Here is a 205,901-nt window from a genome sequence, read left to right on the forward strand (position 1 = left end):
AATCTGAAAAAGTCTGGACTTTTTTTCCGAGAAAAGTGTAGGTATACACATGCAACACGATTTCCGGGGCTCTGAGCTGCGTGGCCGGTGTCCTTGGAGGCAGACTGGGCATCCGTCACTGGTGCCACCAGCCCGGCACAGGCTCCTGTCCAGAACCCGGGGCACGGGCTTGCTGTGCGGGCAGAGGCCCCACTGTGCGCCTTAGTGGGGCAGTCCCCGTGAGACCTGGGCTGGCTCCAGGGGAAACCCTCGGCTGGCAGACCCTGGCGTGACAACCCAAGCTGTAGCCGGCTCTGCAGAGACCTCTGAGCGGTCCCAGCGCCCAGCTCTACCCGGGGCCCATTTCCCTTCCCAGGCAGCCCAGGGGCTGTGCACGGCTGGGCCGCTGATTAATGGGACCCCAGAGCTGGAGGAGATGATGCCAGGGGTCTCCTTTGAAATCCCCAGGGGGACAGATTCCCCAGGGCTCCAAACCCCAGCCTCCCGCCGACGTCACCGGTTCATCCAGGGAGCGACCCAGAACACAGCGGCTCACTCCTGACTTCTTTCCTTCCACCTCATCTTATTAACAAACATACAACCCCCGCCGGCGTGCTGGGGCCCGGCTGCAATCCCTCGGGGTTGGGGGGGACCCCAACCACAAGCTCTTTTCAGCTCTTTCCCCCCTGCGTGGCTTACCTTCACCCGTCCTTGTCCCCTCCCACCCCCCCAGATTACAAGCAAGCCGAGAGTGGTCATTGTGCCAGGCCTGAGAATCCTGAAGTCAAATAAATATAAACCCATCAGCAGACCTTTCACTCTGGGACTCTCTTCCAGCCACGTCCGTCCCCTCGGCTCCGAGTGCGTTACGAGGAAGCTCGGCCTCTGAGTGGGAATGCGATTGCCTCGGCCGGGGGAGAATTTACTGTTTAACTTGAAGCAGGATGGAAACAGACCTTTCGGCTCTCGCATCTCGCCGCGTGGCAGTTTATCTGGCCCCGAGGGACCTCCGCTGACCCTCTGGAATCACGGCCTCTCCAGACCCAGCGCGCGTCCGACTTGTGCCTGGGGCTGTTCTGGAGGAAGAAACATCCCTCCCGGGCTCCTGGAGGGCCGCTCTCTGTTTTAAAAGGCGTCGCGCTCCCTGGCAAGCCCAGATCTCGGTGGTAAAGATGGATTACTGTGAAGGGAGGAGAGGACCAGGCTCTGAAACTATGATTGCTCCTACATCTGTTCGGAATTGCTCTTGGCTGCAAGTAACTGAGAACCGAAACAACAACCATTTAACGCAAGGTAAGAATTTATTTCAGTCTCATATAAAGGAAACCCAAGCAGCAGTCCTGGGCTCCAAAGTGTCATCAGCCACTCTGACTCCTTCTATCTTTAAATTCTACCATCCTCTGTGCAGGGTTTCCATCCTCAAGGTCACCTCAAGATCCAAGAGGACTGCTGGAGCTCCAGCCATCACATCTGTATTCCAGACAGGAAACTGGAAGAAGGGCTGTTTGTCTGCTTTGTCTCTTCTCCTTCTCCATCCTTGCCTGACATTTCCTTGATTACCCTAGCTTCAAGGGTGGCAGGAAACTATGGTCTTTGAGCTGTGCCTCATTTGGCCATGCCCTATTGGGTCCATACTTGAGAAGTTTGCATCAAGGAGAACAATCTAGAATCCACAGGGCCTTTGCTACCCACTGTGGAGGGAAGCACAGCTTTCTTGCAGCCCCCCAGCTGCTGGGCAGTGGGGAGCCAACCTGCCAGAGGGCCTTAACCCCCATGTTCTCTCCCTCATGCTGGATGAAGCCGGGCCACATGTGGGAAGGCGACACACACTGAGAGACAGAGAACAGTGTGCTGGGAGGGCTGGAGTCGAGGGACACAGGGGCACAGACAGCGAGACCCCCGGGCAGCCTCTGAAAGGACGGGCCCGTCCCAGGGTGACCGTATAATTTATCGTCCAAATCAGGACGCCTCCCAGCCGAAGGGCAGCTGTTAGCGATCACGCCCAGACCCCGAGCCCGGTGTGAATCAGGCCCGTCCTGGGAAAGCCGGACACATGGCACCCTCCCTTGTCCTCCTTGGGACCCGGGGCCTGAACCCAGCCTGCAGGTCAGGAAGGTGGCGAGAGCTGAGAAACTCTGCAAACTATCAAATTAAAAAAAAAAAAAGAGGTTGAAAACAAGGAAATGGAGAAGTTTTAATGCAAGAAAGATAAGAGCATGGTGCACGTCCCCCTGTCCTGCCTGGGGACGTGCATCTCACGTGTCCCAAGGGCTGAGGGGTGCCCTGGCTTTCGGGGTCCCTGCCCCACAGGGAGCACACCTGTCCCATGCATTACATTCAATTGCTGCTCCGGCTCCCGACGGGCCGCTGGCCTCGGGCCTGGCTGCGTGTCCTTTGAGGGGCCCCGCCTCCCCGCTAATGCCAGCAGGGCTGGACCGCTCAGCCAGGTCAGCCCTGGGCGGAATAAATACGCCTTGCTCCCTCCCGAGCGCGTCTGTCCCCACAGCTGCACCTGCTCCCTGGGGCTCCCTGGAGGGACTCCCCACCGGGTAGACCGAGCCCCCAGGCCGGGGTGGCCCTGCGGACAGCAGGATGCTCCCTCGCCCCCACGGCACTGCCCGGTGGTGGGGGGCGGTCCGGACACCCCTCCCGAGCCCCCGCTCAGACTCAGGGCTGCCGCGCCTCACAGCTGGTCCTCGTCGACCCAGACGGTCTTGCGCTGCTCCTCGCCGATCTTGTCCTTGATGACGCGCAGCAGCTCCTCCACGCTGCCCCACATGTCGGCCTCCACCGTGGCGTACAGGCACGGCAGGGCCTCCAGCTCCTTCTCCTTCAGCCGGCACAGGCGCAGGAACTCCTCCTCCGTCTCGGGCCGCGGCAGCATCTTCCTGCGGGCAGAGGGCGGGGGGACACGCGGGTGGCTGTGGCGTGGCTGGGCTGGGCCCCGCGGCGTGGGCCCACTGTCTGACCCCCGGGAGAACCTCGGGAAGTGGCGCTGTGCCCACCTGGCCACCCCGTGCCGGAGGCCTCCCCAGTCCTCCCACTGAGTGCCCCCTCCCCTTCTGTGTTTCTCCATCACGTCCACCGCCTCTAGCACGCTATTAGTGCATCTATTCTGTTCCTGATGCAAATCCCAAGAGGTCGGGATTTAAGAAAAGTTTCTTTTTTAACTGTGGTAAAATACACACAAAATAAAATTTGCCATCTTGCCAATTTTTTAAGTGTACAGCTCAGTACTGTCGAGTTTATTCACGTCATCAGGCAACCATCTCCAGAACGTGTTCATCTTCCCAAACTGAAACTCGGTCCCCATGAAACGCTGACTCCCTCTTCTCCTCCCCCAGCCGCAGGCGCCCACCCTTCTACTTTCTGTCTCTGTGAATTTGATGACTCTGGGGACCCCACAGAAGTGGAATCACACAGTATTTGCCCTTTTGTGACTGGCTTATTTCACTTAGGATAATGTCCTCAAGGTGCATCCATGTGGTAGCAGGTGTCAGAACCTCCTTCCTTTTTCAAGGCTGAATAGTATTCCCTCGTCTGGATGGACCACATTTTGTTTATCCATTCATCCGTCGATGGAAACTGGGGTTGCTTCCACCTTTTGACTACTGTGAATAGTGATGCTATGAACATGGGTGTGCAAATATCTCCAAGACTCTGTTTCTGATTCTTTCTGGTATATACTCAGAAGTGTAAGTGCTGGCTCATATGGTAGTTCTATTCACGTTTTGAGAAACTCGCACACTGTGTTCGATAGCAGCTGCACCGTTTTACATTCCCACCAATGGGGCACCAGGCTTCCAATTTCTCCCCAACCTCACCAACGCTGCTCGTTTCTGGTGTTCGGACAGCAGCCATCAGAGTGCGTGTGACATGGGGAGGTGGGGATTTCTGTCTCCTTTGCTCATTCATGGGCTCCCTGGTGCCTGGCACTTAGTAGCTGCTCAGGAAGTAGTTGGGGAGAGAGACCTCTCTCAGTCCCAGTTGCAGTCGTGTGCGAGGCGAGGTGGGGATCAGAGACAGATCATGCCACGTGACAGCCAGGCCCCAAACTGCAGTATCACCCCGATTCCTCTCTTCCCATTGAACCCCATAGCTAACCCTTCAACAAACTGCACAGGCTGGACCTTGAACAGGATCCAGAATCGGCCCTCTCCTCATCGCCCCCCAGAGAGGATCTGCGTCCCAGCTCTCGCCCGGGTGGTCGTAACGCCTGTGTCCACACGGCAGCCAGAGCAAGACTTTTAAGTCCTGCATCCGATCACGCAACTCCTCTGCTCACAACCTTCAGTGGCTCCCGTCTCACCCAGACTAAAATGTCACATCCTTCCCACGGCCGACACGGCCTGGCATGGTCTGGACCCCCGTCGGCTGCAAGGTCAGCTCTCACTGCTCTGTCCATCGCCCACCACACTCACCTCCTCTGGTCTGGCCCCTTCTCGTGGTCTGGGTGCCAGCTGTGCCCTCTGCCCGGACTGCATCTCCTGCAGCACCTGCCCGGCCCCCCTATCCGCGGCAGGTCTGCTCTGACGTCAGCTTCCTGCCCACCTGGTCCCGCAGCGCCCATTCCTCCCTCCCAGCATCCGTCCCCTGGACATGATCTATGAGTGTGTGTTCCTGTCTCCATTGCTGGAGGTCAGGGGCCATGTCCACCCTGGACTATGGTCCGGCCCTCAATAAGGATTCACTAAAGGGACAAGTGGGGTGGCGGTGGGTGTGGGGCTGACACAGCCAGCTGTTCTTGGTGGGAACCCCAGAGGCTTGAGGGGTGGGAGGGAGAAGGAGGGGTGCTTTAGGGCCCGGGGGTCTCGGAGCCTTACCTGAACCTCTTGATGTTCTTCTCTGACACCCGGATGAGGAGCACGATGGGGTAGATGCTGGACCTGATCAAATCTTTGGTGCAGTTGATCCCGGCCTCCAACAGACAATGCTTGTTCTGTAAGCACAGCGGCCGGCGGTGAGTAGCGGGGTCCCTCCTCCAGCCTGATGGGTGCCTGGGGCGGGGCCTGTGATGCAGGGTCAGGCTCACGGGACAGAGACAGGGGGCGAGAGCCCTGAGTGCCACCTTGGCTGAAGTGGGGACCGACCCAAGGCGACGCCAACTCTCCACGAGACAAGGCCCCCACCCGTCCGGACACCTGGTCCCCCTCTGCTGTGCACGGCGACTGGTGATGGCAGAGCTGAGGCACCCAGCCCGAGGTGGGTCAGGCGGCATGAGTGAGTTTTAGTAAAAGTCAAAATGAGCATGGAGGGCGCCTGCTATCCTGCTTGGCCCAGGAAGCCATCCTTGGTACTCGGCACAGGGTAGAGAACTCCTAAAAGGGGGGCGGGCTGTGGGCCCTGGGTGAATCTGCAAGGTCCTCAACCAGGGTTCCCCGTGGCCCATGGGCTCGTCATTTCTACAGAAGGACAATCTCTGTTTTGCTGAAGGCGTCACTTCAGAAACAAAAACCCTGCATCAAAGTAGGACATGAATACAGCAAAGTGCACATGTTCCTGAGCATACAGCTCAGTGCATTTTCACAAACTGAGCGAGCCCGTGGGACCAGCACCCAGGTCCAGAGGTGGGGACGACCAGCCCCAGAGCCCCCCATGTTCCTTCTGGTCACTGTCCCCTCCCCGCCAGCGTGGTCACTATTGGAACTTCCAACGGCATGGATCCGTCGGATGGAATCACCTTTTCGGCTAAAACTACCTTGGCTCCAGCCCGGCCACTCGTTTTCCATGCCCTCCGGCTGTCAGATTCCTGAAACCCCTGGCACCCACGTTTAAAACCAAACCAACCGCTCAAGGCTGGCTGACGGCTCTGCCTGTGCTTTCCTCTGAGTGAGTGACAACACGGGGAGGGCGCGGGAATGACTGTCAGCTGGACAACAAATGAGGAGTTCCTAGCTGGGCTCCCGCTCCTGCCACCCTCAAGGTCACTGCCCACCGCGGAGCAGACCCCCCAGTCTCTGGGACAGTGCCCAGCTGCCATGGGCTGGAGCCGGGCTTTCATAAAGCCCCAGAATGAGAAAGAACTCGGTGTGCAGGGCCGATAAGGGTCACCCGGCCTGGCTCCAGAAGACTCTAAATTGCATGCAGACACCTCTCCTGCATCGCGGCCAATAACCCTTCAGATGCTCCATTTTCCCTCGTTTGGCGAACACGATACCTGTCACCCACCCGCCTCTCGCTGTCTCTTGCCCTGACACGCTCGCTCTCTATCTCTGGCCCTCGTTATCACAGGCAGACACACACAGGCCTAAACAACGCGAACTGGAACACCTGCATCAGGAAGTCATCGGAAATAGAAAGTGGTTTCAAAATATAAATGCACGTCAGGGCCCGGAGAACGAGGGCGTGGAGAGAGACAGTTAATACGGGGCAGATGAGCGCGACAGGGAAAAGGAGAAAGTGTGCCTGGGGCAGGTGGGGGGGATGTGAAAGCAACTCTGCATCTGGCCCTCGTCCACGGCCCAGGTGATCGGGGGGGTGTCACCCCCAGCCAGACTCCCAGCCCCCATCTCACCTTGGCTGCCACAGCTTCAATGTTGGCGGGAACGATGCATTCAAAAGTGTTGGGGTTCTTCTCCCGGGAGTAGATGATGGTCTCCGTCTTCTGCTTCCTGAGGAACTCGTCTCTGGTGACAACATCTGCGGAGAGACGGGCCAGTCCTGAGAGCGGGACAAGGTGGTCCCATCAAGGCTCTGCCTCCCCCTCCTGGGCTCGACAGAACTCTGTGTCCAATCCCCTTCTGGCCACGTTTACATGGCTCCTGTCTGCTTCACTAGACAGCGAGGCTTCTTGAGGGCAGGGTTGAAGTCACGCTTCTTCACACTCCCCACGGCAGCCCACGGAATAGGTGTAGGGTAAACACTCATGGTTTGGCTTCTCGGCAATAAGTTTCATTACAAGGTAGCTCAGGCACCGTGGTGCAGTGTCGATCACCAGTCGCCCATCATGAAGGACTTCCTGTTCCATCCATCTGTCCACCCATCATCCGTCCATCTATCTATCCACCATCAATCCATCTATCCATCTACTGCTCATCCATCCACCTACCTATCCATCATCAATCCATCCATCCATCTATCTATGTATCATCTATCCATCTATCCATCATCCATCCACCTACCCACCCATCATCCATCTACCCATCATCCATCCATCTATCCATCATCAATCCATCCATCCATCTATCTACCTATCATCCATCCATCTATGCATCATCAACCCATCTATCCATCTACCCATCACCCTTCCATCTATCTACCCATCATCCATCCACCTACCTACCTACCATACATCCATCTATCTATCCATCATCAATCCATCTATCCATCTACCCATCATCCATCCATCTATCTATCCATCATCCATCCACCTACCTGCCTACCATCTATCCATCTACCCATCATCCATCCATCTATCTACCCATCATCCATCCACCTACCTGCCTACCATCCATCCATCTACCTATCCATCATCAATCCATCCATCCGTCTACCTATCATCCATCCATCTGTCTATCCATCATCAATTTATCCATCCATCTAACCATCATCCATCCATCCATCTATCCATCATCAATCCATCCATCCATCTATCTACATATCATCCATCCATCTATCCATCATCCATCCATCTACCCACCCATCATCCATCCATCCATCTATCCATCATCAATCCATCCATCCATCTATCTACCTATCATCTATCCATCTATCTATCCATCAATCCACCCACCCATCATCCATCCATCAATCTATCCATCATCAACCCATCCATCTATTCATCTCCAACCATCCATCTATGTATCCATCCATCCATCCATCCCACCCATCTATTAATTTAATAATTCAACATTTATTGAAAACTTACTAAGGGTCAGGCATTAAGAATAAAAATATGATGAAAATATAGCTGTTGTACTCGAGGACCTACAACCTAACTGGGGAGAAGAATGTGGGACACAGATATAACTTAGTAGGTGCAGTGAAGGGCTACTTATTGTAGGAGCACTGAGGAGGTGTGGGGGGAAAGGGGAGCGGGCAGACTTCCTGGGGGAGGAGTGCTCCATCACTCACTTGCTGGGTGACCCTGAATACGTCTTTAACCTTTCCGGGCCACAGGTTCTCTGTTTGTGAAGGAGGAGGGTGGGGAAAGGCCAGGACTGGCTGGCCGGGGGGAGCCCACATCAGCCCCTAGTCCAGCGTGCACGCTTACAGCGTGGTGGAAGTGAACCGGAAGGGATCTGGGGTGAGCCAGCAGGCGAGGAGCTCTGGGGGAATTCGGGGGAGGGAGGAAGCCTCGAATTCCTGCCCTGACAGCGCCCAAGGCCAGCTGGCCATGAATGCACCAAGGGGATGACGGGATGCATCTGCAGAGTTCAGGGGCCCAAGTGGGATTTCAAGTCAGGCTTTTTACCAAGCTTCCTACAGGCCAGGGCGTCAGCTGAAAAGGCGTGGAGCCTCGGGGGGAAATGAAGTTCCTCTCCTGGAGCCTCCCTGGAGGGCATATGTGGCTCCTGGGGGTGCACACCCCAAAAGGGTTCCTGCACCCAATAGCTGGGCCTTGGAGGGCCGTGCAGGCACATGGGCCCTGTTGAGAAAGGAGGTGGGCACTCCGGTGGCTGCAGCAGCTGGCGCTCAGAGAGGCTGGGCCCCTCGCAGGCCACCTGCCTCAAGGACTACCATCCTTCCTGCCCACCAACCACACCGTCTGCTGAGGCCCTCCTGGATGGGGAGGGAGCACGCTGCGGGGGCCACAGAGCCCCACAGAGCCAGTACCCTCAAGCCCTCGGGAGCTTCAGTGCCAAGATTCAAGGCCGTGGACCTGGGAATCCGTGTGGACCCAGGAGGCGGGTCTGCTCCTGCTTGGACCCTTACTGTGGGGCTTCCTGAGAAAGGTCAGCGGCAAGGGCAGGGGTTCAGGCTCACGGAGGCCCATCTGGGCCAGGGATGGTGCTGACCGCTGGTTCTCAGCCTGGGCCCCACGTGAGAACCACCGGAGGCCTTTGCATAAACTACGTGCGTGCAACGGAATGCTTCTCAGCAGCAGGAGGAGCGACGACACAAGGGATCTCAGCAACATTATATTGGGTGGAAGAAAGAGGCACACAAACGATCCCACACGGCATGATTCCATTTATAGAAAGTTCTAGAAAATGCAAACTAAGGTGTGACAGGAAGCAGAGCAACGGTGCCTGGGGCAGGAGGTGGAGGGAGGGACAGGATTGTAAAGGGGCGCTGGGGAGCTCTGTGGGGGGATGCAATGCTCTCCATCCTGGTTGGGGCCGTGCTTGCAGGAGTGTACACACTCGTGTAAACTCATTCAAGTGCACACTTACAATAGGGACATGTTGTTGTATGTAAATGGTACCTCCAAAGCTTGCCTTAAAACATTGACACCTCTACTTCTCACCCATTAGGATGTCTATTATTAAAAAAAACCCAAAACAGAAAATCACAGGTGTTGGTGAGGGTGGGGAGAAAGTGGAAACCTTGTGCACTGTTGGTGGGGTTGTAAAATGGTGCAGCCAGTGTGGAAGAGAGTGTGGCAGTGTCAAAATTAAAAAAATAAACATAGAATGACCACGCGATCCAGCAATTCCACTCCTGGGTGTACACTCAAAATTACAAAGGGCAGAGACTGGAGCAGATACTCGCACAGCCGTGTTCACGGCAGCACTATTCACACGGCCAAAAGGTCAGCAACCGCAGTGTCCACTGGCAGATGAATGGATAAAGGAAATGTGTCCATCCATGCAGTGGAATATTGTTCAGCCTTAAAAACGAAGGAAGTTCTGACAACACGCTCCAACGTGCATGAAACTTAAAGACAATATGCTAAGCGAAATAAGCCAGTCCCAAAAAGACAAATAGCGTGTGACTTCACTTGCACGAGGACGTAAGAGTCATCAAGTTCACAGAGACAGAAAGTAGAAGGGTGGGTGCCAGGGGCTGGGGGAGGGGGATGGGAGTTAGCGTTTAATGGGGACAGAGTTTCAGTTTGGGAAGATGGAAAGTTCTGGAGATGGGTGGTGGGGATGGCTGCACAACAATGTGAATGTGCTCCACGCCACTGGATTGCACACTTACACAGGGTTAAAATGGTAAATTTGATGTTTTCTTTATTTTGCCGTAACTAAAAAAAAACACCCCAGACACCTGACATTTAATTGGTCTGGGGTGGGCCTGGACACCCACAGTTTTAAATACAGGCGATGCTGAGGATGATTCTAGAGAACGGCCAGGATTGGGGCTCCACGCTCTGCCGTGCAGGGTACTATCATCGTCCCCCAGGCACACACGAGGACGCGGAGGCCCAGAGCTATAGGGTGGCTCGCCTCCTGCCTAAGGGCCCAGAGTGGGGACCCCAAGTCGAGTCTCCTGGCTGACCCCATGACCTTTGCCCTGTCACCCTGCGTGTAAAATGGGGAAGACAAGGTCTGCTCTCCTTGCTCCCGGGGCTGCTGTGGGACAGAGGCAACTCAGAGAGGGGGGCCGCAGGAACTAAGGCTGCATTCTCCCCCGACCCGTCCACACCCAGCGCTTCTCCAGCCCCGAGGCGACGTGACATGACACCACGTGATGGAGGAGGAGGGGCGGTGGGTGGGCTCCCGGGGCGGCGTGGGGCGCTCACCTGGCTTGCACATGGTGAACTCCATGGCACCCCCCGAGTTGAGCAGCTTCTGGACCAGCGCCTTGGCCAGCATGGTGGGCGTGAAGAGGACGGGCCGGCGGCGCTCGCAGTAGAAGGCACGCACCAGGCTGTAGGGGATCAGGCTGAACTTCTTGCCGAGGTCGCTCTCGGGGTCCAGCTCTGGGAGAGGACAGCAAAGGACCTGCTGTGAGACCCTTGCCCGCCCGGCGGGGGTGGGCGGCACGGAGACCCTGGGTGCCCTCTTGGGAGCCTTGAAAGTGTGTCGGCTGACTGCAAGCCCACGGGTTCAGGATACCCTTTGGCCATCCCCAGAACGTTGATGAGGTGACCCGTGGGCTGGGCCCCGTTCTGGGAGCTGTGGTGACAGCGCTGACCCAGGCAGAGGGGGGCCCTGCCTCTCGGTGCTTTTGTGTCAGGGGGTCGGTGGTGGCGGGGAGCAGACAGAGGTGTGTAACGCACACACACTGATCACTTTGGCCGGCGCTGGGCTCCGAAGAAGGGGCCTGGGGCAGGACGGTCAGTGATGGCTTCACTGAGGAGAGGCAGGGACTGAGTCCGGCACCCAGAGAAGGAGCCCGGCGAGGAGAGCTGGAGCAAGAGCGGGCCGGGCAGAGGGCAGGGCGGATGCAAGGAGAGCGAGACCAGCGGACTGTCCCTTTACTCCACCCCGCCCCCCGAGCCCCGCCAAGCCGTCCCAGCCCTGAAGCCCCAGGTCCTCCTGTGGGAGGAGGGCTGGTTTGCTGGGCACCGGGCGGCCCCTCGCCAGCTTGATGAATGGCAAGAGGCATGCAGAGGGGAGAGAAATCACTAAGTGACCACCTGACAGCAAACAGGTCCAATTAACGTGGGCATCTGGGCTCACACCAACCATAGCCAGTGTTAGTTAGGGGCGAGCTTGGCGGGACACCGCCCCCGGGGGCTGTGTGGTCCTCCCAGCCAAGGCCAGGCAGCTCATCCCCAGGTGGTATCCCCCATTTTGAGGAAGCACACATCCCAGTCCCGTTGAAGGGACCCATGTGGCCCACCGGGACCTGTGAGGCCACGGGATCTGCAGGAGGTGGGGAGGGGCCAGGCAGCCAGCACCCTACCTTCCTGCTTCTCGGTCAAGAGCTTGGTGGCATCCAGCGAGGACCGGGCCAGGCTCCCCAGCGGGCTCCCCGAGACGATGCGCACCCGCTCGTTGCTGTTCATCCGTTTGTACTTGTTCTCAGACCTGCTGACGAACTGGAGGACACAGGGTGGGCAGAGGACGGCTTCGAACCGGATCGAGCCGCCTCCACCCGGGCTCGGGGAGACTCTGTTCGGGTCCCAGCTCTGCCCCTGGGGCCAGGGCCAGTCGCCTCCCCTGTACAAACAGGAGACACCCAGCAGGTCGCCCGAGTCCTTTGGATGTTGGGGATGTCAGTGTAGGGAAATGAGCGAATGAAGGCCACTCTCTCCCCCACAACCAGGCAGGAAGCCTGCTGGGGGCTGGCCCTGAGCAGACCCTCAATGAGGCCCCCCGATAATCCTTCTGCCTTCTGGGGGACCTGTGGGTGCAGCCCACGTGGGCCCACGGGCACCTGGAGTGGCCCAGCTGTGCCAGCCCCAGCTCCCAGCCCACAGACTGCCCGCCTGGTGTGTGCGCGCAGAATGACTTCGTCTCCTGCGACACCGTGCTCTCCACGCCCCCTGCCTCGGTATCCCCGAGTCTTCCGGTGGGGGGAGGCCTGTTTTCTTCTACAACTCAGAGTTGGGTCCTGGAGGGTGGAAAGGGACGCCCCAGCGGTGGGCATGGAACCGGGCTCCCGCCATACTCCATGGGCTCCTTTGGGTCTCACCATGTCCTCCTTCTGCATGGACCAAAGTCCAGGAGCCGGGGGGACCTCAGACTTTGCCAGGGCTCCCTTCCACCTCCGGGAGTGTCTTTCTGCTACCTGTCTGTGTCTACCTGGGTTTTAGGGTCACACCATTAACCACCTCTTGGGGTTCCCTCTGTTCCATCATAGGATGGAGCGGTGGAGGGGTCATGCTAGCTCCACGGAGGCCAACATAGGAATAGCCTCAGGGGGCTACATCTTAGTAATTACTCCCTCAGCTTCTGTCAATTGGTGATGGAGGAAATGGCCACACAGAATGCTTCTGCATTTATATGAAACTGTTTCTGAAGTTATCCTCCACTATGCTGTTCGATGTCTTTTGTATAATGGTCCATGCCCCCCCCCCCAAAAATTATTTTAGAATTAAATACAAGGGAAAAATTCTTTCTGGTCCTGAAGAGCTAAAACGTTTCTGTGGTCAGAAAAGATTTAAAGAAGCTGCTGGGTTTCCCTTTTTCCCTTGGCTGCCAGGATGCTCAAATTTAATGTTCCATCTGAGGGACGGAACTGACCTGGATATCTGCAATGTTTACTGATACATTGTTTCTGATTCTTCTTTTAGTATTTGAACAATCGAGTTGCTTAAGTATCTTTTGGCCTCAAATCTTTTCATGACAGCAGGGTTTGCTACTGTCTCCCAACCTGTCACCTGGATAAAATGTTGTGGGAGATATGAGGTGCTGTGAAAAGGTGCGAGTGGTGTGCAGACGCAGAACACCACTATTCTGATACAGGCTTCTCTTCTGGGTAGGGAGAGGGCAGAGCCACAGCAAAACGGGGTTGAGAAGTCAGTCGGCGCTCTGGGGAGCTTTACCTGAAGGAGCTGGCCAAAGAGGAAACTTGCTCGCGAGAGGCGGGGGCTGACCCGGGGGTCACTGGTGGAAAGCGGCTCTTCAGGTTGCAGGGTGTTCTGAAATCAGTTCAGCCATCGGTCAGACCGCTGGGCTGGGCAGGATGTGCCAGCACACTGACGCCATGGGGAAGCAGAGACATGCCCCCAGACCCGCTCCGTGCTAAAGGCGGAGGAGCCCCAGGCACGGGTCAAAGTGTTCCAGATGGGGAGCAAGCCCGGAAGGGTACGAGGAGCCCCGAGACTTGTTCCAACAGAGACCAGAGACGGCGGAGGGAAGACCTGTAGCCCAGCCAGACTGAAAACCGGCTGGGCCATCACTGTCGCTTTAAAGTCAGAGGCCGTGGGAGGACAGAGGGTGGGGCTCCTTCTGGAGGGGCGTCCCACTCCGGAGGCACCAAGTCCCCTGAATCCATCGTCCCAATTAGATTAATGGCTCTCACTTGTTATCCCTCAACAGAGACCCCAGAGGTGGTTTGAAGCCAGCAGGGCCGCTGGGTGACCTACCCGGAGGGTCCTCAGGGTGTGGTGGGCCGTGTCCGCCTCCTCCCGGCTGCCCTTGTGCATCAGACGCTGCAGCTTGACCAGGAGGAGCTGCTGGGCTCTGGGGAGGCGAGAGGGGAGGGTGAGGCTCAGGGGTGAGCTCGGGGAGAGGGTGTGTGCCCGGCCCTGCGCAGGGTGTGAGCGTTGAGCCCCAGGGGCACCCCAGGGAACACATGGTGCCTTGAATCTGGTCTTAAATCCTTCCTCCAGTGCTGACTCTGCGGGGCCGTGGCAAAGTCACCTAACCCCTCTGACCTCAGTTTCCCCATCTGTGAATCTGGTCTGCTGATGCTGACCTCGCAGGGCTGGCCTGAGCAGCTTTCCAGACACCTGGTGTGTCCAACCAGGGGAGGCGGATGCTCAGCCCTGGGCGGCTACTTACGTAAAGAGGTTGGGAGATGGCCGCCTGTAAAGAAATGACTAGGGAACCCAAAAGAGCATAAAACTGAAGCTGTCCAGGAACGACAGAAAGGAGGCGCTCTGAGATTTACTGGTGAAATGGGATTTTAGAGAGCAGCATCCCCGGAGAGCCTTCCAGGAGGAGTGGGGAACGGGGGACCTCACTGGTCAACAGGCACAGGCTCCCCCTCCAGCCCCTTTGCCGAGCTCCACACCCCACAGCCCCGCCCGGGTTCCGGCCTCACCGGCTGTAGCTGGGGATGGTGCCCATGTCCAGGTCGTGGTCCGTGAAGGGGTCAACCCGCGCGCATAGCCACTCGTGCCTGTCCTGGTACATGGTGTCGCGGACGTGGACCACGTCATCGCACTTCAGGGACATGGAGCAGGCGTCCAGCTGGCTGGAGATGTTCAGGTTCAGCCGGATGTAGAAGGAATCCCCCGACGTGATCAGGCCTTCCTCCATGTCCTTCAGCAGCTTCCGGTATCCTGTGGCAGGAGAGCAGGTCAAGGATGCACCAGCTGTCCATCGGCAAAGGGCCTCCTGTCACTAAGAGGCCACCAAGAACAAACTCCCTCACTCTGTCACCCCCAGATAACGCACCCACATGATACACTCCTCTTAGAGTTGGTGGCTAGAAAAAAGCCTGTCCCCCCTGATCAATGAGCAGTGGGTCACTTATGGGTTTCCCTTTTTGCCTTGGCTGCCAAGAAGCTCAGAGAGAAATTCTGTGCCAGGTTGCTGCAAATCTAGAATCTTTGTACAGTCTCCAGGCCTTTCCCACCATCACACGGCATGCGCTTGATTTTTGTTTTTCTTTAATTGCTGCACAACTTATGTACAGTAAGCTGCATACATTCTTAAGTCTTCAGTTTGATGAATTTTTGCAAATGTGTATACCCGGGTAACCACCACCCAGAACCCTCTCTCCTGTCCCCTCTCTGTTAACACTCTTCACGGTAACCACTCTCCAGGCTGGCTGTGCCTCACTCCATAGAAATGGAACCAACAGTATGTGCTCTTCCACGTCTGGCTTTGATTGCTCAGTACTGTGTCAGTGAGATTCGTCCGTGATGCTGCAATGTAACACCCTGCGTTCTTTTTCATCGCTGTATAGTATTTCACACGGTGTTGATTTATCCTTTCTCTGGTGTGCACATTTGTGCCATTTCCAGTTTTTGGTTATCATGACTAACTCTGCTATGAACCTTCTCACACGTACGTATCTTTTGGCGGACATATGTACTCATTTCTCTTGGATACAGTCAAGAGAAGCGGAACCCCCAGATCATTGATTATGTATATATTTAGCGTTAGTTGATATTGCCAAATGGTTTTTCAAGGTGGCAGCACCATGGCAAATGTTGTTTTAACCTTATTTAACCCAGTTGTCTTTTAGGATAAATTTTAACAAATCTCTATGGAGGGAAGCAGGGCCTAAAGCATGAAAGCAATAAAGGCAGCAATGTGTACGTCTGTGACATAAATCTGTAATACAAACCCCAAAATCAGTGCCACAAGCAGAGAACCGTGTAACATAGTGGGGGCTAAGACGGCCCAGAAAGAGCTTGTCGAACATATACCCCACACATGCCAGGGAGATCTGAGCCAGCAGGCTGTCTGATCAATGTGTGTGGAGAAATGGGGGGTTCCCAGTCGGGTCCTTCCCACCCAGCTGGTCGGGGTCAACAGGCAGCGCCATCTGAGCTCTCCGCCACCTGGGCGGAAACGCCCTACCAACAAGGCTCTGCCAAAAGCATCCTTTCTTTCACTGGATTCCAGACTGCGGGCTATGCTGCTGGACAACTCGGGGGGCACTGTTCACATTGTGTCCCGTGGCACTGCTGGCCAGTGGGCAGGGCACTGCCCAGAGACTTTCTGCTAGGCTGCAAGGCCAGGCCCGGGAGAGGGCGGGAGTCTGGGTCCTGTGTTTGGGAACAGAGCATCATTATCATCTTCTGCCCCGACCAGGCCCTGCTGGGAAGGAGCAGGGACGAGCAGGCGGCCGTGGGAACAGCTAAAGAGAAAGTGGCTATTTATGCTCTGTTGAAACATTCATGAGCGCTGGTGGTTAAAAATAAGATCCAGCTGCAGAGATAATCATGCAGGAAAAAACCCAGAGGTGAGAATGAGAACTCAGACGCTGGCAAATGGAAGACAGAGCTCAGAGCTCCCTGCCGGGGAGTCTTGGCCGAGAGAGCAGAGGCAAGATGCAGAGGCTGCCGGGGGCCAGACAAGCAGGTGGGGAGAGGCCTGGCTGTCCTGCAGCCAGGAGCTCAGAGTAAAAGGCCCGGCCCGCGATGCGGCTCAGAGGACCTGCTGGTGCCGGAGTGGCTAGCCCGGAGCCGTGGCCCACATCCCGGCTGAGAAGCCCGAGAGGGCATGCAGACTTCAGCCTGGTGGGGAGAGGGGCAAGGTGGGCCAGGCCGGTGTGCAGCCATGGGCTGGGGGCCCCGGCCCCTTCCTGCCGGGTCCAGCAGTCAGTCCGCTGTGGCTCAGTGTGCTGCTTGCACCAGGGCAGGTGTGCGCACCTGTGCTCAGGTGCGTCTCCCTTCCTGCCTGCTGTCCCACGCCTGCCCATCAGATCCTCCAGAGGGAGCCAGGACCAGCTCATCCATCCCGCTGAACGGACAAGCAAGATGAGGATGTTTGTCCAGGGTCCCGCCCCACCTGGCGGCCTCACAGCTGTGGCCAAGGGCAGGAGCGCACGGCAGCCTCACCTTCCTGGTTGACCTTGTAGTGCAGAGTGATGGGGCCGCTGCACCTCTGGATGGTCCAGTGCGCCTCCTCCTTCGTGCACGTATCCAAGGGGACGCTCTGCTTCTCGCCTCTGATGCAGCCTTCTAGCTAGAGAGCAAAGACACACTGTTTTTCCTGGGCTCCGCGGGGCAATGAAAGCCTCTCTCCCCCCCACCAACTAGTTCAGCGATGCCCACAAGGGAAGAAAGCACCCCTCTTAAACGGGGGCTCTCGTCCACCACCCGGGGCACGCGTGAGCGGGTGTCTGCACGTGGCACGTGCACAGGCAATAGAAACACAAGCGAGGAGCTGCAGAGAAAGGCCTGGAGAGGGACTTGTGGCGAGCAGCTGATGGCCCTGCCACCTCCCAGCTCCCTCCTGCTGGCCGGGAATCCGCAGCTTAATGCAAGGCTGCGGGTGGGGGTGGGGGCTTGTCCTCTGTCAGCAGTAGGTGTGCAGACGGTGTGCAAATGGAGGGAAAGCCACGGGCGCTTAGGCTGGCCTGCCACCTCCCCCAGCCCCAGCCCCTCACCAGCAGCAGCTGTTGGCCCTCATGCAGGCCCGCCTTCTCGGCCAGGGAGCCCGGCTTGACCGAGTGGACGAAGCTCCCACGCGCGTTGCCCCCGAGCAGGGTGAGCTGGGAGATGAGACCGTCGCCGTTCAGCGTGGTGTGCTGCACCGAGGGCCCGGGACCCCGCACGTGCCCCACGGATGTGACAGACGGCCGGAAGGGTCTGGGTCAGGATATAAAAGAGTGGTTAGGTGGCTGTCATGAGGACACCGCTTCCGGGACACAGCAGAGGGCCGGACTCAGGGCGCAGCCTCCTGGCTTCCTCGGACGCCCTGGGAGCAGCAACAGCAGCTGCTGTCAGTAAGAGTTGCAACTGGCTCCTGCTGTCAAAACACAGACAGGAAGCTGAGCCGCCCTCCTGGCCGCAGTGGCCACAGGGGGACATCATCACTGTGAGACCTGAGGTCATGCACAGGGCTGACCTTCTGCATCGGCTGGGCTGCCCGGGTGCACTGGCTACCCTGCTCCTTCTCGTGGACCAGAAGGGCTGCTGTGGGTGCGGCCCACTGGGCTTTGATGGGTCACAGGTGGGGCCCGGGCCAGTGGGACATGGGAGTCCCCCTACCTTGGCTCTACCAGGCTGTGTGGCCCGGGGCAAGGCCCTTCCTCTCTGGGCCTGATCAGGGTCAGGCCAAGTGACTTCTGACTCTGAGACTCTGATTCTAGAATTCAGGGGTGACATGGATGGTCCACTTTGTGGGGGACCCAGAGGGTGAGTGGCCTTTACCCTGTCCCCCACCCTGGCTTCCCCTTTCCCATGACCATGGTACCTTTCTAGAGAGAACTTCCTGAACATGAGGTTGACCTGCTCCAGGTCATAGGCGTCCAGGCCCTCGGACTGGTGGGAGGAGGAGGAGGAGTGGATGGAGGGGGGGCCGAAGGAGTAGCGCTCGTGACTGTCATCTGCAAAGGAGTGAGGCGCCCGTCAGGACCTGGGAGCGGCCAGGGGTGGCCCGAGGGTGGCCCCTGGACTGGCTGGGATGGCCAGGGGAGGCGGGCCAGGGTCCTGGCTGCAGGCTAATCTGGTGGCTCTGGCCCCTGCCCCTCCCTGCTAGCCTCCTGGGAAATTCTAAGCACCCCGTCCCCCAACACTGGGCGAGGAAGCTGCGTCAGAGTCAGCTGGTCCCTGAGGCCCCCCAGGGGCATAGGGTCGGGTCTTTGAATCCTCTCCAAGAGAGCTCGTCTCCTGCCTCCAGCAGTCCCCTCTTAGTGGGAAGTGTCACCAGCAATCAGGATCTTAAGACTCCTTTTTGCATCTGGAAAAGGGGTCTCCATTAGCAGGTGCCGGTCCTGGTTTGTAATCGGGGTCCGTATTTTCATTTTGGGACCACCTTAGGTCTCACCACCATCTACCGGCTTCTTGGCCTATGGGATGGGGCGGGGCTGGAGGAGCAGAGTCTGGACCGAGCACAGAAGCACCCCCTCTCTCCTGAACTCAGTGAGACCCCGAGGACCCAGGGAACGACACCCCCTCCACACAGTTCAGGCTGCTGGGATGGACAATCTGCAAACCCTGCTCTGGGCTGATAACAGAGGCTTCTCTGCACAGGGAATCTGTCCCGACATTGCAAAATGCTTTGGACGGCTGCCCAGAATTCTCTCCCCAGCTCTCCCCTTTCCAAAACTCCTTCAATTCTTCTTATTACCCAGCTTCCATTAGGTGCTAACCTCTCTTTAACACTTGATAGCTTCTGATGGTCCCCAATTAAGGAGAGCCACTAATCTTCCAGTTTATCTGCTGGCAGCTGAGCTGGCGGGGGGTGGAGGCAGCGTTGGGGGAGCCCCAGAACCGAGGGGGCTGGCAGGCCACACCCAGAGGATTCAGAGCCAGGCTCCGTGCTGCTGGCTCTGTGGGGGCCAGGGGACGCTGCCACCATCCTGAGGCACCGAGCCATCTCCTGAGAGGCCCGAACCCTTCCTGCTCCCCTCGCTCCTGCCCGCCCAGTCAGATGCTCTCGGTATGTGCATTGGCATCTGTCATCCCCACTGGTCCGCAGCTAGACTGCCGCAGTCTCTGCCATAGCAAGGACTTGGGGACATCTTTGTGTTCTGTGCATCTGTAACAGGGCCTGGCAAAGTGTGGAGGCTCAAGGTCTGCTGGGCTGAACTGGGCCTCCCTGGCTGTAAGGGGTGGTGGCCGGCGCCACGCGCTCACTGTCTCCCTGGGGACTGAGCCCTTGTTCCTGGCTCTCTGCACGGCGTGTTCCGGGGCCAAGGGAACAGCCCCTCCATCGTAGGGGATGGCCGTTTTAGGACTACCACACACGCTCCATCTCCCCGGTGCCTGCCCGCCCCACACCTCCAACTTCAAGGGAAGAAAAGGAATCCTAATTGCCACTCCCCCCTCAATTCTAGCCTCCTCCCCCATTCCTACTGCTCGACTCGTTCGGGCTGGTTAACAGAGGGATTCTTAGGTGGTCTCCTTGCTCCCAGCCCACCCTCACTCTACTGCTCCTGAATCTCGCCAAGGCTCTGTTTCTTCATCCCCCAAATGGGGGTAACAATAGATTTCTGCAAACAGTTGCTGAGAGTCAAAGGGGACCAGGCACGCAGGGCGAGCGCGGCCGCAGCGCGTGGCTACAATCATGAGAGCCGCTCTCTTAAAAGCTCAGACCTGACTCTTCCTGCTCGGCAGCTGGATGGCCCCAACCGCCTCCAAGACAGAGGACGGCTCCTCAGGGGGCCTCCGGCCCAGGCAGCGCATCACCAGCGCCTACCTTCCGTGTGCACAGACAGCACTCGAGCACTGCTTTCTTGGGATCTGTCCCACACAGTTTCCTGAGGACCCACTATGTGCAGGTCAGGGTGCGGGCAATGCAGCCCCGCTCTTGTGGATGGCAGGCAGCCCCTGCACCTGGAAGGCCTCCCACATTTGCCAGGTACCTACCGTCGAGGTCTAGGGCATCGAATCCACCGCTGTCATTGTCCTCTTCGATCGTGCTGCAAGACACAAGGGAGGGACGGGGGGGAGCTCCTGTGTGCATGCACGTGGTCAAGGGAGGGGGAAGATTCTGGAAGGTTCCGGCCTTCTGAGAGGCCTTGTTTCTCAGAGGGCGGGGTGGGTGGGAGAGGAAGGTCAGCGGGTGGGTGGAGGATCATGGACCAAGGGGGGGTTGGACGCTGTGCTAGGAGGGCAGGGCGGCCCCGGCAGCCTGTGGAGGCCACATCGGCCAGTGTGCGGAGCGGCAGGAAGAGCTGGGGAGTAGAGTGGCCGACAGCCCGCCTGCGACTTCCCACTCACTCTTCTTTGACACAGAGAAAGAACTTCATAGCCATCTGTGCTCGGATGGGCTGCACTGCGTGATGGGCGTAAAATCAAGGAGCCCCCTGAGATGGCACTGGATGGGAGCTGTGGGTCCAGCCCTGCCAGAAACCACCCAACGGTCTCTGACTTCGACTGTGATACGCCAACTATCTGGCCGATCGGAAACGTCTGGATGCCCAAGTGTACCTCCACTGTGGTTATACTAGTCGGGGGCTCTGACGGTTTACAAGAGGTGGGTGGGGGGAGAGGGAGCAGGAAGGGAGAGGCCATTCATAGTGTCAATCAATCTTTGGGAGAAAAAGCCAAGCCCCAGGGTCATTGCAATGAGGAACTTGATTTCTGGGCAGCAGGGGGCAAAGTGACGTAGGTTTTGTCATTGGATAGCTAGCTGGGTGACTCTGGGAAAGCCACACGCCCTCTCTGAGCCTCAGTCTTCTCCTTATAAAACGAGCACCATCCTGCCTACCCTTCCAGGTTGCCTCACGGACAGCTGAGTTAGTGAGTGTAGAGTGGCCCCTGAGGGTTCCAGGAAAACATCCCACCTCCTCCCTCCACCTGTCACCCACCTCCGAGGAGGCGCGTCTTCCTTATAGCGTCTGACGATGGAGTCGTTTCCTGGGGGCTCGGCAGTGATAGACATGATGCTGGAGCGGCTCCGATGGGGCTGCTTCAGACACACACACAGACGTGTTACGCGCCTCCGCGGGCATAAATATTATATACACAGGGACTAAATTTAACTCAGATGCGTCCCCGCCTCCGAGGCAGGCAGTGTGGGCACAGCAAGCTGGTGTTCAGCGGCGACCTTGGCCGGAGAAGGCGCGTGCTCAGCCTGGGGAGGCTGCAGCCGCCGAGCTGGGTGCACATCTGCTCGCACATCTGCTTGCCTCGGGAGGGGGCAGGGAGGATGCGGGCGGGAATCGCCGAGGCTCAGGGGCCTCACGAGCTTCGGGAGCACAGGCTGAGCTCCATGTCCCCTGGGCTGCGCCTGCCTTGGCACTTGCTCTGGATGAGAGGAAGACCTGCAGGCGTGGGGTGGTGGGGGCAATGGATGCCACCCCCCTGGACAGCATGGCTGCTGGAGGGTGACCCTCTGGAACAAGGCCCACTGGCTCCTGGCAAGGGCTGCCTTAAATAAAAGGCCTGGATTTCGCCCCCAGAGCTGCAATCAGACAGGAGTCACTAGTGATCAAATCTCGCCTCCCCAGGGCCTGATTTTGGCAGCTGAGCTGACAAGCTTCCCAGGGCTTCCCCTCAGGGTTAGAATTTCCAATCCCACACCTTCTGCTGCCTGGCTGCGGGGAGTGACACTGGATCAGTGGTTGGGACCCTGCCAGGCCCTGCCCAGGTGTGCTGGAGCCGAGGCTGGGGGGTGCTGGACCCGGGGGGTGGGGGCACTTTGCTCTGCACCATTTGAGGCTCCAGCTGCTGACGCCCCCGCCCGCCACCCGCCCACCCGCCTCCCCAGGCTGCTGGAGTTGCCAGGGGCTGAGAAGTTGCCGCAGAATTTTCATCCGCCTGTGCAATTCACTACAGCCCCTCGGAGGCCCATCTCTTCCTCCCACCAAGTGTTAAATTGGGAGAGGAGGCGGCAAGAAGGTGTAAATACATCGTGAGGCTGTGGAAACATCTTTAAATAAACATAAGGAGGGCCTGGGCTGCAGCCCCAGAAGGGGGGTGATGCTGTTCACAGGCTGGCTTGGAGAGGGAAGCTGGCGGGGCGAGGGGAGGCAGGGCTGGGGCCTGAGCCGGAAGGCGGATGGTGGGGGGACCACGGCTTACCATCTTGGAGAATGAGTTGGTGATGGGCAGGGATCTAGAGGAGCTGGGGCTGATGTCCACACCTTCTTCTTCATGTCCTCTCCCTGTCCTCGTCGAGTCGGGGCAGGATGCAGAGAGGGAAAGGGGATTTGAAGGGCACTGAGCACGTGGGAGCTGTCCTCTCTCCCATGGGGGTTTCCGTGCTCTAGTTTCCCCTTCCGACTGTAGGCTCCTGAAGGGGAGCCTGGTCTTGTTCACCAGCATGCCCCTGCCCCCAGCCAGGGCCGGGCCCAGGGTGGCCTCAGTCAAGGCTGGAGGCTGTCATTTGTCTCTGAGGACCCAGGTGGCGTCCCCAGCTGGCACTCTGGGTGGAATAGCAGAAACTGGGAAGGCATGTCTCTCGTGGAGCAGGGACTGGCCCTGCCAATCACCCCATCCTCAAAACGGATCCCACTGTCCCTACTAAATGGGACTGGCCCATCACGGACTGAGGCCAATGAGGGCACTTTGTCGCCTCCTCAGGGAAGGCCCGGCACCCCTCCTGCTCCTTCAGGGCTGTCTGGGGCTTCCTGCACATATCTCTTGGCCCTCGTCTTGCTGCAGAGGAGGGGCTGGCTTTCCCACCCGCGTGCCACGCCTTGCTGAGCATGCACGTGTGCGTGTGGTGTGGGTCCACAGACACACATGCACACATCTACATCTGTGGCCAGCTCGAGGGACGAACTGCATGTTGCACATTCCTGACCCCGGTGCCTTGCACTAGGCACCCAGCAAAGGCTGGGTGAGGAGCGAAGCCCCATCATCCTGCTGCCCCTTGCCCTCTTCTTGGCACAAATGCCCTCTCTACTTCCCACAGGCCTCAGGCCCTTCACGCCTCCCTTCTGAGGAAGCAGCTCCTAGCGACCTCTGATCCAGCCGCAAGGGAAGTGGAGGGCACCCAGCTCTGGGCTCCACCTTCCCTGGGTGCCCCACCTCTGCCCTCCACCAGGCCCAGGGAGGGCGGCCTACAGCCCAGATCCTACCCTTCACGCCCCTGCCTCCTCACCGCCCCTCGGGCGGATGAGGTCCATGAACCCGCCATGTCCGTCCGCCCTATCAACCTCTGCAGTCTCACGCCCAGCTCTGTCCCGCTCTGAGCTTTTCACACTGTACTTGCCGGGCCCCATGTCCCTGTCTCTGCTCCCCGCTCTGTTCTGGGTGCCCTTCTGGAGACTGTGTCCATTGGCCAAGAGTCTCCCTTTTCCAGTCCCGGTCTAGATGTCCCCTACTTGACATCCCTTCTCTATCCTTTTCATCCTTCCTCCAACCACTGTCTCGTGGGCATCCAAGGCACTTTCTACTCCTCACTGATGGCCCTGCCTGAGTACTTGGACCTGCCGGCACCTGGCACACAGCAGGTGCCTGATTCACCCGGGCAAACCCCCGCTGGCCATTGTCACTCCCAGAGTCCCCGTGAGAGGACCCTGGAGACAGGGTGTCTTGGAGAGCCCGGGGCTCACAGGTGACCTGGCTGCCTCCCACGCCCGGAGTGCCCGGCCAAGAGCCTGGGAGGAGGGTGGAGCAGTCCTCTGGCTGACAACCCAGGAGCAGAAATGCAAAGTTCAGCTGAAGCATCAGGGCCTCTGAATGGAGGCACGGGGAGGGGCAGGGTGGCCGGAACCACAGACGCGAGGTTTCCACGGTTGGGGCTCCTGCCCCTTCCGATGACAGTGAACATTAATTACTATCTGGATGCCCTGCCACTCAGGGGTCCCCGAGGCCCAGCCCAGGTTCACTTGGCAGGATTGACGGCCACGATGGGAGAAACAGATGGACCGAGAGAGTCAGAGTGACAGACAGGAGAGGGATCTGGGGGTCTCACTAACCTTGAAAATCTGCTGTGCGCTTCAGGCTGATGGGAGATTTGGCTCTCTGCAGCTGAACAAGTGGAGAGGGGAGGAGAAAAGACAGAGGACACACATCAAACACGGCCTGAGACACATGTCACCAGAGCGAAGGAAAAAATGAACGGAGGCGAGTGCGTGCTCCCTCGTCCCGTGGCCGCCGGATCACAGGAGGCCAGCGACGCCCGTCTCCGGGAGTGGCAGTGGCTGGCACAGACAAGCTCTCCCTGGGGGCTGTGGTGTGGCTTGGAGGGTACAAGGGCAGAGACTGGCAGAGGGGGACAGAGCGAGCGGGAGTGGGAGGCTGAGCAGAATCAGGGAACGACGCAGGGGACTTTTCAGGAAAGGACAAGATTTGCAGGTGGCTGCCCGGCCACCCTCAGCACGAGGCGACAGCAGTGCCCCAGCTGGCCTCCAATGTGCTGTCCTGGGGCTTCTGGCTCCACGTGCGCAAAGAGGGGGTGGGGTAGAAGCACTGTCAGGCCCTGTTGGTCACGGCCGCTCTCATGCGAGATGGTCTCACTCATTCACTCACTCAATGGTTCATTCCTCATCAGGGGTCAGCCATGTGCCATGGAAGGCACTAGAGACTGAGCAGGGCAGAGGGGGTTAGCGCTGGCTGCTCCCCCAATGGTGCCTGTCCCCAGCCATTAACATCAGTGAGCTCGTGACAGGCACTCGATACTTATTTGTTGAACAAACAAAATGAACTGGGAAATAATGCTGATTTCATCCTCTCTCTCTTTCTCCTTAACTTCTGTTACATTTACACGAGATGAGAGAATTGGTAAAGATGAGTCCAAAGCATGGGCTGGCAACATTTCTGTCTCTAGGGCTGAAACGGGTCGAGTCGCGTGTGGGGTCTGAGACCTGCACCAGAACCACACGTGGCCGTGCTGGGTCCTCGCCGGTCCGCAGCGGGGCTCCCAGCTCCCCAGGACCCCATCTGGCAAGAGCCTGACGGTGGTGGCGGAGCCACGCCCCCTCCGCCACACGGTACCTGGATGCCTTTCAGATTCATCCTGCGCTTGGGCGGGTGGTAGGGCAGGAAGTATCTGCTGTCTTCCGGCGACTCCTCTGAGGTGGAGGAGTCGTCAGCTTCCTGGCCGTTGGTCCTGGGGCTGGCGTCCCCAAAGTTCTGAGAGATGATGGTCACTGGCAGGTTCCTGGGCAGGCTCTGAAGACAAAGACAAAGCCAGTGCCGGGGACCGGGCATGAGGAGCAGCCGCCAGGCAGAGGAACAGCTCTGCTAATGGTGCCATCATCCCCTCAGGCACCCAAGCTTGCAACCCAGGACGGCCTGCTCTTTGTTCCTGACCCCCAGCATCCACCTGGACGCCAAGGCTTCTCAGTCTGGTGCAACTCTCCTCCTCACGAGCCTCCTGTCCCTACTCACCTCCTGCCAGGGGCCTGGGGCCACCCTCGTCTTCATTTACAGCAGTAAAGGGATTGCCCCCTAGATCTGATATGTCACCATCATATTTCCAATTTTCAGCCCTGTGCCCAAGCTACAAATGTAAAAAATATTGCCCAACGACGGAATAATGATAAAAACAGTGCCTGGGGCTGTCCTAAGTGCTGTATGCTCACTGTTTGAAGCTGAGGTGCAGGAACACGAAGTAACTTCTGGGTGACCCCCCAGAGCCACACGACACCCTCATGCTACAGACCCAGAGCCGTTTGCCTCACCTCCCCGCATGAGAACCTTGAAGGTCCCAGAATCACCAACAACAAAGGTCCTTAGCCCACAAGGCCGCTCTGCCACCTCCTGCTGCCCCCTCTGGCCGCATCTCCTGCCTGTCCCTGCCTCCCGCTCCACAGATGACAGAACTGTCCATCGTGGCCTGTCGACAGCATGCCACATGCGTCATCTGCTCATGCTGTCCCCACGGCCTGGAATACGAGCCCCATCTCTCCTCTCCTAACCGGGTTGCATCACAGCTTTCATTCGTTTATTCAGCAGGTGTCCCCGATGGACTCCCCTGTGCCTGGCACCGTGTGAGGTCCTGGACAAACAGACGGGCCTTCATGGAGCTACTGCGTGATTACAAACTGTGGGAAATGCTCCAAAGGCTGAATGCATAACACAGAAGCTCCTGGTTTTCATGACGGGGGCCAGCGAAAGCCTCGCTGAGGAAGTGACATTGCAGCCACGGCCAGACGGGGGGCAGAACTGGGCCAGGTGGAGTCAGGGGGACAGCATTCCCAGTGGAGGCCCTGAATCAAGGGCTTCTCCTAGAGGAGGTCTGTCCTGAAACCCCGAAGGAGCGGAGGCCTCCTCCCCTGGGCTCCCAAGCACCCTTTGACTTGTCGTTTATTATCTCGTGTTGAAATGTCATGTTCCTGCATTTGCCTCCAGGGCTGGATTTGTGTCCTCTGGGGAGAGGGGCTGCGTCTTATCCCGGCCTCCCCAGGCCACTGACTAGTGGTCGTGACCTCAGGCAAGTTGCTCAGCTGCTCGGGTCTGGGCTCCTTCCTTGGTAAATGAGGCCGGTGATCGTACCATGGCAGCTGGACAGTTGTAAGGGTGAGATGAGATCATGCACAGAAGGCCCGAGCATGGCACCTGCACAGGACAGCACTCACACCCCCAGTGACAGCAAGGACAGTACCGTCAGCTTTGACAGCAGCATTCGGTCATTGCTGAGCACCCGGGGCCCTGCTGTGACATGCACTCTGAACTTCATACTGCCCATAAATGACAGTTTCCTCATAGGCACTAGTGACTTTAACGGGAACAGGGCATCTTAAACCCAGTGACCGCCCAGATGGTGGTGGGAATGCAATGGGAGGCTGATGGCCGGCGGTGGTCACTTGAGAGGGAGCTGAAGTCCTAAGGGGAAAGTGTCTTGTCTGAGATCACCCAGCCTAGCAAGTGGCCAAGCCAGGGTCTTCTGCTGCATTTTCTAACTTCCAAACTAATAGTTTCTACTCATCATGACACAGACACATGGAAGAGACGTGTTTATCAAATATGTCCCACTTGCAGAAGGGGTGTGGTAGGGAGGCCGTACTTCTGCACGGGAGGCCGTGACTCCGCTCAGCCACTGGCTGGGGGTGGGAGGCACCTGGCTGCAGGTGTGGGGGACATGCCCAGCCCAGCCCCACCTGGTCGAGGCTGCCGCTGTCCTTGGAGAGGCGCCGGAGCTTGCTCTCCAGGGTGACGATGCAGGCCTCCCGTCGGACCATCTCGATCCTCATTTCGTCATTCTTCTCCTCCAGCTCGCGGATCTGCTTCCTGTACTTGTCCTTCTCGATGAGGCACTGTGAGTACTGGGTCTGGGCCTCATCCCGGGAATGGAAGGCCTGCCGGAGGGAACGGGGACAGGACACTTGGAGTCTTCACCCTGACCGAACCACACTGGAGCCAGGGACAGACAGGGTCTCCGGCTAGAAACCCTCTTCCCAGCCCAGGTGTCAGCCACGTCATCTCCTGCTCCTTTCTTGACCCCAGTCACTACCTTCGTCAACACTACATAGCACATCTGCTGTCTGTCCAGCCCTCGCCAAGTCAGGCAGTATCGAGTCCACTGTCTGCCCCCAGGACGTAGTGCTGTGTTTATTATTCCCATTTCACAGATGAGGGCACTGAGGCTGCCCAGGGAGAAGCCTGCCCGCAGTCACACACCTGATGAGTGACAGGGCCTGAACCTGGCTGTCTTCCTCTAGAGACCAGGCATTTAAGGACCATGCTGTGCGGGATGAGCCCTTGGGAGTACAGCTCAGGCCCCCGTGACATTCAAACGCTTTTTGGGATAGAATTCATTTTTCGGAAATAGGACAGATGCATTCACGAGGAATTCCTGCGTAGCTAACGACATCACACTGGGCGAGATATCCCAACGGGCCCCAGTGGCTTGAGGCGAGAGCCCTGCTCTGCAGCCCGCCGGGTGCACGGCCTCGGCAGCCCTCGGCAGGCCCGCACCTGGTCCCGCTCTCGCTCCACCTCCTCCAGTTGCAGCATGACGGTGTTCATGCGGTGCTTGTACATTTCGCAATCCTTCCCCAGGGTCGAGCACTTCAGCTCCAGGTCCTCCTTCTCCTCCAGGTACTGCAGGAGATGGGCAGAAATCAATGCGCGCGTCAAGCAACCAGCACGGGGCTGGGGGGTGGATAGCTGTTTCTAGTGGTGCCGTCCTCCTGGCTGGAGATGGGCAGTCCTCCCTGTGTCACCTGATCCCTATGTTCTGGACTGAGAGTCCGCTATCTGACTAGCAGGGAGCACGGTGGTAGCCCAGTCCATCAACTGAGACTTGCTGTGGACCTACTATGTGCCAGGGAATGTAGTCTGGGACAGTGCAGACACCTTGCATGCCCTACTGTGGGCTTCAGCCAGGAGGAGAAGACAGGAACTATGCTAAGACTGACAATAACTCATAAATAACCACAAGCGTGCTGACACTGGCAGGCACAAGGAATTTATACCAGGGGTCAGACCTAGTCCCCAGAAGAGAGTGTGGGGCTGGAGGGGCCCTGTGCCTCCTACCAGGGAGGCCCCTGGTGAGAAGGAGGCCAGCCAGAGCACCAGCTGGCTGGAAGCTGTCCCCACCGCCTGTGGGGCTCCCACCTTGTCTCGCAGCTCCTCTGCCTGGCGGACCTCCTCTTGCAGGTTGTAGATCTTGTTGACGAGCTCCTGTCGGTCCTCCAGGGCTTCCTTGCGGTCGTGCTCCAGGATATCCAGGATGGCCTTGTCTGAGTCTGGCAGGCTGCGCTTGCCGGCCTGGGTGGGCGGGAAGGAAGGCTTAAGGTTGCTGTGGGGTGTCAGGGGAGGGTGGGCAGGGAGCAAGGTGGACCCAGAAGGCAGGGGACAAAAGAGCCAGTGGCAGACACTGAGAGAGCAGGTGGTTTTGTGCTGGGGGAGCAGAGGCAAGAGTCGCTGTCTCTTGGGGTCCTTATGCAGCTTCGTATTTAAGAATTCTATCACCTGGAAAGCAGCATAAAACCCACTTCTGCTCAGGAACATCTGATGCCTATTGTTTGGCTCTGGCTCGTATCAGAGCCAAGAGAAGTGGCTGCTGCTCCTCCAAACCCTTCCTAGGTGACAAGAAAGAGAGGGCTGATCTGCCTTCCAGATGCTTCCCCTGAAACACCAATTAATCTGCCCTGATTAAACCAGGATTCATCCTCTGCTCCGAATCAGAGCCTTAAACCGCTGGGCAGCCCATCCCGGGGGAGGGGGGGGTGGTGGTGGTGGGGGGAGCCATTCTGGGAGAAGGGGAGTGATGCTTTTAAAATTTTCCCTGTAGCTGTGTTTTTGGGATGTTACGTCTCAGCACTTCCTCCTTCATCCCCACCAACGATTCCGTGATGACAAACGTGGGGAGGCATCTGAAGTTTTAACAAATCACACGGAGCTGAGAGTTGAGATTCCCCGGAATCTTTAAGGGCAAGTAGGTTTCCCGGATGTACTTTTCGCACAGTGCCCCGGGGCACTGATTTCCGTGTGAATGGTGATTTTCACTGAATGCTTCAATTAAGGAAACACTGTCACAAGTACTCTCTCACGTAATGTCATGTCTCCGAGAAGTGAGTGGTGTGGTCACCCCTACTTTACAAAGGAGGACACTAAGGTGCCCAGGGATGACCTGCATCGCTGGTGGTCCTGCAGTCAGTGAGTGACAGCTCTGGGTCTCACACCCGGGCAGGTGTGTCCGTCCCCCAGGCCGTCATCCTCCCTCTGCCCACGCTGCCCCCGCCCCCCGCGCTCACCTGTATGATGGATTGCAGCTCCTGGATTTTCGTCTTCAGCATCTCATTCTCCCGCTCCAGTTCCAGAACCTGCTCCTTCTTGGGCCGGTTCTCGATGTCGTTCTTCAGTTTCAGCGACTGATTCCGCTCCAGCTTGCATTCCTCTTCCATCTTATTCAACCGATGCTTGAGTTGGTCAATCTGAAACACGCCAAGGGTGCCGAGGGGAGAATGCAGTTGGCAGGAAACACTCGGAAAAGGCGATGCTTCCCCAGGTCCTACAGAACTTCCAGCACGACCTGTGTTACGCCCCCCCCCCCCCTTCTTCCGGCTGGCGACAGAGAAGGGCTCAAAGAAACGTTTTCCAGTAAAACAAACCACCAGCTCTTGGTTGATGCCGACTGCCTTGTCAATTTAGAATAGTTTTAAAGGCGCTATATGGCCTGAGACAATTCCCCCAGGTAACTTCTGTGGGGTGGAAGAGGCTACAGATTAGGATAAAAGATAGCAAAGCTGGTTTCCTTGAGGTATGTTATCCATTTCAATGCCCTTTTGTGGTGGGTTTCAAACTCTGATCCCCTGAACTCAAGGATTCCCCTGAAGAACCCTAGTGTGATCGAAGGGAGCCCAGAGACGGCCAAGAAGACAGGGTTCTGGGCCCCACGCTGCCTTCATCCTCCGGAGCAGCCCTCCCTGCCCAGGTTTTGTCCTCTTGGGTTTCACACAAGATTTTATTAGAACAAATGGCACAGCTTCCGAAAGAACAGCTTGAGATTTACTGGACTTAAGTTCAAGAGATCTCCAGCCTAAAGGACGTGCCCAGACTTAGTGCTCCAAAGAGGGACTTCCTGGAGGAGGCAGGTACTACATCTGGAAATGGGACAACCGGAGACGTGTTGAGCATCACCTCCGAGAGGTGAGTGGCAGGAACTGGGGCCAGCAGAAGACGTCTTAAGAAGTCTTTGTGACTAAGCATGTCTGCCTTGGTGAAACACGGTAAGACAAGAAGATCGTTCTCAAGGGCTGCAAGGAAGGGAGGCAGCAAAGGGGTGAGCATCTTTTTCAATTCTAGGCTTATGGGGAGAATGGTCACAAGACACCCAGCGGGTAGCGGGTGGGGCTTTAGCTGGGAAAGCACTGTGGCTCTTCCCTGCGGCCAGAGGGAAGCAGCCTGGGGCTGCGAAATAACCTCGGGACCCAGCCGGCTAGACGTTCGTTGCAGTTCCAGACACGCTGTTTCCCTACTAATATATCTCCAGGGAAATATAACACAGGAGAAAGTTCTAGGAGAGAAACTTTTAAGTCCCTGCCACAGGTCAACTGCTCTTAAACCCTAGATAGAACAGCACAGAAACCTCTCCTCCTGGTCACGCATCCTCAGCATCTTGGAAGATCAGCCCCAGTGCCCAGTGCTGGGTCCAGACCTCGAGTCCCATCCAAGTGGGCACGAGGTGCTGGCGCCGTGGGACGCTTACTGGGTTAGCCGCTTTGCCAAAGGCTCAAGGTGCAGCATCTCAGCAATCCCAGGGCGTAGGTATTATTTTCATTATTGCTCTTTACCAACGAGGAAACTGAAGCCAAGAGGCAACTAAGCGGTAAAGCCAGAAGCCAGAAGCCAGATTTGAACCAAATGCGTAGGATTTCAAAGCTCATGCTCTTAACAGAAACACTCTACTGCCCGCTATGCTGCTGACTCAATTCCCTTGAATTCTAGAGGACTATTTACTGATCTGTCTGCTTCAACTAAATTGTAAGTGACCTGGGCAGAAATCACGTTATTTATCCTTGTGTCCCCCCAGTGCTTAGCACACTGCCTTACACGTGGCAGGTGCTTAATAAATATTCTGAGAGTCTATTTTCCACCCAGCAGCCAGAGGGATCTTTCTAGATATAAATCAGTTGTCACTCCCCAGCTCTCAATCCTTCAGTGACTTCCCATCACAAGTGGAATAAATTTCCAAGTTCTTACCAGCCCCCCACGATCCGGCCCCTAGCCATCTCCCCCACCTCCCTTCCTGCCACTTGCTCACTTGGCTCCAGCCCCGCTGGCTCTCTTGCTGTTTCTTAAAAATACGCAGCGTGGCCCTACTCGGGGCCTTTGTGTTTCTCCTGAGACCAGCCCGGTTGGCTCCCTGCCTTTCTTTAGGTCTCTGCCCGTGTGTCTCCTTCTCAGGGACCTTTCCTGAGCGTCCTATTTAAAATCGCATCCCTCACTCGCTATGCTAATGCTCTTTTTTTCCTCTTCTTATAGCACTTACTATTACCAGGCATTTATGCATTTGTTTTCTGATTAGAATGTGAGCCCCGTGACAGCAGGGCCTTGCTCTCCAGTTACGTATCCCTGGAAAAGAGCCCGGCGCACGGCGACGCTCCATAAATAAAAAGAACACACGAGTTAAGCAAACTCCCTTTCCTTTCTCCATTTTGGAGGTAAACTCATGTTTGACGCCAATCCTTTGGCTGGCGGACTGTTCACTGATAAGTGTATTGACTAGCCCACTGTGCCACGCTGAGCACTGTGGATATAGCTGTGATGGGCAGAGTCCTGGCCTCAAGGACCTCATGCACCGTGTCCATTTCCTCCCTGATTTTCCTGAGGGCCACAGCCCAAGCCCCCGGACCCCCCATCTTCCCCCTGATCCGCACGGTGCAGGGCCTGCGTGCTCACATCCACACATGCGCACGGTGGATTCAAGCTCCCAATGAGCAGAGCAGCTCACTGGATCCATGCGCACATGGCACATGCGCATGGTGGATCTGGGTCCTGAGCCAGTGACAGGAAGCACTACTGGTTCCATGTGCGCATGTGCATAGTGGATGTGGTTGGGGGCCGGGGGGGGGGGGTGGGGGGCGGCTCTCAAACCATCGCGCTAAGCCTCCCTGCGTTGGCGTGCATATGTTGCTGCACACCGTGTGTCTAGGTCCGCGGACCCCGTGTCCTTCATGCCCCCTAACCTAGCTGGGGGCGAAGCTGTGGCAGCCTGTGTGCACCTGTCTGCACTTGCCCACGTGGTGGTCTTGCGCCCCAGCGGCCCCCCGCGTCCCCCTCACCTCGAGCTGGAGGTCCCGGCTCCTCATGACCGCCATGTTTTTCTCTTCGCTGAGCTGGGCGTAGCGCATGGCCAGGTTGTAGTTGTCGTCCTTGACCTTGACCAGCTCGTCGTTGTAGCTGTCCCGCTCCTCCTTCATCTTGTAGTAGCGCTCCTGGAAGGTCAGCAGCTCCACCCGCGTCAGCGTCAGCTGCTTCTTCTCGTCCTCCAGCTGTCGCGACTTAGCCAGCAGCTCGCACCGCTGCAGGTCCTTGGCCTTCATCTGCTGCTGCAGCTTGATGACCTCGTTCATCAGGAAGTGCGTGAGGCCCTCGTGGCCCTCCTCCACTGTGGAGAGGGGGCACCCAGTCAGGCCCGAGGACTGCCGAGGGGAAGAGGGCGTCCCAGACGCGGGCAGGGGTCATTCGTTCACTCATTCACTCACCAACATTTTACCGAGCTCTCACTACCCATTGGGCACTGGGGAGTCAGGGTGAGCAAAATAGCCTTGGTCTGGGCAGAGCTTACGGTCTGGTAAGGGAGACAGACATTAAAAAGCAAATGATCACACACACACACAAAAAACTACAGAGGGAGAGGATTTCACAAAGTGAAGGTGTAGGGGGCTATGAGAGTGTGTAACAGGGGGGCCACATCCAGCCTGGGGGGCAGAGGGCTCTTGGTGGTTGAGCTGAAATGTAGAGTTGAGGGGGAAACACATTCTAGGAGCCACATTGCCAGGGCCCTCTGGGGAGGAAGGAGGAACTGAAGGAAAACCCAGAGTGCCCCGCTGGGGCGGGGAGAGGGGGAGAAGCAGAAAGGTGAGGCTGGGAGTGTCAGCAGAGGCTGGACCACGTGGGGTCCTTGTGGGCTCCATTAAAGACCTGGGTCTTTAGATGGAACCAGTGGAAAACCAGTGAAAGGTTTTAAGCAGGGGAGGGGTACCTGGAGTAGGGAAAGTGTTGGATCAGAGCAGGAACGGATGTAGAGTTGATGGGGTTGAAGGGGTCTGGACTAGGGTAGTGATGGAGATGGAGAGAAGACTAACTTAGGAATATTTAGGAAAGAAAATCAAGGAGATGAGATGACCAAGGGCTCTGGCTCACGGGATACTGGCAAGAGAGTAAGCAAGGCAAGGACAAGACCCAGAGGGTGGTGCGAATGTCTGTTCCACCCCACCAACATTCATGGGAGATGTTCCATGAACACCCACTTCTCTTGGCCCCTATTTCCGTTTGCTCCTCTGTCACCTGCCTTTCATCATCAGGCAGAAACAAGTGGTTGATGTCCCACAAGTGCCACAGGGGCACTGTCCTGATGTCACAGATTCATAGCTTTAGACCTGCTCCCCCACTGGACACACACACAGACACGGACACACCTCCTGCTAGAGTCCAGATACTCCTGATGGCAAAGCCACTTACCCACGATGGTGGAAAACCTCCGGGTGGGCTCCTTGCCAGTCACCAGTTTGTACAATTCCGGGTAGTAAAACTCCAGGCTCTCCAAGAAGACCACGTAGCCCCTTTGCCCCTTGGTATGTAGAATGTCCAACAACCGGCCTAGGGGACAGGCCACATCACTCAATGAGAAGAACACGTATCTGATTGGATTCAAGTCTCCTTGTCCAGTCTTATCTTGGACTCATATCCCTCAAGAAAACTCTAAGAAGACAGTCTCATCACATTGTCACTCCTGAACTGCGTCTTGGAGTCCAGACAATGTAAGTCAAAGGGCCAGGCCCTCAGCAAGGATTCAGTGGGTGTTAGTTTCCTTTCTCTAAGAAGTTGGTAGAGCCAGGATAAATGGAATTGCAGCCACAGGAAACCAACAGTTTCAGGGAGCTTCCGAATTGACCAAAAGGTTAAAATTACCCAGATAGACACCCGCTCTTCTGTGAGTGAAGGAGGTTAGAAATACAATAACGATTACAGAATAATATGTGGTTCTCTGAGACTCAGAGAAGGAAGACGGATAATTGGGTGGGGAGCTAGGAAAAGTCCCAGGAAGCAGGCATAGCTCCATGCTGTTCTTTGGGATTATCACGTAGTCTGGAAACATCTTTATCCTAAAGATAACCTGCCCAGCAGTTTTCACTGTCTCTCCTACCGGTTCCACTTATCGTTTACATTTCTTGGCCCTTCCTTACACACTTTATTTTCAGATATTTCTTCCCTTGAGGTCCTGAAACTCTACATTTTCCCTAGGATGGACATAGTAAATAGGTTTCATCTTGTGTCAGCTGTGTTTGGCGAAGCTGCCTGGAGCGCCGGGTTGGGAAGGAGTCTAAAGGCACATCCGAGCTCAGCAGGAAAGCAGGGTGTGATTAGTGATGTCTGTCACGTATGCAAAAGTCACAGAGGGTGAGCCACTCACCACCAGTCCTATCGGGGGACAGTGATCTTCGAACCTTTTAAACTGTGAGCCCCAGAAAGAAATATATTCTACATTGTGACCTCGTGCCCACACACAAAGATACAACATATATATATGTGTGTACACACATACATGTATAAAACCAAAACAAGTTTCACAAACCATAGTGATCACCTCTAATGAAAGTGAGCGAGTGTCATGGACCCCTAGGCAGCCTGGGAAAGACTACGGACCCCCTCCTCAGAATAATATTTTTAAACAGATAAAATGCCTTGGATTACAAAGGAAATCAATTATAATAAGATATAGTTAGCAAATATGGCATCTCTGATTCAGTAATAAGAGTACTTCTGTATCAATGCATTAAATAACAAGATCCCTTGGCAGGTCTGATAACTAGCGTGATTCTGAGGGAGAGAGGAGCGTGCATGATGTTTGGCGAGATCTGCAGCAGCTGTAATGGGATATGAAGATGTCTGTAATTTTCACGGTCGACAGAGTCGCAGGTACTGCCGATCACTCCTGTGATGTGTTGCCTGCCTACGTTCACAACCAAAAGGAATGCTAAATCTTGGTTGAGGTTAGTCAAATAAAGACATAATTTGCTCCCACCCAAGTTCACGGACCCTCTCAATTCTATGCATAAACAGCCCGGTGGCGGACGCGATGGGCAGAGGTCTATGGACCCCAGTGAAAAAAATTCCTGAGCTAGAGACGCTTCATTTTGGTCCAGCTAACCGAGGACTATTTCCTGAAGCTTCCACGAGAGGTAGCCCACCCTTTGCTCCAAAGCGGCTCGTCAGGTTACCTGCCCGGTTGATCTTGGACGGCAACATGGGAGCGTTAAGCACCTCATCTTCATCTTGCTCATCAATGACCTTGCACTGGCGCAGGTAGGGGGTGAGCTTGGCCGGGTTGATATAGCGGCTTAGCATGTGCCGGTTGCACTCCACATTCTCCCACAAGGCGTCCTCCTCATCCTTCAGCGTCTCCATATAGTCATCCATGTCTGGCCCTCCTCCTTTTAGACAGAGACCCCAACAAGGTTAATAAAAGAACCCCACTGGAGCAGCTCTAGAAACACCTTCAGTGATTGCTAGACTACGTTGTGAAGTTAGAAAAAGTAGAGAAAAGTACATACCTTTTAGTTAAGGAAGGAAGGGATGTGAATATAGATAGATACATTTCTTTATAAACTCAACGTAAACAATGGATGGAGAAGCCACAAAATGTTTAAAACATTATTTATGGGCAGAGAAAGAAAATTTTGCAGTTGGCGTACATCCTTTCCGTCCAAGCTTTTATATTTTACTAAGAATTTATCCTTCCCCGAAAGAGTATAGACCACGATTTTTGGTTTTAAAATTTCACACAAAAGGCTTCATACTGTAGGCTTCCTTGTTTTCTTTTTCAACTTGCTTTTTTCTCTCTACACTTTTGAGATTTATCTAGGTTGGTACATATAGAGCTAATTCACTCATTTTTTAAAAACTGCCTTAGTGAGATAGAATTCATGGACCATGCAATTCACCTTTAAAAAGTGAACAATTCAGTGATTTTTAGTATACTGACGGAGATGCCCACAATTAACTTTAGAAAATTTTCATCTCCCCCCAAAGACACTCCATACCCTTTTGTAGTCATTCCGGTACCTGTCTCCCGAGCCAAAGGCAACTACTAATCTACTTTCTGTTTCTATAGATTTACCGATTCTGGACATTTCATATAAATGGAGTTATTCAACACGTGGTCTTTTGCGACTATCTTCTTCCACTTAGGATAACGTTTTCAAGTTTCATCCATGTTGTAGCATGTTGAAGTACTTTATTTCTTTTTACTGATGAATAATTTTTCACTGTATGGACATACCACATCTCGTTTAGCCATCCGTTGATGGACAGTTGGGTTGTTTCTAGTTTTTGGCTACTATGAGTTATGCTGCTATGAAGAGTCAGGAACAAGTTTTTGGGCAGACATATGTTTTTGTTTCCCTTGGGCAGATAGGGAGAAGTGGAAGGACTGAGCCATTTCTAAGTCTCCGTTTAACATTTTGAGGAGCTGCCAAACTGTTTTCCAAAATGGCGGCACCATTTTACATCCTTGCTAGCAATGTCTGCGGGTCCTAATTTATCCACCTCCTCGTCAACACTTGTGATTGTCCGTCTTTTTCTTTTGCAGCCCTCTGAGTGGGTGGGAAGTGGTATCTCACTGTGGTTTTGATTATTTATTTCTCCAATGACGAGTGATGCCGAGCATCTTTTCATGTGCGTATTGGCCACTCGTGTGTGGAGAAATGTCTATTCAAATCCTTTGCTCATTTTTCATTTGGGTGGTTTGTCTTTGTTATTGAGCGGTAGCAATTGTCTCCGTGTTCTGGATACAAGCCTCTTATCAGATACATAACTTGCAAATGTTTTCTCCCCTTCTGTCAGTTATCTTTTCACTTTCTTAAAGGTATTATTTGTAGCCAAAAGTTTTTAGCTTTTTTTTTTTTTTGAGGAAGATCAGCCCTGAGCTAACTGCTGCCAATCCTCCTCTTTTTTGCTGAGGAAGACTGGCCCTGAGCTAACATCCGTGCCCATCTTCCTCTACTTTATATGTGGGACACCTGACACAGCATGGCCTGCCAAGTGGTGCCATGTCCACACCTGGGATCCGAACAGGTGAACCCTGGGCCGCCAAAGCGGAACGTGCGAACTGAACCACTGCGCCACCAGGCCGGCCCCCAAAAGTTTTTAGTTTCGATGTGGTCCAATTTATTTATTTTTCCTATTTTCAGTTGTGCTTTTGGTGTGTATCTAAAAAGCCACTGCCTAACTCAAGGTTATGAAGATTTATTTCTATTTTTTCCTAAGAGTTTTATCCTTTTAGCTCTTACATTTAGGCCTATGATGCATTTCGAGTTAATTTTTGTTTATGGCAAAACAGGTAAGGGCCTTTTTTTTTTTTTTTTTTTTGAGGTAAGGACCCCACTGTGTTCTTTCACATGTGGATATTTAGTAGTCCCAGAGCAATCTGTTAAAAAGATGATTCTTTCCCCATTGAATGGCCTCGGCACCTTTGTCAAAACTCAATTGACCATTAATGTAAGCATTTATTTCTGGACTCTCAGTTCTATTCCATTGATCTATATGTCTGTACTTATGCCAGTCCCACACTGTCTTCGTTACTGTAGATTTGTCGTAAGTTTTTGGAATGGGGAAGTATGGGTCCTCCAACCTTGTTCCTCCTTCTTAACATTGTTTTGGCTGCTCATGGCCCCTTGCAATTCCATACACATTTAAGGATCATTTTGTCAGTATCTGCAAAAAAAAGGTAGCCGGGATTTTGAGGGCAAATCCATTAAATATGTAGATCAATTCGGAGAGTATTACTATCTAACAATATTGTCTTATGACCCGTGAATATGGGTCTTCTTTCTATTCTTTGGTAGAATTCACCAGTGAAGACATCTGGTCCTGGGCTTTTCTTTGCGGGATGTTTTCGATTGCTAATTCTTTCCTTGTTATAGGTTTGCTCAGATTTCCTGTTTTTCTTGAGTCAGTTCCAGTCGTTTGTGTCTTTCTAGGAATTTATCCATTTCGTCTAAGTTATCTAATTTATTGAAAACAATTGTTCACATTATTCCTTCACAACACGTTTCTGTAAGGTTGGTAGTAACGTCTTCTCTTTTATTTCTGATTCTGGTAATTGGAATCTTCTCTCTTTTTTTCTTGGTCAGGTCTAGCTAAAGGTTTGTCAATTTGTTGATATTTCAAGGAACCCGTAGTAATACTCTTTTGTATTTGTATAATAGAGATAGTAATACTCTTTTTGTTTCATTGATTTTCTCTATTGCTTTTCTATTCTCTAACTCATTTATTTCTGTCCTAATCTTTATTATTTTCTTCCTTCTGCTTGCTTTGGGCTTCGTTTATTCTTCTTTTTCTAGTTTCATAAGGTGGAAGGTTAGGTTATTGATTTGAGATCCTTTTAGACATAAGCATTTATAGCTATAAACTTCCCTCTGAGCCCTGCTCTAGCTACGTCCCTTAAGTTTTGGTATGTTGCATTTTCATTTTCATTCACCTCAAAGTAAATTTTCTAATTTCTTCTGTGATTTTTTCGTTGGTTCAGTTTTTCAAGAATATGATATTTAATTTTCCTATATTTATGAATTTCCCAAATATCTTTGTTACTGATTTCTAATTTAACTCCACCGTGATTGGAAAATGTGCTTTGTAACATTTCAGTCCTTTTAAATTTATTGCAGCTTGTTTTATGCACTAGTCTGAACCATCTTGGAGAATGTTCCAGTTCGTGCTTGAGAAGAATGTGTATTCTGCTGCTGTTAGGTAAAGCGTACCATGGATGCCTGTTAGATCTAGTTTATTTCTAGTGTTTTCAAGTCTTCTGTTTCTTACTGACCTTCTGTCTAGTTGTTATCTATCATTGATGGTTGGGTATTTAAGTCTCCAACTTTTATCATTGAGTTGTGTATTTCTCCCATCAGTTCTGTCAGTTTTGCTTTGTGTATTTTGGGGCTCTCTTGTTAGGTGCGTATATACTTATGATTGCTATGACTTGCTGGTGGATTGACCCTTTTATCATTAGGAAATGTCTTCTTATTTCTAGTAACACCTCAAGTCCATTGCATCTGATATTAGCCACTCTAGCTCTTTCATGCTTGCTGTTTGCATAGTATATCTTTGCATCCTTTTATTTTCAACCTCTTTGTACTTTCAACCTCCTTGTACCTTTGGACCTAAGGTTTTTCTCCTGTAGCAGAATATAGACGATCCTGTTGCTGCTGTTTTAATCTATTCCAACAACCTCTGAATTTCAATTGATTTATTCATTTTTAACTGTTTTATATATTATTCCATTGCATGAATATACCATAATTTATTTATCCATTTCCTTATTGATGGATATTTAATTTTCCCCCAAGTTTTTACTTGAACATTTAGCACCATTTGTAATAGGGAAAAATGGAAATAAGCTAAACATCCATCAGTGGGTATTCCATGATCCTTTTGTACTATGGAATAACATTTTAAAGGGATATGGTGACATGGAGACATTCCATGACACATGGTTTTAAACAAAGTAAATTTCAGAACACATACGTGTGGTATAATAATAATAAAAAAATTGGTCTTTGTCCCCGGTTTCTGGCACAGAGCTCCTGAAACTCTTGGAATCTCCAGAGTGTGAGCATCTTTTGGATGGTAATGAGATGACTCTTGGCTAAGAAACCCGTGGATAGCTTGAGGATGGGGCTGATTGCCAGAAAAACCAAGCAAGTGATTCGAAGGTTATGACTTCCAGCCCCACACCCCTACTCTGGGGAGGGGAGCGAGGCGGGAGATGGAGTTCCATCATCACTGGTAAGTGATTTAATCAACCGTGCCTACATAAGGAAGCCTTGAGAAAAGTCCCTAAACAATGGGGTTCAAGGAGATCCCAAGTTTTTGAACACACACATGTCCTGGGAGGGTGGCATGCCTTGACTCCACGGGGACAGAGGCTCCTGAGCTCAGGACCCTTCCAGACCTTGCCCTATACACCTCCTCATATGGCTTTTCATTTGTACCCTTTTAAGATAAACTATAATAAATATAGGGTTTTCCTGAATTCTGTGAGTCATTCCAGCAAATTACTGAACCTGATGAAGGGGCTGTGGGAATCCCTGAGTTATAGCTGTTCACTGAGAGTCTGGGTGGCCCCTGGGACTTACAACTGGCATCTGAAGTGGGGGTGGGCTTGTGAAAATTAACAGAGATGGAAGCCAAGTCTAGAGCAATAGAGACACCAGTATCCACTATCTGCCTTTCGACTCACATGCTCTCAGGAGGCCATGGCCCCGATACCCTGTTTGTGCCAGATAAACCCTCTGGCTCCAGCTGACTGACCTGCTCCAAGGAGGACCGATCCGTAGGCTGGGGGTTTCATATGGGCCACAGAGACAGTGGGGCGGGTGAGCGCTCGTGGGGAATTGAGCTGCAAGGTGGCTGTGGAGGCTGGAGCTGTGGCACAGTAAAGCAGAGACGCAGGGAGGTCGAGGCTGTGGAGGTGGGGAAGGTGGAGGCGGACAGAGGAGGCAGGTCTGCCCAGGGGAGCTGCACTGAGAGACCCCAAGGGTCCACGAGAAGTGGCGGGAGTCCCTCTCTGGGTGCCCGCGTCCAGTTCCTGTGGGGGCAGTGCAGCACGAAGATGCCCCCCGCAGTCGCTCACTCTGACAATGTGTCGGTACGAGCATTTCCACTCACAGAGGAAAATGGACTTCCCTTTACTATTTTTAAGGACTCACCACCCTAAGAACTTGACTCGACAAATTGTGTATTGAACAGGAGGCAGACGCCGCCATAGTTTATCCACATCTCTCCCCTGCTCTGCCTACTTATGGGATCCTGATTTTTTCCCCAGGAATCAAGTGGCCTCATGCTTGAAGGAGGCCAGGCAGCTTCTGAGCTGCAAAGGCTGGGTCTCATCTGGTCTCTACCAGTGGCTTAAGACAGGTACATGAAGCCCTTTATGGCCCTTGCAACCTACCGGAAAGTCTGCTGGGGGCAATTCTGGTGCTTTTCTCATTGATCTTTGACAGGAATGCAAGGAAGCAACACTGTCATCGAGCCTTTGGATGTTAGTGTGTGAAGCTGTGTGTGATGCTGGGGGTCACTGCAGCCATCCTGTGACCTGAGGACTTACCTAAGGACAAAAGCTAACACCCTCAAGATGGCAGAGTAGAGAGATGGGAAGAACCTGGGTTCTTCATGATGTCACCTCTTGGACACTAAATCAACCAACACTGGATCCCTCTGGACTCCTTCCTATGTAAGATAATAAATGCCCTTTGCCCTAAACCATTTTAAGTTGGGTCTACTGTTATTTGCAGTCCAAAGCTTGACTAACAAATGCATCTACTTGGTACGCAGACTTGCTCAGCACAGGGAGCGCAAGAGAGCTGAGAATCAGGAGTGAAGGAGTTTATGCTTTTTGGGAGAGTCAGAGGCCCGTGCCTGGAATTAATTAAATGACAGCTCGAGGCAGGAAGACGAGCAGGTCTGGATGGCACCGAGAAGCATCTCTCGCTGCCCTTCACCAACAAGGAGGTTGTACTAGCTGGTGTGACATTCCAGGTACAAGCGTGTTCAATGCAATAGAAACACTTCCTCCGGGGACCAGGGTGGCCCATGCAGCCACCTCAGCAGGCCTTTGGTGGCTTCTGCTGGGAGAAGGAAGAAAAAAAGAGGTAGGAAATGCCTAGGGCAAAGCCTTTTTTCCAAAACAGAGATGAAAGGCGCCCTCCTACCTTCTATGCAAGGAGATCACAGAACTCGGATCTAATTTAAATATACCCCTGTGCATCTCAGCTGCTTAGCAAACACCGGGTAAGTAGAACTTATAAGAACTGACTCCTTCAGTGAGCATCCTGAGGGATGAGGTCTGTGCATCCCCAGGTCGGCATTCCTCCACCATCGGCTGACTCGAGTGAGCACCCACTGTGCGCCCAACACAAGTGAGTACCTACTATACACCGGACACTGTGTGAGGAATGGCATGCAAAGATCTTTCCAGCACAGTCCCCGCCCTTGTGAGGTGCTCAGACTTTGGTGGTAAGAGATGGCGCCTGCACAGACACCTGTAGGAGGGTGAGGAGGCTGCGGGAGAGGCAGCAGCGAGCCCACCAGTGGAACGGGAAATGCCCTCCATACTGGACCGCCCCTGTGCCGGGGGCTGTCAATCATCTTCGTATGTCAATTGCCTCCTTTAGTTATCACAGCAACTCTGAGAGGCGGACAGGGTCATCCCTGCCTTGTAGGCAGGTCCTAGGGATTGAACTGTCTCCCCCGCAAATTGATCTGGTGAAGCTCTAACCTCCAATGCGGGGGGGGGGGGGTGGGGGGGGGGGCGTTTGTAGGCGGGGCCTTTGGGAGGTATTAGGGTTAGATGAGGACGGCCCTCATGACGGGGTAAGTGTCCTTGGGAGAGAGACACCAGGCAGCCTGCTCTCCTCCACCATGGGAGGACATAGTGGGAAGGTGGCCATCGGCAAGCTAGAGAGGCCTCGCCAGAACCCACACGGGCTGGCGCCTTGATCCTGGACTTCCAGCCTCCAGAACGGTGAGAAATCAGTGTCATTGGAGCCGGCCATCTGCGGTGTCTTGTTATGGTGGCCCCAGCTGATGAAGACAAACACCGGCCTAAGGAACTCGCTCAGGGCCACACAGCGAGCACAAAGTGGGGTTCCCGCCCAGACCTCCCCAACGCTAAGGCTCCCCTCTGAGGTTCCTCTCTTTAAGAGCAGGTGGCATTTGGAGCAGGAGTTTGCTGTGTAGACGGGGAGGTAGATTAAAGCTGTCGGTGAAGGACTGGAGTTTGCGTGGCACGGAACCCGAGCCGTGAGGAACCGTGACCCGGCCACCTGTTCCCACTCGAGGGCCAGAGAGTAAGGCGAACAGTGAGTCACTGACAGGCGTCTGTGTGGTTGAAATAAACTTTAGGATCGGAAAACAGGCTGACGTCGGTTACCTAGACTGGCTGAACACGCGTGCCACGCAGCCCAGCCCTCCCTCCCTCTCCGCACGGCACGAGACACGCAAGAACGTTCAACAGTGGCATCGTGCATCCCAAAACCGGGGGACCCCACAGACATCCCGGTGCAGCAGAGAGGATAAATGACGTGTATACCCAACGATGGCGTACTCCACAGCAGCGCAGAGGGAAAGAAATACGCTACATGCATCCACATGGACGAACCTCAGGGAGGTGACACTGAGCGAAAAGGCCAGTCCCAGCAGAGCACAAACAATGAGACTGTCTGTGTAAATTTCCCAAACACGCACGACCAAGCCACACTGTTCAGGATCTACAGCAAAACTATACCGAGGAGCAAAGACTGAGAAACGTCAGAACGGTGGCTCCCCCACGAGGCCAGCATGACGGCTGGGACGTGGAGCGACACCCAGGTGATCTCGGTGATCCTGGGAATCATGTTACTCCTTCAGCTCGGGACACGAGTGGGCATTTTATTGTTCTTTGCCTCATAGATACACACACACACACATAAATGAATGAATGAATGATTTAACGGGCAAAAACTATTCGTAGTGTAGCTAGCTTGGAAGAAAAAAACATCTTGGACACAGTTTCGATGTATTTCCTTTCCCAATGTATTTACCTTCCCAAACACTTTGCTGTAACCCGGCCTGACTCAGTCCCGTCGCCTGGGCCAAAGCAGGCGGCCGGTATCCAGCTCTGGGCAGTTTCCTTGAGAACAACTGGCCCAGAAACGTGCTCTTAGCCACCGAGGCCCTGAATTTTAGCAGCCTACCGTGCTGGGGCGTCGTCCCTCCCCTCACTCTTAGCCAGAGCCGGTGGCAACTCTGACCCGACCTTCAGCAGGATTTGGCTTCCAGTCTTAAGAAGTCAAACCCTAGACCACGTCGGTCTTTGGGTTCTACACGAAGAGCCATTCTGCTCACCTTCCTACAGGATGGGGAGGCTGCCTGCCCCTGGACAGACACCCTGGCAGCTGCTGGTCTCACTTCCCTCCCTCATTCATTCAAAACATTCGTCCTGTGGCCTCTCCTGCTGTTACATAAAGTCTTTACCTCGACCCCCGAGGCCTTGCCAGTCCCTGCGTCTCACCTCGGCTGTATCCCGGGCACGCTGGCCTTCTCCCTGATTCTCCACCAAGCTCTGGCTCCCTCAGGGAACGCCCTGAGCCTCCCTCTGCCTGGAGCCCTCCCCTCTCCGCCCGCCCATCAAGTGTCAGCTAGGCCTCACTTGCTGCTTTTTTATATAAAGGAGCTGACATACGGGAAGTACCTGGCATGCAGCAGGCGCTCAGCAGACAGTAGCCGCTCTCCCGTTATTGAGGCCTGACCCGGATTCCTTCCGGCTGGGGCTTGTCCTTCCCTGAGCCTGTCTCCTTCTGGATCTGCAGCTGCGGTGGCCGCGATCTGTAAAAGGAAAGGTCATCTGACTTGGCGCGAGGGCAGAGGTCACAGCGAGAGAACCCTTCAGCTATCAAAGCGATGCCCGGCTTGGGAAGAAAAGGCCAGAAAATGCCAAGGTGCGCATCTCTCCAGGTGACCGTGATGCGGTGGCCACAGCCAGGAGCTGCTGGAGCTTCTGTTCCAGCTGTGGCCGGCCTGGAAGGCCCCTGGCTGCGGGTCCCGAGACCTCTGGCAACGGAGAGAAGGGTAGGCGGGAGCCCGGGTCACTCGGCCAGGGTGGAAGGTCTTCACTCAGCTTTGAGAGAAGCCTTTGCAGAGTGGAGATCTTCTAATCAGCTACTAATTCATTAGGTCAAAGGCAACGATGCACCCCTGAGCCCAGAAGAGTTCCCTTCACTGTGAATTATGTCCTCGGCCCCCCGCTTGCCGTGGGTTTGGGCAGGAACACGCCACGGCACATGCGTAATTGCCCCAAGGTGGTGTTCCTTACGGTGACTGCCACAGCCTCAGTGATGCCCAGAGCGGTCACTCCAGGAGCCCGGTGATGGCTGTGGGTTTATGGGGAAAGGCTAGTTCCTCTTCTGGAGAAAGGGAGGTCAGGGACGGGGGGAAGGTGAGGCTCAAATCCTGAGAAGGTGACAAAGGGCCTGACACCTGTCCTGACAGCTGCGGAGGTCCCTGTAACGGGGGCCTCCTCTGGCGGTGGCTCCACTCGGCAGTGACGGGGACCCTGGAACGCCACTGTTTAATCAGGATCTTGTTCGGTTTTGGCTTGGAGGATTAATCACAGGTGACACCAGAGCTCCCAGGGCTGACAGAAGATGCTCTTGTCGGGTGTCAGCTTGGATCGAAGTGAACTGTCACAGGCCCTTGGCCCTGGGGAGGTGGCGACGACACGCTTCTCTGGAGGACACCGTCTCCTTGGTCTCCTCGTGGCCGTCCTGCTCCGCGGCTGGGACCGGAGCGGCCACAGTGCTGTGGGCCCCGTGGACCAGGCTGGGGAGCGGGGCCGAGCCCCCCGGCACAGGGCAGCAGGTCTGTCCACAGGCCAACGGGCAAAGGCAAGGGGAAATGACACTGTTCTGAATTTGCATTAAAAAAGTGGAAACGTGTGTTTCTTTTGTAAGCAGAAGAAAAGGCTTTTTAAAAATTAAGTGTAAGAGAGATTTTAATTGCAAGAAGAGGAAAACAGGTTTGTACGACTACCCAACGTGTCAACATAGGCTGGGAAAACCGAGGCACGAGACAACCAGCAACGAGGCGGGCGTTTCTATTTCCACCCTTAGAATCTGGCCTACGCCCTCGAGAACTTGGTCCTAAGGTCGGGGAAGAGGTACAGGGTTCGTCTCCTGAGGGCTTGACGGATAGGTGTAACATTCATCTGGCTGAAGCATCTGATATTTAGAGAGTATTTACTATGTGCCAGGCATTTTGCTAAGCGTAACTGAGAAACCTCCAGAACTCTTCAAGCTAGGTGGTATCATTACTATTATTGTTATCATCACCACCATTTTATAGCCAAGAAAATCAAGCCTGGGAGATGTTCAAAGGCATATAATCATCACGAGAGGCAGGATTTGGACCCAAGGTTCTCTTACTTCCTCTTAATTCCTACTATACAGCCCCTAGAATTGCCTTTTTGTTTTTTTTTAAGTTTACCTTTGAGAGAACTCTAACCAGAAAGTGTATGTACAAAAAGCTGCCTGAAATTATGTTGAGTGAAATAAGCCAGATGGACAAAGACAATCTCTGTGTGACTCCGCTCATACGAGGAAATTAAACATGTAGGCAAAGAGAACAGATTAGTGGCTACCAGGGGAAAAGGGGGGTGGGGGGTGGGCACAGAGGGTGAAGTGGTGCACCTACAACACGACTGACAAACAATAATGTACAACTGAAATTTCACCAGATTGTAACCTATCATTAACGCAATAAAAATTAAAAAAAAAAAAGTTCCCTGAAATATCCCTTTTAATACACAAGCTCAAGACAGAATTAAAACCAAGTCCTAAGATGGCAGATATTGGCTCAGGGTTCAAAAGAATATTGCTTCTCCAAAAAGGAATCAACTGCTTAGTGAGTTATGAGCTCCCCGTCATTGGTGTCATTCAAGCACCATGGGTCGGTGCCCAGTCACCCGACAGTGAAGCCCATTAGTTGGCAAGCAGAACTTGTCCACGCTATTTTTGCTGACTCCCACTGAAGAATGAAAAACAGAGAGCTGAGGGTCACTTGATGTTTGAGGAAAGTCTCCATGTGAAAGGAAGACATCAAGAGACAAACTGATACAAGGAACCTGCAGGAATGAGACGACGCACGGAATGAGAGAAAACTTAAAGAAACACAGTCTAATAATTAAATGCCATTAAGAGATTAGATAAGATATTGCATCCAGAAAACAACAGTAGGATGCTATGAAAAGGGAACAATCAGAGAACAAGAAAGAGTTCTTAGCAATTGAAGTAGCAGAAATTTATAATCAATAGAAAATTTGGAAGATAAAGTTGAGGAAGTCTCCCAAAAAATTTAAAGAGAAGGAAGATAAGAAAGGGGGGACAAATGAGGTCCATTTAGAAGTTCTAATACCTGATAAATAGAAATCCTGGAAAGAGATCACAGAGGTTATGCTTTCTCTCTTGTAAATATTTTGGGCATACAACATAAATTAAGGGATGAAATTATCAGAGAAATAATATTAGAGGATTCATCAAATGTAGGATCATGAGTCTTCAGATTTAGTCTTCGAGAACTTATTACAATCAGTGGAAAAGAACCTTCTCAGAACATCACTATGAGAGTTCAGGCCACCAGGGAGTAAGAGAAGACCCTAAAAGCTGCCAGAGAGAGAACATCAGGTCATATGCAAAGGACTGGAAGGAAATGTGGCATCAGACCTTTCCACAGCAACGGCAGAAGCGGGGACACAATGAGGCGGTACCTTCACATTTTTGATGGAAAATACTTTTTACCCTAGAATTCCATAGCCATCCAAACTATTATGTGTGAAAATAGAATGACATTATTTTCAGAAAGGCAAGGACTCTAGACGTTTATCTCCCCTGTACCATATCCTAGGAAGCTATTGGAGGATATGTTCCAGTAAAAGGAGGGAATAAAGGAATACAAGAGGAAGGTATGGAGCCCAGGAAACAGAGAATCTAATTGGACAAAGCAACAAGGAAAGTTCCAGATGAGAGGGATGCAGCAAAAAGTAGCTGGCTAAGATTATGGCAGGATAATGGAGGGCGCACGAGAGGAAGGCTGTCTGGAAAAATACTGAATGGTTATCTGATATATTGATAATTTAAGAAATAATATTGTTAGGCAAATGACAGGACTGAGAGTACATGGAAAAAATAATTAAGGATAGATACATAAAAAGCCTCAGCAAATGAAAAAAAAAAAAAAGTGAGGCAATATTAATTCCAGGAAAAAACAAAAGACAAGGAAGGCAACATAATCACAGCATACAACTTGCCTCGGCATGAACAATATTCACCTAGTCACGATAATGTAACGCGCAAAACTGTGATACAAATGTATTAAGAGAATGGAGGGAGGGGAAATGCATGGAGTGCACTACTAGTAAAAGACAGCTAAATTCTCACCTACCTAACAGCATGTCAATAAATAGTGACTTTTAACACATAGAGCAATAAACAGCAATACAAGCATGTTATTTAGAAATAAGGAGGTAGGGGCTGGCCCGGTGGTGCAGTGGTTAAGCACGCACATTCCACTTCAGCGGCCCAGGGTTCACTGGTTCAAATCCTGGGTGCAGACATGGCACCACTTGGGAAGCCATGCTGTGGTAGGCGTCCCACATATAAAGTAGAGGAAGATGGGCATGGATGTTAGCTCAGGGCCAGTCTTCCCCAGCAAAAAGAGGAGGATTGGCAGATGTTAGCTCAGTGCGGGGGCGCAGAGGGTGGGGGGGGGGGAAGAAATAAGGAGGTAAATAGCAGAAGAAAATGACAACGAAGAGTTAGAAGTGGTTGCCTCTGGGGATCAGGACTGGCGATGGTGATGGCCAGTTTGAGAACTGATGTTTTCCATTGCAAGCGTGCTTTACTTTTTAAATTCTGCATGACATATATATTATCTTGGAAAAAAATTGATAAAAATTAACTATGTCGATAGTTGGAAATATGGACAACGCATTTAAGTATAAAGAATCATGGGGGTCGGCCTGGTGGCGTAGTGGTTAAGTTCGCACACTCCGCTTTGGTGGCCAGGGTTTTGCCAGTTCTCATCCTGGGTGTGGACCTACACACAACTCATCAAGCCATGCTGTGGCAGCATCCCACATAAAACAACTAGAAGGACATACAACTAGGATATACAGCTATGTACTGGGACTTTGGGGGAAAAATAATAAAAGAATCAACAGTTACCTCCCTTCTCTGCACACTTAACCACATTCTATCTTTTGTAATGCTTGTCAGATAGCTCACCCCTTCATAAAACAGACATGTGTCCTGGGCACTTCACAGATGTCCCCTCACTTAACCTTCACAGGAGCTCAAAACAGTAGGTTTTATTCTTCCCATTTTATGATGAGGATGCAGGATCAGAGAGTCAAATAATGGGGTGAGATCCCACAGCCACTAAGTGGCACAGCGGAGATTCCAGCTCCGCCCCCACTGACTCCAGGTCATCTTATGTTAATTAAACTAGCAATCATCATAGCTAACATTTGTTATGCACAGTGTCTAATCGAACCAATGAGACTCCTTGCTTCCTGGGCTCTGTAGCCTCCTCTTTATTGCTTTATTCTCTCATTTTGCTGGAGTATATCCTCTAATAGCCATCCATGAAAAGGTACATGGTGGTTGTTATAGGCAGATGTTGTGTTAAATGCTCCATGTGGATTATCTCATTTAATATAACCACCCCATGAGGTAGATGCCACTACTATGCCCATTTTATACAAGAGGAAACAGGCTCAGAGAGGTTATCTGCCACAGGTCTGTCTCCTCTCTGCATCTCCCAGAGAACTTAGCACGAGGGCTTACTCTTGGCAGGTGTTCAATGTACATTTGTTGGGTGAATAAACAAAAATAAAATCCTCAATAACATAAGCAAAGAGCTGCAATCGCCTCAAATCCAGAGAGTACCCAGCCCTCTGGCAATGAGCTGTCTTTGCGAGGCAGACACCTCGTCTCTCCAACAGCCGACCCAGCACAAAAGCTCTGAAACCAGAAGGGGGTCAACAGTCAGTTAGATAAATGCATCTCTGGTTAATTGATCTGCCTGGATGATTGGAGCGAGAGGCTGGAGATGGAGGGTTTAATTATTCCAATGAAACCTCCACTTAATTGAAAGGACTTCTGGCAAAAAAAAGGAAAAAGATTATTTAAAAGGATGATCTACTGCCTGCGTGGAAGGACTGAAGAGACGTTGGCACACACCGGCACTCCAGCCTCTAGAGGGTTTATAGCCCCAGAATTAAAGCTCATAGAAAGGGACCAGGATCACCCCCTCCTGGGTGCCTCCCCACCTCCCCCCACTCTCACAGTCCCCTTCATGCCTACAAAAAGGGCACTTAGAGAAGAAGCTGGAAAATTCCCCTGCAGGCATCTTCCTTGACATCCCAGTTAACTTTTTAACCTCTGTCTATCTGAGCTCATTCCCCTGAAATATTGTGATGATAATATTTCTCATCAATTTACATGTGTACAGCAATCAGCAGGGCTTCACTGATACATATTTTGAAAGCAGCAATTAGCGTTTCAAATTCACAGCCGAGTGGCAGACACTGCCAGCTGCCGGCCCGATAGCCATTCTCTCTCATGAACAGAGCCCCGATTTTGTTTGGAGCATTACTGTGCTCATCTAAAAGATGATTTCCAGCCTCCCTTGCAGCTAGAGGTGGCTGTGAGGCACAATTCTGGCCAACGAGACGTACGTGGAAGCTTCTGGATGAGATCCAGGAAGGCTCTTTAGAGGGAGGCAGAATCAGGGGAGAAGAACCTTTTCTTTGCCCCTGTCTTCCTACCTGGAATGTGGATGCAATGATCTGAAGCAGAGCAGCTATCTTGTGAGCATGAAGACAAAGGCCACACTCTAAGTACGGCTGCATAGGATGCTACAAGGACTTTGGGTCCAAGCTAACCTTTGAGTTCTTGGTCCACGAGAAGAAAAAAATCCCTAGTATGCATAAAACTCTGATTTTCTTTCTATTACTTGTAGCTGAAAACCATCCAAACTGATATATGTGACAAGTAAGCTCCAAGCCTTCTAAGAAAGTCATGCTGGTCCCAGCCACAGACTTCTGAGCCCTACAATCTAAGCAATAGCCTTATTTATCTATTTGCTCCTGCTCCTTTTTTCTAGATACAAAACCAGAGTAAGCAAGTGATCAATAAAGACTAAGTATTGCCCACAAACAGACAGTGGTGTGACTCTGAGGGGTTAGCAATGCCATGAGGAGACGGGAACCCCCACACTCCACCAGGGTCTGTTTGCCTAGCCATCCCTGGCCTGCCATGCACGGGCAGGACGACGGCGCTCACCTGCCCACTATGGTCCTGCCTCAAATGCTGAGCCACCCCTCACTTTTCAGTCAATCTCATTATTCCACACGCACCCATCTCACATTACAGCCAAGCTTCTCAGCCTTCAGCCCAGGCACGCCCACCACCGCCTGGCATCTCCTCAGGCACCAGGCTACCTATAATACTTACACCTGAACTCCTCAAGGTGCCCCAGCCATCTACTTTCAGGTGAGCCAGGCAAAGAGCCAAAGGTTTCTGTGGAATAAAAATGTCTCGACTTGGTACCTTTTAGGAAAGGCTGAAGCATCTGTAGGAAGTCAGTATCTGGTGGGGGGTGAAGCATGGCACAGTTACGGAACCCAGAGGCCAAGGGCATGGCAAACCTTAACCCCTCCTCCTCCCCAGGCCTGCCGCCAGCCCAAACTTATTCCATGGAGACAAAGAATTTTGGAAGGGCACATGCCTCTTGCATTCCCAAAGGATACTGCTTCCCCCCCGACCTCGAGCTCCCATTTTCCTACCACCACTGCAGAGAAGCTGCCGAAAAGAGCACAATCAGGAATGACAGATTTAAATTGTTCTGAAATGCATGTCAATTTTTCACATTGGCTCCTCATGAGCGTTTGCGCCGTCTGGATTCCAGAGCCATGCACACAGCAAACTGACAGCTCTGATGGTCTCCGGGAGCCACGGCTGGACCACTCTGCCAAACCCAAGAGTGAGGTCACCCTCTCGGACTCCTGGAAAGGGCAGCCTCGCCATGGGGCTGGCTTCGACGATAATGAAATATGTTCTCTGCTGCGGTTGTCCTCAAAGGCTGGTCAACAGATCTGCCTTTGCTGTAGGGGGCTGTAAGTCACTGGGACCACCAGCTGATTCCAATTCAGGAGCCCTCTGTGCTTTCAAAGACAGACCCTTTGTTTCATCTGTGGGCCCGACGAAATTCTTTTTCACGGGCGTGCTCTTTAGTGTCCTGGCTACCGTTTCCCTATTTGGGCTGGGAATAACTTGGCAAGTCCACGGTCCCTCTTAGAATTCTTCAGGTCTTAAGCCTCGGTTTGCAGCCACACTCTCCAGCATGTGGTCGGTTGTCAAGAGATGTCTGCTGAATCGAATGCTCTAACGACCTAAGGATTTTTGATAAAAATATTCCACTGTCACAGAACTGTGTTCAGCAATCTTTCAACCAAGAAGCAAATGATACGGTCAGCCCAGGCTCGCGGCTCTGTGAAGCCCCGTCCGACCCCTCCAAGAGGAGCACCGACTCCCTCCGCATCCTCCTGGATGCCGAGCATGGACCGACATTCCTGCGTGTTTCTCTGTTGTGCAGTGACTCATTTCCATGTCTGCTGTGAATTCCCTGAGAGGAGGACTCGTGTCACACTCATCTGTGAAGCAGAGCACGCTGCCCAGCACGCGGCGAGCTCTCCACGCACCTGCTCAGAGAGCGATCGTGTCTCCTTCCAGGGTCAGCCTGGAGACCTGGGGTTCCTACTGCACAAAAGCGACCCCAAAGCGGGACACAGCACATGCATCTTGGTGCGTAAATTGCAGAGAAGCTAAACTCTAGCGCGGGTGGGGTGGGAGGGAACCAGGAGTTACTTTTTGATTTGGGGTCGCGTGGAGGCAGTCTGGAAGGGTCAAAATCGGACACGGGAAAGGCACTGCCCTAAACTTGAGCATTAACAAGAATTCTGCTCCCGGGAGCCTTTGGGGCTGGCGGGTGAGTGTGTGGGGTGAGCCCAGGGGCCCCTGGAATCTTCGAAGTGAAAAGGTTGGGCCCTTGCATTTCATAGAAAAGGTCACCAGTGTCATCCAAGAAGAGCCCCACTTGGAAAGCAGCCAAGAATGAGTGCTGGAAGGTTCCGCGGGAGCCACATTCAGACTTAAAGCTTCCCCTTTTACCTTCTCCTCCCCTCGCCTGGCTGGCATTGGAATCCCATCGGAGCGTGAGACAGGTTAAAACGTTAGACCAGGCGGGGGCCGACGCGTTTGGATGTCTACCCAGGGCACGTCCCCAAAGTTTGGTGACGTGGATACTTCAGAGCAGACTTGAAGCCGGAGAGTGGGAACTCCACTCATTCACTCACTCACTTGATTCATCAAGCATTACTAGCTGCACAAGACAGAAGAGTAAGAAAAAGGAAGAAGCTGACTCTGAGCAGGTTCAGGAGGAAAAAAAAGACAAGGACGAGTGAGAATAAGACACAAGCAACAAGCTCAGGGATGTTCAGAGCCGACTAAGGAGGCAGAGAAAGAGAAACCTGAAGATTCACAGGAAGAAGAGGGAAGAGAGAGAAAGACGGGAGCGGTGACCGGTGGAAAAGAGAGAGGAGGGCGAAGCCAGCTGGGATGACAGCCCGGCCCGGCCCAGACTTCAAAGGTAAGCGTAGGCTCAGAGCATGCAAATCAGAGGCACAGCTCAGCGATTCACCAGGGGGCTGCAGAGCGGGTCACGGGGTCGCCACCTGCAGCTCAGAAGAAGTTATCTCCGGGGCCCAGAGCTGGTCCCAGAGCATCGCACCCATCCTTTGAGGCCCCAGCCGCAGCGGCACATTGCCGAGCACTGGAGTCCCCGCTCCCACATTTATGAGACGCTCTGAAAATGTACTTAGAAGCGATGCGGCCATCCGTTTTAAACCCATTTCTAGTTGGGGGGCCGTCTATTTTATGAATTTTTTCACGGGAACAGGAAAACGCGGGGATGCTTCTCGACACATTTCCATGTGTTTTGAAAATAACTCTGCCAAGGATTTCAATCAACCAGGAGGTTAGGATCCGGAAAAATGCAATTTCAGGTTTTCTTCTATGGGGACAGGGTGGCAGTGATGGGGGCTGGGGAGTTTCCGCCTCCAGTTCTCGAACGCTCCCATCATTGTCCAAAAATAACGCCAACAAGTGAAACCAGGAAGGTCACCTGAGCCGCAGCAGAGAAGCCCCCGGGGGAGGAGGTGGCACGAAGCTCTGGCTTTCCGGGGCTGCACGGGGATCCCAGAGCCTCTTTCTCGAAAAGCCTTTGGGGCTGGTTGAAACGCTGGTGCAGGAGGCGGCAGCCCTGGGTTCTCTGTAGACCTCAGACTTCCTTATTTGACCCCGAGGTGTTCAAGGCTGGAGGCCAGTCTGTACTTTCTCATCCATTAGTTCAGTGGGCAGATTTCCGGGCAGCAGAGGAAAGAGGGAGCTGGCGTGAGGGCCGGGGGAGAGTGACTCTGTTAAGCTGGGCTGCCTCTGAAGACCCCTTCTGTTGCAGGCTGAGAGAACTGGATGCTGGGGTTGCACGCGCAGGGCACCCTACTCAAGGAAGACGCACCTCCCGCCCTTGGGAGGTTCAAATACGTTGTGAAGTGACATCGTTCCCCCCCGACCCCCAAAACATAGCGGCCATGGGGGAAGGATGGCAGGAACTCTGATCAAACAAAAAGAGAGTCAAACCAAGAAACCTTTGCACAAACAGATAAAACTGACAGCTTCCCTCTGTTCTAGCGGAAAGGACAGGCTTCCGAAGGGAGACAGTCCTGGGTTTCAACTCCAGTCCTACCATTTGCCGCTGTGTGGCTTTGGGCACACTGCTTAACCTCCCTGAGCCCCCATCTATTGGTCTGTGAAATTGGACAAGCAGCATGTACATCTTAGGGGGGCTGCAGCGCACATGGCAGGCACTTAATTAATATCACATAGGCCACCCTTCAGAAGCCAGCGGCAAACTCGTGATGGAAACAAGGGTCTCCGCCTACGTGTCCCGTATAATTACCTCCACCTCAAAGAGAATTTAGAAAAAACTTAAAGACTTGTCTTCAACCCTTTTGTCTGGGCTTCCCACCTGCAGCTCACCCACCGGGTGGGGTTAGCATCTCTTTGTGTGTACCATGTCGCCTGTGATCTTCCCCCATCCCACATTTCCTCGTCCGCCCTGTGGCCCAGCAAGGATCTTACGCAAGTAGGCGTTTCGTATTTACGAAGTGATCGATTCCCGATGGGTAAGCGCCGGCTCTCTTCTTGCTGTATTTCCTCCCTTCAGCGGAGAAGACTTCCGTCTCGGCGCGTGTGGCGAAGGCTTTCACCACGACAGCCTGCTGATGGCACCCTATGTCTTTCATTTGTACCCAGTCTGTTCGCTGCACCAGCATTTCAGATCTAAGCACCAACCTAGCTGGCCCTCTCAATCAGTCACGGATTAGACGTCTAGAAGAGTTGTCCCTCCAATTTCTGACCCACAGAGACAGGGCCATCTTGTCACAAACCGTCTTCGCTGGGCAAAATGCAAAAAAGCCAGCTGGTCCTCCATTCTGTTGGGGAGAGCTCTTCATTGGCTGGTGGTCCCAAACATCGCCGCAGTGTTATGGCAACGGTTGATTTCTGCAATGTGCTCCTTCCCCGGGGCACCAGCGGAATCCGAAGGACCTTCTGCATTAGCAAGGACGGCCCATTCTAGCCATCGGCGTGCTGGAGTCCGGCTTGCTTTGCAGAATCCTAATCCTTTGAAAATTGACAACCCGACACCAGCCGGCATTGTTGGGAGCAACCCAACAGGTCATTGCGTCCTTGTGCACGGTGGCAGGAGGTTGACGGTAGCTTCGTCACCAGTTGACCTTCAGAAGACACAGTCCTGAGCAAGCAGGGCTCGGTGCCTTCTGCACTTGTGGGTGTCTGACACGCAGCCAGCGCTCACTCCATATCAGAGAAGGGGACAGAACGACTCAGGAACAAAAAGCCACAGCAGACGGCGCGGGTGGAGGCAGGGAGAGTCTCAGAAAGGACGGCTGTAGTGCCAAAGAGCTAGAAGAGCCACTCTCTGCAAGTCCCGTGTGGTCCTCTGCTGGCTACCCTAGGATTACTCTAGACCGCGGCCCTGCCTCCCGGGAGAAAAGGGGTGACGGACGGAGGCACCGCTGATGGAAAGTTAGAGGACACAGCACTGACTTTTAGTTTTTAACTGAGCCGGAAAAGAAGAGAGGTGTCTCGCTATTCAGGACCTCTGCCCGTCCAGGAAAGGGCTCCTGGGCAAGCCAGAAACAGCGACCCCATCTCCCCAACCCTGCCGGGACTGACGACCCACTTTGCGGAGCTTCCAGATGCCTGATTTGTTCCGTTTTCCCCTCTCCTGCATGTCTTGGGGAGACATTGCCATTTACCGCAGAAGTTTTTAGAAGAACAAAGCGTGATGCCTACACCCGGCTCTCTTATGATCGCAATTATTACAACAGCGAGCGTTTGCATGCGAGATTAGGCGGGCGCAGACGCGAAATCTAAACCAGTCCGATCTTCTCTCCTGAAATGCTCTGCCAGAGAGACGGCAAGGGAGCAAGTCCATTAAAATGCATTAACTGAGCATCCACTATGTTGGGACCAAAATAGCTTTGTGCTTGCAACAAAACGTTAGGCTTCTGAGAGGGAGAGAGAGAGAAGGAGGAAGAGTGGGACTCCGAAAGGGTCTCTTTACTCATAATTAACTACAGAATCAACAGCTCTCTCATGGAACGAGGCCCCCTCCGTTACCATCTCCGCAGCCCCGTATTTCAATTAGCTCTGTGTTAGTCTAGTCCCCTATTACTTCTGATAATCAACGGCTGGCTGTAATTAATTGTTATGATGTACCCAGCGCAGAGCCAGACGACAGCTCGGGAAGGCTGGCCATGGCTGCTCGTGTCTCCGACGTGCCCCTCGGAGGGGCCGCTCGGAGTTCAGGCTCCACCACAAGACCTAGCTGCCCTGTGGGGTGGGCGAGGGTGATGGGCAGAGACCCCCATGGGTTGCTTCTGGCATGCTTGCTGCATCACGGCGCCGAGCAAGGTTCCTGCTTCTCCCACCTTCCTCTGCCCAGTTATCCTCTCCGGTTACCCTTAAAGTAAAGACACCTTATTCGTGCAATGGAATACTACTCAACCGTAAAAAGGCTACAACGTGGAGGAGCCTTGAAAACATTATACTGAGTGCAAGAAGCCAGACACCAAAGGCCACATATTGCACGATTCCATCTATATGAAATGTGCAGAATAGGCAAATCCAGACAGACAGAAAGCAGAATGGCGCTGAGCAGGGGTGGGAGGAGAGGAGCATGGAGGTGGTGACTGCCGATGGGTAAGGGGTTTTATCCGGGGGCAACGACAATATTTTGGAACCAGACAGAGGTGGTGGTCGCATGACACTGTGAATGTGATAAATACCACCGAATTGCCCACTTTAAATTGGTGCATTTTGTGTTATGTGAAGGTCACCTCCATCAATAGAGTAGAATAAAATAAAAACAGCTACAATTGCTTGAGTGCCTATGCGGTGCTGGGTCCTGAACCAAGACCAACTCCTTAGACAGCCCTGGCGGGCAGGCGTCAACAACTCTGATGAAGAAATAACAAAATCGAGGCCTGAGGAGGGGGCATCACGGGCGAGGGGAGCTGGGGCGAGGCTGGATTGGGGCCCCGCGAGGCAAGCACACGCACTCTCCACTGTAGCGCTCCAGTGGCTCTTCAAACCAGAGGTTCTGGCGGACGTGGGAATCCAGAGAGTGACTTCTGCGGGCTGCTGCATCAAGGAAAAGACGACAGAGAAGCAGAGGCAGCAGAGGCAGGTGAGGGGAGGGTTAGAAGAGAGAAAGAGGACAGAGAAAAGGGAACCAGAACTAGCAGTTTTATTTAGTACCCGCAGGTGCACAGCTGTGAAAAGGAAAGAGAAATGAAGCAAGACGCTGTCAAGGGAGGAGGCATGGTGGAGGGGCTGGGGAGGGCAGGCTGAGCGCAGGAGCGTGGAGGGGGAAAGCAGAGTCTGGCCAGGAGGGGCTCCTTCTGGCTCAGCATCCGTGCGTCCGTCACATCCCTGCTCCCAAGAGCTCCTGAGACGGTGGGCAACTTGCATGTGAACTTGAGTAATTTTCCTTAGGCCAGCTCACCTGTTTTCAAGCCTTGAGAGAGCTGGAAACATAGAAACACTGAGACTCACATTTTCCACGTATCTTTGCGAGATAAGCGGAGTCAGGGAGAGGAGGTCGCAAAACATCTCAAAATACACCAATTTTCCTTCTCAGGGGAGAGCTCTGGAGCGCTCCCTAGCTCTCTTGTAATCATCTATTGCGTAAAAGTATCTTTAAATGAATTTGTCCTGGTTGTTGGCTGGTGAGCATGTCTTTTCATTTTCCCTACTACCACGCACCGGCAAATACAAGATTGGGTTTTTCCGATGTCTTACCCTTCCTGCACGGTTGTGATGGAAACACTTCACGGAGAATCTGAAAGTAACAGTGACAGGAATCTGGGAATATTCATGTCAGAGATAATCTCTAGCTTCTTGCTGTGTAAGCGAAAGCTTATAAATCAGGTGCAAACCAGAAAGCCATTTTTTTTGGCGTGTGCCGAATGATATAATCACCAATAATTACATAAGGCACCCATCAAAATTGCACCCAGACGCTGGAGATCAGTACAGACTCGAGGTTGTCAGGAACAAGGTTCGTTAGCAGCAGGCTGGGGGTACCCGGCTGCTTTTACCATCACTGATGTCTTCCTGCCTGTGGCTGAGGAGCTCCGAGTGAGTCCACGTACGAAGCCGGGATTGAAGGCTGGCCGCCCCGCGTTACCCAAGGACGCTGCAGGCCAGGCAGGGCGTCTTCCTCCGGCAGGTGGTGAAATTTCTGCATCGAGGGATGTTACCCACTGCGTGACTTTGAGGCACCACCAATTTAGCACTGTGTTTAAAGGATGCCTCTAAGACCTTGCTGACTTCTTCAAGCCCGTGACGTCAGTTTGCCCCGCTAGAAGTAGACTACAGCCTCCAGTAAGCCAAGGATCCCCAGGGGCTGCAAAAGTTTCTTCAAGCCTGCAGGACTTCATGGATTCCTGAAGCGTCTCATTCAGCTGCCTCCAAGAGATACGGGGGTGGGGAGGGGTGGGGGGTGACTTCCTCTTGGGGGTCCTGGTCCTTCTGCCTCCTTGCTGAGCCATTCACCCCATGCTGTGCCTCTTTTCCCTGGATTCCGGATCAAAGGTGTCCTGCTTGCTTCTGCTCTCCAATATCTTTTTCTCATTCCATTTTGCTTGAGGGCAGGGCCCCCCAGCCCCCCGCCCCCCACCCCGGCCTTGGCTTAACTGTTGGATAACCTTTAGCAAAAGGCTCACTTCCTTGCAAACGTAATCTTAATAACCCTCCAAGGAGGAACTGATTGAAAGGTGATCCCAGGGGAAGGGCAGGGAACCCAGAGAGGGCAAGGCTCCGGGGCTGCGAGATTCAGATAAAGGCAAGGGCCCTGGCTTCTGGAAACAGACACTGCCCACACTTCCTCTCCACCCAGCTGGGGCCATGGGCATCTCACTCCTTCAACAAGAATGCATTCTGTGCACTCACCCCCGACTCCTCAGCCCTCTGCACTGTCCTCCATCAAAAGAGAGTTAGAAAAAACCAGCACGTAGGAATAGGAGCGTTCTGTCCGAATCGATCATCAGGCATTTATTGACAGCCTTCTCTGGGCTCAATTCCACAGTCTGTGCAATCAAGCTACAGCATAAAACAGTTGGCCCGGCACCAGCTGTTCAGAGTCCACTGTGTTGTTTAAGGAATTAAGAAATGAAAAGGAACATGCATGATGCCATCAGAGCACAGGGTTCGGACAAGAGCAAGAGGGAATGGTGGCGGGAAGCGGGGGTCACACAGCAGCCCCCTGACCTGGGGCAGGAGATTCTCCCTGAACAAGGATGGGGCTTCACGAGCTCGGCACACGCGTGCCTCGGAGGAAAAGGACCGGCCAGCTGGGAAATATACTCACGCGTTTGCAAACTGGCTCTGCCCTGGGTCTGGCTTGAGGTCTCTCCGGGGTCCTCTCAAATTCCCTCTCTTCTGGCGCATCGCCTGCCGGGCCCCAGAAAACGATGATGCTGCAGGGAGCAACGGCCGCCCCCGGAAGCCCACACGACACCCTACTCAGAGGCCACCGCTATTTTTAGCAGGGGCAGAGGTGGGGGCTGCGGTGGGCTGCCATACTTCCCTTTTTATTTTTGTTCTGAGCAGAGTCTGTGGGTGACTTTCCATGGAGGGGGGAGGCTGAGACAAGAGGAGGGGACTGTGGTCTCTCTGGCAGGCGGGGTGCTGCAGAGAGCCGGGGCCATGCCTGCCCTTGGGGGGGCAGTGAGCATGGGTGGGGGGTTAGCGGGGAGAGAGGAGTGGGCAGGACCCCAGCGTCACCCAGCTCTGCCCTTCCTGCTGGCCCCTGCCGCGGTGCCCGACCTCGACCAGGACACCTCGCCTAGGAGACCACAGTCCCCTGACTTTGAAGGCCAGCTGGCGGAAGTGTGGGGCCTAGAACTTTCCAGGGAAGATGCTTCCGCAAGCTCCACGCCGAGCTGCCCAGAGCCAAACGCACCATCATACTCTTCTCCTCCCGACATCTCCGACTCCCCCTGTTGGCCGCCCCCACCCAGCAGCCACCTTGGACCACTGACCCAGTGCCTTTCTGACAACCGTGTCTTCTCTCTTGCCTTCTCCAGCTGGACCTCACACTGCAGGCTGCAGCACAGCTCTGATCACACCCTTCCCCTGGGAGGCCCTGTGGTATAGACACTTCACCGTGGATGGGTTAGCACAATGCTCAGGGAGAGAGCGAGAGAGTCGCGGGTGGGTGGACGGAACTGATGCGTGAAAGTCGCCTGTCCGAGTGTCCTGCACACGCAGGTGATCCAGAAAGATCAGCCCAGACCCCTTTCCTGGAAGCTTGCCACGTCCGCTCCATGCCTATGAGGCTGGACACAAGTTTCTGCCCAATGCTCCACGGCCCCAGACCACAGAGCCCCAATCTACCATTTCAACCTCATTTCTCTCTATTTCCTGACCCGCATCCATCATGAGAAACTTACTGTTCCCTTTCCTTTTTAAAAATAACGCCGGTGCGATCAGTAAGTTGCATGCATCTTAAGCACATAGTTCATTGAGTTTGGAAAAGCAGACAGCTATGCAACGAAGCCCCAATCCAGAAAGAGAGCACGGCCATCACCCTAGAAAGTTCCTTTATGGCCCTTTTCATCCCACTCCCCACCCCCCACCCCCAGAGGCAACCACCACTGTGATTTCTATCCCGGCTGCCTTTTCTTGGACCCCAGAAACATGGGACAGCACAGCAAGCTCTCTTTAGGGGCTGGTTCGCTCCGCTCAGCACTCTGAGGTGTGGCTATTTGCGGTGTTAACAGCTTGCTCCTTTTTGATCCTGAGTGTATTCCATGGATATACGTTCCATTTTGTTTATCCGTCCACCTGTTGATGGACAGTGGGGTTGCTTCCCAAAGTGACTTATTGGGATGTTCTTGGACAAATCTTCGTGTGGGCATAGGTTGTCATCTCTTTGGAGTAAATACCTAGGAAGGGGGCTGCTGCTCACACGGTAGGGGCATGCTTAACTTCGTAAGACACTGCCGCGCCGTTTCCCGAAGTGGCCCCATCGCCCACCTATCCTCCCGCCAGGAGGGGCGAGAGCTCCAGTTCCTGCCTCGTCGACACTTGGGCCTTAGGCTTTGTAAACTCAGGCCTTCGACTCGCCGAGTAGCAACACCGTCCCTTACTTTGCACACCCCACACATCCCCTCCTCCAGTCTGGCTCCTTCTTTCTTTCCCCCTGGATCTCTCATCCTCTTACGCCTTCTCACATGCACTGGGTTGAACAGCGCCCCCCAAAACCCACGTCCACCTAGAATTTCAGAAGGCGACCTTATTTGGAAATAGGGTTTTTGCAGATGAACTCAGTTAACATGTCTTCCTGGATTAGGGTGGGCCCTAAATCCAATGACAGACACAAAGGAAAGATGGCCATGTGATGATGAAAGCAGAGATGGAGGACGCGGCCACAAGCCAAGGGATGCCGGGAGCCCCCCGAAGCTGGAGGAGACAGGAAGGATCTTTCCTTAGAGCCTCTGGAGGGAGCACAGCCCTGTCTTGATTTCAGACTTCTGGCCTCCATGACTGTGGGAGGATAAATTTCTTTTGTTCTAAGCTTTCCAGTTCATGGTAATTTGTCACGGTGGTTTCAGGAAAAGGGTGCACCCTGCAACATCTCCCATCCATGTCTCCCAGTCAAACTCCTATCCAGCCCAGGCCCTTCCTCAGCAACACCTCCTCCTCCATGAGACCCTCCCTGACTGCCCTCACCTCAGATGCTCTCCTCCTCCCTGGGCACCTTCAGACAAGACCCAGGCAGGGCTAAGGGCAGGACGCGGCAGCCACCACTGACCAGCTGGGTGACCTTGGGCAAGATGTGGACCTGTTTCAAGACATGGAAGCAACCTAAGTGCCCATCAACAGACGAATGGATAAAGAAGATGTGGTATATATATATACAATGAAATACTACTCAGCCGTAAAACAGAACAAAATCGTCCCCTTTGCAACAACATGGATGGACCTTGAGGGAATTATGTTGAGTGAAATAAGCCGGAGAGAGAAGGACAATCTCTGTATGACTCCACTCATATGAGGAATTTAAAAATGTGGACCAAGAGAACAGATTAGTGGCTACCAGGGGAAAGGTGGGGTGGGGGGTGGGTAGAAAGGGTGAAGTGGTGCACCTACAACACGACTGACAAACATTAATGTACAACTGAAATTTCACAAGATTGTAACCTATCATTAACTCAATAAAAATTAAAAAAAAAAAAAAGACGTGGACCTGTTTCAGTGAGGGGCTGGCAGCAAACAGGTGTTGTAAGGGTAGGTCTGGGAGAGTGTAATGTAGGGACAGTCCAGAAAGGTGTGGCAGGGGGCCAAGATGGACTAGTGAGCACTGTCCCCTGGGGCTGCCACCTGGGGAGTTCTCCCTGGACTGAAGGGGCGGGGGGAGACAGTGGGCACTGCAGCCTGCAGACACTCATCCTACGGCGAGGGCTGCAGGACAGGAGGCCAGCCTTCGTGAGAGGGGCATGGCCACCCCCAGGGGACTAAATGCCTCACCTCTGTCCTCCCTTTGCACTCCCATCAGCCTAACCCAAGCAGAAGCCAAAGGTCAGGGAGCCCACAGATGGGGCTTCTCCAGGTCACCTCGGGGCACAGCACATGGGGGTAGGGCTGCAGAGCAGAGGGAGATTTTCTGGCACATCCTCCGAATCTCAGATTTCTCCTCTGTCACATGGGGACAGTGACAGCGCCAACCTGGCAGGGGGGGCGTGAGGATGAAGAGTTGATGCTTGGAAGACGTGAGCCCGGCGGCTGCATGCGGTGAGCGCTCAGGAAGCCACATGTCCTCCCCTCCGGGAGCTCTGCTCAGCATGACAGACTCCTTCTCGGGGACCGAAAGTTTTTGGCATCTCCTGGTCATCCTCTCATGTTCTAGGCGCTCACTGCATAATCGTTGGCTTGAACTGAAATGAGCGGGGAGAAGGTAGCCCGCCCCACACTCTGGAAAGGGGAGGAGCTTTCGGAGGACCTCTCAGAAGATGCTAGATCCTTAAATATTCCTCGTTCTCGGCCTCTCATTCTGAAAGCTCTCCCTACAGGAACACCATGGGAGGGGAGCCCTGCTCAACCGCATCTCCTTCAGTTCCCCCAGAAGTCCTGTGTGGCAGCTGCCTCTGTCACCAGGAAACCGAGGCTCAGAGAGGCTGTAGGATTTGCCTGAGGTCACATGATATCTAGTCCTCCGACTGGGCCGCTTAAACAACTAACATTTATTTCTCATAGTTCTGGAGCCTGGAAAGTCCCAGATCAGGGAGTTGGCAGATTTGAGCCCAGCTCCTGGTTCATAGGTGGCACCTTCTCGCTGTGTCCTCAAACGGCCTGTCCCCGTGTGCACTCATGGGGAGAGAGTCCTGGCGTCTCCTCCTCTTCTTCTAAGGTCACTAATCCCACCAGGAAGGTCCATATCATGCCCTCATGTAACCCCAAGACCCCCAAAGGCCCCACCTCCAACTACCATCCCACTGGGGCTCAGGGTTTCAACACACGAGTTCTTGGGGTGGGTGGGGGAGCACCAACGTTCAGCCCACAACACATGGCAGTACCTGCTGGGTCTCCCCAAGGTCAGGGCCTCCCTCTTGTTACCTGCTCAGCAGTGGGCACCAGAGGGACGTCGTCCACTGAGTGAGGACGCCCTGAGCGAATCAACGGAAGGAAAGTAGGGTGCGAAGACGCAGCCTTACGGGGTCAGAGCCCCAGGGAACGGCACTGCAGAGTTGGGAGGGGTCTTTGGTGCCACATCAGCCGCTCTGTGCAATAGGTCACTTTGCCCTCCATGTTGCAGGAGAGGGTCTCAAGGTGGAGGCATTGAATGCTGGGCCCTGGACCCCCGCAGACGCAGAGACCCATCCCGGTCTTCTCATACCTCTGCACAATGATCTTTCCACCACCCCCTCCACTTTTCTCTTCTTCCCATGGAGAGAGCTGAGCCTTCCCAGCTCAGATAGGAGAGACGGTAAATTATGGCACCAAGGACCTTAAACCCATCAAAACAAGCCAAGGGAAGCTTTCCAGTTGGGCGAATTTCAGGGCAAAGGATGTCTAAGCATGTCCGGGGGGGGGGGGTGGGCACACGCCCTCGAAGTCCCTTCCAGCTCTCTGGGATTCTAAAACAGTCCCCATTGGAGAGGTCAAAAAGAGATGGTAGAATTGTCCGTGACCGTGTGAGGGCAGTCCCACTGGGCCGGTCAAGGGCGCAACACAAGGGACGCCAGCATCCAAGGGCAGGCGGAGCTGAATTCTCACGGGCAGCCACCAGAAGAGGCCAGGGAGGAAAGGGTGCTGAGAGCTCTCGGAGGAGGCGGCAGGAACTAGTCACACGCGAGGGGAAGTGGCATCCGGGGGCTTCCCGCACACGCACCCAGCGAGGTTCCAGCCTGAGCTTGTGGGTGAAGAATGATTTTTTCTAGTATGGCAAGAAGAAAAAAGAACACAAAACAGCTGGCTCTGCAACAAAAACAGCCCCACTGGAGCTCGGCGACCCTGGAGACAAAATGCATCCGACTTGGACCAGCGGCTTTGGTGTAGGAGGCCCACGCCCGGCCCTTCCAAACCCTGAGGAGGCTGCCAGAGAGGAGCTCCTTGTCCCGACGATGCTCCCAGAGCAGACTCATGTCTGTCCTGCCAAGACCCCGGAATGCGTCCAGGGCCAGCCAGCCCGACGACTGAGGATTCGGTCTCGTTGTTTTATTTATCTCCACCTTGAAACCACAGTTCTAAACAGGGCAGGCCCTTGACTGCTGACTCAGCTGACGGAGCTGAAACTCATAAAATCCTATTTCCAAAAGGTCCAACGATTTTATTTTCTGATCATAAATATGAAATTTAATTAGCAGCTCGCTGCTAATGAAGTCGCCGTGGAAGGCGGCCTGGAGACGCGGAGAGGGGAGGAGGGCGGCGCGGACAAAGCCGAAGCCGCTGGCTGTCCCCGTCTGGAAAGGACAAGGGGGCCGCTCACTCGGGTGGGGAATCGAGGTGGGTCCTGGCTCAGCTGTCCCCTCCTTGGGTCAGTGGGAAGTTGCTGGGCTCTCCGGCTGGTCAGAGGCTTGGTTCTGTCTTCTCTCGAAAACTCCATTCCCCATGGCAGGAGGCGGTGGTATTTACATTTATGAAACATGCAAAACCCAACAGCCGCCGGGTTCCTCCAACCCCCGGCCTCGGTTTCTCTATAAAATAGGAACCTATAAATAGTTGATCCATAAAATAGGAACAATGATGCCCACAGCTGGCGGAATGTTAGTGATGATTAAGAGCGTCTCTGAAACACGAGCCTGGAATATCGTAGATGCCGAATAAATAGGGACTTTCATTATTGTCCTCCCTGTGTGAGCTCATCCGTTCAGTCCCAAGTCCGGAGTTCACTAGGATCTGAAGTCTTATTGAGGAGAAATGGAGCATTCCGAGCATCCTCCAGGAAGCTGAAGTGACAACACGATTGTTCATTCCCTAAACGTGATGGGGAGAAGAACCCAGGCCATGTGGTTGCTGGAGCCATATGGAAATAATGTTAACATCAACCAAAGCGTGTTCTGCATCCGTGTCTAAAATCCAAGAGTGTGCGGATGTGTCCTCCACACGTGCAGAGGTCGTGGCTGTGCACACGCCCTGCGTGTGCACCGGGAGCAGGTGTGCAGACTCGCCACACATGAAAACCTGTGAGGTGTGAGAGCGAGCCACGCTCCCCCCGGGTCTGCAGCAGCAAACTTTAGACTTACCCTGTAGTCACGGCACAGGAGATTATATTCTAGACAAAAGTTTACGGCAGAGGTAACAGAGTTTGAGGGTTGTTTTCTTGCCTTTTTTTTTTTTTAGTTGAAGCATGTTGCAATTCTGCTGGCGTTTGGGTTAATGAACAAGCAGGAGCAGCTCCTGTTTTGGCTCCGTGAGGCTCTGCAGGGAATTCTCCCAGGGTCACAGCTGAGATTTCTGGGATGCTGGCGCCTGACCCCCCTCCGCAGGTGTGGTTGTCAGCCCCAACAGGTGCAGCGGCTTCAAGGATTAAATGTCACGGGTAAACTACGTTTGTGTAAATCAAACCCTTTTTCTCCATTACAAATACTGGGTTTCGTGCCACGGTCTCTGCTGTGCCACAAACGTCAGCTGATCCTCCGTGAGGACCCACCCTCTGCAAACCCACAGACTCAAGTTCCTCCCTCAGCAGGCTGCTGTTTGTGGGCCCACGGCAGCAGCTTCTCCTGGGGCCTGTCGGACCCACAGCGTTTCAGGCCTCAGCTCAGACCTGAATCAGAGATTTATTATCACAAGCTCGGCAGGTGGTTCGCACACACACCCAGCACAGCTCTAACTTACTCCTCATTGTTGCATCGACATGCGTTGCTGACTTACCTGTTCACTCCCCTTCTAAGCCTTCCAGAACCGTGATTTGACACACGTGCCAGTCTCTCCTGGCTGGAACCCCTGCCTGGTCTTTGATGGTGTTTCTGACTTCCCAAGATGCACTCAAGATTCTTTGGCGTAACTCAGCCCGAAGTCAGACCAGGTCTTCATGCTTCTTTCCACAGCGCCCCTCACTTTGTTTTGGCCCCACCTGGGGGCCCCAGATGCTAGGACATGCTGCGACACGTCAGGGGTACGTGAGCATCATTCCTGACAACTCCGCCTGGAAACAACTTCCAGGACTCGGGGCTCCGCTGCCCAGCGCCTACCTCTGCTTCGAACGGTCACCTTCCAATCTCTTAAACAGGTTAAGGAAGAATGCTGACTGCTTGTAGCTAGTCCTTTTGTAAAGTGAAGGCTTCTGCAAAGTAAGGATGAAGCCCCACCATTACTTCTAATAAAAATCCAGTATTTCATACAAAAGATTTTTTGGGGTACTTGAATTCTTATTTGGGGCCAGGCTGCCCAATGAATTCTACTTATAATAGATGCTACTTCATTGCCATCTTTTATAATACCCTCTGATCTGGCCTGGTGACTTCAGGTCAGTCGTGAGGTGCGTGGAAAGTAACACATTACGAATAACGATGAAAATATTACACAATTATAAAATGGGACAAGATATTTGAAACAACGGTTTGTAGACCCAGGACAACAGGAGGCTCAGGACTGACCCAGGGAGAAGGCAAGGTAATGAGGTAAGCCTCACGGTCACTCTGGCTCCTTGCCTAGGTGCAGTTTACAGACCACGGGCAGAGAGGTGGAGCCGAAACAGAGCACAGCAGCCTCACTGAATGGAGGAGATGGAGATCTGAGCTGAGGGCTGCTAAGGTCTGCGATCCGGGACGAAGGATGCCAAGAGCAGGGAACTACACAGAGAAAGAGTGTTTGGCTAAATGCTGAACTATACACGCACCAGCAAGACTCCATGAGCTTGGCAGAGAACACCTGCCAAGGGGCTGTGAACTAAGAGATTTCAGACAACACACCGGACTGAGAGACGTTAGAGCTCCAACTAGCCTGACTGGAGAGACCCCACTGAGCTCCCCGGGAATTCAGAGGCCTGGAAAGTCCACATATGAGGAGTGGGGCTACTCTGACTCCAGAATAAGGTCTAATCTAGATGTACCTAACACAACTTAAAAATAAGTTTCAGGAGACCGGCCCCGTGGCTGAGTGGTTAAGGTTCCATGTGCTCTGCTATGGGGACCTGGGTTTGCAGGTTCAGATCCCAGGCACGTACCTACTCTGCTTGTCAGCCATGCTGTGGAGGCATCCTACATACAAAGTGGAGGAAGACCGGCACAGATGTTAGCTCAGGGCTAATCTTCTTCAAGTAAAAAGAAAAAAAAGAGGAAGATTGGCAATGGATGTTGGCTCAGGGTGAATTTTCCTCACCAAAAAAGAAAAAAATGTTTCAAAAGAATCAAGCCTATTCATCCATAAATTAACTATTTACCAGATCAAAGCTTATCATAACTTACAGACAACAAAATCTAGAAACTTGGCATCCACCATGATCAGAATTCAATAAAAATTTTTACTAGATGTGCATAAACCAACAAATTTGATTCATAAGTGGGAGAAAAACCAAGTTAATAGGAACAGAACCAGAAATTACAGAAATGTTGGAATTTGCACACAAGGACTAAAAACATCTGTCAGAAATACATCAAAGATTTAAAGAAAACATGAACATAATAAGGAGAAAGATATGAAAGAAGAAATAACCAAATGGAAATTATAGACATAAAAATTAGAATATATGAGTTACATATTTAATACATGGGCTTAACAACAATCGGGTCATTGCAGAAGAGAAAAATCAGTGAACTTGAAAATAGGGCAATAGAAACTATACAACTGAGGCACACAGGGGGGAAAAAGGCCTAAAAGCATGAACAGAGAATCAGTGAACTGTGAGATGATATTCATATAATTAGAGTCCCAGAGGAAGAGTAGAAAGAGAAATAGTGGGAGAAGAATTACTTTAAACAATTTTTCAAAATTTGACAAAAAATATCAACCCACAGATCCAAGAAACTCAATCTACTCTAAGCAAAATAAACACAAAACCATACAGAGTCATATCTCAATCAAACAGTTGAAAATTAAATATAAAGAGAAAAACTTTAAAGCAGATAGGGAAAAAGGATACATTACATACAAGGGAATAGCGATAAGAATCACTTTGCATTCCTCATAACAAACAATGCGAGGAAGAAGACAATGGAAGCACATCTTTAAAGTGCTGAAACAAAAAGCCAGGTAGGAATTCTTCACCCAGTGAAATATCTTTCAAAAATAAGATGAAATAGGGACCGGCCCAGTGGGGCAGCAGTTAAGTGCACACATTCTGCTTTGGCGGCCCAGGGTTTGCCGGTTCAGATCCGGGTACAGACACGGCACCGCTTGGCACGCCATGCTGTGGCAGGCGTCCCACATATAAGGTAGAGGAAGATGGGCACGGATGTTAGCTCAGGGCCAGTCTTCCTCAGCAAAAAAAGGAGGATTGGCAGATGTTAGCTCAGGGCTAATCTTCCTCAAAAAAAAAAGATGAAATAAAGGCTCTTTCTTTTGATAAACCAAAAACCAAAAACCAAAAAAATTCATCATCAGCAGATCTGTGGTATAAAGAATATTAAAGGATATTCTTCAGTCTGAAGAAAAATGATACCTGATGTAAACCTGGATCTGCATGAAGGACTGAAGAGTGCCAGAAGTGGTAGATATGTGAGTGAATATAAAATATTTTTTCACTTGTAATTTCTTTAAAAGATAATTTATACCTTGAAGCAAAAATAACAACAGTCTATTAAGTAGATTATAACATATTGAAAAAAGAACAGACGCATCAAAAAGAAAACAAACCCTTAGATGGTAAATGCAACTGGACTAAACCCTTGAATTAAAAGACAGAAATTAGAGTGGATTAAAAAATTATTAAACTATAGGCAGTTTATAAAAGACACACTTTAAATATAAAGACACAGATAAAGCAAAAGTAGAAACATGGAAACACTATCCATAAAAACTGCAATGGCCAGATGAAGATTAGAAAAGTAGACTTCAGGAAAAGGCGTCTTACCAGAGATAAAGAGGGGCATTTTATAATGTTAATAGAGTCAATTCATCAAGAAGATACGACAATCCTAAACGTGTATGCCCCTAATTATAAAGCTTCAACACATATGAGGCAAAAACTGATAAAACTGAAAGGACGATTAGCAAAATCCACAATAATAGTTGCAGATTTCCACACTCCTCTCTCAGTAATTGTTAGAACAAGTAGATAAAAATCAAGGATATTGAAGATTGAACAACACTATCAACCAGCTTTACCTAATGGAAATTCACAAAACACCACAGCTAACAACCGCAGAATACATATGCTCTTCAAGTGGACATGGAACATTCACCAAGACCTTATGTTGGGCCATAAAAGAAGTCTCAATAACTTTGAAAATATTAAAATTATATAAAATATGTTTTCTGACGCAGGGAATTAGATTAGAAATTGATAATTGAAAAGCACCTGAAAAATCTCTAGATATTTCGAAATTAAATGACACAGTCCTAAGCAACACATTGATAAAAAAGAAACCAAAAGGAAAACTTGAAAATATTTTGAATGGAATAGAAACTAAACCAAAATATCACCCATTTACATTCACAACAAAAAGAAAAAAATACCTAGGAATAAATTTAACCAAGGAAGTGAAAGACCTATACACTGAAAACTTTAAGACATTATTGAAAGAAATTGAAGACATAAAGAAATAGAAAGATACTCTGTGTTTATGGATTGGAAGAATAAACATAGTTAAAATATCCTATTTTACCTAATGTCCTATATTATCTACAGCAATCTAGATTACAATCTACAGAATGCAATCTCAATCAGAATCCCAATGATATTTTTCACAGAAATAGAACAAAGAACCCTAAAATTTATAAGGAACAACAAAAGACCCCAGTGGCCAAAACAATCCTGAGAAAAAAGAACAAAGCTGCAGGCATCACACACCCTGATTTCAAAATACACTACAAAGCTACAGCAATCAAAACAGCATCTTTTTTTATTTAAAGATTGGCACCTGAGCTAACATCTGTTGCCAATCTTTTCTTTTTTTTCTTTTTCTTATCCCCCAAACCCCCCAGTACATAGCTGTATATTCTAGTTGTAGGTCCTTCTGGCTGTGCTATGTGGGACGCTGCCTCAGCATGGCCTGATGAGTGTTGCCATGTCGGCGCCCAGGATCCGCGAACCAGTGAAACTCTGGGCTGCCGAAGTGGAGCGCGCAAATTTAAACAGTCAGCCACCGGGCCAGCCCCCAAACAGCATCTCTTTGAATATCATGTTTCCTCAGGCAAGGGAAACAAAAGAAAAAACAAACAATTGGGACTACATCAAACTAAAAAGCTTCTGCACAGCAAAAGAAACCATCAAGAAGATGAAAAGACAACACACCAACTGGCAGAAAATATTTGCAAATCATACATCTGATAAGGGGTTAATATCCAAAATACATAAGAACTCATACAACTCAACAACGAAAAAACAAAACAAAAACAAAACTCAATCAAAAAACGGGCAGAAGATATGCACACACACATTTTTCCAAAGAAGATAGACAGATGGCCAAGAGCCAAATGAAAACATGTTCAACATCACTAATTATTAGCAAAATGCAAATCAAAACTACAATGAAATATCACCTCATATCTGTCAGAAGGGCTATTATTAAACTCTCATTATTATTAAAAAGACAAGAAATAACAAGTGTTGGAGAGGATGTGGAGAAAAAGGAACTCTCGTACACTGCTGGTGGGAATGTAAATTGGTGTAAACAGTATGGAGATTTCTTAAAAAATTAAAAATAGAAATACTATATGACCCACTTATTCCACTTCCAGGTATTTCAAAGAATATGAAAACACTAATGCAAAAAGATATATGCACCCTTATGTTCACTGCCACATTATTCACAATAGCCAAGACTTGGAAGTAGCCTGAACGCTCATCAATGAGTGAATGGATAAAGGGGTGGTATATGTATACAACGGAATACTACTCAGCCATAAAAAAGATGAAATCTTGCCATTTGTGACAACATGGACAGAGTTTGAGGGTTTTATGCTAAGTGAAATAAGTCAGATGGGGAAAGACAAATACCATATGACTTCATGCATATGTGGAAAATAAACAAACACATAGATACAGAGAACAGATAGGTGGTTACCAGAAGGGAAGGGGTGGGGGAGGGTGAAAGGGGTGAAGCGGCACATATGTACGGTGACAGATGGAAACTAGACTTTTGCTGGTGAGCACGAAGCAGTCTATACAGAAGCTGAAATATAACGATGTACAACTGAAATTTATAAAATGTTATAAACCAATGTGACCTTAATCAAATAAAAATGAATAAATAAACACTTTTCAACAAAAAAAACAAACCAAAATATCAAAATCTGTGGCATGCAGCTAAAGCAATGCTTAGAGGGAAACAATATATTTTAAATGCTTATAGTAGAACAGAGGAATGATTTAGAATTAATGATCTAAGTTTCTGTATTAAGAAGCCAGAAAAGCCAAAGTAAGAAAAGGAGAGAATAAAGATAAGAGTGGAAATCAGTAAAATGGAAAATAGAAAAGCAAGATGGAAAAATCAACGAAATCAAAAGCTGGTTCTTTGAAAAGATTGACAAAATTGATGAGCCTCTAGCTAGACTGATTAAGAAAAAAAGAGAGGAAACAAAATTACCAATATCCGGAATGACAGAGGAGATATAACTATGGATCCACCAGGCAATGGGAGGATATTATGGGAATATTATGAAAAACTCCATGCCCACAAACTCTGCAACATAGATGATAAGGACAAAAATCATTCAAAACACACACATTTCCAAAATTAACCTTAGAAGAAATAGACACCTGAGTTAGCCCTATATCTCTTAAAGAATTGGAAGTCATTATCAGAAACCCTCCCGCAAAGAAAGCTCTAGACTCATACGGCTTCACCGGTGAATTCTATCAAACTTTTAAGGAAGAAATGACACCAATCCTACATACATTCTTTCATAAAATAAAGGGAGAAGTGATACTTCCCATCTCACTTTACGTGGCCAACATTATATTGATTCCAAAACCAAAGACATTACAGGAAAAGAAAACCAGCATCCCCTTGTGAAGACAGATGCAGAAATCCTTAATGTAATTTTAGCACAATATTTCAGAAATATAAAGAAAGGGTAATACCAGTTTTTTCCACTCCTTTTCCATAAAGTTTATTTATACATCATGATTAGGAGTACTTTTATATATTTTTTAAATTGCTCTGTCTGACTTCAGTGTCCTTAATTTCATGGTTTCCATGGACGTGTGTGTAGAGGGTAAATTGTGTATCTATGTGTGGGTTGGGTTTTTTTTTCTGTTGCATGTGTTGCTTCCATTGAAATATGATGCTCACAAGCTATAGGAGTGACTGGCCAGGCCTTATTTTCGTTCTTTTGAAGAACAGAGTGGTATTTAGAAAATAAATTGCATTGCAAAGCTCTAAAATAAAAATCTCTCCTTTCACTGATTGATTTAAAAAACTGGTGGATTCCAGGAAGGCAAGGTTAGTGAAACATTCAAAAATCAACGAGGGGCTGGCCTGGTGGCGCAGCGGTTAAGTGCACATGTTCTGCTTCAGTGGCCCGGGGTTCACTGGTTCAGATCCCAGGTGTGGACATGGCACCGCTTGGCACACCATGCTGTGGTAGGCGTCCCACGTATAAAGTAGAGGAAGATGGACATGGATGTTAGCTCAGGGCCAGTCTTCCTCAGCAAAAAAGAGGAGGATTGGCAGCAGATGTTAGCTCAGGGCTAATCTTCCTCAAAAAAAAAAAAAAATCAACCAGTGTAATTCACCATATTAAGAGAAGAAAGAAGAAAGAAACCATATGATTATTTCACAGATGCAGAAATCATTTGGGAAAATTCAACCCCCGTTCATACTAAAAACTCTCAGCAAACTAAAATAGAGAGGATTGTCCTCAACCTGACAACAGCTATGAGATTCTCTGTGATGAAAGGCTAAATGCTTCTCTTTTAGGACTGGGAGCAAAGTAAAGATATTCATGCTACCCCTTCCACTCAACCTTGTCCTGGGGTTTCCAGATAATGCAATAAGGCAAGAAAAAGAAATAAAGGCCATGAAGATTGGTAGGCAGAGGTAAAACTGTCCTTATTTGCAGACAACATGATTGTGTAAGAAAAAATCCAAAGGAATCTATAAAAAGACCCACTAGAATTAATATGAATTAGTTCATAATAACTACTAATCATCATTCTCTAATTTAGCAAGGACACGGGATACAAGGATTTCAATGTATGAAAATTTAAAAAATCCTAATATAAAAAAGTAGGATGTAAATATAATGAAAGATGTATAAAACGTCTACACGGAAAACTACAAAGCATTGCCAAAAAAAATTAAAGCAGCCCCAAATCAAAGAGAGAGATATCTCATGTTCACCATTTGGAAGACTCCTCAACATCGCGAAGATGTCAGTTAGGTCCAGATTGACTTATAACTTCAATAAATTCCAATCAAGTACCGACAAGCTTTTTGGGTATAGTATGAACAAACTAACTCTAATATTTAAATAGCAAGATGAGGGACATTGATAGCTAGCACCTGCCTGAAAAAAAATTGGAGGAATATAGTATAAATTAATATATACATATTTATTATATAGTTAGGCATTATATATTTATTTATATATTGTATTATTGTATCATATTATAATTTACATATTATATATATTTATATATAAATATAATTATCCAATTCAAGGCTTACTGTAAAACTGTAAAAAAAAATCATCAAGATGGTATGGTTTTTGTGTAAGGATAAGCAATAAATCAATGAAACAGAATAGCGAGTCCAAAAGTAGACCGATAAAGTCAATTGATTTTGACAAAGGGCACCAAAACAATTCAGAGGTGACAGGAAAGTCATCTGCATGGGCAGAGCATCCTCAGGGAACAGCGTGGGGTCTTCCAGGGACCATGAACAGCCCACATCTGGGTTTGGGATATGCAGACCCAGGTAACGAAGGGGCAGCAAATGCAGGTTTTTCTGCATTAAAATTCAAAAGAGCCCAATGTGCACGCATCAGGCCACTGTCCCATCGGATGCAGGGTCATAGACGGCACTTCTCCGGGTCCTTGGAAAGCAAGTGCATTTCTGGTGGCCATCCTGGATTGGTATGCTATCCACCCAGAGGACTCACCAAAATGTGTGGGTCCTGAGAAACGCTGAGAACACCCCTTGACACCTGTGAACTCAACAGGAAAGAGAGGAGAGCGTGTGAGTGTGTGTGTGTGTGCCAGGGAGAAGCTTGGGTCCACAAGGAGCCAAAGGTCGGCCTTCAGCTCAGGTCAGAGTCGCCACTGATCCTTCTCCATGAAGGAGCAGAGGCCCTTTATCTTTCCCCATAGAAAAATCAACTTTGAGTGGGATGATCCTCAGCCGGGGGAACCTTCTGCAGGCTTAGCTGTAAATGTGTTCCTGACACACCCAGCCAACCTGCCCTGCCTCTTCCTCCGGGCTGGAGGTGCCCCCATGCCACCCCGCCAGATGCTCAGTCCTGTCTCTTTCATCTTGTCCCATTAAGCTCGGCCCCCAGGAAACGCACGAAGAGCAGAAACTCAGAGCCAGCAGCCGTCTTCTCCAGGCGGAGCACGCTCACAATTCCTCTGGGATCCCAACACTCCTAACCACATTAAGGCTCAGAGGCATGAATTCCCTGCCCGAGGTAACACAGCGGGAACTGACTGAGCCCCAGTCACACTCCGGTGTGTCTGGCTGCAGGCGCAGGACTGTGGTCTCTAAATCCTTCATGCAAAGTTTTGGCCACCGGCCCTGTTTAAGGCGTCACCCTGTCTAGGAACACCTGTTTCGGAACAGTGCAAACAGCCATTCCTAACAGGAATTTCCAACAGCAGGATCTGAGTGTCTGCATGTCCAAGGGATCAGAACTTTCCTGGAAAAGGGAGCCTCGAAAACATAACACTGTTTTCACAGGAGCAGAGGTATGTTGAGAGGGTTGAACTGGAATGGTTTCTACACGTGAATGCCTTTGCCAGACAAAAGGGACTTGTTTAAACAAAGGAGACTGCACTTGATCACACCCAATGAACACGGTCCTTCAAGGCCATCTTTGCAACGATGCCAGAACTGTTCAGTATATTTAATGGAACTTCCTCTGAATTGCTCTCAGCGACGGTTTATAAGCTGCAGTTGCAAAGCTTGAAAAACAACGCAAAGGGAGAGGATTCCCGTCATTTTGTGGGCAGTGACGTTATCCCTGGAGAAGGCACAGAGTGCACACAGCAGCCACACCAAGCACTTTAGGTTTCCCGTGCCTCTGCGTTAGCCCATGCTGTTCCCTGGGCCTGGAATGCCCTTGGGCACTCTGTCTGCCTGGCAGACTCCTTCACGTCCCTTGGGGCCCAGTGCCACCATTACCTTAACCCCCCAGCAGCCGTGTGGCTCCCTCCTCACGTCTGTGGGCCCCCTGTACCCTCAACTCATGCTGCTCAGGAGCTGGTGATGGTCCCAGTCCCCTCCTCCTCGGGTGGGCTGTCTCCGGAAGACGTGTTCTGCCATTTTCCAGAGTTTCTCTACAGGATTAAGTTCCTGTTGCCCATGGTGACAACAGGCCTAATGATACACCCTTCATTGACGGGCTGCCTTCCCATCCCTGTCCCACTTCCCTGCTCTGAGATCCCGGTTCGAATCTGTCTCGTGGCTGCTTTCGGGGGAACCCAGAGGAAGCCGCAGAAGGTCTGGAATGGTGGATGGGGCACTGGATGGGTGAGGCTGGACTCCAACCCCAGCTCCAACGAAGGCTTCGAACCACGCAGGAGAGAGCCCCAGCCCCCCGTCTTAGCCTGCATCTCAGGCAGACGGACACGCGTCATTTCTCAGGGGGAAGAGATCCAGGAAGCTGGGAGCTCCTGCAGCCCAGCCGGTGGGGGGAAGGTGTCATCTGTGAGCAGAGCCGGGCAACGTCTGGTGGCGCGTCTTCTTGCGGCTTGTGTTAACTGAGAGACGGTCCCCAGACCTTCAGGCCTGCAGCAGGGGCGGGCAGCGGCTGCCACATGCCCGTGCTGTGGCAAACAAGCCCTAAAGAGCTGAGACATCCCACACAGTGGCTCCCAGGGTTCTCTGTCTGGGACCAGGATGACAGTCTGGGCCCCGGGCTCTCGGCTCACACCATAAAGCGAAAAGATGGGGCTATTTTTATTTCTATGCAGAATCAGACTGACAGGGTCTAAATTCTCCCCAAAGAAAGATCAAGAGGGAAGTGCAAATTGGAATGGTAGAAAGAGCTCTGTGCCGGAAAATCCACATTTGAGTCTCAGTTTGCTTAAAGGCTACCTGTGGCAGATCTAAAGTGTGACCCCCAAACTCTCTGCCACACATCCCATCGGCAGGTGGGGCCTACGTTTCCTCCCCTTGAATTCAGGCACTGCAGATGCATACAAAAATGTGGAGAGATGCTGTGCCAGGGTCTGGACCCAGGCCTGAAGAAGCTGGCAGTTTCCACCGCCCATCTCTTGGGACATTCGTTCTCAACAGCCAGCCGCCATGCTGTATTCAATGAATCCTTTCAACGTGGATGAATCTTTTCCCTGTTTTTATCACAACACAGAACGCCCTTTCTCCAATTCGCTAAAAAGTGCCCTGTATGTACAAAAACACGTTGTGATGGGGCTTGTCAAACATTACTGTCTGTTGGGGATCCTGTTGAATGTACATTCTAATGCAGGAGGACAGAGGCGAGGCCTGGGAATCTGCATTTCTAACACGATGCTGGCCCACGGACCGCATTTTGCGTGGCAAGGCCTTTGCCCCTTTGCCGGTCACCAACAGCTGCCATTTGCCACGGGACTGAACACGTAAAGGCAGCATCTCATGTAATCCTTACGACAACTCTGTGAGGGAGGTTTTACAATCATTTGCCCTTGACAGACTGGCGACCCAACGTCCGGAGCCGTCAGCTGACTTGTCCCAGGTCTCAGCGAGTGAGCGGTGTGGCCACAATGTGAATCTAGGTCAGTTCACGGACACTCACCCTTGCCGCCCTCTTTTCAGCGCCAGGTGACGCGAGATTAACCATATTTTGGGTTAACCTCTCCCCTCCGTGCCCGCAGCTAGCCAGCCGGGATGCAAATTTATCACGGAAGGACAAGAGCGGGGGCTCGGGGACACACCGAGAATAACAAAACAGAGTTAACGCAGATAGAGGTGCCTTTTTCAGGCTTCCTATCACCAGCCGTGATTAATTTACAGCTTTTTACATGCTAATGTTTTCCTGCCTTCTGCCAGTAATAAATAACCAATATGCTTTAATACCTAGTTCTTATTCATCCCTTTCAGATATTTGGATTTTGATTCTTTGCCACAGTTCAATCACATTGAATTTCTTTAACCAGGACAGCTCCATTAAGAGTCGCCTCCAAGGACATCCTGGCAGGGCGGTGACAGTAATGGATAATGGTGACAAGAGCGACTGGGGAGCCGCGACACGAAATATTAGCAGCCACGGGGAAAAGAAGGGGCAACAGTAATAAAAAACACTACGCAACTACACATAAGTAACGTTCAGGCTATGACACAGACCGATAAAACCACGGAACTTACGGTCACGGCTGATGTGCCATTCATAACGGGCCCTCTTGTGCCTGTTTCTGCAACAGAAATGTGGGTTCCCTTCATGACCGGCCTGACACGGAGCGCTCCCCTCCAACACTGCAATGAGTTGAGAATGGCTCGCCAACCCTAACGGTGTATTTCAGAAAGTTACCAGGCTCTTTCTCCGTCTTCACTTTCCCAAAGTGTTTTTCAAGCAATGAAGGCCAAACCTGCAAGCTAAAGCTGGTTAGAAGGATCACTTCCTTCTGAAGCAGTTGTCTCTTTTAGGACCCCAGATCTCTGTCCATCCTGCCATCCATTCAGTACACAGCCACTCATATTCTTTCAGGTCAGTGGAAGACTGGGCATGACAAGCTCCATTCTGCCCTGTGGCCGCTCCAAGAGCCTGAGCATCACTCCTGTGCTTTCGAGTGGGCCACCTTCCCTCAGGGTCACCTGGGCCTCCGTTTGCCGGTCCTCTGCCTGCCTACTCCTTCCATCGCAGCACCCACCTGGGATGTTCCAGCACAAGGAGCCCCTCTTAACTTCTTAGCTAAGAAGGAGGGCAGCACTTCTCAACCTTCTTGAATCCCTCCGGTATCAGGGACCACTTCCAGAATAGTGTTTTTAAATATATGAAATAACATACAGGAGATTACAAAGGAGAACCAGCAAACGGAAATAGTTATCAAATATTTTAAAAACTGCATTTTGAAATGGGGATACGCAAATAATACTTTGAAGGAGCTGCAAAAAAAAAAAAACATATGAAAATATTTGTGATTTCTGGTGGTGACAAAGTTAAAAGTGCTGCCGATACCTCTGTGGCTTGTCACCCGAATTCATAATCGGAGGAAGTGCTAAATTTTCACTAGAGTTAGTGAAAATAAAGATGTGATTTCTTCCTTCTAAGTTCATGGGCCTCTTGAATTCTATCCACGGACCCTGGGGGTGGCAGGGGCCTCTGGGCTCAAGGTCAAGAAACCCTGCCCCAGGGTCACACAGTCTTCCCACCTCCTTGCAAGCACTTGCAGAACCGCGGGTCTTCCCTGCAGGAGCGCAGGGGTCAGGGACCCCATCTGTCTTATTCAGAGCGCCAACACCATGCCTGGCAAAGTGCCTGGCATATTTGCAGATGCGTGAGAAATAGCTGATGAATGAATGACTCAGGGGCAACTGTTCTTTGCATCCGCGCATAGCATTTCCGGATGGCTCTTTGAGAAAGATGGTGGATCCTGGGTTTTCACGTTTGCCTCTGTGCCGATTCGTTCAGTCAACACAATGTTTATGTATTTACTTACTTTAATTAAAGTCTAATTCACATATCATAAAATTCACCATCTCCAGTGTACAATTCAGTGAGTTTTAGTATATTCACGAGGTTGTGCAACCATCACTACCATCTAATTCCAGAATGTTTTCACCACCCCCAAAAGAAATCCCATACCTATTGGCAGTCACTTCCCATTCCCTCTGTCCCCCAGGCGCTGGCAACTACTATTCAGCTTCCTGTCTCCATGGATTGCCTCTATGGCCATTTCATACAAACAGAATCAGACAATGTGTAGCCTCTTGTGTCTGGCTTCCATTTAGCATCATGTTCCCAAGGTCCATCCACATTGTAGCATGCATCACCACTGCATTCCTTTTTATGGCTGAATAGTATTCCCTCGTACGGATAAACCACATTTTGCTTATCCGTTCATCTGTTGATGGACATCGGGATTGTTAACAAATAACGTGCCAAGTGGGAACTCAAGGCGAGCAGGGTCCCTGCCTGTCGCTGGGTCAGAACAGCAGGCTCTGAGGCCAGACCCTTGGGCTGGAATCCCTTGGTTTCCCATCTGTCTAATGGGGGGATGTCTCCCTCTGAGGGTTGTGATGGGGCTTTCAAAAGTGAACACACGTGAAAGACTTAGAAAGGTGCTTGGCACAGAGTAAGTGTTGTCGGAGAATGGAGTCAATAAATGACAGCAATTACACGGTGCGATTAATGCTGGGAAAGAAGGAAACAGGCGCTGACAAAGGCTGTGGGTGAGACAGGAGAGGATGCTTAGATGAGGCAGCCAGGGAAGGCCTGCGTCAGTCTTCATTCAAGGCCCAAATGATGGGGAGGAACCAAATGGAGGAAGTGTGAGGGGACCAGGGCTCCTGGCAGGGAAGACAGCAAACGCAAAGACGCAGAAGGAACACGCCAGCAGCAGCCAGGGCGACGCTGTCCGACAGGGAGAGCGTGTTGGCCAGGAATGTGGGCTGCGGACATAATCTTAAATTTTCTACCAACTACGTTAAAGAAAGTCAAAAGAAACAGGTAAAATTAATTTTAAGAATATGTTGTAGTTCATCTAATATATCCAAAATGTGATCAATGTAAAAACTGTTGAGGGGATATTCTGCATTCTCTTTTTTCATTCCAAGACTTCGAAATGCAGAGTGTATTCACACGCACAGCACATCTCGGTTGGACTGGCCATATTCAAGTGCTCGATAGCCACGTCGGGGAGTGGCCACCGACCTGGACAGGGCAGAGAAAGGACCTGTCGGAAGGTGAGCAGGGCGAGACTGTTGGGACCAGGGGGAGAGGATGTGGTTTGCATTTTAAACAGCTTGAGGAGGCTGCTGGATGAGAACTGATTCTGGGGAGACAAGAGTAGAGGCAGGGGGACAACTCGGGAGGCAAGAGATGATGGTGGCCTTGGATGTCGGATGTTGACAGTGACATGGAAGGGCTGACCATTCCCATCTCACCGTGTAACTCGTGGAGTAACTAAAATGACCTTATTAAGGTACCAGATGGTTCGTGCATGCAAGATACTACTGTTGTTGCCACCCTGAATGCTTTCGATATTAGGGACCATGTTCTGTTTCCTTCACCCCTCTATCCTTAGTGCCTGGCCCAGGGCTCAATGAACCATCACCTGATTCTGGCCCCACAGCCATCTGGAGGCCGTGCATGTCGAAGCAGGTGGCACAAGCTTCTCTATATGGTCCGTCGTTCTGCTGCCTAGCATCACAGCCTGGCTTATTAATACTGAAACACGAGAGGGGCCTCTCCCTTGCCTTAATCCACTGTTGCATCAGTTCAATGACATGTTTTGGCAAGAACTCCATGTCAAGAAGGGCATGGGTGTGGATGCCTCTGTCTACGATCAGCTCCAGAAGGCGCTGGGACGCCCTCTTCCCCGCTCCCCCAAATCACTTCTCCATCTGAGGTCGCTGTGGGAAGAGATCACTTCCAAGGAGTGCAATATGTCCCACTCCAGGCCCCAGGCCATCATGAGCTTTCTGTACGTTACTATGGAGATGGGATGTCAGGTCCCCACGGAGACGGGACAATCTGGAGTTCCTGGGGGAATGAGTGGTACGGGCTGAGGGCCTGAGAGACCCGGACCAGCCAGAGTGGGGATTTCAGGGCTCCAAGTGGGCTGGCAAGGAAACGGCATGAGGCCAAAAGAGGAAGAAGCAGCTGAGATCAACTGCTGGGAACATGCGTAAGCGAGGGCAGCATCCTTGGGCGTTTCAGGAATAACAGACAGCCAGACTCACTGTCAAGCACAAATGTGGGCCGGGAGAGAGGTCGGCGGCTGCCTCAAAGCTCACAGCCTGCTGTGAGGACCCAACATGCCTTCCCAGGTAAGGACTTGGGCCAGCTGCTCTCAGTCGTCACCCTGACAGCCAGGTAAGTCATCCCCTTAATGTGCCCCGTGCCATGCTGGATCTCTTCTGGCAGGAAAGTTTGACGACAGAGAGGGAAGTGAAATAAATATCTAGAAAGAAACCAGGACCCTGGCTATGCTATAGTGGGGTCATCCTACCCTTGGGACGTGGGGCTCAGTTTTGCAAGCTAGTGTTTTCCCCTCCATTCTGGGTCGTCTGGATCACTGGACTATCACAAGGCTGACTCATAGACCAGAATGGTAATTTATTTTTATGATGCCTCTAAGTGGTCATTTCCCTCTAGAGAGCATGACGGAGTGGACTTCGCAGGGACGTAGGCCAGGGATCGAACATGGCTCTGCCACCTGTTAGCCGGGGGAGCTGGGAAAACAGCACAAACTCTTCAAGCCTCAAAGACGTTGCCTGTAAGATGGGAATGAGGATAATGTACAGACTTCCTGGGGCTGCTGCAAGGAGTAAATGAAATAATGTGCATGGAGAGCTCAGCGCGGGGCCTGCGAAGTGGAAACTCAATGAATATTTCCTGTTAATTGCACAGAACTCCGCCCCTAGGAGAGCAAAATGAAGACTGGAGGTGCATTTATTCTGTCAATACATGATTTTGAGGACCTACTATGCACCAGCACTTTGCTTGGCACTAAGTTTACAGTGGTGAGTAAAACAGGTGTGACCCCTGCCTTCACGGGGCTGACAGTCCAGTACGAAATAAATAAGCATACTCATCAGCTTACACTAAGAAACTGTGATAAGAGATTTGAAGGAAGTGAACTGAGTGTCATGAGAGAGAGAGAAAGAAGTGGGGTGTCTGTCCAACGGACAAGTTCAAAATGAGAGTAAAGAAAGATAGGTCTCACAGGTCAGAATTTCCTTCAAAGTGCGTTTAACCAAAACAAAACAAAACAAAACAAAAAACAGGTGAGGAATGGAGCGTGGGATGTGGTCAAATGGATTGGAAAGCTGGGTTACTGCAGGACTTCTCAGAGCCTTTGCGTGTCAATCTCCCAGAGGCTGGTGCGGCACACAGCTTCTCCCAGGTTGTCAGACTGTGGAATCCTTGTTTGATGAAGCAACTCACAGGATAGGGTTTTGCGGCATATGCTTTGAGAAACACCGCCTTGGGGGACACGACCATCAACCTGGAGAAGGCTGACGAACTCATGTCCACTCCAGGGATGTGTCTGTTCTGAAAATGTTCCGAAACCTGTCCTTAGCAGCAGGCCACGCTCTCCCCAGGACAGTGCAGGCAAAAGCATGCGGCCAATTCTTCCTCTTCGATAAGAATTCCCCTTTCCGGCACCAATACTCACAATGGACAAGCCCAATAAAGACGATCACTTTGCATTAGTTATGTTTTGGCTAGGTGTCTACTGACGAGTGTGGGAACAGCCCAGTCACTCCAGCAACCCAGTTCAATTCACCTTTTAGGGGAGGAGAGCCCTGCTGGGGGGTCACCGCATTCATTTCACCTCAATTCTTGTCCGCCGGTGGAATTTCAAAGGATGGTATTTCCTGCGCCTATTCCCGAATTGTGGAATGGGGAGGACGGTGGTGCCACATCTGGGGAGGGAGCACGTGCAATGCAGAGCGCCTGGGTTTGGAGTCAGACAGTCAAACAAACTCTACCCTAACCAGTTGGGTACCTTACACGAGGCATTTCCCCATCTATAAAAGTGAAATGACAACATTGCCCCCATTGTGGTGTGGTGAGTAAGGATCTATAAAGCGTTGAACACAACGGCTTCCACGTCAGAATGACTGTGTGTGCATGACTATACCCATCCCCCCCCCACAAACGACATCAGTACCCGCCCCCAAGAAACTCAGACTCCAACTAGAGAGACAAACCACCATGCCAGAACAATCAGGAGACAGTAAGACAATTCCATGCCAATCTGCTAGGATTAACGGACAGTGCATCCCGATTTTAGCTTCTGACCGATTTTCTGTGATAACCTTGAGGATAAGACAATAGAATTTGTATTGACTGTTTTTCCTGATAGGTGAACTCACAAGTTGTTGACCGGCATTCCCTAAGGGGGACCAACAATAAATGTTTATATCTACCTTTATAAATGTTTACTGAACGAGTAAATCTTAGGCAAGGTCTCGAGTGGCAAAACCAAAGAGCTCATTTCTGGGCCCTGCTGTGTTCAATGTTTTTGACAATGATGTGAGTGAAAGACATGAAGAAGAATCTTATCAGATGTGCAGGTCACACAAAGTTGGGAGGGACAGTTAATATGATAAATGTGCCCATCAATATTCAAGAAGATCTGACAGGCGAGAACATAGGGCCCAAACCACAAGACGGAATTCAATAGAAATACATGTAAAGTGCTACATTTTGCCTTAAAAAAGGGGACAAGGATAGGACAGGGGAAAATTGCCATGGCAGAGATTTGTGCAAAAAAGAAAGAAAGAAAGAAAGAAAAAAATCACTGGGGGCTTTTGATTAATTAAACATTCAAAGTAACCCAATAATGCAACACAGGTACTTAGAAAATAATGTAAGACTGTATGAAGAAGGAAAATTCTGTATATGATGCAATTTCTCCCCTCCCTCCCACCCTCAATCCAGTGGACAAGAAATTATGAGAAATCTTTTGATAACTAGAAGGCTAAAAGAGAAAACCTAAGTCCAAATGGCAGCAGAAAAGGCCAGTTCCAAGCTTTAAAGTGCCAGACACAGGAGCGACCCTGGGGTGACAAGTTAGAGCCCTGCCTGGGACAGGAGCAGCCAGGCCGGCTGACCTTCTGCAAACCCCTCCACCTCCCGTGGCCAGGCAGCAAACCATGGGGATGTCTTCCAGTTGTGACTATGAGCCTGGTGGTCAGAGAGGCAGAGAGGTCTCTGGGATAAGGGATGGGGTGTGCAGGAAGACCCAGGGGGAACAGGAGGCCTCGGGGCCAAGAAAAAGAGTTCTTGAAGCATCTTTCCCCACATCTGGATTCACCTCTCTCTCACAAAAAGGCTGCAGTGAGCCAACGCAGCCAGGGCAGACAGGCTACAGAGAACGCCCACGGTAAATATGGTCCCCTCACCAAGAAACACCAGACATTTGAGGAAAGTCAACACCACAACAGACAACCAACCAAGGGCAACAAACAGAACCCCCACCAGGGAGACTATCCACAGAGCCAGCAGATCGAGTCACCAGAACACGCATCCTTAACGTCCCCAGAGAGATGCAAGAGAGATTGGCTCAACCAATAGAAATGCAAAACACGACTGGAACAAAAATCTGCGGGTGGACACAGCTCACAACCAGATTACCAAGCTGGGAGACTGAACTGAGAAATTCTCCCAGGATCCAGAAAAAAAGGAATGGACAGAATGAAAGAAAAGTCAAGAGAAATGGAAGATAGATCCAGACATGCCATTTCCCTTATAGGTGATCCAGACGGAGAAAATGAAAAGAACGGAGAGGAAAACAAACTCAAAGATATTCCAAGAAAAATATTTCCAGAATTGAAAAAAAGACATGAGTCCTCAGCTTAAAAGGACACACAAAGTGAGACCATAAACTGCTAGAACGAATATGAGAATTCAGCAAGGTGGCTAAACACAAGATGAACTTCTCTCTCTCCAGATATTAAGACATATTATAAACAAGAGACCATAGGGGTAGGGAAACAGATAATTAGATCAATAAACTAAAGTCAAGTAAACAACTCACCTAAGTGTAGAAATTTAGGGCATGATTAGGGCGACTTTTCAAATCAACGTAAAGAATAAAAATAAAATAGAATAAAATTCAATAAGCGTTGGGATAATTTGCTAACAATTTGGAGGGAATTATATTTCTACTATCCCCCTTTGCAAAAATAACTTGCAGATAGATTAATGACTTAAAAATTAAATAGCGAATTCCAAAAGTTTTAGAGGAGACAAATTTTAAAACATGCTTATAACCTCGGGATAAGAAAAGCGTTCCTAAACAAGGCATGATATGCTCCCGTCATTTGGGAAAAGCCTGATGTACCTAAGTGCATCATCGTTTAAAACTTCCATGGGATGGAAAACAGCATAACCAAGTTAAAGCGTCAAGCTGCAGTCTAGGAAAACATCTGTGATGTATGCAATAAAGACTAAAGTGCAGAGCATCAATAAGAAAAAGACAAGAAACATGTTAGAAAAGGAAAGAAGGAAAATGAACCTGCAAGTCACAGAGGTTACGTGATCAATAAACATGAAGCAATAATTCGGCTCAGTCATAATCAGGAAAACAGTTGAAACAATAAGATCTCATTCTACACATGAGTTTTGTCAACTGTAAAACAGGAACAAAAAAGGGACCCCACGTCACAGGGTCGTTGTGGGATTAAATGAGTCAATATAGAGAAGCAGAGCTCTTGAACCTGTGCCCAGAGGGTAGTCAACAGCCTATCAGCATTAGCCATGGTGAGTATCATCTTCAGCACGTTGTAGCAATCTGAGTGGCAAAAACTTTCAATCTCAGTAATGTAAAGTTTTGGCAAGGGTGCAGGGAAAAAACACTCTCACACTGTCTTGGTGAAAATAGAAAATTGGTCTAGCCAATCTGGGTGGACAATTTGGCAATATCCATGTATGCATAGAATACAAGGATCCTACACCCAGCAATTCCACGTTGGCACCTAACTTAGAGAAATATTCACCTCTCTGTACAGGAGGCCTGGGCACACAAGGCAGCAAAGATGAGAAAGAATCCTAAATGCCCATTGGTAGGGAACTGATTACATTAAACACGGTGCTTTCACACCATGGAAGACCGTGCAGGTGTTGGTAGGAACAAAGCGGAGCTGATACTAACATGGAGAGATTGCCAAGATATTTTTTGTTTGTTTTTGCTATGGAAGATTGGCCCTGAGCTAACATCTGTGCCAATCTTCCTCCACTTTATATGAGGGTCGCCACCACAGCATGGCTGGCGAGTGGTGTAGGTCCATGCCGGGGATCTGAACCTGCAAGCCCGGCCTGCCGACGTGGAGCATGCCGAATTCAACTACCACACCACAGGGCCACCCCCCAGACATATTTTTAAGTGAAGAAAACAAGTCACAGAACAATAAGTATCGTATGATGCCACAACACTGAAACATGTTGGGAGTAGCGTGTCCAGGTCACAAGAAGTGACAGCCCCACTGTGCACTGGGAGGGTCAGACAACATCGGGGGCTTCTGTGTCCAATCTGAGCATCACACTTAGAGAGAGATTCACAACCGGAGTTTCTCAAGAGTTTCCTGTTTTGATTTAAAGGAGCTCCAAAAAAAAACAAAATCAAAAAACTCAGGTGTAAATCTTCCCAAACAGGTAGAGATGATATGCCCAAACAGGCACAAATGTTGATGAAAAAATCCTGCACACCGAAATCAAAGAAGACCTAAGGGACGGCAAGACACACCGTGTTCACGGATTAAAAAACTCAACATGGTAAAGATGTGAATTCTCGCCAAATTGAGCTACAGACTTAACCCAATTCCAATAGAAATCACCACAGGATTTTTTTGGAGATGGAGACAAGCCGACCCTAAAATTTATATGGGAAGGTCAAAGAAACTAGAATAGTCAAAACAATTTTGAAAACCTGATTTTGAAACTACTGTAAAGCTACGGAAGTCAACAGAGTACAGTACTGGTGAAGGGACACACACATAGATCAAAGGAACGGAATAGAGTCCAGAAATAAACGCACAGAAGGATGGCCAATTGATTTTTGACAAAGATTTAAAAGCTACCCAACAGAGGAAGGATGGTCTTTTCAATGAACAGTGATGGAATAACTGGACTTCCCCATGCAAAAAAATGAACTTCAACATATACCTAAACCTTATAAAAATTAACTCAAAATGAGTCACATGTTTAACTATAAAACACACAACTATAAAACTTTTAGGAAACATAGGAAATATTTGTGATAATGGGTTAGACAAAGAGTTCTTAGACAAGACACCAAAAGCATAGTCCGCAAAAGGAAAAACGGACAAATTGGACGTTTTTGAAAATTAAAAACTTTGCTCTGCAAAAGACACCGTTAAAAGAATGAAAAGACAAGCTACAACACTGGGAGAAAATATTTGCATATCACCTGTCTGACACAGGACTTGTATCCGGAATATAAAAGGAACTCTCAAAAATTAGCGCTGAGAAGGGCTGGGCCGGTGGCGTAGTGGTTAAGTTCGCGCACTCTGCTTCCACAGCCCGGGGTTCGCCAGTTCACATCCTGGGTGCGACATACACAGCGCTCATCAAGCCATGCTGTGACAGCATCCCACATAGAAGAACAGAAGGACTTACGACTAGGATACACAATTACATACTGGGGCTTTGGGGAGGAAAAAGAAAAAGAGGAAGATTGGCAACAGATGTTCCTTAGGGCCAATGATTCTTCCCAGAAAAAAGCATACCTTAAAAGAAAACCAAACTAGCACTGAGGAAATGAACAACCCAATTTAAAAATGGACAAAAGACTTGAACAGACACTTTGCCGAAAAGGATATATGGATGCTAAATGACCACATGAAAAGACACTCAGCATTGTTAGCCATGAGGGAAATGCAAATTAAAACCAAGGTGAGATGGCTTGACACGCCTATTAGCACCCTAAAACAAAAAACACTGGCAATGCCAAGTGCTGGTGAAGATGTGGAGCAAACAGATCCATCACGTGTGGCCGACGGGACGGCAGAATGGTATGTACAAGCCACTCTGGAAAACAGCTTTGGCAATTTCTTATAAGGTTAAATATAAACTTACCCAGAAATCCCACTCTTAGGTATTTACCCTAGAAAAATGAAAACTTATGTTCCTCCCAAAGCCTGGACACTGATGTTTGTAACAGCTCTATTTATAATCACCAAGAAATGGACACCACGCAAATGTGTGCCAATGTGTGAACAGACACATATGGTCCATCCACACCATGGAACAGGACTCGGCAACCAAAGGAATGAATTATCCATGCATGCAATAACACGATGAATCTCAAAGGTATTATGCTGGATGAATGAAGCTGGTCTTGAAAGGCTACACACTATATGATCCCATTTATACGATATTCTCAAAGAGAGACAGCTACAGGGTCAGAACACATCAGTGGTTTCCAGGGGAGGGGAGCAGCTCGAGCGAGTTATTTGGGGTGATGGCGGTGTTCTGAATCCAGATTTTGGTGGTGGTCACTTGAATCCACATACGCCTCAAAATTCACAGAACCACACACGAAAGGGAGTCAATTTTCTGTATGTTAATTAAAATAAAAAGTATCCTGGTTTGGACAGTAAGTTATTCGGTCACCCTAACTATCCAAGGAAAAGACCGAGTTGGTGATTAATATGAAAACCCAAACAAGGACAGTGGAAGGAACTGGGATCGTAAATAATAACGATGACTAACTTGTGGTCTCGGCAGGCTCTCGGCATGCTCTCGGCCAGGCGTGGCCCTGAGCACCTCACAGCCGAAATCTTACTTAAACGCATCTGGTAGACACCAATGTCAGCCCCATCATGGGAGAGGAACCAGAGCTCAGAGAAGTCGGGAAGATGCCCACCATCACACAGCTCCTACTGGTAGAGGCCAGATGTAAACCCAAGTCAACCGGCTGCAAAGTCCCAAAATGTAACCACTGAGTTTATGCAGCTTCTTGACACCACCATGGCTGGAAAATGGAAGGCTAAGAAACCAAGCAACCATAGCTTGACCTCTGAACAAGGAGGGGAGGAAAGAAGGAAGGAGACGGGGTGGACAGGGGGAGGCCATCCTCCTGTACCTGAACACTCACCACGTGGGACAGACTTCACCCGGCCGGCCCGTTCTCTCACACATCAGGGGTCATTAGGTAGGGGACTGTCAGGGACACCCTACAGAGGATTCTTGCATCACCTACAAGGTTGGGCTGGATTAAAATTCCCCCCAGCTCTAAGAATCCACAGTTTCTTCCTTTTCATCGAGGTGAAATTCATGTAACGTAAGATCCACCATTTGAAGGGTACAGGTCTAGTGGCATTTAGTGCATTCACACTGTAGTGCCACCATGACTGTTATCCAGTTCCAGACTAACCTTTAGCAGTCCTGATCTTCCCTGAGCTCTTGGCAACCACTAACCCGCCTTCTGCCTCAATGGATTTGCCCGTTCTGGGTGGTTCCTGTAAGTGGAACCATAGGTGGTCTCCTGTGGCTGGCTTCTTTCACCGAGCATAACGGTTTCAAGGTTCTCCCCATTGCAGCATGGGTCAGTACTTCGTTCCTTTTTATGGCAGAATAATAGTCCATTGCATGGATTTCCCACATTCTGTTTCTCCATCCACCGTTAATGTCGATTTGGGGTTGTTTCCACGTCTTGGCTACTGCGAAGAGTCGTGCTGTGGACATCCGCGTACAAGGATCTGCTTGAACACCTGTGTTCATTTCTTCTGGGTCCACGCCTGGGAGTGGCATGGCTGGGTCATACAGTAAGTCTGTATGTAACCTCTGGAGGAACCACGGAACTGTTTTCCGCACCGGCTGCGCCATTCTACATTCCCACCGTGATTTCTTTCTGAACCACAAAATGCAACAGAAAATCCCAGACGGTAGGCGGCGGTGCCGAGGAAAGCGGCTAGAAGAGGTCCATGGCGCCTGCGTGAGACGGCAGGACCAGAGACTCTGCAGAGGCTGGGGGCAGGGCTGGCGGGCACAGCGGGCGGGAGCGGGCCCGGCCTCCGTCGGGTGACTGGCTCGGCCAAGCACACATATTTAGTTGTAGGAAGGTCACCTGATCGGTGGCTGGAGAGCCCTCTAGCACAGGTTGGCCTCTGGCGTGGGACCAGTCTCCATCACTGTGCCCCTTCGCCTCTTAGTGGATGATGGGAAATCCACAGTCAGAGGCAGATAGGACGGGGGGAGGGCGGTGGCCCTCGCAATGACATCCGTCTTTTGTCCTGACCCCTCGGGGCAGAGGCAGGGCACCCAGAGCTGTCATGTGTCTGCTTCCAAGTGTCGTAAAGAGATGTGCCAGGCAGGAAGGTACCAAAGCAGCTTTAGCAGGCAGTTGAACCAGGGCATCAGCCAGCTCCTGCTGCTTCTCTCTGACTTAAAATGAACTCCTGGAAGCTCCCACGGTGGCTCGGGTGAGCCAATTAAAAAAAAAAAATTAGCTCAGCACTGTGCCTGTCGCGGGGCTCCATGATAGCGGGAAATAGAGAGGAGGCAGGAACCTTAGATGCTTCTCCTGCAGCCAACACTCCAGCTCCGCTCTGGGGACCCGATGGCTGTCCATGTGCTAGAAAGATCTCGGCTGGGCCCTGGAGCCCACACTGCAGCCAGCTGTGACATTCATCCCACCACGGTTTCTGGTGCCCAGGGGGGAGCGTCTGGTTCCTGTCGTTGGGCTCGCACAGACGTGGGGGCAGGCAGTCACATCAGAGAAGGGAGGGGTGAGCAGGACCCCTGGATTAGCCTGCCCGGGCCGCCCTAACAAATGCCACACATGGAGCAGCTTAGACATCAGAAATCTATTCTCTCATAGTCCTGGAGGCTGAAGTCCAAGATCCAGGTGTCAGCAGGGCTGGTTTCTCCTGAGGCCTCTCTCTTTGGTGTGTAGACTGCCAGTTTCTCCCTGTGTCCTGACATAGTCATTCTTTTGTGTGTGTGTGTCCCCTCATCTCCTCTTCTTATAAGGACACCGGTCCTCCCGGATTAGGGCCCATCCCTAATGACCTCATTTACCTTAATTACCCCTTTAAAGACCCTATCTCCACATACAGTCACATTCTGAGGTACTAGGGGTTAGGACTCCAACAGACGATTTTTTGTGGGAGACACAGTTCAGCCCATCACACCCGCTGAGGCCCTGGAGCGGCTCCCGGGCCGCCCGCTCCTCACCTGGCTGAGTCAGATCACTCTGGCTGGCGGCCACTTCCAGACTCTGATTCCAGAACCCGCCCAGGGAAGTAATTAAGTGTGTGTGAGACTCTGTTACTTAAGACAGCAACTTTAGGCATCGGCTCACCGCAGGTTGCATCCTAGAACCGCAAACCCCCCTCGCAGCCCCGTTCATGAAGACGCAGAACGTCTCCGTGGAAATTTAGGTAACGCGTCCGGTTAGCAGATAAGAAAGCGATGGTCCTGGAGAACACAGCTCTGGGAGTGCCCCATCCTCCATTATCAACTTTAGGACACGTTAAGGACCGGCTCTTAGAAAAAGATGAAACTAAGATGAAGAGTTAGAAGGATGTGGAATGTCAGGCAGCCAGAGTCCTGTTTTATCTCTGAGGGGTCAGGACCACCCGACCCACTGCCTGAGATGGAAGGGTGGGCCCTGCAACCTTTCAGATGGAACAGGACGTTGGAAGTACAGGATGAGAGCCTGCTGGGGAGAAACATCAGGAGGGAACAGCATTCAATGACACCCTTGTATTTCTTCCCACATTGGTCCTGGTCCCACTGCGGCTCCTGGACCAAGCGATCGAGTTCAGTTTGATGACATTGTCATTCGGGGCGTGAGCGTGGCCAGTGAAACACTGAGAGCTTCGACAGAATCCAAGATCCCAGAAAAACAGAGTTTTGGGGTTTCCACCATGAGTTCAGGCATCTGACGCCAAAACGAAACCATGCCGGTGCAGTGACGTGTAATTGACATCAGATGCACAGAAGTCTCCTCTTTGCGCTCCAGGGCTGTTTCTGACTCTCCAGATTGTTCTCCCACGTGCAGGCTGGGCACTTCCTAGGCCATGGCTGTCTCTTACTGTCTTTGTACCTCCCGGCCACACCTCAGCATCATCTGTGGACCTTTTAGCACACGATGCTCAGGCCTTGCCCCAAATAAGGATGTGATTAGCTGTGGGTTGACCCAGGCAAAGTCACTTTGGGAAGATGCTTCTAACAAGCAGGTTCAGAACCACTGCACCTGAGCTCCCAGCTTCAACAGTGATCCCGGTGGAGACGGGAAAGGGAGCCAGGATGCAAGGTGGAGGGGCCCAGGCAAGGCTTGTGCGCTGAGCCGTGCTTCTCAAGGTCACTGTGTTCAGGCGTCACCGGGGCTCTCATTGAAATAATTCAGAAGGTCTGGGGTGGGGCCTGGGAGTCTGAATTTCCAACAAGAGCACGAGAGATGTCAGTGTTGCTGGTCTGAGGACCACACTTTGAGGAGTAAGAGAAAGTGGCACCACGAGAAAAGTTGTCAGCAAAGACGGAGAGAGAAGAAAATTACTTAAAATGCTTCTAGCTGGATTTCCAGTTACATGCCTACACATTACTCTGCTCTCTCCTGAAACAGCACCAATTCGACAGTAAAGGGAGGAGACACGTGTGTGTGTGTACACATGGACACAGAGAACGGAAAAGACCACAGCAGATGAGAGATGTTGACAAAATTTTGGAAGACGGAAAGCAGCCAGAGACCACTATTTCTGGGAAACTATATAGTTTAAAGACACTTCCACCATAATACATGGAAAATGCCTGATAAAATACTTTAAGATATTTATTAAAGTGCATAACAGGCCACCAGTAAGACACTAGAGGAAGTCCTCAGGGGCCAGCAGCAAAAGCACGCAGGAGACCAGAGAAAGTAGGGAGCAAACAGTTGCACCCCAGAGGCAGCCCTGAAGACCTCTCCCAGGCCGGTGAACCAACCTGGGGCCAGAGGGAGGTGGGGAGTCAGACCAGAGACCCTCACATAAAGCGGGGGGCCTCTGGAAGGCGGTATTCCTAGAAAGGCAACGAATCACAAAATCCACAGATGGAGACTCATCTGTGAGCAAACTCATCTGTGTCAGCCTGAGCTGAGTGGAGGGGAAAGTCCTCCCTCTGACTTTGTAGCCACTGGTTTCATGTGGCTTGAGGATCTTAATCCACCTGACTTCAAGGACCAGAAAGCACCAAGCTGAGGATTTACTTTAAACCATCCTGTCCTCTTGTGCTGCTGGTGGAAATATAAGTTAGTACGACTATTTTGGAAAGCTGTCAGTACTAAAGCAGAACATACAAGCATCCTGGGAACCCCGATTCCATTCCTATAAGACCCAACAGAAAAGCAGAATATGTGTACACAAAACATGCACAAGAATTTCACAGCAGCACTATTCATCATTCCCCACGTGGACACCACTCAGATGCTCGTCAGCTGTAGAAGAGACGAATGAAGTGGAGTACTATACAGCCACGAAAATGAACACTGCAACTCCATGCATCTACAGGGATGAAGCTCACAGACATACGGTGAGTGAAAGAGGGCAGACACAAAAAAAGAGGACAGACTAGATGATTGCATTTGTACGAAAACAGGCAACACTACTCTATGTTCAGGATAGAGGTGACCTTGGAGGGGAGGAAATAACTAAGGAACAGGAGGGAATTCTGTAGTTCTGATCATCTTCTGCTTCTTGGTCACAAAAGCTGTTCACTAACGATTTGTATGTGTTTTTGTATGTATATCATACTTCAATAAAATGCTTACATTAAACAAAGTGATCCCGTTCACAGGGCGCCCAGGCATTGGCAGAAGCAAATTCACATCATCTTTGGAGGAGCACAGCGTCAACCCAGGCCTTGAAATTGCTCCGTAGACAAAGTTTCAAAGAACTCACACAATTAAAAAAAAGTCATAGAATGAACCAAAACCCAATAACCAACAGTTAGCAGAACAGTAAATGCAGCATCAGATCCACCAGGAATTCAGATACTGGAAGTTGACCAAATACAGAAGATAGGATTATTGTCTTTAATACATTTAAATAAATAAAACGAATTAAAATATAAAGAAATAACTACTCCAACAGATCTCTAAGAACCAAATAGAATTACAAATGAAAAACTGTAACGATTGAAGTTCAAAACTCTATGGAACTAAAATGGTTATAGATGAAATGATACAGAGTTCGGGATTTGCTTGGCAACAATCCAGTGAGGGGAGAAGTGGGCGTATCGATATAACAAGAAGCAGCTCACATGGAGATAATTATTCAACTCAGGCAATGGGAAAAGGGAAGAGTTCATTATCTGAATCTTTCTATTTTGGTATATGTTTGAAAACGTCCTTAATAATATGGTTTTTGAAGCCCTCAAAAGATGGTTAAGCAGAATAGATACACCTGAGGTGAGAATTCGTCAACTAAAAAATAGATATGAAGAAATTACCAAGATACCAAATACCAAGAATTTACTGAGAATATGGTACAGAAAGGCAAAAAGATGAAAAATATTAGGGAGGTCGAGGCAGGTAGAGGAACATGTGAAAAGACACCACATGTGTCAAGAGAGATCCAGGAAGAGAGACAACACGGCAGCGTAATCGAGAATTTTCCAGGGCTGATGAAAACGTGAATTTTCATATTCAGGATACACGACAAATCCCAGACGGAGAAATAAAAGATCAACCCACACCTAGATATTTTGTGGTGAAACTGCAGAAAAAACACCACAAAACAGAAAGCAACTGTCAAAGAAGCAAGGGAGAAAAAGACTATCTTCAAAGGGACAACAATTAGACTCACAGGTGACAAAAATGTCAGCAGCAGTGGAAACCTCAGCAGCAGTGAAATGATACATTTAGCTTGCTGCAAGCATGTATCAGTCAATCCAGAACTGTATACTCTGTGACATTTTATTTCAAGAACACCAGCAAAATCAAGGTATGTTCAAACAAACACAAATAGAGAATTTATCTCCAGCAGGCCCTCATTAAAGGAACTTCTAAAGGACATATTTCGGGTGGGGAAACATACTCTCAGAAGAAGGATCTAGATGCAAGAAAGAAGAGCGACCGAGAAAAATAATAAATACATACAGAAATCTAGACAAGCATTAGCTATACAAAACAAAACAAATAATGTCTATTTTGTGGGGTTTAAAAATAATAAAACTAAAATATTGCAAAACACTGCATGAATCAGCGTGCTCACTATTTAGAAATGAATACGAAAATCCTTGTATTTTGGGGGAAGAGGGCAAAAATATTAATTAACTTTATTAAATATAAATGTTAAAATGTCTTGAGTATCCATTAAACAAATAAAAAATAGAGTGTCTAACTTCTAAACCCAAAGCCAGTGGGTGGAGGGTAGAATTAGAAGGGAAACAAAACGAAAATCTCAATCAATTCTGAAGAAATGAGAAAAAAGAATATTTTAAAATGGGAACTAGAGAAAGCATAAAATGAGTTAAAACAAAAAGACCGTTCAACTAGAAAAACAAATCTAGTGACAATAAACAAAATCATAATGAAGTTGGGTTTAGCCCAGAAGCACAAGGTTGGTTTAACTTTAGAAAATATTATGATGAAATTTGATTCCTTAACAGGGTAACGCAAAAAGTTGTACACAGTCATTTCAGTAACTGTAGAGAAAAAGCGTTTGATAAAATCTGATATGCATTCATGGTAAAATATATTGGCAAACTAGGAGTGGGAAGGAAATAAACGTTCTTAACCTAATTAAACATCTCCACAAAAATCCTCCAGTGAGCATAACAGTAAAGGGGAAACTTTAAAAGCTTTTCTTTCAAGATTGGGGCTAACACACAGATGCCCACGATTACAGCTACTATTCAGTGCGTTATCGTCGACGCCAGCCAGTACAGTAAAAAACATAAATGAAGACGAGAGAAAGAAATAAAAGATCTAAGAAACGGAAAAGAAGAAGAAGATGCTGCCATAATTCACAAACGATATTATCTAAATAGAAAAACTAAAAACCATAGAGACTAATCATTAGACTTTTAAAAAGACTTTATTATAGTTATGAATTCAAGATTAGACATAAAAAAAATCAACTGTTTCTCTACACTAGTAACAAACATAAAAAATTGTAAAACGTACTCTTTGTTAATAGCAGTAAAAAACCCAAAGACACTAGGAATAAGCTGAACAAAAACTAAGCAAGACCTTCATAGGGATGATTTTAAAACTCTCCTGAAAACCGGTCTGGAAGATCTAAACAAATGGAAAGATATGCCAAGTTCACAGACGGAAACACTCAGGATCATAAAGATGCCAGTTCTCCCCAAATTGATCTATGGATTCCACACAATTGAAACCCCAACAGCGTGTTTTATGGAAGATGAGAAGCTGGATCTGAAACATGTAGGGAGAAGCAAAGGACCAAAAGGAGTCAAGACTCACATGATAAAGACAAGGTCAAGCGGATGGGTCCAACCCGGACATTAAGACCTAATGGAAAGCAACACACGGTAAAGATTGGTAGCTGTTCCATTCTCTTTTTCTTTGGTTGCGTGACTAGAGTACATTTCCCAGCTTTTTTGCAGTCAGGTGTGGCCATGTGACTAAGTTCTTTCCAATGCAATGTGAGCAAAAGCAATGTGTTTTGCTTCCAGGTCAGGTCCATAGCAAACCTCCCACGTGTGTGCCCTTCTGCCCTCCTCCTTCTCTGACTGGGTGCAAACAACACCATGGCCTTAGGGTATGGTGGAGCACATGATGGAAAGAGCCTGGGTCCCTGACGGACTGTGTGGAGAAGAGCTGTCCTGCTGACCTGAAAACCCATCCTAGATTTTACATGAAAATATATATATACTTCCTGTTCTTTAAGACTTTGATATCTTGGGGTCTATTTTTTACGCAGTGTAGCCTACTAACCAATATACGACAGTAAGGAAAACAGCTTGATACTGACCTCTGGTTTCAGCTCCAACATGTAAAGAGCTTAGCAGCTGTCACTTCCATCCTTACAAGAAAAAGCTGGACAAACCAAAAATCAGCAATTTTCCTGTACCCATCAGAGAACTAAGGTCACAGGACAGAAGGCCACCCTGAAAACTTGAGAGACAGGGATGTCTTGAGGAATACAGCAACTGAGATCTGCTTTTAGGGAGCCATAAGCTGGTAGGAACACATAAATGGAGATTTTGAAGAAGTTCTGGAGGCTGAGTGTGGACTAGTAAGAATGAAAAACTCGGCAGGGGGCGGGGCACCATGTATTTTTGGGCTTTCTCCCAGAAACCCCACAAAGTTCTCACAGTGAGGATCCCAAAAAGACCTCCCTGGTGGCAGAGGAAGGGGAAAAGGAACCTCCGTGAAATAGACCCAGAGTTTCTTCATAACAAAGGCCTATTCTCTAAGGGGGAGGACTCGGCCAGAGTGCGATTCAGACACCTTAACTCAACTGGGGAAGGAACTGCTCCCTTCTCCAGCCCCCTCCAGCCTTCCTGTCTCAGCAAAGCGGGAAGGCGGACCACAGCCAACAGGGTTAGGCTTCAAGGAAACAGAATGGGAAAGCTGCAGCTGGGGAAGGGAGTCAGGGGGCAGAGGGAAAAAGCTATGTCACTGGAGAGTCACTTGTGAGCTCATGCCCCAAATCACAAACCACTAAGAGACTGAAAATCATAGCACATTACACACCAGTCCCCTCCCCACACTTCACGACCACACCAACAGGGCTCCAGGACCACCATGGATTGGAGCTGAAAGAGCTGGAAAAACCAGACTCTCTTTAAGGAGGAGTACACAGGGAAACCCAACGCCAAGAAGGGAGACAGAAACAGAGATACTCAAGGAGTCAGAAGCTTCTAGCACCTACAGCTACCACAAACATTAAATAGAGCTCCGATTCCAGCCAGATTAACATACATCCTCACGCTAAAACCCTATGTACCTCAGTTCCTAGCACCCAACACAGCACGTATGTCTCTCAACGAAAAAGTACAAGGTATGCCAAACGGCAAGAAAAAATACATTTTGAAGTGACAAAGCGATGATCAGAACCAGACTGAGATATGACACAGATGCTCAAATTACGAGATGGAGAATTTAAAATAACTATGATTAACATGTGGAAGGATCCAGTGGAAAAACAAGACAGCATGAAGATGGGTAATGTAAGCACAGAGAGGGAAACTCTAAGCAAGAATTAAAAACACGGTATCAGAAACGAAGAATGCCTTCGAGAAGCTCATCAGTGGGCTGCACATGGCCGAGGAAGGAAATCGTGAGCTTGAATAGGGGTCAATATAACGTCTCAAACTGAAGTGCAAAGAGAAAAAAAGAGTGAAAAAATCAGAACAAGGCTGGCCCGGTGGCGCTGTGGTTAAGTTCACATGTTCTGCTTTGGTGGCCTGGGGTTCGCCGGTTCGGATCCCGGGTGTGGACATGGCACTGCTTGGCAAGCCATGCTGTGGCAGGCGCCCCACATATAAAGCAGAGGAAGATGGGCACGGATGTTAGCTCAGGGCCAGTCTTCCTCAGCAAAAAGAGGAGGATTGGCAGCAGATGTTAGCTCATGGCTAATCTTCCTCAAAAAAAAAAAAAATCACAACAGAATATCCAAGAACTATTAGATAATATAAAAACTGCAGTATACACATAATTGGATGAGCAGAAGAGAAGAAAAAGGGAAGGAAGCAAAAGAAATATTCGAATTAATAATGGCCAAGAACTTTCCGAAGTTAATGACACCAAACCACACAGATCCAGGAAGTTCAGAGAATGCCAGGGAGGAAAAACAAACAAAAACTCACTCAGGAATATTAGATGCAAACCTCAGAAACCCAAAGGTTGATGGAAAATCTTGAAAGAAGCCAGAGGGGGAAAAAATCACTTTCCTTATAAAAGAATAATGATAAGAATTACAGTGGACTTCTCATCAGAAACCGTGCAAGCAAGAAGGGAGTGGAGTGAAATATGGCGAGTATAAAGAAAGAAAAAAACTGCCAACTCAGAGTTCTATATCCAGTGAAACTGTCCTCAAAAGTGAAGGAGAAATAAAGGCTCTCTCAGATAAACCAAAACAGAGAGAATTTATGGCCAGCAGACTTGTCCTGAAAGATACGTTAAAAGAGGATCGCCAGGGAGAAGAAAAATAATAGAAAGGGAAAATACTAGAGAAGGACCAAATAAAAGTAAAATAAGATCTTTTATTTTTCTTATTCTTAATTGATCTAAAATATAACTATTTTTAAAGTAACAGTAACAATGTATCAGGTAACTATAGCAGATGGGTAAGTGAAATGATTGACAGCAACCTCACAGGGTGGGGAGGGTGAATGGGGACTACTCTGTTCTAAGATGTCTGTACTATGTGGGAAGCAATATAACATCTTTTTTTTTTTTTTTTTTTGCTGAGGAAGACTGGCCCTGAGCTAACATCCGTGCCCATCTTACTCTATTTTATATGTGGGAGGCCTGCCACAGCATGGCTTGATGAGCAGTGCATAGGTCTGTGCCCAGGATCTGAACCAGTGAACCCCAGGCTGCTGAAGAGGAGCTCATGAACTCACCCACTACACCACCAGGCCAGCCCCACAATATAACATCATTTGACAGGGGACTTGGTTTAGTTAAAAATGTATTTTCTAGGGACCACCCCCGTGTCATTGGTTAAGCTTGGCGCGCTCTGCTTTGGCAGCCCAGATTTGTGGGTTTGGATCCCGGGTGCAGACCTATATGACTTGTCAGCCATGTGTGGTGGTGGTGGCCCATAAAGTGGAAGAAGACTGGCACAGATGTTAGCTCAGGACTAATCTTCCTCAAGCAAAAAAAGAGGAAGATTGGCTAACAGATGTTAGCTCAGGGCTAATCTTCCTCAGCAAAAAAAAAAAAAAAAAAAAAAATTTTCTAAACTCTAGGGCAACCACTAAAAAAACTTTAAAAGAAGTATAATTGATACACTGAGAGAGGAGATCAAATGGAATCGGGAAATGCTCAGTTAAAACCTAAGAAGGCAGAAAACAGAGAAGAAGACAGCCTGGTATTTGGCAAAAGACCAGTCGGTCTGAGGAACACAACAGCGAGCTCAGATTTAGAGCCAGGAATATACGGAGATTTGACAAACGAGAAACTCGGCACCGAAGCCCAGGGCGGAGAGAGACAACCGGACAGCCCGGTGGAATAGATTTAATTTTATTAAATAAATTTAATTGGATTTCAAACCATTCACAAAAACAAATTCCATAGACTGAAACGTGAAGTCTTTTTGTTAGTATTCTTTATAACATGTGTAAACAGTCTCTGTTTGAGTTTTTAAAAGAAATTTAATTTATAATTAAAAAGTGTTTAAAGACTTAGAAGAGAGAAGGATGAAACCTAAGCGCCCAACGGTAGGAGAGCTGGCAAGAAGAAAGCCAGTTTACGCTGCAGAACGCCAGAAAGGCTCAGAGAGTAACAGGGGCACCTTGTACCGCAGGAGGCGGACGTGCGGGGTGGGGGCTAAACCAGGAGGGCGGGTGGAAGATACAAAAAGGAAGCAGATCCGCCCCAGATTCCCTCCCCAGCCCTGTCAGCAGAGGGATGGTCTAGTCGCTGGAAAACTGGACACCACGTGTGAGGGGTAAGGGGCCATCGGAAAAGAAGGTGACTAAAATGTCAGAGATGTGGGATTTACGGGGCGGGGGGGGGGGTGGCATGGAGCAGGCCAGGAGACACAGTCAACCTATATATATATTATTTAAATAAAACTAAAAGTTTTTAAAAAAGAGAAAATAACAGCAACAACGACCCAAAACTAAGCCCTCTTCTGGACTTAGTCATTAGGCCGGCTTTCTGCACTCTGGTGCAGGGCACAGACCGGGAAGCAGCTGCCCCTGGAGCCCCCAGCCTCCTCAGTGGCAACTCTTGTCCCTCAGATCTGCAGGGCTCACGCTCCGCTAGGACACCAGGGGGCCAGGCCTCCAGGAGAAGGAGTGTTCGGTCCCGGGAACAGAGGGTGCTCCTGTAATGACTTCAAAATTTCTGCCCAACTTAGTGCTTCTTCTCGCTCTCATTTTTTCCCCAAACTGAATAATCCATCATTTACCCATTTACCTCGCCTTGCTTCAGGCTATGCTATTTATAACAATAGAAACAGCATTTTTGGCATGTCACTTTTCTCTGAAAGAACTCAGATGGTCTCTAAACTTTTAATGTGCCTCCAAAGTACCTGGGAATCTTGTCAAAATGCAGATTCCAATTCAGGAGGTCTGGGGTGAGGCCTGAGGCTCCTGGGCCACAGACTGCAATCTGAGAAGCAAAGAGACACGAGGCAACTTTGTGGCATGATGGAAATGTTCTATATCTTGATATGGTTGTGGTTACTTGAGTATATACAGGTATCAAAACTCATTGGACTGTGTACTTAAAATGGGTACATTTTATTGTATGTGAACTATGCTTCAATAGAGTTGATTTTAAAGGAAAAATCCATTCCAGATGGATTATAGATCTAAATGTGAAAGATGAAACAATCAAGCTTTTAGGAAGAAACATAAGAAAGATAAAGGTTTCCTGCCTATCATATATAAAGAACTACTACAATTCAATAAGAAAAAGCTAACCCAATAGAAAAACAAGGAAAATACTTGAACAGGTGGCTCACAAAGGAGGATATCCAAGATGGCCAATAAACACTTGAAAAGGTACGCGACTTAATTAGTCATAAATAAAATGCAAATTAAAACCACAAAATTATTTGTTTTGACTGCACACCCACCAGAATGGCTAAAACGAAGAGACAGACAATACCATGTGGGGGCAAGGACGTGCAGCAATTGGAACTCTCATCTGTTACTGATGGGGGCGTAGCGTGGAACAACATTCTTGGCAAACTATTTGGTGGTATTTATTTATTTATTAGAGCTGCATACAAACACACTCTAAGAGTCAGCAAATCCATCCCGGTGTGGAGATGCGAGCACGTGTCTCCAACAGATATGGACAAGAGTGCTCACAGCAGCCTTATTCACAACGGCCAAAAACTGGAAACAACCCAAATATCCATCAACAGTAGTATAGATAAAATGTGGACTATTCATAAAACGGACTGTTCTGGCAATAAAAATATGGTAGAATTGCTGCCATATGGAAAACACGGATGAAGCCAGGGTTGTCAGATGAAAGACAGGCGTGCAATTCGATCTGTACTTTGAATAAACAACCAATAATTTTTTAGAACATGAACGTCCCATGCATTATTTGGGACACACTTATCCTAAAAGTTATTATTATATTAAAAGTCATTATGATTACTAACGGCAATATTATTTCTTAGCTGGGAATTTTCCGCTGCTTCATCTGGGTGCTGGAGACACGGTTGCGCTCACGTGAAAACCCGTTGTGCTCCATACTCAGGATTTGTGCACGTCTCATGCATGAATGTTATTCTTCGATAGAAAGTTTATTTAAAACGACAATAAAGCTGGTCCTGGCCCTTGTCCCGTTAGAGCAGGGCCCTGCCTCTTGCCCCGAGTCTTCCATCTGTCCTCCACGCTGCCGTCCGTGATCTCTGGAACCTGCACGTCCAGCCTGGCCCGTGGCCCCTGCTCAGAATGCCCTGGCGGCTGCCCTCGCCCACAGGCCAGCATCTGCTTCCTTGGCTCAGCATCCTGGGGCTCTGGGTAGCCTCTCCTCCCCCTGCCCCCACGTCTTCACGTCTTTTCTCTGACATTGACGCTCACCACACCTCCAAGGTTTTGCACCTGCTGTTTCTCTGTTTAGAAGGCTCTCTCCACCTCCCTGCCTGGAAAAGGCAAGCTATTTTCCCAGCCTCATTTCCACCCCCTGGCTGTGGGAGGTTTTTCTGACTCTCTCGGGCAGACCTGGGTACTCCTCTCTCTCAGATGCGTCTTCAGTGTGTACCTTCTTATCGCAACTGCATTATCTTGCAATTAACTGTCTCCTCACCAGACTACAGGCTTGTTGGGGCGGGGACCCTGGCTTTGCATCTTTTTATCCCCAGCACCTAGTGGAGTGCTTGCGAATGGCAGTGACCGGTCTGCGTCAAGGGATGAATAAGTGGATAATGGGAATCATGGATGCTCACCTACGGTGATGAGGTGCAGGAATATAAACAACTGTTTTCAAATGGTTCAAGCTAGATTTTAGATTTGGCGGGGACCCTTCAGACCCTGCCCTAGGGCACCTGCTAACGAGCGGGGCACCTGTATCATTCGTGGGCACTGCTCCCTGAGCACCGTGCTTGCCACATGTGCTGGGCACTTGGTAGACAGGATCTCATTTAATTTCCTGGGGAAGGGGTGCTGTTATCCAGTTTCACAGATTAGGAGGAGAAAGGTGCACAGAAGTTCAAGGACTTGTCCAAGGTCGCACGGCTGGCGGGACGCAGAGCCACACTCATCACCCTCCTTCTTCTGTGAGCAACCCCAGGCGCTGAATCATTAAAATGCTACACGAAACAGGAAAGGCGGGGAGTGTCAGTGCCCACTCAGGCCTGGGCAGTGTTTTGACTCAGGCAGCCTTTCTGGTCCCTCTCGATCAGTCTCCCTGGGTGGCCACCCCCTCTCCCGTGGAATGGCCCGTCAGGAAGGCGCATCGCCCCAACCCCCTAAACCCAGCCTTCAGCTCTGTCCAGAGACTCTCGATCCTGCCTGAGATTTTCAAGTTTTAAACAAAACAAAAATCTGATTCACTGTTTCCAGTCCTACAGGAAACTCAAGTCCTTTATTTTTCTGCCACTAAGAAAAAAAAAAAAAATCAAACCAGAAAAAAAAAAACAACCTTCACGTCTTAGAAGAGTTTTGAAAGCTGCTCATTTCACACAGCACCGAACACTGTTCGCGACAAAGGCTGCAGAATGAAGCTCAAAGTAAAAGACAGTAGGAAATGAAACACATGACAATAAAACACGCTCGCTAATAAATAAGAGCCAAGCCATGAATTCAGCTCACAACATACCACCGGCAAGAAGAAATGCCCCAAAGCTTTGCTTAAACCAAATAATACGAGAACAGATGGCTCCCCTGGGTCTCTGGGAAAAGTTAATGCATACAGAAGGCTGCAAACCGGAGCTCGGTTTGGGATTTTGGCAGAAAACATAGGGCATTACCAACATTCAAGGTGAAAGAAGGGAGGTGTGTAGATTCAGAGACGGGATGTTTTTTCATCAGGTAACACAAACAGATATATCTGGATGTCTCCAACTGGGTCCCCGTGGGCCGCAGGGCACGTTCTCACTCCCGAAATTAACCAGAGCCGTGCTCAGCAGCGTTCCGGGGGGACCTACCGCTCCCCACTGCCCAACTGGGGAATTAATTTAACTCGGGACACTGGGACAATAAGGAACGAACCCTTAAGGGCAACAAAAATGTACTTTGGGAAGAGTTTTCCCCACCCGCTGTGCACAAGCGTCCCAAACTGGTGAGGAGATGCCGCTGACTTGCTGAACGGCCGCCTGGGAGAGCCGCCTGCCTTTCACTTGCTCGGGGAGGGGTGGGGGGGAGGCTGCTGTTAAAGATGCTGAGATCTCCCAAGCACAGAGAGATTGCACCCCACACCCGGCATCCGTATTAATGCCCTTCCTTCTCCTCACCAGGCAAATCCAAATGGCATTGTCTTGCCAGAGGGTGGGGAAAATGACAGCAAAGTCAGGTGGTTCAGAGGAAGGCATGACTAACAGGAATTCATGACAAGGGAGGTCAATTAATAACAATACAACCTCACATTTATAGAACGTTTTGTTATTTTCAAAGCAATTTTTTTTTTTTTTTTTTTACCTGCTATCTCATATGCTCCTCAGAGCAATTCTGTGTGGTAGGAAGGCAGGGATTATCAATCTCCATCTTGCCTGGGAAGAAACAAAATCTTGGGACAGCGAAGTGATTTGCTCAAGGTCACGGAGCAATCACGGATTTCTAAGGCTGGAAGGGCTCTTGGTCCTGAAGGGCAAGTGCGGGCGGTGACTCACGGGGGCACCAGGCTTCAAATTTCAGTTTCGCACCCACAGCAGACACGGGCAATCGATCACAGAGCTCTCATCCACAGAGCTGGGTCCTTCTCAAGCCAGCCACGACTAGTTGCCTGGAACCAGCCCTTAAGAGGAAACCCTTTGCCACCCCAGGCCCTCTCTAATCGTCTCACTTTGCATATGAGGAAACTGGGCCCAGAGAGGAGAAGGAACTTGGCCAAGACTGCCCAATGGGTTCGTGGCACAGAACCCAAACCCCCTCTTTGTGAACCCAGGGGTCTCTCCAGCACACCAAACTACACCCCATCTGCTGGGTAAATAACTCCCCAATGAAAGATGAACCAACAAGGCATGGGAATGACATTCTTCCTGACCTAGCCAGAGCAAATGGGTTTTCTGTGCTGAGCAAGGGGACGCATTCCTATTCTTAAGAGCAGAAGCAAAGACCCTTCCAAGGGTTTTAAGCCTGAGCACCTGGCAGGAATGGAAGAGAGGGCTACGGATCCAAACACCAGAAGTTCGATTGTAGATCTCCTCCATGTCCACGTAGACAAGTCTAGAGAGCTGGCTATTAAAGTGTGGAGTTGAAAGCTGTGAGAGACTGGATGAGACCACCCAGGAAGGAGAACAGAGGGAGAAGAGGCCCAGGGCACTTGATCTTAGAGGTCAAGGACACAGGGGAATCAGAAAAGAGACCAGGAAGGAGTGGACCTGTAAGGAAGGAGAAAAACCCAAAGAATGGAGACCCAACAGCCAAATGAACATTGTGTCCCAAGGAGGAGAGAAGGATGGACTCTGTTAAATGCCACTGAGAGGTCAGGTCCTATGAGGGCTAAGAGTAGACCACCGGACTTAGCAACTCGGAGGCCAGCGGTGACCTTGATAAGAGCCTTTTTTTTTTTAAGATTGGCCTGAGCTAACACCTGCTGCCAACCTTTGCTTTTTTCTTCTTCTTCTCCTTAAAGGCCCCCAGGACATAGTTGTGTATTCTAGTTGTGGGTCCTTCTAGCTGTGACATGTGGGACGCCGCCTCAACACGGCCTGATGAGCGGTGCCACGTCCGCGCCCAGGATCCAAACCGCTGAAACCCTGGGCTGCCGAAGTGGAGGGCGTGAACTTAACCACTCGGCCACGGGGCCGGCCCGATAAGAGCCATTTAAATTGAGTTTGAGGACGAAAGCTTGACTGAAGTGGGTCCAAGACAGAAGAGGAGGAAAGCAACTGAGGACAGAGACTGGAGACAATTTCAGAGATTTCCTGTAATGGTTGCTGGGCTGAATTGTGTCCCCCCGAAGTTCACATGCTCATGCCTTAACCTGAGTACCTCAGAATGCCACTGTAGCTGGAGGAAGGCCTTTAAAGAGGCGATTAAGCTAAAATGACCCGTTAGTGTGGTCCCTAATCCAACATGCCTGGTGTCCTTATAAGAAGAGGAAATTGGACACGCAGAGAGACACCGGGGCGCACGCACACAGAGGGAAGACCACGGAGAGAGGCCTCAGGAGAGACCAGCCCTTGATCTCAGACTTGCAGCCTCTAGAGTTGTGAGAGAAGAAATGGCCATTGTTTAAGAGGTCCCAATGTGTGGTACTCTGTTACAGCAGCCCCAGCAAACTAGTACAAACGGGCCACAGAGCAGGGCAGTGATAGCCGAAAGCGAACAGGAAATCAAGGCGAGTTTGTTCTGTTTTTTGAAAGATGGGTGGGACTGCAGCAGACCTGGACTCTGATGGGAGCGGTCCCTGTAGAGAAGGAAAAACATGGATGACGCCGGAGAGAAAGGAGACAACTGCTGGGGAAGTGTCTTGGGACAGGCCAGGTGGGCTCTGGCGCCTACACGAGGAGGTGGGCCTGGCGGGTGGAGGAGGCAGGGGAGGCCCTGGGCCCTGACACACGAGGCAGGAGCCAGAGAGCGGAAGGAGGAAGGTCATCAGCTTAGGGCACGAGGGCATCTTGGGCCCAGTTAGTCTGGCTCTGCCGCAAGACAGAAAAGATTGGGTTTAAAAATGGTATTTTATAAGATATCACCTTACACCTGTTAGAATGGCTATAATCACCAAGACAAAAAATAACAAATGTTGGAGAGGGTGTGGAGAAAAGGGAACCCTCATACACTGTTGGTGGGAATGCAAACTGGGGCAGCCACTACGGAAAACAGTATGGAGATTTCCCAAAAAATTAAAAATAGAAATATGGTATGACCCAGCCATCCCACAACCAGGCATCTATCCAAAGAACATGAAATCAGCAATTCAAAGAGACTTATGCACCCCGACGTTCATCGCAGCATTATTCACAGTAGCCAAGATGTGGAAGCAACCCAAGTGCCCATCGACTGACGAATGGATAAAGAAAATGCGGTGTATATATATATATATATCTACAATGGAATACCACTCAGCCATAAAAAATCCTCCCATTCACAACCACATGGATGGACCTTGAGAGTATTATCTTAAGTGAAATAAGCCAGAGAAAGACAAACACTGTATGACTCCACTCATATGTGGAAGATAAACAAACACATGGACAAAAGAGAATAGATGAGTGGTTACCAGAGGGAAGGGGGGTGGAGGGTGGGCACAAGGGGTGAAGGGGTCACCTATAAGATGACCGACAATAATGTACAACTGAAATGTCACAAGGTTGTAAGCTATCATAACCTCAACAACAACAAAAAAGAGTGTTTTAAAATTAGTTAAGAAAGACATTTTAACATTATATAAAATCTCTATACCAAATTTAAGCAGAAAGAGGTGGATCCACTCCTGGGAGCAGCCGTCTGTCCTGCTGTGGTCGGGAGGTCTCCCCTACTTGGAGCAGTGAGAGAAAACCACCTTCCTATGGGACCTAAAACCGCCCCAAACTCAGAACAGGTGCATCTCCAGGGCCCTAGGGAGGATCCCCACCCCCATCCCCAGCTGTAGGGGAAGACAAGCTTTCCAAAGATGGAGAGCTCCACGGGGAATGGAGAACCTCCACGCACCCCCGCCCATTCCCCCACTAACAGGGCTGACGGTGCGCCACGGATCCCCGGGCCCGAGGGAGGCTAACAAGCTGGTTTTCGAAAAGCATCTGAGAATTGAAGACGGGAGCCTCGGAAAGAAGTGTGAGGTATCGTTATTATTCAGCTGAACGTTTCCCCCTGAACCAACGGCACCCAAATTCCCTTAAAAAAGGGCCATTTCTTCTTAGAAAACTTCAATGCGTCACATAATCCTCACTCGGAGGCAGGGAACGAAGAGCTAATGTCAATAAAACGCAGTTTTATTTCACACTAACGTTTATCCACTGAAATAACAATTTACTAAACCTCAAATAATGCTGGCACAGGGCTTCTGCTTGCCCTCAGACTGAAAAAAAAAAAAAGTGTCGTCGCCAGCCAGACTTCGACAAGAATGTCACAGCAGCTTTCCCATAATAGGCCCCAAAGTGCAAACAACTCAGATGTTGGTCAGAGGTAGAATGGATCTAGAAATTGCGGGAAACGGGTACAACGCAACTCTACGCAGTAGCTAAAAAATCCCACACGACGGCCACACGCAACACGGATGAGTGTTAAGCTGCGGACAAAAGAGAACAGGCCGCGTGATTCCGTTTAGGTGAAGTTCAAGGACAGGCAAAGAGTGGGGGAGGGTAGCACCTGGGAAGGGGCATGAGGACCCCCAGGGGCCTGGAAAGGACCTGTACTTTGATCGAGGTGATTGGCTATGTGGGTGTATATAAAAACTCAATAGTGCACTCCAGATTTGGGAAGTGTCCTGTGTGGCGGCTATGCCTTAAGTTTCTAAAAAACATTTTTTTTTTAACCAGTTTTGTCATTCAACAGGAGCGCTGAGGCCCCGTGATTCCTCTTACTGAGACGCAGCTGAAATCGGAAGTCACTACAGGAGGAAAACTTGTGCGAGGGGGTGGGTTGGGAACCAGGAAGGCTAGGACTAGGCTGGACAGCAGCCAAGGGGGACCACATTTGCCACGCTTTCCTAACCTTTCTTAAGCATAAGATGATAGATGCTCATAGTAACACAAACAAAGAATACAAAGTAAATAATAAAATTCCTCCCCCTTTGACCCACTCCTTCCTCCCCACCCATCCCCCAGAGGTCCCCACTAGAGGAGTTTCTTATATACGCTGGTGTTTTCTTCCAGAAACTCCGGATGTCCCCTAAACCCACCTCCGTCTCATTAACGCCCCACAGAACTCCACTGTCTGGATGGACTTCGCTTTGAGGAGCATTGGTGTGGTTTCAAGCTTTCCCCCCATAATAAACAATGCTGCAATTAACATCAACGTGCAAAAAAAGATGGACAAGTCTATCTGTAAGATAATTTCTTAGAAGCGGAATTCCTAGACCAGAGGGTTTAATCACTTATCACATTGGTAAATACAGTCATGAGTTGCATAGTGACATTTTGGTCAACGACGGACCACATAAATGACGGTGGTCCCGTTAGATGAGCACCATGTAGCCTAGCTGTGTGGTGGGCTGTACTATCTAGGTTTGTGTAAGGGCGCTCTACGATGTTCGCACAACGACAGAATCGCCTAACGATGCCTTTCTCAGACTGTGTCCTTGCCATTAAGCGACGCATGGCTGTCCCATCACACTGACAGCGTAGCAGAATGCCTGCTTCCCCTCTCCCTTGCCAATGTTAGGTTTTATCAACTTTTTTGATCTTTGCCAGTCTGACAGGTGAAAAAATGCTATGTCCTTGTTGTCTCATTTTGCACAGATTTCATTGTAAACGAAGTGTATTGATGGGTCTGTTCATATCCTTTAAGCATTCTCTCTTGCTTGAGTTCCCCACCTCTGGAGCTGGCAGACTACGGCCAAGGGCGCAATTGCACGCTGCCCATTTTGTGCCACTGCCCAGATCCAGCCACACGCATTCCTGTCTGCAGCTGCCTTCAAGCTACATGGACAGCGCTGAGCAGTTTCGACAGTAAAAAGATTTACTATCTGGACCTTTGCAGAAAAAGTTTGCTGACGCCTGACTCGAGTTGATTTCTGGATATGAGTTCTTTGTAAATTAAGCAAACAGTCTTTGTCATATATAGTCTGTTTTGCATTGAACTTATCACTCTGTTCTGCTTCCTGCCCCCAGTTCAGCAAACACAATCAAGTCACAAGTAACACTTTAAAAGCAGAGCCCCCTGAACACTTTAATGTACACGGTGCATCTGGAAACACTCTGGTCCACATATTTTAGGGGTGGCATGTTCATACCCATTTTACACATCTGGTAACTGAGGCTCAGAGCCATGGGTGACCTTCCTGAGGTCACACAGCTAGCAGGCGGCAGAGCCAGGATCCACACCCTTGTCTGCCTGGCTCCAAGTCCATAGATCTTTCCACTCGAGCATCCTGCCTCTTAATGCACAGGACCAGCACCAGGGGCTGGCGGTAAAAAGCAAAGTCTGACAGCTGTTGCCTGTGGCACCACAAGGATCCGTGAGGTGTGTGGGACAGAGCACGGGGGAGCCCCCGCTGTGTCACTGTCATACTTGTGTATAAAGACTGCACATTCCTGAGTCGGAGTGGGGGCAGGAAAGAAGGTTACACCTTCGAAACAGAAACCACATGGTGTGGACGGAGCCCTCCTTTGGGGTACGGAGTGTGCACGCCCCTCCCTCTGGCTTACCCACTTGTGAGGAGCATTGCCTACTGTGGAATGGCCCCCCAACGGAGCGGGGAGGACCAGAGAACAGTGACGTAACAGATGTGCTCACCCACGGGGCGGGAGCAGGGAAGATAGCGTGTGAGCCTGAGGCAGCCGGAAGCGAGAACTTGCATTACCCCCTGGCACCGGTCCACGGACACCCGTTACACAAATTTGACAGCGACCATTACAAGCTCGGAACCCTGAACAAATTACACCAAAAAGGTTACCGTCCTGAAGAGTCCCCCCATTAAAACCACTGACCCACAGAGCAAGAGTCGCTCAAGGAGAGTTTAGGAGACAACGCACGGGGCATGTTTTTTGTAAGGCGTAACGCGCACTACCCATGTTCTTCTCCAGCTGCCATCTGGGAACCTGCCGGCAAAGTTTCCTTCAGCAGAAAAGCGTTTTTAAGGGGCTTCCTCGAAAGTTGTCTTTTCCTTTTCTTTCTGTTCCCATATTTAAGTCAATTCAAATATTTACTTTCTAGACCGATCAGATAATGCGGCATATCTACAGGGTGGATTTCCTTCAGTTCTCACAGTCACCCTGGAAAATGTGAGTGCAGACCAAGAAACTAAGTAAGAGAGTCCACCCAGCTGGGGTTGGTGGGTAAGCCGGCATTCCAGCCCTGGCTCTGGATGTCAACGTCCAACCTCTTATCCTCCCCAGATCTTGGGAGTAACAGCAAAGCGAACAGTATGTCACATCTCGTGTCTCTTCATTTTACGCTTGGTGTAACTGGCAATCCTGAAAATAATCAGTATTAATATCCTGATCTCGCTGGAGAGAAATGACCTTCAGAGAGCTGAAGTGACCACACTTCTGTCCAAGGTCTCAGGGCGACCACAGAAGAGTAGTTGTGACCGGAACCCATGTCTGGGGCCACAGCGTGACCCTCCTTCCCACACGGCCACAGACCCAAAAGGTGGTTGCCTTCTTCCCTCGATCTTGATCTGACTTTTTTTTTTAACCCAAGTTTCACAGAGCTGGTTTTGCAAAACAACAGCTGTCACGCTCTGGGTCATGGTGATCATCTGGGAATTCTGGCCCACATGGGACCTAACCCTCGTCTCGATTACCAGGAGACACCGTCTTCATGGCCCGGTGCAGGGGAAAGGCAAGAGAGAAGGGACGGCAGTTTTAAACGGACATGAGGAGATTCCAGTTGTCAGCATCTGACGCTCCTTTTTTTCATCACAGTCACCTGAACGGCAGCCCTCGATCTGGCCTTTCATGCACGACGTGCTCCAAGGAGCCACAGCCACAGAAGCACCCTCATTCTCCTCCACCCCCTCACCCAGCCACCACCAAACCAGACACCCAGCCCTTCAGTCCCGGAAGCAAGTCTCGCATCAGAAGGGCGAAGAAACACTGTGTAAGAAAGTAGAGAAGGACGTCAGGAGGTTGCCCTTCCAGCACAACTCAGCCTGGAACCTTCTAGTAATCCCTGGGCCCTCTGAGTCCCACCATCTCCCCACTGGCCTCCCGCCATCCTCCCTTGCCTCAACTCTTGCTCGTCTCGTTTGAGTCTCAGCCACAGTTGGATCACGACATACACACGCTGTACATGTGACCCACTTAGGGCACGGACATTGGGGTCTCACATTCCTTCTATGTGTCCCGCACGATGCCCATACAGCATCCCCTAGCCAGGGCCCACTGATTGATTCAAACAAGACCCATCATCTTTAGAAGAAGAGTTAGGTTTACAGGTCCTTTTAAAAGACCACAGAAAGGATGAACGGTCAAACACAATGTGGTCCATCCAGACAATGGGATATGATTCAGCCTCACAAAGGAAGGAAATTCTGACACATCTCCAACATGGATGAATCTTGAGGACATTACGCTAAGTGAAATAAGCCAGACATAAAAAGAAACACAGTGTGAGTCCACTTACGGGCGGTAGCTAAAGCAGGCGGACTCACAGAGACAGAGTGTACAATGGTGGGTGGGGGGTGGGGGTGGGGAGTTGGTGTTTAATGGGGACATAGAGTTTCCGCTTGGGGAGGTGAAAATGTTCTGGAGATGGATAGTGTACAGCAACCTGAATATTCTTAATGCCCCTGGACGGTACGCTTAAAAATGGTAAATTTTGTGTTATATGTATTTTACCATAATTTTCGAAAAGTCACATCAAGGATCATTGATGCATAGATTCGAGACCAGACTGGTGGGGAGACCACCTTCCCTTCTGATATGGAGGGGCATCTCCAAACCATTTTGCCGGGATGTGACAAGGCTGAGCCTGAGGCTATCTTTGGCCTCAAAGCGCCCCCTGGCCCACCTGGGACCCATCATTTCCTTACAGCTGCCGGGAGGGTGTAGCGGGTGGAGAGCAGCAGAGATTCAGGGAAAGGACAGAAGTGCAGCGCTGGAGCTGAAACCCCGTCCTCCCGGGCGCACAGGGTTTCCAGCACACGTTACACACGGAGGAGGCGCTCAGTAGCTGTTGAGTGACTGACCGTTTTTTCCCTTTCTGGTAGCTTGGTAACCTTGCACCTTCAAGAGGAGTCACAAATGGCAGGAGAAACTTTTTCCAGCTACAAATGAGAGGCGTTGGGAACAGGCTGGACGCACAGGTCAGTCTGGCCCAAGGCCACGCTGGTGCAGGTGGCTCTCTGCTGACACTCCTGAGCTGGGGAAAGGCGAGCTCCCAGCTCAGACGAACCTGTTCACCGGGGTGCAGGCGCAGCTGGGCAGGCTGCTCCCCACAGGGTAACTGTCCCCCTGCGGCCCCCTCGACTCTGCTCTGAACCCCGAAGGGACAGAGAATGAAACTTCCCTCCCTGTGCCCAGAGCTCAGAAGAGCTTCCAGCCCGGGCAGTGTCCTGGGGGAGGTCAGTGCCTCTGGGAAGGTGACTCCAGGCCCGAGGCCACTAGGGCCTCATTCTGGCTTTGCTGGGAACCTGGGCCCCTGGTGTCACTGCCCATGGGAGGGGCTGTCCTTCTCTCCTCCTACCCCCTGGGGCCCCACCTTCTCATGAGCCTCTGACTCAGGGCTGGCTGTGGTCTGGAAACTTCCTGTCCTTTCAGGTGTTAGAAAAGGTTCTTTTCCTCCCTCTGGGGCAGGTGCACCGAAGGGCACCCTGCCGGGCCACTGCCCCCGACCCCCCACTCACCCCTTTCCTCTCTGAGGGGCGCGGGGACCCTGCCAGAGGGAGCCACTTAGAGACGGACGAACCGAGAGAAACACGGAGAGAGATAAGGGAGGTGGAAAGTGGAAGAAAGAAAAAGGTTTGGAGGAGGGAGAGAAAGAGGGGAAGCGGGAAAGAAAGATGGGGCGAGAGGGATGCGAGTCCAACACCGAGGGGGCGAGCGGAGCCCCTCGCTCCCGCCCCCGCCCCACGGCGCCCTCCACGGCATCCCCCCCGACGGCATCGCCCCCACCGCGCCCCGGTGCTCCCCCCAGGCGCGTCCCCCACCACGGCCGCGTCCCCCGCACCCCTCCCCCCCGGCGCCGCGCCTACCTGGGGCGCTCATACTCCGCCAGCCGCGCGGGCGCCTCCTCCGCGCAGGCCGCCGGCTTCCTCCCGGCGCCCCGGCCCTCGGTCCCCGCCGCCCGGACCGTCCGAGGGGCGCCGCCCGCCCAGGGGCTGCAGGGCCGGGAGGGGACTGCGCGCCGCCCGGGCAGGAGTCCGGAGGCCAGAGGAGGCAAAAGAGAGAAAAAAGGAGAGAAAGTGTGTCACAGGCTGGGAGGGGCGGGGGAGGGAAATGCAAAACCCGACAGGAAATGAGACTAAAAAAATGCAAAAGGTTAGAAAAAGAGATAAGGAAGAGGGGGAGGGGGCGGAGTTTGGGTCCCGGGCTTGGGAGGAGGCATCGGTAACGAGGTGGGGGTGTTGGGGATGGTGGGGGTGTTGGGGATGGTGGGGGTGGTGGGGGGACCCAGGGATAGGGGCTCTGCGGGGACCGGCCACGGGGGTACCAGGAGTGGGGAGTCCCAGGCAGGCCCCGGGCCACCTGCCCCACGTGGGGTGAGTCTGGACCCCAGCCGGGGCCATCAGACCCACCTTCCTCTGACCCCAAGTCCGCCCAACCCGGACCCAGAGAACCTGCCAGAACGCAGGTGAGGCCCTGGGAAGGGTCGCCCCCTTTTGGGTTCGCCAGGCTCTGAGTGGGAGGTTTGGGCAGCCGTCCCTTTAGAGGAATTCGCCACGTTCTGGAGATCTTCCAGACCGTGTCACTGCGATTTAGGGGGGAGGCTTTGCCCACAAAGGAGGGGGAAGCAAGGGACTTGGGGGACGTCGGCACCCCCAGGCCTCTTTCCTCCCTCAGCCTTTGTTCTGGAAGCTTCCTGGGGCTTGCCTGGCTGTCAGCATCCTCCACGGGCCTCCCACACCCCTCCTGGACACTTCATGGTGACAGAGTCCAGCGGGACCCTCCTCACCCCACTGCCTCGGCCCCCACACCCGCCCCCGAGTAGTGTTCTCAGAGGCCTGGCGAAGCACCCTTATAAAAGAAACTGATTTCTGGATGTTGTGGTTCCAATAATTTCCTCCAGAAGCTGCCTGTGGCATAGGCCCCGGGCGGGGCGGGGGCGGGGGTGGGGCGGGGGTGGGGGGGGACACGTCGCTCTTTCACATAAGTGCTGTATGGGTGGGAAGGTCCCAAGGGTTGATCTGAATCCTGAACTTAAAAATCTGTGGATGAGAATCTTGGGCTCTAGTCTGCCGACTGCTGATTCCCCACTGTTTCCCCAGCCCCCAACCTCTGCTTCTGCTCTGCCTCAGTTTACCACTCTTTTGTCGCCCTCCTCCCCCTCTTTTGATTCCCCCTACGACAGCTAGGGAACGTACCCTCCTGTTTCGTGTTTTAAGTTCTCTGAGAAAAGTTCCTTGAGCTCCCGGAGGCAAAGCCATTCGATAAATTAAACCACTAAGCAAGAGGATAAATAAATAATGGCGCTGCGGTCCACGCGCAGGAGCATTTGAAGTCCCGGCAATTTGGAGGAGCGAGGACGACGTACCGATGCCCACGGGCCAGGCATTAAGGAAGACACAAGTTTGCTTTCTGCAAAGCGTGTTCAAAAATGCAAACAGGAACCGCAAAGAGAGAAGGTTCCCATAATAAATACCAAGGGCCCCAGCATCCAGGTCCTGAGAGCCCCATGACTCCTCCGACCCGGGAGGAATTTATTTCCCTTGCGCTCGGTGGAACCTGGAAAGTGGGGGTTTAACAGAGCGCTCTGGGTTCCCTCCTGCAGGATCTGAAGGGTGGGTTTGCCCTAAAACAGCATCAAAACTCATTATGGAGACAGAGGCGCAGTTAAGTGCACAAACTCTGCAAAAGCTTGATGAACTTTCACAAAACCAGCGCACTCATGTGACCCACACCCGAGTCAAAGCATAGAACTTTGTCTGAACCCCGGAACTCCCCTTGATACTCCTTTCTAGTCCCCCCACCCCCCACCCAAGGATAGTCACAATCTGACCTCTAACAGCATAGATCTGTTTGGCCTGATTTCTTGCCTAGAAAGTTCGAAAACTTTATACAAATGGAGCCATACGTAGATTCTCTTTTGGGTCTGGATTCTTTCACCCAATATGTTTCTTCAGCTTTAGTGATGGGGTTACAAGCAGGTATAGTTCATTGAAGACACGTGTCCTTTTCTCCCCAACACCTTAGTAGAATGTTTAGACATCCAGAAGAGTTAGAAGGGTTGTACAGTGAACACCCATATATCACACCAAAAATTCTACAATGAACATTTTGCTCTATTTGCTTCATCACACATCTATCCATCTATCCCTCTGGCCATCAACCCTTCTCATTTCTTTTTTTTTGTCTTTGGATGCATTTCTAAATAAGTCGAAGACATCAACATACTTCCCCTTGAAATACTTCATCATGCCTATCATTACCTAGAGAGTTTTTTTAGGTAAAATTTACATCCCAATTTTAACTATATCATGCAATGAGTTTTGACAAATGTATACACTTTGTAACCAAAATCCCTGTGAAGATATAGAACTCTGTGTTCCAACATGGCAGCCACGAACCACACTTGGCTGTTGAATGCTTGCCATGTGGCTGGTGTGAATGAGGAACCAACTTTTAAATTCCATTTAATTCGAATTAAAATCTAAAACTGATACTTGATTCTGTTATTGGAAAACTTTTAAGTATGTGGAGAGCAATTTGAGTACATTAATCTACTTTTGCAACTGTAAATTTTACAAATAGAGGTCAAGCGTTTGCAAGGAAAATTTGGTGTCCGAATTGAGGTGCTGTAAGACACGGTCTGTAAAAAAGAATGCAAAACATGTCATTCATAATTTTGATATTAATTGCATGTTGAAATAATATTCCAGATATGTTGGGTTAAATAAAATAAATTATCAAAATGAATTTCACATTTCTTTTTTAATGGTGCCGCTAGGAAATTTTAAATTGGACATTATATTTTTATGTGACAGTGTTGATATCACGTGGAACACTACCATCGCCCAGAAAGTTCCCTCCCGCCCAGGCATGTCCTTTCAAAACTTCATTCCTCTGTGGCCCCAGAGGGAGGGTGATTTGAAAGTCTTTGAATAGGACTTCTGGTTTCAGACAGAGAACCAAAAACAAACTTTCACCTCCTCTTTGAAAACCTGCTGAAATGACAGCAAAGAAGAGTGGGCAATGAGTTAATAGAGGCGCCAGGAAAGTGACCGAGTGGACAGGTGCAGGGCATTTCCGGAAGACAGGAGGCCGCAAACGGAATCCCCAGCTCTCACAGGGTTTTCGTGGCCAACTTTTTCAGAAGTGGGTGACCAGGTCCTTCTTCCTAGTCTGTCTAGTATGGAAGTTCTGCTGAAACCTGTCCACCGTGGGTGACCCTCCTGGTATTTGAAATACCGGTGGCATGGCTTTCAGCATCACAGCCACGCACAGCCGCCACAGTATGACGGCCGACAGATGGGGGTGTGGTTCCCTGACCGGGACACGAACCCGGGCGGGAGAGGTGAAAGCACCAAGTCTTAACCTCTAGATCATCAGGGGAGAAGGGGCAGCATTTGGGAGTGGTTCTCCCACTGGGGAGCCCATCGGATCTATCTGGTTTGCAGGCAGGGCAGGTATGAAAGGCAGGGCAGACGCTGAGTGATGGATGGATGGAAGGGCTGACGGTAGAATTCTCTGGACACTTCCCTCCTCTAACCTTCCACTGTGTGACTTCAGTTTCTCCCCCAAGTTAAGCCAGAGAACTATTTTTAATGAAACCTGCTCTGAGGGTCAAAGGCTCTTGGAATGGGGACAGTGGCCCATGGAGATCCCTTCCCATGTGACATTTAGCAGAGGGACAGCCTACCTAGACCTTTCCCTGCCTGGGCCCCCTAAAGCAGTGCCCCCTGAACCATCTGTAGAGAAAGAGGTGCCCCGACTGCCCCTACCTTTAAAAAATTTCTAATCTGTTATGGATTGATATTCTTATAAACTATAATAAAAACGAATCATGAGAAAATGGAATTTAAAAAATACTCAAGGTACAAGGTCGCTGATCACGCTTGCTTATATGGCAGTGTCCAAAAGCTGTGGAGGTTTCTAAATGCTGGGTCTCAGTTTGTGTTCTCATCTCGTCAAGGACTGGTGCACAGAAGGACAATGGTCCATGGTCAAGAGTTTGTGTAGCGCTGCCCAGGAGGAGAGGCAGCCTGCCCAGGCAACCACGTCTGCCCCGGCCAGTCAACCTGGGCCTTCACAAACGTGGGCAGAAATCAGCAACTTGAAAGAGTGAGACTGAGATAAACAAATAGGACAGCTGTCTCCTGTGGGTGTACAGGGAGTGGAGTCCGCTGGGGAGGGACCGGAGCATAATGATCCAAATGGATATCCACAGAGAGATTCAAGCAGAAAGCACAGCCGGAAGACGAGAACCGATTGCTGTGAAATGGGCTGCCTGAATAAAGGGACAGTTCATGGAAATTCAAAATATGATTGCCAAAATACTAGAATGAATAAATAAAATTCCACACAAGGGCTGGAAGAAGATGTCTGTCACGTATATCTCCTAGGCTGGAAAGCCAAAATGAAATCAAACCCATGAAGACATGAGAAGTCTGAGAGAAAAGTTGAGACAGGAATGATCAATTCGAAAAGACCAGTGTGCCTTTAAAAAGCATTCTGGGCAGGAAAAGAGAAAATAGAGGGAGGAATTAATCCAGAAATGATGATAATAATAATGTTTGTCACAGCTGAGGAGTGACATGATTCTCTACAACGAGAGGGCCCCGGGAGAACCAAGATGGAGACTGAAAAAAGATCTCCACGTAGACACATCCTCATGAAATTTCAGAAAAGAAAAAAATGGATAATGAGAAGATTCTGAAATCTTATAGAGAGGGGAAAAAAATGCATGCTGATGCCAAGCATGAGCTGAGATTCAGGGCTCTCATGAGCAGCCCTGGATTATCTCCTGGCAAGGACATAATGAAGGCAAGCTTGAGCGTTCTCGGAAATTTCCTTTAAACGTAGAGTTCTGTATTCCACCAAATTATCATCCAGGTGTGACAGCAAAACAGACATGTTCTTAGACATGCAGGGGCTTTGGGAAATTTGCTTCTCAACCACTTCTCAAGATACCAAAAAATTGCTTGAGAATGCACTACAACAAAGTGGAAAAGAATGGAAGAAAGAGGAAGACGTGGGATCTGAGAAAGAGGGAAATGAATCCACGAGACCAGTAAAAGGAATGGTAACTGTGCGGGAGCCCCAGGATAAAGTCGGCCTGTGGCTGAGCTTTTGGTGCAGATCCTAGCTACCAAGGAAACTGAAGAGCACTGTGAAATCACTGGTTTTATGCCAGATGGACCTAAAAGTCTTATTTGATCAAAAATGGTCATTTCTAAGGAGTTGAACTAGGAAAGGGGTGAGTGGGGTGGATATTTGTACAATGGGTGTATTTGTTCTTTGCTGGATGTCCTCCTAGATTGGAAAAGGTCTATTTCCATATCCTTGTAATCCTTTTATAATAAAAATAAATCGTTTTTATAAGAAGCAGGAACTGGGGGGACCCCTGAAGAATAAAACCCAGGGAGGTAACACATATCTCCGTCATTCGAGTTATCACGATCTGTGCACGCGGTTGGGTCACAGGCTCACTCATACCACCGGACGTGTGTGTCCAGAGAAAAGCTCTATTTTATCTAGAAGTAATCTTGTCTTCTTTCTGGGCCCCTCCTCCACGTTAGTAGGAAAAATAAAACTTTTAGCTCTAGCTGGCTTAAAATTTAGCCCCATCTAGTAATTGAACAGTGCTTTTAGGTATCTGGAATAAAAACGTTTCTCTCCCCTGTGGCTGCTGCTCCTTCTGCTTTCCCCCCAAGACAGCAGGAGTCTGTGAAGGAGAAGAGGGGCTTTTAGGACCTGGAGGGCCATGAGGAAGACTCGGGGTCCCAACCTCTGACCTCCAGTTCCTTGGATCTCCAGGCCAGGACCTCTTTCTCCCCATATTGCCAGCTGGAATTCACGGCTGACGTCTAGCTCCGGTGGGACTTCTGGTCTGCTGTCTCTTGGGTCGGGTGCATACCTGCCATAATCTTATTCAGCCCGGAAGGCCACCTGCAGCCTCTGCTGTGGGGTCCCCTCTCGTGCCACAGCAGGCTCTCACTTGCTGTCCGGGTCACGGGGGAACTTCGAACTAGCTCGGGGGAGGCCCATGCTCCAGGCCTCTCTCTGCAGGATGTGCTGTGGCATTCAGGTTTTGCAGGGGGGCAGCCCAAGACTCATGTGTGGTCCTTTCAGCATCCTCTCTCTGTCTCCTGTATCCAGCTATTGGGAGAACTCCAGGAGACCCCATCTTTCTAAATGTGAGGAAGCTGACAGGGAAAGAGATCTCTCTCCCTCGTGCATGCACACTTCCCCTTGCGGACGTCTGTGTCTTCTTTCCCCATCGGAGCAGAGACCACGAGAAGCAGACCCTGAGACGGGAATTCCTGGGAGAACGATTTCAGGAGAAGGAAAGCGAGAAGAGCAGAAGAGCCGAGAGGAAAAGGCTGAACTGGGAATCATTCCAGCTGGAGTCCAGCCCGATCCCACCGGGAGCCCTGGAGCGAGAACTGCACCAGAAAGAATGCTCACCTTGAGGCCACAAGACGTTGGTAAGCCGTTGGCTGAGGGCTGCCTGGGGGAGGTGTGCGTCACAGGGCTTCTCACAAGATGGGGTCACCCTGAACTGACATCTTGGAAACAGCAAGGACGCAAACAGCAAAGACCCGTGTCACAGCTGCCCAGTTGGAAGCGGTTCATGAAACTGCTTCCATTCCCGAGACTGTCAGCCGTTTGTTACGTCCCCCCTTTCTCACTATGGCTCCCCAGTATGTCTCACTATGTCTACCAATGCTCCCTGTCTTCAGTTTTCCTCCCTCTGAAAGATTTTAGCTATATACAGCAGCCAAAGCTGCCTGAGCCCCGACGGGACATCAGGAAGGGAAAAATGAGAGATTGGTTTTACCTACAGCCGAACCTCGGATCCAGTCATGGGGCTATTTTAAGACGTTTCTGTACTGCACAGAGATCAAAATGGAATGAGAGCAGGAACCCAGGGGAAGATGTGGTTCCCTCTCTTAAATGACCCCCCTTTGCTGGTCTGGTGCACCCCCACCCTCCCCCCTCCCCTCCAGAGAGCAGTCTCCTTCTGGGGCAGGCCCCTTCACCTCCCAGAAAATCATCCTTATCAGTGCAATGGTCACACGCTTGGGACAGCAAACAGGCATTTCACAAACTATTGATCTGAGAATGAGTATATTGCTTTTTTCCCAGATGCCACACCTCGCTGCCATGGTATATATTAATTCTCCCAAAAATAGCATCAAGAGCAAAAACAGAACCTTCCAGGCCTTTAATTATGTTTTACGTGCTTTATATTTTTATGCTGTTATTGCTCTCTCAGCCCCTTCAAGCTCATTCTTCTTCATTTCAGATAGTTCCCATGCCATCTCCCCATGCAGAGATGCTTCCAGAAAGGCATCAATATATCTACATTATCCCACACCGATAAAAAGACAACCCGCAGAAAGGTCCGTTTACGTTCCTGTGTATGCTGAACACCTTAAATGACCCTTGACTTAACTTGGCTTTTTTTTTTTCTTTTCCAATTCCTACAGAAAGCACGGCTTAAGTCAAGGAGGAAAATATTCCCATCTGTAAGCTGGTAATATGCATTCAATAGTTTTCAATTGCTTGAGCTACGAAATATGATGATAGCCGTCTATATATCTCACGAGGAAAAGATACCTTGAAATTCCCTCGGCCACAGTGCTGATGGGGAGGCATTTCTGCAGGAAATCTGCAAAATGGCGGTAGGCTCGTAATAGGGCCACTGCTGCAATGACCTCGGTGTTTCGGTGGAAGCCTGGGAGGCCGGCTCCACGATGGGCCATAGAGGCACCATCTCGTGCAGTAGTAAGACGTCGGGGAAAAAGGAAAATCACCCCGTTGACTGCAGACTGCCATGCTCTGTCGCTTTTCCTCTCCAAGAGGACAGATGACAGGCTCTGAAACTTGACCACCATTTCCTTTCCCAGTTAATCAACATTAGGGTAATTGGCACATTACATCTCTTGTACAGTGTTGTGTCTGTGCTCATGGCTCTCCATAAATAATGAGCAATCGAAGTAATGAGCAGAAATGTGTGCGAGCTATCGCAGCGAGCACATAACGGATGCCCTGTTTGTCTTCACGGACTGTAGCACCGGCGTGTGACTGATGAGGCTTTCAAACGCTCTGGGTCACCTGAGGCTGGAGAGATGCTCCGTCAAGTTGGAGTCTGTTCCTCTCCGCACAGAGCTTCAGAGTGTCTCAATATTTGCTTTCGGTCCGCTGTTTAAAAACGGAAAATATTTAGCCCAGCTCGTCAATCACCATGCCTGCCAATTGTTTTTGTCCCTCCCTCTGCTTTTGGAGAAAGCCACTTGAAACACCCAAGCAATATAAATGGCTCTGAGTTGCGTCTGTTTTTAGCACACGATGTTTGAGCGCGCAAGTCAGGGCTCATTAAAAATCCGAATGTGGTAGCTTATAGAATTGGCCACTTTAAACACAGTTTGTCTGCACGCCAGCGGTTCTGAAACTGTTTTATAGCAGTCTGGGTTTTTATGAGGCATCTCTCGGTATCTATGGGCATAACACACTTCAGAATTTTCCCCAAGGTTCAGCTGGGCACGGCATCCGCAGCCACTCCAGCCAGCGAAGAAGTGAGCCCTTCACGGTCGCTGGGGAAAGCAGCTGTGACTTTGTCAGTGTCGGCACCAGCGTGTGACAGTTACGGTATGACTATTTAGGAGAATTATATGCATTTCTGAGCGGGCGCTTATGTAATCCTGTTAGCTTAAGCCCTCGAATATTTTCCTTTCTATAAAATTAAATGCATTGTTATCTACTGTGAACTTCACTGTGCACAGACTGGAAGATTTGTTTCTGACCTTTAGAGTTTCTTCATCAAGAATTGTGTCCATGTGAAGTGTTCGTAGTGAAATGGTGGAGTTCAATGCGTAAGAACACGGGGAAAAGACGCAACTGTTAATTGAGGAGCCATTGAGAGAGCAAATGGGAGGGAAGAAAGAAAAGAATGATTGAAAGTGAGAGGAAGAACGAATCGCTCTAGGATTGATCGGACAGAAGCAAGCGCTGGGAATAATCAATAAGGTTAAAAAATATTCAGCCCGAAGAATCGAGGCCAAGAGACAAATACAGTCATGGGCCGTATCATGACGTTTCAGTCGATGATGGACTGCACAGCGATGGCGGTCCCATGAGATCAGTGCCATGTAGCCTAGGTGTGTGGTGGGCTGTACCATCTAGCTTTGTGTAAGTGCGCTCTATGACGTTCACACAATGATGAAATCACCTAACAACGCGTTTCTCAGAACATATCCCCATTGTTAAGTGACCCACAACTGTACCCCAAATGATTACACTAAACACCGTCCAGGTGGAAACATTTCATTTGGCACGCTGTCTGAGACGCCCGCGTGGGAGCTGCCAAGAGGGGATACACACAGAGCAAAATCGAAACAAAAGAACAACTAAATACACACCCTCCTCTCACACACACACACACACACACACACACACACAGCATGTGCCAGTTTTGTATTCCATATATACACGGGTTTTTTTTCAGCACTTGCTTTGGTATTAGGAGATGCTGAGATTAAATTATGTTGTGAAGGGCCGGCCCTGTGGCCGAGTGGTTAAAGTTCTGTGTGCTCTGCTTCGGCAGCCTGAGGGTTCGTGGGTTTGGATCCCGGGCGCGGACCTGCTCCACTCATCAGCCACGCTGTGGAAGCATCCCACGTACAAAGCGGAGGAAGACTGGCACAGATGTTAGCTCAGGGCTAATCTTCCTCAAGCCAAAAAAGAGGAGGATTGGCAATGGATATTAACTCAGGGTGAATCTTCCTCACAAAAAAAGGAAAAAAAATTATGCTGTGGAAATAGCCCAAACAATATTAAAGCTCTTGAACAGATGCATGAAATATATCAATATTTTATTAATAACTATTAACTGGGCCTGCATGGATTATTCTGGGTACAGCTAGTTTCTTTAAAGTGTGGTGTTCCAATCCTTCATAACATGTCCCACCTCCCGGAGCTGCCCCAGTATGTTTGATGGCTGGAACAGATAATTTTTAACAGTCTCCTCTGTATTTCAAAATTATTTTCAGTAATAATTATATAATAATCAGCAACAATCATTATTTGTTATTTGTGTTTTGGTTTTAAAACAATGATCAGGGGCCGGCCCGGTGGTGCAGCGGTTAAGCGCACACGTTCCACTTCGGCAGCCCAGGGTTCGCCGGTTCGGATCCCGGGTGTGGACATGGCACCGCTTGGCAAACCATGCTGTGGTAGGCGTCCCACGTATAAAGTAGAGGAAGATGGGCATGGATGTTAGCTCAGGGCCAGTCTTCCTCAGCAAAAAGAGGAGGATTGGCAGCAGATGTTGTTAGCTCAGGGCTAATCTTCCTCAAAACACACACACACACACACACACACACAATGATCAGTTGTAAAAAGAATGAAATTCAGTTTTAAAGATACTCAAATTCAGGTAAATATTTCACGTATGAAGTAAAATTTGTACTTACCAGACAAAAATATTACAGTTTGCGATTTGCCTTCTGTTTCATTGTTTTAAATTTTAGACATAGATAAAAACTCCAAGTGGCCACACGAATGGCAGAAACAAGGTAACTCCAGTTCTATTTTGTTCTTTATAATCATTGATTTGGAATCTCCTGTTTAGAGACGGGAGCGTGGAGCAGCACAGGGGTTGGGGACAAGAACCAGCCTGAAACTTGCTCAAACAATTCTGAACCTTTAGGCACTTTTAAATTTTAAATGGCTTTATGGAGATAAAATTTACATACCATAAAGTTCACCTATTCAGAGTGCACAATTCGACAGTTTTTAGTCTATCTACAGAGTTGTATAATCACACCATAATCTCATTTGAGAACATTTTCATCACCCCCCAAACAAACCTCGTACCCACTGGCAGTCGTTCTCCAACTGCCACTCCCAAATCCATCTCCACCCTAGCTGACCACGAATCTACTTTCCGTTTCAGGGGATTTGTCGCTTCTGAGCATTTTCTGTAAATGGGATCATACAATATGCAGCCTTGTGCGCCTGGTTTCTTTCACTTAGAAAATGTTTTCAAGGCTCATCCATGTCGTAACGTGAATCAGCACTTCATTCTTTGCATTGCCAAATATTACCCTTTTCTATAAACATGCCATATTTTGTTAAGTTATCAGTTGTTGGACGTTTGGGTGGTTTCCACTTTTTGGCTGTTACAAATAATGCTATCAACATTTAGGTACATGTTCTCATGTTGACATATGTTTTCACTTCTCTTGGGGAGATACCTAAGAGTGGAATTTCTGTGTCATATGGTAACTCTATGTTTAATATTTTGAGGAACTGCCAAATTATTTTCCAAAGCAGCTGCACCATTTTACATGCCCACTGGCAGTGTGTAAGGATTCTAATGTGTCCATTTCTTTGTCGACACTTGTTACTATCTGTCTTTTTTATTAGAGCCATTCTGCTGTGTGTGAAGTGGTATCTCATTGTGGTTTTGGTTTGCATTGGCCATTTGTATATCTTTCTTAGAGAGATGTCTATTCAAATCCTTTGCCCATTTTTAAAAGGGGGTTGTCTTTTTATTATTGAGTTGTAAGAGTTGTTTGTGTATTGTGGATACAAGTCCCTTATCAGATTTATGATTTGTCGATATTTTCTCTCATTCTGTGGGTTGTCTTTTCACCTTCCTGATGGCGTTGTTTGCCCCACAAAAATTTCAATTTTGATGTAGTCCAATTTATTTTTTCTTTTGTCACTGGTGCATTTGGTGAAATAGCTAAGAAATCATTGACTAACTCAAGGTCACAAATATCTACTCTTGTGTTTTCTTCTAAGAGTGTCATAATTTTAGCTCTTGTATTTATGTCTATGGTCCACTTTGGTGTAATATTTGTGTATGGTGTGAGGTAGGGGTTCAAATTAATTCTTTCACATGTGGATATTTATTTGTCCCAGCACCATAACTGAAAAGCCAATTCTTCCATCATTGAATTGTCTTGGCCCCTTTATGGAAAATCAATTGGCTATAAATAAGGGTTTATTTTTGGAGTCTCAACTTTATTCCATTATCTATATATCTATCCTTATGCTAGTACCACACTATCTTGATTACAGTAGCTTTGTAATTAGTTTTGAAATTGGGAGGTGTGAGTTCTTCCACCTTGTTCTTCATTTTCAAGATTGCCTTGGCCATTCTTATCCCCTTGAATTTCCATATGAATTTTAGGGTCGGCTTGTCAATTTCTGCCAAAAAAGCCAGAGGAGATTTTGATAGGAATTGTGTTGAATCCATAGATAAATTTGAGGATTATGAACAAGGGATATCTTTGCATTTATTTAGATCTTCTTTAATTTTTTTCAACAGTTTTTATAGTTTTCAGTGTATGCCTTCACTTCTTTTGTTAAATTGAGTCTTAAGAATTGTATTCCTTTAATGCCAGTGTAAATGAATAGTTTTCTTAATTTTGTTTTCAGATTGTTTATTGCTAGTGTACAGAAATGCAATCAGTTTTTGTGTAATTGATCTTGTGTCTCTCAGTCTTGCTGAACTTGTTGATTAGTTTTAATAGTTTTTTAGTGGATTCCTTGGGATTGTCTATATACAAGATCATGTCATCTGCAAATAGAGATAGTTTGACTTCTTTTTTCCCCAATCTGGATGCCTTTTATTTCTTTTTCTTGCTTAATTGCCTTGGCCAGAGCCTCCCGTAGAAGTGGCCAAGATAAATATTCTTGTCTTGTTCCCACGGGCACTTAGTCAAAACGAGCATGTTGTGTGGCTGAGCTGGGTGAATTGCAGAACTCAATTAACTCCCATGTAGAGTACAGTATTTAGGAAAATTCAAGTAAAAATGTGCTAACCTGAGGCTGACATATATATTATTAAAACCCAGCAGTAATCACAGCAATTGTTTAGAACTTGAACCAACCAAATATATTTTTCAAGGGGGAGCAGTTTATCATTGGCATGGTGTCGAATTGCTGGTGCATCGTGATAATAGAAACAGACTGGCTTGTATTGGATTTCATTGTTGTTTTTAAATTCTCTGTGGACAACATGCCCCCTGCTGCCTGCACCCAGGGCAGATGGCTCCCACTGCCCCACCTTTGGTGCTCCGATGTTCACCCCAATTTTCTGGCAGTCTCTGAACCCTACTTGGACACAAATCTGTCTGTGATGTGCACGCTCGATCACCCACAGGCATGGACCTCATCTTACCCATTTCTGCCTCCCTCCCTGCCCTACGCACAGAAGACTTCACACATGCCTGCTGAGTCGACTGAGACATCTGCTCCATCTCAACACTGCTCTTGGGGGACCGTGGGCAGAGAGCACAGGATGACAGTGCAGTAGGGGCTGCAGAGTTGACTCTGCACACCCTCGGGTGGAGGGAAGGCATGTGAGAATGACAGGTTCTACTGTTACTCATCGTGCGACCCAGGGCCCACAGCTGCAGCTCTTTCAGTTTCTCTTCTGTAAAATGGGGATAATGGTGCAGTCTGACCTGCCGCCACCACGTTGCCCTCCTCCCCTTTCGCTGCCCACCTCAGAGTGGAAAGTTTTGTTAATGCATCTGTGTTACTGAGCCTTTGGAAGGAGTGAGGTGTTACAAATATAAAGGGGGAGAAACCACCTGCTTTTATCATTCCTGCTCTCTAGGGGCTCACTTTCTTGGGCTTGTCAAAATATATTTTAAGATGTGTTTCATTTTTTTACGTGGATTAGCAGGAAATGGAGAGGGTATGAGCCCACTAATGGAGAGCAGCTATTTCTGGGGAAGAAGGAGAATTGTTTTGAATAAGGAAGCGCGTGCTCCTAAAGAAGCTGTAAAGGAAGGATGCTGTCAGTGCCCCACTCACATCCCCCATCCCCTGGTCCTCGCCACTTCTGGGTACAAAGGCCCCGCTGCTGCCAGCAGCAACCACCTGGGACTCCCCACCTGGATGCCTTCTCTGGTTCACATGAGCGGCCCCAGAAGCAGCTCTCAGCTAATCGCTGGTGGAATTGGAGGACAATTAGCCCAAGTCGCTCACCTGTCTCGTAGGGTAACTCCGAGGTCGGTTCTGCTTGTCTCCCATAGGTCCCCAGCCGGACCACCACAGTGACTGGATCACCAGCAAACCCTTCACTCGTTGCCTTTTCTCTCCTGTCTCACTTCCTCACTCCCACATCAGGAGTTCTGGGACCACCTCCCATACAAACGCCTTGCCCTCGAATCTTTGTTTCAGGACCTGCTTCTGGGGTCTCCAACCTAAGACAGAATAAAAGGTGAAAGGAAGACCTCGAGAGCGGGTCTCTCGGGAATCAGGAGAGGCTGGGGCCACCTCCTTTTTTTTCTTGATACTTCATTGTCTGCCACAGTAGGATCAGCAAATTACAGCCCATGGGCGAAATGCAAGCCACAGTCTGTGACCTAAGAATTATTTTTATTTTATTTCTATTTTGTTCTCTTTTGTGATGATCTCACAATACAGGGATGTTTACTCTTAGAGAATTTCACTTAAGTTCTTTTTTCTCCCAGTTTCATTGAGATACAATTGACACACAACAGTGTATTAGTTTCAGGTGTACAGCATAATGATTTGATACATGTATACGTTGCGAAGTGACCACAATAAGTTCAGTGAACATCCGTCACCACACATAGTTGCAAATTTTTTTTTCTTGTGGTCAGAACTTTTAAGATCTTCTCTCTTACTAAGTTTCAAATATATGATAGGGTATCTTTATACCTCTAGTTTTCTAAAGTCCCCACAATTCTTACTATGTGACAACATGCCAAAAATAGGTACAAAATTGCATATATTTAAAATATTTTCCGGAAAGAAATGAACTCAACACACAGCCCAATACTATTGTGCTTTTCGCAGGTTGATTAGAGGATTTATTTTAAGAAGACATTGCTTCATCACGCAGGATGGCGATGCGGGCCTATTTATGGGTGGATGAAGGACGTGGTCTTCCTTCTAACTGTCAAAGTGCATCATTTGGAGATAGTATCACAAGTCCTGTTGGCAGGCCCTCTGGGGATGTGAGGTCTGGGTCACATGACCTTAATTGAGAAACCAGGAAATTCGCTTCCGGGAAGCTCTTCTCCGTATCCGTGAAATGGGATAATGATTCCTCCCTCACTGGTGTGTTGTGAGAAGTCGGTGAGGATGGTGAGTGTGTGATCCGTGCCCTCTCCGCCCCCACACTTACCTCTGAGAGGAGAGTGGAGCCAAGCAGAGCTTTGTATGGGTTCTTTAAAGTTTCCAGAGTCTTCAGAGAGTGTCAGACCAAAGGCGGTTTATAAGTCTAAAATGCTGCTCTGATTACAATAAAGCTTGATGCCCAAAGTGAGACAAACGACAGGAATAACCACAAAGAAAGGAAAAAAGCATTGTAGCCTAGGAGAAGGAGTCTACCTTTTCTACCCGAACCACAGGCTCGAGGACGATGATAGACTCACCATCCGACCAGGAGGATGGAGCTACACAGAGCCGGGGGACCAGGAACACAGATTCCGAGAAATTAAGTCCATTCCCGTTAGGAACGAGGAGTTTAGGAGCGTAAAGACCTCTGTCCTCCTCCGGTGGTTGACGTTGGCCAACCCTTCTAACGCTCTTCCAGCTCCTTTTCCTCTCACCCACAGGGGGCACTCTTTCCTCCTGCCTTTGGTGACTTCATCCATCGCCTCTCTTCCAGCTGGACCACTCCCAGCTCTCTCCAAGGCCAATCTCTGCTCCAAATCCCACCCAGCCGAAGGTTACGATTGCACCCGGTATTTAACACACCTTCCTATGTGCCGGAGCTGTGCAAGCCCTTTGTACAGCATCTCAATTAATCCTCACACTAACTTTATGTCTTGGTTTCGGCTTCCCGGGAAGCTGACGGTGAGACAAGGATTTCTGGGCCGGTAGTTTATTTGGTTGATGATCCCAGGAAGTACTGATTTTTGTTTTTTTTGTTTTTTTTTGTTTTCAGAGGCAAGGAGAAATGAAGCCAGAAAGGGAAGACAGTGAAGGGCTCTGCCTCACTGGGCGGCCCTGGGGGAGGACTTAGAATAGCATCAGGATGATCCCACCTGGGGTGTGTGAGAGCTGTTCTTCATATAACAGCTCTTTGAGCATCTGGGAAACATCCCTTAGGCATAGAAATGCAGATACTGCTAAGAGGAGCCAGTAGGTGCTTACTAAAATAGTCAGGTCCCAAGGGAAGATGCGGACTGGGTCTACCCATTTTGCAGATCAGGAAACTGATGCTGACTGAGAGAAGTTCAGTCATTAGCTCTCTGCCACTGACTTATAGTGGATCTGGAGATTCCCACTGTCCCGTTGATGCAGTCTCTCCCTCCCACTCCGTGCCCCATGCTCAGCACCAAGAGGAACCGAGCATCTGATGCAGGAAAGGGCACAGACAACATCCAGGACCAAACTGCCAGCACCTGGGCCCCAGGGCCTTTGCTCTATCATCCTTAGGCTCCCACTGGGGTATAGCACATGCCTTTCCTGCTTGTACTTGGAGGTTGAGGCGTATGCTGAATTTGGACTGGCCCCTACTTGTAATGTGAGGATGGCATGTGAAAGAGGAAAAGTCCACTATTGGAAAAGAAGATGGATATATGGGATAAAATCATGACGCCTCCCGGGGGGATGAAACTCACAGCTCAGTCTTTGCAGGGAGAAGATTTTTAAAAGCACAGGCCACAGTAAAAGAAATTCAAATGAATTTCATTCCTAACTCATGTTTCTCCAAAGATTACAGACAGTCCATCTTAAAACCCTCACACACTTCCTAAAGCCCCTCCCTTCTTGTCCCCAATCCCCAGCTGCTCCCAAGGCTCCTATGTGCCAAACTTACCCCCCCGCCTCCAACAACTCTTTCTTGGAGATTGAGTTCCATCGTGTGATCAATGATGCAATCAATCATGCCTACATAATGAAACCCCCAATAAAAACTCTGGATACCGAAGCTCAGCCGAGCTTTAGGTTGGTAATCAGACATCTATGTGTGGGGAGCATCTGAAGATGCAAAGCTTGTCTTTGGGGCCCTCCCAGTGCTAGCCCTGGGGATCTCCTCTTTTGGGTGGTCCTAATTTGTGTCCTTTATAATAAAACAGTAATAGTATTGTGCTCCCTTGAGTTCTGGGAGTTGCTCTAGTGAATTATCGAGGCTGACGGAGGACAGATGGTCAGAAGTGCAGGTGGCCCGGGGACTTCTGAGCTTGTGGTGGTGTCTGATGTGAGGACAGTCTCTATCTGTGAAATGTGACCTAACTCATGAATTAGGAAGTTAGTGTAAGAACTGCATTGCCACATGTTTTCGCCGGATGGTGGCTAAGATGATACAATATAGATGAGAGCTTTTCATTTCTTCCTGGAGAAATCTCTATGGGGTGTGACTAATTCATTATTCTAGGACCCCTTCTTTTTCTCTTAGAGTTTAGAGTTCTGCCCTTATGTTTTGTTTTCTTTCTTTCTTTTTCTTTCTTTCTTTTTTTTTTTTTTTTACTAAAGATGAGGATAAGGGTGGAAAATTATTGTCTGGGGACTGACAACCAGGCCACAATGAACTGGCAGTCCCCCAACCTAAGTCCCGTCTGGGTTTCTGTCTTAGGAGGAGATGGGGAGTCAGGGTCAGAGGCCGACTTCATGAAGACTCCTAACCTCCCTCCACTTAATGGCTCCGTGTAAATACTTCCAAAAGAGCCAACAGATTAATGCCTCATAAGACCTTTTAAAGTCTTGTAAGTGGCAAAGAAACTAAAAAGAAGACCCAATTTGTTTGGTTCAGAGTTATTGGGGTCAAGCTGGGTTTGGTTTCTTTTGTTTACTCATCAGTTTCCAAAATAAATTTCGGAAGGACAGAGACCATTAAGAATAAAAGATGCTCCAGTGTACCTGAGGCTGTTTGAGAACCAGGTAAAAAGGCAATAAAATATCAAACTGTGGCTGGGAGTTTTTCAAATGCCAAGGACAAAAGCAGTAGACAGAAGTACAAACTGTGGACCATGGATCTTGGCCAGATCATGCCTTCTCCTCCCAGTTTTCCAGGGCAAAAGGTCCCCATCAGGTAGATGTGAAAGGGAAATGCACTATTTGTGTTTGAGCCTGGAATCTGGGGTCCCTGGGAATATTCATTTCAGTTATGCAACAGATATTTGTTGAGCCTAAATTGTGCCTGGCCCACCTTGAGCCACTTTTGCTAGGAGGATTCTCAGAGGCTTTAAATAGCTCCATAGCCCACGTGCAGCAGGTCTGGGGACAGCTCGAGCACCTTGATGTCCTATAAACCTGGGCCAAAATCATCCGTCTTCCACCCACCAGCTCGGCCATCTTGGGCAACCTCAGTTCTCTCTCATTCATAAAAATGGAGATACTAGTAACTACTTGTAGTGGGTTAAATAGCATCCCCACCCTCAAGTTCATGTCCCCCGGAACCTCAGAATGTGGCCGTATTTAGAAACAGGATCTCTGCAGATATAGTTAATTAAAGGTCTTGAGATGAGATCGTCCTGGATTTAGGGTGGACCCACATCCAATGAAGAAGAGGAAAGCACACAGAGAGACACATCCTGGGGAAGGCCACATGAAGATGGAGGCAGAAATTGGAGTGAGGTGTGTACACACCAGGGAATGCCGAGCATTGCAGGCAACCGCCAGGAGCTGGGGGAGAGAGACACGGAGCAGATTCTCCCTCTGGGCTTCTGGAAGGAACCAGTCCTGCGTACACTTTGGTCTCCTACGTCTAAGCTCCAGAACTGTGAAAGAATATATTTCCATTGTTTTAAGCCACTCAGTTTGTGGCAATTTATTCCAGCAGCCCAAGGAACGAAGCTAGCACTCTACAGAGACTTAGGATACAGTATGAAAAGATGGATGCAAGTGTTTCATTGATGCAAACAGGCAACCAATCCTAGTTCTTCTTTCTATTCTCAGTTGTTTTCACAGGTGACATTGGAGCTGTGGGTTAACATTCAGCTACCTCTCTCAGCTTCCTGATGTATTCACCAAAAAACGTCCTAGGGTAGGTTCAACCTTCGTGCCTGAGTTTGGGCATTTGCTGTTGAGTTTCTCATTTATTTTCACCTGTGTAGCAGACATTGCTGGTGCCCTGTCCACAGGCCCTTGGCAGTCCTCATTTCCATGCACACTGACTCGCCGCTGGCTTGTAACTGCCGCAGCTACAACTCTTTCTGAGAACTCCCTCTGGCTGCTGGCACCTGCTTGGTTTGCACAGGGGACAGAGAGCGGAGCACCCCGCCCGCCCCCCACCCCCCCGGAATACCTTTCAACCGATGACTGAGAGCCAGTGAGTAAATTCTCCAGCTCCTCATCCCCTGGCTAGGATGGCTCTGGGGTGTGAACCACAATGTCCCGCTCTCCCCCAGCAGGACTGAGACCCAGTTCCCACAGGGGTGAGCTGCTTGGTGACATGCACAGTATTGGCTTTCTTCCTCTCTTGGTGTCCTGTGGCTTCCATAACAAAAATGACCACAAAGTTGGTAGCTTAAGACAACAGACTCTATTCTCTCAAGGCTCTAGAGGCCGGAAGTCCCAACTCAGTATCCCTGGGCTGAAATCAAGTGTCAGTGGGGTCACACTCCTTCCTGAGGCCCGAGGGGAGAGTCTGTCCCTTGCGACTTCCAGTTTCTGGGGGCTGACAGCAGTCCCTGGCATTCCTTGGCTTATGGCCACATCCCTCCAACCTCGGCCTCTGTCTCCACATGGCCTTCTCCTCTGTAGTCAAATGTCCCTCTGCCTCCCTCTCATAAGGAAATCTGTGACTGTATTAAGGGCCCACCCAAATAATCCAGGATGAGCTCCCTACCTCAAGATCCTTAACTTAACCACACCTGCCATGTCCCTTTTTGCCGTGGAAGGTAACAGTCAGAGGGTCCAGGAGTTAGGACCTGGATATCTTTTCAGGAGGGTGGCATTATTTGGCTGAGCACATTTCCTTTCCTCAGTGCTTCCTGGGGTTGAATTCCCAATAAACTGCTTATACTCACCTCCTTGTGTCCGAGTCGGCTTCTGGAGCGACCTCACTTCTGACAGTATCGTTTCAGAGGCAACGAGATTCACTCTTTCAAGAAATCATTTACTAATCTGTTGCACTCACGTTTCACTAACAGTTATACTTACATGACTAAGCTTGTTAAATTCTTTGAGGGTTATTCATTAACTCACAACCGTAATGCCAAGGCGGAGGGCGTGAATGGCTCGAATAGGCTTTTGGATAATAATAATTCAAGAAAAAAAATCAGGAGAAGCTGAACGGGCACTCTTACTGCCACTGGAACCATTTCTCAGCCTCCATCTCTGTGGTTTATAATTTGATGTATCTGGCGGGAGAGAAGTTTGGGTGGGAGGGCCGGAGAGAGCCTCAGAGCTGTGGATTGTTGCTTGCAATGGGTTATGGAGGGTAGGAAGTGAGAGGTGAGCTCATCCTGGCAGGCCATCTCGGGGTGGGGGGGGTAAGGATGAGAACACCCCCAAGCCGCCATGCCTCTGTTTCCTCTGCACCAATATAGAGATCAAGGACTCGGTGGTTGATGCCATCAACTTTCATTGGAGGGGTGACAAGTTACCGCACTGTGTTTGGAGATATTTGTTTGTTCACTCAATTTTCATTCATTCATTCGTTTCTCCATTTTCTCTTCTGTTGAGTGAGTGTCTATTGAATGTCTGCCAATGCCAGGCAGTGGAGAGGCTCCTTCCGATCAGGAGGAGGGAACTCAGGACAGGCTCTCCTGCAGAAGAGATATTTAAAGAGAGGCTCCAAGGATGAGTAGGAGTGGGCTGGTTAGATAATAAGCAAGGACAAGTGTCTCCTGGCACAAGGCAAAGGACATGAAATGCCCTGAGGCAGAGAAGACAAGACCTGGGAGCTCAAGGGGAGGCGAGGCTGAGTCATCGTGAACACAATGCCTGGAGATCCGAGCTGGAGAGTTAGGCAGAGCCCACTCTGGCGCCCCGTTGGAAAGTTTGCATTTATTCACAACACAGTGGAAAGACTAGCTGTCCACGTGTGGGCTTATTTCTGGGCTCTCAATTCTGTTCCATTGGCCTGTTTTTCTGCCAGTGCCATGCTGTTTTGATTACTAGAGCTTTGTAGTATAATATGAATTCAGGGAGTGTAATACCTCTAACTTTGTACTTTTTTCTCAGGATTGGTTTGGCCATTTGGGGACTTTTGCTCTTCCATATAAATTTTAGGATTCTTTGACCTATTTCCGTGAAGAATGTCATTGGGACTCTGATTGGGATTGCATTGAATCTGTAGATTGCTTTAGGCAATATGGACATTTTAACTACCTTTATTCTTCCAGTCAACCCAAGTGCCCATCAGTGGATGATTGGATAAAGAAGATGTGGTATGTCTATACAATGGAATACTACTCAGCCATAAAAAAGGACAAAATAGTGCCACTTGCAACAACATGGATGGACCTTGAGGGTATTACGTTAAGCGAAATAAGTCAGACAGAGAAAGACAAATGCCATATGATTTCACTCATACGTGGAAGATAAATACATAGATAAGGAAAACAAATTAGTGGGTGCCAGAGAAGGAGGGGGTGGGGGGGGCAGAGGGGATAAAGAGGCACGCATATATGGTGACAGATAAAAACTAGACTATTGGTGGTGAACACAATGCAGTCTATACAGAAACTGACACCTGAAATTACACAATGTTGTAAGCCAATATGACCTCAATTAAAAAAAAAAAACGACAACTCACAATGGAAAGCTCCCAAAGGGCTCGGGGAATGTCATGACCGGATAGATGTTTTAGGAACATCGTCCATCCTGGCGACTGTGTGCAGAAAGCACCAGAAGAGGGTGTGCAAGAGAGCAAGGAGGCCAGGGTAGGCTGCATGGACATCTAGGGGAGACAAGACGGTGGCTGGGTAGATGACATTTTGGCTTTACAATTCTTTTATGGCCTGAACTGTGTCCCCTGCAAATTCAGATGTCAACGTTCTAACCCCCAGGACCCCAGAATGTGACTGTATTTGGAGACAGGGTCTGTAAAGAGGTAATTCAGGTAAAGTGAGGTCATTAGGGTGGGCCTTGAGCCAAGGTGACTGGTGTCCTTATAAGAGGAGATGAGGACACAGACACACACAGAGGGAAGACCACGTGAGGACACAGAGAGAAGACGGCCCAGGAGAGAGGCCTCAGGAGAAACCAAGCCTGCTGACACTTGGATCTCAGACTGCTCACCTCCAGAATTGTGAGAAAATAAATTTGTTGTTTAAGTCACTGGGTGTGTGGTACTTTGTTACAGCAGCCCCCACGAACTAATATACACTGTGAAAGCTAAAACCGAGCCAGCCCAAGTGGTCCAGACTTTCTCCCTTCCCCTCCTGCTTTCTCCAAATGCCTTGCCTCCTCTCTGTTCACAGTTGTCTCCTGGGTGGAAGGGCTATATTTCCCAAGGACTCGCCTGCTCACCAGCAGACAAATGCCGTCCTCTGGGAAGCCTGGGGGCCTTCTGTCCTCTGCAGCCTTTATCCCAGAATTCTTACGCAGAGTCTATTTCTAGATAACTCACTAAAAAATTCTGAACGGCCCCTTCTGCTGCCCAAAGTTTCCTACACACTTACAGCAATTCCCCAACCAAATGAATGTCACTTCTGCATTATAGAGACGGACCAAATTAGCATTTACCAGAGAAAGGGGCTTCTCTCTCTCTCTCTCTCTCTCTCTCTTTTTTTTTTGCAAATCATATAACTCTAAATTACCTTCAATTTCCTAAATGGAATTTGGCTCCAGATTCACTCTGGTATGGAGTAGTCAGTAATGAGATTATATTATGTTTGGGGGAAAACATTCAAATGACCAAGATAATTAATTTTGCATAACAACCAACATATAGCGAGATCCAGAGCCATAACTCAAAGCCCGCAACCTGCCGGGGCCCCTGGGGGTGATAACGTTTCTTTTAAAATATGGCAACAAAGACAGTTCCAGGGACCTGTGAAATGCAGAGGTTTCAAAGCTGGAAATGTCGGGTTCTTTCAGTTCCGGCCACAATGCTCGTATTTTCTCAGTAGCTGTCATTTACCGTAGGATGTCTCCTGGGTTGGAGAAGATGAAAGAAATCCTCAGGCCCACAGGAGCATCCTGGAGCGGCTTGGCTGGGAAGAATCTTTTGAGAACTGTTCCCAAGTCTTCAAAATGTTTGATGCTGTCTCAGGTCTCAGCTTAGCATAGGATGGATTGTGCGTGTGTGTGAGTGTGTATACCCATGCTCATCTTTTAAAGGAAAGAATAAAATCAAACCCTCTTTGGGTCTTTGCATCCTCATCACCAGGTAGCTTTATTTGTGTAATATCAGACTCAGCAGCAATTTTCTGGTTCTGATTCATTGTTGAAATCACCTCACAAACAGCCAGGACCTGGCAGACTGCCCGCCTCCATCCTTGTAGCTCTCGGCTGCATCTAATTCTAACAGTCTATGAATATGTGTTAGGTTGGGAGCCAGAGAAACTACATTTTTGTTTAAGATCCGCTTCTAACTGCCTGCGTGGTCTCAAAAATAATTTCCTGTCTTCAAATACTTCTGTGTGAGTGTTCACAGCAGCGCTATTCCAATAGCCATGAGATGGGAACAACCAGATGTCCGTTGAGGGATGAGTGGATAAACCAATGGTGGTAAATCCATGCAATGGAATACTACTCAGCCATGAAAAAGGAAGGAAGTACTGAAAACGTGATGCTAAATGAGAGAAGCCAGACACAAAAAGGCCCATATTGTATGATTCCTCTTATATGAAATATTCAGAATGGGTAAATCCACAGAGACAGGAAGCAGACGGGTGGGTGCCAGGGGCTGGGGAGAGGAAGAAATGGGGAGAGACAGCTCTGTGGGTACAGGGTTTCTTTCGGGGTGATGGAAATGCTTTGAAACTAGATAGAGGTGATAGTCACTCAACACTGTGAATGTGCTAAGTATCAGTGAATTGTTCACCTTAAAATGATTAATCTCATATAATGGGAATTTCACTTCAATTCGGTTTTAAAAAGAAAAGTCCCTCCCACCCCTATCACCCACTAGATCTTAGGGTCTTCCTCTGGGAAAATTGGGGTGTTGGACCAGAAATAGACATTCCAGACTTGCAGCCTGGAGACCAGATTCAGCCTGCTGAGGATTCACTGGGCCTGAACAATGGTTTTTAAAATTCTGCATCTGAATTTTCTTTTGTGGTAGTTAGTTTCAAAACATGAGCCTCCCCCGTCTCGGCAATGAGCCATGCTTCCCAGGCTTCATGCCCCGTGTAGTCGCTCTCATCCTGAATCTGGGACAGCCCACTGATGGCTCTGACCAGTCGTGGCAGCAGAAGTGACACTGTCTGACTTCCAATGCCGGATCTTAAGACGCCTGCAGCTTCCGCTATGGAATGCTTCCTCTCAGAACCCAGACACCATGCTGTGAGAAAGCCCAAGCTGCAAGAGGGGCCACGTGGAGGAGCCCCACGCAGCAGTCAGCACCAACCGCCGGCCGTGGGAGTGAGCAGTCTCGATGTTCCAGGCCCTAGCTATCCTCACACGGAGGCTTTGTATAAATATAGCTCCAGCTCTAGCTACATAGATTATATACATATCTATATGTATCTATATCTAAATCTGTATCTGTCTGGATAAAGACACATGTAGATATAATTAAATACATCTCTCTATCTACCTCTTGATTTATGAATTGGCTCACACCATTGTGGAGGATGATAAGTTTAAAATCTGCAGGTCAGGCCAGCAGGCTTGAGTCCCAGGGAAGAGTTGATGTTGCAGCTCAAGTCCTAAGGCAGTAGACTGGAAGAATTCCTTCTTCCTTGGGGAATGGCAGTCTTTTTTGTCTTATAGCCTTCAACTGATTGGACGTGGCCCACCTACATTATGGAGGATGATCCGCTTTATTGAAAGTCTACTGATCTAAATGTTAATCTCATCTAAAAAATACTTTCACAGCAACATCTAGACTGGTGTTTGACCACATATCTGGGTACCAGGAAGAGCCAAGTCGACACGTAAAATTAGCCCCCACAGGGGGGCCATGAACCGACGGTGAGGGGCTCCCATTTGGCGTGCAGCCTTCCGAACTACACTTCCGTCTACGCTCTGCCCAGATCCCCTCCGATCCCTTTTCTATTTCTGGGCAGCTCTCTCCCAGATCCAGGGTGCTGCTGCCTCCTACAGCCCGCGCCACCTCTTCATCAGAGAGCTGCCCTCGGGTGCTGGAGCTGGCTTGCCTGAGCCACTGGGAGCTGGAGCACCTGGTGGCCTCTGTTCCCCAGAGCGGCCGTTAGCCCAGGGCTGAAGAGGACAGCTGTGGGAAGCCCAGCCTCTCACTTGATCTACTCTCCAGCACTCCCCGTGGGGTCTGGCAGGAGCCACCATCTGCGGCACTTCTCCTGACACATCGGCCGTGCTGGGTTTCACTTTTCCCCGCCTGCTCCCCACTGGCCCCTCCTGCTTCACCAGTTTCCCTGGCGACCTCTCGAACCCTCATCTCAGGATCTGCTTCTGGGAAACCCAACCTAAGACAGACCCCCGTGTGCGGAGAGGAGCAGGGCGTGACGCAGACACATGCATTCATTGAGACAAGTGTTTTCTGAGCACCTGCTCCGTGCCAAGCGCTATTTCCAGACACCGGAGATAGAGCAGTAAAACAAACAGACGAAACCCCTCTACGTGTAGGGCTGACATCCTCACGTCTGGCCGGAACTCGGAGGTCTTTCTAGGCTGCAATAGAATGTCGGCATCTGTTCTGGTGGCGCTGGTCCCTATTTTGTCATTGCCTATCCAACCTCATCCCCACGAGGCCTTGATAGATACTGGAGAAGGCGAGCCTCAGTTTCAGTTTGATTTGTGCATAGTTTATCTCCCTGTTGCCACTGGTTTCTTGCTTACAGGCAGAAATAAAGCCCCTGTTACTTGCAGCTGCCAGCGTGAGGCAGGTCTCATTCTTTATCAGCCACAAAGGCTGTGCCCTCATTGTACTCCAGAGGGCCGAATCTTGCCCTCCCTGCTTGCCCACAACTCTCCTCTCCTCATCACGCCATCTTCCTGCGGCCCCCACCCGAGTCCTGCTGTAGTAGGATCAAACCGCCAACAAACTCCCCGGGGTGAGCCATACCTTCCTCCCCATGATCAGAGATCCTGTGTGCCCCCGAGCGCCACACGGTGTGATCACCAACTTTACAGATGCATGTAAAGGTGTGTTGGTGTCTGGTGACTGATACGAAAATTCAATAAAAGGCAAGTTAATTAAAACAGAACAAGCTCTTGCCTGGGGCTGGAAAATGTAACTGCTTATTATGTGACTGAATGTGAAGATAAGTGGGGAGTATAATGTTTTCTCCCTCCCAGTGTGTTTCTTGGAGTCTGGTTGGCAAAGACAGAGCGTGAGGCTGCCAGCTGGGGATGGACGGTTCCAGACCTAGACCAGGATGTGTGTATGCACATGTATGTGGTTGGCCCCAGGTAGGGGTTACATTGCGAGGAAAGCCCACACACTGTGAGCTGTGCAGGGCACGAACCTTGCGTCGTGCTTGCTTGTAACCCCAGTGCAAACGCAGTGCCTGGCTTACCAAGGGTGTGCTTGACTAACTGCCACAATGATGCCATGAAACGAAATGTCCCGTTATGGGCTGACCTATGTTGTTGTTTTCATTCCCCCAAAGCCCCACCCAAATTCATACATTGAAGTCCCAACCCCAGGACCTCAGAATGTGACTGTATTGGGAGATAGGGTCTTTAAAGAGGTAATTTGGTAAAATGAGGTCAGATGGGTGTTCCCTGATCTGATATGACTGGTGTGCTTATAAGAGGAGATGAGGACACAGACACACACAGAGGAGAGACCATGTGAGCACACGGGGAGACATCGGCAGTCTACACGCCAAGGAGAGAGGACTCGGGAGAAACCAGTCCTGCCCACAACTTGATCTTGGACTTCAGCCTCCAGGACTGAGAGGAAACGAATGTCTGTTGTCTAAGCCGCCCCGTCTGTGTTGCTTTGTTACGGTGGCCCCAGCAAACTGAGATGCCCCTGACCTCTTGCTGTTGCTCAGGGTCTGCGGGTGAACGGGCGGTCCTGCTGCTCATCGCCCAGCTCACCTGCCCCAGGTAGGCTGTCAGCGGGTCCTCGGTAGCCTCAGCTGGGACGGGCGGCAGCATCGCTGTGCTCCACGGGGTCTCTCGTGCTCCAGCAGGGAGCCTGGACTTGTTGTCATGGTGACAGCAGGGCTCAGAAACAAAGAGAGAAAGAACTAGAAACAGAGCATAGGGCACAGCTCCCTGGAGGCCTAGGCTCCCGGCTGGCACGTCATCACTTCTGCCGCATCCCATTGGCCAAAGCAAATCACGTGACAGCCTGGCTTCTAGGGGTGGGGAAATAGACCCCGCTTCTTGCTGGGAGATGCTGCAGAGCACAGGGGCAAAGGGCATGGGTTTCGGGAGGGGTGGAGAAATGGGGTCGTTTTTGCAGTTGACCTAGAGGATTCCTAAGCATTGTATTTTGAAGGTGAAAATCGGAACTTCAAGTCAGAGTAGCTTAGAGGTGGTTAAGAGGGACAGAAACACTTAGAAATAAAGAGTTAGAGGCCCCTTGCCAAGCAGGGCTCCGTCAGAGATGAAGATAATGTTCCCTGGCATTAAGTCCAATGGAAAAATCAGAATCCACAAAATTTCTGGTGACACGGTGTTTAAGGTTTGTGGTGTACCCTCGGAAATCCACACACGGTAAGGGATAAAGCTGGTAGGGATCCCCGGTTTGAGTCCAACAGAAAAACCCGCATCTTGACTGCTAGCGTCAAGATTCCTGTCTCCTGCTGCAATGTCGCTTCCTCAGAAAGCCCTTGTCTGGGTCCCCAGCCTAAAGGAGCGTTCTTGCTGTGGTTTCTCAGCAACTGCTCTCTTGTCTTTGTAGAACCTCCTGCGGTGGACACCGCGTGTGGCTCCGTGGGCCTCCTTGTTTGATAGATTGCAAACCACATGGGGACAGGGACCTTGCCTGGCTTGGTTTCCCAGCACGTGGCAAGCCCACCCTGAAGTTTTGCTGATCGACTGCCTGCCTCCCTCCCCGGGGGGCGCCGAGCTCTCTGGCTTCCTGGGAAGAAATGGAGAATAACCTTGTTGAGAAAGTACACAGGCCTTCCTTGGCAGCCCCATTCCTTTCGGGCAGACTTGCAAATAAGTGGAGATTTATTTACAAGGAAATAAAAAGGTTTGCATTTCTAATGGGCTAGGAACCATTAAGTTGATGCCATCCCCTGCCTGCCTGCCAGGGATGTGAGAGAGACAGATGGTAAAACTGTGACCAGCTTTTGCAACTAAAACAAACGCCCCCCAGCAGTCCCCCCTGGCCTGTCGTGGCACCAACGAACTCACTCTCTGGGGGGTCCTAAAGCTAACAATGGTTTGGTTTATAGCCTTGTTCCAAACTGGCTTTGTCCAGCAAGATGTTTCTCAATAGCTCAGAAATATGTGAGTACATTCCTTGAACACTTGTAATTTAGTTCCAATTGCTCCTTGCTGGTGGAACAGGGCAAATGAAAATAAACAAGATTCATACTTATTTTCAAGCACGTCGCAATATGAGCAAAATTAACTTTGGTAAATAAGACCCTTCTGAAAAAAGGATGGAGTTGGTAGAAACTGCTTCTGTACCCTGAAAACTAATTCTGGAGGCTGAAAAGACCCAGTAATCAAGACAAGAATAGCAATTTTCAGGATGGTAATGCGGCAGGCAAATAGCGGCTGGGACAGGCCGTGCAGGACGCGCTCAGGAGTAAGATACAATACAATGCAATTTATTTTTCTCCAGCGTCTTTCACATGGAAGTTTAACAAAATGCTACACAGCTAATTACTGACTCTATGCAAATACAAGTAGGGTATGTCGTGCACAGTTCATCAAATGGATGGGATCAGAAGACACGGTAGGACAATCCCAGAGACGGGGAGCCGGTCAACGCTCCATTCGGGCCAAGGAGAAGGTCAATGGCGCCATTAACAGGGAGCTGAAAAGCTACTGGACAGAGGACGTCAGGGCCAGAGGGCTCTAGGTGTTCCTAGGAGGCTGACCACAGACAGGCCAAGGTACCCTGGAGAGGACCAGGAATCAGGCCTCAAAGGGACATAGGGGATTAATCAGAAGAGGGGAAGAGATGCCAGTCGTCCCTGGGAATGTGTGGGACACTAGGGTGATTCCTGGAGTGGGATGTGTTTCTATTGAAATTCCGATGTGGACGAGATGCCATAAAGGTGTATGGTGACGGTAGATGGAACACACACCTGTGTCCGGCTGAAGAAGGAGAGGTGGATGGGTGCAGGGTCCTGGGATCGGGGGGGCCAGCAGTGGTGGTGTGACAGGGAGAGGTGACCAAGGCAGGCCCCAGGGATGCAGCAGAGAGGGCCCGTGGAGGTGCTGGCTAGTGGGGGTCAGGGGACCCATCTTCGTGGGAGGCAAGAAAGTCAAACCCAAGGCCGCTCTTCATGTTCCGGAGCTCAGAAGAGCTAGAAGGTTGAGGTGGGGAGTTTTAGCCAATAACATTTGAAGGACACATCTGGGGCAATGTTGGTTGGATCCTGAAGTCACCAAGTGCTCAGTGAGGACAGCGAATGAAGTTTCACCGTCTGAGGGACTTTGCGTCCTTGGGAGGCAGACAAATTGGGGCTCACAATGGGGGGACTTGTTGGGAAAGACAATTACAAAGCCGCCCCGGGACCCTGGGTCCCTGATTCGAATCCAGGTGTCTCAGGATGAAACCAACTTCCATGAACTCACTGAAAACAAAAATAGAAACTAATGTCTAAAACCCTAAAGTGTCCAGAACATTCTAGAAATAATAGAGGAAAGCAGTCAAATCGGCCATCGGCATCTTATAGATGAAAAATTTTGAAAGAAAGGAAACAAACCAAAACAGAAAGCCGATGAATTGACTGATATTTTCCCTTTGCGTCTTCTGGTTGGCATTACTTTTTTAGACTCCGTCGCCAGGCCCATGTGGTTCCGACTGTGCTAAGTGTCGCATTTTAGAAATGTGAAGAGGCTCGGAGATGCGCAGCCACAGCCTATGGGTACCACCTTCTCACCTGCAGACCAGCGGAGCAAGGAGGCTGATTTCTTCTTGGACGCTTCAAAGGCGCCCTTCTCTGCAACGGCTGAAAGACTGACACTGGAGAGTCAAGGGCAGGCTTAGATACTCTCCCGGGGTGATGCTTTTCACCTTCATAAGGAGAAGAATTATGACGCTCTTTCCCTCGCGTCGTCAGCCATGGCCGAGAAGAGAGAGAGAATATTTACTATTTTGTCCTTACAAAACACAGACAGAGCTGCCCCACCGTCTATTCGAAAAGCAGGGACTTCATATTTTGAGACGGGGCGTCAGGCCAGGAAAAGTGGACCATTTCATCCTATTTATTTATTTAACTCTGACAGTGGAACCTTCTCCCAAGGAACTCGATGTCACGCCTGCAAAATGCCCAGGCAGAGAACAAGCCATTGTTACCTTGGGGGAGAATGACTTTGGATGTATTAACAAGGCAACAAAATCAGGAGACTGGAAGCTAACCATGAGCCATCAGCATCATTTCCTCCTTGGCTGAGCTTAGTCCGAAATGACAGCGTTGCCTGCGGGCTACAAAGCCAGCGTTCAGAGAGATTCTAGAGTGGTCTTTCTTTTATATTTTGCTGAGCCGAAGAGTGTCGTTTTTCATTTGGTGTTTTTAGAAGCTCACGTCCACTCGTTCTCATTAGCCGTGGCTGCCTCTCTCCCTGAGAGAAGATGAGGCATCTTAGATCGCAGCCATGGAGGGGATCTTCCTACCTGGGGGAGAAGACCTGCGTTCCACCCCCAGGGGAGGCAGCGTTTGGCTAACGGGGCGGCAGGAGATGTGGGTTCTACTCGGTGGCCTAAGGATGCCCTAGTAGGCTACTTTTCCTTGTTCGGAAACAGAACTGGACCCTCCACCCTAACGAGACGGCATTACAGCCCGTGAAGCCCCAAAGAAGAACCAGGAGCCGGGACCAGCTCTGGCCACCCCAGGTCAGCCCTGGGGTAATGAAGACCCTCCTCTTTCCGCCTTGAGGAAGAGCTGTTCAGACCAGACCTTCTCTCCTCTGTGGAATTCTACCCGCAGATGCTGCCACTCCCCCCGCCCTGGCAGAGCCACCCTGGAACAGGTGTGTGCTTTTAGCCGCAGCGTTCTTCCAGAAACTCAGGGAACCCGCATCCCACTTTCTGGCATTGATGGATGATCCTCTCGGTTGGGGGAAAATGCTCTGGTCATGCACCGCTGATGTGTTAGGGAAGAATTTACTTTCCCATTCAGGGCTGAGAAGAAAAGGCCACGGGAGGCAAGGGGTGTTTCTCTCCCTGTCGGGTGGCTCCCAGCTGGACCCACCATTTAGGGCTTGGGTGCCAAGAAAACACTTGGGGGCTCCAGAGGCACTTCTCCGTGTCTGCAGCTACGCCAGGGACCAGGGACAGCAGCGAAGTGATCAGTCTGGGGCTGGCTTCATTGTCACCCAGGCCCGGGAGTGGGGACAGCTTCCTCTGAAGTCCTCAAGTTTTTGTCTTGGGGTGGCGCAAACTAAGGACAAAAGAAGAAGGGGCATCAGTGGGTGCTGCCGGTGCAATGGACCTGCCAGAGGTTTCTGGCCGAGGCCGGGAGCCTCAGGGCCTGATTTGCCCTGGACCCCATCTCTCACCTCTTAGGCCTTTTCCGCCTCCGGCTCTGCAGAAAGACGAGTGGTACTTCACCGCAGTTGGAGGCCCGGGAAAGCTCAGTGGCTGCTGAGGGAGAGCAGATGATAACCACGAATGACCCGCTTCTCTGCTGCTCTTTAGACCCCCTCCTTGGACCCCCACATTTCCACCAGCTCCCTGCTCTCTGCAGTTCCGTGTAGCTGCGCCAGTCCCCGTGGGAGACCTGCGAGAAGGCTGGGTGGAATTCAAACTCCAGCAAGTTGCTTAGCCTCACTCTCTCCCTCCGTCTGATGGGAAGGACAGCCCGCCTCGCTGGGTCGCTGCCAACATTAAAACAAGACGGTGCACTCGGAGCTCAGTGCTGGCACCCAGGAACCGTCAGCAGGAGCTATTTGTATCAGGGAAAGGTTGGGGACCAGGAGGAAGAAGGAGCAATGTGATTGGAAGGAACAGGAAGGATCCCCGTGAAAGGAGGAGAAACTAGAGGCAGCTTCTTGGCAACCTGACCGGGTCAGGGCCAACTCCAGTCACTGTACATGAAGGGAACTCCACATGGGCCATTCGCCATACAAATATTCTAAGGCCAGCGTGTCACCCCCAGTTCCTGTCCTCTCTCCTGTTGGCTCTCGATGTATCAGCCCAGGATGTATACGGCTGGGAATGTAAACCGCTTAGAAAAGAATTCCAGGGGACAGCCCAGGCAGACAGATGTGGTAAGGGCCTCCCGGCCTCCATCGGGAGACCCGCCCGAGGTGGCCCGGTCAGGCCCAACTTGGGAAATCACATTCTTTTTCAGTCCACCAGGGGGCCATTTACTAAATCCCCGAGACCAGTGAATTCTGTCCTCGCTTGGAAAAACGGCTCCCTCGCGTCTTCCAGGGCCCACCGCTGTTTATTAACCTGCTGGAGGGCCAATCTTTCACAGCTTTCAGCGACCAAAAGGCGGCCAGGGCTTGCTTTTCCTTTTTGTTTTTTTCAGATGGTCAGTGTGAATGCATCTCAAGTTTCCTGTGGCGTCCTCCATTGTGGGGAGTCACTCACTGATGACGGGACATAGATAGTCATTACCCGATTCATTAACATTATTATCATATTAATATTATTATATCTTGATAACAGATATTGATGAATTGATTTATGCATTTGATAAGGATTTATTGAGTACCTACTGTATGCCCGGCCTGTGCTAGGCTCTGGGAAAACAACGATGAAGAAAATCCAGGCTGGATCCCTATCCTCAAGGCAGTTACAATCCCGTGGGAAGCTAGACAGGAATCAAATAGTCACATAAATGAATGAAGGATCGCAAATTGTGTTCTCAGGAAACTGTCCAGGGCTCTAATAGCCTCTTGTGAGAGGATTTGACTCCATCAAGGAGCTGAGGGTGCTTTTTGAAGAAGTGACCCTTGAAAGATGAGATGGAGTCAATAGGTAGCTGAAAGTGGGCAAGAACGATCTGGCCCGAGGGGACAGCATTTGCAAAGGCCCTGTGGCTGGAGGGCATATGGCAGCCAGAGGTGAGAGTAGAGAGGGATGCGGACACAGTGCACTGTGGGGCTGTGCACTGGGCGAGGGCCCAGCTGAGAAGTTTTAGTCTTTATCCCAAGAGCAGTGGGAACCACTAAAGAATGTGAAGTGGTAGTGTGGTCGGATTGCCTTTTAGAACGATCGCTTTGGTTTCCTGAGGTGAGCTCGACCATGCACCGTCCAGATCGCCCTGCAGAAATAAAGGCTGTTCCCCTGGATGCTGGGAGGGCTGCTGGCAGAAAGCGCTCAGCATCTAGCCCCTTCTCAGGAGAGCCAGCGTCTGGCACCTGATCAACCCCAGGAGGGCTCTGAGGGATCATCCCACCTCCAGAATTCCCGGCGGAGTTGTCCGAGCCCTTCCTTGAGGCCGCATGGAAGCTCGATAATGCCCCCTGCCTAGTCCTGCACTCCCCCACCTTCCACAGGGGGCGTTGCTAACACCACCCCTGGAGGGAACTCCTCCTGCAAGCTCATCCTCCTCTCTGAGTCTGCTTGCTGGGGCACCCAGCCTGCAAGCTCACAATAGGAAACGGGGCCAGAGAGGGTGCAGGGTGGAGGAGGGGACCAGTGAGGAGACGGGTTCCCCAAGTCAGGCCAGGGGAGCTGGCGGTCTGCACTGGGAGGGGAGGGAAGCAAGGAGGGGACCGGTTATGGGTTGAATTGTGTCCTCCCCGGAAAGATGTGGAGGTCCCAACCGCCAGTACCCGTGAATGTGACCTTATTTGGAAATAGGGTCTTTGCAGATCATTGAGCTGAGATGAGGTTATTAGGATGGGCCCTAATCCAGTATGACTGTGTCCTTATGAAAAGGGGAAATTTGGACACAGAGACTCACACACAGGGAGAATACGATGTGAAGATGAAGCCAGAGATGGGGGTAATGATCTGCAAGCCCGGGAGCCCCGAAGATTGCTAGCAAACCTGCGGACACGGCGGGAGGCCTGGAGCCAACGCTTCCTCCCAGCCCCCGAAGGAAGCAAGCCTGCTGACACCTTCCTCTTGGCCCTGTAGCCTCTAGAACTGAGAGACAAGAAGTTTCTATTGTTGAAGTCCCTAGTGCGTGGTCCTCCATCACGGCAGGCCTAGCAAACTGGAGATAGTCAATGAGAGACGGGGTGAGCTGTGTGCATCTCGTCATTACTCAGCTCAAATGATGATCTCGAACGTTCCAAAAGAAGCCCAAACTTAAAGTATTGGTAAGCATAAAAAAAAAAAAAAAAGTCATGCTTAAAAAAAATCTGTTGCTGCGAAAGGAAGAAGGGTAGGGTTCCCCATCTCCACTGAAGACGTGAGGCCCCGTGACGCGGCTGCAGGTCTCACTTCCTGCACCGCCTCTTGGGTTTTGCGCGTAGTTTCTGTGAACATGGCTCAGCTCGGGAGTCCGCGGGCCCTGGGGCATCGGGCCTCCTGCAGGAAGCTGGCCGGGGGAGCCCTGGCTGTAGCTCTGAGGCTGCAGCAATGCTTGTCCTGCATGTATTTGCTCCCCGACTCCTGCCATAGACCCGTACCCCAGAAGGCAGACGCCCCGAAGCCCAGAACCCCAGCACAGGGAGGCAGGAGGCAGCCGGAATGCGCATTTGTTGATCTATTTCAGTAATCTTAATGTCGTGCACCAAAGAGGGAGATTGTTGCAAATGAAACACAAAAAATGAAAGCTTTTTCAATCTGGGTGTCTAAGTAGATTTTTCAGTCCCACCAACTCTGTGGCAGATTCTTGTGGGCATGTGTGTAACCATGATTAAAGGTACACTCCCTCCCAATTCAGAATGCCCCTAGAACGTTCCAGAGATAAAGGCCAAAGAAAGAAAACAAAGGCGACCCACAACCAGCTCTGATCTTTGGAACAGAATAAGGTTAAAAAAAGATTAAAATAATCACAAAGGTATGATTTAATCCATACAACGTTATAAATATTAATATGAAAAAGACTTTATATTGGGAAACGCTATTATACAGTATAATGTTGATTTTATGAAAATCAATTCATTTGGCACTCATACATTTTCTACTTCTCTCTTTGGCTTTTGCTGGTGACTTAAGTATTGCAGTCCGGGTGGACGTCTCCTGCTTCGACGACTACTGCCGGACACCGAGGCATGATACGGGATTTCAACACCACGGTGGTTTCTCCGGTAAGGCTCTGTGATTTCCCGCAGGTGAGAACGGGATGTAACTGAGGACAATGAACAGCTGAGCTGCAAGGTGGATGTTTGTAATTATAACCGTGATTTGATTTGCACCACACCCTTCAGAAACGCACGGGCCTCAGACCCAGGACCAAAGGTAAAACACCTGAGTGTGCGGGGCCGGGAGCTTGGAGGGACCCCGCCTTGTGGGTACTCCTTCTGGGAAGGAACAGAAGAAGAAATTGGCTCTGCTGTTTTCTTATTGCCTGTAATCCTCCTGGCAACCCTGGCAGGGAGGTTTGTGGTTACCTCCACTTGACAGATGTGGCTCCATGTGGACCAAGATGTCAGTTACAACCCACGACTGTGGCCCGGAGTTTCAGGGTATCATTGATCCCAGTGACCTTCCTCAGTGAAGATTCACAAATCCTGACCGAAGTGCATTCTATGCATCATTTTGGGGCCAGAGATGCATTTAGATGGGGGTACAGGAGCACTTTTTGGTAAACCTTCGTTCGCTCTGAAACAACTCAACACGCTGTTTCCTTGAGACGGGCGACCAGGTGAAGTTCTTTTTTAAAAATGTAGCACCGTGAGAGCACTGGGGTAGGGGGACATCAAACACAAAGTTTTACATTTGGAACCCATTTCAGCTCACAGAGAAAGATCCGGAAGCCTTGTGGTTAGAGAATTACAGCAATCCCGTGTGAGAGTGCCAGGATGTAGCTGCAGGAACCATCGCCCATTTTTCTGGTTTGCGAACCAAGAGCCGATCGTGCAACCTTGTTAGGGAACTATTATGGGATGAAAATGGGACAAGTCGGTGTCAGGAGTAACACGCCGGCTCCTTAGCAAAGGTCTAAAGACAACCGAGTTGAATTAATTTCTAAGAGACCCTGTGACAGATTCTTGATTAGGATCCCCAATTAGGGAAACCTCGGTTTCGTTTTTGTTTAATGTCAGGAAATTAAGAGACTGCTAGGCAGATGGCTGCCAAAGATGCCAAGGAGGAGGGCTCGCCTCATTTGAAACGTACCGGGACCACTGCCACAGCCCCTTTCGTACTTTCTCCAAGGAGGAAGCCGTGAGATCTGTGTGTTTCGGTCGATGCCCAAAGAGGGAAACATGGTCATGACCAGACAGAGGGCTTCTGCTCATCCCTGGAGCCCACAGGGGCTAAAACATGGGACGAACTTGTTCTGTGAAAAGGGGAAATGGAAGATTCAGTCGGACTAGATAAATGTGCCCGGGTGAAACGGGCCAGCAGAACGAGAAAGTGCAGGGAGAAATCTTCCATTAGGCTTTTCCCAAGTTGACAAATGTCTCCAGTTGATGGGACCCGGATGGCAGGGTACATCGAGGGAAGGGGAGGTGGCGTTCTCGAGGCCTGTTTAGTTATCCTATAGGTTGAAGGAAGGGGATGAGACGGAAGAGCAGGGCTGGGCTGCAGGACGCCCACGCAGTGGGGAAGGGGGAGAAATTCAGGCACAGATGCAGGTGCTGGGGAGACAGTCCAGGCCCAGAACCCGGATTCCAAAAGGTAAAGGCACCAGGACGGGACTGGATCAGGGAGGCCGACACAGGGCAAGGAGGGCAGGATACACAGGTCAGGAAACCTGACTGCAGGGTGCAGGCCATCGCACTGGGGAACCTCGAAAAGGGGCACATCCCAGCCAGCATGACAAGGATTGGGGGCCCTAAGGCCTGGGAAGGGACAGATGAGGTTCCTAACCCTGGAACTGGGGGGTTTGTGAAGTCAGGGGGTGGTCAGCAAGACTCCCTTTGCTTCTGACACCAAGATACCCTCAGGTTGGATATTCGCTAGAAGGATTCGCAGACCCACTGAAAGATGTTGAACTCACAGTTATGGTTTATTACAGCAAAGGATTCAGATTAAAGTCAGCCCAGGGGAGAGATGCAGTGGACAGAATCGAGGAGGGTCCCCTACATGGGGCTTCCAGGTGTCCCCTGCCAGTGGACAGTGCTGACTCCTCCCGGCATCGATGCGTGACAACGTGCATAGGGTGTTGCCAGCTGGGAAGCCACTCGAGGCTTGGTGTCCAGAGTTTTCGTTGGGGTTCCATCATGTAGACATGGCTGGCTCCCTGTGTGGCTGACCACAGCCCTCCAGCCCCTCTGGAGGTGGAGCTGATATCTTGTGGCCCACAGTCCCCACCTGAAATCACACGTTTATTCTCTCTAGCGTGGCCCAAAGTCCCCAGGTAAACAAAGATACTCCTATCAGGCAGGACATTCCAAGGGCCCAGAGATGCCCTCCCAGGAGGTTACCAGGACAGAGATACAGGCTCAGGGCAGAGGATGGAGACTCAGCACTTAGACACAGGGTATAGCGAGGGGACCAGGTCCCCTAATAAGGCTGCAGCTGGGGGTCAGAGGCGGAGTGTCAGGTCTGACCTAGAACTGGCTCCCGGGACCAGGCAAAGGCACCTGAATCCTCTCTCCTCCAGGTGAGGACAGACGTGCAGGAGTGAGTGGGTGGGAGGGGAAGAAGGGGTCCCGAAGCAGACACCTGGGATGGAGGCAGGTTGACCCGAGTCACAGTGCAAGCTGGGGAGGCACAGCAGGGCCTCACGGGCCCCCAGAGGATGAGGGAATCCTTCCTCAAAGAGAAGGGACCGTTTCCCAGAGAAGGGATAAAATGTGCGCAGGTGAGAGCCACGTGGCCCCTGTGCTATCAGAGTTATTTGGGAAAAGTACTGAAAATTCAGATTGTTTATAGCCCCACCACCCCCGCCCAGGGGATTAGTCTCTGGGGCTGGACCAAGGAATCTGCATTTAAGAACCATCTAGCGATGGACTTAGCAGCAGAGTTTCAGGAATGTTGGCTATGGGTGATTTGGCCCACTGGGATGGGACAATCAGCCTCCGTGGCAGCTATGGTGGGTTCCATCTCAGCTTCTTCTGCTGTAAGGTGGGATTTTTTTTTTTTTTTATGTTTTTGCTTAGGATAATTTTTTTTCTAGTTTGTTTTTTATTGAGGTTATAATAGCTTACAACCTTGTGAAATTTCAGTTGTACATTATTGTTTGTCAGTCGTGTTGTAGGGGCACCCCTTCACCCTTTGTGCCCACCCCCCGACCCCTCTTCCTCCTGGTAACCACTCATCTGCTCTCTTTGTCCATGTGTTTGTTTAACTTCCATCTGTGAGTGGAGTCATACAGAGATTGTCTTTCTCTATCTGGCTTATTTCACTTAGCATAATACCCCCATGTCCATCCATGTTGTGGTGAATGGGACGGTTTTATCCTTTTTTATGGCTGAGTAGTATTCCATTGTATATATATATATATATATACACCATGTCTTCTTTATCCAATCATCAGTTGATAGGCACTTAGACTGCTTCCACGTCTCGGCTATTGTGAATAGTGCTGCAATGAACATTGGGGTGCATGGGTCTCTTTGAGTTGCTGACTTCAAGTTCTTTGGATAGATACCAAGTACTGGGATAGCTGGGTGATACGGTATTTCTATTTTTACTTTTTTGAGAAGTCTCCATACTGTTTTCCATAGTGGCTGGACCAATTTGCATTCCCACCAGCAGTGTATGAGTGTTCCCTTTTCTCCACAACCTCTCCAACATTTGCTATTTTTTGTCCTGGTTGTTTTTGCCATTCTAACAGGCTCAAGGTGATATCTTAGTGTAGTTTTGATTTGCATTTCCCTGATGATCAGTGATGGTGAGCATCTTTTCATATGCCTGTTGGCCATCTGTATATCTTCTTTGGAGAAATGTCTGTTCATATCCCCTGCCCATTTTTTGATCAGCTTGTTTGATTTCTCGTTGTTGAGTTGTGTGAGTTCTTTATATATTACAGAGATTAACCCTTTGTTGGATATATGACTTGCAAATATTTTTTCCCAGGTGTGGGTTGTGTTTTTGTTTCAATCCCATTTTCTCTTGCTTTGTAGAAGCTCTTTAGTCTGATGAAGTCCCACTTGTTTATTCTTTCTATTGTTTCTGTAAGGGGAGATTTTTTTTTTTTTTTTAAGATTTTATTTTATTTTATTTTTTTTTCCTTTTTCTCCCCAAAGCCCCCCGGTACATAGTTGTGTATTCTTCGTTGTGGGTTCCTCTAGTTGTGGCATGTGGGACGCTGCCTCAGCGTGGTCTGACGAGCAGTGCCATGTCCGCGCCCAGGATTCGAACCGACGAAACACTGGGCCGCCTGCAGCGGAGCGCGCGAACTTAACCACTCGGCCACGGGGCCAGCCCCTGTAAGGGGGGATTTTTAACACACGCCCTGTAGGACTGTTGGTGGGGTTGAGTGAAACACCCAGGGGGTACTCAACCCACATTTCCTAACGCTCCAGTGCACAGATGTTCTTCTGGGATGATGGAAAAGTTTTGAAACTGGAGAGAGGTGATGGTGGCACAGCATTGGGATTGTGCTAAATAAATGCCACTGAATTTTACGCTTTAAAATGGTCAATTGTATGTTATGTGAATTTCACCTTAATAGTAATCATAATAAATCTTCCAGGGTACAGAATGCCCCTCCAGGATACGGCTACCTTTCCAGATAAAGATCCAGGATCTTTAGGGTGCTTTGTGTCAAGATATCCTGGCTTCCTTGCCTCCCCCCCAGCTCTGCACACCCCACCCCCAACTCTAATGTCTGAAGTGTGTAGGACTCATGTGAACTCTGAAGTCTGCTGTGTAATAGCTCCCCCTCCCTTTAGGAATAGAGAATATTTATAGGGGCCGGCCCCGTGGTGTAGCGGTTAAATTTTCGAGCTCCACTTCTGTGGCCTGGGTTCACAGGTTTGGATCCTGGGCATGGACCTATACACCACTCATCGGCCATGCTGTGGTGGTGACCCACCTACAAAATACAGGAACATTGGCACAGGTTAGCTCAGGGCCAATCTTCCTCAAGCAAAAAGAGGAAGATTGGCAGCAGATGTTAGCTCAGGGCTGGTCCTCCTCACCAAAAAAAAAAAAAAAAAGTGTATTTATAAATTTGTGAAATTGTTCCTCTGCAAGTTCTGCTAAAAGCTCACCTCATTCCCTTCTGTAAAGTTTGCAAAGTTGGCAGAGCCCAGGTCTCTGTACAGATAGCGGTCCCAGATCTCCCCACCCGGCCCAAGCTTATATGTTTAGAGGGCTTTTACGAGGTCTATTAAGGCTGCCTGGGCAAACAGCTATGCCCAGCAAGGTCCAATGGGATTACACCCCAGAGAGGCGGTGAGGAAGACAGAAGCTCTGGACAAGTGAGTTATAAAACGGGGTCAGGGTACCCCCTGTGGTTACCGGATCCGAAAGGCCTGGGGCGTCCCGACAGAGGCTGGACTGCAGGCGCAGGGTGGGGTCCCCAGACCGGGCCTGGGACCCTTGAATCCTTGAAGCTCCCCACCACCTCCATTGGGGGCAGATGGAGGTGCAGCCAAACCCATGCTCGCCTCGGGCATTGCATTCAGCGAGCGTCAAAAAGTAGCAGGCAAGGGATTTCTAACCACGCTCCGTCTCTCAGAGTCTCATCGTGATGAAATAGTCGAAATGCAGCCTGGTCTAGGTAGGGGGTCCCCTCCTTTTGGGCAGATCACAGAATAAAGTCCAAATGGTGGGGGTCCCCCAGAAAGACCTGGTTAGGCCAGCAGATGTCAGAGGATGACCCCTCGGGGGTCCAAAGCCACACCCATTCCACCACAAAACGCCAGTCCCTTGAAAGGTCAGCCTTCCCCACTCCCCCAAAAAGAGAGACTGCCTGGAAAGTAGTTTTTAAGTATGTAATTTAAAAAAGAGAAAAAAAAGTGTTTTTAGGGGCCAGCCCGGTGGTGCAGTGGTTCAGTACGCACGTTCAGCTTCGGCGGCCTGGGGTTCACCGGTTCGGATCCCGGGTATGGACATGGCACTGCTTGGCAAGCCATGCTGTGGCAGGCGTCCCACATATAAAGTAGAGGAAGATGGGCACGGATGTTAGCTCAGGGCCAGTCTTCCTCAGCAAAAAGAGGAGGATTGGCGGCAGATGTTAGCTCATGGCTAATCTTCCTCAAAAAAAAAAAAAAAAGAAAAAGTGTTTTTAGCCAAGGTGTTAAAGTTTTACAGAAGAGAAAGTGAAAGACTCTCTACCCAGTGGAGAGCAGGCATTAAGGACACGTTTTAATGTAACAGGGTCATCTTTGTTCCCTGAATCCAAGACCATCTCCTCCCCAGGAGCGGTTTCTCCTGGCTCTTTTCCGGTTTCCCACAGAGCCTCTCCCCTGCTCCACGCCCAGCTCAGGGGACCCTCCAAGGTGGGGTCCCAGGCTGGAAAGAGCTGGAAAACCACTCGAGTCCTCTGCAAGGGTGGAGGGGCCCAGGGAGATGGTGAGCCGATTCCCCCGGGGGACTCGGTTGCTGAGAACGTCAGGCAGCTTCCTTTCGTAGTCAAGGATGTCCATGAGGAAGTAGGAGCAAGGTGATTAATTCCATTAGCAGTGGGACAAATGAGCAACTTTGAAAAGCTCACGGATGGTTTAAACCCAGGCTTTTCAGGCCCGAGGGACCTTAGAATCCACGGATGCCTTCCAGCAGACCTGGTGCCAATAATCATTTGAAAATGCCTTATTCGTTTCTGATGTGAAGTGATTTGCTTATACCATTAATACACCTCTGAACCTTGCTTTTGTGTGGCGTTAAAACCAAAACATTCTTCTAGAAGAACATGGAAACGGCAGGGGATGAAGTGGGTGAGCTGTCAAGTCCTTCGATCGTGTCAAAGTTCCCGAAAAAAAGTTTGAGAACCACGCCCTGGACCAGTCTCAAAGGAAGTGCTGTGTCTGTGTCCGCCGGGCAGCCTGTGGGCAGGTGAGCGTCTTATAGCCGAGCTTGGGACCCTGGAATTTGCTGTCGTAGCTCAGATCTCCACTGTAATTGAATACATAGGTTGTAAGTATGCCTTTGAGGCCTGTCTTCCCTGAGAAGTGCAAGGTCTCTGAGGATAGGGCCCGTGTCCCTTTCATTCACCGTCATCATCGCAGGATCCATCGTGGGGCCTGGCACCAAGTAGATATCACATAAATATTTGTGGATGGGAAGATGTAGGTCCGTTTGGGACTGGATAATAAGCTTTCCCTTTTGAGATTCACAAAACAGCCCTGGATCAGACACAGATAAAGAAGCGCAGTGTTTGTTTCTGCTTTTTGTTATGTTCGCTGCAGGACTTCTCAGAACCTTTACGATTCTGATGTGCTTTGTGAATCTCCACGATGGGCCTATGTTGTGCAGTGCTTCCCAATACACAGTATTCCTCAGAGTCACTTGATCGTGTTACCTTCTGTCTGCACTGCTTATTAATATTCCGATGGACCAATCTTCTAGGGGATGCAGTTGGCGCTAGACGATGGTTTATAATCAGAAGGATGACAACTCGATTCTAAGAAGAGGGACATAGATGAGCTAGTAGGAATGCCTGGAGAAAGCTGCCGAAATGACCACTGAATATGAGTGATGTCCAAGTCAGCCCCACATGCGGCAGGCTGCTGGGAGGGGCACCAGACCCAGGGAGTGTGTGGAAGACGTGTCCAGGTGTATCCACTCCGGACGGCCATGGAGTTGGGCTGTCTAGACACCAACTCCTGCTCCTCTTTGTTAAGGGTAGGGTTGGGGACAGCGCCTTAGGTCCTGGTGCTCTGGCCTTCTACACTGGCAACACACAGTGGCCAGAGCAAGTCTTTGGGACCAGCATGGTCCTGGCAGCTGGAGATTGGAAGCTGGTGTATGCTGATGGAGGAAGGACAAGGGGATATAAGCAGAGAAGAGACAGCGCCTGCAGCGAGGCGCGAGTATTCAGTGCTAGGGGCCCAAAGAGGCAAAAGCCCCCGGAGGAAAGAGCTCGACGGGCGTTCGAAGTTAGCGAGGCCGGCACGCCATGAGGGGTGGGCGGAAAGGAGGCGGGAGGGCAGCGGAGAGCCAGGAAAGGTTTTCAGTGGCTCGAAACAAAAAACAAAGACAGAAACAAAAAAACAAAGCCCGGATTTGTAGCGTTGGCTGATTTCCGTGGTGCAAATATTCACGTCGTGGCTGGTTTCACGCAGCCAGGGTGAACCCCGAATGCAGAGTTGGAAAGAGGGGAGCGTGGTGGCCCTCGCCAGCTGGTACAAGCCGGCTCTAGCAGGCGTTCGAGGAGTCAAGGAGTTTGGAAAGGAAGACTCAAAGCCGTTAGAAGGGTTCTAGGCAGAGGACAGAAAATAGGATCTGAGTCATGTTGGTCAGTGAGCCGCGAGGCTAGAAAAATGGGGTGAACTGGAGCATTTGGGACTAGACCTAAGACCTCTCCGCTTTAGAACCTTGGCAGAGGGCACCCCCCCACACACCCCGCTTCTGAGAAGCACAGTTTCAGAGAGAAGAGATAGAAAGCCCATTGTCAGACCTTCTCATGCTGGGCCGAGACCCGTTTTCCCATTTAGATAGCGTTAAAGGTCTTCTGTAAATTAACCAAACATGAGGGGCTGCAAATGAAAATTGACGCACCCCCTCACCACGGGCCTCATGCCCTTCTCCCAATGGTTCCCATTCGCTGGAGTAAGTTAGAGCCTTAACACAAGGCTTCGTGACTTTTGTCAGGTTAAGTGAGACCTTTAAGACTCCTTAAGCAGATTTTTCTGCAAGTAATAGGATCATGGCAGAGAAATGAAGCTATCTGTCATGTAAACCCCAGCATAGAAGGAGCAGGAGTGCAATAACAGGGGGTGAGGGGGTGGGGGGGGGTGCCAGGCTACCAGAATACCTGTGCAAATGAAAATTGATTTTCTTGAGAATTCCTCGCCCGGTGAAATAAATTAAATCTACATTTACTTGTATTTGTTTAAAAACCTTTTTGTTAAAGTAAGTGCAGCAGTATATAGACATAATCTAATAAATTTGAGGAGGATAAATTATACCTAATAGCATTCTGTGCAGAGAATATACACAGAAGGAACCCACATGAGGAAGGCTCTGGAAGCCGCTTAAGGGTTTGGGTTAATTCTCTCTGTAACGGTAAAACTGACAAACGGATATGTTTAGGCCTCTTCCAGCTTGTTTTATTTTATTTTTTTCCAAATCAGTTTTATTATTATTTTAATTGGGAAAAAATAACCTACCAAGTTTCCACTTAGCCTGAAGAAATAGAAATCTAAATAGATCTTGGAATTTAATGTCACTTGAATGGTGCGCCACTAGGAGCAATCTTTAATGAGAGGAAACTGCATTACCAGCTGTACACGAAAACACATCAAATGGAGCCCCAGCTTCCACCCTGAGCACACCATCCTGCCTCTCAAATTTTCACGCTCCCTCCCAAGAAAAGGGAAATTTAAAAGGCAGCTAGTGTTTATTGCGTGTCTAGTAAGCACACAGGACTTGCCATTGATTGCATCCCAGCATGGCGCTGGGGTGGGTGGGGTGGATGAGTTTTGCTTTCTGGCTGCATTTATTGATGCATTCATGTCCTGTGACAGGGTACTGGTTGATCCCATTAGTCATTGTCACTGTAGCTGTTTTAAATCATTGGGAAATAAAGAACAACACAAGAAAGGCAACTGATTCCATGTTCAATTTTTTTTCTCTTAACGTAGGTGTTTATTGCTATGAACGTCCCTTTTAGAACTGCTTTTGCTGCATCCCCTGCACTTTGGTTTGTTGTATTTCCATTTTCCTTTGTCCCAAGATGTTTTTTGATTTCTCTTTTGACTTCTTCTTTGATTCGTTGGTTGTTCGGTAGCATGTTGTTTAATCTCCACATGTCTGGTGAATTTTCCAGTTTTCTTCTTGTAACTGATTTCTAGTTTTATAGCACTGTGGTTGGAAAAGATGCTTGATGGGATTTTAATCTTCTTGCATGTATTAAGCCTTGTTTGGTGTCCTAATATATGATCTGTCCTAGAGAAGGTTCCACATGCGCTCGAGAAAAATGTGTAGTCTGCTGCTGTTGGATGGAATGTTCTGTAATGTCTGGTAAGTCCATCTGGTCTAACATGTCATATAAGTCCAATGTTTCCTTATTGATTTTCTGTCTGGATGATCTATCTATTGTTGAAAGTGGGATATTGACATCCCCTACTATTATTGTATTATTGTCTATTTCTTCCTTCAGGTCTGTTAATATTTGCTTATGTATTGAGGTGATCTGATGTTAGGTGCATATTGTTCAAAGCTTTGACCAAATGCACCAAAGAGGGAGAGTTACTCTTGTTGGGTGGCCCTGCAATGCCAGGCACTGAGCATATACCATCGAATCCTAAAACAATGTTGCTTCCATTTTACAAACGAGGAAATTGAGGCTTAAAGCAGAAAATCACGATCAGCAAGTGTGACTCCCAAAACCATGTTCCCCATGTGACTTCTTCATCTCACTGTTGGAAGAGTCAGCTGGAGAGAGCCATGTGTATATTTTTTCCTCTCTTAGGGTTTTCTTGTGGTTTTTGAAGAGATGATGAAATGGAGCACCTCAAGTTCTGTATCACTTTCTAATCCTAATTTTTGACTTCTGCCTTTCTGGATTCCTTTTGAGCTGTTCATAAAAATGGGAAGTTTATGCACTATTGACTTTCAAGTCAAGCCACAGCCAGACTGCTCAGCCAGAAAAGTACCACTGCTTCGTAGCATCTGAGGAACTTGCAATTCTTGACTTTTTGGAACTGAAAGCTGACCAGGTGCCAAGTGTAGCTAAGGGCCTCCAGCAGAAGCCAAGTGCCATAGATGCATCAGGTGTCTTCCACCCTCTGACCCCACTCCCCAACATGTCTCCTCTGGCCCCCTGTGTCTTCCCCATTCCCAGGACTGGCTGTGTTGATTTGGCCTTCCAAACCCTTGGTGGGTGCCTAGCACAGCCCAGGACTCAGCCACACAGCGCTGAAGGAGAGACAAGAAGCTCACCACTGAGAACTCACAGTTCAGAGGGGCTGGCTGACGTAGACCATAGCATGTGGTGAGATGGGGTGAATACCCCAGAACAGGAGGAAGTGACTTCTCAACTGAGTCCTGAAAAGTGGCAAGGGGGTAGCTAGGAGGTGTGAAGGAGGGCAAGGTGAGCAGCCGGGCAAAGGCATAGATTTGAGAAAGAGTGTAATTTCTGGCTGCTCTTGAGTCATTCTGCCATTCTGTGGAGCTACAGGTGTGGGAGGGAGGGCATCAGAGCGACTGGGCCGACGAGTTTACAGGTCAGTCTCCGGGGATCCGTTAGCCTTTAGCTGGGGGCAAAGTAGACTCGCTGAGTTTTGAGCAGCAGAGGGCCTTGCTTGGATTTGCATTTTAGAAAGACTTGAGGAAAGTGCCCCTTCCAAAGCAGGTGTCACTTATTAAGAAGCCACCCTGTGCCAGCACCTTTCAGGGATGGGGCCCAGAGTGCTCGAGCTCAAAATGCAGGACTCATCATTCCTTCCTCTCTCTCCCTCCTCTCTGCAATTCAGCTAAAGCTCCCCTCCCAAACACACTCAATCCACGTCTGTGTCTCTCCATCCCATCCTTCCAGCCAGGTCCAAACCACCGGTCAAACTCCCCTGAATTCCTGCAGCAGCCTCCTCCTGTCTACCTGCCTTCAGGTGCCCCCATCTGTTTCCTCCACTGCAGCCTGTGGACTTCCTAACATGCAAATCTGTCACTTTGCTTCCTGTGCAAAACCCCACAATGACCTCTTACTGCTCTCGGGAGAAAGTCCAAGCCCCTTCTCTGGCCCATGAGTCCCATGCGGTCGCTACCCACAATTTCCTTCCTATTCCACCTGGCCCAGCCCATTCTGGCCGTAATGATGCCTTCATTTCTCCAGTGGCCATGCTCTCCGTTGCCTTCCTGTCTTTGCACTTTCTTTCTTCTGCCTGGATTGCTCTGTCCCCCTGGTCACCCTCCATGCCACCCCCTTTCATCTGGCTAAGTTGTATTTGTCTTCCGGTTTTCAGTGTAGATGAAGCTTCCTCTCTCAATGCTTTCCTGAGCCCCACGTCCTGTCCAGGAGCCTGTGGCTGACACCCCTACCTTCTATTTTCCAAAGATGACTTCAACAATAGCTCTCATTTCACCTGTACCTCTGTGATCTTGCCATTCCCCCATCAAGACGAGGAGACTAACTCCTTTCCCCTTGAATTCAGGTGGGCCTTAGCGACTGGCTCATAACCGAGAGAATATGGCGGAAGTGAGGCTGCATGACTCCAAGGTTAGGCCAGATGAGGCCGTGTGGCTCCCACTGGTTCTCTTAGAAAGCTCTCATTTTGGACACTCATCTCAGTATCTCTCTTGGAACTCAGCTGCCATGTTGTGAGGAAGCCCAAGCCTTCAAGACATTCCAGCCCAGGGGCCAGGCATGATGAAAGAACCTCCAGATGAGTCTGACCCTCAGTCATTTAAATCATTCCCAGTGGAGGCCCTAGACATCAGGGAGCAGAGACAGGCCATCCCTACTGTGCCTTGTCCAAATTTCGGACTCACAGAATCCCTGAGCATACAAAATGGTGGTTGTTTTATGTCCTTCTGTTTGGGGTAGTTTGTTAACACAGCAATAGATAACTGGAACAATTAGCTACCAAATAGCCCTTTCTCATCCCCTCTTCCTTGCTAAAGAATTCTGGTTTTGTTTGGAGTGGCTATGTACCCACCTATATACTGGATCTTGAACCTGCTTTGCAGCTGGGGAGGCCATGAGACACAGTCAAGTGATCTGAGAAAGCCTTTTCTTTCCTGTTACGAGAGAACAGTGCAGCTTCCACTCCCTTTTCTGCCTCAAATGAGAACATGATGGCTGGAGTTGCAGCAGTCATCTTGTGATCCTGAGGGAAAGGCCAAGAGACTCGTCAACATGTGGATTTTGATATCGTGGAGCCCCTGAACCAACACCAGTAGCCACCTACCTGGACCTTCTTGTTAGGTAGGAAAAATAACTCCCTTTTGGTTTCAGCTTCTCTAGCCAGGATTTTGTTCCTTGCAGCAGATGCGTTGCTGACTCCTTCCATGTTCCTCCTCTGTGTTAAGACATGTCTACCCTCACAGCGCGTATTTCCACAGCTCTAGGGGACAGAGGCTCCGTCTGTCTCCTTCACCATCAAATCGCCAAGCCCAGAGTCTGGCGTGTTGGAGGGGCTCAGATATCTGTTGAATGAAGTTGGATAAACGAAGGATGTCAATGGATTTCCAGGTGGTCAGAAGCAGAATCTCAGAGACGCGTCCAGCCTGACAGTTTCAGGGGGGAGAAAGGGCTGGGGCGGGGTCTCTGACTCCCATCCAAGCATCTCCTGTTGCCAAGGAAGCCTCAGTTCTCTTTATAGTTGGTCTGGGGTGAGACGGGGGAAGTGTCCCTCAGCACAGACCTGTGTGGAAAGCTTCCTCGCCGCCTTTGGTGTCAACAAATGCTAATTGGTCGTAATGACCATTGGCTTTTCTGGTGCCCTTCACACTATTATCATTTTGTGACTTCACTGAAAAAAGCAACCTTGTAATTTTACTCGGCCTCACAGAAAAATCCTTGGAGGATATGTTCTAAGGCAGGGGAAAGTCCAGATGCATTTTTCTGCTGTGGGGTTTATTCCGCTTTGCATACAGATTTAGTCTGTGCACGTGAAAACACGTACTTATTTTAAACTGGAATAAGCGTGCTGTGGGTTTTTACCGCGGTCTCGTCCCCGCTGTATTTCTTTCTGATGCTCTTCGGTCACAAATGGTCAGCTCCACAGTTGGCCACCTGCTTGCTTTTAGGTTGAGTGCCTTTTAGTGTGGTTTGCATTTCAAAACATCCAGCAAAAATCTGCTCTTTAATTTTCCTTTGACACGTGGAGAAATCCTTTGACAGTTTGGTCAAGTGGATGGGAACCACGTATCCGTCACGTACAGACTTCTCCAGCCCTGGGCTCTGATGCATGCTGTGTGTGTTACCTGTCCCTATCACCCAGGAGGGCAAAACGTTTCTAGATAGCAGCAACCATTGTGTGGGATGTCGCAGACTCCAGCATGGCTTTTGGAGTTCATCTCCCTGGGTTTGGATTCCAGCTCTGCTCCTCACTAGTTTTGTGACCCTGGGCAATTTTCTTAATCTTTCTGTGCCTCATTTTCCCCATTTGAAACATAGGACATAAACTATTGAGGATAAACTTGGCTGGCATGTGAAAGGCGCTGAGAGCAGAGCTGGACGCACACTACGTGGCCACAAGAAGTGGTGGATGTCGTCCTAATGCATCCGAGCTGAGGGCTGTGTTTGGAGCAAGTCCAGAGAGGTAGGAGGTATTCAGTGACGTGAAATGTCACAAGGGTCTTCTGGCCTCAGTTTCTCCACTTGTAAAAGGAATGAACTGATAGGGCAGTTTGTGAAACCCTTTGTGACTGCAGACGAAACATGTGACATGGATGCAGAGCGTTATTCTAATGACACGACTGCAATCTCGACAGAGTGGGCGGCAGAAGCTGGCAGGGTACCCGCTCCTTGGATGCACCTAAGGAGTTTTTTCTGAGTGTGTGAGGTTTCTGTTGAAAACAGGATTCACAAAGGCAAAATAACCACCAGTCCTGGCCGCGCATAAAAGATAACAAGGAGAAGATAGAGCACAGAATACAAGAGAGGAAAAGCAAATAAAGTCAGTTAGCAAATCCATCTAAAGCCCTTCCCCAAGGGCTGAACTTAAATTTCATCTCAGAACGCTTTGCATAACAAGCATTTTAAGGTAAGGCGCCCCCCCGAGAGCTACAGAATTTTTAAACTACAGGCAGATATTTCTGCTTGGTGGTTAGGAGGAATGACTTTTTGAACTCCATTCTTAGAGCCAAATAACTTTGACCGGCTATAAACAGATTCGAACTAATTATTTGCTTTTGCAAGGCTTCCATGGCATTGCCACATGGTTATAGAGCGGCAGGAGATGGCTCTGTGCGATAAGGGCTATAAAAGAGGAAGCCGGTAGCTATGGAATCGCTGACGGATGAATGCACCAGGCCCCGAGCTGGCGTTGAGTCTGTTCTGTCGGATGAGAGGGCCCTGGCAACAGGAGTGCCGGCTGATCCCTATCTGGAGAGGCACGTTTGCTCCGGGAATGAACAGTGAGCAATTGCAAATAGAGGACTTCAATTTTAATATAAAAAACCCCAAACTTGAAGCGGTTTGTGTAATCCAGGGATATCCACGAGAGTTGAAAACCATGCCATTTCTAAGCCAGCTCCTTCGGCCCTCAAGAGACTGAGATGAGAGACCGTCAGCTCCAGTCCTCAGCCCCGATGCCAGGCCCTGGACAGTCTCTTTCCAGAGGGAAGGAAAGAGGTGCTTCTTGCCACAATCCAGAAACATGGGCTTCCTGGTGTGTCCCCATCAGCCACATAATTCAAATAATCAGTTAAAGAGATCTGTTTGAATGAAACTTGACCTCAATCTCGCTCCAAACACAGAACTTAATTCCAGATGGATCACAGACCCAAACACAAAACTGAGAACCATAGAAGCTTCTAGAACAGGGATTGGCAAACTCATTCTGTAAAGAGCCAGATATTATATATTTTAGGCTTTATGGACCATCCAGTCTCTGACACAACTACTCAACTCTGCCTCTGTGGGGTGAAAACAGCCACAGACAGCACATAAATGAATGGACATGCCTGTGTTCCAATGAAACTTTCCTTATGGATATTGAAATTTGAATCTCATGTATCTTTCACATGTAACATATTATTATTCTGCTTTCGATTTTTTTCCCCAGCTATTAAAAAATGCAAAATCCTTCTTAGCTCGTAAGCCGTACAAACACAGATGGCGGGCTGGATCTGGCCTGAGAGCTGTAGTTTGCCAACCCCTGTTCTAAAAGGAAACATGGGAGCAAATCTTATGACCTTGGCAAAGATTTTCTGGTCAGAACGCAAAGAGCGTTAACCACAAAATTAAAAACGGGATAAGTTGGACTTCATCGAAAGTTTCTGCTCATCACGAGACAGTGTTAAGAAATTGCTCATCAAAAGACATCATTAAGATGAGCCGCAGACTGGAAAAAATAGTGGCAGCACACATATCTGACAAAGGATTTGTATCCAGAACATGTACAGAATGCCTACAAATTAACAATAAAGAGACAACAACCCAATTTAAAAACTGAACCAAAGACTTGATTAGGTCCCTCACAAAAGATCTAAGAATGGCCGGGGAATATATCAAAGGTTCTCAATGTCTTTAGTCATCAACGAAGTGCAAATTATAACCACAGGAGACGGAATGGCTAAAATAAAAAAGATTAACAGTACCAAATGTCGGCAAAGATGTGGGGAAAATGGAACTCTCAAATGTTGTTGACGGGGATGTGATGGGGAGAATGGTTTATTATAAAGTTAAATATGTACCAGCATACGACTCGGCAGGTCCTCTTTGGTGCTTACCCAAGAGGAATGAAAACATATGTTTGTAAAATGACTCGTACAAGAATGCGTATGGCAGCTTTATTCATAACAGCCCCAAACCAAAAACAGCCAAGTACGCATCAATAGAAGATTGGATAAATAGTGGTCTATTTATGCGATGGAATACTACTCAGCAATAAAAAAGAACAAACTACTGATACATGCAACAACGTGGATGATTCTTTTTTTTTAACTAAAGACGTTTTTTCCTAAGATTGGCACATGAGCTAACATCTGTTGCCAATCTTTTTTTTTTTTTCCCTTCTTCTTCTCCCCATAGCCCCCCAGTACGTAGTTGTGTATTCTAGCTGTAGGTCCTTCTGGTTGTGCTATGTGGGATGCTGCCTCAGCATGGCCTGATGAGCGGTGCCATGTCTGCACCCAGGATCCAAACTGGTGAAACCCTGGGCCGCCGAAGTGGAGCATGCAAACTTAACCACTCAGCCACGGGGCCGGCCCTAATTAAAGACTATTTTTGACAGCAGTTTCAGGTTGACAATAAAATTGAGAGGAAGGTACAGAGGTTTCCCGTATACCCCCTGCCCACACATATGCATAGCCTCCCCCATTATCAACATGGCTTACCAGAATGGTACCTTTTTTATATCAAGGATAAACCTACATTGACACATCAAATCACTTAATGTCTAAGTTGGCATTAGGGTGCACTCTTGGTGGTGTGTATTCTGTCCGTTTTTTTTTTTTTTTTCCTGAGAGGAGGATTTGCCCTGAGCTAACATCTGTGCCAATCTTCTTCCACTTTGTATGTGGAATGCTGCCACAGCATGGCTTGATGAGTGGTGTGTAGGTCTGCGCCTGGGATCAGAAGCTGCAAACCCTGGGCTGCGGAAGTGGAGCGTGTGAACTTAACCACTATGCCACCGGGCTTGTTGGTTTGAACAAATGTATAATGTGTATCTATCGTTATAATGTCAAACAGATTACAGTCATGCCTCAGGATGTTTCAGTCAATGATGGGCCACGTACGTGACAGTGGTCCCATAAGATTCATACCACACAGCCTAGGTGTGTAGCAGGCTATACCATCCAGGTTTGTGCAAGTACACTCCAGGATGTTTGTGCAACCACAAATTCGCCTAACAACACATTTCTCAGAACATAGCCTCATCGTTAAGCCACGCATGACTGTATTTTCATTGCCCTAAGAATCCTTTGCACTCTGCCTATTCAGTTCTTGTCTCTGCCCTCCCAACAGGACCCCTGGCAACTACTTACGTTTTTACTGTCTCCATAGTTTTGGCTTTTCCAGAACGTCATATTGTTGGAATCACATAGTATGTAGCCTTCTCAGATTGACTTTCTTCACTTAGTGATATGCATTTCAGTTTCCGCTATGTCTTTTCACGGCTTGAGAACTTACTTCTTTTTAGCGCTGAATGCTATTCCACTATCTGGATGTGCCACAGTTTATTGATCTGTTTACTTTCTGAAGGATCACTTGGCTGCTTGGCAATGATGAATAAAGCTGCTGTGAACATCTGTGTGCAGGTTTGCACGAGGACATAAGTTTTCAACTATTTTGGATAAATGTCAAGGAGCTCAATCACCGGGTCGTATGGTAAGAGTATGTCCAGTTTTGTCTTCTAAACTCTTCCAAAGGGGTTGTACCATTTTGCATCCCCACCAGGAACGTGTGAGAGTTCCTGTCGCTCCACATCCTTGCCAGCATTTGACGTTGTTAGTGTTCTGGATTTGGGCCATTCCAATAGGTATGTAGTGGTATTGGATGGTTCTGAAAAACGATTATGCTGAGCAAAATAAGCAGGGACCCAAAACAGCGTTTACCGGATAACCCCATTTATATGAAACTCAAGAACAAATGAAATAATCTATGAGGAGAGAAATCAGAAAGTGGTTGCCTGGATGTGGAGGAAGAAAATTGAGTGGAAAAAGGGAAGAGGGAACTTTCTGGACCGATAGAAATGTTTTAATCCTCACTGTCCAATATGGGGGCCACAAGCCACATGAAATGTGACTTGAATTGTGGCTAGCGGAACTGAGGAAATGAAGTTTTAATTTTGTTTCGTTTTATTTCATTTTAGCTTAAAAACTGAAGCAGTGCAAAATATTTTTCCCTTAAACACAACTCTGTTGTTTCGGTAGGACATTATTTCACACTAACCGTTAAAAAGTTGGCATCCGAATTGAGAGGTGCTCTAAGTAAAAAATATCCACCAAGTTTCAAAGACTTGTCACTGATTAAAAAAAGTAAAATTTCTTATAATTTTAATTACATGTTGAAATAATAATGTTTTAAATACCCCGGGCTAAACGTATGGTATTAAAATTAATTTCACTTGTGTCTTCTTACTTTTCTTAATATGGCTGCTAGAAAATTTAAAATGACATGTGTGGCTCTCTATATTACTACTGGACAGAGCTGGTCTATATCTTGTTTTGAATGGCAGTTACCTGAGTGTATGCAATTGTCAAAACTCATTGAGGGGCCAGCCCTGTGGCACAGTGGTTAAGTTCGCGCACTCCACTTAGGCAGCCCAAGGTTCTCTGGTTTGGATCCCAGGCACAGACCTACACACTGCTCATCAAGCCATGCTGAGGCAGCATCCCACACGTAAAGTAGAGGAGGATGGGCACGGATGTTAGCTCAGGGCCAATCTTCCTCAAAAAAGAAAAGAAAAAAACCTCATTGAACTGAATGCCTAAGATCTATGCATTTTATTGTGTTAATTATAGTTCAATTAAAGAATGACATCCACATGACCCCTGCTTGACTAATTTACAGTATCAGGCGAATGGAGGGCCAGTGACTGGGAGGAAAAATGAGGAGATTTCTGGGGAGCTGAAATGTTCTTTTTCTTGGTGTGGATGCTGATTATACGGGTGAGCTCAGTTTGTGAAAATTTATTGAACTTCAGATTTGAAGTTCAATATATAGTGAAGATATATTGAGGACACATCCAGAATATATATACATATATATCTTTGATACAAAGTGAAAAAAAAAAAACCTATTTGATATTTTCTTGAGTCTTTCTTTAAAACTGAACTTGGCTTTATGGTATGTCCGAGGAGTTTGCCCTTTTGAATTTAAAAGGCGAATTTATACAGAACGACTAGCTAATGAGTGAGGTGCTACCCTGGGAGCTTTGTGTTTTATAAGCAAGAAGGTTCCACGGCCCCAGGACTGGTTTGCCTAAACACCCATCTTTCCCAGGGGAGGACTTGCCCTATTTGAAAGAGCTAAGATTATGGCCCCAGGACCTGCCTAGTTTATTCCCCTGAAAAGAGCCCACTGCGTTGCACTGTGCCCCGACTTCCATCATACCTTGTCCTCGAGGAAAATCCGGCACCAGTGTGCTTAGGCTCAAGCGCAATTTTCAGGGGAAGCAAAACCTTTTGACCAAGACGAGGCCATTCCGTCTGTGGCAGCCAGGCTGGGCGCCTGGTGACATGAGGGACATGTGGACTCCCTGAAACAAAGGTGATGGGGCTGAGTGGCAATGTGGCAGAGGGTAGGGGTTAATCACTGAGATCTATGTGTCCTGACCAGAGTGACCACAACTCTGGGCTGGTTCAGGCAGGAAGGCCAGACCCATGCTGGAGATTTCCACTGTGGGTGTGGAGGGACAGGAAGTCAGCAGCAGGCCAGCAGCCGGAGTGGACCCAGACCACAGGGTGAGAGAGTGGCCAGCAGCCCAAGGAGATGTGGTCAACCTCAGGTCCATTCCTGTCTTTGGGAGGGTCAGACCTGCGGGTACAGAGTGGCAGCAAGTGGAAAGAATGTTGAAGGAACAACTGACGACATGATGGACCTTGCAGACACTGGCTCTGATGCTGGGAATGTACACTTGTGCAATTTCTCTAAATCTCAGTTTCCTCTCCTGGAAAAGGAGATAATAACAGTTGCTTTAAAGGATTATTTGGGAGTTAAGTTAAATGGAGTGAGGTATGCCAAGTGCTCAATAGAGAATATTGTTGGTTCTAGGGGGTGGTTCTAATGAGTAGGACCCCAGGTAGTGAGACATCGCATGTCTCCCTTGCTGTCTTGGATCACCAGCCGCCATGATGCGAGGACACTCAAGCAGTCTGTGGAGAGGCCCACGTGGGAGACACTGAGGCCTCCAGCCAACAGTCAGCACCAACTTGCCAGCCATGTGAGGGAGCCATCTTCAGAAGCAGAGCTTCCAGCCCCAGTCAAGCCTTCAGATGCCGCAGCTCTGGCTGATGTCTTGACTGCAACCTCAGGAGAGACCTGAGCCAGGAGCACCCAGCTAGGCCACATCCAAATTCCTGACTCATAGAAACTGTGAGACGATAAATGTTTGTTATTTTAAGTTGCAAATTTGGAATTAATTTGTTTACACGGCAATAGGGAACCGATAAAGTCATTTCACCTCAATTGCACTGGGGATCTCTGGAGACAGTGCGGGTCACAGCTCAGAGTGTCCCAATCTGTGGGAGTTAGAGAATGTATGTCCGCACATGCATCAGTCATTGCCTAAGAGCTGCTGGGGCAGGGTGGGGACAAAAGTCCCCAGGCACCGCTGGCTCTCCATTTGGGCAGGGAAGTGGGCACCAGACAGTCTCCCACAAAGAGACCCAGGTGCTGGCTATTGGGATCAAAAGAGCGATGGGAGCTTGTGTGCATGTCACGGCAAAGGGTTCTGAGAGAACATGAGTGGAGTCCCGACAGTGTGGGCCTCACAGGCAAATCTGGCAGCTTTGTGGGTGTAGGGCAGTGATGGGAGGGTGCCCAGGGTTAGGACGTGAATCTCACCAACTTGTGGGGAGGTGGCAGCCAAGCCCAGTGGGTAAGAGCACTAGTGTGGCTTCAGGGAGGCTGGGTTTGAATCTGGGCGTGTGGGCTCTCTGAACCTCAAGCGCCTCATCTCTAAAATGGGGCCAAAATAGATCCTAGTTCACGGGGTTGTTGTGAAAATTCAGTGAGATCTCTTGGGCTTGTTGTCAGCCCACAGTAAGCAGTCGGGATGTTAACTATTATTTGGTATTATTACTGCTGCTACAAATAGGAACGGGATGAGCCAGCATGAAGGCATTGGTGCTGGGCCAACAGTTTGGAGCAGAACTGGCACAGCTGTACCTTTGGAAAACAACGCCTTCATCCTGTTCTTGGGGAGCTCGCTGAAGTACAGGAACAAGACACAGCTTTGAGTGGCTCTCCTGTCCGTCAGTCACATCGAAATACTCTCACCCAACTGTCCTGGGGACAAGGCAGGGCCGTGACTGGCAATGAGGAACGGAGGAACGGGGGCGAGCCCCCCGGCTGGCATTAGTTACCGCCCCAGGTACCTTGAAGCCTGCTTCCAAAGCTCTGTGGCCTCAGACCTCAGGCATACGTCTGCACCTGCTTATTTTTGCCCTTCTTGGCTTAAATAGTCGCTCTCCAGCCTGCTGATTGAGACGGGGTGTGCAGCCCTGTCTGCTGGGCGCTGGTTAACAGCTTGAAGATGTGGCTTCACACTGAAGTCTGCCCCATCGAGGAGCCCAGGACCGGGGCTACTGATGTGCTCGGCTCCAGGGGGCACCCCTGACACTGCATCCTCTTAGGCTGCCCTCTTAGCAGCGTTAATTTTCAAAGCAGATGCGTACGTTTCCAGGGCCCAGAGTCTCAGTGCGTCCTCAGAGAACTCTGGTGCTGGGGCACCGGGACGGACTTCAGAGTTCAGAGGTAACACGGTGCCTCCTATCGTAGATTTGCGGCTTCCTTCATGTGACGTCCTCTGTTGATTTCTGTTTCGTCATGACTCCTGCAGCTCTCGGGCCATCTCTCTGACGAATCTGAGCTGTCTGTCAAATGAGAGAGACAGGGCAGGAGAGAAGCATTATTATTCCAAGGCACAGGCATTAGATTAATAGTAAGCTCCAGCAACACCATTAACGTGGGGAGAATCAATGAGACAACAGAGGTAAGACTGTCTCCAGATAAGATCAGCTGCTTCTCAGGCCTGTGTCCTATTTATAGATCATACGTGTGCATTCTGCCCTCGTATCCTTCTTCCCTCCAGCCCTCCCTGCTGAGCTGATTATCATCTTTAGGACTATGTGTCAGCAACACAAACCGCCATCACCATCACTCTTCATCTCTGCCCCATCTTCCTCAACATGCCCACCAGGAAAATCAGACAAAATTCTGTTGCTTCGTGTCGGAGCAAAGACATTTTTCACGACTTCTCCAGAAGAAATTTTTCCCTCACCACGATTGATCTTTTCCTGTAATTTGAGAAAAGAAAAACTTTAAGGCTGTAGGTAGACGGCAAACTTTAGAAATAATTTCCCCAAATGGATTTCTCCTGCGCCCTTCTATCCACAAACATTTAGTTTTCCCAAGCCATAGCTTGTCAGCAAGTGACTTTATTTTGATGGTTTTAATTTTTATCTTCTGGATTTATTATTCAGAAGGGGTGGAGGGGGAGGGGAGCCCCTCTCTCTGGAGGATATGCCTTTCTCAACGTAAGGAAGTGACTCTCTCGTTCTATACTAGAGAGAGCTGAGTGAGGCTAAAGGTGGTGGTGGTAGGAATATGGGCAGGGCAGCAGCTGGCAGCTCGTTGACAATCTAAGTATGGTATGAAATGAGAAATGGACAAAGAAAGGAGATTGACGGATGAAACGTCCAGAGTTGAAGAGCGATATGACAGGTGGACAGCCTTGCAAGATTCCTTTTAGCGTCACACCCACCCCTGCATGCTGGACAACACCCTCTCCATTTAAAAGGAACTCCAGAATTCTCTCCCTGTTCACTGACTACTTGTTCTGAATCGCGTACCTCACCCAGCACCTCACCCTGCCCGCCATCTTGTTTTGAGTCCTCTCAGCATCTGAGCTCGTTGATCATCCATAGATTATTTTTCTGTTCCCAGCTTCACCTTGCCCTTCGGATTTGATGCTTTGATAGGACTCCGGCTTTTGTCTTGATTTGTTATTGATACAGATCAACTCCCCACCTGGTTTGGCTAAGCCACCTCACTCTCCTTCTCCCCAGTGCCACCCACCCACCCGACCAGGTGGGCTCCTCTTGCCTTTCCCTAAACCATGAAGGGGACTTAGATGGAGAAACCCCAGGTAGATTCAGAACAGATTACTGGGCCCCCTTTGACCCAGGAAGGTACTGCTTTTTCTAGGATGTTCTCCCTCTACTATTATCCCTTCATGACTTCACGTTTGCAAAGGCAGCACTTGGGAATCTTATTCTCTGTCACATCCCTCTGTGTATTGGCAACGTTTCTATTCAGATGGTTTTGCGATGTGCCCTCCCTTCACATTTTTTTTTTTAAGTTCCAGACCAGAACTGTGGACTTTCCATTAATAGCCCATTAAAATGTATCTTTTGATGAAAACTGTACAGTTCATCACCAACCATGCCAAGTCAAGAAGACACATAAAACTTGGGCACATAGCTCATAAATTTGTAGCTATTATAACTTCCTTCCTCTTTCCCTTTAAGACTTTAAGATCAAAGCCCTTACAAAGTTGGACACCATCTAAATACTCAACAATAGAGGATGGATAAAGATACGCCCCAGGCCAACCAAACAACTGTTGTGTTTGCAAAGACAATTTGGTGGCTCGAGGAAGCGGTGTGGAGCGGAAAAGGTGGGGTGGAGGCATGTCTTCTGTGTAAACCCAATTCCACCATGTCCTGTAGCCTTGGCTGGGACCCTGGCCTGCAGGGCTGGGGCCATCTCTATCTTCATTCAAGTCCCACTGGGCTGAGTGTCAGAAGTCAGGTGTGGCAGCGCAGCCACAGGTGGATGGGCTCAGGGACAGGGCTGTCAGCAGGAAATCAGCCCAGGGGCAGGAATCACCGTCTGCTTCAAGCCAGGGGCTTACGGTGGAGAAACGCCTGTGTGTGGGTGGGAGTGGGGGCAGGACGCGAGGATGGAGGGTTGGGGGAAGCGTGGTCATCTACAGTTGCTGCCCTGAGATCTGGCAATGGTAAACCTCCTCGGGCGATGGGGTCCCAGGCTTATGGTTATTCTTTAGTGCCTATCTTGATTTCTTAAAATGTGATTTATACTGAGCCACAGAATAAATAGAATCACGCTACGCTTAAAATTTATAAGGCTGATTTCATGTACTGCTTACTCAGTTTCACGTCCTATCATGTCCCAAGCACACATGCATGCACACACACACACACCATTTACCCCCACAGAGATTTGGGGAGCTAATGCTGGAACCCGAGGTGGGGTGTTGGTGCTGTCGCAAAGAAGGCAGGGGCAGGCCATAGCCCCCTGCACTGAGGGTTTTCAGGTTAAATTTGGATTTCAGATAAACAACACATTTTTTTAGCATAATTTTTTGTATTTGCTCTATCTGGCAACTCTGCCTGGTCCCTTGATTTATGAGAAGAAAAGCTTAGAATAGGATTTACTACTTCCCTAGAGACGAAGAGAGGGAGTGAGAGAGAGACAGAGAGAGTATTTCTTCCTCGTTTCTCTCTCCCCTGAGCTCAAAGCCTGGGCAGGGGCTGTCCTTCTCTAGTCACAAAGTTTCTCTGCCAGACTTCTTCCCCATCTCTTCCGAATGCTTCCCTTTTTGAGAGAACTCACTCTCGCTGCCTCCTCTTTTCCCGGAATTTACATGTAATGAACCTCCTTACCGTCACCCTGGCAACGGGGGCTCTCCCAGGCAACTTCCTCAAACCACCGACAGAAACCTCGCAGAACACTCTATTTCAGAAGCGGCTGGCATCGCTTCTTGCCGAACATTTTTTAAACAACATTTAAACAAGATCTTGGGAACTAGTTTCATCACATGTGAACTTTTCCCTTTTCATTTTAGCGGGAAGAGTCACACGGACATTTTCCTTATAAAGAATAGGGGCTGCTTTTCGCTCAGCTCTGGGTCTTGGGTGACCTGGGATGGTAAGAGGTCTTCCAACCTTGTTGAACAGTCACACAAGCCTGGAGCTAAGGAGGACCGAGGCATTCTGGGAGTGATGATGCCCACACTTAGGAACGGAGAAGACAAAGGCTCCCTTTGTTGTGTTCCTCATACATCTTGCACTTTGAAAGGCTTTGTTTACTAAGTTGCATTTATTAAGAAATAATGCATTCATTAAAAAAATTATTAGTTAAAGACACACAATAGGGAAGAAACAGTCTACTGTTCTGGAGCTAACCAGTGTTTCCCAGGGAATGGATATGATTCCAGTGACGCTCCGTATTTGAATTATCCTGAAAGCTGTCACTCTCTGTAAATGTATGGGTCCTTTCCATTAAGCTTTTGGAAATACAGAAGCAAGACTCCAGACTCCCTTACTGCCTGCATGAATGCTGGGGGGAGCTGAACTTGGCATGGAAGATGTCGGCGATCCTAGAGGAGAGGTGCTCAGGAAGAAAGATGGAAATGCCAGAGTTATTGGGATTGGGGGGGGGGGACTCGAAACCTCCACCAAAAAGCACACTATTTTGGTACAACAGAGTGATTATGTTCTAATGGTTGAAGTCCTACTGCCTGGGGTCCAGTCTCAGCTCTTCCACTTCCTCGTTGTGTGGCCCTGACCTCTTTGAGCCTCAGTTTTCCGGTCTGTAAAATGGGGCTGATCCTAGTAACAGTTTGCACCATTTGGGATGCACAGGGGTGCCATGAATGTCAAGTTCACCTCAAACTGAGATGGTACCTTGTTTATGTCCATTTTTGGGCAGTGTCAGCCTCATCATGACATAATAACATGGCTGGGAGCTAGTCCCGGAGCTGGAAACATCCTCATGGAGAGAAGGCAAGTGTCCCTTCTGGATCCCCTCACAGAAGAGTGAGGACCCCTCATTATAACTGTACCCAGGGTTCGTGGGCTGATTTGGGTGATGTGACCACATCTGGACCAACGAGAGTCCAGGGGATCAGATTAATTGCTCAGATTGGGCCTGAGGCACCTCTCCCTTTTCTGGAGCAGAAGTGGAGTTGACCCCCAAAAATACGCCTAAATGGAAATCAGGTGCTCGTGGGAGAGTCCTGCGGATTCAGGAAGATAATGCCTGCAAAGCGCAGGGTACACAATGAGCGCTCAACAAATGCCAGCTATTTATTGGCTGCTATTGTTTTCCCAACGAATCTGGTTAACCAACGGTCTTTAGGAAGAATCTTATTCTGCTGAGAATGTTTTTGTCCACATCCTTTATCATCACCATCATCATCATCATCATGGACACGCTCCTTGGCTGAGTGCCTCCTGTGTGCCAGCACTATTTCAGATGCTTTGCATACCAATATTGAATCCCTGGGACAACTTGTGAAGTGGTTGATCACTATGACTTACCTCTCATGCATTCCCCTCCTCGTTCCTTACTACCTAGAACCCTGATTTTGGTTAGCGTGGCAAGGCACTAAATTTTTAACACCTGCATTAATAAAAACAAACAACGAAAAGGAAGGGGTGGTGCCCATATTAAGAAGGTGACGTTTTCCCAGAAGTCTCAGACAGACTTCCTCTCACATCTCATTGGCCAGAATGTGTCACATGACCGCTCCTAGCTGCAAAGGAGGCTGGTAACGTAAGAGGCGTTACTTCTTACATTGTTTGTCTGTCTCATTTCACAGGACCTACTGCTTCTGTTTCCAACTGTTTCACAATTTTCAATGATCACGCCTGAAAGGTGTGTGTTTGTTTTTATTAATGCATGTTGCTTCTTTCCCCTTTTTCCTGCCCACAACATGGACAGGGAGCTGTGGAAGAGCAACTATCTCATGATCATGAAGATGAAAGTCACCTGCTAAGAGTGACGGAGCACAAAGAACAAGTTTAGGACACTGAGGATATCGTGGAACAATTTCCTAGCCCTGGGCTGCCTCCTGCAGGTGTCTTGTTAAATGTTGAAGTGGAGAGAAAGGTGCCCTCTTTGCTGAAGCCCCTGCAGTTGGACTTCTGCTACATACAGGTGAACACAACCCCTAACAGGCTGTTGCTGGACATGATGATCCACTTTACAGATGAAAAAACTGAGGCCTAGAGAGGTGGAGCATCTACCTCAAGTCTGGAATTCAAACAGGCTCTGAAACCAGTGCTCCCCCTTAGAGAGAAAGGAAATTCTGGCACATGCGACAATATGGTTGACCCTCGAGGATATTATGCTAAGTGAAATAAGCCAGTTACAAAAGGACAAAGATGGTGTGCTTCCACTCATGTGAGGACCTGAGGTCACCAAATGCACAGAGACTAAAAGTGGAAGGGTGGGTGCCAGGGGCTGGGGGTGGGGTGGAGTGCAAGTTTAATGGGGACAGAGTTTTAGTTTGGGAAGATGGAAAGAGTTCTGGAGGTGGATGGTGCAGATGGTTGCCCAAGAACTTAGTGCTCCTGAACTGTACACTTAAAAATGGTCCAACTGGGGGGCCAGCCTGGTGGCACAGCAGGTAAGTTTGCATATTCCACTTCGGCAGCCCGGGGTTTATGGATTCTGATCCTGGGTGCAGACCTACGCACTGCTTATCAAGCCATGCTGTGGCAGTTGTCCCACATATTAAAAAAAAATAGAGGAAGATGGGCATGGATGTTAGCTCAGGGCCAATCTTCCTCAGCAAAAAGAGGAGGATTGGCAGTAGATGTTAGCTCAGGTCTAATCTTCCTCAAAAAAAAAAAAAAGGTCAAAATGGTGACATTGATGCCATGTATATTTTACCACAATAGAAAGTATTCAATGTGGGAAAATTTTACTAAAAATACAAAAACAAAGTATGAGCATTTTGTGCTTCTTCTTGCAAGGGGTTCCGAGCTCTCATTTCCATCGCTGGCCGCTCACCCTACGTTCTCTGGGTTCCAGCTGACATCCAGGGTGCTGGCTGAGTGTGGTTGAAGTGGCTTCCGTGTTGGGGCTGACACCACTCCGCCTACGGCAAGGACTGGGGCCCGGCATGACCCTCTCTGCTCCCAGCTCTCAAGATCAAGGCTGAGTTTCTAGAGTTTCGGGAGGTAAAGCCACAAGGCCTGAGTCAGAAGCTCAGAAGTGGAGACAAGCGGCAACTCCAAGCTGAAAGGACCAGGGATAACATTTCTCCAGGAACGGAACATTTCCCGAGCGCATACATTAACATTCAAGACTCCCCGAAAATATCTGAAGGGTCACCAAGGTCACGATTTGGGGAGATGCTTTCCTTTCCCTAGGAGAAAATGTCACTGCTCTGCTCCCTGAACGAAGCTCGGAGCTCACAGCTCCCCTCCCCCAGGATCACCGAGGCGTCTTAATTAGGTTAAAGGGTTTATACATCTTTCCTTTCGACTTTCATTCGTTGTCTCTGTTGATATTTCAGTGTGCCAGGGTTCAAGCTGTGAATCATTTATTTCCTTCTTGGGGGGAGGTGCTTACAGAAGGATAAAAAAAGTCAACTTCCCTCTCTGGTGTTTGAAGCAAATCCTCCAGCCTGAGGACACGTAGGGAGAGACCAGGGTGCATTTAGGACAATGGTTCTCAGCACCCCGCAGCCCCTCAGGATTCCTTGGGGAGCTTTGATGAATGCCAATGCCCCAGCCACACCCAAGACCAATTAAATGAGAACCTCTTGGGGTGGAACCCGGGCATCTGTATTGTTTAAAATTCCCCCAGGTGATTGCAATGTGCAGGCAAACATGAAACCCAGGGCTTTGGGATCCTTGCTACTCAACGTGTGGTCCGTGGACCAGCAGCAATCACCTGGGACCAGCTAGAAAAACAATCTCAGGCCCCACGCCAGACCTCCTGAGTCGCCAGGATCACCTGATGCATAAGTGGTTCTCAGTGGATCTGTGCGCGCGTTCGAGTTTGGGAAGCATTAGATAGACCACAATCGGGAGGGATCCTGCTTATCGCGGACAATTCTAAGCCTCGTTGTTCTCAGCTCTAGTTAATTGCTCTCCAACGTCTCCCACCTTTAGGGAGACGTGGACCAGTGATACTGGCCATCCCAGGGGTGGTGTGGTGCCTGAGAGTCAACTCTGACTTCTTCACCACGACATGACACACAAGGGCTGACTGTATACATAGCTTTGCAACCATCCTAGTACCGCATGCCGCCTCTTGGGCCAGCTAATGCCAAGATAATAAGGATTAGTGATAATAGGTACATTTGTTGGAAACCTACTATGTGACAGATGCTTGGCATATGGTGCCTCATTTAATCCTTCTGGCAAACCCGTAAGTCAATATTATTGCCCCAGATTTATAGATGAGGTGACAGGGGCTCGGAGAAGGAAGTCACCTGTCCAACAAGTTGAAGCTGCTGGTAAACAGTGGGTGGTGAGTGGCTGGTTCTGCTTCACCCACTGCAGTTAGAAGCCTAATGGTGGGAGGTGAGAATGAACAAGGGGAGGGAAAATGGCAGAGGAAGCGAGGGGAAGATAAAGGAGGAGGAGTGAGACCACAGAGCAGTGAGCTTCGATGCAGTAGAAAAAGTGTGGGAGTTAAGACTTTTGGTTACAAGTGACAGAAACCCAACCTACCCTGATGTAATCACGAGAGGAGTTTGTTGACTCATCTGAAAGGACCAGGAGGAGCTGGACCTCAAGACATAGTGTCTTTCTCTCCTTTTCCCCATCTCTCAGTTCTACGTTCCTCTGTGATGGCTTCTTTCCAGGCAGGCACTCCCTCATGGTGGGCAGAGGTTTCTCTAAAAGCGTCAGCCTTATGCTTGATCTGCTTAGCAACCAACAGCAATGACTTCCCAGGAATTCTCGTCACACCCTTAGGATCGCCGGTGGTTGGCCAGGCCCTGGTCACCTGCTCCTCCCTGCAGGCAGGAGTGGTGGCCCCAGAGAGCTGGAGGAGTGGTTCGCCCAAGGAAAAGTGGAGCGCTGTCACCAAGAGTGGAGAAAAGATGCTGGGGAGGAGGAGTCACTCATTGAACTGGATTTTCAATGTCTGCCCCTCCAGATGGACTCTTCGCCCTTCTCCAACCTCCTCTCTGCCCCGAAACTCATTTCTAGGGACGACATCGCCAGGCCTCCCTTCTCCTCTGATTCCTCTTTTCTCTTCTCTTTTATAGCTTTATTAAGGTGTCATTTGCATACCATAAAGTTCACCCATTGCAAGTGTACAATTCAATGATCCTTAGTAATTTGATAGCATTATGCAGCTATCACCGCTGTCCTGTTTCAGAACATTTCCATTACCCCCCCCCCCCCAAAATTCACTCCAGCCTATTTGCAGCTGCTCCCGGCAATATCGAGAAATTGCCTTTTCTGGACGTTTCGTATAAATGGAACCATACAAGAGATAGTCTTATGTCTGGCTTCTTTCACTTAGCCTCAGGTTGTTGAGGTTCATCCATGTTGTGGGCATGTGTTAGTATTTTGTTCCTTTTTATTCTGCATAGTAGTCTACTGTATAGATGCACCATATTTGGTTTATCTGCTCGCCAGTTGATGTATATTTGAGCTGTTTGCAGTTTGGGGCTATTGTTAATAAAGCTGTCATGAAAATTTGCTTACGAGGCTTTGTGTCGACCTATGCTTTCTGCTCTCTTGGGCAGATTCCGAGGAGGGGACTTGCTGGGTTGTATGGTAAGTTTATGATAAACTTTTGAAGAAACTGTCCAACTGTTTGGCAAAGCTACTGTGTCATTTTACATTTTCACCAGCGATGAATGAGAATTCCAACCTCTGCACATCCTCGTCTCTACTTGATATGGTCTGATTTTTTAAAACTACAGCCATTTATTAGGTGTGTAGTCGTATCTCATTATGGTTTCAATTTGTGTCTCCCTAGTGACTAATAATGTTGAGTGCCTTTTTATGTGCTTATGAGTTATTTGTGTGCCGTCTTTAGCGTCATGTCCATCAAGTCTTATGCTCATTTTTAATTTGGTTAAATTGTCTTCTTCTTATTGAGTTGCAAGTGTTCTTTGTATATTATGGATACAAGTTCTTCGTCAGATATGTGATTGGAAAACACTTTCTTCCAGACGATGGCTTACCTTTCCATTTTCTTAACGGTGTCTTTTGAAGTGTTAAAGTTTTTTATTTTAATGATGTCCAATTTATCAGTTATCTCATGCTTTTGGTGTCAAGTCTAAGAACTCTTTGCCTAACCCGAATTCTTGAAGATTTTCTCCTGGAAGTTTTATAGTTGTAGTTCTTACGTTTAGGTCTATGATTCATACTAGTTCAGTTTTATATACTAAAGGCCTAAGCTCATTTTTTGTGTACGAATATACAGTTGTTACAACACCCTTTTTGAAAAGACCATCCTTTCCCCGATTGAATTGCCTTGGCATCTTTGTCAAGAATCAATTGACCACAAATGTAAGGGTTTATTTTGGAGGTCTCGCTTCTGTTCCATTGCTCAATATGCTGCCCCTTCCTCCAGTATCACACTGTCTCAAATATTGTAGCTTTGCAGTCAGTTTTGCAGTTGGTGGTATAGGTCCTCCAACTTTGTCTTCCCTTTTCAAACTTATTTTGGCAATTCTGGGCATTTTGCAATTCCGTACATGTTTTAGGACCAGCTTGTCAGTTTCTTCAAAAAATCCTGCTGGGATTTTAATTAGTGTTGCATTGAATCTATAAATCGATTTGGGGATATCGCCATCCTAACAATATTAAATCTTCCAATTGATGAGCATGGAATATGCCTCCACTTATTTACATCTTCTTTAACTTTTCTCAGTGATGTTTTATAGTCTTCGGTGTACAAATCTTACAATTTTTTTTCAATTCATTCCAAAATGTTTTATTCTTTTTGGTATTATTGCAAAAGAACTTTAAAAGAATGTCATTCTCAAATTATCCACTACTAATATGGAAAAATACAATTTATTTTTGTATATTGATCTTTTATCCTGCAAACTTACTAAATTTGTTAGTTCCAGGAGGATTTTTTTGGTGTGAATTCCTTAGGATTTTCTACATATACGATGATATCATTTGTGAATAAAAAGTTTTACTTCTTTCTTTCCAATCTGGGTGCCTTTAATTTTTTTTTCTTGACCTTATTTCGCTGGCTAGACTCTTCAGCACGATGCTCTCTAGAAGTGGAGAGAGTGGATGTCTTTGCCTTGTTGGTTTCCAGTCTGGTTTCCAGTTTGGGGAAAATGTTCAGTCTTTCTCCATTAAGTATGATGTTAGCTGTGGGTTTTTGTCTATGCCCTTCATCAGGCTGAGGAAATTCCCTTACATTCCTAGTTTGTTGATGTTTTTTATTCATGAACGGGTGTTGGATTTTGTCAATTGCTTTTCCTGTGAGTATTGAGGTGGTTCACCATCTGAGAGTGCCATCTGTTTCCTGCTAGCACCCTGACTGATAAAAAATGCTCATTGCAGAATAACAAGTGTGTGGCAGAGTCGGGTTCCCTAGTCTCTGCTCAATGAATGGTTGCACCGATTTGGTGTCTCTTCTCCCAGCTTTTTGGCTTCAACAGATTTGGTTTTAAAATATGTCCACAAATGATCTGATACTCCTCCCTTCAAATGTGAAGCCTAACTCTCCTCCTTTTTTCTGTGGTCCGGACTTAGTGACTCATTCTGATGAACAGCATCTGGCAGAAATGATGGTGTGTGGTTTCTGAGACGAGGTCACAAAAGGTGTTGCGACTTCTGCCTTGCACTCTCTCTTGGATCAGTTACTCCGGCGGAAGCCAGCTGCCATGTTGCGAGATCACTCAAGCAGCCCTACAGAGTGAGCCATTTCAGAAGGGGAGTCTCAAGCCTTCAGATGCCTGAAGCCCCAGGCAACATCTCACCGCAAACTCAAGAGATGCCCTGAGCTAGGGGCTGGCCCCGTGGCCGAGTGGTTAAGTTCGAGCGTTCCACTGCAGGCGGCCCAGTGTTTTGTTGGTTCGAATCCTGGGCGCGGACATGGCACTGCTCATCAAACCACGCTGAGGCAGCGTCCCACATCCCACAACTAGAAGGACCCACAACGAAGAATATACAACCATGTACCGGGGGGCTTTGGGGAGAAAAAGGAAAAAAATAAAATCTTTAAAAAAAAAAAGAGAGAGAGAGAGAGAGATGCCCTGAGCCAGAACCACCCAACTGAGCTGCTCCCAAATTCCTGATCCCTAGAAACTGCAAGATATCGAATGGTTATCATTTTAAGCCACCATGATTTGCTATGCAGCCATTGAAAATACAAGAGACATTGCCACTTTCTTTCAGGATATGTTAAACTCTAAAAATGATGCAGATGGGTCCGAAGGACTAAGGATTTCTGGACCTGAGGGCTCATTTAGAAGTTGGGTCCCACAAGGATTGGGAATTGCTCTAAGAGCAAGGGCTTGGTGAGCAATAGACGTGAAAACATTTTGTCGGTGATAAATGCCGCATCCATCATTATTCCTAGGAGTATCACTGTGGTGTCCAAAGCGACACTCAGTGTCATACTGTCTAGCCTCCTTCCTTCCGTTCCAACATGTCAGGTCTTTGATAATTTGTGTTCTTCTAAGAAAGGAACGCAGGGTCATGACCTCCCAGGATGACATGTTGACCGGGTACCTGATATTGACACGTTCGGCCACTCACATTTGGCTTCCATCACTTGCTCTTGCTAGAATGCCAGCCAGGAGGGACCCGCACACTCTGCATTTTGATCACCCATGGGTGGGTGATTGGCTTTCTAATTAAACTTCTCTGTCCAGCCCCTTCCGCCGAAAGTTTCACCCAGGAGGAAAGATCTGAAGCGGTTGTGTCAAAGGTTACAGAAGCATTTATACAGCAAGTGAGGTCTTGCTTAACAATCGGCAAAAAAAAAAAAAAAAAAGAAGAAAGAAATGTTTGCCTCGGGCTGCCATCCTGCACTGCAGCATTTGTATGAAGTAGAATATAAGTTTCTGTTTTCTGAAAAGAGGACAAGTTGCTTTTGATAAGCAGGAGGTCACCATCCATCTCCCTTTGCATACAAATTAAATACTTTCTCATCTTCTTTCCAAGTGGGAGGAAAGATGGGTTTATTGTTCTAAGAAGCAAAAACCCTTCGCAAGTGCTCTTGTCTATTTGTCAGAACGTTTCGGATGCAAGTGACAGAAACCCAACCCCAACTCTAAGTAGCTCAAGCAAAACAAGTAACTTTCTTGTCTAGCTAATCAAATCGTAAAATCAGACAAGAATTTAGCTGAGAGAAAGGGGTTCAGATGCCATCTTCTATCTTATTTCCTCCCTTCTCGGAAGTAATTGCCTTCCTTCTCTCCCTACAAGGCTAAACCTATGGCCAGATGGATATTCCCAAACCTGAACTCCTGCCTTGTACAGCCAGCTCTCTGATTGATGGCGCCATTTGGAGATCTGGCAGGGCTCACAGACTAAGTGGGTTAAGACTCAGCTCATGACCTTGCTCCTGTAACGGCTCCTCTTCCTCCAGGGTTTCCCCGTCACAGTGGATGGCACCAGCCACTGCCTCCTCAGCCAACCGCACAAGCCAGATCCTCAGTGTCGTCTCTGCCCTTTCCCTCTCTCAACGCATCAGTAAATACCTTTCAAGCCCAGTCAGCTCTTTCTATCCCCCGCCACTCCCTGGCCAAGCCATCGTTCCTTCAACGTGGGTTATGGTACCCGCCTTCTAATGGATCCATCTCCCATCGATTCCTGACTCCTCTGACTTAGTCTCCATGTGGTTACCATAGAGATTCTTAAAAAATACAAATTGGAACGTGTCAATCCCCTGATGTACACCCTTTGCTCACTATTAGGATAAAACCCCAAATCCTTACCAGAGTGTGATCCCTCCCCGCCTGGCTCCCCTTCCTGGTCTGGAGCCACTTTCCTCTTTGCTCTCCAGCCACTCTGCTCCTTCCCACCCCATGGCCTTTGCACCCACTGTTTCCTCTCCCCAGGATGCTCCTGCCTCTTTCTTTACCTAGGTAGTTCCCATTCACACTCCAGAGTTGGTGCGGGGCTTTTAAAATGAGCCCACAAATTCTTTAGTGCTCCTCCCTCCGATATGGAGCGTGATTCCCCTCCCTTTGAGAGTAGACTGGACTTAGTGACTCACTTCTGATGAATAGAATATGACAGAAGTGGCGATGTGTGACTTCTGAGACTAAGTCATAAAAAGCCTTGTGGCTTCCTTCTTGTTTTCTCTCTTGGATCACCTGCTCTGGGGAAGCCAGCCACCATGTTGTGAGGATACTCAGCAGGCCTCTGCTTGGGCCTACATGGTGAGGAACTGAGGCCTCTGGTCAACAGCTAGTGAGCGAGTTTAGATGCGGATCCTGGTGCCCCAGTCGAGCCTTCAGATGACACAGCACCAGCCTGCTTCCTGTCTGCAACCTCATGAAAGATTCAGCCAGAACCACTCAGCTGAGCCATGCACAAATTCTTGACCCACAGAAATGGAGATACTAAACGTTTATTGTTTTGAGGCACTACGTTTTGTGGTATTTTGTGATACTGCAATAGACTACTAATATGATCATTTCCTACAGTATTCTCTTTCATGGCACTGATGACATTTGTACTTAAATAATTAACTGTAGGATTCACTGTTTAGAAATGTCTATTGTGGTCTCTGCTGAGGCCTCAGGGTTCTGACCCAGGTAAATGCTTATAGGACAGAAATTCACAGCAGGTACCCAGCCACTGGTGGTAGTTCAAGTCTGCTGGGAGGCAGAGGTGCGCCAAGCACAACAGATGCCTGAAGCCCATCCTTTTAAATACCCCTCTCCTTTATAGACAAAATTATTTTTTATAATAATCATGCAGAAATCATTGTTCTCTTGCATTATCCTTTCGTTTTATTTATTCTTCTTCTTTTCTTCTTTTTCTCCCCAAAGGCCCCCAGTACATAGTGGCATATTGTAGTTGTGAGTGTCTCTGGTTGTGCTATGTGGGACGCTGCCTCAGCGTGGCCTGATGAATGGTGCCATGTCCGTGCCCAGGATCCCAACCGGCGAAACCCTGGGCCGCCGAAGCAGAGCGTACAAACTTAACCACTCGGCCACAGGGCCAGCCCCTATTATTGTTTTAAAATTCTCTACAGATGACGCACCCCTGAGTGTGGCCCGTGGGGGTCATGGCTCCCACTCTCGGTATGCCACTCCTGGGAGGACCAAGGACTGAGTCATCCGGTTATGAGCTATGAGCAAGACACTGTGCTGGGCACATTTTTGGTACGAACAGGGTGGGCATCAGCCATCTAGGGATCTTGCAGACACACTCTTTGAGGATCTTTGCTGTCCATACTCCAAGGACAGTGCTCTGGGTGGGATCCCCAAGCCTAACTCTGGGTCCTCCATCCCTGTCTCCAGATGCAGCCCTTTATGCAGCCCAAGCATCACACCGATGGGACTCGGGCACCACTCAGCAAACGCCCTCCCCGAGTGAGCACAGGCTTGTGAAAGACACTTCGGCGGTTGTCAGGCTATAGCTCCGTTTCCTACAGAGTCTTTAAAACGCATTTAAATATTTCAAATCGTCTCTCAATTTTTTAGAATTCATAAATTTGGAACAGTAACAAGATCATAAAAGAGAAAGGCTGCTCCCAACCAATAGGAAACAGAACTGACTTATTTATATGTTTATCATTTATTTCCATTTCCCACCTGGATCGTCCCTGGAGATTTGATTCCTCGTTTCCTGGAGAATCTGAAGACAGAAAGCAGAAGTTGGTGTTAAATAATCTTTACTCTACACCTGTTCCAACTACCTGCAAGACACTAGTCATTTGTCCTTATGCACAAACATCAATCCAGGGAACATGAAATTTTAACTATCAATAAATATTCCAACATCCGCACACACAGAGCATCTAATTCCAGCATCAACATGCAGATAGGCGTGAATAAAGATTTGGATTTATGACAAAAGGCATCTCATCTGGAAGCCCCTCCCAGGAAGGTCTGGAGCTGGGTGTGATACGTTTGGAATGATGTCTGCTTCCCTCTGCCCATTTCTACCTAGTTGGTCCTGTAATCCTGTTTAATTAATAATAAACATCACAGCATTTTTTTCCCCATTTCAATTATGTTTGAAATGAGATGGCTGGATGCTTCTTGGAAAAATAAACCGTGTCAGAAATGAGTGATTCATTATCACTCAGAATGCTAGCAGGCGAAATCTCAGAAGAGGAGAGAATTGATGTCGCTTCCCACCAGCATTTCTATTCCGGGGCCAGTCCGTAGTGCTTGCCTCCTGGGCCCGGGCATGAGGAGCTTCTGCATGAGGCGCTGCCCTCGGTTGGCTCAGCTTCCTCTCTTCCCTCTGCCCAAAACCTGCCCAGGCCTTTGGAGGCCAGACCTGCCATCATGCCACAGAACCAGGCAGCCAGTAGAAGGACCACTGGGCCCTCCCCAACGTGCGCGCCCACCATCATCCGGTTGCCAAGGTTGACAGTCTCGAGAACAGAGCTCTCCTCATCTGGAAGACTTTAAATGAGCTGCGTTACACTATGAAACATTTGCCGTTTGGTGACCTTCCGGGTCAAGGTTCCTGAACAGATTCTGCACAGATCACAGGCTAGCTCTGCTCTCACTAACTTGCTGTTAGAAATACGGGCAATCGTTTATTGAGCACTTACTGTGTGCTATGCACTAATGAATGACCTCACTTGATCTTCACAATTGATGTGAACAGTACTCCCATTTTACAAGGGATTCAACACAGACACATGGCAAGTGAGTGGCCAAGGCAGGAAAGAAACCCTGGCAGTGCCACCAGAGCCAGCCTCAACCCTTTCTTTCTTTCTTTCTTTTTTGAGGAAGATTAGCCCTGAGCTAACTGCTGCCAATCCTCCTCTTTTTGCTGAGGAAGACTGGCCCTGAGCTAACATCCGTGCCTTTCTTCCTCCACTTTATATGTGGGACGCCTGCCACAGCATGGCTTGCCATGTGGCGCCATGTCCACACCTGGGATCCGAACCGGTGAACCCTGGGCTGCCGAAGTGGAACATGCACACTTAGTGCTGTGCCACTGGGGCGGCCCTGAGCCTCAACCCTTTCAATGTGCTATTGATTATTAATAATAACAGGTAAGCTTTTCTGAATGCTATATGCCAAGAGATGTGTTAAGCCCTCTGCAAATATTGCTTCCTTCGGCCTTTGCAGGACCCACAGGGTGAGAATTGTGGTCCACCTCTGACAGTTGGGGAAACTGAGGCTCGGAGAGTGAAGTCAGTTGTCCAAAGAAAGTCTAGAGCCAACATGCGGACCCCGATCTTCCCTACTCGACAGCTCGTCCTCAAAATACTTACCTGGTTACTCCGCTTTCCTGAAATGGCAGGTGGGATGGGGGGCACGGCAGTCTTGCTGGCGAGGTCTCCGGAGAGCCGCCCCTTGGAACCTGGTAGACTTTCCAGTCTCAGATTTCCTAAATCTGCTTCCTGCTCTGGCTTCTGCTCCCTTGGCTGCGTTTCAGGACGTCCAACAGAGAGAGCCCAAGAATAACGACATGAAAGCAATCGTGCAATACTCTTCCCCTCCCCCATCCATCAGATTGTTTAAAATAAGAAAGAAAAGTCAGGCAACGTTAAATGTTGGGGAGAATGGGAGGGAAAGTAACTCTTGCGAACTGTTAGGGGGAGCGCAAATCGATCCCGCCTTTCTGGGGAGCAAGTTGGTGGCTGAAAATTCGCATACACGTGAGTCAGGAATTGCACACATATGTGTACACCAGAAGGCGTGAAAAGAATATTCGTTGCTTGTAAAAGAGAAATAGCCTAAATGTCCACCAACAGGAAGATGAATAAGGCATGGAGTGTTCATTTGACAGACTTCCATGAGCAAGTGCAATGAATAATCTAGATGCATATAGACTGACATGGGTAATTATCAAAAATGTAGTGTCGGTTGACAGAAAGCAAGTTCTAGAAACCTTAAAGCAGCCCCAACAACAGTATTATGGATTGTTCACGGATTCACGTAGAGGAGGGTAACAGCACTTATGACGCCAGCCTGAAGACCCGTGTTCAAGAGAGGAGCGACGGAAGACCCTGCCAGTGGGATTGAGACGTTTTCTTCATTTTATATTAAAAAAGACCCAAAAGGCAGAAAATGTTGGCACTTGTCCATTTTGGGTGGTGGGCACCTGGGGAATTTATTCTGTTGCTCTTTGCTCTTGTCTGTGTTTCAAACATTCTGAAAAAATAAAAACCGATGAGAAACTGTGCGCTGAATTCGTACGGCCGTCCTCTTGGAACAGCAGTGAATTATCGTGTAGCAGGCCTGGTGGCAGAAGGAGACTGAGCGCTCTCGCTGAATAAGCGACTTTCTTGCCGTCATGCTCTCCCCAGCGGCAGGGGGCCCGGGAAGCAGAGAGCTGCCTGTCTTTATGGTCGCGTCCAGGAGACCTTTAAAAACATCTGGACATTGTAGGCAATATTGATTCTCATGCACAGAGAGGCACAAATGGGGATGAGAGGGGACAAAGCAAATCAATAAATAAACGCATTTCTTCTGTTCCTGACCTTAGATAATGTGTGCTAACTGAGGGCCTTGCCACTTACTTACTGTTAAATATTAATTCTTAGTCATATGGCTTGGTATCAGGGGGAGCCATCATCCCTCTCCCTCAGGATTCTCTGGGGGCTCCTGCAGCGTCCCCACCCCCTCTGCCACCTGGAAACACAGGCAGATTTAGATGGAAATCACCCTGATTCTTGCTCTTCTCTCCACCAGCATAACCGCGGACAGGACAATTACGGAAACAGAATTCATTGTTGGAATAGGCTGAGCTCATAATATTAGTGTGGATTTTTTAAAAAAATCATTTCTTGGTGAGGAATTAAAAATAGCTCCTTCTGCCCCACCCCCCCCCCCCCCTTCTCTCCAGATTTAGAATCTGAGGAACCTCGGCAGGTCACCTCCTAGTTAATATTCCTGTAGCACCTCCTATTTGCAACAAGCTGGAGAATCATTTTCTTTTAAATACCACTTCTTTACAATATTCCTGTGAGGACGTTCCAAGTTATTAGCTCGGTTTCAAATGCAAGGGGATGGAAGCAGAGAGGCAAGGACGTACCTAAGGGGCCTGAGGGACCAATCCGGAGAGTCCGAAACTTGGGACCTTGACCCAAAGTTTGAGTATTCAAGGAGAGAGGAATTCTAGCCCCTTCTCCTCGTTGGCCCCATTTCGTGTATCCTCAGTCGGTTTTCTGCCACCCTAGAATTAAAGAAAAAATTCAATAAAGGCTCTGATAGCACCTTCTTTTATGAACATAGAGATGGAGGGCCCCGGAGGATGCTCAGGCAGGAGCAGAACTCAGGTATCCCATCGCCCTGCTTGGGCGTCCCGCCACTCTGTCACCTGCCTTCCCCTCCGTACGGGTCAGATAGTGTCCCTCCAAAATTCATGTCTACCCAGAACCTCAGAACGTGACCTTATTTGGAAATAAGATCTTTGCAGAGGTAATGTTTTAAATTAAGATGAGGTCATACTGGATTAGGGTGGACCCTAAGCCTAATGATGAGTGTCCTTATAGGAAGGCTGTGTGAAGATCGAGGCAGAGGCTGGAGTGATGCATCCACAAGCCAAGGAATGTCAAGGGACACTGGGAGTCACCAGAAGCTTGGAGAAGCAGGCAGTATCCTCCCCTGGAGCCTTCAGAGGGAACGTGGCCCTGCGACACCTTGATTTCAGACTTCCAGCCTCCAGAACCACGAGAGAACACATTTCTGTTGATTTGAGGTATACTGTTACAGCAGCCACAGGTAACTAACACACGCTCCGATGTGACTGTCTCCTTCCATAAGCACCGGTCATCTCTCAGGTGACACTTACGTCCTCCACTCTGGTTTTGGCACAGGCCGGCAGTAATGAGGTAGAGCGAGCCAGCATCATTCTTCCCAGTTAGAAAAGCATATTTATAAAGTCCAACACTTGGGGGCTGCCTGGCACTGAATCACTATTTTAAAAAATAGAAATTCTTTTAAACAAATGATTCTTTCCAACCAGGGACCAGGGTTGGCGTGCGTCCCCTAAATAAAGAGCAGTTTTACTCTGCCTTTTTCCTTCCTTCCTTCTCTCCCTCCTTCCTCCTTTCTTTCTTTCTTTCTTTCCCTCTTCTTTTCATCCTGTCCTCCTCCTCTTCCTCCACCTCCTCCTTCCCCCATTATCAGAATAACAGCCTGAGTGAGTAGGAGTTACGTGATTCTGGAATCTAAACTGGCTTGATGAGAACAGAGAAAGCCACTTGAGCGCTTCTTTCAAGTTCATACATATCCCCTAAAAAAAAAAATGCTGAAATCCTACTGATTCGAAATCATCGAGTAACAAAATTATCCTTAATTGAAACTTCCTAAATGTTAAGCGGGAGCCACCAGCTTCTCCCCAGGCGCTGATGCTCTGATGCTCTGAAAACGGTCCCGACATGACGTCCCGGGGCCGCCTTTGGCACGAGAGCTCCTCCACCTCTCTCGGCTTTATTTCAAGAAATTCTTTCTAAACCAGTGCTTCTCGAACTTCAATCTCAAGAAATCGCAGTTTCTGATGCCGCAGGTGCAGGGTGTGTTTCTAACAAGCTCCCAGGCAATGCCTGGGCTGCTGGTCTCTGGGCCAGACTTGAGTGACAGGGTCTCACTGTCACCTGTTGCCTCTGGCCCGTGAATGGCTTCCTGGCTCCCTGGCTCACCTCTATAAAGCCGACAGGTTGCTAACACCACCTTATGGCCTCAGAGCAAAGTACATATTGATGGCACGTGATGAGGAAAACGACAGCCTTGGGCACAGTGAGGTCAGGCTCTTTTGCTGTTAAGGCTTTTTATTTCCCTCTGCGTCCGGGAGCTCGGGAACTGCCTGAGTGAGGCGGAGGAACGTGTGTGCCAAAAGATTTCTCTGGTGCCTGCTCAGACCTTATGATAAACAAGCATTTTAAATGTAATAATGAGGTCGCCACCATGAAGAATTACATTCTAATTCGAGGTGATATGAGCTGCCCCAAACCTTGATGATCACTCTGCCTTTGGAATGGTTGCTAAATGAATACGTTGGTATTTTTCTTACAAGGCAATGCTTGTCCTGCTTAGCCCGTCAGTGCCATTTGCTTTATTTCTATAGGATCTTTACACATCCATCTGGGCCATCTCACTGATGTTATGCTTTTTGGGTGCAGTGTTGCTGTTGGGGTACGGCGGAAATCTTTGTGTCCAAGGGCTGGGGGAATGATGTTAGAAGCGATCATATAACTCAGAAATTAGAAGAGGAAATAATAATTACAATAGGGAAGAAATATCATGCCTGTCTGCACAAATGCACTCAACAGTCAAGCAGAGACCTTTAAGATGATGAAGCATGCACCACGCGGGAGAAAAATGAGCAGGAAAAATGCCTCTGCAATTGATTCAGAGGACTACCCCTCATGGAAAGGACGGTGTTCCGCTTTGTAATCACTTACTAAGAAAGTGGTTGCAAATTGGGGAGGAAGGATCCAAGTTATGGAAACCAGTGTGAGGTCAGTGGCCCTGGATGCCAGTGTTTGGGTTAACAGGAATCCCAGTTCACGTCCACAGTGGGCAGAGTCAGGGAATCATGAGGAGACGAGGTGACAAGGAGATGCCCCCTCGGCAAGGGCTGAGCGTGGCATACCTCCAAGGTCAGAAATACGAGCTTGGGGCCGGCCTGGTGGCGCAGCGGTTAAGAGCGCACCTTCCGCTTCGGTGGCCCGGGGTTCGCCGGTTCAGATCCTTGGTGCGGACATGGCACCGCTTGGCAAGCCATGCTGTGGTAGGCATCCCACATATGAAAGTGGAGGAGGATGTGCATGGATGTTAGCTCAGGGCCAGTCTTCCTCAGCAAAAAGAGGAGGATTGGCAGCAGTTAGCTCAGGGCTAATCTTCCTCAAAAAAAAAAAAAAATACCAGCTGGCTGAGGGAGGAAAGGATAACCCTGCCCATAGAGTGACTCTGCTGGGTCCTCACGGCGTCCTGTGGGACAGCTTGCACTGTATTTCAGAGCTGAGGAAACAGACTCAGACGATAAACCATCGTCACGAGGTCGTTCAGCTCGTATTGGCAGCCTTCTCCTCCACGTACTTCTATGCACCATCTCATCCGAGTTTCGGATTGAATGGATACCGCATTCTGAATAATTAAGGCAAAACTTGGTACCTCTAATGAATTTTATGTCACATAGAATTATTGTCAAGTTTTCCTTACTGCCGTGTGTGGGCTGCTCAATAACTCTCATGCTAAAAATATATTTCAGGGGGGAGGGAAAGGAGAAAGAAAGAAGCATGGGGGGGGACAGAGAGTTGGAGAGGAGGACGGAGGAAGTTGGTAGATGAGCTTGGCCCACATCGATGAGCATCCAGCACAGCTCTTTTAAATGAACTTTATTCAAGATGCCTTTTTCTTACAAGAAGGTATTTCCTCCCCGAACCCAGTGTGTCCTTGAGGTTCTGCTCCAGGTAAATACCCCAACGCCCACCCACCCTGCAAGTTAAACCAGGGAGGGTCCGTGCTGGCCTCCCTTCACTGCTCACCCAACCCGCACATGTTTCCATCAGTCGCCAAGTCCTCATGCAGCATCACAAATATCTCCAAACTTTGTCTGCTCCACTCTAGCCCTGACTGCAACAGCTCCAAATTTGTTCATTGATTCAGTCGACAAAAACCCAGCCAGCCATTGATTCCCCGGCAACCCGCTCTCAGCAACACAGCAGATTCGGCCAGCCCTGCTTAACCCTCCTGACGGCTCTCTTGGCCCGCTGGGCACAGGCCGGGCTTCCCAGCAGGTCCCATTTAGGATCTCCACACCAAGGCCCTGCTTGTCCCAACAGCCTTTTCTCTTCTAACTCCCCAGACCCCGGATACCCCCCAGCCTCAGCCTCGGTGCCTCTCTCTGCGTCATGCCCTTCCTCTGTGTGTGTACTTGTCAGGCGTTCTGCTCGGCCCTCAAGATGCTCTTCCAACCTCCAGCCTCTGCCAGGCCCTTCCACCTCTCCCTGACCTGCAACTGGTCGGGGCAGGGGGCTGTACCTCCTCCAGGCTCACAGGCCTCCCGAGGCAGCTGCAAAGGCCTGGAGCTAGTGTAGCAGCACTGGACCCCTCTGGGGGGCCATTCTGGCTCCAGAGACCCGGCAGGGCTGGAGGAGGCCATGGCTGAGGCTGCGCCACAGCTCCATTTCTCCCTCTGCCCACTCCTGCTCCCTCCCCTCCCCTGCAGGGTGGCAGCCCCGGGGGCACTCCTTGGTAAACATCCGGCATGCTGAAGCCCAGTCTGCTGTCTCAGGGAGCCCCACCTGGCCAGAGGCTGAGGTCACTGTTGGGGAGGGGCAGCAGTGTGAGCTGGCAAAGGACGAGCGAACCAGCATCTGAGAGCAGAGTCCATGTCAAACCCAAGATGCCCGTGCAGTCTTTTCTGCCTCCAGGGAGACTGAGCCATCCTTGGAAGCTGTGGATGGGGCGATGTGGGTGGGAAATGAGAACGTGCGGCTGTCTTTCCTGTGCTGGCGATTACGCAGCTCCTGCGAGCATGATTCTCTATCCTCTCACCTCGCTGATGACAGGTGCCAATGCTGTCTTTTATTGTCTGGATCTGGTACTTTGGCGTCTGGGGTCCTGTTGACCCTGCAGGGACCGCCCCTCCTCAGGGGCAGCCGAGTCCTAGAGATAGTGACCAACTTCCTGGGAGCACTCCTTCCAATGCAAACCAGCCAACCCAGAGCTCACACCCCAACCCCCTCCACCATGGGGTTCTCACACTCTGGGCCACTATCCCCCTGTCCTTGTCACCCAGGGCTAGGCACCAGAAAACTGCAGACAGCCCCTCTGCCCCAGATCCCGCTGGGATTGTTCAAATTTGCCAATCCTAAGGCTGCTCACCATGCTCATCCTTGAGGGGCGAACAGATGTCCTACTGTGCCCATTAGACCAGGAAGCCAATGACCCACGTGGATCAGCTGTCCCAGGAAGGGACGTGGCCTTGGGGGACAAGTCCCCACAGAAGAAGCTCCTGAAGCGCTCATGTTTGAAGGCTGTCTGCCCACAGCCCTGCCAGCAGCTGGAGCGACACATTCCTCACGGCAGGGGCATCCGGATGGCACATGCGCCCACGACAGCACCGGTCCGCCTCCTCACTCAGTTGACTTCCCAATCATTAAATCACCATTGTAAAATGCTCCCTTGTTTATTTTATTTTGCTAAGTCTTATTTGCATTCACCGTGTATCTTTAACATATTATCTTGCCATTTGCTGATATCACGGGTACGTTAACTGCAGTAGAGAAGGAAGACATCCCTGCTGGGCGTGCACGCGTGCACACACCCTCGAGTGAGAGCGGTCAGTGTTAAATAATTGGGTTGTTGACGTTTTAAATGCCTGTTTTGCAAAAATAGTTGGTGGATTGATATGTGGGTGTTGCAGAGAGGTTTAGCAATTTAGGGGGCTTGCTTGGGGTTTTTGGATGTCTGGGAATGCGTTATGATACTTTCCCACTTAGTGAATATTATCTAAAACCAGGCAATGACATTGCTTCATTATAACACGTTTTAAGGAGTGGCTTAGGTGCATTTTCCACTCAGCAATCAAGCGTGCAGAGCTTTAATTCATTCTTTTAAACTGCTGCATAGTATTCCGTAATACGGACAGACAAAATTCAGTCAGCTCCTCCCAATGGATGAAAACCTAGTCTGTGTCCATTTTGCCCCAGTAGGAACAATCCTATAACATCCTTGAGTTGCTTCCATTTTTTCCTCCACTACAGACAACACTGTAGGAGTCATTCATCTTCCCTACCTCGAGCAAGGCTGACATAAACATCCTTATAGATGTCTTTCACGCATTGTTGATTTTCCTTGTGTCGGATACGTTCCCAAAGGTGAGGTTGCTTGCTCAGGGACATGCATTTTAAATTTTAATAGCTATTGTAAGTTTAATGCCCATAAAATTTGCAGCAATTCATGCTCCCTCACAAGGCACGTGAGCTCCAGGTTTTCCATATTCAGGCTGGCATTGGAAGTCATTGCCCTTTCTGTCATCTGCTCTTCTGATGGATGAAAAATGGTATTTCATGATCAATGAAGTCGCGTTTCCTTGACAGTTTGTGAGGTTGGGCAACTTGGCCTAAGCTTGATAGGCAATTTTGATTTCCTCTGCCGTGAATTGTCTGGTGATGTGTTTTTGAACTGCTTTCCCTAAAGTCTTGGTTTCCTCATCAAAAAATGAGGGAACAATGCCATCTCTCCCTTGGAAGTCATGAAGATTTACGGAGTCAATGCACATGAGGAGCTTTGCAGGGGGCTGCTTTGCTGTCCACATAGTGGGTTGGGCCTGGGAGGGAAAAAGGCCGGGTTAAGAAGAACGTATGACCACATCATGGCCCTGCTGGAGGCAGGAGCCACACAAACAGGACCTAGACAAGGCAGTGAAAATTGCCAGGAGCTAAGCCTGGAGAACTGAAACGGGGAGCGACACTGCTGAGGGAGTTTTGGGGTCAAGAAAAATGGGGCTGATCCTAAGCAGTAGCCATGGGAAGAATGTGCGTGGAGCACCCACCACGTTCCAACTGCTCTCCCTCCACAACGTCCCAGGGAGTTGGGACCAATTGTTTATCCCCATCCTGAGACTCAGAGGGGCTAAGTGATTTGCCCAAGGTCACAAAGCATGTGCATGGCAGGGCAGAAACGGGAACCCAAGACTGTCTGACCCCCAGGTCCTGAACTCTCCACTGTCCCATCTCAAGAGATCAAACTGACTGGTTTCTAAGCGGCCCTGCCCTCAGGTAGCAGGACCCCTGACTCCCCGGCTCACACCGTGAAGCCCAAACCGTTGCCTTTTCTTGATTTCTTTGCCAGAATTTTAGGAAGAAAATCGAAAACTCCCGAAGTCATTGTGCAGCTTCTGCATTTCTATATCAAGCAGGAGATGCATTTGTTACCACACTAATTAGAGCAGAAATTAACCGAAATGCTGAGTTTTAGTAGAGAGTGATTCCCCTGCAGGTGTCAGTAATTAGCGAAGAATGAGTCATCTGATGTTTGTAGACACAGCCTTCTCAACTTTCTGTTCAAATGGAAACTTCATGGGCATATTGTTCTTAACAGCTCCTGCTAATGCATGTGTCTATCTTGATGTTGTAATTCAGTATAAATATTTAAAATAAATCAATAACGTTGTCCTCCCATGGCAGAACACAAACGAAATTCTCAAAAAGGAAGGGAGAATAAAATATTTTTTCATGAGAAAGGCAGAAACCTGCCTGACAGCCGTGCAGAAATTACTGTTTTCTCGCTCTTTCTCTCTCTTTTTCTCTCTCTTTCTTTTGGTTTCTTGGCGGTATAAATAATTCACCTACAATATCCCGTCCTGAGCAGGGATGGAGAAAATAAAATAAGCGAAATGCCAGTGGGTATCTGCCAGCTTTGAAAACGGCATTAGAAATCCCACTTAATACTGGTTGGTTGGGAATGTCCCTGCTCATCAACGGCCTGAGTTCTGAGGCGGGAGGAGTAGAGAAAAAAACTTACACAGACGTGCAGGTAGCTGTGCCTTAAAAAGCAGAAGCTATTCCTTTATCAGATCAGATTAGTTGGCCCATTATGAGATATGAGAGCATCTGTGTTTTCGGCAGGTGGGAACAGAAGCCTGGAAATTATCTTCCCTCATGAACAGTAGCTGTGTTGTATCGGTGTGATGTGTGCACATGTGGTGTGCAATGTGTGTGTTTTAAAGCTTGGAATCAATGTCTTGCATCACCACGTTCCAACAAGACACACCTTCACCGTGGGAAATTGGGTCCAGGTTTTTCCCTCTTGACCAGGAATGGTGCCTGGCCCTTCCCACCACCTGGCTGGGTTCTAGAACATTCTCTGTTTGTGGCTGCTCTTGTCTGTGAACCAAGCATCTGCACATGGGCAGATCTTGGATTGACCAGGTGGGGTGCTGCCGCCTGTGGCAAGATGAGGGGACCCTGTCTTTCCCTAACCAGCCTGATGGCTCTTGTGTCAGAAGCTGCCGGTTCCACGGTTCAGGGGGAGTTGGTCCAAAGATCCCTTCTGACAATTCAGCATCCTTAAGGATAACTAGTACGATGGATTGAAACACATCAAATATGCTGAAATCCATGAATTGATGCTACTTAAAAAAGAAAAATAAAATCGCTCATTGACCACCTCTAGAGGATGCTGGGCCACCAACTCATTATTTTGAAAATTGATCATAAAAGGGGAAAAAAATCAAGCACTTATCTTGCCTTCCCTCTAGCAACTATACCTCAGGCCAGGTGACCAAATGGCGGATGAGGGGAGGGTCCTCACTCCAGAAGTATTCCAGCTAATTAATGAAGAGGAGTGCGGGATTCAAATATGACCGTTTTGAAGCTTCTAATGAATTAATAGATCTACGCAATGACAACTAAAGGCCACAGACATCCCTCCCCAAGACACAAACCAAGCGTTCTGTGCCCCAATGGAAGGACACGGCACTACATGATGAAATGTTCTTGCCCAGAACCAAAACGTGCATCTCACCCAGCCTCTAGACCCAACTACCCATTTACAGAAAATGCAGAGGACAGAGGAACGTGTTCAGTGACACCATGGAGACGCAATCATCAAATCTAGACTGTGGCAAACTCTGTAGGACCCTCTTGCTTCATTTAAATAATTCAATTAAATAATCGTTTAACTAAATAATTGCAAGGAAAAGGAGGGGTATAGATTATAAGACACTTAAGCGACAGATCAACCAATCACACTATCTGGACCTTATTTAGACCCCAATTCACATTTAAAAATAATAAAGGAAAAAATAATCTGTGAGGCAATTAGAGAACTTAGATCATCGGCTGGATATCTGATGATATTAAGGAATTATTATGAAATTTTAGCTATGATAATAGTATCGTGGTCGTATTTTTCAAAGATGCATACTGAAATATTTATAGACTAAATGACAGAATGCCTGTGATTTGCCTCAAAAGAGTCTAGAGCTCGCCGGGAATGGGGAGAGGAACAAAGGAAACAGGATCAGCCTTGAATTGAAGCTCACACAGTTCTCTGCGATGATGGAAGTGTTCGTTCTGTGCTGTCCAATATGGCAACCACCAGCCACACGTGCTCACTGAGCACTTTAAATGGGGCTATGACTGATCTGGTTTCAGTTCTAAATGTCCGTGCCTTTCCCAACACCATAGTGTGAAGCAGCCTGAAGCCAAGGACCATGAAATAACAAGGCTGGAGACCCGGGGTCTGGTCCTCACCACCCTTTCCAGGCTGTGGGACTTTGGCAAAGTCACTGGACCTTATTTGTCTCCTGTTTCTCCATTGGTACGACTGGGACCTTTACCCCACAATCCAGTCACTACACCTCGGCCGTCTACCTGCGAGGTTGCCTAGAGGGTCACAGGAGACAAGGTCAGTAAAGGTCCTTTGGCAGCTTCAGATCAGTGCCCAGGAGTCTCGGGATGTTATACATTCCTTCATCTAACCCGAGGCAGAAAAGTGAAATGTTGGGTATGAAATACGGGAGGGAAGCTGGGTGATTCATCTCCTCATGGAAACCCTCCCAGGTTAAATCTCTTTTTCAGTGAATTTCCTGGGGAGAGTTCAGGGCTGTCTTCCAGCTAACAAATTCATTCCTTTGCTTTGACTCTGAACCAAATTCTAGGATGGCATCAAAGCCAGCCTCCCAGGGGCTGCCTGGGAACCATCTGGACCCCTTGCCCTCCAAGCCCTACCCCGTCTCAGCTCTGCAGATGGTGCCGCACCCCCGCCTCCCCCAGGCAGACCCACAGTGTTCCCCACCCTGGCCCCGATGCACTCCCTGTGGCTGAACCTGGCTGGGGTGCAAGTCTTGTTCACTAACTTGGCGCCCACTCAGTCCCGCTCAGGGAGGCAAGCCCCTGCCTCGTTCTGTTTTCTGGAGGAGGGTGTGGGAGATTGGGAGGGCAAGGCAGAAAGGCTGTGTCTCTTGTCCTGAACTGATTCCCCTGTGGAAAGAAGACAGTCTCTGAGAGGAGGAGACGAACAGGTGAGCGGTAAAAATGCCCCTAAACTAAACAGGATATTAAGACCTCAGCAAGGCGCTCAGGCTCACTCCCCAGTCACCCGTCAGGTCTGAGGAGCATTCTTAAGACCCAGACCGCCATTCTCCTTCCAAGATGAGGCTGGTTCTCAGCGGGAAGGGAACAGAAGTAGTTAAGTCCGTGGCAATGAACCTGTGCCATTTACACTCGGTCAAGTTCTGTGCTGGAAATCTTTCGTTTTTAAAAGGGAGAAAGCTCTGTATCCCATCCTTCTGCTCTCCCCCACCATGTGGTTAAAGGAGAAAGAATTGGAACTCAGAAAGGAGCCGAACGAGAGACGTGGTCACAGAACTTGGTCTGGAAATGTGTGGGCTGAAACCTGAGAACCCAGTTCAGGTCTAGACTGGCTTCTAGAGAGGATTTGATGTCTAACTGGCCAACAGAGGTGACGAAACTCCCCCTGGGGTCAAAGGAATTCTGTCGGACCCCTGAGGGGGAGAACTGATCAACAGCGTTGGGGAGATGGGGGACCCTCCTTCAAGTGTTTAGGGCCTTTCCGGATTTTTCCCTTCCCTCACCTGCAGGAAGCTGGGATCACCTGGGGGATGGGTCTGGCCCTGACCGTCCTCTTGGGAACTGCCAGTTCCGAGGGGCACTGGTGGACATCCAGGTAGACATGGTTGAACAGGTCTCTGTGGCGGCTGCCTGCTGGCTGTGCCCAGCAGGCTGTGACAACAGCTCAGACAGGAGAGCCGCTCGGCTTAGAAACGCACCATGAGCAGGCCACACCACCCGGAGAACAGTGGACGGACACAGGGCTTCCCAGGTCAGTTGCCAGAGGGAGTGGCTCCGCTTTCCACTTCTAGAACATTCCTGAAGCAGCCAGGGCTGCTGCTACTGCTGTTCCCCTCTCCCCCCCCTTTTTTTTTTTTTTTTGATTTGTTTGAGGTCCATTTCCAGCAAAATAAGATGGTTGGTGGTTGCATTACTCATTTCACAAAGTTTTTTTTTTTTTTTTAAGTTATCATTTTAGGCCACTGAACTGGACACTTAAAAATACTGAAAAGGGTAAAGTTCATGCCACATGCATTGAGTTTTACTGCAACGAAATAGGCATGGTCAAGGACAAGTGTAGGTATTGCAGTCTCTAATAATAAAAGTCTCCTGGGAGCTGTGAGAATCAAGTGGGTTCATATATAAAGCCCCTAGAAGAGTGCCCAGGACAGAGCGGTCCTTGGTGCAGCTTGGCTGTTAGCATCATCCTCATTTATTGACGTTATCCTGGGGTCTGGTTTGATTTCAGGCATCACAATGCAGCCCCCAGTTGTATTGCTCATGGAGCCCAGCAGAGGGCAACAGCTCAAGCTCCTCACAGGTGAGGGGAGAGGGGTGGGTCAGGATGAGGGGACTCTCATGTTTTGTCTTGTGTTCTCAGCGCTCTCGGTTGCTCTTCTGGGGGTCACCATCTCCTCCCGGAGCTGTGGGGTACACCCTGCGGGAGGCCCAGCTCAAAAAGCAGCTCTTTCTTTTCCATGTGCAAGGGAGGGTGTCCAGTCCATTCAGGCTGCCGTAATAAAATAGCGCACACTGGGTGCCTTATAAACAGCACACATTTACTTCTCACAGTTCTGGAGGCTGGGAAGTCCAAGATCAAGTTGCCAGCAGATTCGGCGTGTGGTGAGGACCTGCTTCCTGGTTCACAGATGGCGTCCTCCGCGGTGTCCTTCCTTACATGGCAGAAGGGGCAATGGAGCTCTCTGGGGTCCCTTTATAAGGGCCCTAATCCTATCTGAGGGCTCCACCTCATGACCCAGTCACCTCCCAAAGGCCCCACCTCCTAATAGCATCACCTTGGGGATTAGGATCTCTACATATGCGTTTCAAGGGAACAGAAATATTTGGCCCATAACAGAGGCCATCTCCACGATTGGGTCTTCGTTTCTGGACTCTTCTCTCAGACTGGATAGATCTGGAGATGTCTTCCCTTCTGCTGTCCTTCAGGGTGGCCATCAGTATAGCCCAGGTTAGCACCTCAGAGAAGTGCTTCTCCAGCTGTGACGTGCATGCAGATCACCTTGCTACAATGACTGGCTCCGTAGGTGTGGGTTTCTAGCAAGTTCCGACTGATGCCAATGCTGCTGGTTCTTGGATCACTCCTCAAGTAGCAAGTCCAAGACTCTTAGAATGCTGTTGGCAATGGCCCCAGGGAATCTTGTGTGGCGGGGAAGAGACGAAAATGGGCTGTCACCCCTAGCACTATCCGCAGGCCCTGGTATGGAAAGTTTCCAGCCTTGTCACAGCTACTGGTCAGTGGAGAAACCTCCCCGGCTGCGGGAGCTACAGAGCTCATTCCAGGGCGAGAGTGGAGCTGTAGCCGAGGAGGATGGTGTTTTGCTGTTGGGTGACTCAGGAGCAGCCAGGACCAATTAGGGGCTCTCCTCAGATCCCACTCAAGCTGAATTGCCGGGGGCATCAATAAAGCCCCAGGGAGTGCCTGGGGCGATAGAAATTTCCGGATACACCTCACAAAGACCTGTCTGCTTTCTCTTCTGTGGAATATTCCCTCCTAACAAGGAAGGAAAAAAATGACTTGCCCTCCCTCTGCCCAGCCCAAGAATCTAACCAGAACTTTCTTGGGCACACACAGGCCCCGAATAAGAACAACGAGTTCTTATTTGCTGTGGGTAAAGGGGGAGGTGTGGGAGCCGAAGTTTTCTTGCCAAGGTCTGCGTGGGCCCCCGGTGCTGTCTCTCTCAGCCTGCCACCCCTCCCTGGCCAGGAAGAAATGGCGGATTTAGTGGGAAGGTGATCACAAAGGATGGGGGGGGGGGGGGTTTGACTCCCTACTGCCTCCTGCTGGCTGACACTTCGTGCCCCACTCAATACACTCCCTTTTAAGAATTCTCTGGAATTCACTGAGACCAGTCTGTCAACGGAGCATCTGGCCACTGGCTCCATCTGTCCCGGGAGCAGAAATCTTCCTTCCCTAGCACACAGGGGAGCCTGCCAGGAACGCGGCCGCGGTGCAATCAGATATCCCACTCCAGCCTGAAGCCCGTTCTGGAATAAAGGGCTAAACTCCCCCGGGGAGTTAGTGGAAATCAAAGAATTGCACACTCTCATCATCTCATAACAAACAGATCAGGTTCATCCTGTCTCTGCCACTTTACGTGCAATCGTGTATCATTATGTTTCGTGAACGCTGACATCCGTGGGGTTTTTTTTTCTTTTTTTCTGCTTCCACCGTATCTGTAACTTGACAGTATAATAGCGGTTCAGTACCAGAAGTTTCCTTAAATGTTTTGCATACGCTCCCCTTCATGTTGCCTCAAAGGATTTTAATAATTACTGTTTAAGGGGAAATCCTTCCCTTCGGTAATCCCCTCCTGCGGAAAACTTGGCGGATGCGCCTGCATGCTGGGGGCTGTCTGCTTCTCAGCGAGGCAGCCATCGACTCGTTCATTTACGGCAGGAATGAACAGGGAGCTATCGAAGAGACCATGCACTTGCCCTGAGTGGGCAGGAAACGAGGGTGAGTGCCTGGCTGTCAGAGGCCACCCCTCCCTCTGCCCTCCTCCAGCATCCTCTCTCTGCCCTGAGCAGGGTGGAGCTGGAGGTGACAGAGAAAGCCCCGGGGGGTAGGGACAGACAATGGGGACACCAAGAAGGTGAGCCGGGCCCCTCCCTTCTGGACAACCCTGAGCAACGCCAGGGCACCTCCTGGGCTCAGGGCTTGGGACACAAAGGAGAGTCTGAGAGGCCCCTCTGATCCTAACATCCTGAGGCCACAGCCAGGGGAGCGTCACTTGGGCCCCCCACTTTGTCCTGTCAGGATCCTACTGGCCATGGGGCCAGGTATGAGCAAGGGAGCTGAGAGAACTGGAGGGAGGGGGTGGTGTCACCAGAAAAAATCGACTGGAATCCTCGCTCGTGGAGATTTATTCACACCTGCAGTGAGCCCTGAATTCCCACAGAACAACAGAGACAGACGAGGACGTCGGCATCCGGCATCCGGCATCCGGCATCCGGCATCCGACAGAGGAGAGCCTGAGGCTTGCTCCAGGCTCCGGCCATGCCTGGCCTGAGTGGCTCTGGGCGCCCCTGAAAGCCCGCCTGGGACACTCCTGGAGGGTGGGGGCATGGGGGGAGCAGAAGCCCCCGTGTGTAAGGCCTAGGACGCCCCTGGAGCAGCGCAGCTGTCGGGAGCCTGGCACTGAAGTCAGATGTGGGTGGTAAATCCAGCTCCCATTCTTAACGGTTGTGTGACCTTGCATGGACTTTGAATTCTCTCACAGCCACTGTTATGGGCTAACTGGTGTCCCCAGCAAGACGTGTTGAAACCCTCACCCCGGTCCCTGTGGATGTGACCTTGTTTGGAGATAGG

At 49.4% G+C, this 205,901-nt stretch overlaps 1 protein-coding gene and 1 long non-coding RNA gene across 5 annotated transcripts; one reads left to right on the forward strand and one right to left on the reverse strand.

Annotated features, from left to right (window-relative positions):
• Positions 1–1,262: 1,262 nt before the first annotated feature.
• CARD11 (caspase recruitment domain family member 11) lies at positions 1,263–116,047 on the reverse strand. Of its 4 annotated transcripts, none has more exons than XM_070484131.1 (26): positions 115,928–116,047; positions 60,782–60,864; positions 45,405–45,538; positions 36,400–36,612; positions 34,640–34,777; positions 33,238–33,563; positions 30,208–30,387; positions 29,066–29,218; positions 28,424–28,549; positions 27,607–27,804; positions 25,499–25,675; positions 24,481–24,532; positions 22,637–22,719; positions 21,421–21,518; positions 20,477–20,529; positions 18,360–18,492; positions 17,551–17,752; positions 17,000–17,126; positions 14,527–14,767; positions 13,847–13,943; positions 13,304–13,399; positions 11,719–11,854; positions 10,610–10,789; positions 6,494–6,618; positions 4,803–4,988; positions 1,263–2,867 (listed from the first exon to the last, which is right to left on the reverse strand). In XM_070484131.1, the coding sequence occupies exons 3-26, from the start codon at positions 45,409–45,411 to the stop codon at positions 2,235–2,237; spliced, it is 3,960 nt and encodes a 1,319-aa protein (XP_070340232.1). In that variant the 5' UTR covers positions 45,412–45,538; positions 60,782–60,864; positions 115,928–116,047; the 3' UTR covers positions 1,263–2,234. The 4 variants fall into 4 exon arrangements, with proteins under 4 accessions (XP_070340232.1, XP_044603028.2, XP_070340234.1 ...); XM_044747093.2 differs by having other exon boundaries at positions 21,421–21,521; positions 115,928–116,046; XM_070484133.1 differs by having other exon boundaries at positions 4,803–4,918; positions 115,928–116,044.
• On the forward strand, positions 115,484–125,845 carry LOC139040133 (uncharacterized). The gene is made up of 3 exons (XR_011494050.1): positions 115,484–115,694; positions 122,341–122,539; positions 123,545–125,845. It is a non-coding gene; the product is annotated as an uncharacterized lncRNA (long non-coding RNA).
• The last annotated feature ends 80,056 nt before the right edge of the window (positions 125,846–205,901 follow it).

This window comes from Equus asinus, chromosome 14, assembly GCF_041296235.1.
Source record: "Equus asinus isolate D_3611 breed Donkey chromosome 14, EquAss-T2T_v2, whole genome shotgun sequence".
NCBI lineage: Eukaryota > Metazoa > Chordata > Mammalia > Perissodactyla > Equidae > Equus > Equus asinus.

Excerpts from the sequence above, each read along its gene's own strand:
- CARD11 (XM_044747093.2), bottom strand. Across the intron at positions 17,753-18,359 it reads AGGAAGTTCTCTCTAGAAAG|ACCCTTCCGGCCGTCTGTCA; the intron begins GTACCATGGTCA and ends ATCCTGACCCAG. Across the intron at positions 4,989-6,493 it reads TTGAAGCTGTGGCAGCCAAG|GCCCCGCCCCAGGCACCCAT; the intron begins GTGAGATGGGGG and ends CCTGCATCACAG.